The sequence below is a fragment of the Trachurus trachurus genome (genome assembly GCF_905171665.1).
Source record: "Trachurus trachurus genome assembly, chromosome: 22".
Classification (NCBI taxonomy): domain Eukaryota; kingdom Metazoa; phylum Chordata; class Actinopteri; order Carangiformes; family Carangidae; genus Trachurus; species Trachurus trachurus.
In genome coordinates this window covers 16,194,040-16,460,353 of record NC_139907.1, presented here as the reverse complement: position 1 = coordinate 16,460,353, position 266,314 = coordinate 16,194,040, and the positions used below count along the sequence as shown (strand labels likewise).

Below are 266,314 nucleotides of genomic sequence, written 5' to 3'. Positions count from 1 at the left end.
TTTCTGAATGAATGTACATTTATGCCTCCATTGTGTAAAAGAATAGACCAACATCCAGCGCTTAATGTCAGCTTTAAATAATCTCTGCTGCATATGAACTGAATTATAATGTATAATGGTCTTATTTAAATCTATATGCTCACACTCCCCACATTATATCATCATATAAATATTCTCATATTATTTCTGGCTTTTTATAGAGTCTTCTGCAAACACTTTTATGACATTCCCTGTTACAATACTACAGATATGTTACGCCATTGCTCTCATTCAGTAAAGTTCAGACTTTATAAGTGTAAACGTAATGTTTAGTTTTGGTTTTTGAAAATAAATATCTGGTGGTTGAACCCACATGATCCTAATTTTTTAGGATGAATGATGAAGATCCGTACAAGGGGTTGACGTGGTAGAAAAATGTTCAATATAACGGTTTAATTTCAGAGTTTCTTCACCAGATTGTTTTTTTTTTTACGTTAAGATATTGTTCATGATTCTGTTACTTGTGTGATTTATCCAAGCAGCACACATACCAGAGTAGGATGTATGGCTCTTCTGTCCTTGACGTTCATCCCCTTTTGTGCTATTGTATAGACGCTATAATATATATTCAGTCTTTTTTTTTTTTTTTTACGTTTATAGAAATTAGACACGTGGAGAAATCTTGCTGAAAGCCATTTTTTTTAATTGTCCCTGATAAAGGTATTGAACTTTTTACTTCAATCCCTGAACCAATCACTTTTTCATATGCCACTTGTAGTAGATGCTTTTCTTTCCTCATAAAATCTGATATAAAGTAATTGATCCAAACTTAATTATAGTTTAAAATCTTGTTTGTGAGTCAGAAAAGTTGAAATTAGCAGTGAGACTATCGAGTACATATTTGTTACCATTTAATGAAGACTATCACAGAAATTAAATTTTATGGATATTTTTACAGCACAGAACAAACAACAAATCTAACATATCTATCGTATTATTATATCTAATATAATAAGTGCAGAGAAATAATTAATTCTCACACACTCTTTGATTTTACACAAAATGTTGATCACATCATAATCAGAATTAACTTTTTTAGCGAATGGTTCTGAAATCAAAGCTCAAATCTAAGTCGAAGCGTTTAATATGGTTATAAAACCGTAGTGGCAGAATGTGACTTCCTGTCTTGTTCCTCTATATTCATGGTACAATACAACTGCATGGCTTCATGGGGTGGGCAGCCCGTGTTGGCAAGGAAATCAGCCACCAACCACACAGCACAAACAGCCCTTTTTCCCTCTGCAGCAGCAACAGGAGCAGTCATTAAGGCATCCTATGACTTTCCAGTCCAAACTGGGAATTATTTTTTTGTCAATGACGATTACTCTAATTTGGCCACAAGCCTCTCTGCTGTTTTTTGTGAAAGGGTTTCCTCATTCACCACTATTCATGTGAGGAAACTACTATTTCTGGTGCTTGCCTCAGTTGTATAAAGACACGTTATTGCCCTGTCTGAGCCATATACACAAACACAATTCATCAACAGGTGTGGGAAGATTTTTTTTTTTCTCTGCAGCGGGATGTTACTTTTTGGAGAGTGTGGGGTAAGTGTGAGAGAACAAAAGTTGCTGGCGAGGGGGCATTCAGCCTGCAGAAGGATTTCCTCACTCAGCACTGCCGAGGAAAGAAGAGAGGGAAGCCTTGATACAGCTGGCCGTGCAGAAGCATTTATAAAGCAGAATTAATTGCACCGCTTTGCCATTTAATAACTCATGAGTTTTGATGAACGGTCTCATAAAGATTAAGTCAGTTATAAGAGTAGTATCAGTTTAAGTTAACCCTGATATTTAAGCTTCATCTTAACAGCCTGGTTTTATGTGATAATAAAGATATTAATGTTATTTTGTTGAAAGCATCACTTGGTCCATTATAGGCTGCTTCTCAAAGGCAACAAAAACTTGCAACAATGAATGGTGGCCATAAAAGCGGAAAACGTTCAAGCACTATATATACACTGAAGACCATTCATGTGAAATCTTAATACACCTTGAGGAAAGGTTAAAGTTGTAGTTTTGGCTTGCTAAGGTGTGACTTGAATTGAGGAGGAAGATAATGGGGAAGGCAGATGAAGCCATATTAGTGGTATGTTGATTTGTAATGGTGGGATGCTTGGCCTTGCTATCAGCAATATTTTATATACGGTATATATATATTTTTTTTTCCCCAACATCAGGCTTCAATCCCCTTGAAGGATGTTTTATGTAAAATATGCTTTTTGTACCCTAGAAAGACATTTAATCAAGATTAACCTTGGTATTTTAGTAGCCAGTGGTCTAGCTTTGTGAGGTTTCATAATGGAAGACAATTAAGCACTACTTTCAGTGCTGAGGATCTGCTCTTGTGGAATTTTTATTTATTTATTTATAACAAGATGTATTTTTGCAGGTTTTTAAAGATGGTGTAGAAAGAAGATTTCTGTCTTTTTCATCATGACGCCTGTTGAATAGCTTGACCCATAACCTGCACGTTGACTTTTTTGTTGTCATAAATCTTGCTTTAAACCAGAAAAATGATTTATTATTGGCCAAATTAGTCAAATAGTTTAATTAGTAAAATGTTATCAACTTTAATATCATAATCTTGTCAGAATGAATCCTCACTTTAATAGATAGGATTTTATTGATGCCAAAGGCTAGTGGTGGTTAGTAATTATTTGATCATTTAGGGTGGCTGTATTTTGATTGTCTACATTTCCCTGTATACCAAGCGTTAAATTATTAGCTTTTTCAATTTCAGCATTTCAGAAAAAGCATGTAGAGTAAGCATCCTAACTTGATCCAACAAAATGATCTGTTTTTGTCCAGAATACTTCACCTTTCTTGAAATACTTTAATCAGTACTTGTAGCAGCCATTAGCCTGCTGGAAATGTGGCAGCAGGGGAGCACTGCTCTTGTGAATGTTCATTCATGGTTTTCAGAGCATGGCAAACTCGAGTATCCCCACATTGACCGCTAAGAAAGTGCAGAGAAAATAGTTTTCCTGGGTGGTCCGACTCATTAATACACTCCGCGCTTGTTGATTTACGGCTCACAGTTCAACTGCTGCCAATTAACGTGAAAACATGCGAGAAAAAAAAAAAAAAGGACGAAGGAGGAGGAGGCCACTGAGTTTCCTCCAGAGGCACAAAACTGAGTCAGGATGAACCTGCCCTCAACATCAAGGTAGGACACCAAAACCATTAAAAACTTAGAGCTTCAGGCTTTAGCAAGCAGCAGTCAGCCTAGCATCAAGCCCTTCGAGGCCAATATATTGCTTATGCTGTATCTTATGTTCTGATGAGGCCTGGTTTACATGCTTTAAGATTATTTTACTCAAGATTTTGTGTTAGTGATGTGATATTTTTGTTTTTCTGTTGCATAACTTTATTTTCCCAGTAACTATTTGAGAAGAAAATTAGAGATGAAGTAAAAAACCACAAGGCTAAGATGCTTAATTGGCTCCTTAAAGAGAATGAGGCTGCTTAAAGCCTGATAAAAAATTATCCTGAGCTTTTTTTAAAAAACCATATCCTTAAGCTTTGTTCCATATTTCCTTTTGACTTCATGTTAGACTGAATGTCGGCCCACGTGTGGTGAGACTGTACTGTGTCTTCATAAATATACAGTAGGCTTTTTATTTGTATATTGTTTTTATTACTATGTCTTACAAAGAGGGTTCACGGAGGTCATGGGAATAAATATGTAAATAAAAAAGGCTGCAGGTGGCCTGTTAATTGCATTAGTCACACTACACTGAATTCAGGAGCTTGATAAAGTAATGCATCTAGACTTATGTGAGTTAAGTTGGAAACTCATGTCATCATCTTTTCTGTGCTATATTTAAAGGTTGTCATGAAGTCTTTTGTGTTAACATATCATCAGAAATGAAAGATGTGCAGCCATTTGAGTTCTCATTTTTGCACCTTTTGACTCCAAGGACGGGACTGAATCCATTGAAATTACTCAAAGTTTTTAATTAGTTAACACTTTTGAGACAGTTAACTGATTGCTTTCAAACTGGTTAAAAAGACATTTGCCTTATATGATTTTTTTTTTAAATACAAGAAATGTGTTTCATTTTTGTGACTAAAAAGCAGAAATTGAATATAGCCTGACACCATGCATAATGTAAATTAAATTGTACTTTTACTCTGCTTGTGTTGGGTTAATATAGGTTGTAAAGAGGAGAGAGGGTGAGCAGCTGTCATGTCTAAAATGTGGACAGAGGTCAGTAAAGTTCATTACAAGTTGTTGCATTACTCCTCATAGCTCTACTGCTCTGTTCACCACATTAGATAATCCCATTTGTTTTGTTAGAGTTTTATCTTTTAGCAGGAAGCCCACTGTTTTATATTTTGTCTCTGAGTGTTTGTAAAGGGATTATTTTCTTTTTTGTCTGCATTCATCCCACCTAAAATCAGCAGCTGCCAGTTGAGGTCATGCACTCTTGCACGGTACCCTGTAACCTTGTCAAAAGCAATCACGGCGGTAACACAGCGGATATAGTTTTCCTCTCATCTTAAGACATAATCTCTTTAATTGGTGTCAGAGTTGGGGTCCTTATGGTGAAAGTCCTGAAAATACCCACAGAGACAGACACGCTCACTTGTTGACACTTAAAAAAACACACACACAAATGAAACAGGGCCTCGTCAATGTGGTGCTGAAACTTGTTAATCTAAAGTGGGAGGGGGGGTGTTACCGCAGGCCCTCTAGCCACTCCAGTCTGACAGGATCCTTCGACTTAAGTCAGTCCCATCTGACCCCTCGGACTATTCAACCCTTTCTCTTTACACCTGCTCTGTCTCAGCAACGCGCACCAAGTTGGGATGACAGGGGAGATTTGTTTTTCATCTCACAGTGCTTACACCTTTAGGAAGAAATCTATCTCATCTCTTGTTCATTTGGTCCAAATTAGTGTTGGGTGACATGCAGGGCTGCAGCTACCATTTATATTCACTATCAGCTCATCTACTGATTATTTCCTTGATTGACTATTTCATTATTTAATCTATAAAAAAAAGTCAGACAATAGTGAGAGATGCCCATTGTCATTTCCCACAGCTCAAGGTGACTGCTTCAGATTGCTTGTTTTGTCTGCCCAGCGGTCTACAACCCAGAGTTATTCAACTTCACTGATGTAAAACTGTGAAAAGCTACAAAACTTCCCATTAGACTAACAAGAGCAAGATGATATTCAGCATTTAAAAAAGTAAACAATTAAATCTTCATCAACCTTGTTGCAAATTAAATTTCCATTGACAAATGGATCACCTAGTGCTCTAGTGATGTGACAATATATACACTGTGAGATAATGGTGATTTTGTACTAGTTTAGTAATCCCTTTTAATATCTCTGCTGTCATAAAGCTACTGTGAGTGATGTTGCAAATCAATGAGCAGGGCTGTGTTATGGTAATATTGGATTAACATCAGGGTTTGTCAGGATGGAGTAGCCAAAAACATTCACATCCACTGATTTTTACCTGTAAGTGTTTATTATCTATTCCTAGCTAAAAATTTATGCAGCAGTCCTGCAGTAGCTCCCACCTTAATGATGGTTATTATATTAGGTTTTGTTGGTTTTAGAGAGGTGTTGATTGAACATCACAGGCATTTTTTGGGGAGGGCTGCATGTTTAGTGGTGGGAAAACACCAATACAATTCATCAGCACCACAAACTACAGCCCCAATGACCACAGTTGAATCAACTCGTTTACAACATTTTCTCATTTATAGCCTTCAAGAAGGCAGGGTGTACTTCCTGGTTAACATTCATTTTACTACATTCGTTTTAGCTGGAGTTTATTTGTCAACATTGTGACATTACATTTACACTGACAGAAGTTTCTTTTCTTAATTTTTTATCAAGGCCCTATATAGTTGTCACATGGACAGAATGTGAACATCATCAGAACAGGAGTGAATGGCTGGTCAGTGTCCTTTAATCCACAAGTGCATAAATAATGTGGATGCTGTGAGATTCAATAACGTGACCCAGGATCATAAATGACTTGGATGTTGGGCCTGCAGAAAAGAGGAAGTGTTGGTGTTGAAAGTTGGGCAGGCCACAAGTCACTTGTGAGGGTGTGTGCATCCAGACCTCCTGTTCTTCTCACCTCTCCAGCAGCCTGATGCTTTATCGATGGGTGCGATTAATTAAATCACAGGATAGATGTCTATAGGCAGGTTGACGGTAAACCTTGAAGGCGAGATAAATCAAATAAAATGTGACATCAATTCAAGAAAAAGTGCTGCCTGTCAGGGACTTTTTATTTTTTTTATTTTTTTTACCAGTAACAAAATCTTGCGTGGTGCAACATTCTAGACAGACTGTGGAGGAGACACGCACATCAGGCAGGCCCGGTTGGGATGGGTGCAGGATAAAAAGGAAGAGATACATTTTTTTAGTGGTGCAACATTCTCACATGGCAATTAAACTAATTGCTCTTCAGCTTGGTGTTGTGCAATTTTTCTGTTTTCCACATGTAGCCACTCACTGGAATACTCCTCACCTTTCCACGGCAGAGCAGTGGGGAGAAAGAGGGGAAAGCCAGATGAATGTGGAAAACACACATTAATAAAACAGGAAATTGGAGGCTAAAAAGTGCAAATAATCACTGGATGTGAATGTGTCCATTGAAGCACTCTTTTGGGTGCTAGCCCGATGCTCCCCGCTAATGGTCTGTTTCACTGAAGTAGCACCAGGAATGCTAACCTTCTCAATGCTTCGCAACTCGGGGCAAGCATGGCAGCGCTCCCATTTGTGTATGTGTGTGTGCATCTGTGTGTGCTTACTGTCATTATCCTTTCTCGAGGAAAAAGGAAAAGAAAAACTCATTCTAGCATACTCTCCCATCCTGTAATGAACAGGGTCTACATATTTATGTTTTTGCCAGTGAACACTTGAAACACAAGAGGGGTTAAAGTAAAGAGTGGGGAGGTCTTTTGGACCATTTTCAATATTTCCCCCCTCTGTGCCCCATAGGGCAAGTGAGGGGTTGCTTCTTTACAATAATCAGGTGACCAGAGGAAAATAGTGTGGCCTTAACAAGCCCAAATTAAAAAAGAACATCATTTTCATTATGCAGTCAAACACAATTACAAGCAAATGTTTTCTCTGTGGAGCTGCCCCTGCTTTCAGGGTCTTTGTCCCTCGCTCCTTAGTGTGTGCAGAGAAAGGCCCCGGTGGTCAATGGGCAGCTGAGTGGCGTGTTCAGCGGAGGCCCACATCCTTAGCCCCCAGCGCAGAATGCGTTTTGTTAGAAGAGCAGCCATACATTCTGAGCAGATTTGTTGAATTAGAGAGCGCAGCAGGAGACGGGGAAGCGGGGGGTAAGTGATGGGGAGGACTTGTTGCTAGGTGACTGACATACAACTGCGGCATGCCAGTTTTCAGAGCTTGGCACTCCTTGTCTGCTTTTCCTTTTTGTTTTGTTTTCTTCGTTATCACTCCCCTTCACCTCCCCTCCCCTCCCCTCCCTGCTCCACCCTCCCATCAATTCACTTGTCTAGCTCTCCTTGTAGCTGAAGTGTGGATAATAAAACGAAGAGAAAACAGATAAAAACAGGGTGAATCGTGGAGGATTCTACAGTATACCTCTAGCACCTACTTAGAACCTAGTCATCAGCTTTTCAACTGTGTCGATACTTAAAAACCTTACTGGTGCTGAGTGTTGTGGGAAAGGAAAATGCTTTTATGGGGAAAGTAAAGGTAGATTCCCTCTTTCTAATGCTCTAGTTAGTATAGAATCTGACATGGAGCATTAGCCTCATGGAGACATTTTGCGCTATCAGCAGAAAAGAAAAAGTCATCTCTTGGGGAGGACAAACAGAAATTCTCTGAGCCTACCTCCCTGCAGGCATCGCAGCTTAGCACATTTTCTGTTTGAAACACTCATATTCTGCAATACACTCTGAGATCTGTGTAACGAGCGATCGCCTCCCTCCTTACACCAAAGCAGATCATTTGATATTTAGAGCCAGTATGGGGATTATTTAGATTTTTCTGACAGAATCATTGAATTTTCCTGAGCAAACACTTCCTCGGTCTCCTCTCCTCATTCACTAAGTGTCTTGTCTATCTCCTGACTGCCTGACTTAGCAGTCTCTCCACTTACCTTGTCAGACCCGTCCCCGCCTGTCAAGCATCTCAGACCCGATGAGACGACCGGGTGCCGACATAAGTTAAAAATTATGTTAAAATGTGAGGACAAGTGATTAAGTCCAAGACCATTTTGTTGAACTCTATTTTCTGGTTTAATTTACGTATTTATGTATACTGTCTGTGTGAGATAATAGACGGCAGACTTTACATTCAGGTATACAAGACGTACGCGATGGTATTGAGGCACAGTCCCATTCACGATGGACATGAGGCTTAATGTATTTTTATTGTCATTTATGGATATGTGTAGGCAGCACTTCTGTCTTGGAGAGTATGAATACATAAAGAGAAAATCACTGCAGCTGCTGGTGCTGCCGATTGTGGAGAGGCATTGCCTGCACACTTTGTCTCTGCATTCGTTTGAAAATGTATTACACTTTAAGAATTAGACTTTTCTTTCCTGTCATCTTTGAACAGCACACATTTCCCGTCGGTTTCGCGTTTATTTGAAGCTCTGGCTGAAGGTCAAAACCAAATACACCCAAATGAAAAAGCCATTGTTGATCTGTTTCTCCACCTCGTGCCTCCCTATTCCTTTTCACCCAGAAAGCATCTTTCTTTCTTTGTGGTGCGGGGGGCTTATGAGAATATCAGGGCACACCTGTGCCCTGAGGAAAATTCCCCTGCTCTCTCTAAAGCTGTATTATTCAGCACAAGGCCATGACAGTCAGTGTTTCTAAAAGCATTTGGAAGATTGTAAATGGTGATGCTAAAAACTGTCACGATCCCACCAATGCACAAATAGAAGAAAGATACCAAATACAATAGGCATGCTTTATACATGAAGGTAGAGAAAATCCCTAGAACAAGATATAGGCTTTCACAGTTGAAAGTAAAGTAACCCTGGGGGAGAGTCTAGCTTGTGTTTTTCCGGAGAAGCTCATATGTTGGTTTTGATATTATAGTGTCCGTCAATAAACCATTCATTTATTTAGACTTTTAGTCACCATTGGTTTTGGCTCATTTTTAAATCAACCTGTTGATGATGCTGCTGCTTTCATTGCATGATGATGAGGTTTTTCAGTCTGACTTGTTATATTCCCTAAGAAAAAAAGAAAAACGAATAATAATATCATGTTAAGTAATTGCAGCCACAGACATTCACTAGATTCAATTAGATCCAATGCATTATGATTCTGAACCTTAATGTGTTTTCTTTTTTATTGGTTGTTTAATGTGGATATGTAATTAGACCAACATTAAAATGAATCAGAATTAACAGTATTATGTGAAATATGTTATGAACCAAATATTGACTCACTTTTACTTTATAGACATCATCCAGAAATAAACAAAACAAATGAGATATTTTATGTTACAATTCTTAAACAATTATTTTTTTTATTTGATTCTTGACTTTTGATTTATTTTATTCATTAATTGACAGCAGGTAACATTTTTCCTTTGACCCGTGTGTGTTTTTAAATCAATTGCCTTAATGCTGTATTAATTGCGTGCTGCTTTTTGTATCTGGCTTTGGTCCATTTGTGTGTGTCGACCTGTGTGTGAACAGGTGCGAGTGTGTGTCTGGCACAGAAAGAGCAGTTATTGATCAGCTCGGCTCTACGGTCTACATGGACCTGCTCGTGTTGTTGTGCTGATTGGATTAGCAGCTTCATCTTTTTGGCTCTGCTCCATGTGACTCCCAAGCTAAGATGTTACTGTCTCATGTTTTAGTGGCTCAGCTTCCCCTGCTGTTGTCAGTGCTGCTGATGTGCTGCAGTGTGCCAAAATATTTGGCAGGACTTAAATGGAAGTGGATACCGATGAGGCCACAACAAACTTGTATCACATTGTTGAACCATCTCATGAAAGCAGCATTAAGTTTCTGATACTTGTATCTCCCCTGAATGAATCCAATCTTCCTAGCTTTTTCCTCTGTGCATTTTTTTTTATTGAACTGAACTTGAAAATGAAATGTTAATTGAACCAAACTCTTCTCAGGCTGGTTTCAGAATCTGAATTATCGTTGCTGTATCACCATCACCACAGCTGGCCTCTGAACACGCTCACAGCCAGGATTTTATCGATCATATCCGCTTCTTTGCTATGATGAGTATTTTTTGTCTCGTTGGAAAATCCACTGCTGACTTTAGTGTCTTGCATCTTGCTCATTTACATTGACCCGAATTCCCAGCTTGTCTGTTAAGTAGCGTGATTTAATCTTCCCTGGCAGGAGCACCCGGAGCACCCCTCTGCTTACCCTCCAAACATGCATTTTTAATCAGTATATTAAGATGTCACATAACAGTCTGAGCTCATCAGCAGTGCCGCTGGCCATAGCAGATATGGATTCAGCTGTTGAAAGTAGTATTAGGCCCTGGCTGCTGGCTATTAGAGAGTAATCGCTGAATGCTGATGTGTAAATGTATTTTCACCGAGAACCATACCGAGGGTGACGAATCGAAAGCAAATAAAATCTATAGTTGTGCCTTTTTTGAAAAAGAAATTGCAGGATGTTATATTCAGTGTGTGGCACAGAAGAGCTTGGACCAGTGAGGAAATCATTTGACTCATCTTCTCAAGGTCTCTGAAGTCTCCACAGGGCCTTGTCCTTGTAGCGCAAGACTGCTGATGCCATGCGATGCACTGAGAGGGCTGCGCACGGTTAAATATCTGAGTATGTGTGAGTGGCAAAAGCGAGATGACTCTCAGCCTGTCAGTTGTGTTTGGAGTCGCGGCATCAAGCGGGGACCTGCTCAGTGGTGCTAGATAACTCAAGCAATGACATGAATACATACACATACTTTTTTCTCTCTGGACTCTATCGCCCTCACTCACCCCTGTCTGTGTATCACACACACACACACACACACACACACACACACACACATACACACACGCACGCACACACACACACACAGGCACGCACACCCCTGTCAGCTATCTCCTGTCAGAGGCATCAGCCTGTAGGTACAGTGGTGAGCTCTGTGCACCACACAGTGATCAGGCAGCTTGCCAGCTCTGTCTTCTCCCGTCTCTACCTAGACGACGCTCTTCATCTTAATGAGCTCTGTCAGAATGGCATTTGACATAAGCCATCAATAAAGCACAGCTGACAGACATTAGGGGTCCAGAAATCCAGGATATCCCTGGCCTCTGCCCCTCGCAGTGGAAACAACTCCCGAGTCTGAGTTGGTGCTCGGTTTTCAAGCAGAAAGGCAGAATATTATGTTCAGGTTCGTGTAACACCAGCATGGACATCATCGCTAACTCTCTTGTTTTACTTTCTGCCATTTGAAAATAAGATCCATAGTTTTTTGTTTTGTTTTGTATATCAAGCTCAATGGTTTTATACCTTTTTTTTTTCATTTTAAATTGCATTTAATGGATGAAAAAAATACATACGCTGCTTGATTTAAAAACAACAACCTTAGCCAATGAAATCATTTCAAATTTCAATAGACACTGAGTGTAATTGTGCTGCATTGTATGCGAAGGCTCTTCTGGCGGCGAGCCTCGGCGCTAATATAAACCCCCAGATTGAGGAAACAATTCCATTTTTATGGAAACTAATCAACTTGAAAGAGTCTTTTTGATCCTTATAGTATAGGAGAGTGTAATGCAGTGATGAATGTACCATTTACTATAAAGTAATTCTGAGCTCAGGGTGAAGTCACTGCACTATGAGGGGATGGTATGAATCATTCCCCGGAGCTAATGGACACAATCCAAGCTTCTTTTTTTTCTCTCTCTCTCACTCTCTCTTTCGCTCTCTCTCCCTCTCTCTCTGTCAAATTGCCTGGAGATGTATGGGCAGCTATTAGGGGGATATGCACAGCAAAAATAAATACATGAAATTAATCCAGCGTGCCTTACATGTATCAGAAAGACGTGTTTGCAGCTTTTTTTTTTTTTAAATCCAAGCTCCTGTTCTCGTATATTAAAGCACACATCCTAAAGAGACTGATGTGGAAAAGGTCACTGTCGAAAAAGCTGCGATAGTGCAGACAAAAGAGCAAAGTCTGTTGCTAGAAGAGACATTTATTGACATCTGTGTATGTGTGTGTGTAGGTTGTAAGGGGGTATAGGGGGTTGGGTTGGTGTGTGTGTGGGGGGGGGGGGGGGGGTCTACTACAACGGGTAGAGGCTCTTAGACAATGTGAAGTGGAGGTGAGGCCCAGGCGGCATGGCTGCGGCGTTGTGACCTGTGCCCTGACTCACGCATCATGTAGCTCCCCGGCGCCAGAGGAGCTCCTGACTGTGATGAGTTTTGACTCCTGTCACCTTTGGGTGTCGTCAAGATCCTCTGACATGGACAGAATATTTTTTTTGTGTGTGTGTGTCTGTGTGTATTTTCTTTTCTTTTTTCTTTTCCACAGAGGGATCCTTCCTGTTGCCTAAATGCTCCACGGGTGCCCACATCCCCCCCCCCTCCTCCTCCACCACCAGCACCAGTGAGGAGCAGAGAGGAGACATCGAGGAGACTTCCCAGACAGAATCAAGACCCTCAGAAAACACAAAACAAGAGGTTTGCTCCTGTCACACACACAAACTGAATATTTCCAAAAACCCTCACAGAGGAGTTGTTCTTGAGAAACCTCAGCTCATGCAGCCCGGCGATAATGCCGTTACAAACTTTCCCTGAACTTTGAGATGTTACAGTGAAAAACTTTACACTGGCTTTACAATAGAAAAGAAAAATCAGTGTACTGTAAACAGTCTGTTAGTGAATAAAATATAAAAAGGGAAAAAGAGAACGTGCGTGGGTGGGTGGCAGCAGAGGACAGTCTAAAGACCAAGCATTCAGTCAACCCACCTGTTTTGACAGTTTGTTTGCTGCTGCGTCAATACTTTCACCGAAAAGTTGCTTTTTTTTATGTGAATTTGTGTAATATCTGGTGTGTACTCTGGGTTTGATGAGCAGGGCCATTGTGTTGGACATTAGAAAATGTTTGATGTTGAATCGATTTTGGACACTTTTACCTTCATTCACCAAATGCACTCAGCAGCCGTAGTTCAATACGAGTGAAAACAAGGAGGCGATTGAAAGGAAAAGCACACCACTGGACGCCAATTTCATGTATGGTTTGTATGTGGAAAATCACTTACTGCTGTGTTCAATTTCAATTTCAGGCCTTCTCTATACAACTGCACAAACAGAGGATTTACTGCTCATAATTACAAGGCTGGCATTTTAGCCCTAACAGAATCACTTTGTTGTGCAAGTGCTATAGGTGAAGCGTGCATTTGTTCATTTGCAATTTCTGCTCCCTATCGCCTCCGCCTCGCACACTCACACAAACAGGTAATATACAGCAGGCCGCGTGCAACGTGCACTCACCTTAGCTTTATTTAGCCCTTTGTCAGGCCAGAAATTGGCTGCATTCAACAATGGAATGGATGTAATAATTGCATGCACTCTATAACATGTTCTCTCACTTACATCTGCAAACCAGCGGGGGGAAGATGACTCTAGGAAACCTTGGAAATAGTATCTCACCTTTATGCTGCGGAACAATAGCCGCGGATGCAGTGAAGTTGCGGATGGTTGATAAAGCCCGGCGCAAATATGTATGAGCGCCGCACGGATTTACACAACGGAGAATGTCTTTGACCACGGTGTAATGGCATCCCTGCTTTTGTTCAGCCTCACTTTGTGCATAATTTCACAGTTCTGTTGGAAAAAATGACTCTTTTCATCATGACGGCATTGAGAACGTACACTCATGTAATGTACACACAGTGTATAAATATTCGCTGCTGTCAGTCAGTTTTGAAATTATGGAACTACATAATCAGTGCATCATGTTGGTGTGAATTGGCTTAGTGGATGTAACGTCTAATATCACGTGCTGTGATTATAGTAACAGCGGCCTGGCTGTGCTGTGTATATGCCCTGTGAAACAAAAGCTTCAGGGGGGGGAGGTGTATGTGTGTCAGGGCAGGGCCGGCCATGAGTGTGTGGTGTGTGTGTGCCCCCACGCTGACTGCTGCAGTGTATTGGCTCTCCACTATCCGTGTCAGCAGGGCTGTGTGACTGAAAGGCACTGGATTACGTACAGTCGGGGGCCAATGGGTCAGTGGATAAGAAGTCTTCTCTGTTACCACAAATCCACAGATTAAATGCAGCGTCGAGAGCTATTGCTGCCCCGAGGGCAAATGGGTCTGAAAACACAACTCTGAGAGAGCTTTGGCTTAACCCTTCTGTCGCTGCCGAGCCAGGAGGCAACATATGAGCGAAGTGACTTCACTTTAAGTCCAACTGCATGAGCCTGGCCTTTAAATACATCCGGGTCATCCAGAGGTTACGGGTAGTGTTAGTGACATGATATCTTAATTGGAAAGTTAATCCTGCGCTGGGACAGCTAACTCTAAGTTAAAACGGTCTGTCGCACAGGGAGAAGTCAACACAACACTGAAGGCGGGCGGGCCAGCTCGTGAATACACACAGCGATTGCCTTGCGTCCTCCATCTTTGCCAAGCAGAAGTGCCTGCCCGCCCCAGGCAAATAACAGCATACATTTACACTGTGTGGCAGTGTTTTACATCACCGCCTGCCTCCTCTAGATGCTGTTTAAGTGCTTCAAACAGGCTCGATGCCTACACAGACAGATCTGAGGACGTGTGGTAACAGAGCCATGTTAACACTAAGGTGATATTATGCGTTTCAGATTCAGCTCGCTGTGGCATTTGGTACGAGCAAACTCTGGTGTGCCTGTATGCATGTTTGCATATATTTCAGTGGGCTTATGAATATGAAGAGCAGCAGCGATGTGGGGGAGGGCAGATGGAGAGAGAGAGAGAAAGGTACTGTAGGTCTGTGTGGGATAGTGGCAGGATGGCTGTTGGTGACAGGCCCTTGTAGTGTCTCGTCTGCTCCAGTGATCCTAGGGAATCTGGGTCATTTCCAGCCTGTTCACATGTAACTGTTCCCCACTCCTTCCCTCCCTCTGCCCATGGGCGAGCTACGACCCAGCTACATGCTAATGATGACACACAATAAATGTACGTATTGTGCCTTACCGGAAATCAGGAGGAAGCTCGGTGGTGGTCTGGAGCACGGTGCAGCCGGCCGCCACACCTCTCCCCTGCACCACCCCTCTCTCTCCCTTGTTGTCCTCTCTGCTGCTGTTTCTGCCACTCACCTGCAGCAACTAACATGTGTCAAGCTTCTTTACTTTGGAAATAATCCTCTCAGTTGAATTCAGTAAAGGATCAGTTTCATAACCTCCTGGTTATGTCTGTGAAGTTCTGCAGACCCTTCAATATTCGTCATAGTATTACAAATATTGTCAATAACCCAGATAAATAATGATAAATGAGGAACAAAAATAATTTTAAAGCAAATTAATATTTTTGACTTCACATTTCACGTTATCTTGATAGCAGATGGACGATTGCAGTTTTTCAGAACACTCTTGTGGTTAGTATCTAGCTTTTTATTAAATCAGGACCCCCTACCCTGTTGTCTGAAAACAGAAAAACCTTATTGACTTTTCAACACAAAAACCCTGCAACTGTTATTTTTTCTGAATGTTAATATTTGTTACAACTCTGTCTCTGAGTGTTTTTGTTTATCTTCAGGTAACATTTGAGGTAAATGCTTGGTTAGATTATATTGTCAAGTGTCCCTGTTACTTTGTCTACATTGCTATGCACTCGTTTATCTGGTTTGCAGTGATTTCAGTGTGTATACAACTTTATATAAACATGTATTTTGTATTATTCTATTGAAATAGTGTAATAAAAAGCATCCACATCCACAGGTTAGGTTAGACATAGAAAAAAACACACCATCAACATCTGTGTAGCCTGACACAAGACTGGCTGCTGGGATGGCAGTGGGATCCATGAAACAAATGGACAAAAGAATAATAAAAAAAAACAGTTGTGTTTGAATGAGCAGCTCTGTGTTGTGCTGTGCTGAATGTGCGGAGATATTGGTGTCAGGAGGCCTACTATCTCCTGACACAGTGACATAGGCCTGGACTCATTCAGATACAGTAGAGCTCATACCACCTCGCCTGAGTCTATTTAACATCTCATATAATGCGTATCATTTAAATGGAAGGTAAATTGAAATGAGGAACCGCGAGGAATGCGAGCCAGCACCCGGTGGAGCGCGTACAGCGGCCAAGGCCAAACAATCCTCCAACCTTTCTTCTTCTTTTTTTTTTTTTTGACTTCCTACATAGAGCTTTGCTTATTTTTTGTCGATAGTCGTCGTGAAAGAAAGCCCCATGCTTTTATTACCTGCTGGATGGAGTGATGACGTCAGAATAGCTGTGTCACTGTTTGACTTGTGTCGTTGCAGCCGGTACTGTTACTGTGTAATTTTATTTAATGCAATATTGAATTAAATATTCCTAAATGCACTGTTAACTCAACAAACACCACTCTGTTTATAACAGACAGATTCAGAGTTTTCAATTAGGATCTGCAGCCAATGAGGAAGCAGGCCTGCGTTTTTGATTTTTCCATCAAGATCTACAGATTCACTGCTCATAGTGACACAAAAATACAAATTCACTATCTCGCAAAGCTGATTTAAAAAAAAGAAAAAATCTCAGATCCGCCCTTCTTACTGGATACGCACTAAACTTTAATTGGTTCCTCCTTGGTTCATTCCCTCACCCATAAGCTTGGTGCACAGCGGCGCAGAGGGCCTACTTTTTTCCGCGTAATAATACTGACAAATAAACACACGGCTGAAAACGTGGGCTGCACTCTTTGGTTGGGATAATAATAAGTGAACAATAAGGGGCTATTTGTGTGGTTTTTAGTCGAGCCTGATACACAGTGAATACTGCATAACCACCTGTTTATTAGCGCAGTAACACTAGCGGTTGACAAAGAGGAAAAAAAAACGTGAGCAGACTGTTTTCTTTTTCCTCCGTTATAAATCTTTAAACGGTACCTATAAGGTAGACGTGTTGCTTACAGAGCATAGTCTACAATTGTTATTTCCAGCCCTCCGTTTAAGAGATCCCAAACTCGCCTATATTTTATTGATGCGCGCTTCCTAGAAAAAAGGCATTGCAGTGCTTGTAAATTTAGGTTGGGACGTGCAGCCTGCAGGGATGAAATATTTACAGGCAGCTAAATATTTCAGACCAGCACCTTGTCAGTCTCCCTCGCAATTTACTTCCACTGCTGCATCAGATGGAGGTCTTATTCTTTATTTACCAATATTTACCGGTTGCTATAATAACATGGGTGAATGAACTGCGACCCTGATAGACAGAAGCGTCTGTCCACGCTTTCTTCCTCCACCGTGGCCACTCTATCTGCTGCAAATGGGCACCTTCCATTTCTTTGTCAAAGAAGGCCAAGCCATAATGAATAAAAACGTGCATCATTAACATCTTTTTTTTTAAATTATTATTCAGATTTTTTTGTTTTCTTTTTAATCTGTATAGTCTTCCAGAAAAACCAGCAAGAGAATGAGCAGCTTCCTGCGCAGAAGGCATTTCATAACCCCGCATCAAGAGTCTATAATTCATGCAAAAAGAGCCCGAAGGGGATTAAGCTCCAGTGTGCGGGGCGTGCGTGCGTGCGCGTGCATGAGAAAGAGAGACAGACAGAGAGGGGGAGAGAGAGAGTGTGTGTGTGTGTGAGGGGGTGTATCTGTGAAAATAATATCAGGCTTTTCCGTCAGAATGAACTTTACTACTGTATCCAGCCATGAAATAATCTGACCCGACACTTCAAACCATCTGCGCTATCTATCCGCCCTCTTATTTACTAAATCAGCCTGTGCACAAAACGGAGTGTGCCTGATACTAAAGCCGAGTAGCCTGGCAGGACCATGATAATCCTATATACACACAAATACAAACGTTTCTCCCCTGCCATGTTTTACAGCCATCACAGCTTGGAAGCAGCCTCCCTGCGCTGATGCTGTCGGTACTGATACAACCATATTGTAAATATAAGCTACTGTAAGTCTGCAGGGCTCACCACGCACGCACACACATTAACACCACACACACACATAAAAATATACAACAGCAGTCAATTAGCCTCGTGTTTAAAAAAATAAATAAATAAAAGAGCATGAATCATCACAACTTGGGTTCAAATTTAATTTAATTTGATTAAGAAAGAAAGATTGTGATGCTTAAAATGCAGGGACCTTTAACTCTCCTGAAGGTTACGAAACTGTCTTGAAATAGAAGCCACATCGACCCTTTTTAATAAAAATAGGCTAAATAAATAATAATAAAATCAGCACTTTATCATTGGTGAAATTGTCTGGATATTAAATGCATGTGAATGTAATATGCAAAATTAAGGGATATTCAGATGTAAAACCGCTTTTTTATTTTTATTTTTTACTATATGAATATTAAGGCCTATTGGCACTGTGGTGGATTGAAGATATAGCCCATGGACCACCAAGCTAAGCACAGTGTAAACATTGTGTGAAATATGCACAACACTGCCTAATATCATCTCGTGGTGTCGGGGCAGCCAGTCAGCGGGGATGTGTCTTTTTGCCTGTTTGGATGGCTCTAAAGGGAGGCGAGGCAGGGCAGAGCCGAGCCGAGCTGAGCTGAGCGTGTTTGCCTGCTTTGCTTTGGCACTTCACTATATAGACTGAAGAGTCTTTCTTTAACACCGCCCGCCCCACAAAGGCAGCGGCTGTTTGGAAAGCACGGTCGGGGCAGCTAAACGTTTGAGGAGCGCGAAGCAAAAAGGTCAAAATGTTTATATTATTTTTAAAAAGGGAGGTGCTGAGATCTCCTTTCCGCCTGATTGGCCGAACTTGACAGTGATTGACGTGCATCCATGGCAACCGGGCAGCCAATCTGCCAAGTCCAATAGGAAATCATCGGAGGGGGCTTGACTGTCTTTTTCTCCCCCTTAAAAAATACATCTCGGCTCCGGCTTTAATTCTTTCGTAGGCTACTTTCATGCAGCCTACCTTGAAAAATACATCGCTGCTCCGGCTTTAATTTATCTCGCACCTTCAGCCCTTTGCCTGCCAAGTTTGTCCAGCCGGAGGATGCGGTAGCCGGCCCCCCGCGCGCAGCATCGCTCCTTCCTCCGCGGCGGCAGCTTGGCGTTGGTGTGTTTTCGCGGCTGGTCAGACCGACTGGTTGGGTCTAACTTTGGGATTGCCTTGGTTTTTTTGGGGGGGTTCGTCTTGGATTGCCTTGGCGTACGGCGGGAGAGAAGAAGCGGAGGAGACGACGCGGAGGAGAGCGAGGGAGAGAGAGAGAGAGGAGAGAAAGGAGGGGGAGAGGGACACACAGGAGAAGCCTCCATGTTTCAGCTGCCCATCTTGAATTTCAGCCCCCAGCAGGTCGCCGGGGTCTGCGAGACTCTGGAGGAGAGCGGCGACGTCGAGCGACTCGGCCGCTTCCTCTGGTCGCTTCCCGTGGCGCCGGCGGCCTGCGAGGTCCTCAACAAGAACGAGTCGGTGCTGAGGGCCCGGGCCGTCGTCGCTTTCCACACCGGCAATTTCCGTGAACTCTACCACATCCTGGAGAACCACAAGTTCACCAAAGAGTCGCACACGAAGCTGCAGGCGCTGTGGCTCGAAGCGCACTACCAGGAGGCTGAGAAGCTGCGGGGTCGCCCGCTGGGGCCGGTGGACAAATACAGGGTGCGGAAGAAGTTCCCCTTACCCAGAACCATCTGGGATGGAGAGCAGAAAACCCACTGCTTCAAGGAGAGAACCCGGCACTTGTTACGAGAATGGTATTTGCAGGATCCCTACCCGAATCCCAGTAAAAAGAGGGAGCTTGCACAAGCCACTGGACTTACACCCACACAAGTAGGAAACTGGTTCAAAAATCGCAGACAAAGAGACAGAGCGGCGGCTGCGAAGAACAGGTGAGCTGCATGCATCTCTTAAATGCTTTCTGGTCATACCTGCAACGGTAAAACAAATGATTTGATGACAGTAGTGTAGTAGTGTTAAGAACATCCCCCTACCCCCTGGACTCCATGTATGCTATGCACCATGTCTTTTAATATACACATCAGGTTAAATATAGCAAAACAGGCCGTAACCCACGCTGCTTGGAGCCATTGGATTCTGTAATTTGAATGCACAATCATCCTGTAATCCCCCAAAATCAGGGGGCTTTATCTTTTGTAATAAATGCAGCAGACAGTGCATAATGAAATTATATTTTAAGGAGGCGGAAACAGACAACAGGCAGCCAACAAGAGTGGCAATAAAAAAAGAATTGGGGGAGCAAATAGGTTATTGTGGGAACAAAGCTGTGCATAAATGCTTTCACTGGTAATTGTTGTGAATAGCATTCCAGTGAGGTTAACAAAGGCATTTGAGCTTTATTCATATACAATATGTTGCTTATTTGATTGTTATTACACCCTGGTGGGCCATTTATTTTATATTCATTTAAATACTACTGCAGTAATTGCTAATTCCAGTTGTAGCCACTCAGTTGAAAGGCCTGTGTTGCAGCGTGGGTTGAGGTCACACTTGTGTATGGTTGTGTTAAATATAGTTGAAATAGCCTATAATTTCCTGGGAGGTATTGACATGGATGCTGTGAGCTAGACATTCATTAGTGGGACCTTTGTGAAAAAACAGCACTGGGAATCTACAGTGATATACTATAATATTGTAACTAATCTATATATGATCTTTTGATAATCTAAAATTGATAACTGATAACAAAACTAGTGTTCTAGTGTCCTGGAGTAAAATTGGTAATTGAAGACTGATAAGATAACAGTGCTATGGGATGTTTTCAACAATGCACACCTCCACCAAAAAAAAAGCTTTTTCTTTGTAATTTGATTTTAGCCTCTAATATGAATGAGAGACTGAAAATGGAAAAAAATAAGATAATGGTATGAAATAGTCCCATTTCTTTAACAGGATTTTATTATAGAAATTCAATATTTTGTATTTATTTATTTATTTGGCAAACAGCAGAAAATGCATTTACAAAATAAAATGACCCTCAGCTCAAAACCGTCCCAGGAAGAAACAACTATCAACTACAAAAATAACCTACTGAACAAGGACTTATTATTTTGTCCATCCATTTTTTTTTTTTTTTTTCTAAAACACCCATATTGGTAGCACTGAAAAGACTAAACGCCTGGTGCACTGTGTGGCCGTTTTCACGCCATGTTGTCCCTTTTTCCTGTCCGTGTCCTCTCCAGGCTCCAGCAGCAGGTCCTGTCCGGCGGCTCGGTTCGCTCCCTGGCGGACGAGGACGGCACCGTGGACCGCTTGGGGAACTCGTCCAGTCCCGAGGCGAGTCTGTCCAGCAAAGCAGCCGCCTCGGCCATCTCCATCACCTCCAGCGACAGTGAATGTGACATCTGACGGGCAGATCGAGGGTGTTGATGAATTAAAGAGGGATACGAGTGAAAGACAATCTAATAAAAACAAGTCATAGTGCCTGCGTTGAGTAAAAAAAACACACACACATATACAAACACATACACCCACACATACAGACTGATATTGACTGATATTTGACGGCTGCCAAAACATGAGGGGATCTGATCTGACTGCCTGTCATTATCCTTTTAGGCCTACTATACTTTTTGTTCGCGTTTTACCCACGTGTGGATAACTGAACTTAATACGGACGAAACATATTTCACGGACTAATAAACCAACGCCCCGAGATGAAACGTAAAAAAAGAAGAAAGAAAACAAAAAAAAAAGGAAAAGGGATGAAGGCATCCGAGCGCCTAACCTGCTGTTCTCTGTGGGTATTTCATGTTGAAAAAGAACTGTGATATTTTTACTTTACTTTCAAAGTTTTATAAATAATGTTTATTTGCCTATTTAAAAACGATCTGCTCTGTCTCTACGAATTTCATATTCATTTGCTTGGTGTTTTTAATACTTACCTTGTACACAGGTGAACCTGTTGAGCATGCGCGCTTTAGTGAAAATGTGTTTCCGTAAAAGACAAAAAAGTAAAGATAAGTTAATAAAATAATTGTTGATCAAGAGAGTATAAACCTTTTTTTTTTCTTTTTTTTGCATTGTCGTGTGGAAAAAAAATCACAAAGTGATCAATAAAATTGGAGAATATTAATATTGTTATATAAAACCCTCCTGGCTGTTTTCATGATGAGAAAACTTCTCGTGATATCACACCGCTATTTTCCCTGACACGTTTTAGAGCGAGGCCTAATTGGCCAACACGCTTGGTGTCCTGTAACGCAGGGTGACAGCGAGAGGTCACGGAGAGGCCGACTCACTAACCCGGATGATCTGCGAGAGAGCTCATACAGATCAAAACACAGCAGATTGTGGCAATGAGCTTTAGACGATAGGGAAACGGGCTTACATGTCGTGCAAGTGTCCATTTTCCCAAGACACCCAGGGCTGCGTGGGGCTTTAGTGATCAGGCCGTAAATGCATATCTGAAATTAACATAAATTAAAAAGGGTCGCAGCCCCTCTTATGGAGGCTAAATAACTGAGTTTGTGTAGCGCCAGTGTATAAATAGGCCTACAGCATTATTTTACAATTAAAAAATATAGCATGATATCTGTTTATTTGATAGATGGCTTTTATTGCTTTTGTTTTATACTCTATTTAGCAATCTAACTCCATCAATGATAAAAACTCTAACTATTGTGCAGAAATCCGCCTTTAACACAATATCCACACAATAAAATATAGGGTCACTATTTTCTGTAATATGCCCTGTCTGATTAACGCTGACTCTGTCTTCTGCAGTATCCTTTCAAATTTAAATCTGGGATTATAATAGTATGTCTCTCCAATGGGGGAAATTATTTCACTGAGCTTTATTTATCTGCACAGTATTGGCAGCCTCAAAAACATTTCCACTCCAGATAGGCGAGATTTTTAAAAACAAATCAGAGTCGGTGCTGAGTCTTCATGGTGGCGACAACCGGGATAAAGCGAAGTGAGCAAAGCGGACTAAAGCAGAAGTTAATGTCGAGCTTTTCCGACTGAGGGGACAGACACCTGGTTTCCTCCTATTTGCAATTAATGAGGCAACAGTAACTTCTTCAACAGACAAAAGTCTGTCAGCTGGAACAACACAGGCTAAATCTGTATGGAGAGAGAGGAAACAAGTGAAGGGAAATAAATGGGGTTGGGAGGCTCTTTTTTTTTTTTTTTTTTTTTTTTACTTTTTCTGCTTCTCTTTCAAACCACGGGGACAAAATGGCTGAATATTTCCGTTTCTATTGAGAATAAGGACGACCGGGGGGACTAGATGAAAAAGTCTTTCTCGCAGTCAATAAGGTTGTCAAACTGGTCAGCGGTAATCAGTGCTAATGATGGTCCCGGTCCCTGCTCGGACAAAAGGGGCCCAGCCGCTGTTTTGTGAAGGGAAGCGACCGCGGGTCCCTCTCCAAAGAAAAGACTCCTGTGAGGGTAGTCTGGGGCACGGAAATCACAACTTCTCTAGTGTGTGTGTGTGTGTGTGTGTGTGTGTGTGTGTGTGTGTGCGTGCGAGCGAGCTCATGGCTTGGCCCATTAAAAGGCTTTAATTACCAGTTGATTGTTTCCCTGCTTGTAGTAGCCTGCTCACTGGCGCAGCACATTGACAGAGCGTCAGCAGCCTAGTTCATAAATGATCTAGCAGATAGTTAGTCAGTGGTCCGCTGCTGTAAATACATTAAAATGCCTCTTCCTCCTCTTCTTCTTCTTCAGTCATAGCCTTGGCAAACACTTCATTCTATATCCTGGTATGGTGTGCACAACTTTGTGTAGGTTTTTAATCTTCAGACTATATCTGACAAGTTAAGATTTGTTAGACAAGTGCTGTTAACTTGTGTAAGTGGTGGCTCTTTGAGCTGTGGTTGTGATGGAGCTGCAGCCTTGACTATACGTCTTCACTGTGATTGAATGAGTGAACCTCGCTCTGTGCGCAGACACTCCGGAGCGCACTGCGATAGTTTGTTATAAATGACTGTACCTGTGTGACAACTGGCTGTGCAGAGGTGGATCCGTTCACTTTGCTATTTTTGACAAGGTCACAATCCGGTTCAAAACTTATAGTCTCGTTATTGTATAAGCCAAGTTTGTTATATTATATAAAATAAGATATAGGCCGCCACTAGTATTTATACCTAAATTAATGATTGCAATAATGATTATTAATATTTGTTTTCCTTGAGAAATTGATCATAGATAGGCTACTGGAAGAAGTAATAAAATCCAATAAGTGAATTAATTATTAAAAAGAAAAAACAAACATTTATCTTAAATGTTTGTAGCCTATAAAGGGCCCGTCTTTCTACTGTCGCATCGCATCAACAGAGTCGTATTGTTTCTTCTCTCTGGGACCTTGCGGTCTCTAAGCAGAGGAGTTGTGAACTGGAGCTATAAGGTGATGTGCATCGTGTTATGTGGCGCACACTGTGAGGAAACAGACAGAAGGTCACTGATACTGTACATGCTGTTGAGACCCTCCATCTGTCTCCCCTCCTCTTGAGCTGCCGCACTAAACAAGGTGAACACAACAACAGTTGTGTAGCTATAGAAGAAGTGAATCGTTGTTCACGGAACGCCCCCCTCGCTCCCTCACCCATCTTTAGATTTTTCTCCACTTTGGTCTTAAGAAACTTTTGAAGTGTCGTCTCTGCTCTAATGATTAAAAAAAAGATATGCTCCTTTTGTTTAAAGCAGCATTCACCTGCAGCTTTGTGCCCTGCATCTTTATCCGCCATGAGTTTGCCATGAGTTTAATTATTCGCAATCACCACAGATAGTTGGCAATAAAATGAATGTAACAGCCGCTGAAGGACACAACCTTGAGGGACACCTGTATTAAAAGTGTTTTACCTGTGCAACCTGCTGCCCTGCACCTGCTGTCGGAGTGCAGGGAATATAATCAGGAACTGTCACGGACGCGCCCTCAAAGTTTGTCAAAGAATCAGTTAATGAATACTATAATGTCTTATCAGAGGCCTCGGCACAGAGGCATCTATAGGCAGCTCGGTGTTTGTCTGCACAATGAGATGGAAATTAACAGCAATGAACATGAAGAGAAACCAGTTAATAATAACTGACCTCGATGTTTTATGATTGAAGAGAGATGTTCTTTATCACGACGTTGCTTTGAGCGTCATCTCGGGTTTTCGCACAACAATATTTATTTCATTCATCCTGGATAAGAGGGTCGTCCTCCACAGAGGCACATGACCGTTTTTTGTTTGTTTTGTTTTTTTCTCTCTTCCCGATGCTCTTCCTTTGGACTGTGACTAATAATATTTATTTACTCAGATACCCTATTACTGGGTATAGACTCGAATATTTCCACGATATAGGCTGAGGATCAACATTTGCTCGGCGGTTATTCTAGAGACTGTTTTAGATTCAAGGAATAATAACCTTTTAAAACGCTCTGCCGTATACTATCTGCTATTATGATGCCATAATGTGCAGTTTTTGGTGTCATCAAGGTGTATATAAAAATCATAGTAGCTAATTGATCTTTTGTTCTGCTGGACTGGTTTACATTCAAACCTCTTTATTTAGGCCTTGTAAACATCATTCAGTACAAAACCAGCAGAAAACATATGCTGGTACTGTCACAACCAATCTTATGGCTCGGGTTTCATTAGGTATAGGCTACATTAAATCGACCACTGAATCCCTATAATCAACTAATTAACCCCAATATGGCCTGTTATTATTGTAACCTTGTATTTTATTAGTCTAGATACATGTTCATGATAATACTAATATTTATATATATAAAAAAAATAAAGACTACTTTTTATGGTACATTAGTATTAGTCTTGAAGTGACATCCTAATGTTGTTGGGAGTCAGTTGGACTGGTCTGCGGTAACACTGATACTGTCACTCTGACACATTTTCCCTCTCAACACGCTTCCTGAAGTGGCCGAGGTCACTCAGCAGGGGAAACTTGTCCTTTTCAGCAGGCCTTTTGTCCTCCGCCCCGTTGGGGTGTGTGTGTGTGTGTGCGTGTGCGTTTCTTTTTTTTAACCAAAGCACTCTACAGCAACATATAGCCAATACAGATATATATAGCCTATGTATGTTTCACTCCTATTTCTTGTTGTTTACAAGGCTAACCAGGAAATCGCGGGGTAATCTTTTGACAGATTCACTATCAAAATAGTTTGGTTCCAGGACCAAAGAAATCTACAGACGGTTTTTGGTTTGTGTTTTTTTTTCAGTCGTGCTCATTGTGCAGAGGCCATGGATTTATATCAAACATGCACTGACAACAGCTCCTTCTCTTAGTGTTTCCCAACCTTGGACATACAGTTATTCCAAGGTTTATGTGTCTTGCTTTGTCACATGTTATTGTAACCCAGTCGATGTTTTTTCCCTTCAGCAGAGAAGCTTTCTGTTCAAGGGACGAGGAACAATCTCATTTATAGTAGCTGGCTCCTGCTCTGAGGATGCACAGGCTGCATCACCGTCATGATTGGGAACTGGAAACTGCATGATTGTGACGCCCCCTGGTGGTGCTGAACATCAGGGATCCCACACGTTTATGAGGCACTGATCACTTTGTGTTAGTCATAAATGTTCAAATCTGCCCCTTTGTCTCAGGCCATTGTGAAGAGCTCACTGATGAAATGAAAATGATAATTAAAAGATGAATTGATTAGATTTTGGACCATAAAATGATATTATAAATTCCTCAACCCATTAAAGACAGTTTATGTTCCCCACATTAGACATACTTTCAGTAAATGATATCTCCTACTCGGTGGCCTGAAATGCTGTAATAAGTTCGCTGTAGCTCTGTCAGGAAAACTAAATCCCCTCATTTAATTTTTCATTTAACTTTCAGAAAATCAACATTTAAAGGCTTAAAGAATAAGAAATAATATGATGTCTGTCTGTGAGTAATTTGTGTTAAATGTTGGAATTTAGGCCCAAGTATCGGCAGTGAGATGATGTTCCACGTCTCAGATACAACCAGCTTTGATTCTTTTCATATTTCAGACCAATCCTTATTTCTCAGTTCCTAAAGCCATCTCGATTTATTTTTCTAAATGAAATATTCTAAAAAATATTCAGAAGTGGATGTCAAAATATGGGGCAGTTAAGCTCTGGTGGGGCTTGGGTCTACCTCAAACAAGTGAAGGTCTATAATCAAACTATGGGTTAAAGCAAGCTGTAATGTCATAAGATAGAGATCACATGACTTCTCAAATGTCCAGTCGTAGATTGGAGTGGAGCAAACTTCAAACAGGAAGCATCCCTTTGAGAAGAGCATCATTTCATGGAGAAGACCAACAAAAGGTCAGTGTGTTGTGTTGTATTTATGTGTTGTTGTTTTTTAAGTTCTGTCTGTTACAGCTCTATCCCTCCACAGTGACATAAAAAAAAAAACATTTTGACTCCCACAACAAACAGGACCAGGTTTTATAAAGACAATATTGTAACTGGTATAATTGCTGAAGGTTGGATTGCACATTTAGCCTCGAGTGTGAATGACCACGAGAAGCTTTTATTACACGAATTTGGCTTCATAGTCTCTTGTAAAAAATATTGAATTTCGGGCTGGAATATCTTCAAAAATAAATTAACCAATTATAATCGGCATATTTTTGTAAAATGTCCAAGGTTACTTAACAAAATCAATAAAAACACAAAATGTTCCCCCAACACACTTATTGGGAATGTCTTTTAGATCCTCAAACAAAAAAACAAAAAAATAAACCTCCCCTTTGCCCAATTTACATTCTTAATGTTGTGGCCTGGATTCATTATGGTAACAGCTGACAAAGACAATTGCCAAAACCAAACAGAGACTCGGTGAGAAAAATCTGACCGCTGTTGCAGGTTGTGGAAAAATGAAATAAAATGAAATACACACCACATAAGAATCAAATGAGCCTCCAGCTGACCTGGAGCAGGCTGCAGTTTTTGTTTCCAGCTGAACCGCACACTGCACACTAAACCAAGTAAATGGGCAAAGGCTGAGGACACCACTATTGAAGGAAGGGCAGAGGCAGGCAAGACTAGCATCTGAAAAAAAAAAATCTTGAAGCCATACTCTTTTCTGGATTATAGACAGAAGAAAGCAAAGTAGAGCTCTTTGGGAATGAAGCGTATGTTTGTATATAGGCGATGACATGTTGCCCACAAGGAAAAGAAAACTCTACAGTGAAACATGTTGGAGGTTCTGTCATGTGGTGGGCCTTCATGTGCTCCCTCTGTTACTGGAGACACTGAATGTATCAAAGCAATAATGAACGATTATCGAGGCATTTTAGAGCAAAATGTGTTACCCAGTATAAGAAAACTAGTTTTAGGCGAAGGTCTTGGGTCTTTCAGCCGGACAGCGGTCACACATCTAGCAGCACAAAGGAATGGTTGATGGACTGTTTTGAACTGGGCAGCGATGAGTCCCATTGAAAAGCTGAAATTTGCTGTTTCAAATAGGACTGCTTCAAACTTCAAAAGAACTTGAACACACACTGTGTGGCTGAAATTAAAGGGCAAGAAGCTTCTAGATGGTTACAAGAAACATTTAGGTTGTACAACTCTTCTATGCAGTTTTTATTTTCCACTTTTGTTCATCAACCTTGGACGCTTTATCTGACCATTCAGGTTTTGGATAATTTACATTTATATTTTGACATGTTCTATACATTTTGTATTTTGAAACTCTGAAATGTCCAACAGGACATTGGCCCTTTGAATAATCTTTTATTCTTCTCACATTTTGGACAGAACTTGCCAGCAGGAGCTCTGGTTCCTGTGGTATCTACTTTTTATTCTCTCTTTGTGCTTTAAATTTGCTGCTGTAACATATTGACATCTTCTTTGAAGGTCCCAGGAATGGTCCCATTCAGCAACAAGATCGAGCGGACATTTTATTTGCTCTTAATGTGATTCTTTACTATTCTTGTTGCTTTGACACAAGGCAGGATGAGCAAGAAGCTCATAAAATCTCAAGATTCATCATGAGCAATGCCTCATAACTGCTCCATCTTCCAAATCAATTACGGTCCCAATGAACCACCACTCCAACCTATACAAAACTTCAATAGGCAGTAGGCTCTTGAAATCCTGAAGGTTGGATCCATAAGTTCAGGAGAGATCACAAATGATGATTGATTTACCCCTTATGGTTCTTCTGCAAATCATCTGATCAAATCCCCCAAGTGGCCCCGTCAATCAGTTGATACATTGATACGTCACTCCAACCTTGGTCCAACTGCTCCACTCACAATTACACTTGTCTGCACTCGTAAGCAATCATTTGATGTCACTGTTCACACACTGTTCACATACCCAAGGTTGGATGGCCTGGAGTGAAAGGCCACAGGTTTCATTCATTTATAAAGCTCTTCTTGGTCTTCTACCCCCTTTCTTTATTTTGCTGCTTTCTTTCAATGTGGGCTCTTGTCAAACAAGCTCAGATTATTGTATTTCTATTTTCTAGATAGAGTTTTGGTTTCCTGACGCTTTTATGTGTGCTCAAAGTTACTGTTTCTTGTGTCTGGAAACTCTTTTTATTTGCATCTTCTGCCTGGCTACCTTGTTAATGATGTCTCTACCTCAGTGTTTTTCAACCTTGGGGTCGAAGCCCCACGTGCGGTCACCTGAAATTCAAATGGGGTCGCCTGAAATGTCTAGTAATTGATAAAAAAAAAAATACTCAACTAACTTAACTAATTATTATTCTTTTTAAAATTATGATCAAAAACACACACAATCTTAAACAACTGTATTCTATACTTTCACTTTCTTCAATATAAATCGAGTTCAAATCAAATGCAGCATATAAAAATATCTGAACTGGCACATGCACATGATCGCAGGGTTGCCAAAAATTTGTGATGTAAAAATGGGGTCTCCAGTCAAAAAAGATTGGGAACCACTGCTCTACCTCATTATATTCCCGAGTTTAAAAAGGTTGAATGAACAAATGACTGAATATTACATATTAGGTTTTGTTTGTTTTGACAGGCACTGGCAACAAATGTTGACAGTATGATAAGAAAACCTGTCGTGGTGCAGAGAGGGAACGTGGACGGTGCCGAGGCGGTTGGAGCTGCCTGAGGTCAGATGGTGATGGTGCAGCAGAGAGAGATTGGTGAGTTTTAGAGCAGGAGGTAAAGACACTCTGTGGCAAAAGCACTACATTCAACAATACTACATTTCCTTCTATGATAAGTCAAAATGTCAGTTTAGAAAAACAGGACAGGAGCGCATGTTCACCATTTTGCCCACTAGATGGAGACAGTGACTGAAAAAAGACTAGAGCTATTGAAGTCTTCAAGTGTTTCATCCTGATCCCACAGCTCATTTAGAAACATTTAAAATGCAGGGAGTCTCATGGGAGTAGTAAATTGTTTATATTGTTTGACACCAAGAATGGATGTGTTCAAACCTAACCAGAGAATTAAGGACCTGCAAAACACAATAGAACACTATTGACACTGAAGCTTCATCCAATACTTGTTATTATTTTCCTCTCTCCGTCTTGTATGTGGCTCTAAGGACCAGTTATGTACATCACCTTCTTGAGAAACTCTTGAAAAGAAAAAATAAAGAAAAAGGGCAGACTTTCAAATTCTCTGAAAATCTTGAAAAATGAGTGTCCTCAAGTGCCAACCTTTCTCTTAAGCATTGTAAGTTATTTTTTAATGAATATGTAAGTGTTTTTACAAGATGAACATGAACTCAATTTTATGAGTTTGTTCACAGAAAAAAGAGGACTTACAGTGTTGGCAGCACCGGCACATTGCCACAAGATGGTGCCCACGAGTCATGGTAGAAAAGAAATATCAGCCCAGTATGACGGCCTCAGGCTTTAGGACCTCTGTCCTGTTCCTGTGCATTTGTAGATAGTAAACCATGTGTAGTAAAAGGTCTCAGAGAACATTGCTTTTAATATTTTAATCACTGTTTTAATTCAAATTAAAAGAGAGGTTTCTCTTGGAGGAAAGATATATAGAAGTTTTTTTTTTCTTATAAACAGCAGCTTTTGTCAGTTTTCTGTCGAATGAGGTGGTTAATCCAGAAAAATAATAATTACAACTGCAAAAAATGGAAAAACAAAACAACACAAAAAACTGTTTAAAAAAAAGTTTTAATTGTAATTCAACCAAAACAAACCATATTTACAGTCCCAGTGAGTTTTGAGCCAAGTGTAAATGAGGGCGCAGCATTGCTGAGGAGAGAGTGTGAACGTACATGTGTAAGAAAGTGTTGAAGCAGGGCAAGAGAACCGGTCAGGATTTTGAGGGTCTATATTTAAACTCTCTGGTCTCCAGTTTCTGCAGCTGTCGCCAAGTTGAAGTTCAGCACCTTGAGCCTTTCTCCGTCATGCTCTTGGGTCATAGTTATAAACCTGACAAACTCAGAGGCAGCGAGAGTGAAGCAGAGAATCTCGCCTTTCTCTCCAGGATTAAGTCAAAACTGTCGTATCATGCCCGTCGCCTGGTATCGGTGCTTAACTTCAGATCTCATGCACAGTCATCAGAAAATTTTTGTCCACACCCCACAGCTCATATCGTTTTCCCATCTATTTCCTTCCATCTTTGGCTTCAGCTTCTGTTATTGTGAATTCTTGCTCTTTGCTCACCGCCAAATGTCAGTGAACTAAAATACCTGCCTCATTATCAGCTCATCCTTATCTCACATTGACACTACCTGCATGACACTAAATCATAATGTAACTTCACTTCCTCTGAGTCACTTGACTTTGAGTTTAAAATTTTCACCCTTCCAGAAAATCTGGCAGAAAGGGTGGTGGCACTAATTTGTCTTTGAATTTTCTGTAATTTTCAGAACTGTGCACATTTTTACACTGTAAGTGGTTGCTGTTAATTTACAGCATTATTTCAACAGTAGCCTATTTACCTTTTATTTTTAAAAACAGCTTAACTGTAAATACAAAAAAAAAAGTGAAATTGTGCTCTATTGACCATTTTTTAACGTAATTATAATGTATTCCTAAAATTCAACACTTTTCCTCTTTCTTTCTTTCTTTCTTTCTTTCTTTCTTTCTTCTTACCTTCTTTTTTCTACTAAAAGCCTAACTAGGGACGGGAGTTGGAAACTAGCATTAGCTATAATCTCTGTATGCAGAACATCAGTCACATTGACTTGTTTGTAACGAGTGGAGGTGTCACTATGTTAACCTGGATTGTCCCTATCAAATAAACTAAATCAAATTAAATTAAATCAATCATCCAAACCATCTAAATTGTGGTATCAGCCACAATCAGCCAATCAGCCATCATAGCCTAAGGTAACCCGTGGACACACGTATTTTGCCAGTGAATTCATAAAGCATAATGATATATTGATAATGATGATGCCTTAATAGTGTAAATACTCTCTATGGAAGTTGCTTCAGCAGTTGAACATGAAGACATCTGGATGCTGAGTATTGGGTGCTGGCTGGTCCAGATTCAACATTTGGATCAGAAATTGAGTGCTGAAGAAGTGTCTGCAGGTCTTTGTGACCTTTTCTCTTTTGATTAGTTTGATTAACAAGCGATTCCTGACACATACTTCATTGTGTCTTGTTTTTTAATTGTATATTCAAATCATTATGGATTGTACCGATATAACCTTAAACCGCAAGAATCTCGGTGGTCTTGATTTCCAGTTTGTTTCAGGTCAAAAGCAACATGATGCAACTTCCCTGACAAGATAGAAACTCTCACTTACTGAGACATTTTCAGGAGGAATGTAAAGGAGGGAAGCCGATGGTTTCTTGTTGACTTCTGCAGTGATGAAGAGTTTGGCCGAAGAGTGAAAACAATAAGTTGTTGTGTTGTGGGAATTCTTTGCAGTGAGCAATGGTGAAGTTGAGCTACCTGTTTGTTGACTTCAGGCTAATCCGAAAATTCATAGACATAGACATATTTCCTAAAACTCTGGACTGTGTCTTGCCTTTAATTTTGAAGTGGATAGATACTCTGAATAAAGTCTGTCTGTAATTTATTTAGAATAAACCACAGAATTGAAGGGAACTTCAGGGTGAAATGATAATGCCCTGATCATGACTATCGCAATATAATTCACATAATTGAACATTTAATCACTGGTCATTACAGCAGCTCTTGGTCAAATCTCCTTTAAAGCTTCACTATCTGACTTTAAACTGAATTACACAAATTGAAACATACAGTTTTTGAGAAGTGTAACAGTGTCAGCTGAACTTCGTGGAGTTATTCATCGAGGATGAGCAACACTGACCACATTTGTGTGTGGGTGTGGTTATCCATGTACTGTAGCTCCACCCAATGTCAGATCCACCTTTCAGTCTATTGCACAGTACAAATACAGAGCTATTTGATAACCAAAACACAGACATCAGTGAATTTTTTATTTATTATAATTTTTTTTATTATTATTAAATCACGTGTATTGTGATGTCACCATTTAAAAGTAATGATTTTGAGATGAATGCAAAGCAACTGAAAAAGCAAATATTTGCAGTGTAACTAATTAGATTTTATTTTCCAGTTTGTGATTGTTACTCACATTGTTTCATTCACTTACAAGTTTGTTTGTTCCTATGTAAACGTATAAGAATGATTGTATAAAATGTTTGTTTGAAAAAAGAAAAAGATTATTTGAGAAACTTATGTGAAATCATTGTTTATATTTAGTGTCCTTCTTTGCATGCTGCATGTAATTGTTCAATCTTTGACATTGTAACTTCTCTTCTTCAGGAACTGATGGTCAGATTGAAGACGCGGCGACAGGACAATGACAGGGACTCTTCTTCTTTGATGGGTAAGTGACTTTCCCAAACCGTACCAGTGCAGCTGTAATGAAGCCTTTTCGTTCCTTTTTGGCAGGACGAGATGACAACTCTCCTGTGCATAATTACAGCTGCCACATATGATAAACACGTTTCCCACATATGACAAATATCCCACTAAGTTCGCACTCCGGCCTGTACTTTATGGCACAGCAGTAAAACAATCATTCATTATGCGGACAGACGGGATAGATAGATAGATAGACACTTTGACTGCTGAAGTAGCGCCTACTGTGCAGCGGCAGCTCTGTGCCTAATAACAGAGCTTAGCTGGCATACCAGAGCCGGTGGCACGTTGGTGTAGCGGTAACTCAGAGAGAGCCTGGTAATTACCACCGGCCGCTGACACCATGCCGCAAATGCACCAGTCAGCAGTGAGGGGACCAGTGGAGCATTACCCCCTCCCTCTGCTGCCATGACGATCTGGTGATCAGCCGTGGCATACGAGTGATTAGAGAGGGAAAAAAACAAACTTTCTGTACTGTCTGTTTTTTCCCCTCTTAACAGAATCATCCACAAACATCAGGGCATGAATTTTTCGCACTTTGCCGTCAAAGATCTTAATTCTCCCCCCCTCTCCACCACCACCACCGTCTCTCAGCCTGCCCTCATGTTGGACACACTCGACTGGACCATAAGCACTCAATGAGGAGTCATGAAGGCTTTCCCTCAGGAGAGGCCCGCTGGAAACATACTGCAGGGCCGGAATGGGAAGTTTATTTTGCTTGGTGCATGCATATCTGAGGGATGTGGGGCTCTGTGCACAGAGGGGCTGCAGGAGCACTCACAGTTTCTGCACAGACGAGTTCATCAGAGCCCATACCCCCCCCACCCCCCACCCTCCTCCTCCTCCTCCTCCTCCTCCTCTTTCACCATCTGAGGAAATAGTTTGGGCTCATCCCCACTCCTGATGTCTAATTCTTCACTCATCATTATTTTTTATGCCGTCTCTTTTCCTCTCCTCCTCTGTGTTTACCCTCTCCTCGCCACCCTCTCCTGTCCTTCTATCATCTGCAGGCTAAAATAGGCCCTGCAGCTTTTCTCTGGGCCTTTTGTCCCTGCTCAGGGAGACGTTTGGCACACAGAGGATCGTGTTACAACTTTCATTTCCTGAATGTTTTTCTTTTTTTTTTCTGCGTGGAACCAAGACGGGTATTTTATCCTGCTCTGCAGCATGAAGATGAAGGGCGAAGGGGGGGAGCAGGGGGGGATGGCAGCTCAGATTCGGGCTGCTGTCACTCCAGCGTTGGCAAACAAAGTACAAACTGCACATAGCTGCAGTGCAGTGTCCTGGTGGAGAGTAGCTGTGGTGTGGTTTGGGCACAGCGGGCGTGTGGATCATGTGTGTGAAATAGAGGGGAGACTTGTTACTTGAGCTATTTGTGAGCCCCAGGAAAGGTGAGGCGATGCCCCTCGGGAGCGTGAGGTAGATTTCATTATCCCATATCCCATACCACTTCCTCTTGTTGTGTCTGCCACCGCTGCTCCTCCCCAAAACCCCCTTGAGCCAGGAGCAGTGATATGTCTGTGTTTAGACCTATGGATCAGTCTTGGCTGGGTTTAAAAGCAGAGCAACGAGCAGCAGGGTGGTGACACTCTGCAGAATTATCAATTATTAATTGTGAAACAGTGCCCACAGTATGATATTGTACCCAGACATAATGGCCGGTTGCTTATGGGTCCCATGAAGGCCGATGCAGGCTCAGTGCCTCCCTGAACTGGACGGTAACAACCTGTAACCAAATAGCTTGTTTTGGTAAATTTTATTCTGTATTTTTGAAGTCTGTGAATCTACTTTAAAGGACAAATCTACTGTTTTGTTTTTACTTTCTGTCAACTAATCCCATAACAACACATAATAATCTAGCTCCTTTTGACTCTAGCCCCCAGAGCGTTTGTTCTTACAGAAGACATAAATCTTAACAACGACCTACAAATATACAGTTTGTTATCAAAAGGCCTCAGTCCTAAAAACACCGTAGTTTTTTTAGCACTAATTTAAAGTGAATAGCCCAGACTCATAATGGATTGTGTAACAGTAGAGCTCTCACTGACAATTTTCACTACAAACGCAGCAAAAAGTGCAAAGATTTATAGTCAGTTGGTGACTCATCCAATAAAAAGAGTAGTTTGGCTTTATTTCCTTTGACCCTTTATTTTCTGTTTGGTTTACATGTTTTGCATTTTTTAATTTATTGTCTAAAAAACATTTTTAAGTGGCAAAACTAAAACTATTAAATCATATAAATGAGCTGTTTTTTCTTCTTACTATGCCCACAAACACTTTGATGCTGTAAATTCACACCAATGCAATTATCAACTCCTGTTTCAGTCGCAATTTGTTAAACACCGCAGCTCCCATCTGTCCCAGAAAATGAGAAAAAGTGTTGTTTTTTTTTAAAGAAATATATTTTTCATTTACATCTCCAGTCACCAGTGGGATGGGAAAAACTAGAAAGTACTGAGAATCAGACTAATTATTGTTTTTGATCTTTTAGATTGGTGTGTTTATAGTAAAATTACATTAACACCTCTATGAATGAGATTTAAACAGTTTCAGCTTTTTTAAAATGGAGATCCGTAACACTCTTTATGGGCAGATTAAAAAAGTTAATAATACTAATGCTTGTGCACGACATTGTAGCATTGTGTTTTTTCTTTGTCTTTCCTTTGTAAGGCATCTACGCATCCTGTCTTCCACATGGTGAAATATTGACACTGAATGCACAGTAGATAACATGTGGATCTGTTTTAATTTGGCTTCAAAAGGCTAAAAACTAACATCAGCTAAAATCTGTTAAATCCTCCCAAAAGTATTCCAAAAACATCCCAGACTGAAGTTCACTTTTCCTGATCAAAAACATGAGACTAATGCCGTTATCACATTTCCCTCCCAGCTCCAAAAATACAGATATCTGATTCTCATGCAGCCAGAGCTGCGTCTCGTCTCAGGAAGAGTTGGTTATATGAGCCTGTGCCTTCTGGCCACATTTCTTTTATACAAGTCCTCTTTTCTTAGACACGCACACGCCTTATCTTGTCCTCTGTCTTCTCCTCTTGTAATATATTAGAACCCCCCCCCTCCCCCTTTCGTCAGGTGTATGATGCTGTCCTTTATTTGACACAGAACATGCTATTTAACACCTTAATGGTTAGGGATCGTCTGCAGAGTCTCCTCCTCCTCGGGTCTGAACCCTGGGTCATACATCACTCATCCCACTGGAAGAAAGAGATAAATATTTCTTTCAGCTCTGTCACATAGGAGCTTCCTGAACGGCTTCCTACTCTCATGAGGGGGGAGCTATCTTTGGCTCCTGCATCAGTATAATGAACTTTTTCCTCTTTTTTTTTCTTTCTTTCCCTCTTTCTTTCTTTTTGAAGGCAGAGTAGAATAATCTCTCTGATCTTTACACTCTTATGTCATAGAAATATAGCAGAGGCCAGCTTGTGTCATTGAGGAAGTGTTTTGTGAGTTTTACTTGTAATCAGTTTTATTTTCTCAGATACACACCCACCCACATACACACACATATACACACACATACACACACACACACACACACACACACGCGGCCTGCATCTGCCTCTGGGTATAGCCGGGCAGGAACATTGTCAGATCCATGCATCATTGGTAAGAAAATCTCTCCTCCACCCCCACCCCTCGCAGGCAGACCTGAAAAGATCCTTTTGTCCCTCATCAACCGCCTGCTCTCCCCCTCCTCCCCCCCTCCCGTCTCTTCTCCCCCCTCACACACACACACACACATACAGCCTGTGGTTATGGATACCTGGGACTGACTCACACCCCGACTCCCATGTGGGGGTGAGGCTATACCTGCGAGGCACCCGGCCATGGAAGAGGCTTCTCAACCCAAAAAGTTCCCCCAATCTTTGGATCCAGTCCTTTTACAGGAGATGTTCGCCCACTCCGATGCCAGAGAAAACATTAACCCAGCTGAGGCAGACGGCCCGAGCTCATGCGGGCTCCTCTCCATGTTTATTTGCACACGTCAGGGCCCTTCCTGCTGTTGATTTAGAGCCACTGCCACTTACGCCTATGACAAATGAAATGCCCTTTTGATGACTCGCGCTCTGTTTGCCATCAGCAGCTGTTGTTACTGGCACCGGCCTGCTGCAGGCTGACGCTACATACACCTCCAGCTTTTGTCATCCAGGCTATAGGCAGGAGCATGACTTGTAGTAGTAGTAGTAGTAGTATGAGAAGGAGATGCACTGTGCAGCTGATGCAGCACAGATTTATGCAGGAAGACTTTGTCTAGGTGGATTTCGGAAAGGGAGGGGATTGGAGCTTGATTAAAAGCACTGTCAGAGTTTCCGCGACGGATTGATTTTAGTCTCCTGCACATCCTGAAGGTGACTTAGAGCCTGTTTAATCCTGGCCGTGTCTCTTCCCTTCTGGACATGTTGTCGTTAGATTAACAGGTATGAGGAGTTACTTTTGAGGCTTTGTGATCACCTGTTTGTTAATTTGTGAATATTTAGCCCCACCGTGTGCCAACAGTGTGCCGCACCTGCTGTGGTCAGAATTATATACAGTATGATCTGCAAAACCTCTGCTCTCTGCTGACCTCTGCTGAATGTGACTTTCCAGCAACAACAACATTACGAGATAACTCTCAGTGGTGGACCATTATGATTAATATTTATATTCATATATTTACATGCATATTAAACATTATTAAATCTTTTGTATTTACAACAGCAGATCAGATTGTCCTGTGCTACAACAGGTGACAGTCCAAAATTCATTGTTGTTTTTAATTTAATTAATAATACAGTTGGCTTGTTTACAGTCTTACTTAAATTAAAAGTCTTAGAATATTAAAATATAAATAATTATCTACAATGTTGCTTTTAACTTTTATGTCAGAAAATTCTATGTAAACACATGTCACATGTCTTGGTGAAATTTTCTAATTGCATAATAATAATTCTAATATTTTCTGCTTGGAATTAAAATGTTAAAATGTACTCTTGTTACACAGTAAAGTACGTACATACAATAAAGAACAGAAAAGGCCTCCAAATATTTTTTCCCCATAATTCTCAGTGTGAGAAATGAGACACACTTTACTGTGTACATGAAAGAAGTCTTGTTTTTTCCACCTTAGAAATTTCTGCTCTTCTCACTGGTTCAAATACACTCACATATTGTCATTGCACCACAGTACCTACAATCCACCACCTTTTCAGTCAAAACACAATAAGGCTTATTTGTTAATATGTGCAGGCCACAAAGCTGTTAAGGCAAATTAGCTGAGTATTTGAATATTAAATGTTTAAATGTGAAATCTTAACTTTGTTTTTTGCTTTTTGAGTCATAGTATTTCTTATTATTATTATTATTTTTCATGCTTCTTTATCTCTACACCACTGCATTTTTCTAACAGCTGTAGTTACTTCACAGACTAAAACTTAACATATAGGCCTACTACATATGATCAGTTAATAAAATAGGATCAATTGTAGATTCAACAGCTCCATAAGCTTCACTTTTAAAAGGCAAACACGTCGATGCATCTGTCACAATGACCCACCAATAATTATTAAACACTGACATAAGACATTCTGCACCCTCAGAACTTACTATATATTTTCTACTACTTTCATTAAACTAAAAAAGTGGTTGGTCTTTGCATGTCATGGGTCGCTACTTTTACCCCGAGGCTCTTCCACTTTTACCCTGCACATAAATGAGCTGCACAAGTATCCCACCACTGATTCTCACGAATTAGACTGAGAATGTGAAAATAAGACACACTGACCAAAAGCCCTGCTGATGGAGGGTCTGCTGAGGACAGCCAGACAGGCAGATCACTCAAACACAACCATATGGAAAGCTGTGGGTGATAGATGGGGAGCACAGCCCTGGTGTTTTTAGTAGACCTGAGGGGCTGAGAGAATAAGAGAGAGGGAGAGAGAGAAAGAGAGAGAGGCCTCTGGGATGCAGAATACCTCAAGGTCCCTCCACTGAAGCCTGGGCGCTGCAGCCCTGCAATCTGCGCAATCAGGCAGTAATGCTAGCAGCGACTGTTTCAGATTATGCTCAGGAAATCCTCGGTGCTCTCCGCTCAAAACAATTTACCCTGACATGAGCCCAAAGAGAGAGAGAGAAACAGAGAGAGAGAGAGAGAGAGAGTCTCTCTCTCTCTCTGTGTGTGTGTGTGTGTGTGTGTGTGTGTGTGTGTGTGTGTGTGTGTGTGTGTGTGTGTGTGGGTAGGGGGCTCTCCTCTCCTCACCAGATTCCTGCTCCCAGGCCACCATATTCTCATATTCTGTCCTCTCTCTGTTTATTATTGTTTTTATTTATAATTATTGTCATTATTACTAAGCTTTTATTATTATTGCTGTTGTTGTTTTTAATCTCATGACTATTTTATTTTTTTGTTATTATGTTTATTATAAGGATGATGATAACAGTGGGAGTGTCTGCTAATATCAGATTTTTTTAATTTATTTTTTAAATAATTATGTATCTATTTAAGTTTTTGTTTTGTTTTGATAGGGCATGTATATTGATGTCACCAGCCACTGATAGCTCAACTTGTGTATATACACATCTATATTTTTAACTCGAGGCCTATACATGGGACATTTGCCCATGTTGTGTCAGAGGATCCAGAGCTGCTGGAGGTTGAGTGGTGGCTCTTTCCCATGGCCCGGAACCGACAGAACAAACTCTCAGAGAGAGCAAAGAAAACACGGCAACAAAAAACCAATGATCCGCAGCAGTGAAGCTAAAAAATGACGAAAACGAAAGAAAGAAAGGAAAAAAAAACTCTCTCTTTCTCTCTTTGAGCCAAACGCGTGTGACAGAACGGGCTCGATACCCAAAGCGACCAGAGCTGCTCGGTGTGTACACAACATGCAGCTCCTGACAGACAGACAGCTGCTGATGTTGACTCACACTGGTATAATTAAATTTCCCTTTGAATAATACGCTCAGAGTTATTATTGTTAAAAACCAAAGGAACTCGCGGAGCAGGCTTTAATCTCCTCTCCACAATAACTCAGAATAATATCTCTGATAGAGATAGATGTCTCGCCACTGCACACTGGATCGCTTGTGGGCAATTTTGCATGTAATTTATCATTTTTAAAGGGCACACTCATAGTTTCCAGCAGCAGGCAAAAAAAACACCATTAAATAGGACGACACCGAAAAAATAATAATAACACAACAAATGAGTTTCTTTCTCCTAATTCACGATGAATTAATGAATTGTCAGATTGTCCGCCCGGTTCTTGTGGTTTGCGCATATTTTGAGGGCCAAGATCTACTGCACGGCCAATAAAAAGCCTGCAGGCTATTTTAATTAAACTTCTTCCAAGTACACAAATAACACGGAGACAAATGTGTTACTTTTGTTTTATTGGAAACTAATTACCATGACTCTAATGAAAACGTTACCTCTTAGTTTCCATCGCAGGAGGTTCCTATAATTCTTTAGTTATCTTAACAAAATATCATAAATTAAGCAAATGGGCAGAGTCCAGTTAAGTGTTTCGTTGAGTTAAGAGTTTCAGGCAGGTCCTGTTTGTGTGTTTTCGTGTGCAGGAGGTCAGAAAAGCTCCTGTCAGGGTGGGGTGGGGTGGGGATGGTGGGGGGGTGGGGCGTATACAGGTTAAGCGCATAAAGGAATTTTGTTCTAACCAAATTTAACGACAGACAAGTCAGTCTATATTATAAGGTAGGCTACTATAGAGTTATTTCATACATGTTCTCAATCTGATACACTTATCAGTCTTCTTTTTTCTGCTTTTCGTTTCTGTAAAATAGAATAATCTGCCAGCCTCTTTAAGAGCCCAAATCCACGAGGCTGGAGGTTAGAGGTCCCAACAAGGAGTCCTGCAGTTGGTGCGGGTGTCCGTGCATGCCGTGCACCGGCTGTGGGCCCCCCAGGCCGGACATGGGGTAAGCGGAGGCCCCGGGGTGGCTCATGTTGCCCTGGAGCAAAAGCGCAGAGTTCTGGTCGGGACTCTGAGGAGGAGAAAACTCGTCCTCCGAGCTGGACATGAGAGACTTTCCTCCGTCCAGCGGGGACAGCTGGTTCTGTTTGTTGCCGCCTGCGTTGTTGTTTTCACTGTTCTCTCTGGAAATGACAACAAGAGGGGAAACATTACAAATGTGAAGGAGGAACAGTGTGTGAGAAAAAAATAATCTGTCTGAGAGGCAGCCATGATGATTTACTGTAACACAGGAATATTACTACTAGGCCTTTAACAGACAAACTAACACTTTTTTCTTTCTTTTTTTGATTTTCAACTTTTTGTGCGATTTAATATTTTAGGTTTTTATACTTTACTCTTTGTTGGATCATAATTCAGTGATGTAAACAAAGTGTGCCTCGTGTGTTTTATTCTATATCAACTCAACCTTTTTCTCAAAAGATGACTCTTCTCCAAAAACCTGGCCAATAGTTTCCTTTCCATCATCAGAGGGAAATAATAACAATGATAAAAATAAATCGCTCTAGATTATTTACATGTCTGCAGCTGTACCTATGTCACATTTCTTCTACTTCACACTCAGACGTGTCAGATGTTTCTATAGAAAGTGCATAATTTATCATGAAGCAGCAGGCTCCTGTTCACCACCGTCACTGTTACAGGACGGTCGGACTCAAAAACCTGTAGAAATTCAAAGCTTCAGTCTGAAATGAAATGATTCCCACATCACACACTCTTTCTATTTCTCTTCCTGTGTTGTCACTTCTCTGGCATGAACCCTGTCACAGCGCCGCGGCTCTGACCCACTCTCTCCTCTCTAACTCTGATCGACACATTTTTTTGCTTTCAAGATGAACACGAATTCTCCGCTGGGAAAATGTGTGAACAAAAAAAACAACAACAACAACAACATATAAAGTGCCAAAGAGCCGCAGCCTCGAGCGCCGCTCTCACGTACCTCTCCTTGGCCTCTGCCGCTCTGTCTCTCTGCCGTCTGTTTTTGAACCAGTTGCTGACCTGCGTGGTGGTCAGTCCTGTGGCCTCGGCGAGCTCTCTCTTTTCCCGCGGGGACGGATAGGGGTTGTGCGTGTACCATTCTCTCAGGACTCCCCTGGACTTCTCCTTGAAGCAGTAGCTGGTCTCCTCGCCGTCCCATATCGTGCGGGGCAGCGGGAATTTCCTCCGCACCCGGTACTTCCCTACAGCTCCGAGCGGCCGGCCGCGCAGCTTCTCCGCCTCCACGTAGTGCGCCTTGAGCCACAGCTGCTGCAGCTTCGGGTGGTTGTGCGGAGAGAACTGGTGGCTCTCCAGGATCTTGTAGAGCTCCCTGAAGTTCCCCCGGTGAAAGGCCACCACCGCCTTGGCTTTGAGGACGCTCTCGTTTTTGTGGAGGTGATCGCAGGCGGGCAGAGACCACAGGAAGCGGCCGAGCCTCTCCAGGTTTCCTCCCTGCTGCAGCACCTCGCAAACGCACGCCACTTGCTCCTGCGTAAACCCGAAGGACGGCAATATAGACATGATGTCCGAGCTCGCTCCTCCGCCCGAAAAAACCTCGGTATCCAAAACGATAGAGGGCTGTCGTTTATTTTCTAACGCGTTTTTCTACTTGGTTGTCGCGATGCAATCCAGCGCAATCCTTCCGCGCAGCACAGGCCTATCGGCTATCCAACTCCACTGCAGCCCCTGATGCGCGCAGCAGATTGGGGATGTTGATTGTTGGGACAATTTGTTCCTGCTGGAGATATGTCAGGCTTAAAGGGAGCCTGTGCGTTTCGGTGATTGGCTCTCCCTCTGCCCTGCACCCTGTACAGCAGAGCAGGACTGAGTTTGCAGCTCCGTTTCCTCCCCAGAGGCAGTGCGTCAGGGGCTGAAATAGGAGCGCTTCCACCTCCCGCCCCCACAGTCCCACTCCCGCTGCAGCTGAGGGAGCAGAGCAGCACCTAAACACTAATCAATTATTGCAGACCTCTTTAAAAAGCCTTATTAACATGTTCTGAATATACATCTTCCACAATGCTGCCTATACGGGCTTTCCCACGTGGGGGCAAACAAACCGCACACTGCATCTCCATATCAGCAGTCACAGTCAGCGGAGGGTGAACCCACAAAAACACACAGCTTTTTATTTGTAGAGAAAGTTTAAAGACTGAAGCATCTCCATGAGCAACATGAGCGAACAGCGGCCTATAATAAACCCAAGCATGTTATAAACACAACTCAAATAATATTTAATTTAGGTTATTTTTATTTTATTTTCATTCTCCATCTGATTGTCACACAACACATTTTTTTTCTTTAACCATTGCAGCTGATTGTGGTGGACGCCCACCGCCTTAATTACATTCAGATTGGACGTTTTGTTTCATAGTCTATTAATTACCCAAGCCGTTTATTTTATGAGGTGATATAATTTAATAAGTTCCTATGATAGTTGGGTCCTTGCGCGCGCATTACGCACGTCTTTTATATGAGCAACCTATACTACCTGCCAAATGTGTTATGGGCCATAGACCACTGGTAGGAAATCAGCCACTTAAGGGTATGTGGGAGAGAAAGAGAGAGAGGGGGGAGAGGGAGGGAGAGGTTGATATGAAATGCCACATGGTCTGAGCTTATTAGACAATTTGACAAACACTTAAAGAAACCACAAATTCAGTTGCTCATGTGTTTAAAACGCCTGGTAGAGGCTCAAGTGTGGGAATGAAGACATATTTATTTTTACACTCTTCATGCAGCTGTAATTTTATTCGTGAGATCCAGTGGATTCCTCGCCGTGACCTTGTCTGCAGAGTTGGAAATTAATCTCGCATATAGATATTTTATTGGCCATTTCTTGCGTGTTTCCTCCGCCGTCACGTGTTCGTGAAGATCTCCTTCCACCCTGTGGCCCTGCATTTATATTTCAGGGATTAGACGGGCACCGCACTGGCTCCAGTGTTTTCTGGTGGGTGAAACACTAAACCAATCCATTAGTAAATGAGTTCTCTGCGACAGTGGTTCTTGGTGGTGCAGTTGTTGGTCTGAGCCATATAGATCACGTTTCTTTATCTGCACAAAAGTCTGAAACTCAACTCCCTCTCAGTATGTCAAAGAACAAGATTGTGCCCGAGAAAATAATATTTAACGTCAACAAATTCACGCTGAGCGTCTCGAGCAGATGACCCCGTTATGAAGGGGCTTTAGTGGGAGAGATAAAAAGCTTTGAACTCTTGTGTTTTTGTGGGCGACAGACGCCTGAAAAAGCAGAAAGATCTCATCTGATGAAATGATCCTGTGTTTATAATTCAGCATTCAAGGTTTTTCAGGACAAACACACATTCGAGATGATGTTTTAAAAACACAAAAACCTCAGCATTAGTGAATATGGGCGTGTTTTTAGGATAGGCCTACTGGAAAATAAACTGAAGCTTGGTTGTAGATCACCATTTAAAATAAAAAAAATCATTAAAAAATGTATTTTTATTTTATTTTATTTAGATTAAATCAGATATCAGACAGGATCTAACCATCTGATTGTTTCCAGATTGGTTCTTATGTGCAGAAATGCAATTTAAAAACCTACTACGTCCATCTTTGAACATTTCCTGTACTAATGTTTAACTTTTACTTTGAAACCTAAAAACATAATTTCCTTGTTTTCCTGATGCTGTAAACACTCCTGTTGCAGAGACAGTGTCTGGTGGTGTGGGTCTGGAGCTGGAGGTCTATTTCCTTAGTGGACACGCAGGCTCTCAGGCCACTTTAGCTCGGGGTCTGTAGCTGTGTAAAACCTCAGTGCTTCAGTAAATGAGCTGTCTGATGAGCAGCTCTCGGGTTTCTCTAATATCTCTACCACATTGCGCCGCGCCTCCTCCTTTAACCCGAGCAGCCCGGGGGGCGAGATTATTTCAAGATGTGGACTCTCTCCGCCTGCCTCCGCCTCTGCCACGGCCAGAGCTGCTGGGCTCCTCATAGCCCGACGAGTAATGCAATACATAGGTTAGTGTGCTCACTCCTTACTCCTTTCTCAACGAGCACAGATTCTCCTTCTTTTTCTCCCCTCAAGCCTTTTTTCCCTAAATCTGCCTCCTACATCACTCTGGGCCTAAACCACGCGTGGACGGATGTGCGTGGTGCTTATTGAATCAGCATCTCCTTATTAATTACGAGCCTATTAATAGCAGCAGTACCTGTAGTATTACTGTTTGTAATCTGTTACACGCGCTGTTGGAGGAGTGGAGGAAAAAGGACATGGGATGTAACCGTGACGCTCCAGTGGGAGAGAAAGAGAGAGGCAGAATGGATCAAGTCAAAACAGCAGAAAACACTTCATAAAAATGTCATCATCAAAAAAAGACTTGTGTTTCCTATTGGAGGGTTTATTTTTTTGAAAATATTGAGGAAAATCGAAACGACCACTGGCTCACTGAACAGATGGTTTTCACTCCATCTAAATCCAAAGTGCTATTTCAGCTGTATCGACTGGAACAAAGCCGATACTGTTTAAATCAAGTGAAAAAAAATGTTAGATCTAGTTCCCAGGGTTACAGGGGGGGCGTTTGGGTTTATTTTTTATTTTATTCAATTTATTTATTTGGTGACACTCATTTTGAATCTTATTATTATAATGAAAAAAAAACAAAAAAATCCAGCCATCAATTTATAGCAGAGTGTTGTTTTATTCAAAGCTTTTAATTTCCTATACAAGAAAACACTGCATGTCTTTTTTTTTGTTTACATTAAACTAACTCACATTTATCGACCTGATGATTAATCTAATCAATAAGTCTGTCATTACTTCATAGTTTTGTGTTATGTCCTTAATGTGTGTGTGTCTAATTAAGATTTAAATGCGTTTTATTTGGTGACGTGAGAGGCAGTGGGAGTAAAAAAAAAAAAAAGAAAAAAGAAAAAGCAGCTCCTTCTCTCAAAACAAAACACAACTGTTGACATGAGTGAGTTAAATGAAATTGGAGCTGCAATTATCAGCTTAACAGAGTTTCCTGTCATGTTGGAAAATTAGACCTGGTACAAGTGCACTGGGGTTAGCGACCCCCCCTCCACCCGCCCCCACCCCCTTTCTCCACGACTCCCTCCACCTCCATCCCACCATCAAAATCATTACGCATTTCCTCAGAGGACCACCTCCACAAAAAATATGCAGTTACTACTCTTTCCCCTGCTCTGTCAACACGACCAGGGAACATGGACATGGGCATTTGCTTTAGGGAAATTATTGTTATCAGTGGTAGTTTTGTTATTTGGCTGCGGGGCAGGAGAGTGTAAACAAAGCAGGCGGCCGGACAAACATGTCAACAAACAGAAGCAGCGATTTTAAAGGTGCTGTTGCAGCGGCCATGTGAGGCTGCCTGCAGGGAGGGGGCGCCATGGAGATGCATCACTGCCAGTCACAATGTAGCTCCTGATGGAGGAGGAGGAGGTGTTTGTGTTTTTGCAAATAAAGTTTTCAGGTTTCAGGTAGTTAAGGAGCAGGTGTGTGAATGAGAGAGAGACAAGGAGAGGGGGAGACTGTGTGTGTGTGTGTGTGTGTGTGTGTGTGTGTGTGTGTGTGTCTCCATGGTCATGTCAGGCCTCATCTGCTCTACTCCTGTTACAAAGTGGTGTTTTTCTCTTTGGGAAATACCGTTTGACCACTGTGGTGTGGCCCCGATGCTGCCTCCCAGCTGCTGCCACTGTGTGTGTGTGTGTGTGTGTGTGTGCATCACGTACAGGAACACACACACACACACACACACACACACACTTAAAACTGTCCTCATGACTTATGTTTTTTCTGTCCTTGTAGTCCAGAACAACCTGGTGAATCATGCTGGTTGCATCCTCCCCTTCCCACACTGGATGATGGAGCAGACATGTGCACATACCTTCTATTCTGCCAAGCAACAAATAAGGAGGTTAAAAAAAAAAAAAAAAAAAACCTCTACAAGGATGGAGGACGTTTATTTCCCATCTACAGTCCATAAACACCACCTACTTTCCACAGCCTGGTAAGAGCCAATAGCAGAGGTTGTTTCTGGACAGGGAACTACTTGGCCGGTAGTGGTGGGTCTGTGCGAGCAGGCTGGTACCCGCTGACCCTTGCCCTCTCATTAGTGGGACGTGGAGCAGTGGAGTACCGTTCTCCCCAGGTCATGTTACATATGGCTTGCAGTCTGCTGCGCAGCATTAAATGTCAGCTTTGAAACCATCTGAAAGATCAGAGGTCAGTGTTTTTAATAAGGCCAGAGTTCTGGGGGAGTTCCCTCTTTCTTTTTTTCTTTCTTTTTTTTTTTTTTTACTGCACACACAAGTATGTTTTATGTTGCATGTTTGAAATTGTGGACAGAAATGATCCAGTACTTAGATATGGGGATGTCCTGATTTTCACACATAAATAGAGTTGTAAAATGTAAATAAAATTCAGCAACTGACTGTGTCGAGTCCCTGTGAAAAATGCACTACAGGTCCTGACAATAATGCTCCTCTCCCTGTTTAATTTATAGGCACAATACAAAGGCGGAATTTGGAGTTTTCTGTGGCCCCCTCCCCGTGAGACCCACAGACCTTGGGCTCCTGCTGCGAATGGGATATTGTTCTGCGCTCCAACAAAGCTGTTTTCACCCTCTTCAATATTACAGGAGGAGTTACCTGATACCTAACAATCAGCTAATCCACTGCCCATGGCGACGAGGTCACCTGTGCACAGGTAACTTTATACCGGCAGCCGGTCTCTCCCTCCCTTTCCCGCTTAGTCTCTCCCCTTTTTTTTTATTCTTCTCCCTCTCTCTGTGCCTCAACAGTGAGCACAGACAAACAGCCTCTGTTTATTTAGGTCATCAGTTAGATCATATATAACTCCTCCAGCCAGGATCCGCTGAGAGGACAACTCCTATAATTCACCGCAGACACTCTGAGAATAAAATAAAATCCCCTGCTGTTCGTCCATTTGTCAAACTTTGCCTCCATTTTATCTCTCTGCGTTGGTTTGGTCGTGTGCCCACTGAGTTGAACGAGCCTTGGGTGGAAATTCATGAATTGACAGAGAATCCCCTGAAGCCGTGAGAGGAGTTCAGGCTCTTTTCTGGATAGAGACTCAGTGTCTGTTGAGTGACAGCACCTCAGATTCATTCTTCCACATGTTAAAGAAGGGAGGGGAGGGGAGGGGAGGGGGGGTTGTTGGGCCTTCAGCTCAGGGGGGAAAAAGACCATTGGATTGGTCTGAGCTGTGGGGAGCAGCAAGCAGACCCCCCACCCCAAAAAGAGCTTTACCTCTGGAAATCTCGTTGCTGTTTATTTGAATTACAGGGGCTGAGATGAGAAAAGGAGGGCTAATGAACTCCAGGTTGGCCAGGCATGTGCAAACGATCACCGCAGGTTCGCAGAGAGCAGCGCCAGGCTTGCTGGATTACTGCATGCCACCCCCCACTACTACCACCCCAATACTTGCCTTCCCCCCCCTCCCCCCACCCCCTTTGCAGTTTGGCTACATAGACATGTGCTTTTTTTGTCTGTAATTTACATGTTATATCCCTTCAATCTCAAAAAACCTCAGAGATCAGCCCTTAATATGGGCTGTCATCTTAAAACGTTAACGTGTTGGAAAGAAATAAAAATGTCTGTTTTATGTTTTTATAAATATAAACTTTTATTGCAGTATGGAGATTTAGAAAAATACATTCACATAATTTCAGATAACAAACATATCATTCAAACTAAGATAAAAAAACAAAACAAACAAACAACAAAATAAAATAAATGACCATCAGTTTACTATTTGCCCATGATTCTTTTTTTTTTTTTTGGGTATTTTACATTAAAGCACTGAGGATACTTTTCACTGAAATGAAATGTCCATTCAAATTGATGGGATCATGTCATAAATCCTAACAAATTAAAGTGTTGCCAGTCCTCTGGTGTGAAGACATGTGATGCACTGATACGTGTGCGCGGTCTGACTTGGCTACGAGGCTGAAATGTGCTATTATGGTCATGTATGACAGCGAGGAATTCGGCTCCCGTTGTGAAAAGCACTGGACACACTTGACAAATGGGCTCCACATTCTCCCTTTTCTTTCCCTCATCTGACACCCAACAAGTGTTCCAGTGATGGTGGTGGCGGCGGCGGTGGAGGTGTTGGTAAATCTCTGAAGCTTTCGCCTGCCGACCAAACGCAACAGCTACAACTGAATATTCACAAAAACAAAGAAGTAAAAGGCACTAGTGTCCAAAACATTATGACGCCATGCAAAGAGAAATTATTACAATCCTTCTCCGGTTTAAAGGTTGGACTGTTAAAAAAAACAACAACAACAAAAAAAAGATTTGTCCTCTTCTTCACTCCTGTCCCTTTGTTCCTTATAGGTTTCAAAAAAGCATACACACTGTAGATGTTTGCATCCGGCTTTATAGAAAAATATCATTCATGATAACTGACATTTGGAGAGACACATCAAAATGAAACACAATATACTATAGCATCGTCACATCTAGATAACATACTATGAGTTGCAGCGTTATAAACAACATGTGATGGACAACGTGTGAGCCTGACAGGGCGACGACCTCTTGGATCATCGCTCGTATCTTGGGTGTCACAGGTTGATGATGAGGCCTGACGTAGGAGCCGTTGCTGAAATAGTGCGCGTGTGTTGTTGTTGTTGCTGCTGTTGTTGCACATGACACACCCTCCTTCCTTGAAACGTGTACATTGTAATGTCATCGTGGTTAGTGCAAATGCCAAAAAACAGACCAACGCCATTGTGTAGGTATTTTAAGTAGCAGAAAGGCACATTCGTCTCAACTCTAGTCTCCAACGCTCTGAGTTCATTTGGTGTGATATAAAGCACAAATCAGGGTATTTGCAGCGACTTGAGAGGCCACCGGAGAATTTAAGGTGCTTACTGAAGGACACTTTCGCTCCCAAAACAGCAGCTTTTCTGCGTCTAATAACCTGTTAACTCTCTGTATGTGAGTGTGTGTGCAGTCCTTCAGTAAAGCTGTCGCTGCTGAACTGATCATTTTCACAGAGGCTCTCTCCCTCGTCCCCCCTACCGAATGACCTTTTTGGTTTGAGCCAGATGACGCATTTAGTTTGGAGGAACATCCTGGTCACATGACTCGAGGCATTCCAGCACCTGCTTCTGCAGATCAAATCCACTCAACAGGAAGTAGCAGGTGTTGCCTATAAAAATGCACATTTAAACATGGCTCAAACACACACGGCGACTTCTTCTGTTTGCACCAAACAGTCGTAATGTTTCACTTTAAGAACAGGGCTTTTAAAACATGTCATAGACGTTTAGTTTAGTTTTTTTTTTTCTTAAATCTTTATGATAAACTGATAATGCCCACCACACAGGGCTCCCCTCGGACTAGAGTGCATTGTAAAAAGTCAAATGAACACAAATAATTTAACATTTAAAGGAAATGAATGGTAAAAAAAAAAAAAAAACACACACACACGCTCACACAAAGGTAAAAAGATTCACTACATCACTGCTTTGGAGGACACGAGTGCTTCTGCGAGGAGACTGGGTTTGAGGTTAAAGGTCAGCCATGTCCTCATCCATCTGCACTGTCTGTAGTTTGGCGAGCTCCTTCCCCTCCACAGCCTCCATCTCCCCGCACATCGCCCGCACCATCTCGCTCACGCCCCCCGAGCCCGAGCCGTCCACCTTGTTCTCTGAAAGGTTCATGTAGTTGCTGTTCACCATTAGGTGCGAGGGCGGAGGCCCCCGGACCTCGTGGCCCCCGAGGTACTCTGTGGACTGGAGGTGGTGGTTGCTGGGGTCCGTTTGTGCCATCAGTGGCGTGCTGACGGTGAGGGTGGTATAGACCTCCGGCTCGGGGCTGGATGAGGTAACGGCGGGGACCTCGGCGGCCGAGGCGGGACCTCGACCGGAGGGAGCGTCGTCCGAGTTGGGGGTGGTGTAGCTGATGTGGCCGTTGGGGTCCAGGTGGAGGCCGTGGTGGTAAGAGGAGTAGACGCCGCCCTCCAGAGGCTCCTTCTTGATGGACGGCTGCTCGGCGTTGCTCATGCCGTAGAGGACGGTGCTGTGGTGAAGGGACGCCATGGTCAGCTTGTCCTGCTGCTGGAAGGAGTTGTTGTTGGAGGAGCTCACCGCCACGTTGTTGAGAGCCATGGTACCTGAGGGAACACAGTGACAGTCAATACACACTGAATCTCCACATCCAGCATAGTAGAGCCCACTCCCACCGCTCGACCCCCTTCTCATCTCCCCCAGCATCATATGTTTCATTAAGAGCAGGCCTCGGCCCCAAAATTGCTGTTATGTGTCTCACACACTTGGTGCTCTTTAAGCCTGACCCCACAGCGCCCCAGAGAACAAATGCAGGAGCCTGCCAGAGCTCAACAGCGAGCTGCAATTTTCTGTTTTTCCTTATAATTCATCCTGGTGTAGATTCTCTGCTTTCTGTCAAAGTAAGTGCTGTTGTGGTTTATTCCCTGTTAGTGCGTTTCGTGGCCTCTGATTGTCTGAAACATATTTCTCCACCTCCCTGCTCTGCAGATCAAGAGCGCCATGATGATGAGTGATGGTGACTTCAGAACTTGTTTTTATCCATCTCTGGGGTTTTCAAAGGACCACCTCTTGTGCGTGCGTGCATGTGTGTGAGTGTGGGGCCCTTCCCTGTTTCTCCTGCTCTGTGTTATGTGTAGTATCAGCCCTTTGGGCTACGGCCCAAATGCAGACAAGCCAAGAATAAAGCTGCTCGGATATATTGGGTGGACGTAGTAGAGATCTGTTGACAAACTACAAGGGACGTGCAGCATTGCACTGGAACATTTAAGGAGGGTAAAGAGCAACCCTGCTCTGCTATGAAGCTGTGAGACATAACATTGTAACATTTATTCTATAAAACTATGGCAGGTTTAATGTTTTTTGTCTTGATCTTTAAGGCTGCAGTGAGTAGCAGCATTTCTTTTACAGTCAATGTCTTATATTTACCTAATAGATTAAGAGGAAGTGAATGCCTCTGTGTGTATGAGCATTACATCCTCATGATTGGTCAACATCTTCCACTCTTCTCATTAAAGGGTCATTAGTCACCAGAAAATACTCTAACATTTTATTGTGTCATTGTTGCTCATCCTTTCCTCATTATGTTGTAATACACCTCTCATGTAAACACGAGAGGAACTGCTATCGTCAGGAAACTAGTGTGTAAGCTGAATAACAAATCACTTCCTGCACCCACCTTGTTGTTGGATAGTTGATGCGGACGAGGCAGAGGAGAGCTGCAGGGGAGGAAGCCCTACGTCGCTGTTGAGTAATGAGCTGCCATCGCTGTCGGAGACTCCGCTCGGCACCTGGACCAGACTGTAGCCACCCAGCTGCAGCGCACCTGACGAGGAGCTGAACGTCAGCACGGAGGAGCCCCCGTTCTGGGCGGCCATGGTGTGAAGCCCTTCCAGCTTCACCTCGGCCCCGTTGACACAGCCGGAGTACGGCGAGTAGTGCAGGCCGGAGTCCTCGGCAGAACCGCCAAGTCCCTTCTCTTGCCCCGTCTGCATCTGCATGTCCACCCCCGAGCCCCCCAGCAATACCCCTCCAGACGGCCTCAGGGGGTTGAACGCCAAGGGTTGGATGCCCAGATTGAGCCCGTTGAAGAGGATGTTTCCAGGTGTGTGGAGGTAAGATGATCCACCGTTGTGAAACACGGTGGAGGAGTTGTTGCTGGTCACTAGACTTCCATTGTAGAGACCGCCACTCGTGGATCCAGGGGGCATCTTTATGTCCCCGATCTGCTGGATGACCACCCCACTGTCCAGAGGTCCTGTTTGAATCCCATGGGTGATCACTCCGTCTGAGGAGTTAGAGAGGGGCCGGGGTGACAGCTCCTCCTGGCCTTTACTCGACTCATCCTCTGTGCTGTGGTTTCCATCAGATTCACTGTGAAAAAAAAGGCAGAAACGATGACAAATGGCACACCATGAAACAAGAGGAAGACAGAATCATTTGTGGTTAATTATAGCTATAAATTGACTTTAGTCCAAATGGAATAAGACTGGAAAAACAGTCAAAGTCCCTGTTATAGACAATAAGTGCTTCTTCTTCTCTGAGTGTGGAAGACACACTCTAAAGCACAGTTACAATTAGAGAGTATAAACCAGTATAATGGCGTTTATTTCCTTTCCACCCACATCTTTGCCTATAACCCAGAGCAGGCAGGCACATTTGTTGGTGTGTTATTACACAGCTTTGAAGAGCAGGCTTGTGTTTGTGAACGCGTAGCCCTCTCTTACCTCATGGAGAGAGCTGCACTCACAACAACCAACCAACATCAACAACCGTGCAACCATTTGGCGCTGTAAATTTCTGCTGTGACAAAATGCCAGAGCTGATGGCCTGACAGAACAAATGGCTGAAACGATTTATTTTTGTTGCGACCCCCCACCCCCCTCCTCCGCCTTGATTTAAAATGTAAAATCTAAAAACTTTATTTTTCAATTTAAAAAAAAGCTTGAGTCTTTAAAAAAAGGAATATGGACATAGCTGTTAGAGTTTGTTTATTAACCCCCCACCCCACACCCCATGGTAAAAGACTGATTAAAACAGCTGCATCCCCCTGCCACCCCCTCCTCCCCCTAACACACACACACATACTCAAATACCCAAACCCCCCACTTCCACTTCCAGGAAAAGATATAAAGCATAAGACACAGTGAGATGGTGAAGTTTGTTTAAAAAAAATATCCACAGGTTATGAACATGTTGAAACACCATTTGGGGAATAATTGTAGTCGCGATCTGAAAGGCAGTGTGAGATGGTTCTTGTTTGAGCGCGCGCGCATGTGTGTGTGCGTGTGCGCGCCCACGCGTGTGTGTGTGTGTGTGTATGAGAGAGACAGAGGGGTCACCTCCACCAGGTGTGCGTCAGCTTTGTTCACAGAGAGGGAAACATGAAAGAAGGTAAAATTCAGCGTGTTTGTGTAGAAGAGTTTTGAGCCTGTGGGATCCTTTTAGCTCTGAGAGAGGGAGGGGAGGGGGAGAAATGTGATTATGAAAATGATTTATGTTGGGCTGGGGACATATGCACGCGCTAATGTGTGTGTGTGTGTGTGTGTGTGTGTGTGTGTGTGTGTGTGTGTGTGTGTGTGTGTGTGTGTGTGCGTATGTGTGTATGTATGTGTGTGTACATCTCCACTCATTATCAGTCCACTAGATTAAAGCAACTTTTTAAGTCACCTTTTGAATCATTTCTTCAAAGTGAAACTCTTCACGTGTCTGATCAGTCAAAGCACTGAAGTGTGTGTGTGTGAAGTGAAGTTACTATGATATTTAGTTGCTTATGGTTTCCATGCCCCATAGCACTTGAAACCGGATCTGAAAGGCAACCGCTTCATATTTCAAAACATTTAAAGCGTGCTCCAAACCCTTTTACGCATACTTTTTTTTTGTTTCTTAATAATGAACAGATAATGATTCACATTGTCAGCTTTTCCATGTGAGTCCGACGGCAGATTATGAAAAACACTGAGCACTGTCAGTCACTGGCTTAGGTGTGAATGGTAATAAACTAAGCGCACCGTCTATTGAAAGGGGGGGGTTTGAAATACTTTGTTAAAATTAGCCCGAGTGTATTTTCACGCGCCTTTTACGCACAGTGAAATATTTCGATGATTTTGGTTCATATGAAGTTTGAAATGCGTCGGTTGTTCCTTGAGTTGCCTCACCTTTTGGATTGTGCCTCGGACGGGTTTCTGTCTCTCTGTCTCCTGTTTTTGAACCAGTTGCTGACCTGGGTCAAGGAGAGTCCTGTAATCTTGGCGAGGTTTCTTTTCTCGGCAGGAGAGGGGTACCTATTCTGGTTGTACAGATCCTTCAGCGCGTTTCGAGACCTCTCCTTGAAACAATACACAGTCTCCTCGCCATCCCAGATAGTCCTGGGCAGAGGGTACTTTCTCCGGATTCGGTACTTGTCCACGGCGCCCAGAGGTCTCCCCCGCGCCTTCTCCGCCTCGGTGTACCGGGCCTTGTACCACAGATCTTGCAGAAAGGTGTGGTTGGACGGACTGAAACTGTGGTTCTCCAAAATACTGTACAGCTCCTGGTACCGAGCCTGGTGGAAAGCGACGAGCGCTTGGGCTTTCAGGATGCTTTCGTTGCCGCGTAGCAGGTCGCTCTGTGGCAGGGACCACAGGAACCTGGCCAGCCGGTCCACATTGCCTCCCTGCTGCAGAGCCTCGCACACGCACGCCACTTGCTCCGGGGAGAAAGCCAGAGAGGAAGCGGCGCTCACCAACAGCTCCGTGCGCACCGCGTCCGTGTTGGGAGTCGTGCGCTCCATGGACAACTCCGCCGCGTCCAGCGCCACAAACTTGATGCACTCCCGCTTATCCACCTCCTTCACATTTTCCCTCTTGATGTCATTCGCTGTTGTGACTTCTCCGGCAGAAGAAGAAGACATTTTTTGGTTCAAGCCTTCCCTGGTAAAGTCACTCCTCCCAGCTCGATCAGGTTACCTCCTCGCCATGCGAATGCGATCGGATATCTGACAGCAGCTGTAAGTAGATATCTCTCTCCCCTTTTCCTTCCAACGTGACTTTTACTCTGCGGGGACTGGAGCTGGAAGGAGACACACTGGGGTCTATCTGCAGGAGAGCCACGCTATTGGCCGCCGATGGACCCATAAGGGAGGAGCGAGCCGATTCAGACACGAATGTTTGGTTTCCAGTTGTCACTCATATCACTTCCAGCATATTCCCGTAGTTCACCTGTGCAAGGTGAGTGCTTTTGGGATCGTGGGAACAGGGTCTCCTTGTCGTCTATATGGCCAGGAGCTGCCTGTGCAGAACAAAACACCAGACTGCTCCTTCTTTTTATTCCCTTATCTAAATATTGAAATCCATTTGGGAAAATAATCCTATAAATGGCTTCAGTATCTTAATCTGGAATTATTTCGACACATAAAAACTGAATTAAAACTTCAGTCTGAGTGTTATTTGCACTTATAATGCCAGAACTGTCTGGCATCCTTCATATACACTTTTCAAAGACTGCTGTTTTGATTATTGGCATAAGTCACAGGCCATGCACACACTGAATCAAGTCACAATAAGAACATTGTGATCCCAGTAACAAACCCAACACATAAACGTAGAGTAGAAAGAACCACAGGAACAAACATCTCCATATGGATACAGATTTTCAGACCATCTCATAAATATGTGTGGTGGGATATTACTGTTTTTCCTGGAGCTCAAAGAGTATTATTTTCCCCATTCACACACACCATCAAAGCCAACTAACTGTCTAGCATTAATGTAAGATGATATAATATTAATAATATAAAGATAGCTTGCATCAAATATCACTCTAGCCCATAAAAAGATATGTTCATGTTGTAGTGTCGTGTGCATGGTCACATTCATGGTTGTTAAAAAACATTTTTATAAAAAGAAGATGGTGCCTGTGTTTGCTGGTTTTGCAGATAGTTTAAATCTAATACAGCATTGGAATATAACTTTGTCTTGACAATTATTGGCAGTCATATATTGTCAATAGATTGATGTATGTGTATGGCTTTTAGTAAGATGATCTGCAGCACATAGCACATCTGCTTTCTAAGCTACAGCCTTTGAAAAGATGGGAATGGAAATTAAACCATTAAACCACTCTGCCCTAAAGTTATTATAATGTCACCGTTTTTGTCATGATAATATAAAATATATATACATATCATAAATCACATAATATATCAGTCATCCTTGGTAACTTATTTCGCCCAAACAGTTATACATTAAAGCAGAAACTCTATGATGTCAGATGCCCTGGGGAACAACATCTGGGTATAGTTTTGGTTTTAATTATGTTGCAGTTCAGACTTACATTAGATCATGGAATATAAGGCAGCCCTGTATAGGGAAGTGCACAGAGGAGACAGTGAAAGCCGTAATGGAAGCAGCAGCCACCATAAACATTCACTCTAAATACAACCTAGAGAAAATAAACAACTCAGCGTTTTTACCTCAACCCCCCCTCTGGGATTCCTCAGGGACCCCCAGTGTGTGAGAGCGACCAGCACCGCTGTTAGAGGTCATCATTAGGTAGGAACCACTCTTATTAGCGCGCTTTCCCCCGTCGGACCACATTGAGTGTGACGCAGCGGTTCGCCTCCTGTGAAGTGACAGGCAAGAGCTGCAGCGGGAGTGTGTTGACATTTTATTTTCTCCTGAATACTTGTCATTTTGTGTGTGTTCGTGTGTGTGTCGCTCGCACAGAAATGGACGACCAGGGGTGTCCGAGATGCAAAACGACCAAATACAGGAACCCGTCGCTGAAGCTGATGGTCAACGTCTGCGGCCACACGCTGTGAGTAACGTTATTTACATCCAGCTGGAGGAAAAGAAAGGCACAGTGAAGCAAATTCCCCCCACAACACGACGCTGTTTTGTTTTAAAGTGCACAGATTAAGACAAAACCAACACATGAATTAACATTAAAGCTTAAAGTTAAAGCCATTTTTAAAAGAAATCGTACATTAAAGACGTTAGAACATGCGTGTGCATCCTCCTGAGCGCGGTTAGCTAACGGCTGGCTAACGTAACGTAACCACCGGTTTGTTTTGCTCGGTGTTACGTCGGATATAAAGGCGGATAATAAAAGACACAACTTGTTTTAGTTCATGTTAATGTGACACCGTGAGCCCCAGAAAGACACTGCAGCTGTAACAGTCGAGGTGACAGTGTGTGAAAGTGAGTTTATCCTCTTGTCACATCTTCGACAAACTGTCAAAGCTGGCACCGCTTCTTACGTCATTGTCTTCACCTAATTAGACAACAGCTGGGAGGTGATGAGGTTTTTACACTGGTGTTTTCCCTAAAATAAAAACTAATATATATCATTTTTGTGGAAGGAACAAATAGTTTAGGAATGGGAATCCAAACTTTTTCAGAAGAAGAGGTTATTATTGAAGAGAAGCTGTCTTAATTTGTAGGATTGATTTTCCTCTGATATCAACTGGTGCATCTAAGTGCAGCATGTGTGGATCCTAACACAGATGCAAACAGACAGGAGCCATGACCTCAAATATCACCCAAACTATTACAAAATGCAGATTCAAAGTAAATATTTTTAGATTAATATCAAAAGTGAACAACATCAATGCATAATCCCTGAATATAGCCCTATTTAACTGGTTTGGTGGGTCAATAAATTAGCATGAAATAGAAAAGATAACCTGCAAAATGCTCATCACAAGTCACCAGAAACTGAATTTAAAACCAAATTTACAATGATAGAACAGTCAATTCTTTCCTCTTGCAAATCTGTATTAAATTGACTAGTTTTGTCAATTAACAAATTGTTCTGCCACTAGTTCACATTGTTTCGGTACTTCTTTTTTTTTTATTCTCATCATGTCAGTACTGGATGAAACCTGCCTGCTGTAGCATTTTCCAATGTTTAACCTTGTCATCTGTTTAAAAAACGGGGTCATTTAAATGAAGGGTGCACATTCTCTATGAGCAACATGCAGTGACGGTTGTAGCCTGATGAGAGCATTTTTTCGACCCTGTCTGTTTATTGACCGAACCATCAGGAAGCGGCTGTGCTTTGTCATCAGGTCAGCGAGCTCATAACTCACCGCCTCTGTCTGGATGCAGAGCTACACGCAGAAAATTAAAATGATTCTGCAATGAAGCAATTTGGAGAGATGTCCCCGCTCAGGTCACCTTGGATTTGTTCCTTGGAGCCAGTGCGACAGTGAATTTATGCACCATTGGGAAACTGCCGTACTCTCGAACTGTATTAGTATTTTCATCACTGATGCCACTTGTCTTTTTGTTTGCAGCTAGGCTTACTGAAGAGTTGAAAGATAGAGAGACCTGTACTGTAGCAAGAGGGTGTCTCAGATTCGCAGTTACACTCATCAACTCTACTAACGACACAAACTGTGTCTACATACTGATAGAGACACAGAAAGTCACAGAAACAGTCTCTCTCAGTGCATGTCTTGTAAGTGCAAAACTTAAACCTTCCATTGCAATTGCACAAACAGGAAAAAAGTTACATTGTAATAGTATTTAAATTTAGTAATTGGTAGCTGTTGTGGAAAGACAGTTGAAAGCCAATACGGCAATGAGACAGCTTTTTCAACTTTTTCTCACTTTTCTTTTGTGTTGTTGACACCTTTCAGGTTTGGACTATTGTGTCGGTTTGAAAGTACTATCAATCTCTTCTGATTTATTATATGGTTGATGGATTTATTGGAAATATTATCAGCAGGTTATTCAAGGGTATCATAATTAGCTGCAGCCCGTTTGACTCTCTGCACTAGGTCTATTGATTGAAATAAGTGTGTTTCCTCCCTCTGCGTTGGCCCAGCTGAGTGGCCATTCCAGTCTTGGATGACCAGGCTTCCTGCTCCAGCGATGCACTGCAGTATTGAGCTTCTCCACCTCTAGCATGTATCTAAATTTAAACCCCCACCGGCACATTTTGTGTCCCTGTCAGCGGGGACGTTTGATGTGTGTTATTTATTACCTTTGCACAATGACACCAGGCCCATGTACCTTTGGCATTTGACACTGGGTGCGCAGGCAGACACACACAATGTGGTGGGGTGGACGGGCTGAGGTTTAGCAGAAACCAGTTTTCAATTGTATGTCAGTGTTTCCCCTACCGTTCTGTTGGCGGGGCGGCCATAACGGGAAATTTATGGAGCCAAACACGGGCTGAGCTGACCTGTTGGTCTGACTACCCCACGCACCCAGTTAGAAGCTGCAGACGGGTCAACCAAACCTCGCTCTTCTCCCTGCAGGCTTCGGGGGCGCGGAATCGCAGATGCCCGTGTCTTTCAGAATAAAATTGAAGCCGAGTTGTTTTTCCCCCCTTATACGTCTATATAAGTTAGTTTGGAGCCTAAATCGAAATTGCGCTTGCAATATTCAGGGGGAAAATAACAGTTAATTTTCTCTATAAAGTTTTGGAAAGGCATTAAATACTCTTAGATGATTAATCAACACAGAGGGCTATCTACTTAAAAGCTTAAAGTTTGGGGCGTCATACAGCTCAGTGGGTAGGGCAGGTGCCCCATATGCAGAAGTGATAGTGCTTGACACAGCAGCCCCCTGTTCGATTCCACTGGTGGCCCTTTGCAGCATGTGATTCCCCCTCTCTCTGTCTCCCCATTTCCTGTCTCTCTACAGCTGTCCTTTCAATTAAAGGCATTATATACAAACAAACAAAAACAAACGTACTAACTGAGGGTTAGATGTGAATTTGGGGCAGCCTGAGATAATTAGCTTAGCGATTGTAGCTCACTTGTGACTTCTCCAGTTAATTTTATATTCGGATTAAAAAAACAAATATAACAAATATATATTTTTTAAGCCTTTGACGGAGCCAGGCTGTTAGCCCTGTTTCATACCAGGCTAAGCTTACCACCTCCTGAGCGTATTTAACAACCACACATTAAAGTTGTATTAATATTCTTGTCTAAGCCTCAGCAAGAATCCTATGAATCATATTTCCTTAAACGTCAAACTGTCACTTTAAGAGAGACATCAGCTACACGTTTCATATCGCTGTAAAAGACTGTCGTTTAGTGCGCTTAAACTTTTGTTGCCTTTGCTGCTAATGGAGATGTTTCTACATCACCTCAGGGTCAGCGTTGTTCCACCTATTTTTGGTTCTCAGTGTATTTTCTGTGAGATGATATTTTGATATCATAATTCACGGAAAACTTTTAAATTCAATGCTTTTCTAACTTTGCACCTTTTTTTTTTTTTATAAAATCATCATGATCTGTGGTTTAGTTTTTTAAGATCACACAAGCCAAACGCTAGCTTCACGTTCCTGAGCCTCAGCACTTTCTGACGGTGCTGCTGCAGGTATTGTAGGTCACAGGGCAGGACAGAGCAGTTGGTGCAGGTTTAAATATGACACAAAGCCAGCTCGGCTTGGCTCTGTGTCTTTCTCTCCTGAGAATGTCATAAGTTTCGTGACAGGAACAGGTGAATCCAGCTCCTCTTTTTACATAGCGTTTGTCTTTTTCTTTTTTTTTCTTTTGTCCCCTCTTGTAAAGGGAGGAAGCAGAGATACAGGCAATGTCATCGAGCAGTGGTGGGGTGATAGTATAGTATAGTGGCAGCAGTGGTGGGGGAGCCTCTTTGCTGAGCCAGGACACTGTTTACCCTCCTCTTACCACCCCCTTCTCTGACCTGCTGACAGCTGCAGATGGGAGAGATAGGAGCCTGGAGCTCTGAGCAGGACAGGTGAGAGAGGGAGGAGTCAGGAGCACTCAGTCAGCAACAACAGCCCTGGGACACAAGCATGGCAAGATGCTAGAGATCTCTTCATTTAAATGCATACTTTGTGTACTCTGTATGCCGAGCACCGTAGCTCAGCCTGCGCAAGGAGATTTCTGAGTCCCCCCCTTTGACTACAAATCGCAACAGGCGTGCAGTCCGAAAGCTGTCACTTAGAGAGAGGGCCGACTTCAGAGGAAAGATGGCAAATTGACTCTGAAAGTCTCCTCCCTCCCCTTTAGACATTCACCTCTTTGCTCTAGAGTTACACAGGATTTCCCCTATGGAGGGTTCTGTTGTGTGGTCCATTTATGGGGCAGGGGGCAAGCTACGCCCCGCTCCTCGCCCCGTGTTGATGAATGGCCTCTTTGTGGGCCTGTGGAAACAAGCTGAATCCCTCCATCTACCTCCATATGGCCAGGCCTATACATCTCCTGTAGCCCGGGGCCACGGCGAACATCTGCCTTTCCAGGGTGCACTTGAGCAGCAGCGGGCTCCTCGCGCTCTGAAGCACCAACTGGACACCGCAGATGTTTTTCTGCCCGTCGTTCGGCTTTCATTTTCATATCGCCGCTTCATTTAAGCCAAGCTAAACTGACATGCTTGTATAATAGTTCCCATGCAAGGCTTCTGCTGCTTTACATCCATATGTGTGGTGTATGGCTGTTGTCACACTTGGCAGGCTGGGCTTGTTTGACCCATATCTGCGATGCTAAACGTAAACACCAAACTCTGTGGCTCGGCAGTTTCTCCTTCAACAGTTTTTTTCCTCTTTGTGTTGTTTTCTGCTGATGAAGTGAAATGTCTTGTATGATTGTTCTAATAGGCTCCATCCTGGGAGACCAGCTGTAGACTGGGCACCAGTGTCTCAAATCTAGTCTTTGACTTTTGGGAAGAAGTGACTCAGCCAATATTATGGATGACGTAGGGTGAAAAACCTGCCTTTTTTTCCCCCCTCAACTTTGCTCTTTATTTTTTTATTTAAATGAAAACTGTCAGTGCTAAAAAGCAGATAGCTGCATTTGAAAACCAGATGTTATTCATTTTTGTTAAGGTGGTCACGAGCAGGAAGGTGAATTCCTGTGGAAATAAAGCTCCACAAGGACTTAATTAAAAGAGTGTACTGTGCAAACGTTTATCCAGGCCCTCCACCCCATCAGGGGAGATTTAGGAACACTCCCATTGTCCTCAGTGTCCACTCCTCCGTTGAGTGTGACTGATGGGTAAACGCCTACCTGCATAAAGGTGTGATTGATGGCTAAGCTCAGGCTTTTTGCCCGCGGGTAGGTCTGCTAGTTGGTTGCCATGGCGTTATGTCATGATGGCGCATGAAGTAAACATTCCTGTTTCACCCATGGGCTTCACCTGAAATACCCCAACATTGTCTTGTGAAGTGTTTCCGTCTTTTTGTTCCGTATTGTCGTGTCACTAGTGGAGAGGTGTGTGCTCTTTACTGAATAGACAGAATGTCATTCACTGTGGCTTTATGTGAGGAAGCAAAGGCTGCCTGAAAAACTCATCATGACTCTGCTGTACTGCTACATATTTGGTCTTGGAAAGCAATCATATCCATTTAAACAGATTTATAGTAGATACTTTGATCAATAACTGCCCAGATTTCCACGGTATTTTGAAATGCAGCTCAAGCTTTTCCATAAGACAGCTTACTCACATTTAGGAGCTTTATCAGGAACGATAAAGACATTTTCTGGCATAAAATGGAGATGGATTGGAATCGCATGTGGACAAGCAGAACTGTTTTTCACGTTAAAAGTTGAACTTTTAAGATAAATAAAAGTCACTCTCGAGCATAAATGACAAATGTTCAGTTTAAAACACTCCTGTCAACTCATGAACACACAAAACTCTGCAGTCCCTCATCTGCTTTTCTTTCCCAAATTACGTAAGACTTAGTCCATTCTTATAATGATAGACCGCACTGTGAATTACTGTGCGGGATTTTATCATATTATGCAACGTGGCAGAATGACTGAGGTCTACAGAAATAACAATAAAGCAAATGTTTTTCCAGGGCAGACAGACACTCCGCTGATGGGGTGTCAGACTAATTTCCTCTTGTCTGAGAGTGGGAGGCAGCCTAAACGACATTCCTATCATAATCCCTGCCATCTTTGAGCACTCAGAGGAAATAGTCATATGCTCCATTATCACCCGCTGTGCCTGATGATCACTTACAGGCAAAAAGAAACACAAATTTGCTTTTCTGTGAGGAAAATTGCGTCTCAGCTTCCACATACTGTACACCGTCACATGCTTCAGGAACATCCAACTCAGCTTGCCGGTGTTTTCTGTTTTATCCCCCCTCCCCACCCACCCAGATGCGAGAACTGCGTGGAGATGCTGTTTGTCCGCGGCTCGGGCAACTGTGTGCAGTGTGACACGCCTCTGCGGAAGAGCAACTTCCGCGTGCAGCTCTTTGAAGACCCGACGGTAGATAAGGAGGTGGAGATCCGCAAGAAGGTGCTGAAGATGTGAGTGAGGGGCACGGGGAGGGCGAGGGATGCGGCTCTGCGTGTTTATGTGTCATCTCATGCCTCCACCCACTTCTTAAGCCACCTTTGTCTTTCTCATTACACTGTTTGTTTTGTAGACAATGATTCTCCCCGGGGGGGGCTCAAACGGGAAGGCTCTTTGCCTGCCAGGTTTTTTACTTCGCGGCCCCTCCCCAGCCCTCGTTCTCTCCCTCTCATCTGTTCTTTAATAGCTCCTTAATTGACATCTAATGTGTGCCTATTAGGCTGTATGCAGACATGGTATTATAAAATGGTTGATTTAATGGGAGCTATTAATGTCAGTGTGTATTTGCTTTCACCAGGTTTTACTATACGTATCAAAGAGTTCTGTTCTCCCTCCACAGATACAACAAGAGAGATTTCGATTTCCCCAGCCTCAGAGAGTATAACGACTACCTAGAGGAAGTGGAAGAAATAGGTAGGAGCACCGACCTGGAAGCCTCACGCTGAAACAGGGATGCTTACTAGAGTAATGATTTCTCCTTCATTCTGGCTGCACGGGACGGTGTTTTACAACCATTCCTGCTTGCCAGGGGCATGGATCAGGGAGTAGCTCTGCCAATGCTAACACATCTTGACTGGCAAACTACCATGGACTTTTAGCCTGGATGTATTAAGAGAGTTGGATACAGTGCGGTCAGTCAGCCTTGCTTCTAATTTGCCCCGGTGGCCAACCATACTGCTGCCGCTGCAACAAAAAAAAGTCCCCCACAGCCTACAGTGTATTATCCCCATAGACCACACCATTACAAAAGATATGTCTATAAAACTGTTGACAGGAAACTCAGAAGTGTAAATCAGGTTAGTTAATACTTTTATCATGAGTATTTCACATGTGCAGAACTTTCCCACAGCCTAGAGAAGCTGATTTTTATTTGTGCGATGTCCCTGTTTTTATGTATTATGATCTTTGTGTCCCTGTTGTATATTTTAATGGATTTTTAACATCTTGCCGGAGGACTGCAGTTGAAAACTAGCCTCTGACACTTTTACAGAAATGTTAATTAATGCGCACTGTCCTCTCCAAATAAAATAAAAATTAAAAATTAAAACATATAGTCTATGCGCCAGGTGGTATAGGAAGGGGAGGGCCAGGAAGAGAGGCACTAATGGAAATGTCATATCAAAAGGAGGTGGCCTGTAATGCATTAATAGCCTTTAGCCTCTGATGGCTCCTGTGGTGAGCGGTATACGTTTGGTATAAGGATTTGCACTGGTGATATTATGTGTTCAGAGTGGCCCAGCTTGTCTGCTTTTAACCTTTACAACAACACATATTGCTCTTAGATTTCCCCTCGGTGCATCATAGAAGATCTGTCTCACTTAATAATGTTCAAATATTGAATTACCAGATGTCTTTTTCAAGGCCAACTCTTTCCATCCAGTGGAAAATTCTATGTCTTTTGAACAACATTTCCTACACTTCTCTCAGTGTTTCAGCTCCATGTTTTTTTATGTCGTTCTTTTAATTCCTTGGATCTTGACTAGAATTTAAAATAATCTTATTGTTAACTCTGAACAGCCTCCACAACATGGGTTTTTGATGATGAACTCAAAAGAGTTTAACACTGCTTTGTGTCGCCTTCGAAGTGTATAACCTGACAAACAACTTTGATGTGGAGAACACCAAGCTGAGGATGGAGCAGTACCAGAGAGAGAACAGAGATCTCATCCAGAAGAATAAGGCCACTCTTGTATGTATCAAGTCTATTTTCCCACACTTGCGTAATATCTTTACTGACTATAATGTGATACTAAAACAGCAACAATTTCCTTGGACAGGTCAGACTGTTCAGGTTAAATATGGTATTATTAGAGCCTGACCTCAGGTCAAACACATTAGTGCTTAATTTTCTTTTTTACAACACGCTGTCTCGCTCTCTCTCTCTCTCTCTCTCTCTTGTGAATCTGATTCCTCCTCAGACCAGAGAACAGGAGGAGCTGGAGGAGCTGCTGTTGCAGGAGCAGCAGGGCAGTGAGCAGCGCAGACTGGAGGTGCTGCAGGAAGAGCAGAGGCAGCTGCAGGCCAAGAGGAAGAGCAAGCAGGCTCTGCTGGATGAACTGGTGAGAAACCCACATGTTGCATGTTCATGTATCTAGACAATGTTGAGTCTAGTGGTGCAAGACGACAAGCAAGGGGCAGGTCACTTTATGACAGATGTCTGGCAAGCACACACACATTAACACACACACTGTCAGCCTGAGGGTTCATGGCTGTGAGATCATTAAAAGCTTATTACCAGTCATTGTGCTGCAGGCTGCATTGTTCTCATTCTGTGATTCCAAAGCCTCTTGGCTCCATTGTGTTGAGCTGCGGGCTTTGGAAGTGATTGTTCCTGCAGAGTGGACTGTTGAAGCACCATCACAGATAGCAAGCTAAGCTGTGTGTTTGTTTGTTTAAGGCACAGGGCCTTTTGACTATAGGCAGATGAGATCAGCCCTCACACCCCCTGGGGGAACTCTCCTGAGCTCTGACATCTGCACATCCCTGTGGTCAGAAAGCTCACTGTTCTCACATGAACACACAAACATTTGCCAACACATATATTTAGATTTCTTTGTTGCTATTTCCTGGCGCAATCAGTGTTTATAATCAATAAAATATTTCACGGGGAACTTGGAACACACTTCTTGAGTATTGTTCTAATCAAATGTAAATATTGAATTTACATTAATTGCCTGCAGGCATGTTTTTTCTTGAATTTATTAACTTTTTCCCCCCATGATCTTTATGAAATGTGACTCACGTTAACCAGAAAATAAAGCATTTAAATTCACACAAGTGCCTGTTCAAAATAACTGTAACTCTCATAAGTGAAAGCGGTCCATTTTTGCAGTCGGATCAGGACTTGTTTGTGTTAGCACTGGCCAATAAATCGCTTTTGGTTTTACTGTGAAATGCTAAGACACCTTTAGACTGTCCTACCACTGCTGTCCACACTATCAACATTGTCCTCCCTCTTCAGCATACAAGTCCAAGCTTGTGTTTTTAGACCTCTGCGCTTGGCAACTGTCCACTGAAGAAACTGAAACGTCCGACCTTGCATTTAATGGAGGTGAAGGCGGTGCAGTGCACTTGAAGCAGCGTCCCCTGCAGTGCCACAGTTTTGTTAATATGTCTTGCATTAATAATATGGCAGCTATCCTGAAAGCATCAGTTTTCCAGTTAAACAGAGTTGTGTGGGATGAAACAAGGAGGGGGCCTGACTGTTTGTGTTTTTATCTCTCAACACACAACAGTTACATGAGAAAAAGCGCTCAACATGTACAAGTGTCAGCTGTTTTTGCTGAGTCAAAAAGTTCCTGATGAAGCACTTGGTTGCACGTAACACATACACCCAGATTAACATTCTCATAAAACCCCAAATCCCATTTGTTTCTCCAGGAGAAGTCTCAACTTCCTGCTACCATCTTGCTTGCCCAACACAAGGTCCGTGCGGCTCAGCTGGAGACCCAGATAGAGCAGCAGAAACAGGCGGTCAAACCTACTAATCTGTTTTCAACTGGAATCCATATGGTGAGTGCATTTTAGGCATTTTAGCTCTTTAACCTCTGGTCACACATACAACCTCAAACAGGTTCTTTTTGGCCTCTCTTTGCTTGTTTGCATTGTTTATCTTATTCATGCCCCAGTGTGTCTAAAAGATTTAGGCAAAGTACACACTACTACATTATCATTTTTATCAATCAAAACAATCTCCAGCCAGATGATTGTTTTACTTTCATATTAGAAATAATAGACATACAACACACCTTAAAATGCAAATGACATGACCATTAACCACATTGGCTGTGCACATGCTGGTGTAAACAAGAGGCAGATTGTCTACTCTGCAAGTTGTAGTTGTGTGGTTGAATTATAAATTAACCATTTACCAACAAACCAACTGCAAAGACAATTTGATGAACTGTGTATAATTCTTGAAATATGTTGCATTTACCACTGGTAGTCAAAAACGAGTCAGAAAACATGAGTGTCTGCAAGGCATCATAGTTTCTACCTGTCCAGATTGTTAGTGTTCAAAGTAGAACAGGGCTAAAATTGGTGCCTTTCCAAAACTACTTGTTTTAGGGTCTGAAAAACTCTAAACCAGGCACAAATGGAGCTGAAGTGGTGTATTTTAAACCTGAAATCTATTCATATGGGTATTTGAGTCGCCATAGTAAAGTGGGAACCTGTTGTCAGCACTTGTTTGTAGTTGGAGAACAAAACATCTGTGCTTATGTTTATCATAGGTATCCAAAAAATGTGGCTGAACCTCTCTCTGAACATAGCCAGGTTTTTTTTTGTTAATTTCTTGGTGTTTTTTGTTTTTATTTGGCATCGTTGGTAGAGACACAAATTGCAAATGCACATAAAGATTGAGGGTGCGCAATATGCATCTGAAACAGTAGGCTTCTAGATCGCCCACAATCTAAATGATGGTGGGCTGTGACAGCATTTTTTAAAGTAACTAATGAACGGCATTCTGGTGCATCTTCTGTGTTATAAGTTTGTGTGAACAGAATCTGATGATTAAACCCGACAACAAAAGTTTTTTGTCAGATTATTGTCAGATGCGTTGCTGCATCAACAGAGAGGTCTCATTTAAATGAAGAAAGTAGATGCATTTTTCCATGCAAGGCTGATTTCATAATTTTGCTCCATACACGACCTTAGTATACATTAGTCTGTGATTTGCTGTTTCAGGTAAAAGCAGAGCGAGCTCAGTAAAACAAAAGACCTTGAGGAAGCTATACACACCATAAATAACAAATGGCTACTATATTTACAATGAGCCCCTGTAGGTTAAGATCACGTGGTTGCATCCTACTCCCATCTGGAGGTGTGTTTTAAGGTGAGTTCTAGTTTAAACATAGGGCTTGTTGTTGACAGTGGAGCAGTGTTAACAGTCCACATCTTCAAAGGGAGGATATTGGTCTGTGTCTGGTGCATCTTCAGTGTGGGAACAGGCCGTCACCCCTTCAGTCATGTCATCACATTCCTCTGGGCGAGCAGTGCGACCCACAGAGAGAGCATGTGGGCTCTGGGCTCTGGTCCCTCTGAGCTTGCAGCTTTGTGCTCGTCTTGTCTGGTGAGACCTTCCATTTGGCCGTCGTTCAGGTTTGCAGTCGTTTATTTTCATTTTACTGTGATGAGATAGGCTGTGTCATCACCCCCACCCCCTCCACAGCAACCCTCATGAGACATGGTTGTCTTCCCACAGTTCAGTGATGCGTGGGAGAGAGATCTGCTCACCTAGGCTCAAGCTTGTAGCTAGGTTTTGACATACTTAAGTATAGCCAAATCCTCTCTCTCCTGCCATCTTTGTTTGACTCTCCTGCACATTTTTACTGTTTTTCACTGGTGCAACCCCCTCAAAGGTTCTTGATGAAATAAGCAGATGCTACAATAAGCAGTGAAACGCAACAAAAGGTATTAATTTACTCATTAAACCCCAAAGACACAACTGGCTCATCCAGCACTAGTCCAAAAGCGTCAACTTGATCCAACTGGTTCTGGTACTCTGAATCTCACCCCCTTGATATACAGCGTGAAGTTAAACTTGCTGATGGAGAGAGAAACAGCATGATTATGTTGCTCTTGGCTTCTTCTGTGGCTGTTTTTCCTCGCTTCTTTTTTCCAATTTCTCTTCATCCTCCCGTCCCTGAGCTCCTGTTGGTGGAGCAGAGCTCTCACCATGCATCTGCTGCGTTGGACTGAGAGACTCGAGTCAGGGGAACGTGTGGGTTTGGATTTCCCTTCATCTCAGAGTCCATAAGAATGACTGCTGTTTGACTTGGTGAGGTTTCAGCACAGAGTGGTGGATTCCTGCAGATTGCTGGAATTCATTTATCTGCTAGGTTGTGGTCCCTTGTTCCAAGCAGGGTTTCGGTTTTTCTTCAGCAGAAATTAGGGGAGGCAAAGGTAAAAACACATTTCTAAAGCTCGGTTACATTTGTATAATATTGCTTTATGGTCGATTTGTGCTTCCCTTTTAAGTGACAGCGGTATCAATTACTTCTGTAATGTTTAGTCAATTAATTGATTAGTCATAAGAGTAATTGCTATTTTGATCATCATTGTCATTCAAGTCTTTTATTAAGTAAGAATGCCAAACATTGACTGACTCAATGAACTTTGAATATTTGGTCCTTTTCTCTGTTTAACAGAATATCCTTGTGTCTTCTGACTGTTGATTGGACAGGAAGACAGGAAGTTAAGACATTGCTTTGAACTTTGTGAAACAAAGATTAATCAATAAGATAACCATTAGTGGAGGCCACAGTATCAATAATCTCCCGTGAAGCACATACACAAAGGAGTTTTTAAGTGTTTGTGTCCCTGTGTTTTTTTTGTTTTTTTTTATCGAAATGTCTGTGGTGATGCGCAAGTTCATCAGTCATGAAACCAGAAATTCATTGCACCCCCACCCACCCACCCACCCATTACTTCAGCCAGCTGCTTCACCCGGGGCCAAGGTGAGCCGTCACTGGTGGAATGACATATCTGCCCGTCTGTGAGCCGTCCAAATCTGTGGAACGTGAGGATGCCAATTCTTCTTCAGCTTCCCAGTGGCTCTGGTCTTTATTTAAAGAGTGATCTAATGATGCATCTAGTTGTGTCATGTTGTTTACTGGGGACATCTCAGCCATGCTGGCACTGCGCTTTAGCCTGTGTGATTTTCCAGCAGTCAGTGAAGGGGACTTTAACTGATTGCGATTATTGTGGTTGTGTGTTAACATGCAGTCAAATGGATGCTTGAGGAAGTTTGCCGATCCTGAGGGAAAGTAGTCTCGGTCCAGGTGTGATGGGAGGTGGGATGGGCCTGGTCTTGCCTCAGGAATGGTCTGAAATCACTCACTAATCCTTCACTTTGTAGGCACTCTATTGAACTAAAGACACATGCATACCCCTGTGCGGGTGCATGCACATACACAAATGTGCACTCCCCCTACTCAGTCTGAGTAAACATCCTTTGAAGAATAAAGTGTCTTTTTGAAATGGATGTCCGCTGATATCAAAAGAGTCTGTCTATGTGGGAGGGAGTTGACTATTCGCTGTTTAAACAGGTTGCTTGTTGTTGTCTGACACATAAGACCCGCTCCGCTGCTAAGCATGATAACAAGAGTCATCCTGCTTGGCACCTGCTCTGAAGAAAACACAGACATGAGTTGAGGGTTATTGAAATTTGAAATACTCATCTCAGGATTCATTTTTCCATTTTTGCTTTTGATTGTATTTTAGCCGATTGACATTGTTTGTGCCTGTAAAGTGATGATAAAGTGACTGTGTTTTCCAGTCTGCAAGTGCATGTGTGACGTTAGGGATTGTCCTCAGCTGCTATAGTGTCCCATTCCTGAAAGCAGTTGACCGATGGGGAATCTCTCCACCTTGGGACAGCTTTCAGCGCCATCTTAAATGAAAGGTCCCAGGTTCCAGCACTGCCGGGGCCCAATCCACTCCTCACAGGCGGCAGAGCAGCTGACATACCTGACGAAGCCGGAATGGGCACCTAATGAAAGCAGGAGGCGCGCACACACAAACACACACACACACACACACACACACACACACACACACACACACACACACACACACACACACACACACACATGCACATAAACAAAGTGCAACTCACACACACAATCAGCCAAATGTGGGTGGAAAGTTTATCCCTAAACATAGATGTGTAGCTGACTGAAATAACCGTGGGTACTCTCTGGCTTTAGTCCATTCTACACTTAGGCCGTGGAATTTGACTACCATAGGAAACACACGCACAAATACACACACACACACACACACACACACACACACACACACAGACACACACATATGCTCATGCTGTGAGCTTGTTTGCTCAGTTCTGTTTTACTTGGTGAAGTTGTCCTCTACAGTGACCTCTGCTCGGTAGACATACTCGTCAGCGCCGGCCAACCTCTGCTTTACTTTACTGGCAGACTGGCCAAACCTGTTTTGCCTGGGAGACTGTCGCTACATACTCCCTGCAACTCCCACTCAACTGGCTTATGATTTCCCTGGTATTCTCATTTCTCTCATTCACACTTGTAAAACAAATTGTAACGAACACAGTCGTTGTCGTTTATACTGTTGACACACAGATCTGTATTGATGAAGTTTGACATATGTTGCATTCACAAACCGAAGAGGGCTAGTTTTATGAGAGAGAGTGCGTAACCCTTTCCCTTTGGCCTTTTGCTTTTTATTGGATTGTTGGCATGCAGGTTGATAGCTGCAGGAGCTCATGGAGAGAGGGGGCGGGGGGGTCGGCTCTGGCGGTAAAGAGACCCTGATTGGCACCAGCACATGTGGGCATTCACACCTCTGCCCCTGCCCCAGGCTTGGCCCTGTTTAGGTTGGCCTCAGCAACCCCTTGCCCATGGGCAAGCCGGCCGAGCCCGGCCCAGCGGAAAAAGGAGTTGTCAGCTTTAGGGGCTTTGCGCGGGGGCAGCTGCCACTAGTCAGGCAGTTATATTTAAACTTGTAAGGCGAGGGGAGGAACTATGTGGACAGCAGCTTTTACACTTGCTACTTGCTGCTCAGTGGGCCAGTGGGCAGCCCAAAGCTCTTTATCCAGACAGAAGCACTGGCAGTGCCAGGGCACAAGGTGGAAGTGAGAACTGAGGATGGGATGGCCCCTAACTAGGCTTATTAATCTTATCCCCTATACAATCCTGACCACTGTTTCCCTTTCCATTGTTCTCATTATCACTTTGTACATTAGTGAAAGGGGCCTCGTCGCCTCTAGAGCTCTGCTGAGATAACAGAAGCTCCCCAAACCCTTGCAAACCAACCAAATACAAGTACGTGTGTCTCTGTGGATGTGGTGGAGAGGTGCTGATGGAGAGTCGAGTCTCCAAGCGACCTTGATGTGTCCTGCTGAGCTGCAAAGTCAGGGGAGAGATGGACGGCCTGGAGAGTGCTGATGGTTGTGCTGTGAAGTGAAGGTGTGTATGTGTACGTGCATGTGTGTGTCACATGGTTTTGGTGGCAGCTTTAGTGTTGACCCACCATTCGAGCTGACCAGTCATCTTTTGATCAAGATTGGTAATACACCCATCCCTTGTTTGTAATGCAGGCTTTCACACAGTCGGTGCTGTGCCTTAGGGGCAGACCTCTCAGTCCTTAGAAGCTTAGAAGTAATGTGACTTTTATGAGCGCCCTGTCCCATAAAAGTCACATGAGCGTCAGCCGCATCACTCTGTCAGACGGACTAACCCTGTTGCTTTCCCAGATGGTACTGTTAACACGGGCAGCAGAGTTAAGAAAGAGTAATGTGACAGCATATCACGAGCCGAATTCAACCCCCCAAGAGGCGGGGAATGCTTAACAGTTTTCCAAGCCAGCACACCTGTCCCCTCCGACAGCACTAGGATCGGCACGAGTGGTTGACCTTTTAAAATGGTCCCACTACGAGAAGATGAAGCTGGTGTTAGTCGATTAAGTCGAACTCTATCTAGATCTGAGGTAGATGGAGGAGGATCGGCCGAGCAGGAGGAGGAATACTCCCTCTGGCCCAACGGTGATTTCCTCAAATCATCCTCCCCTGCGGTTTTATTAAGATTGATGGTCCCCAGAGTTTCATTTTAGTGTCACATGGGTAATATAAGAGTCTTAAATACCAGTTATACACAAACTTAAAAGCATCATGAGGGCCCACATAATTTTGCATAGGTAGTAAGATGGGCCTCCGTGATGTTGAAAGCAGATGTTTGTGTTGGCTCTGTCAGTGGTGTAGTTCCAGCGGCCCCCCAGTCCCTCAGCATTTCTGCCACAACACTCTTCCCCTTCTGTTGCTTTCTTTCACCGGAGCATTTGGAAAACAACATTCATATGCCGTAATTCACACAAGCTTTTAATAGGATGTGATGAGTTCATGATTGAAAGTTTCAGCAGTGTTAATGGTGGAGGACAGAGCAGGTCTGCTGACAGGACAGTGAGACGGCTCCTCTTGTATCAAAGCTGGTTAGATGTTCTACAAACCTTTTAATTCACACCTTTTTTTTTGTAAACATTTTCAGAAGAGCAAAACCTGTTCCTGTGTGTGCATGTCTTGTGTCGTGTTTGTTTGTGCTGATGTGTGTCTGCCAGTTTTCAAGGTGCCCTTGCAGAGGAATGCAACTGAAATTTCTCTAGTCTGACAGTTGGCTCCGTTCTGCGTGTCACTTAAAAATCTGATTTACTGCCCCTTAGCTATCTGCAACTCTCAATTTGCCACTCTCTCTCTCTTAGCCTCTCATGTTGTAGACTTTCCCTGTGTTTCCCCACCCCTTCGTCCCCTCGTCTCTTTGATTGTTCAGTAGGGGAGTTGCACAGTGCTGAAAGTCTGAAAGAAGATGGATGGAGAGACTGAAGGAGTGTGAAAGAGAGGGAGAGTGACTGGCTATGGATTGGTTGGTCTGGGTTTCATTAGCCTGTGGTGGGGCTCCACTGTGTTGGATGAATGGATGGGACAGGATACGTAGGGGATCACTGGCACCTTTGGGTTAAAGGTGAAAACACAGTATTTTCTGTGTTTCTGGGAAACGGTGTTTAAAGCAAGGCATTCAGATAGTGGATAAGATATAAGATACCATCAGTTCTCGTGTTTACTATTCATTTGGTTTTCCACTTACTGTTTTCTATACAATAAATAATCAAACATGACTAACTCCACATATTGCAGTTTCATAAGTGCAAAGCAGAAGAGACATTTTCAGTTTTCAGTCGACAGTCAACATTTCTTTAATGGAAAAACCCACTGCCTCGCTCTTAATACACTGCCCCCCCCCCCCCCCCCCCCCCCCTCCACCTGCATGTGTAAACCATGGCTAAATGCAACAGGTTTGGGCTCGTTCTGTTAAGGTAGCTGAAAGTGTGGGAAATCACAGTGTGGTTTTGAATAGCAAAAATGTATATATATTATGTTAAAGTCAATTTTCAGACAAAACAAACTGAAAATTCTTAATAAAAAACTCAGGGAGTAACATTGTTTTTGATCTAATAAATTTAATTAAATGCCTGACAAAGTACTTCACTACATTGTTGATAAAACTGTATAAAAACCAGTCCTGACCACTAATCAACAACATCGTAAATGCAAAAGACACATTTAAGAGAAGTGCAGGAGAAACGTTAAAAAATTCACAAAGTAAATGCTACAATGTATCACTCCATATTGATGAAATACATTTTATAACAGTGTTTGTTTTATACACTCCTGGCCTGTTTGGACAATTACTACTATGTTGTGTGTTTGGTTAAGAAACTCTGCTCCAGTGCATCTCAGTGTGCATCACTTAGTGCCATTTTAAGCTCAGCTTTGGTCGCTTTATTTCCCTGTGTGTGAGCTTGCAGAGGCCAAAGCATGTGTGAGGGCGGGCTGTCAGAGGCCACGGGGCACATGTTACTCGTTTAGTTTGGTTTTCATCAGCTCCACTCTGTGTTCTGTTGTTTATACTCCCCCTCTACTTCTTTCTTTGCTTTATCTCTTATCTTTTTATCTTTCCTTTGTCCCTGAGTTCCCCTGCTACTCTCTAAAATAGTTTGTGTTTGTTTAGACATCTTCTTTTTAATTCCTGGTTTGATGGCTCTGGCTTGTCTTCTAAGCCTCATTTCTTTAATGCTGGAGAAAACATTGTGGTCTAAGGCTGTGTGGAAATTCCCCTTTTGACGGCAGAGCCCTAAATCGAGCAATTCTTCAGTGTCCTTAAGAAGTATCGTATTTCTCACACGATCACCATGGTCAAGAGCATTAGGAACTGGAGTAGCCTGACTGAAATCTCAACTTTAAGTAATTGTGGGTCTAAGGGTTTTTATTAAACAGACTACGGTTTTCCGTGTTTGACACTGTGGGTCTTATGACTCAACATTTCTAAGCTGAAAACTGACATTCAGACTCAATCAGGTGGGATGGACAGGATTTAGGTGATTACACAGAGAGACAAGGAAATGGTAAACGATCACAGCTACAAACATAGCACTCCCTACTCACATACAGTTCACTTAATTTAAGTTTGATCAAGCTGTTTACCTTCTCTTCCACAGCCATATATTCTTAGTTGATTTGTCTATTGATGGTTTCATAGACAGTCGATAGCTATAACACACTTTCTTTCTGTTATCAGGAAAAACATTTCCTCTTCAACGTGACCAGTTCTTCTCTGTAATGTTTTTTTCATTTTCATTTCCTCCTCTTCAGATATCTGTCAGGATTAGTGGTTGAGTTGCCAACTGTATGTTGACCGAGTGACCTTAGTCATCGTACCAGCAAGGTTTCTCTACCAAACCAGCGGTGCCTGGAGACAAAACTTGCGTTTCCAAACCAGTCTATCAAGAACTGGTGGCTGTTCATGCTGCAGTTTGATTGACATTAAGCCTTTTTTTCCGTTTGTGTCGCCCTGATTGTGCCACAGCTATAGTTTCCATTGTTGAGCCAAACACTACCCGGAGACAATGAGGATAATTGTCCAGTATTGAATGCTGTCCCTCTGTTGTGTGTTTTCCTTCAGCGTCAGACGGTGTCCCTCCTGCCTGTGACCAAGATAGAGGAAGTCCTGTATCACTACCAGCCTCTCCACATTGAAACATACGGACCACCGGTGCCTGAACTGGAGCAGCTGGGCAGACTCGGGTACGGGCTCAGTTTACACACAATCATGTCCACAGTTATGTCCACATACCTGGTTCATACCTATACATGCTATGTTGCAATTTAGCATTGGCGTTAACACGGATGCCAGGTTGACTCATCGTATGTTGATCTTTTATTTCTTTGGAAGTCACCTGGAAAGAATTATGTAACTTGGTGCCAAGGAAGATACAGGAAAACAGAAACTTGGTTCTGAGACAGTTGAGATAAGTCTGTCACACTCTGTCAGATTCAGAAATAGCTGTTCATTGTGAATTAATCTCCATTTAAACCCGTATAATATCAAAAGTTCTGCTTACTGGTAGTTAACTCACTTCACATGCTTTAAGTCAGTGGTTCTCAAAGTGGGGTCCGGGGACCCACAGGGACCTTTGAGAAGGTTCAAGGGGGTCCCCAACTTTTTCTTGAAATTTTACCACTTTTTTCAAGAAATATTAAATTTTTTCCCCAGAATTTTTCAAAAATTTTCTATTTTGAACATATACATTGACTAAAAATGTGACTTAATTCAGTCTCAGAACAAATATTTGTGTATTTCTGGTGTTTGTTTCAAAATGTTGTCAAGGAGTTCTTTCTCTGCCTTTTCTGAGACAAATATGAGTAATGTTTTGGTAATTAAATTTAAATCATAGAGTTTTTCCAATTGTCCACATTGCTACAATTTGTTGTACCAGTCTTGGAGTCGGGTTAGAGAGCTGCGAGGAAGTCGGTGTGCTTGGGAAGCCTGGCTCGTCTCACTTGACTCTTCTCTGATTAACTGGGAGAGTGAGAACAAATGGGGGGGAGGAGGGCTGGGAGAAGAGAGGGGGGGGGGGAAGGAGAGAGAGAGAGAGTAACAACCATCGCCCTTCCACAAGCAGCCACAGTGCCTCTGCAGGAGCGTCCATTAACACACACAGGAAGTGCTTTCCCCGACGGCCCCTTTGGGCCAATCAATCCACGACGCCATTGGTCCAGTCCTCACTGAATGTAAGCTATCCATCAGACAGCCCAGCGCCCAGCCGTCTGCAGTGCAACTGGCTGGCACTAAAGCCTGCCCACACACTGAGAGCGGCCGGCTTTTTATTGGGTGACAGGAGCAAAACAGGGTCATATTCTTTTTAGGTGAGCTCATTGACTTTCAGCGCTGCTCACCCTGACAATAACCTTCATTTGGCTGAGATGTGCGGATTTGAAGATAATGTCAGCATGTTTAGGATAAGGATTTTCTAGTTTATTCTTCTTTATTTTCAGATAAAAGGTGCTATTGACTTTTGTCGTACAATCACATTTACCTAATTACCTGGAAAAGTAGCTACTTAAGGTGAAACATTTTCCTCAAAGGATTGCAGGAGAGTTTAAGCAGAATAACTGGCATTTATTTACATTATGTATTCAGTGAAGTGCTGAGGTCCGACTTCTTTTGGCCAGGCTGATCAATATGCAGATGAAACACATCTCACAAATTTTGCCGCATGCTGGAGCTCAGAGGACAGAGGAAGAGGAGTGTGTGGGGGGGGTGGTGTCAGCAGTTCAGGGGTCCAGGAGGACCGATGCTGGAGAGGAAGGGCTCTGCCACGGAGATAAATGAGGTTCAGTTCAGGAACACAGGTCCCACCGGTGCAGGCCGCAGGCAGCGACATGGACGAGCCAGTTCTGACAAACCACAACTCCCAAGATGCAATGGGCTGTTAGGTAAAAAACAAGGAATAGTGCTGACATTTATGTGCAGTTGGCAGTTTGTGATTCAGCGAAGTTTGAGGTTTTGTGCATGCAAGCTCTTATATACAGTGCGTAGACAATCGGGCTTCCATATATACACACATAGGCACAGACGGTGTCTCTTAAAGCCGCCATACATTTAGTGTCACACAAACTCGCACTCACCCTGGTTATTGCAGTCTCAGCATTTTTGCCGCAATGGAACTTGTGTGATGTGGTAAATATTCACAAGTGTGTGTGCAGAGGAGCGAGAACGCAGACGGCATTGTGAGGGTGAAAAGTGAGTCCCCTGAGTCGAGCGTGAGACTACAGCTCCAGTCCTATGACCTGTGAAGGGAATATGCTTCAACGTGTGAAGAGATACGGATGTGCCTGAGTGTGGATGAGGTGAAAGGGCCTGTGAGGGGGCAGGTACTTATTTTAAAACATGGCTGTTTGTCTTGGTCAAGGCCCTCGGTGACAGCAGCACCACTGGTGATTTGTCTTGGACACAGCCATCAAGAGAGACTGGAGAGTTGAGCTCCTACACCCTGTCCCTGGTGGCCCTGGGGCCTCCGGGTTTCGTCTGTTGCACGGGACGTCCAGTCAACACAGGACTCGCTGGAGCCGTGCTTTTTATTTCAACTCACTCTTTTCTTCTACGCCGCTCTCTGTCTCACTGTCTCTGTGTTTTTCGCCTTGTCCCTTTGCCCCCCAAAAAACCGCAGGAGTGCTGCACGGCTGCCAGGAAAAAGAAGGGCCACGCCTCTTTCACTGTCTCTCTCCCTCTCTCTTTCTCTCCCTCTGTCAGCTGTACCTGAATAAATATGGGCTGAGCTGAGCTCTTATATTAAAGACAGCTGCCTCAATACTGGGGCAGAGTAAAGGCTGCATGTCCAGGCATCAGGGGCCTCCAAAAGTGCCCATTCAGCCCACCCCACCCCCCCTCTGCACTCACACATACATAACCAAATCCTCCCCTCCTGATGTGCACAGGTACGTATGAGTTGCCACAGAGGATGAGACCCTGACTGCGCAAGGTTTCTGTAATGGCCGTATAACACTGTCCATCTCATTGACTGGCACATACCCAGAACCGTGCGTGAGCCCTAAGAATTACGAGCAGACGGTGAATGTAACGCTGCAGCCCTTACACCGAATGTCCTGCCATGGCTCTTTGCTTTTATGTTGAACAGTAAAAGCCTTTAATAAACAAAATCAAAGTAGAAATAAACACTGCTTTGGAGACACAAACAGAAACATATGATGTTTATGTTGACATGGCTGCGATATGAATCCCAACACACAGCAGCCAGAGACTGGAGCGGTAGCTGTGTTAACTCCCACCTCCTCTCGCCAGCCCTGCGCTTGCTGATGGACATAACCTGAATGGAAGCACTTCCATGCATCAAACTACACTGGACTAATGAAGTCATGCCTGCGTTACAGTTAAAATAATTTGTTTTATGTACATGAGCTCTTGCAGATGTATCCTGATGACTTGAAAGAAATATTTATGCTCTATTTTTGTTTTCGCATGTGTAGATGAGCATCTGGGTCTGAGTTTGTTCTCTACAAGAATACTTTCTAAGCTTTGACTGCGTAGGCGATGAAAGACAGACTGGGATCTTGGACAAGGACAAATCATATGGGGGGAAAAATGGGGGGAAAGAGAAATTGGCTGCGGAGCGTTGAAAAATTCAACTCAAACCTCAAGTGCTGACAATGAAAGCCAGCCAGAATAGTTGTTTGTGTTGGCACAGGTCGCCCTGAAATTAGCCCATCTCTCTCTGACAGACGTTGCTCAATGTGCTTCGCCAAATGCCAGTGTGTATAATATTTTGAAATTTTGCCTCCTCCCCCACTTCGCGTTGCTTTCTATAATTGGCGGAAAAAGTGAGGTTTTCTGTTGGGAGTGCTTGTCACGCATCCATCTCTTGTCGGTGGGGTGAAGGGGAGCAGCTGAATGAGCAGAGTGTTTAGTCTGGAGCTCCTCTCTTGGGGATGCACTTCTCTGTTCAAGGAAGGAGTCCTCCGAGGGCTTGGTCTCACCAAACCAGACTAGCTGAAGGGTTAAATAGTGATAAGTAGTTAGTTTGCTGTGACCTTACTTCTTGAACACGGAGAGGACAACCAGCCGTGTTATTCCCCTGGAAACTGCTCCCACGTCTTCATTTAAATGATGCAATATTTTCATGGACATAGTAAAAACACATGGACTCACTGAAGTAATACATAAATCAGTGGTGCTGCCCACACACAAGGAGTAGCAATGTTTAACGTGTACTTAAAGGATGCCTGCTCACTGTTCTGGTTAGAAGCCAGAGGTTAATGGGTCTCTGAGTGATGCTCTCCTCCTGTCTGTGTTCTTTAGCTTTCCAAGCATCCCCTGGCGTCTGCGTGTTTATGTGAATGGTGTGTGTCTATCTGTTAGTTTGTTTGTTTGTTTGTCTGTTTGTCTGTGTGTTGGCTTATACTGCATGTTAAGTGCTTTGGTGGGAGGGAGATATCCAGAACAGCCAGTGGTGCCATCGCAGCCCTCAGTTCCTGGCAGCTGGCTCTGCTGGCCTCTCCCTGCCGGGTTGGCCTGACTCCAGGTCTTAGCTCTCCATCTTTCCAGTTCTGGCCTAGCTGGCCAAGAGCACTACCAGTGACCCCGGATTTGGCTCTCGTACTTAGCAGGACCACTAAACATGGTCCATAGAGTACTCTTGAATCCATTTCTGCCATCACTAAATTAGAGTATATGAGGTTTAAATTGCATACAAATCATTCTTTCCTTCCCCCGCTCTCCCCTCTTACTCTGTGATGAAAGTGCAAGTCAGCCATGATATACTTCTTTTTTGTGCAGCGAACGGCCACTCACAAGGAATCTCTTGAAACGGCCATGAATAGCTTTACCATGTACCCCAGGTTCTCTGATCCCTGCAGGGCACATATCCATCTGATGGGTCTGACGGGGCTGCAAGAGCCTGGGGAGGAGGGGGTCAGAGGTCACCGACCGCGGGGGACCTGAGGTGCTGCACCAGGATGTCAGAGTGCTGAGACTGACGGGAGCAGAGTGATGGCACCTTAGAGAGACTGCTCTTGCATTTTGGGCCTCAAATAGTCACGCACTCATGCACTCTCTCACAGCTTTGATGCTTAAGTTATGAGCTGGAGACTGAGGCGCCGGCTAACATGACCTCAGATGAACTCCCTCAAGAGCAGTGGTCTTTGATCTACTTTACTACTATTAGATAATGTCTCAAGACACACATTTTATTTATTCGGCCAATTAAAAATATTCTGCAAAGTTGCCCAATTGTGCCATTTATGGGAACTGGTTTATTTGGCTCTTGCATAACAACAGGGCTTACCCTCAAATACTTTGGGGCTGCCACCATAACCAGGACCTAAAGCTGAACTTGGTCTCTCAGATATCAGATCCTCCATTCTTCCACGCTACACACTCATTGCACGCTGCAGTGTCTTGTGTTTCAAGAGCCAAAATAGCCAGTAACTATGGACTCCGGCGCAGGGCTTGTGTGATCGTTTAAGCGTCCCCATAGCTTAGATGTAAGAGCTGGACTGTAGCCTTGGGGCTCACAGATTTGAAATTTGCATAGCCAAAAGAGAGTGCAGTCAATATACAAGTGTGGAGGCTCAAGTGCAGCTATTTGACTTGCAAAATTGTCTGTGTCAACAGGATGCGTCATTTTCATTCACAGCATATAGCCAGCCACCGCCTTGCTCGGGTACTCAGCTTCTCGTACTGTAGGTGCTTTCTTTCCTCGTTACTAACTAGATCAGAAATAGAGTGGAGCGTGGCCACCGTCCTCCAGCCCCCACCCAGGCCATTATCCCGTCTGTCTCAGTAAACAGACCATTAACAGACAGAGCTGGTGGAGGCCAGATCACTATTGTTTTCCCTCCCATAGATCTGTGCAAATATTGATCTTCTCTTGAAGTATGAGTCAAAATAAGCACGCGCTGTAGTTGACTAGAAGCTTTTCACTTGCGGGTGAGTCATTTCTGACCCAAAGAGCGGGGCGGAAACAGGAGGAGCCTTGCAGAATGACAGAGCAGGAGGTACATTTGTCTTGTGTGTATTCTGGTCATCTGAAAGAGGTCTGCTTTTAGTGTTATTGTTTTCCTCTGGGCTGCGCGCCAGACAGACCAGCAGTCTCCTCCTGACATGAATCCCTGGCCAGGCCAAACCAGGCCAGTGAAGGAGACACCCGCGGGCAGGGAACTCCGAGGATAACAGCCTCTCTCGCCTCCAGGTTTATTTGTGTCACTGCCTAGAGGCGACAGGGTCAACACCCAGCGAAGGGTGAGGTGATGTCTCTCCTCTATTTTAACACACACTGATCTGTGTAGAGGTTTGCAATGCAGCCGCGCAACCGTCTAGAGTTGCATGCTTTGATTTTGCGCCCAATGGTGCTCACAACTATGCATTTAACACAAACGCCAACAGACTTGAGATTCTTTCCCTCCTCTTTTTTTTGCCTCCTGCTCTTCACCCTTGGGGCAAAGGGCCAGTCAATGTACAGGAGGATTAGGTGGCTCATTTTCCCCTCTTAAGGGCTAGAGAAAGAAAACAAACTCCCGTCATGCGGAGCTGTGTGGATCTGCCACACACGCACCTCATGGTAGGAGGTACTACGCAACGATGATGTATGAAGTAATGCCCTCCCCTGATGCACCTTTCCCTGCCTTTTTGTTTCCCTCCCCCCCGTCCTCCCTTATATGCTCTTTTTCCATCTTTCTACCTGATTGAAATCCTCATCGCGTCCCCCCGAGTCCTTGAGGCGCATCAGTAACTGATACCTGTGGAGGCGAATCCCCCCTGGGACGCTCTATTCTTCCTCTCTGTATCGGCGCTCTATTCTCAGGATGTTCGTCCAACTGTCAAGGCTCCTTTGCTGTGTGCTCTCGCATGGGTGTGCCTTGTGCTAGCAGCTATTCACTGGACAGCATATGTCCTCCCATTGTTTACGGCCCCATTTGGTTAACGATGACACTGATGTCATGTCATTATCCTCCCTCTCCTGTCCAGTTTGCCCCCCCTCCACCATCCCCTCCTCCTTCCTCTAAGCTCTCCGGGGGGGCAGAGTTATCAAGTGGCAGCTCAGGAGACGAAAGAAAGATGCTCTCTGTATCAAGTGGCTAGCGGTGCTGTGTGATGCCTCTCCAAGCCCCACGGCTGCTGCTGCTGCTGCTGCGGTGAGGTGTGTAGCCGGTCACAGAGCCAGTCAGCCAGCCTCTACTGCCCCCATTAGGTCAGACAGAGGAGGTGCAGGGCTGAGGCACAAGTGAGCTCTGGATGAGTAGTGACAGGTGACACTTGAATTCAGAGGCAAGAAGGACAATAGGTCTTTATTGTGTGCTGTTTTTCTGAAACACACCTAAAAAAAATAAAAAAACCTAAAAAAAATCCGAAGACTCAGTCATGGTCACCGATACTGACGAGCTGCCGCCTTGAAGACAACTTACAGCTCGTCAGTCACCCCACATGAGAATGTATTTCTATAAGCGTTAATGTCAAGTGTCACCCAAGGCTTCTGTTAACACTCTGAACATGTTCTCTCCTTTACTAAGTGTTAGCGATACCGACCTCCCCGTCCTCTGCTGTATGGGATGCAGAGAGGCAGACGCAGCCTGTCGGTGGTGATGATAAGGCGCATGCTAACAGATAAGGGGTCTGTAGGCTCGTGAGGATATGATGTAAGCACACCGAGACCCCCTCCCCTCATCTCCCCTCCACTCCACAGGACAACTCGAGATAATCTGGTGGACAGTGGGTAGGCTCAGGGCTGAGGATCTGTCTCACACGCCCGCACATCCCAGAGGAAGCTGCATTCATTGGAAAAGAGTGTGACCTCTGACCCGTGGTGAAGAAAGAGCGTTGTTGACAGATATAATATACCTGTGAGAGTCCTCTGTGTTTGGCTTGTCTGCGGGGGTCTTGTTTCTGGACCGCAGCCTGGACCAATTCACACATTCTCCACCGGTAAAAACTCTCCTCCATCAGTTCGTCGTCGTCGGTATCGATACAAACAGCTCTGGCCTTAGACAAACATGTTATTCGCGCACATGTGAATTGTGTAGACACAGACACACACACACACACATGGGGGCAAAAGCACACATCTCACATCCACACAATGTGCTCAGTGTGCTGTGTCTCTCACAGGGGTACATTTTCTCTCAGGGTAGAGTGTAAGGAAGGAGGGGCAGATGGGGCAGCAGTGCTGTGAGTGAAACCGGAGCCGCCTGAGGAATGCAGGGGGTGTTTTTGGAGGACTGGAGTTGAGTTTGGGAGGTGAACGGGAGGGAGTCGGGGAGGGGGTGGGGGGTGACTTAAGGGTAGGACGGGTGATTAGGGGGTGACAGCTGAGTGCTGACCCCTCTATAATGACAAATCATCTGGCAGGTGTGTGGCTCTAGCCCCCCCCTCCGCCCCTCTGTCCCCCATCATTCCCAGGCCAGGAATCCTCCACCGCTGCCGGAGCAGAGCGCTAAAGGAAGACTTCCGGACATTCACGCTGCCATCCAGCAAACTCATGACTGGCCTTTTACCCCTGGTGCAGATATAGCCTGCCTGTGCTTGTTAGCTGCCCTCCTTGTGCACTCGACAGTCCACACACACCAGTCTAAGCTCATTCGCGTTAATAAACATAGCTAATGAGGCTCCAGTCCTTGGAGGAATCTCAGGTAGCGTAAGATTTATTGATTTGTCTTTGTAGATGTCTTTTTTTCCCCCCTTTCCTCTGTGGATTCAACAAAAGTTTGTCTCCACAACTGTGTGAAAGTCAGTGTACCCTGTTTGGGTCATGAATAATGCTGATGACAAGCTGAATCCAAAAAGCCTCTGATCTTTGTGCTGTAAAAACAAACGCTGACCCAGGATCAGTGAGGCTGCTGTGAAAAGGGACAGGTGCCAAGCTGGGGCCTGGTCTCAATGCAGTGCTGAGAATCTGAAGGAAAAATGTAAGACACATTCATAATTTATGGATTCTTTCAGAAAATCCCATTCATTCAGATACTACCTCAAATTTTCTGTTCCATTGAAGGAGCCAGTTTAGCGTCTTTGAACTTTGCTGTTTGGTGAACAGGAATGTGAAGTGTTCATGTATGAGAGCAGCCAAACCATATTTAAGTAATTCCACAATGGGCGTTGTTTAAGACTGATTCAGATTTCTCCATTGTCTTGTGCGTCTGCACTGTGGTTTGGATGTTGATTAAGTGTCTGCTTGCTGAAACAGCCACTGTAGCATTACAGGCCTCTTTTCTTTTCCATCAAGCTGCTTGCATGAGCTTCCACAGCTCTTCATAATCCAATTCCAGCCAACACGTGGAGTCTAGACAGGAGGCCCAATGCAGCCAGCACCTCCATCTGATATCTACTGGATTCCCTCCTGAGTCCCGGCCTCACTGCAATTTCCCCGAAAGAGCCAAACGCCCTCCGCTCCACGGCAGCATCGCCGATCCAAACACAAAAAGAGGAGCCACACATTCTCAGCTGGAAATCACACGGAACCCGCCGGAACATTTCGCCACTTATCTTTTCACTTTGAATTAGAGACGCGGCTCTGCAGCGTTTTCCAGGCAGCGGGAGAGGGGAATACTTTCAGGGTCCCGTTTGGAAAAATCTCTGATCGTTTATTAGCATTAGCAGGAGACATTGCCCAGGTACTCAACAGTTCCAGACAGACGCATGTGGAAAAATGCTGTTGAACAGTTTGGATCCAACTGCTGATTTTTTTTTCATGAGTTGAAAAATAATAACTTTATCATCTATTATTATGGTTTTGTGAATATAAACAGAGACATGCTCCTGTCTGCTGCTTCTCCAGGGGATTAATGACATACAGTAATTAATGTCCCTTGTTTGTGGCACAGGAGGAGATGAAAGAGATCAGCTGAGGGAAAGCTGGCAAAACACATATCACTAATTTGAGTGGAAAACCCCCGTCGCACTCCCTTGTGGCAACTGCAGTCTGACACGCACGACTGTCACACTGTGTCATTCCGTTGTCTTCATCACATGCACTCGTCTTTTCCTTTCCCGCTTCCCCCCCAAGCGACATAATGGGCCGGTCCAAAGTGACCCATATTTACCCAATAATACGAGGCTTTGAAAAGACCCGTATCGAGTTGCAGCTAATGCTCCGGTGGGGCCTGGAGAGTGAAAGATGTTACCGGCCGAAACGGCTTGGGTTTCAGGGCCCTGCGAACAAAAGGCAGTCCAGTCCTCTGAGAGAAAGGGAGAAAGAGGGGAGTGGGGGGGGGTTAGGGTGAAGGGGTGGGAGTACTCACGGTGAAACAGTAGCGTCAGAGGGGCTCCAAGCGTCTGTTTCAGATGGTGTGTGTGCGCTTTATGATTGAAGGCGGTGTAAAGAGGTTGCCTGTTTTCGTAAGGAAAGTGCGCTGCGCATTTTTAATGCATTTCTTGTTGTTGCACGTCTCAGGTGTTGTCAGTCTGCTCTTAATTTCTCATCTCTGTCAAGTACAGTCATGTGAGGAAATGAAAAAAGAGAGTGGAGTTTATCTTTCAGCTTGGCCAACATCTATAGAGAATTGATGATGTGTAGGTACATGTAGCTACGCGGCGGCCGGCCTTTACGGGAAGATGCGGATACAGCCACCGAGTTAATGGAGCAGAACTGAACTAACCTCGGGTGTTAGGGGTGAGCAGAGGGCAGACAGGGTTGGTTTAAGAGAAGAGCGTTTGTGATGATGATACCCAAAGGTGATTTCACCTCCCTCCCTCCCTCTGCTTCCCACCCCTCCACCTACACTCCTCTCCTCTCCCTCTTCCTCCCGCTCCCCTCTCCTTCATGTTCTCTTTCTGCTCTTTTGCTCCCTCTCTCTCTCCTTAGGGGCAGGCAGGTATAAAGTTACACAGAGCTCTCAGCTTTCTTGGAAGGAATGACCACATGAGTAGCTTGGGGATTAGATTAGCAGGAAGAGCAGACTTAGCCGGGCTGTAAATAGCCCACTTTTTTCACCATTAAAAAGGCCCAGTACAATATAATCAATAGATAGCACTCATCTGATGCAGGAAGCCATATGAGAAGACCTCCCTCAAGTGCTCTGAAGGACAGGCTACAGCAGCTTGGGCCTAATGAAGTTATTATTAATCACTGGGCCTCCTGTTTTGAACTTGTGTGTTGTTTCTCTAGTGGGTGATGAGTGGTCTTTGTGTGCAGGACCTGACTGACATCTCTGCTCTGCTCTACTTCTCACTTTCACCGTCTGACTCGACAAGGTCATCTCCCCCGTGTGAAATTCATACATGTCTGATTTTTATGTTTTTGTGTCACAGTCACGCCAGCAAATATGTCTCGACTTGATTTTTTTTTTTTCAGTCAAGGTTTTATTGCGTTACAAGGAAACTACCAAAATGCCTCGAAGAGTCATAAAACTCCAATGCAAAAAAAAAAAAAAAAAGATCTATTCAACATGCAGTCTCACCTTTTACTCCCTTGTCCATCTCTCATTCACACACACACACACACACACACACGCCTCGTCTCTCTCTCAGTCTGAGCCTCCCCACAGGTGTTGGGTTACTCTGTAAAGCAGCTTGAATGGGCACAGAAATCACAGAGGGCTGCCTGTGCTCTTGATTCCCGTTTCCCTTTGAAGTTTCCCCAGCTCACAGGAACAAGGGCCACAAAGCCAGACTCGTGTGAGGGCTTTAGACCCCTCTGCCAGCGCTGTGAGTCCTCCGTGGTGCTGTTGGTGGGTGGGGGGTGTAGTAGCGGTATTGACAGGCAAGGCTACGTGTTGTCTCAGTTGTTGGAGGACTTTGCTTTTTTAGCTTTGTAGTCGGACGCTGCTGGAGAGACGTAGAGAGCATGTGCAGAGGTTTCTCCTCCAGCGACGGCTTTTAACTGTGGAGGAAGGATTAGAGTGGTGAGGGGGGGCCCAGGTAACCCCCCCACCGCCACCACCACCTCTCGTTCCGACATACACACACTCATTAGTACAAGGGCATCGATCACTGAGGGGACACGGCGTGGAGACTAAATTAATAGCTGGACTGTTTTTCTGTCTTTGCGCCAATGTGAAAATAAACAGTGACTCTTGGCTTTGCTTTAAGAACCTGAAAAGGGGCTTTGGCAGGATACATCTGTAAGCACTTAAAAAATAAAAGACACCTATAATACTTTAATAGAGCCATGTTGGAGAGGCTTTTAGGCACAGGGTGTTCCAGTGTTAGGGTACGGCTACGTCTGTCTTCGTTGATCTCATCAAAGGGCCAAAAGGTCCCAGAGAGCCAGAAAAAATAACTTCAAGTGTGGATTTAATGAAGAATAAACTTGCCCTCAAGTTACACTCACAGGAAGTACTTTTTTTTTTTTTTGAGAGCAGCTCTCAGGCTGTTAGTCGATCACATTATTTACAAAATGCCTCACTGCTGTTGCTGACCACAGCTCTCTGTGTGTTCTCAGGTATCTGAACCACGTGCGGGCTGCCATGCCTCAGGACACAGCTGGAGGATACACCTCGGCTCTGGCGTGTCATCGAGCCATTCAGGACGCTTTCAGTGGGATGTTCCCTCTGAGGGGATGAAGCCACGCAGAGCTCAGAGGGTGAGAACGGGAAACGTCACTGACTGGACTATAAACACTGCCCTGCTGCCTCTGTGGAGAGCTGCTGCCGTGTTGGTGGTGATGATGAAGATCTGGCTTGTTTTTGGTCAAGTTGTATATGACTCTTTTTGTAGTTTGTGTTAATTTTATTTTTAAATAAATCAAAAATGAACTCAACAGTTTGTGTCTGTCCATCGTAATACAGATTTATTTAAAAAAAAATTAAACAACTCAGGACGAAGCCCGAGTAAAAACAGTTCTAATACATTCTGGTATGAACAAATGGGAGAATAAACCAAACGCTTTCCAATGACATGCTTCAACATCGTCAACAGATGCAACAACAAAAAAAGTTCTCAATTTTGTTTTATACTTTGATGATTTATCATGTTGAACCTGTAGTTTCTTCACACTTTTGTCTCTTTGGTGCTGGTTCCTCCGACGGCTCTGTGGATACACAAACAAATGTTATGAGGTGAACAGGATAAAACTTAATTGTCAACTGAGCTAGAAAAATGACACAGTGACGGCGTCTTCATGAATAAAAGTCACTTCTATTATTATGGAATCTGCAGATTTACTGTAAAACATCAGTGAGAAGTTTTCATCTCAGCCTCGGTTTCCTCCTGTAGCCAAACTGGACCAGCTGCCTCTGTGGCCCTCTAATATATTTGTGTCCACATTTAAATGTTTGGTTTTCATACTGAAGTCCTTAACAGATTTTATTGAATTCCTCACTGTTTTGTAAATTAACTCTCACCTGTCTGTTCATCACTGCTGCTGAAGACGACCTCTTTCGGGAGTGTGAATCTCACACACATCATATCTTTGTTGGGCGCCACATTGCGCACAAAATGCACAGAGCATCTGTTCTCCAGGGGAAACCCGAGGCTGCTGGACGCCCTCTTCACCACGTCTGTGTCGGGGTTTTCGTCTTTGGAGAAGCCGTAGCAGTACACCGTTGGTAGGTTCTCGTCACAGGGAGGCTCCTCGTGCAGGACGCCTCTGAACGCGTCCAGGAACTCTAACGCCAAGGCGGGCAGGTTCATCACGATGTGAACTTTGGCCTTTCCCTTCAGAAGCGCGGGCAGCTCCTGCTTCACCGGTCCCCGGATGAAGGCTCTGCCGTCCAGGTTAAAAGTGCGGACTTTGCCCTCCACCTTGTTGAGCTTGCAGTTGTGCTGCAGCCATCGGTGCGACTCTGGGTTGAGGTCGTTGGCCAGCACGTTGGCGCCCGAGCGGGCAGCGGGGATGGCGAAGGGTCCCACGCCGGCGAACACGTCCAGCACGGTGTCGCCACGTTTGATGAGCTCCACCACGCGCTGGTGCTCGGTGCTCAGCCGAGGGTTCCAGTACACACGAGAGAAATCAAACTCGTATGTCACCCCGTTTTCTTTCACCTGCAACACACAGATAAATGACCATGAGCATGAGCGGCGTCTCCAGATCTCGGAGGACGTTCTTGAACATGTTCAGAGCAAGGTTATACTCGCTATCCCAAGAATACACACACGAACTCCGGTCTGCTACAACAGTATCTTCTTTTAAAAGCAGACTAAAAACATTTCTTTTCTCACAAGTTTTTAGTTTTTAAAGGGATAGTAGCATTTTTTTTTAAGTGGGGTTGTGTGATCTACAAATAGTCTTCTACTGCAATTAAAGTACTTAGGGGCTATTTGTAGATCATACAACCCCACTTAAAAAAAAATGCTACTATCCCTTTAATTGTTTTTAATTTGCAACATTTCCTTCTCTTTGTGCTTTTAATGTATTTTAAGTGTATTCCTTATGTAATGTTGTGCTTTGTTTTGTTTTTGTAAACATTGAGTTTGCCCTTGACGCATGAAATGTGCTATATTTTTGGGGGGGCTTTTTCCCTTTATTTGATAGCACACAGTAGAGACAGACAGGAAAGGGGGAGGCAGAGAGAGGGGGAATGACACGCAGGAAAGGGCTGCCCGACGCGGGATTCGAACCGGGGCCACCTGCGGTGAGGACTGTAGCCTCTACATGGGGCAGCCGCTTTGCCCACTGCGCCACGCACCGCCCCTGAATGTGCTATATAAATAAAATTGTTGTTGTATTATATTTTTTAAATTTTTTCATTAGTTTTATTTCTGTTTAGATTTTCAGTTTGCTTTCAGTTTCACTTTTTTTTTTTTCAAATTCAGTTTATTTGTCACTTTAATGAAAAACCTCAGTTTTACATGGGAGCAAGAAGCCATTCTCCCTGAACAAGACAATAATTCTAAAGAATTGAGCAGCAGTTTTTTTAAGTAAAATAAAAAATAAATAAGAATAGATAAGATTACATTAAAAAATGAAGTGGGCCGGTTGGAGTTAGTTTTTTTTGTTTTTATTTAGTTTTAGTTCCCCAGGTACAAGGAGAAAACCTCTGTGAGACCTCTGAAGATGAACTTCCAAATCTGTGGGATTTTCCCCTAACAGTTGCATCCCATAAATGTTCCCATCAGTCCTCATCACGTAACATTCACTCTTATCTACCTGTGGGTCGTACTCGAAGTCGTCCCATATTGAGCTGTGGCGTTTTCTTCCTGCAAGCTTTAGTTAACTATAATAACCCTGGTTCAGAGCAACTGAAGTAGTCAGTCCATGTTCATCCTGTGTGTGTGTATTAGTGTGAGTAACTTACTTTGGCGACCATGTTTTCCTCTCCAGCTAACACCTCCATTTTGAAGTTGCGGTACGTTGTGTCGATTGTGTTTGTTTTATTGACCACACTTGTGACACCGGGGTTTTTGTCCATGATAACTTGACCTGCAGTGGAAGTGGAAACAGACAAAGTTGTGGCAGTGAATACATCTTCTTCCTCAAAACGATCTTTTAGTATGTTTTCCCCTGAGTTGGGACTTGATTAATACTCAGTCAGCAAAGTCTGTTTGCACTTTAAGGTCCTGGTGATTTTACTTGATTTGCTGCTTTAGCCCCAAGCAAACTTCCAGTTGATCAAATCATCACAAACAAAAGTGAGACACTATGATCATAGCGTCCTCCGACCCCCTGGGGTAGCTGCCCCAGGGGGTCGAAAATAAAAATGCACTGATAAGTAAAAGCAACAATTGTGGATATTAATCAAGTAGGAAAAAGGAAAGTATACAAATGATTATTTCCAGGTACATTAGTTATATTTACATACTGTTATGTTTGTATTTTGATGCACTATCTTGTACCAGAGACAGTAATGAATACCTGACACTAACTTGGATCAGGGCTGCAGACTGCACCTAAATACATTTTTATCTACTTGTGCATGTGCAACCAGTAAATAGTATTTGCCTTTTTTTTTTGGTGAAACATGGATGAGGCAACTCAAAGAATCTGGTATCTGTCATTACAGGTGTCAGGCCAATGTGTGTGAGGATCATGAATGAAAAGGAAATGTGAATATTTGCTTTGAAAGTCGATCTGTGCGACCTTAAATTTTCTGCTTGCGCTTTTTTTTTTTTTTTTAAGTCAGGGGAGCTGCAGAAGTAAGAATGTGAAAAGTAAATGAGTGGAGGAACAATACACAACACGCTTAATGAGTATGAATGTGCTGTTGAAACATCTGTATCTCACCTATCAGATTCTTGTATGGGAGCTGGTGGTCCCTCAGGTTCATGTGTGCAATGTGTCCCACCCGGCTGAACCCAGAGGTCACATCCTGGCCCTGAGGGAGCACGGCCTCCAGCACCTCTTCGCTCTTCAGGTTGTCGTAGGTCAGCTGTAGCTCATAGTGCTGCAGCTCCTCGGGGACACTGAAAGACCTCAGAGCCTCGGCTTCGGCCTCAGAGAAGGAGCTTTTCGAGGAGACTCTGTGAGGGTCCAACAGCACCAGACGAAAGTCACTGCTCTGCTCTGTGTCTTGAACCACTCTGGGAAGCCCCGGCCGCTGGATGGTCGACTTTTTCAGGCTCTTTATCACTTTATTTAAGACCCCAGTGGGCACCCGTAGAGCTGGGACTGTGATGGTTTGTTTGAAGGCTTCTTTATCCAAGGTGGTCATACCCCGGACCTCAGGAGGGGGCTGGTAAAGTTTAGGCTCCATAGTGGGTCTCAAGGCAAGGACAGGACAGGCTTTAGTAGTAGACCTGATGTTTCTATGAGTGTGTACAGATGATAAGACTCTGCGAAGGAGCCTGAAGAAGAGACACAGAAGTTAAACACACATTATACAAAATTAAAACTAACACAAATCTACCAACGTGTGCCTTAAAACGTGATAATTGTGCTTTAGTTATCGAGTAAAATCCACACGAGTTCATACCTGGACATCCTCCGTTCACCGGCACGCTTGAACTGCGTCATCGGAGCTGGACAAGGAGCTGAGTGGTGATTGGCCGAACGGGCGGAGAGTCGACTCCTGATTGGACGGTCTCCTCGATGACGCGTTAAGAAGCGACGGAAGACGGAGAGGCACGTGACCCGCGTCGTCAATAACAACAACATCCAGCAGCTGATGAGTTTTGATAAGAGGAGATTTAAAAAGAGAGTTCAAAAAGTTAAAGTTGTGTCATATTGACGGAGACGACGGCAGCGACGGAGAAGTTCAGACCCGGAGCAGCGACGGCTCGTTGTAGTTTGTTCTCTGAAGTTTTCCGGAGTAGAAAATGAGTGTAAATGGAAATAGAAACTCAGATTTATACAGTGAGTGCCTCGACAGCGGAGACAGTGAAGCGTCTCCTTTACTGTCAAATGTAAGTATTAAAACAACACAGTCACTTGTTCCGCAGCTTTAGTCTGTTAAATATAAATGAAGTTGAACTGTGGCGATGCAGCATTAATAGTTTTTATAAACTGACAAACTCTTGTGTCAGGAGTCACATGCTTGTTATAAACCAGTTCCCTTCCTCTTTGCTTTGTCAGCACTTAAAAGTAAATTTTAGACTAACTCAGCAATTCATTTATAGTATTCACACGATTATTTACCTTTGACAGTACATCTATGATTATGCTATGCAAAAACAATATGTGTAATTTAGAAGGTAGAAGTTACTGGTATTTTCTGCATGTATACAGAGATACACATGAAGAGTACAAAGACAGCTGTAAAGTTGTGTCGTCTTCACTGAATTCGTAAAAAAAAAAATGAAATACCAGTACAAATATTACTTAAAAGAATTCATTTTGTATCTAAAGCAGAACTGCACAGATTTTTGTTATTCTTTCAACGCAGTCACCTGCACAAATTAATATTGTGATGTAATGTTTTGTGTAGGTCCAGAGGGAGCTTTCCAAAGCCTGTTTACTACACATTTTGAAGAGACTGACTCTAAATACTGAAAGCAAACAATGGGTCAATTCTCTGTACTTGAGTATGAACTGTTCCTACAGAGAAACAGTAGAAGTGTGTATTGATAATGTTGACAGGGGTTTTAGTTAGAAATTCAGAAAGGTTTATTTGAATTTATGACATCTTGTTGGACTCAGACGTCTCTGCGGTTGTTTTTAGTAGCCTACGTAAGAGTCGATTTTCCATCTGTAGAGTGTCTTTGGGACTTGTAGTTTTCTATCTCTAATGTTGAACAAAGGAACAAACCAATCATATTTAAGACGTTTAGGGATCCATGTAGTGATTGATCTGATACATTAGGTGGATGCCAGTAACCCTGATTAATAATGAGACTGATCAATGAGTGTGACTGATTTACTGCTTTTATGTCAGATACACACGGTGAAAACATACTGCACTGAACTTAATTGAGTGACACATTATCAAGATAAGTCACTTGATTAACTCAAACCCTGTCTTAGATGACGTCACATGATGTAGATTAATCCCATCACCAACCTGGAGCCAATCACAAGACATCAAAAGAAGCTGTGTGAGATGAGCAGTGATATGTTTATGTTACTGATAGACCTGTTGTTTCACTCATGCGACCCTGAACAAACTCTGACAAATCTATCTATATTTATTCGCTGGTGGATCTTTATTCAGTCTCATTCTTAGTATTTTCAATACCATACGTTTATTTTACATGCAGCATTTTTTTTCCGCTGCAAATAGTCTGTACATCTGATGTCATAGTTTACTTCCTATCCGTCGGTACTGTAACCCAAGGTGAATCAGATTCAGCGGCCCACGGGTCAAACTGAGCTCGCCATGACACTGACACCAGAGTTGCCACTCGTTCTCTCCAGGATATCCCCTATTAAAGAGGTCAAGCAGTGCGGGCAGCTCCCCTTATCCTGAGCTCAGGCAGCTGTCACACAGCCAACAGCTCAAATCCCGACCCATTCATTCCCATTTCCATTCCCTGATCCTACATGCCACTGCAGTGTTGTTTCATGACATCCATCATCAGGGCCGGCCAGTTGTTCTCAATACTGTCGGGTGCAATTCTCTCAAAGCTCTCACAGAAATAACCAGATCTATGTTGTGTGTTTTGTCTCCACTCTCACTGTTTTCCCTTTTTATTTGCATCCACCTCATGTGTTGTCTCTTCTGTGTGCACAGGGATCAGTGCAGACGAGCGTCAAAGGAGCCTCCTTCACCTCCTCGGTCTTTAACCTCATGAATGCCATCATGGGCAGTGGTATTCTGGGACTAGCTTATGCTATGGCCAACACCGGCATAGTTGGTTTCTGGTGAGAATGAATGCTCTTATTACAACTTGTACCACAGTGCTGCTCTTATATACGACTGCTCCCCCTTCATAAATAGATAAATAGATTCACTGATACCTGCTCTGTCTACTTCTCATCTTCAGTATCCTGTTGGTACTCGTGTCCGGCCTGGCAGCCTTCTCCGTACATCTCCTTCTGAAGCTATGTGACAACACAGGTGAAGGATTAACCATGGATACACAGTTTAACTTGGATGATGACGTCATCACCATCCTGTAGTTTTCATCTTGAATACTTCACTCACGATTAAATCACTGTGTAAAGAAGCTACAGACTTTGTTTTCTGTTTTTAGACTGTGCTATCTCCTTATCTTTATGTGCTGAAAAGGGGTCAAATGAGCCAAAAGAGGAGATAAGAAGAGAAAATTGTTGAGTGTGGAAAGATTTGTGGTGTTAACAACACTTTGATCTGTTTGTTTTTATTTTATTTTTTACTATCTTTAAGTGGCTGAATGTGTGATCGTTCTTGATTTGACTCTCATAGGCATCAACTCGTATGAAGTCCTTGGAGGGAGAGCCTTGCAAAAACCAGGAAAAGTAAGTGTTTACTTTTAGATTAGTGTGAGTTTATCCTGTCAAAAAAAGGAATTCACTCATATTTTTCAACATGACAAGGAAACATTCACACTAATCTTTTCACTCTTTTCTTTTAGTTTCTAGTTGGAGTTGCCATTCTTATCCAAAATATTGGTGGTAAGTCAGCCTCGCTGTTTCCCCGCTGTTACGTACATTATTCTTGACATGTTGGACATAAACTGATTTTGTGGTTTTTATAGAAGCAGAGTAGAGACGAGGGTGCAGAGTGCTGCAGGGTCAGGCTCCGGCCTCCTTATTGTGGAGGTAGATAGCGCCTCCTACTGGAAGTGTGTTGTCCCTGTACTGAGTTTTATCCCCCTGCCCCTCCACCCGCCCCCACAAGGCCATTATCTGGATCCCCTGATAACCTCTGACCCTGTAGCCGCTGTCCTCTCAGCCCCCTCCCCTGGGCCTGAAACCTGACTTCACGTCTAATTGATCACTGATGGTAAACCCACTCCCCGCCCTCTGAGTGTTGAGTAACCTAATGGGACCCCTCCCTTCTTCCCTCCGCCCCCTCACTTCTCCTCTCCTCTCTCCTGCCACCTCTCTCCGTCCCTCGGCCACAAAATCTGTGCTTCTCAGACGGCGCAGGACTGAGGTGGTAGCTCCTCTGCAGTCATTAGTGGCACGGCTGAGTGGATTATTGCCGTGCCCTCTGGTATGTTTGTGGTTTTCCCAGCATGGGGCAGTATGTGTGAGAGTGTGAGAGCCAGCACTCCAGCATGCATCTGTCTACACCCCGGGCCCCTTTTATAAGAGTGCAATTAGCCTCACTCTGGGTAAACATTCATCTGTACTGCCACAGGCTGATGGGCCAATTGACCTTAATTACTGACCAGCCCAGGGCTCTCACTGCCTGCCTCTCCCCTCACTCTTAATGAAATGAAAGTGGCTCTGTCTTCTGGTGAACACACTCCGACACTATTCGCTGACCACACACACAAGGTTTCCATCAGTTTTCCTTGGATTTTACATATGTGCTTATTATTAGAATATGTTTTCTTACCACTTGCCCAATAACAATCCCTTCTCTTCACTCAAGGGCCCCCTTTTTTTTTTGTTTAGAGATGTAAGTATTATCCCCGACAGGAATTCCCATTAAAGTGTTATTGTGCTTACAGTAACCAACTGCATGAAACTAAACCATTGCATCATGACCGTTGTGTGATCCCTGTCAGTGTGTCTGTGTGCGTTTGTGCGGTTGAAAAGATTTTCATTTTTATGGTCCGTTTAAATACTTGGATGAACTTTTGCAGGGGAAACATTTTGGCTAAAACACTAAAGCTAGAGCTGCCTCATAATATATGCCTTTATTGACAGATTTTAGTGCTTCAAAACGGCAATAGTTATTCTCAGAGTTAGCGTCCTTGTGTCTGTGTGGGCTGGAGGGTTTTTGGAGGAATTTTCTTTTATAAACAAATACAGGATCTGAGAGATTATGGTCTAGGCTTATTTAACGGCGAGTTCAAGATCTGCCCCGGGGGCAAGAAGGTCCCAGCTAACTCTGGCTATGCCTGGCTTCACAGCTTTAAATCCCCTAACATTATCTCCCTTTGTGACTGACCACACACGGTCCAGACGTGCTCCCCTCTCCTCCTGCAGTCCCATCTCCCCCTTTCCCTTTTTGGGGGCTGATGTGACCCCTCGGGAAGGGACGCCGATCCTTCCTCTCATTGGCTGCCTGAGCGGCCGAAGAAGTTATGCCGGAGCCTGTCAGATTCAGATAATATCCGGTTTCCTCGTGAGGTGGAGAAGGGGGAGAAATACCTGGATTAGCGTCAGAGATCATTATTGTTAGCATTCCTCCTCCCCCCCTCACACTTCTCCATCCTGGCTTCTCCTCCCGGTCTCCAGCAACTGGAAGATCTGCATAATGTCTGCTCCTCTGCACCGAGGGCTTTGCTGGTTTATCCCCTTGAGCTGCCCGCCCCACCCATCTGCATTAACTCAGAGCCGCCGTAGCCCCTCCACCCTGCCTTCCATTTCCTCCTGCTGGGAAACACACACCACCCTCGCACAGCCATCCAGGAGTGCTTGTAGTAGCAGCGCACAGTCATCTGTTGTGTTTATATGATTTACTAGCTCGGTGTGATTGTGTTGCTTTTCTTGCTTGTGTATTTGACTTGGAAACGACGCACACTGTCTGAACACACTTTTTTTTCTCCCTCCCTCTCAGCAATGTCATCTTATTTGTTCATCTTGAAGTCGGAGCTTCCTGCAGCCATAAGCAGCTTCCTGAGCCCAGACAGCACAGGGTAGGTGTACATGTCTTCACCACAACACAACACAACACAACACAACATCAACCTGCTGCACAGCTGCAACGATTCTTTAAAATGACCTGCATTAAGTAAACAAATGAGTCTCCGAGAAGCAGATTTGACACTTGTGCAACTGCACCACAACGCTTCACACACTGGAGTTTGACAACAACGAGAGAAATATGAATAATGCAATGGAAGAAGATCCTTCACCAAACCTCAACACACTGCTAATACTTTGTCTGAGAGCGATCAGAGGGAAACTTGTGCTCTGTGTTGTATCGCATGAAGCGTGCCCAGAGGAAATGTATTTATGATGGGGAGCCATTCATCACCCTTCAGCAGCAGCTTGTGTCTTTCATTGGCCTATGTGGACGAGCCCTCAGAGCAAAGTCCCCGGCCAAGAATGTAACTTCTATCACTTTATTATTGGCCACACTGGTTTAAGCAAGAGTTGTAGCTGCTCTCAGCCCAATCCGTCAACATCCGAATCTTCCACACACAGCTGCTTTGTATTAGTGCTCTCCTTTCACCCCCAAATCTCTCGCACATGTTCCCCAGAATCAGACTGATACAAGGGGATATCAGTTTTGCCATTCTAATTACAGCTCGCTGCTGAGGGAAACAAAACATTTCTGTTAATGAGTGGCTTTGGGATGTTAACAGACACTCACTCAATTCACTCAAAGTCTAAATAAACAAGTTGTTTTATATTAAAGTGAGTTTCTTTATTTCTGCCTCATTTATTACAACATAGCAGAGCAAAAACACAGCCGCTCCAACATGTCCTGTACGTCCTGTTTAAGTTCCTCCAATCTTGTTTAAGATTGGTAACGAGGCCTGAGACGTAGACAGCTGTGGATTTGGGTTTGCGCTGCATTTGCCAGATTTATGCTGATCTTCGACACTATCTGGAGATTGACTCATTGGCAGTCATACCCCGACTTTAACTGAGAGCTATCCTGCATCTTGTTATACCGTGAAATGTTCCACATTTCATGGGTCTTCTAGGTATCCAGCGCCTTTGCAGTAAGCCTCCAGCCTCCTGAGGGTGGATCTTAACGGTGGTGGAGATTTTTCTCTTTTTTTTTTCTTTTTTTTTTTTTTTACATCCCTACGTCCGCGTAACAGTCTGTAAAAGTGGAAAAGGGGGTTAGCTAAGCTGCGTTCGAGTGCTTCGGCTAAACTTAGGTTAGCAGGAGCAGAAGTGATTGGACAAAAGAGAGTGGAGGTCAGAGCAGGGGTCTCCCTGACATCCAGTTAAAGGGCAGGAACGGTGTAGACGCAGAGACGGATCCATCAGCGCCTATGGAAACGCCACAGCTGTGAAACTGCCAAACAGGGGTCAGTGGGTGTTGATGTGGTCAGAGCAGGTGCTGCTGACTGTGGGAGCCCCATAAAGAGCAGTGGAGCCAGTCCCCGGTGACCCCACGCTGCCGTCCAACATACAGCAGCGCCAGGCAGCACCCTTCCCATTCGACCCCGACCTCAGCGGAGCCGGCATGCCTTCCACATGTGTCACCTCGATCCCTGCCCCTCCTCTTCCTCCTCCTCCTCCTCCTCCTCCTCTAACTCCCCAATCCTGAATAAACCGCCAAGGCTATCCCTCAGCAAAGGAAAATATTATTCCCCCTCTCCGAAAACCCGGCAAAGTGAAATGTGGGCTCATCTGACGGAGCGACACAACGTTTGCATGTGAATTACATAATTGTTTTGGTTTGTGAGAGCCTAAGCTCTTAATTCGTACCACATGATGAATCTGTCGGTCTGTGTTTGAGCACGAAATGGAGACAAATTTCCAGGGCCGGTCCATTTTTTAAAGAATTCATCTCTGCCATCCTTGACATTTCAGAACCAGGGCGACGGCGACGGCGATGATGATGAGAAATTGTGGCTCAACATCAGCATTTTAATGGTTCATCATGCCCTCTCTTTGTTTTCCAGGGATATCTGGTATCATGATGGCAGGTTGCTTCTGATCATAGTCACACTCTGTGTTGTCCTACCTTTGGCAATGTTGCCTAAAATTGGTGAGTGAGTCAATCCAATAGCATCTTGCTGTTTCTGCCCTGACTCATTCAAACTAATGTTTCTTACCCGACACGTCTCTTGCTGTTAACAGGCTTCCTAGGATACACCAGCAGCATCGCTTTCTTCTTCATGATCTACTTTGCTGTTGTGGTGAGTTTTAATGTTCCCTTCTTATATTAAGAAGTAGAAAAGTCGCACACATCCAATAAAAAGGTACTGGTCTCAAAAAATTAATATAGAAAAAGGAAAAGAGGAGACCGCACACTCAAGCTCCCTTTATGTGCCTTTATTTAGCACATCCAACAATAGTAACATTTCGAGCGTGCTGCTGACTCAGGCAATAGGATGCATTTTTAAAAAACCCTAACCCTTCTTAATTTCTGTTTTTGACCGGTTTTGTTTTCTTGTTTCCAGATCATCATCAAGAAGTGGTCCATCCCCTGCCCACTGCCTCACAATGTGACTACACTTTCAGAAGCCTCCCAGGTAACAACAACCCCCACATTTCCTCCCCCTTGCTCGTCCATATGCACACAAACACGCAGAGGCTACGTAACATACCCCACGGTTTGTGGAGCAGACGGTCACGGCCACAGGATTAGGAGGAAAAACCCCGGGGACTGAGTTTACTGATTGGGTCGGCTCAGGCTGATTCGGACCAGAGAGCTGTGTACGGTGAGCGGTGCCAGTCCTGAGGGGAAGGAAGTTCAGGTGACCTTGGCTGAGCCTGGAAGTGAACCCTGACCTATAGGAATTATACAGACCACGCTATGACTTCAGATGTGGCACGGGTTAATTCAGAGGGTTGTTTTCCATTGAGCCGGGCGCTCGGAGGAGGAGCTGCGTGTTTCTCTCATTTTCAGCAGCACTGCAGAAATCATCTCCTCTCAGAAATAACATGTTCCCTCGTCTCTCTTTGTTTCTCCAGATATCAAATTCCTCTGACTCAGAGTGCACGCCCAAACTATTTGTCATATCCAGCGAGGTACGTACAGTATTTGAAACCAGTGTTTTCTCTGCACACACACATACACACAACCTGTGAGGTGGCAGCGACAGGCTGTTGAAAGTAGGTTTGCTGCAGTTGTTTGACCATGGTGACAAGCCAAACTCTTTACCTATGAAGGATGGGTTGCACATGTAAGCAGCTCATTTGCGCTACACAGCTGCCACTCACATGTATGTTACAGTTAAAGGCCAAACGTACATGTGGCACGCAGAATCTCACCGAGCACATGCTGGTTGCATTTGTTCAGACACGGTTTGATGCCGTATTGAGACAATATCCTGAACGGTAACACTTGCTCGGTTTCTAGAAGCGCACATTTTACATTTGTGTGAATATATTTATTTGAGGAGCGCTCACACTTTGACCCCCCTGACCCCTCCTCACCCCTGTGTAACAGTGGAAGCTGATAATCCGTTAATGACGGCTGTGCTCTGACTGATGTGTGTTGCAGAGTGCCTACGCGATCCCCACCATGGCCTTTTCCTTTCTGTGCCACACATCCGTCCTGCCAATCTACTGCGAACTGGACCGGTCAGCACCTCCGCACATCTGCTTCACCTTTACTCTCACTCCACACTTTTGAATTAATTGTTCAGCGTTTATGATGATTCATGTGAAATTAATATTCCCTGGTGTGTTTCAGGCCCTCTAAGTCCAGGATGCAGAACATTACAAACGTGGGCATTAGCCTCAGCTTCCTGGTTTACCTCATCTCTGCACTGTTTGGCTACCTCACCTTCTATGGTAAGACTGCAGGGACACAAATCACTGAGTAACAGACACTCTTGTTGGTGCATTGCTAAACCTGAACTATGTACCTGCCTCCTGCTCATAGCTCACGTCGACTCTGAGCTGCTGCTTGGCTACGATCGGTACCTGCCACAGGACATCATGGTGATGACGGTTCGTCTGGCCATGCTCCTGTCGGTGTTGCTGACTGTGCCACTCATTCACTTCCCTGTGAGTAGAATAATAACACTCCTTTTATACAAGGAAAAATTACTGAAGAGTTTCCCAATTTCCTCAATTTCTTATGAAATAACATGACAGTTTTGAATTTATATTCATGTGTGTTTCAACAAACTAAATAGTAATAATTCTTACCCGTATTATTATTATTGTTATTATTATTGTTATTATTATTATTATAAATAAGTAAATATAAATTGTCATGTGATTCTTTGCTTCATGTTTTTGCATCTCTGCTTTCTAATTTTTTAAGCTTGACTTTTCTTTTCTTTTTTACATCTATTAATAAGTTTAATAAGTTTATGTTTTGTATTATAACTCCTTTACTTCCTCTTGTGGACACACATACGATTGGGCTGGATGTATAAGCAAATAACTGGTGATTATATAGTGAAACAATGATTTAAAGTATGTTTTCAAATGATTACATAGAATTGTTGACAATATTACGAATTGATAATCATTTGAAATGTTTTTATATTTGATTATCAGTTCATTTTAGTGTCTTATAATGCATTAATGAAGTCTTATATAGAATTGATTGATGTTTTGTCCATGATTATGTGCTTCAGGCTCGTAAGGCTGCGATCTTAATGCTGTATGGGGACCGTCCCTTCTCCTGGCTGGTCCACATCATCGCGACTCTGACCATCCTGGGTGTGGTGCTGGTTTTTGCCATTTTCGTCCCTGATATCAGAAATGTGTTTGGAGTAGTGGGTAAGTTTGTTTTGCTTGATATCTTGGTCTTTTTTAAAAAATCACAATGTGACCTTTTTTAATATTCTGATCTGTTTCCATCAAGAGCAGACAGTAAAAACAGCCATGATCTAAGCAAAGACGTCGATGTTCACAAAATATTGATTGCGGCGGCTAAAATCACAATATCTGCTCATACATAATTAATGGTGCAGACCTGCTGGAACAATTTATGAAGCGGCTATCATCAGCTGCTATCACGGAGTGCGTTGTCTGTGCATTTTAAAGACTTTTCCTTTTTCTTCCCAGGATCAACAACATCCAGTTGCCTATTGTTTATTTTCCCCGGCCTCTTCTACCTGAAGATCAGCAGCCAACCCCTCAAATCCTTCGACTCCATTGGGGTAAATACAAATTCAACATATAAGTTAAAAACTTTCCTTTTAGCTGATGATGCTGACTGCTTTGTTTTCGCTCTTTATGTTTCCAGGCTATACTCCTGGTGATCTTTGGCATCATCATGGGAATCATCAGCTTCTCTATCATCGTCATTACATGGGTGTAGGGCTCCTAACCCCCTGCTCTCTTTTCTAAATCAAGCACAAGAGCAAAGAAAGGGAGAAATAAGCCAAAGAAACAGAATAAGGGATAAAGAAAGGGGAATCAACAAAGGCCTATTCCAATTACCTCAGACAGATTATTTATCTCCAAGTTCTCCAAGTATCTCCAACACTAGTTTTCCACGTCTTTTGGATATAATGAATGTGAACTTTACTATATGCAATAATGTCATCAAACTCAGGACAATAAAAAAAAAGCTGCAGGCAGGTTCTCCTTTATCTTTTCAGTTAATTTTTCTGCCTCTTTTTTTTGTTGTTGATCCATGTGGATGATCATGCACCTTATGTGTACAGTCTGCTACATGCATTTAAAAAATGCTGTTGACCAAGTCTGATCCACAAATATTTCAGGTTTACTGCTTTCCTAAATTTAGTTAGGGCACATTTTTATTTTTTTTGCATATCATAGTAACTAATTTACATTCCTTGATTTATGGCCAAATGTTTTTCTATTTTAGTCACTTTGTTGTTTTGGTAGTTTTCTTTTAAATAATTTTTCTTTTCATGTTTTAACCATTTTATTGATTCGACACTCCCCTCCATACCTCGATTCAAATGGTGCTGCTGCTACTTTGTATGCTGTGATGAATGTGTTTTTGTTTGGGGCCTGATAATTGCAATGTACTCCATGTGGCTCTACTGTAAAATAATAGTTAGTCTTCAAATTATTGGCAACTTAATAAAAGGGATAATTGTTTATACACTGACAAGTCAACTTGCTCATTTAACCGCTGAAATGTCTTTATCAGTGTTGTGGCGAGCTCATCAGTCTATCATGTCACATTCATGGCCGTGGGTTTGATTGACAGGCGCAGTATTGACATTGAGACCGGCTCCTCAGTGTTGTAATGTGGGTTCAGCCTGTAGCTAATGAAAGCCACATGCTCGGTACGTTTCTAATCATGATGCTGTTTAGATTGTCTTCATGCTGCCTCTGGAACCTACGGTCACCCGACTGCTGCTTTTAATCTAGGGAATTAAGCGGACCGGCCCGCCGCCCATCCAGAAAGAAGTGGCTGCCCACTCTTCACGCCCCCTTAAAGGAGGTCCCACAGTGCAGGAAATATCCTCTGGCCTCCATCCACGGCTCTGAAGGACACTCCAATGAATAAAGAGCACCACAGCTATAAACGCAGAATATGAATGTTAGTTCAGATCCTTTTACTTAAGACCAATACTATACAGCGAGTTTAAAAAAACTCCATTACAGGTTCTGCATTCAAACTCCTACTTAAGTAAAAGTACAAAAGTATTATGAGTAAAATTTAAAAACTAAAATGGTTGGTGTATTAACCTATGATTTTATTTTCACCACTGTGTGAGTTGCAAGTTGGTTAAAGTGTGTTTGTAGTTTAACTCTTTTACAGCTGAATAACTCGGTGGTTCCTCCTCCTTGGGCCACAACATAAATCTGAGGTCATTAGATGAGTAATGGGGTGGGAGCAGTGAAGTTCAACTACACATGTTTATATTATTTTTTGATATCCTTTATTGTTTTGTGAAATTCTTTTGGATTATTTAACCTTTTGGACCTAAAATAGTAAAATAAAACCATCTGAGAGAGTTTAAGAATCTTTGGTGGAAATGCAAACAATACATCTGTAATGCGATAGCTCTGGTTTAATCTTCAATAATGCAGGGAATTTTAATGAACGCAGGATTGAAGTATGTTTTTAAAATTATTTATGAGCGTAATTACACCTGTCTACATGTGAGTGTGATTTGTAGTTGTCAAACGCATCATCAGCTGTCTGTCAGCATATCTGTGGCAACACAAGGTTTTTCAGGGAGGAAATAACTCAGTGAGGCTTCCTGCATGTTCTCTCCGCTGAGCTAAAGCTTTATGCAGCACAAGATTACCACCTAGTGTTCGACTGAGATCACAGCAGCCCATGTTTAGACTCATTTCATTGACATTCCTCTTTTGGTTTATGAAAGCTTAACTAGGAAGAGATAACCAGATGCTCCAGTTTTCGTCCAGTTTTATCATGTGTTGGAAACATGCACGTTAACACAGACCAGAGCTGTTTTTATGGAGGTCTGACTGGGGCATGAGTCCTCAGCCCCAGGTGGGAGTGTTTTTGTTTAGTTAAACTCACTCACACCCTGGGCCCACGTCCAGCAGTATGACAACACCATCTCCCATGGTTAGAGGACAGACAGAGGTGGAGGAATGATGGTGGGCTGAAATTAAGCCCCTGTTGGCATCCGCTGCTCTTGTATTGTTTCAAGAGGTGTTGGCTGTGTTCTTTGAAAATTATTTTTTGTTGTTGGAAATCCGGATTTTTGAGTAACAGCTGGAACTGATCCCAGTGTCCCTACGTTGCCCTTAGATAAAGTTTGATATGCTTTTGTTTGATGACACTGCTTTCAAGGAATTTGTGCTGATAACTTCAACTCAAAAAGACCAATCGATGAAGTTGGATAAACTCATATAGTTATGTAAAGGGCCGTAAATAAGTAGCTAATAACAATACATTTATTAGATGGATTTACAACAGCTGTCCTGACATCTTGGAATAAGAAATGCATGAAAACTCACTACTCAGCAAACAAGCTGACATAAATGTAGCGTGTGTATAAATGGAGCAAATATATTTAAAAGTGAAGTAAATATAGCTAGAATTTAATATATAATGAAACTTAAATTGTTGTTTTAAAATAGGCTAGTAGATGTAGAGCTAAAATAGTTATCAGCTAAAAAATAATGTAAATAATTAACTAAATGCTATAGATAGAGCAGTGACATTGTTTTGTTACGTCAAAGTAGAAAGACTGTTGAAACAACTAGCAAAGTAATGTAATTTTTTAAAACAAACTTTAGCTAAAAGTAAGGAAGAGACTGTGGAAATGAACAAATGTAAATCTAATTGGCTTTATGCACAGCTCCACTACTTCCTGATCTTAAGCCAGCTCCTTTATTTCCTGTTTTACATTATTGGACAAACTGATTAATCCAGGTGTGTCTGACCATTATTGTGAGGTCAGTCACCTAGATTAAAGGTAAAGGTGAAGGTACTGGTACTATATTTGTCACATATACAGCTAGTACAGTGAAATTCTTTCTCTGCATTTAACCCATCCCTGAGGAGCAGTGGGCAGCCAGTTTATCAGTTTATCCAATAATGTAAGACAGGAAATAAAGGAGCTGGCTAAAGTTCAGGAAGTAGTGGAGCTGTGCATAAAGCCTATTGTCTCGCTACTTTGAACTGACCAATTTATAATCCATCAAAATGAAAATATTAGACACTTGACAGGTGAAGGCCTACTTCTGAGCCACTGGATTAAATAATTTGTAGTAGAAAACAACTTGAATGGTTCAGTTTGACTGTTTGTAGCTGCCCTTTATAGATTAGTCAGCTACTGGCAGAAGTCAATACAGTACTACCCACTTCCACTTCCTGTTTGTGTGTCAGGAAGAGCATCAGAGCAGCTTGTTCTCACAGGTAGGCGAGTGGACATCAGAAACTGCAGCAGAGCTGGGAACAGGCACAACATCTGCTTTCTGTTTACCCACATAATCTTGTTGAACAGGCATTCCTGGCTGAAAGGTGCTTCAAGGGTCTTTTCACATCAGCCTTTTAAGGCCGGTTGGCAAGATGAGTGGCTTTTCCTCGTTAGTCATGGTGGTGGACTGCAACTCGGCAAATGCCATCAATACGCAGGTGTCATCACTGATGAAGTGCTCTCCATCTAATTTTTCTTCTTTCCTTGCATGCTCTCCATTTCCTCCGTCTACTATCGCTCCATGCTGCTTTTCTGCTTTTAATCGATTTCCATGCTCTATCAGTAAACATGCTCTTTGTGTCACAGTGAGAGCATTCCTTGCTTTTGCTTTGAGGACTCTTTTTGAGACATAGCAGAGTTTCATTTATCTTATATGTGCATGTGTGTGTATTTTTCTGTTGAGTTGTTAAAATTCCTATGGATGAGGAATGTATGCATTTCCTGTGAGGACCCTTTCAGCCAACAAAGCCTGTTTGTAAAAGGAAGGAAGGAGCATTATCTGGTACAACAACATCTCAACAGGCTGCGTTTGTTTTCGCTGGTGTGAATGCATCACACCATGAGTCTTCATATTGTTATCTGCTTCTGCTTTTCACCCAGTTTGTCTCATACACTCCACACCCAATGGGTCGACATATGACGTCTGTCTCGACTTGTCTCCACTTTCAATGTCAGACAATGACAATTATGTCCAAAGCTGTCGTTCATCAAAAAAAAACAACACTGTGAAAACTGATCCTTAACAACTGTGTGTAGCAAACATGTTGCTGTTATGAAGTTGCATCCTGGGGAACAATTGCCTGGCTGACACACTCATCACCTGTCACCTCGCAGTCTGACAGCAGCAACACAATAGCAGTAGCACAAGACTTTACTCCAAGATTGTTGTCAACTAGACATAATAAACGGTGGATAGAGAATGACAGAGGTTTAAATTGTCAGAGCAGAAATCAAGGTCAGAGTGAAAACATCTTTTGTAAATAAAAAAAGGGGATTTCATGATTTATTAAGAAGTATTGCAGAACTTAGTTATTTTGACAGATGATGATGAGGCGGGGTGGGGAGCCTGGAGGGTCCTGATGGAGGCCCAGTGGTCAGCAGCTCAGTAGGGGGTTCTCTCTGTGTTGTTCGGGTGGTGGTGGTGGTGGTGAGTGGGTGGGGTGGGGGTCTCGTCTCTCTGCGATCCCATCAGCCCTGGGCTGAGCTCTTAATGCGGCCCTGACGCCTTGCTGGCGCAGGGGCCACGCTGCCTCACATCTGGAGCCAATTACCCTGGAGGGGCTGTGACAGAGCCCCCCCCACCACCACCACTATAACCCTCCACGCTCTGCTGTCCAACTCAGCTCCGACCACTCTCACAGTTACATTCCTCCAGTTTTCACAACACCACGCTTTATTTATGTCGGCCCCTCTCTCTCTCCGTCATTTCTCCTCTGTCAGGCTCTCGACACCGACCGCCATCGTTCAGCTGTTTCTATCCAACCAGCTGATGAAGAAGAGCTTCAGGCAGTTATCATGTATGGCTTCAGGGTTTCAGACACTGGACATAAAATCTCTGTGCTCCTTGTCTGAGTCCAGGCGGGGAGCTCTGCTGCATGCCTTTATTTCCTGTTGGCTCTAATAACTTTTTTTTATTTTTTTTATTTAATGTGCTAAACCCTGTATTTTAAAGAAAAGTATCATCAGCGAAACATGACACAGTCATTTGGCCTTACCAGTCTATCAGGTATGATTCCTGCAGCACAATACCATCCTAAATCATGTCTTCCTGTGTTAGAGCTCTGGCAGTAAACACCACTTGTGAATAAAGCATGTTTAGTACCACATCACCTTTTACAGGTGTGATTTATGGAGTGCCTCAGCTTCCACACAGTAGAGCCCCATCTGTGTGTGTGTGTGTGTGTGTGTGTGTGTGTGTGTGTGTGTGTGTGTGTGTGTGTGTGTGTGTGTGTGTGTGTGTGTGTGTGTGTGTGTGTGTGTGTGTGTGTGTGTGTGTGTGTGTGTGTGTGTGTGTGTGTGTGTGTGTGTGTGTGTGTGTGTGTGTGTGTGTGTGTGTGTGTGTGTGTGTGTGTGTGTGTGTGTGTGTGTGTGTGTGTGTGCGTCTGTAATTGCTTGTGTGGCTCAGTAGAGCATACAGGTTTCCATACAGCCTCACCTGAGGAGGGTTTTAGGATCTTGTGACTGTAGGATGGGGGTCATTTCTGGTGCTTGGACCCAGTGACTGATGGGTGTAATTGAGTTTGTGGTGGAGCAGAAGGTGTGGTGGGGATGTATACGGGCCCCGTAGGATTTCTCTCACTGAGGTCAAAAGAGCTGGGAACAGGTTTCGCCGAACCTGGGCCATACACTCCTTATTCCCCACTGCCCTGTTTGGCACCAATGCTATGCTTCATTAGCTGCAGCTATAGGGTGTACCTGGGCACGGAGCCAGAGGATTGAGCTGTCCTGGGTTACACAGACATAAATTGGAGCGTAGACTGTGAAGTGAATGTGGAAACTCTACAGGTGGCTGAAATTAAGTCATATACGTAGAATCAGTCTGCTCTGAAATATGGGCGGCTTTTGGTAGCCGGCCTTATGCTTGTGTGCAATAAAACGTTGGCATGTTGAGGGGATATATCACTCACACTGCGTATTGGTGCCTGTGTATGTATCTAAAGCGTGCACGCGTCTGTGTGTGTACAATGTACACAAGTCTGTGTTCTCAGTTGTGTGTCTAGAGTCATGTTGAGTTTGTCCACGGGTGCATAAGTCACGATTTGGCCATGACAACCACTTACAGAGAGAAAGTTAGACGATGCAGGGCAAAGAGCCACAGAGGTGACAGACAGAGGGAGACCGCCGGTAGAACAAAGGAGCACAACAAATCATCCAGGACTGTTAAAGTGCCAGCTCTGGCTCCGGGGGAAAATAAGGGAGAGAGGAAGTAAAATATACATTTTTTAAAAAGTTACTTCATGATAAGAGAAAGGCAAGCACAGAGGAAAAGGGGGTGAGGAAAGAGTGAGGAGAATTTACCAGTCTTACTCTGCCCTCTGCTGGACTGTTTGACAAGATGGGTTCATGTATTTCTCCCACAACCTTTCTCAAACTGTCTATACACAAAAATACCATTAAAATACCTTCACTCAAAGGTGTTCATTTAGGCACCTGGGGTGAATATACAGTAGCATGTTTACTCCTGTTGGTCAAGGTGATCTGCAGCATGAATTCAGGAATGTTTTACTGTAACCTACCAGGTCTGACAGAGTTTTAAGGATTTGCTGCTGATAGATGAGAGTGTATTCACACACGGCTTCACCAAGGCAATCCACTATCTGGCTGCTGCACAGTTACAACCTTCTCTACTCAGTAAGGTCATGTCTGAGAGGTTGTTTACAAGACAGTCTGTATCCCAGGGATGTGTAAGATCTGGGACCTGGGCTCTTTATTTATAACAGCTGGAGCAGAGAGATGTGGAGCGCTGACATTTGGCAGAGTGGGGTCAGAGGTCAAGTCTAACACCAATAAAGTGGAGACTTTGATCATGGCATTTATGGATGTTGTAGGCACTGCACCGTCAGAGGGAGGGAGAGAGCAAGGGAGAAGGAGGAGGGGAGTGGGAGAATGGCATGTGAGGAAGAAAAGCATAATACATAATGCATAATACAGCACCATTTAAAACGACTCTTCAATTTATTCTTTATTAGAAATGGCCTCAAATATGTTATGCATAGAGTATTTTCACCCAGTGAGAAAATGTGGAGGATGTTATCAAACCTAAAGGTACAGCTAACAATTTTTATGATCATAATTCTCAGGATTATTTTTGATTGATCCAAAGTAATGAGATGCCCAGGTATTTCACTTGGACTAATGAAAGTCCTGTTAACACATAATGCATCCTGAGCAGAGCTGTAACCTGATTTTTATAGATAGATAGATAGTTAGATAGATAGATAGATAGATAGATAGATAGATAGATAGATAGATAGATAGATAGATAGATAGATAGATAACCCACGAAGAGCGGCTGGGGGAAATACATGACAACGACAAGAAAAACACAGATCACAGAAATACCTAAAAATACATAAAACACTAGTGTATAAAAACACAATAAATAAATAAACAAATACCTAAATAAATATATACCTAATTGATCTGAATTATCCAGAGACAGACCAAACCAATAAAAACTGGTCAAGTACAATTTTAAACGTTTGTTTAATGCATTCATCAAACAGTTTTTCATAAATATTATCTTGATCAATGCTGTGGACAGATCTGTCTCTCCTCAAGGTCCATTTTGTGACTGTTCAGGATCATTCAATCATATTTATCAGCAGATGGAGTTTGTTTAGTTGCCATGGAAATGAAGACCTTCAAACTTTGAAGAGCTACACTATAAATTTAAACTAAAGTACAATATACAAAACAAAAAATACTAATTTTATTGCATAATAGATAGCCTAATAGACATGAAGAAAGAAAGAAAGAAAGAAAGAAAGAAAGAAAGTATAATAGTTTAAAGAAATACCCCTGTAACGTTGTTCACTCTAACCGCCGTTAGAGGGCGGTGTTTTCTAACTCAGTGCTGGACAGGTGGACCACTGAAACACCTTCAGTGAGCAGAGCGATGCATTGTGGTCAACGTAGTACCAGACTCCTCACTCCAACTACACTTTCAGCCATGTGACACAGAAAACAACAGTGACAGGTTGAGTCTACGTCCTGTGTGTGTATCTTGTGTGTGTGTGTGTGCAGCCTGTGTGTGTGTGTGTGTGTGTGTAGCCTGTGTGTGTGCAGCCTGTGTGTGTGCGTGCGTGCGTACGCGTGCGTGCGTGCGTGCGTGCGCTCCGACGAGATATGCGGAACTCGTCCTCCCCCTCGTCGGCATGTCAGTGTTGTGGCTTCCTACTTACTGAAACTTCTTGAAGCAGGTTCCCCAACACAGCACTTGCTTTTCGGAGCAGACAGTGAACGTGTTGTGGTGCGAGCGGAGCGCGAGCGCAGGGGGGGACAACATGAGATGACTACAAAGGTGCGCACGAGCTGACGCCAAATGAGTGTATTATTTTGAACAATGAATTTTATTGCAGCACTGTTGTCTGTCAGTGTTTATGTGAAGCAGGCGTGAATATTTGTTGTCGTCTGTTTTTTATTTTTTATTTTTTGTGAATGCATTTTATTGCCCGCGCGAGGCTCAGCGACCTACAAAAATGAAGTTTAACGGTTACCTGAAGCTCCGGATCGGTGAGGCGGTGGACCTGAAGCCGACCACCTTCTCCCTCCGCCACTCTGTCATCTTCAACAAGGCTGCCCCGGCCCTGGACCCTTACATCGTGGTGAAGGTCGACGACTCCAAAATCGGACAGACTCACACCAAACAGAAAACCAACACGCCGACGTACAACGAGGAGTTCTGCCTCAACGTCTCCAACGGGAAACAGATCGAGATGGCGGTTTTCCACGACACTCCAATTGGATACGACGACTTCGTGGCCAACTGCACCATCCAGTTCGAGGACCTCATCAAATCCTCCAACACCGGGGAGACTTTCGAGGGATGGGTGAGTGAGAAATAATAAAGTCAAGGAGAGAAAAGTAAGCGATGTCATAGTAACTGTAAATGTAAAGGTTCCCACAGGGTCATAAATTATCTTCTGGGTTCAAGTTGACGTGATATAATAAAGTTAGGTTTTGATCCAGATTACTTCAGGGCTGCTGCCACAGATACTGATACTTTTTGAACTAATAAGATCAAAGGAGGCTGACAGGAGTGCTGCCATAATTTATGAGCTGAATATATAGGCTACTGCATCCAATGCATGAAAACATCAGGTAGTAAACCAACTTTGCAAGCAGGTGTACTGGAGTCCAAGCACCCAGGACCAAAGGCACATGACCATCCCTGAATAGACTAAAACAGGTTGTACTATAAGGGTTTGTTTGTACACCTTCTAAACGTGTAAATGGTTACTGTTAACTATGACCATATTGTGCCTACAGTTCAATGATCAGCGATAAACCCCTATCCCATAGATTGTCATCTTCTTCACACTGGGATGGTGAGGTTTCTTCATGGAGGTTTTGGCACCTGATTAAAAAGTAAACAGAAAGGGCAGGTTCAGAGAAGACAACATGTGATAACTTGGGGCAATATTCACTGCACATGTCACAGTTAGTGTGAGTAATGCTGCCTGTTTTTCTACCTGAAAACATCAACAACACCTCCCTGCTGCACTCTCAGAGGAAGCCTAACCTCTGCCAGAGCACAGGCCTCAAGAAGGACGACACCCTCACATAATGCGCTGGACAAGAACCTTTTAGTGTCGTTCACTTATTGGCTTCAAAGCTTTTAGTGTGATCATCATCGATCATGACCTGAAATCACACATGCTGCTGCTGTGGCAAAGTGTTAACACGGCTTGTAAAGACTGGTTGCACCACATTGCAGGGTGCACAAGCAGCAGATGCACGTTGCCCTGACCAATGAGTGTGAACTAATGTATGATGATGGTGCATGAGTAACCACAAGACCACAAGATATCTACAATATACTCACTAAATATTAATTACAGGGCTGACACAGAGAGAAAGAGAGAGAGGTTTTATGATTTAAGTGGAGGAAGTTGTCTGACCATCCAATATATTATTATATTTAGTTAGACAGTTTTACGGTGACTGGTTGGTCTGATTGGATGATAGAGCTGTGTAACAGGGAACTGGACATAATATTTGTTTGCTGTTACCAACAGGTATCATATAGATTGATACAAAAAGGACCTAGAATCAAACCCGTGGGACTCCATGGAAAACAATTTCAGGGGATGAAATTAAGCCTGAACAGCTATTAGGAAGGACCTGAACCGATTCATCACCAACAGGTCATCTCAGTCATGAGGATTGATGGGGGCAAGACAAAACCTTAGCGTTGGTGCTTATGTATTCCTAATAATGGCTTGACACTATGGGGAAAACTTTGATCTTATCAAAGTTAAGATTATGTTGATTAAGTCTGATTATCTAATGCATCATTCTAGTCTCACTCACTTCCAGACACAGACAAAAAACTACCTGTCTCAGCTGGAGTTTCCCTCTTCTCACTTACTGTACGTTGATCCCTGTCGGTCTGTAAGCCAGGGCAGGTGCTGCTGAATGTAACTTGAGCCTGTCCAGGCCTGGAGCAGGCTGAGGTGGTATCGACTGCAAACCGTGACACTCTGACTGAATACAGAGATGTCTCCACTGCACAGACGGATTCTTCTCTAGTCGAAACACCGTCTTTCACCCGAGCAGAGAAAAATTAAGTATTTTCAAAAATTATATTAGGCACAGGCTGTAGCTTGTGAAACAGATAAAAATGAAAATGTGAAAGTTTGTACAACATTTTGCACTGAAGACAAATGCCTCAATTACATTTACATAAACTTGATGGAAATGACTAAGAGATTTTGAGCAGCACAACTCAAAATAGATCAAGCAAGCTGACACGATGGTTAATGTTTCACTCCAACAAAGCAAAACATGTAAATAATTTTGTTTTGTGTAGAGTTACTTCATGGAGAAAACCCATATATTTTTGATCTCATAACTGAATAACTGAGAAAAACAATTACAAAAATAAAAGACTGCTTTGCACAAACCTTCACTTCACTTCACTTCACTTTACTGCGACCCCGAGCGCTGAGGGGAAGTGGTGTGAAAGTGGAGCTTGGTCTGTAGTTTTAGAAGTCATTGGTTAGTGCAGTAGACTTTGTCAGCTCTTAAAAAGTTGTTATCCGCTACATCTGAACTGTGAAGGCTTTTTTGTTCTTTGCTGCAGAGAAGATATGCTGGGCTGGTTTGTTTCACATATGAGGCACAAGCCTCCACACGCCTACACTGCTGTTTGTCACAGTGTTCTCACCATCTGATCAGTGCTGCAGGGCTCGCTGTTAAAATACTTACTCTCTGTTGGCTCTCATCCAGAAGCTTTAAATCCCCCTTTCCCCCTTTGATTTGTGCATGTGACCCAGTTTGATGCCCTTAAACTCCACACAGGCTGTGCGCGTTTCTGCTTTTCAGTAACTTGTTAGTTCAACGTAAGTGGAATTTGTTTCTCAACTCCCTCTTTTTTTTGGTTAACTCAGATTGAAGTTAATGTCATGACTGACATCATCCCTCATATGACAATTAGACACAGGTCCAGTTTCCATTGCCTCCCACCAGACACGACGTGACACTACATTGTGACATGTTTGACAGTTTACTCACTTATTTGAACTTGTTGCTTAACATTTTCTTGGTAATAATCATCATTAAGTTGTCTGTGGTGTGGGAACTGTTTCTCAAACTTGCAGAAAGGAGAAGAAGAAGGAAAAATACTTTATCCATCCCCTGGAGGGAAATTCAAATTGAGGACGGTCCATTAGTACTGAAACTGAAAGTGTGTTAAATATGGAACCATAACATTTTCCAGCACAAGTGTACTGTGCTAGCTCAACTAAAACGTGCCCCATACCCAGTTAATATAAAAAAAGGAAAATGTAACTTCCTCCTTTGTGATACAGCATTAATTGTTCTGCTTTTTGACGACAGCATCGTGTAGGTGGAGGAAAGGCGGGGGTCCTCGCCCTGTGCAAAAAACATCATCTTAATTTCAGCCAAAGCCAATATGATGACTTCCTTCTGAATTTGATGTTAATGGTCTTTACACACAGACCTGGAAAAATACGAGCCCGTCCTTTAATCTAACTCCTGTTGTCTACCTGGTCTGACTTTTTGTTGTTGTTTCTATCAGGTAAAAATGATATAAAAGATAAGTGACAAAGGAGAAGTCTTCACCCTGGACCAGTCAGAGTTTCTGTCTAGACTACCGGTATGCAGTAGCTTTAGATACAGGAAACGAGCAGGTAACTGAGAGAAAACATGGACATCGCTGTGAAGAAGTGAAATGAACACTTCCTTGAGATGAGTTTTACACTGACGGTGCCAACTGAGCGCCATCGTTTGACGCCTCACTGTTTTGTGGGCAGTGAGTATTTTCCCCCGCGGAGTCCGTGTGAACACAAATGGCTCTATTTAAGTGTAGAGACCTCAGTTTCCAGTCAATGGTTGCTGCAGGAAGTAATGTAACGGCCTATTGCTGAGAAAAAGATGAACTGTATGTATTTTTAAGACGTCAGCATTCTCAGCTGCTCATCAGGTCATCACAACCTGCCCGGCCTGCTCGACCTGCTGCGTTGTCTCTGTGCCCAGATTCCTCTGACGTTACCTACACAACGAGGAATGTAAAAAAGAATTGGTTGTTTACGTCGCTGCATCTTTACTGACCTACAGCTGAAGGAACGGTGCTTCAACGTCAAACAGATACCGTTCACATCCCCTTTTAATCCAGATCTTCAACTAGAATGTCTTTGTTCTAATTTATGTCTTTTTATTGTGATTTTACTTTTGGTTTAATCCATGTTAAAATTGTTACCCTATCCTTTTTTTAATGAATGAATTTTGAAATGATTTTACCAAATCTAACTGTTCACAGCTGCTGTTTTTTGATTTTGTCTAACTGTGTGTTTGTCTGTGTGTCTGCAGATGGACTTGGAGCCAGAGGGCAAGGTCTACGTCCTTATAACGCTCAATGGGTCTTTCACTGACGGTAAGGCTGCTACTGTAGGTTCAACGCCGCCCAGTGTTTCTCTTTATGGTTATTTATACCCATCCCACTTCTGCTTCTTTTTTCACACAGCATGTAACTGCTGATTCATTTAGTCACTGTCTTCTCTTTTTCCACTCTGCAAAACACTGCCTAGGGGTTTGAGTACTTCTTATTTATCTGTGACCCATTCAATAGCTAAAGGCCGTCTTTTGCCTCAGGCTTTCAAAATTAGTGACTGTGCATCATGCATACACGGATGCTTGTGTGTGAATCGAGTAGACTGGTATGTGCCAGGTTCTTCAGACGTCAGAGAGCATCAGTATCAGGCAGGTTGGTTGTTCGGACATGCACAGGGTCTTTGGACCAGGGAGAGGTTGAAATCAGACAGGCAGGAAGTGGCCTTGAATGTTTACTGAAGAAGTCTGGGATTATTTATTTTTAAAATTTGCTCCCATTATTTCTCACTGTGAACTTTCAGCCAAGTTCCTTTCACTATCAAACACTAACATTTCATTTACTTATGAAAGAGGAAACAAAGTCAGAGGAGAGGAGCGAGGCTCGTGGAAAGGCTACAGTAAAGTCAGAAAACCACTCCACCACAGTGGTGAGCAGAGAAGCATCTCAGTATGAGCAAGTGCAACGTGTCAAAACTTGAGATGGATGGGCTTAGAAGACCATGTCGTGCTCCACCCCCATCAGCCGAGAGCATAAATCTGTCCACATGCAGGTGGTACGGTCAGAAAAATCTGGATTTACTGTCATGAGTCCATGATCCAACCTGCCTCAGGTCAAACAGTCCAGGGTGGTTGTCGTAGTGTATTGATGTAGGGAATATTTTGTCAGCCCCAAGAACCACTGCATTTCCATTATTTAGATGCTGATGCATGATAATACAGCCTGTAACAGAATAAAGGTAGTCTCACAATGATTTAATGAACATGGCAGAGTTGGGTGTAAACAGAGCTCCTGTGGATTGCGGTAGGACAGGCAGCAAAGATGTGCAGCTGAGAAATGTGTTGGTGAAAAAAAGGCGTTGTTGTCTCCTTTCCTTCTTATGTTTTTAGTTCACATATTTCCACACAACATTTTCTGAACTCTCAAGATCTTAAACCCTGACACGCCACATCCTCTGAAATGTTTTGGTTTTTGTTTTCACTTCCCTTGCCCTCTGAAGAGTCCAGCAAAAGTTCCATACTGTCACAAAACTAAAAACAAACACTGCTGATCACAACAAAGAAAATAAGAAACTGCTCAGAAATTTGCAAAGTATCATATCACTGTGGTGGTGGCAAACCACAGGGATGGGATCAGAGGCTGCGAACAACACTGAATATCAATGGCTGGAAATGTCAGTGAATATTTTTGGACATTGATTTCCTGTAAAACAACAAATAGAGAAGCAAAATCACACAAGTTAATTTAATGGTTAATTGCACGGACCCCTCCACAACTCCATATTTCATCACAACTCAAAAGTCTTTGTTTATTCGCAACGACAACCTGTCCAGTTTTATAGTTAAACAAAGTTCTCCTTGGAACCTTTAATTTGGAAAGTTATATTTTGCAGAGCGACATCACAACATGTTCACCCCACCTTGTTTCACTTCAAAGTTGATAGTTATTATTTAATTACAACTCTCCAGTTATCAATATTTGCTTTCAAATGTGTATTCATGGGAATATTTGACGAAAACACTCTTGATCAGTTCACCCCTCAGACTTTTGGCCTTTTACGGAGAGAAAACCATTGTAGCTGTGCATGATATAAGTCATGCATGGCTTAGAGCACTGTGGTCTTAAAGTAAAGCCCCCTTTTCACACCACTGCCACGCACAACTGTTGTTTGCAGGGGCGTTCGTTCTGGGGGCTCAGCAGACAAGTTTCAGTAATGCAAGTGTGGTTTTCATAAATAGACCCTTGCTAGACTACAGTTACTCTGAGCTATAACGCATTGAGCCAAACTGTGCAGATGTGTAAATATAAACGTGCACATAAATTCACACTGAATAATGTTTAAAGAACAAAACCCTCCCAGTATTTGCTGTTGATATTTGAAAAGAAAATACATGGTGGCATTTTTTAAAATCATGCAATAGTTAAGGTAAAAAAAATAATGATAACAAAATCACAGTATTCCCTTAGATTATTTCGATATATAAAATCACCAATTACTCACAGTTGTCAACCTTCCCAGTTTTACAGATCTGAAGATTTACTGCTGTTTCAGTGTTTTACATTTTGATATCTTTGGCCATTTGGTTGTACAACAGTGATTTAAAGATGCTGACTCCTGTTGTCACTTTTATAGCGTAGATAATTAATTATCTAGAACAGAACAGAAGAACATAAGTATAGTAGGAGAAAATAGCAGCCTTTATTTGGAACAACTTCTTCTACCGTGGAAAACACCTGCCTCTTAAGTAGTTAAATGCTCCACTTTCTTGAAATTGTCTGTCTGCTGGTCGATGCTTAACAGGTGGTGCACAGTGGGCGTTCAGGGATTTTTTTATAGCTGAGAACAGCTCCGTGCTGTAGCTTGAAAAAGTTATGAGAACAGCGAGTGAACCAAAACATGAAAAATCGCTGTAGAGCAGAAGAGACCTGCAGACATGTGTCAATTCTTCTGCGTTGTCCCTACAGTTAACACTCGTAGGGATGTGATCAATTTTACAGTATTGTTTGTGACTTCTTTAAAGAAACATCGGCCTTGTGACTTATTGTCAAATGTGCCTCTACTTTTACTCTCATCTTGTTTTTAGACGACGCTCTCACAAAAGAGAAGAAGCCCTTCAAGCAGTTCACAAGGAAGCGGCAGGGGGCGGTGAGACGGAGGATCCACCAGGTCAACGGGCACAAGTTCATGTCCACTTTCCTCCGGCAGCCCACCTTCTGTTTCCACTGCAAAGAGTTCATCTGGTGAGAAACTAGAACTAGGATGAATCATTTGTTGCCTCCATGTGTCTGTGTAGACTGTAAACTGGCTCTGACTGCGTCTCCGTCTCTTTTATAGGGGTGTTTTTGGAAAGCAGGGTTACCAGTGCCAAGGTCAGCCCCCCTTATTTTCTCCTTCTCTGCTTTTTGACACAGTTTCTTAAACACACAGATCTGAGTTATGGGTTTGACACTGAATGTCTGTCTTTTCAGTGTGCACCTGTGTGGTTCACAAACGATGCCACCAGCAGGTCGTCACATTGTGCCCGCGCATGAAGAAGCCAGCAAAAGAAGAGGTATCAATCAACACTGTCAGCTTACACACTCAAATCAGCAATAGAGCAGATGTCCTGCCCAACAACAGTATTATTATGCCGTAATGCATTATTCACAAAATACAGTAGACTGCGTCCTGCAGCACAAAGACCTCTGATGAACACCTGCAGTCATCAGTACACTGCACAGCTTCCTCTTTCTGTGCTGAGACGGTCACTGAGCCAGAACATTGTACTGCACAGTACTTTTCCACACATGCTTGTTGCAGCATTTTCATATATTGCTATAAATACTGGTGTGCTTATTTTAGCGCTCTGCTGTACATTTTGCTGAATACTGCAAACTTTCTCTGAATCGGGGGAAATTGGGAGAGAACCAACATTTTCGCAGTAAACAGAAACAATCCGACCGTGGCAGCAATAGAACTGTGAACCATTTTTCACAGTGCGCTCTGTGGCAATTTATAGTTATTAATAACATGTTGCAGTCGACATTGGTTAGTTCAGTGGGACCCCTCTGTGTCTTTTCTCAGCAACCTGCGAACCAAGGCTTCAGCATCAACATTCCCCACAAGTTTAACATCCACAACTACAAGTCGCCTACTTTCTGTGACCACTGTGGCTCGCTGCTATGGGGCATAGTAAGACAGGGGCTGCACTGTAAAAGTAAGACCTGATCTAATTAATAATAAAAAAAAACATGATTTTAGATGTTCTCATGCGTCTTTCACGAGTATTTCTGATTGCTTTGTTTCTCTCTGCAGTCTGTAAAATGAACGTTCACATCCGCTGCAAAGGCAACGTGGCGCCAAACTGTGGGGTCAACAGCGTGGAACTGGCCAATACACTTGCGGAGATGGGTCTGCAGGCTGGAGGACTCGCTAAACGCAACTCAATGGTACAAAGACTGGGACTTTTCTTTCAGAATAAATCAAACGTGTATCGAGTTTCATCTAATTCATCTCATCCACCATCAACATTATCAACAACTCACTATAAAATCTTTTTAATGTCCTTTTAATGTCTTATTCTGTGTTTATCTCTGTTGTTTGTTTTATGTTAAACTGTGTTTTTAACTTATGTTTCTTTTATGCACACGTCAAAGAAGACTTTCTACTGCTTTTTGCAGGGAACAATAAAGGTTTTCTGAATCTGAATCTGAATCTGCTTGAATTAGGATAATGTACTGTAATTGATGTTTATTTGTGTTTTTGTCCTGACAGGCCAGAAATGCAAGTCAGATGAAGAAGTCCCCTGACAGGAGACAGAGTACAGATTCTCAGGAGCAGACCCCTCGGCTGGGCATTACAGACTTCACATTCCTTCAAGTGCTTGGAAAGGGCAGCTTTGGCAAGGTGGGAATGACAAGAGATGACAGTAAGAAATACTCTGTCTAATGAAATGATGATGTGGATAAATGTAGGCGTGTTTATCAGGCAGTATAAATGTCGATGGCATCAAGGTGACACTGAAAACTGAGTTTATGTTTATGTTATGTCTTCAGGTGATGCTGGCGAGACTTAACAACAAAGAGCGGGTGTTTGCGGTGAAGGTGCTGAAAAAGGACATCATTTTGCAGGACGACGATGTGGAGTGTACCATGACTGAGAAGAGGGTGCTGTCACTGGCTCGCTGTCACCCCTACCTCACTCAGTTGTACTGCTGCTTCCAGACATCGGTCAGTACACACACACACACACACACACACACACACACACACACACACACACACACACACACACACACACACACACACACACACACACACACACACACAAATGCACTTGTGTCACAGTTCGGTACACTTTCATTGTAAGGGGAAATAGTTCCTCTTTAGCCAAGGAGGTCAGACAGTTCATCAGTTTTCACAAAGTCCGTACAGAGTTTTCACAGAAGTCTCTACAGCGTTTGTTTCGTACTAGTTTTTTTTTTTTAATTTTTAAAATTAATTTTTTAACTTTTTTCCCCCTTATTTCCTCGATTGTCTGTTCTGAAACTTTAAAAATAAAGAAAAAGATAATTGGAGAAAAAGAAAGAAGTCTCTACAGCGATTAGATGCATTGGACAAACACTTTGACCCTTGACCCCTCGGGATGAATTACAACTACGTTCTCATGTAGCAGCACCAGCAGTCAAATTGCCATGTGCAAACAAATTGAGCAAAGATTGTGACGGGTAAACGACGAGTAATACCTGGTAAATATGAACGTGTTGGCACATGGCGGCGGTGTTACCTGACACAGCCTCTAGCGTGACTCTAGACTCCTTTAATGTTGTTGCAGTCCTAGTGATCTCACCTCAGACTGAATGCACTCTCTCTTCAGTTCTTGGGAAATGTTTACAGACCAAGTTATGGTATGAACATGAACAAGTAGGCTGCTCACTAGATACAACAATTGTGAAACCATAAATTGCCCACTTCATTTAGAGTGATCGCTGATCTGTGAACATCAGATCTGCTGCTGATGACGCTGAAAGAAAGAAAATGATTCAAACCTTTGCTTGATTTTTTTTTTTTTTTTTTTTTTTTACATCATGTTACAAACTTTTGTAGAAATTCTGTGGTGATCTGACGATGTAATTAACCCTTGCTGCCTTGCTTGATGATAAATACTCTTATTGTCTGTTGCACTTCACAAAACACATTTTCCTACTCCCCCTAGTGGTGCCCACCCAGCAATAACTACACTTGTGGGCCTGTGAATATTCTCATTTGTCCAGGTCATAGTTATCTCAAGGAAATTTAAGTCCAGTTGCGTTCGATTTAAATTTCCTTGAGATAACTAAACTTGTGGTTTCTGTGAATCAACTCTCAAGTGCAATTGAGATCAAGAGAGTCATTCTTTGGGTTTGAAAATGTGCATGAAGAGCAGCTCTATACCAGTGCTCCTTTTAGTTATCCACAAGCATTGTAACCAGTTTTAAAGGGTCTGTAATTCACTGACATTGGAGATTATGGCTAACCCTTCTCCATGTTGAGCATCACATGCACAATTATCTGCACCTCCCCTGTATTAGAGTGCAATAATATCTGAAACATTCACTCACTCACTTGATAAGTATCACTCTCTAAAATGATGTTTCTGCACATGTTACGTTACATGAACCGGTCAGCAGGTGGCAGCAGAGCCCCAGTCTGTCAGTCAGGGCATGAAGAGGATGATGATGATGATGATGATGATCCTCAGCCGGCAGAGCCTGACTTTCTGGTGCAGACTGGACAACCTAATCTGCTTTAGTTTAGTTTGAACCATGGCTAGCCTACTTTACCCAGGATCAAAATAGAGCAGCAGCAGCAGCAGTAGTAGTAGTGGAGAGCAGACTCAGTGAGACCGCTCCCCCTCACCACTACAAACCCACGCACAGACGCTTGACAACATTTGTTCCACCAGCACGCTACATTTGTGCTTTTTTCAGTTTCTTGTCACCTTTTTTTTCAGAGTAGGCAGTTTCTAAAAAATCCCCTGGGTTCTGTTATGTGTTTTAATTGTGTATAAATACAAGTTTAAAATTATCTGTGGTTTTAAATTCTTATGAAAACATAGATATTATTAGAATGATTACATCTTTGTGCAGATGTGGAAAAATGCAAGTAGGCATGGAAAGAGTGGAGGAGGAGGGGTTGAGGGCATTTTGTGCCTGTGGTGGAGTGGACAGTTTGGGGAATTGTTGTCATCAGCTGCTCATCCTGACCGTTGAACACTGATTTGATCTAATCTCACATTACTAGACATCTAGCTCAGCAAGTTCACAGAGGATTGGAGAAAATCTGGCACAACTGGGCAGTTTGAACTAAACTCTGAAAGCCCAGAGGCAGCGTTCACTGGCTGTGGATTTAAAATGTCCACCCCAGGAAATGGCATCTGTGGTTACTTTAATGTTCAAGTGGAGACAGATTCCCCTCTGAGAGCTTCACTCAGTGAGGTAAAAAAACGGGAAACCACATTTTTTGGATAAAATAGCACATGCACCTTGGGGCTCACATGTCAAAATGAAATTGCACTGTGTGGATTTAAAGATTCACTCAACTGTACAACCAGGCCACACACAGAGAGTGCTACCTGCTTTGCATGTGCAACACATTTCTTAGGAAACATCACACATTTAATCAGACAGACAACTACAGAGCAATTAACAAGAGCCATCAATGGCTGGATGTTCTCATCGCTTGTTGGAAGCTCGATGGGCAGATTCATGCATCACGTTCTCCTTTAGTGTTTTTCCACTGCAGGGTTTTTTCCTCAGGGTCTAATTTCCGAGATCATATATCGACTTGAGCCTGTAATGAGAAAGAAAAGATTAATTGGTTTGATCTGTGTTTTCTTTTCTGCCCAGCTGACTGTAAAGTGTGGTAGGTTGGACGGGAAATCCATTAAAAAGACATGTGAAATTTATGAGAAACAGCCATGTTTCATCCTTGAAGCAATCTCAGCTCACCCATGTTCATGGACTCTCGGGTTGTTTAATAACGTGGGAGCTGCTGTGTGAGGCTTGTGTGGTTTGTGTGCATGTGTATAAATGTGATCTCCTTGCTTCCCTTTTCAGGACCGACTGTTCTTCGTGATGGAATTTGTGAACGGTGGCGATCTCATGTTTCACATCCAGAAGTCCAGGAAGTTTGAGGAGCCGAGAGCACGTTTCTACACGGCGGAGATCACCTCCGCTCTCATGTTCCTGCACGCCAAAGGCATCATCTACAGGTCTGAGTCAAGGAGCTCACAACACAACAGCTGAATTTACTTTTCCACATAGAGTAGGCTATATCCCCAAAGGTGTCACTGAAGCCAAAGATGGATAGTTAACCGTCTTAACTAGTAATTTAGTTGAAAATCAAACAGGCTGTAAAAGCAGCTATAAAATCTCTTGCTTTGTCGAGTCTGAGACATTTACCCCCGATGGCATCATTAGGGTTGTGTATGCCATTTGGTCTAGAGACCACACACTTAAAAGCAAAAAAGCTGCGTTACAAATCAAGTGGACGACGTTCAAAAGAGGTGGGTATTTATTAAATGTTGGAGGGTTTTTTTTCAATAGATTTTATTGATTTTTATCGAACAAAAAATCGACAACATACAATTGCTGTCTGTATTCACACAGATATCAATACAGAAAGAAAAACAAGCCACCATCCAAACCCAAATGTAAACTTAGCTCATGACTGTCCTAACCCTAAAAGTAAAAAAGATATCAGAAAGGAAAAGGAAAAGAAAAAGAAAAGAAAAGAATAAAAAATAAAATGTTTGGAGGTTTGAGGAAAAAAGGATAATACGTTCTGTGCTCTGGCCTCTGTTGCATCTGTTGCAGTTTGACCATTTTGTTTAATCTGGATTAAAAAGGGTGTGTAAAAACCTCACAATGAACACACAGACATGATCTTCTCACTTCCCATTTCAGTTTCAACATCAGTGCAGTTACTTGGGATCAGGAAACATATCAATCTTTCATCCTTGTGGCCTTATCCCGGCCCCCTCCTCAAACTATTGACGTCCTCCTTCTTAAAGTGTTTTCCATCAGTAACTGTCCAAACAGGTCTTGGGGCAACAAATTCATTATAACCTATGTTTTCTTCAAAGCTCCGGTTGCACCTTGTAGTAGCAGATGCACCGTAACAGCAGAGTGCAACACAGCATGAGCACAATGTTCATTTTTTTTTGAGCTGCTATTTTGATACTAGAATTTTTTTATTTTCTTATGATTAAGAGGTTACAGCTCCAACCTCTGGCTCAGATACACAAGTGTATTCTTTGAGTTGACAGCAGTGGGCTCCCTGCCAGTGCATGATGATGATAAGGAAGAGAGAGGGGCATCATGTGAGCTAACAGTAAATCCTGAGTTATATTTAGTGGTCCGTGTGCTCTGTGTCAGCCCGCGCCACATAGCATGACTCTTGGCTTTAAGAGGCCGCGCACAGTTTGCACGCTATAACTTAAATAAAGAGCCAAGTTGCTGCTCTCGCATTAGGCCGGTGAAAGAGGAGCAGACGTTGTGCTGCCTTCCTGAACTACCATTGTGGCCTCAGTCACTGTGTTGTGCAATATGCGTGTGTTTTCTGGTGACTCGGCTCATTATCTCCCCTTGCGCTTTTAGCTCCAGGTGAAGTTGTGGTTTGAAGCCTGTCAGGTGATGCCACAGTGTGTCGATGTTTCCTGTTACCGTCCTGCGCAAATAGAAGCTTTCAGATGTTAAAAAAACATCATGCAAGGGTACAAGGATGTCGACCCTGAAGTCTGGAAACGGTCTGCTTCTGAAACATGGAAACTCTTGTTGCAACTGCACTAAGGAGGTCTGATTTTGTGCTGTATCATTTTTTGTCTGTGCCATCTTATTAAAAAACAAACCATGAAAAGGTTTTTTTTTTAAAGAATGGATTTTAAAAATGAAATTACATCATCAAATTTGCAGTAGATTGTGACTTGTTTCTGTGGTACTTAAGTTGATGTGTTCATGCTTCTAGATGTAGCATTACCCCCCCACCCCTTAACCACAGTAAAAAAAAAACAACAACCTGCACACAGAGTTTGTGCGTCACAGTGTTTGTCAGCACTTCCTCTTCTCTTCTTTGGAAATTTTCATGTTAGTGCAACTCTATCTCTTTCTCGCCATCAGCTGCTCTTCGACTGTAACAAAGTTCACTATCTCCTGGGTGTCGTCATAGTTCCAGATGTTACTGTAACTATGGATACTACAGCGTCCGATTGACCCACTTCCCATTGAGAAGGATTCAGACTTGTCTAGACTCGTGTGATGATGAGCGGCGTGGTTGAAGGGGTATGGGAGCATTAGCTGTAGTTGGTCATTTGCATCGTCATGTGTGTGTAGGCCTGTGCAGCTCAGTGGTGAGAGCATGGTAGTAAAACTGCCAGGGTGGTGGAGTAATTTCTCACTGGACACATTCATATAAAAATGTACAGACCAATAGGCCTACTGTAGGAAAATGTTTTTAAAGCATTTGTGGAAAAGCACAACTGGCCATAATTCAACAGAAAAAAAAACACAAACTTAATCACACACGTTTTTTTCTCAGTTAAAAAAAAAAAACTGAGAAAAAAATTCTAGTTGTATTAAGCTTGTACTTACTTTATAGCCTTTATGTATGAGCATCGGTGTTGCTCTCTTTAAGCTTGTTTGTTGGGCTGTGATGGACATGAGTATATGAGTCAGTGTTACACAATCGGCTTACTGTAGTGAAGAGCAAACAGATTAATCAACCCAAAGCACTGTTGCTTGACCGTCAGTCTGCTCACTCTGCTTTTCATTCAGAGTTTCAGTTTTTTGTATTTGTCATCCCATTGTGGGGAACTATTGTCTCATTCTTTTTTTGCAGGAATTAACAGGAAACAGAGAAAGATGTTGCTGTGTGCCTGTCCCAAATGTTGAAATTCATTAGCATCTGCCGGCGGTGTTTGACCGTATCCTCCGTTTAGCCTCAGGGGAGACAGACATAAAATGACCTTGAGCTGTAATCTGTGAGCAGGTGACCCAACTCTTAGACTGACTCCAGCGCTCACACTCAGCAGGTTTAATCGCACTGTCAGATGACAAAGCACCAGCTGACATGAACACCAACACTACGTTTTTCCAGTCTTTGGTTATGGGTCGCCAGCTGGCAGTTAACATATTTCCACTGATATTCAAAATACATTTAAGTTTCCATTTGGCTAGTATTAATAATTTAGGCTTCATGTTCCTATTGGTTCCTTGGACCAGAGGTTTACACTTTGTCAGTGAGTCGATTGAGCAAGTGCAAAGTGTTTCACATTAGCAGCGTAATGCTTCCACTTAGTTCTCAAAGTGGTCCTTTGATAATAACTGGAATTTAAAAACAAAATAAATCATTTTAGCAGTTGTGAAATCTGATTTATTTATAAAACCCAGGATCACATTAACGTCAGACAGATTTACACCCTTTTTCCTTAGAAACTCACATCTAATACTGAAAAAGTTTGGATGGAAGATAATAAATAGACCTCTGGAGCCGTAGACGTGATGTTTTTGGACTTTATTCCTGACACCACCGGCCCCATTGTGAGGTTCTGATCTGTGCTGTGCAAGGCAATCTCCTCCTTTTCAATTTGTGATGTGTAATAGATCAATCCTAAAACCATTTGGCTTTAAGAATCATACATTTTAACATTTGTGGATTAATTATTATATTTCTGATCATATCTTGTATTGTGCAAACAAACCTACGTGTTTACGTTAACAGAATAATAGCAGTCCTTTATTTACCTTCAGTTCAGGTGACCATGGCCAATTTGCAACAGTCTGAGTTGAATGTTTCAAAAACAAAACAATAGCTCAACTTTGGACTTTACTGGAAGCAGAATAAATATTGACCTCAGAGCCGTTTTTCCCTCGTGGCAGCCTGAGTGGTCATCTGAATGTGTCAGACTTTTCCTGGCTGCCATGTGCCGGTCAGGGAGTTGTCTGTTCGTGTCTCCTGCTGCCACAGAAGCTTCACTGTCCTTAGAGGACCTTGTCTTTTTGTCTCACCACAAATTTCTACCTCCATCAGATATAATTAGAAACAACACCAACAGACTGGAGACCGGAGTACAAACTAACATTTTAGCAGCTGTTGGCGTCAGTTGAATGATAGCATGTCACGAGCTCCAAGGCCTTTTGCTTATTTGACATAATGATTCATTTGTGTCAGCAGGATAACAATGTTTCCAAATAGATAATTGATTTTCTGTGTCTTGCTGTGTTTCGTTTTGCCTTTCAGGGATCTGAAACTGGACAATGTTCTTCTTGACAAAGACGGACACTGTAAACTGGCAGATTTTGGCATGTGCAAAGAAGGCATATTTGAAGGTGCAGCCACAGGAACCTTCTGTGGGACCCCAGATTACATTGCCCCCGAGGTCAGTTTCATACCGCCACCCATACCTAATAACTACAGTCTGTCAGATCCTTTATGCACCACATTTGCGATCCAGGGCATTTTCAGATACTTTCCTGCTGCTTTTAACAAACTAATGCAAATAATCACATTCAACCGCGTGTGGCTTCCTGTAAAACAAGTTCTCTGAGTTCATATGATGCATTTTCCAGTCCCATCCCCTCTACATCACACCACCTCATTCAAAACGAGCTCTGTGGTCACTGCCTGTCACTCTCAACGCTCTTTCCTGACTAACTGGAAGGCAGAGCACCTGTGAGGTCAGCTCGTGAACGGTGCTGTTGACTTGACGAACCCTAATCCCCTCATCAGGATGCAGCTTTACAGGCATGGTTTGATTTCATAATGAGGGATCAAGATGCTCTGTGTCCTCGTGTTTGAGAGATTTTGCACCGACTAAGGCTGCGTGTCTGGATTTATGAAAGGCTTCTTTTCTGTCCGCAACACTCACTCCACAGTGTAGCTTCACTGGCATCTTACTAAATCCAACACTTTTGCTAACTGAACCTCATGTTGTGAGTTTTTTTCAGTTATGATGGGTAACTTTATTGCTATGCTGTGACATGTTTCCCCAGATCCTCCAGGAGATGCTCTATGGCCCGTCTGTGGATTGGTGGGCTCTCGGGGTGCTGCTGTATGAGATGCTGTCAGGACACGCCCCATTTGAAGCTGAAAATGAAGACGACCTCTTTGAATCCATCCTCAATGAAGAGATTGTTTATGCATCTTGGCTCAGCACAGAGGCAGTCAATATACTCAAAGCTGTGAGTCCACATCCACTCATTCTGTATTCACAGTAAATTGGTGCACGGGCTGTAAAAAATGTCATGATGGATGAAGTTGGATGAAACCCAGCTCTTGCTATAGATGTCTTTGTCTTTTTGGCAGACATTCACCCTCCTCAGGCAGCCTCTGTTGGACTTTGTCCGCATTATACAATTGCAGGAAATGTCTGCGAAGCTTTTTTTAAACTGAACTGATGATACAGGAAATCAATTTCTCACTGTATTTGTGACCAGCATTGTGAAGAAAAACCATTAAGCTGTAAACATTTACTAAAAGACCCAATCCCCTCCATTTGTGGCTCATGTTACATGAGCCTACGGTAAGATATATTAAGATATCAAAGGTCTGATCAGGGTTTGTGATTGTTGCCCTTTAGACTGACACACTGTGACTGTGCAGTGACTGGCAGCCCTGCAGAGCACTGCCAGCCAGCTGTTTGGCCTGGGTCTCTTACATAACTATATTAAGGCATGGTCCACTGGCCAGCCATAGCACACAAGCTATAAATACGACGACACCTCCCTCCATTCCTCCCCTCTTTGCACCCTGTTCTCCTCTTCTTATCCTTGTTGTTATTCCAGCATGCTTGAGGAAGCACCGAGCCAATCTCCCATGTTGATTTGTGTTTCTGCTCTCAGTGTCATGCGTTACATAAAGGATGCATGTCAGTGTGAGTGGATTTGAACGCTGCAGTGCTGCTGCACTATTTATACTGTAGGTTGATCCGTTACAAGGTTCTCCATGTTCCTGTCTGCGAGTTCATGGAGTCCTGTCACAGTTTTTGTGAGCGTCTCTGTGGGAAGTATCAACATTATTGAGGCTGTTGAGAATAATCACTTATAATGACTGAAGGTTATTTGAGCTCTTTGCTCTATAAACAGGCTGATAAGCCATGGAGTACTCTCATGGTTGATTTATGATTGTTTTTTGATTAATCAGTTAACTATTTTGTCTAAAAAATTTTTTTCACAAAATCCAGTTTCTCAGACACCAAGTTTCTTTTCTTGTCTGATCAACAGTCCCAACACCAAAGATGTGAAATTTACATGAGATAGAATTTCAAATACTCACATTCCAGATGCTGGATTCAGCAACTTTTGCTGAAACGATTTGCAGAGTCAGTCACAACTCTTGATTACGTTGACAAATTGATTTAATCAACAAGTAGTGGCTTCAGCACAAGCACTCCTCTCTGATTGCATTGTGACGAAGTTGCTGGTGAAATGGAGAACAGCTTGTTCGTGTAGAAGAGCTGACACAGCAGGTCTGGTGGCGAGGATGGCATAGCTGTAACCATGGAAAGATGGCATCAACTTCAGCCAAATACTTTTTCTTTTTTTTTTCAGTTTTGTGGTTTGTAGGCTCTTGAACTGATTGACCCCTGCTAGTCTAACACCCAGATAATTATATATAACCAACCATACTGTGTTACAGGTAGAGTTTCTTTAATATTTTAGCTGACTAACTACAAACCAAGGCATCACAATCAGCCTTTTGCAGCTGCAGGTCCGTGCACGTAACTGCAGTAGCGATAAACTGTAAACTGCCTGACAGTTTATCTGCCTATAAGCAGGGACATCAATCCAAAAAGTGTTGTATGCTTCTGAAAACTGTCAGTGGTATGTGAGGCATGTGGGATTTTGTGAGTTCAAAGACTGAGCTGCACAAAACCAACACTATGGTGTTTTCAGTTCATCCCCTCCTCCTCATCATCTTTTTTTTTTTTTTTTTGTGAGATTCTTCTTTGCTTGTGTTGACGTGTTTCTTGTCTCATTTCTCTTTAAACCGTGAGCTTAGATTTGCAGAGGCATGCAGGGTTGTTTTCGGCCAAGTTTCGGGAAGTTATTACCATTTGGAGCTGATATGGCAAGGCGTATTAATCCTTCTAGTGACTTTGGGTTAATCTGGCTGCTGTCACTGTGACGACGGAGGCTCGTTGGTTTGTTGTGGCCTCGTCTGAATGTCACCGCCAGCCCTGAGGTGTGTGCAGACTGCTGGCCAAGACAGAGCTATAAAAAAAAACACATTTGTTTGTTTTTCCACTTTCTTTCCAGAGGCATGTTAAGTTTTACGTTTTTCAGTTTTAGTTTGTTTTGTTTGGGCCTCTCTCCCACAAGTCGCTTCCACCTACTTGACTTCAGAGGCACAGAAGCAGTTGAAGTTCAAAAGGTGATTCACCGCTCTATTGTTTATTGTACAACACAAGGAAGTTGAGACTCCCTAGTAACGCTTTATCGAACTTAGTTGAACTCTCTTCTTCTGAAGCCTTGTGGGAGGAGCCAGACTGTGTGTGTGTGTGTGGGGGCGTTGTTGTGAGTTGGGGGGTGGAGTTTGACTGGATGCCTCCTGGCTTGAGTCCAGGTTGGCTCTGCTCCAAAAAGAAATCTAGTCTGATCTAGTTGAATAACTCATCACATTTTTCCTTTTTGACTAGATCCCTAGATCCACAACCTGATCCTCCTTTGTTTGTGTTGCGCTTGTGTGTTCAGGGACAGATTACTTTTCAGTTCCTTATTTAGTCTTGAGTGTCTGTGAGTTCATCCATCTTTTGGTTTTCACAGTTCTTGACCAAAAACCCGGCCCGGCGCCTGGGCTGTGTGGCCACAGAGGGCGGAGAGAGCGCTGTGACCAGCCACGCGTTTTTTGCAGACATCGACTGGGAGAAATTGAATCGAAGAGAAATAGAGCCACCTTTCAAACCCCGCATCGTAAGTCACATCACAGACTTTACTGATGACATGCTTCAGTGCATATAACTCTGTCTGACATTACATACTATTTGACTTTTTCTCACCATGTGGACTTGCTAAAAAAATTTTTATCTAATGAATGTTGTTTCTTACTGTCCTCTAGAAAGCACCAGAGGACGTCAACAACTTTGACCCAGATTTTACTCAGGAAGAACCGACCCTCACGCCCATCGATGACCCTATGATCCCGTCTATCAACCAGGAGGAGTTTCGTAACTTCTCATTCACTTCGCCTGAACTACTGGGGAGCTAAGAGTCTCTTCGATGAGACACCAGTCGTCCTGCCCTTGTACCGCCCCTTATCAGTGTCTATAGCCTCGTCAAAGACAGCTCCCAGTGACATGTACAGTATGAAGCTGACACATTCCCCACAGACGGGATGGTGCAAAGCGCTGAGGGGTCAGCCAACAAGAACCGGGCCTGCACCTGATGAACTCTTGACTACTCCTGTAATTTGTGAACAAGCAGCGAGTCATCAACTTTTAAAATGACATGTAGTTTTATTGCTTGATTGGGACATGTTCGACATGTTCATTTGTTTGACAATTGTATACAGCATCAGAATTTTGTTTTACATTTGCTGTCATACGGACGGAGTTTCTTTCAGGTAATTCAAATGAAAAAGCACTTTTTGGAGCATAATGGCAGAGTGTCTGTTTCATTTGTAGCACTGCTCAGAGAGAGGAAGAACTCGAGAGCCAGTTTTAAACGCACTGCCAGAGATTCCCAGAAAAGCTGAGCTCCCAGTTAAAATCCTGGAAGCTCTGAGTGAGCAGATGAAATACTTTCTCAATGATGTGAGTGGAAAAACACAAATACACACAGACCAACTCACATGGGCAAAATGAAAGCAAGTCCCTCCCCTTTCTGAATAAAAGGATCAAATTTAAATGATGTTTGGGGGGGGGAAAGCAGCATTACCAACAAAGCCACATCTAACAGATTAAATTAGGTTTACATTTTAGTTAAATTAGAAAGGGTGATTTTATCTAGGTTACCCAGAGTCTGTTCCAGATAGTAGGCGATTTTTGTTATTTTATTGAATGGTTACACCCAGAAACAAAAACTTGGCATGTGTCTCAGCTCTTCTCTGTTGATCAGCCAGACATGTGGAGGGTGATGCAAGATTTCATGTGAGGTGAAGGCTCTATAGTGATCCATGCCTGCTGTGAAATACTCAAAAGTTTCAATGTTTCACCACAGTTACCTGACCAGAAGGGAGAGCGCCAATGTGGTCTGAGCCTGTTGCCAGTATAAAATGAGTATTGGTGTTCCTGAAGGTCAGTCAGTGTGTTGCTCTCCTCTTCTGCAGTCGCACACTCTCTCAACAAACACTGAGTCTTTGAAAGCCTCCAGGTCTGTGGGCAGACTGCCTGGGTAATGGGACTTTCAAACATGCACATATGAGAAGGTTATAGAATGAGCTTCCCTCTAAACATTTAAACTGACTTCTCTATTAAAGCACAAATTGGAAAGAGGTGGAGGGTGAGAGAGAGACAAAGACACACACGCACGCACAGATAACGACACACAGAGTGAGAGAGAGAGAAAGAGAGTGAACTTAAAACTTTAACCCTGCAGTAACATCGGCCCATCATGTGATGGTAGTCTTCGGCAGATCGTTTCGTCATCGCAACTCATCAGAGAATAAACAGGAAGCCACACAGCGTCATTACTGTCGCCTTTGATAGAAACAGGAAGACACAGTCGTGCCCTTTTCTGCCGTGTGCAGAGGCCTGAAGACAGTAGACTTGGTGCTTTCGGTAATGGAAATTGAAACCGTTGAAACAATAACAAAAGTAGAAAAAAGGAAACTTGCATTGTGTTGAATCTCATGTGCTGAATCTGCTCAGACATGAACAACCCCTCCCTGACCTGAGCTCACAGGACAGAGATGGTGTCTTCCTGTTAGCTTGAGGGAGGAAATCTTCAGGCTCCACATCTGTTTATCTCCTCAACCCCCAATCCTGTGGAAGATTGCACCGCTAAATACTGTAAATTGGTGGCTAGAGATACAAAAATGCCTGCGACTGAAGCCGAAAACACTGCTGCAATGCTTTTGACAACGCTAAGCAAGGAACTACTCTGATAATACAAAGTTATGTTTACTTATATAAATTACATTAGAGCCAGCAGAGGCTAATGCTGCTGTAAGACTCTTCCTACCTTGCTTCAATCCCTGTTAAGACTCTGATTCATCATAAATATCATTCTAACTCCAGGTTTAGATGTGTATTGATCTCAATGACTTAACAGCAGCTAACTAATCTACTCTAAGCTTTCTCGAACAAAGATGTTTGGCGTACGCCATACAAAGAACTGGATATTGGATTAAAAGACTTGAGTTTTTGTTTACCCATTAATGTTTGGCAGCTTTCCTCGGGTAATGTCTGAATGAGAGGAGAGATTTAGGAGCCTTGTCTCAGCTTTCATTACTGAGACTTACTGATGGCTGCCAGCAGTGTCTGTGCACCAATTGATTGAATCAGATGGACTCTCCTCTCCTGTCTGTCCCCTGATTGATACTCCCCAAAAAGCAAATGAAAATGACAAAAAATTTGATTTTTTTTCACTGTTTAGATATTATGTGCAATTAGCAATGTCCTGCTGTTGTTGCATTACACTATGGCTCTCATCCTGCCTTAGGAATTGCTTACAGTAATGAAGACATGAGGAAGTACACTCCAACCAGACAATGAAAGACTTCTCACGAATTTCGCCATTTCCTTGTCAGAGGTGTGGTAGTAGTGTTATTACACACCAGAGGGTTTCTGCAGTGTGGTTTAATTCAACTTCTAAGATAGCAAAGAAAGGCTGTGCCACTTTTTAAACAAAGGCGACTGCCTGTGGTTTTAGATTACAACTCTGTTAGTGGTGGTTACATGAACTCACCTTTCTAAAGTGACAACAGCAGAAGGTGTGGCTCGCACCTGACACAACTTCCAGACAATCGTGAAGTCAATCAGAATGACTAAATCATTCAACATGATGCACTATACTTGAGTAATATCGAAAATGATCAGTCACACAAACAGTGAGTGTTTGTGTCTGCAGAAAATACAAGCGCAACCAGTTAGGTTAGAACCAGGAGAATACAGAAGATACACACTCGTGTATTTATTATCTACACCTGACTAAATTTAATGCAAAACTTACAGCCCTAGTAATAATATGACGAGTATAATGTTCAGGTTTTATTATATCTGAAATGAGAAGTGTTGGTTCACCATAGCTGATTAGGGTGAAGTTTTTATTGCATTATTTAGAGATGTATTTCTGTTATTTGGCCTCCCCTCATAGATATTATTGGGTGGACAAAATAATAGAAAAGCTTATCTGAATAATGCAGTGTAATTCAATAGCAGCACAAACAGCAGCCACTACAATGACTGCTAACCTCAGTTAAACAACTTCAGGAAAAACTATAGCCAAAATGACGACAGAATACATTACTGAGTTATTGTTATAGCCTATTCACTACTATACTATACTATACTATAATTACTGAGTGTACAGTATATGATTTGCATTTCACAGATTTTCTTTGCCACACTCTGGTTTAGGCCAACAAAGGAGACTCACAACATATGACAAGGCTATACAAGCTCTGCCAGCTTCTCACACTGAGGTGTTGTCTCTCCCAGCCAATACTTCTGGGAAATGACAACACAAGCTCTGTTTGATTGGCATGGTGATGTGTAATTACCAAAACGTGCTAAATAAGGGGATGAAATATGACAATGCAACAGGGCAAAAACGAGGGGGTGGGAGAAACGTTCTTCTTCCAGCTTTCCTTTTCAAAAGTGAGAGCTGAATCCCAGGTGACATGAAGAAATGCCAAATATGACCAGCAGTGGTGAGAGAGGAGGAGCCTGACTGGGCAGAAATCTCCAAAGCAGTACAGGAAAATTACCCAAACCATCTGCGTGAGTGTGAGATGGAGCTCCCTTTCTTTTGAGTAAAAGTTATATTGCAACAATTTATTTGTAGATTATCATGTAGTGCACAGGTCTGCAGACTTGTCTCAAATGTTGTGAATACATAGGCAGTCTGGCGTGATGAGGTGGAATAACACAAACCAAAAACACCACTTTTCTCAAATGTTTCCCTTTTCCTTTCCACACTTTAGTTTTTGAAAAAGTTCTATTGAAAACGCTGTGCCAGTGAAGAAAAGATCCAGACTAATGAGTTGTGACACTGGACCTCTGTCGTATTTGGTTTAACACCACTTGCACCATATGAACATGGGCCCAACCTGAATGATAATATACTTCCCAGGTTCTCATAACAAATGTGCAGTCACTTAAAAGACCAATAATCAATTTATAGGTGAATATGTATTGGAACACTTGGGTTCACTTACTGGAAACAGGCAGCATCAAGCCAGAGTTTGACTTCATGGAGAAATAGGTTTGAGACATCTGAGGTACTATGGGTGCTATACAAATAAAGTTTTACTTACTTACTTTTACTGAATTGAAAAAAAAATAAATCATGGTGCAATTAATTTTTTGCAGATATTACACATGACAATCTCATAGGGAAATTTTGCCTGAAAAGCTATATAGATATTATTAATATCATATTATTATTATTTAAACCATACTTAGCTCGGATGAGGTTCAATTAAAACTGAAGAATATTGGGGTTCCTCAGTGGCTCTAAAAGTGGCCCCCAAATACTTATAATAAATAAATAAATAGATATAAGATTTCTCTTCAGAATATGATTTGTGCTGTAGTATCTCATTTGTGCAGCAGTACTAACACTTGATTCATATTGGTGTCTGTCATGAATGATGACACATTTTGCTTTGTAAGATTGCAAGCTCTTTTTATTTGCAGCAGTTTTGATCAGAAATTAAATTATTCAAATCGACTTACCAGCTGGACATCTCAGAACAGCAGTCCTACCAAAGAAAACACTTGGAAGTGAAAATGTCAGTCTAATACTAAAACAGATTTATATAACCTAATAAATAACTTAACATTTTGCGTTGGAGACTTGAAGTTGAATGGCCTAAAACACACTTCAACTTACAGTTTAAATTACAGTTATTTCAGTGGTGGAGCCTCAGGTTTCCTGTGCGCGTCCCCGCCGGTGGAAGAAGAAGCATGTGATTGCGCGCCCCCGACAGACAGGGGGGGCGGGGCCTGAGCTCCTCTACGGCGCAACATTGTCTCGGCAAGTAAAACCTCTCCAGCGTGGCACTGTCTTTGAAGAAGAGGAGGCGAATGAGCTGATTATTATTATAGTGGATGGGAAGCTCAGTTTCTTTGACAAATAACACAACAGTGAGAAGTCGTATGCAACGCGTTTGAGGATTTTACGGACACATACCGGTGACAAACAGCGGGATTTTGGTTTATTTCTCGACGGGCCCGGATACATCTTGATACGGAGAGAGAGACTCAACTCCGGTCCCTTCGTCCTGACATGGACACAGGAACTGTACCCGAAAAGAAGAGGTAACAGCCAGCGCTAAGCTCATGCTACGTAGCAGCCTGATATTGTTGATTAGGGGCCAGCTGCACGACTTTGGCCATCTGTTGTTATTAGATTACTACTGCTGCTGTGACATTATGGTGTTTTTTCCAAGGTTACTCGATAGTTTATCGTTTATCGTGTCGTGTGTGTGTGCGAGCTGGTGACGCTAGTTGCAGTTAGCACTTGGCTAACGGAGGCTAGCGGACATACAACTACCCCAGTGTTTCACTGTTTTAATTTAACTTAGCTGAGATAGCTAAACCAGATATATGTACCAGGAGCATCTTGTTTAATTGATTTGTGTGTCTACTTCGATTAAATCAATGATTAAATCGATTTACCTCGTCTGCTGCTACGTTTTTTTGTTCATGCGTTACTACGTTATTGTGTTAAATCGGTGAGTGAGTGAGTTCCTGGTTGTTGGGCTAGTTGCATCTGTGTTGTATCTTATCAATAGGACATCAACACTGGTGGTGTTTTATTTGATATTCATGGGCCAGCATTGACAGTAGCTATTCAACTAAGAGCTGCCTGAGCTCATGTGGGCAGCTCTGTCGTGTGGTGTGTGGTTTCTGTTGAAATATTTAGGATTCAGGGAAAGTTACATTGGTTTCGATTTCTTTTGTTTTTATTGGTCTGGTTAACAGTTTATGGTTTAATCAGAGAAGTAATAATCTTAATTTACATAACGGTTAAAGTCTCCGTGGGACATTGTCCACAGCTGCATTTGAAAAGGCTTTAAACTCCTCAGCATTTCCTTCACATGGCCAAATTTGTCCACATGTTCACTTGACTCAGATTTAACGAGATGGCCATAATCGGCACATATTGTAAAGTGGCCCTTTGTTTTCACAGTAATAAAGTGAAACATTAAATTTATCATCACGGATTAAGTTGTATACGGTGTTTGTGTCCAGGGATTGTTATGTTAGGATTGTACTGAATGTAGTTGTCATTGACTGAAACTATTGATTGTATCTGACCGTCGACTTTGAGGTTAATATTGGGATGATCTTCTTGAAAAGCTTCAGTGAAAACATAGTATAAAAGTATTGAGTGAAGGAAAGTGTAATTTACCTAATGCTCAGAGTCCAGATCCAACAAATTACTGATCTAAGCCCTTGGGCCTTTGACAGATTCACTGAATATGGTGATGGATGGAGGGGTTTAATACACCCTCACTTATGTGTGCAAACTTGTTTTATTTCCCCCAATCAGCCCTGGTTCCTGTTTGAGCACATACCCAACTGTTCACATTCAAATGGAGGGAAAAGGTTGACCTGATAGTAATGACGGTATCATAATGAAAAGTCACCTGATTAACAGCCAAGTCAGTCCTGAGATAAACAAGGTCACGAAAGTGACCAGCAGATGGTCAGCAGCATGGTAACAGTGGACACGGGATGTAGGGATTCCTCAGCTGGGGGTAAAATACCAACAATGAAATCCATCCTCAAAGGATCTTGTAGAAAGACTCATTGTGTAATAATAAACATTCAGCGAAAAGCTAGTAAATCTGTAGAAGGGTGTCTTTGTCTGAAATAGAAACTTTTTATGATACAAGGATGCACATTGCACAAAGGTTTTCCTGTGCGAATTTGAACAAATTAGCATGATAAAATTAATATGAAATGGTGGATGGAAAATCATCCAAAACTTACCCTGTGGTTAGTAAGGGGGGCGTAATGTCTAGTGTGTTTGCCACTAAACTCAAAATGAATGCAATTTGTTCCTTAGAGTTGAAGTTCTGTTTTATCCAACCTGTTGATTGCGTTTTGACCACCTAATGCACCTAATTCACTTTGCCAACTAGAAATTGCCCTCTGTATGTGAACATGTTAAGGGGTTTGATATTTGATATTTGGTTTCAGAAATGTTGTGTTGTTTTATCTCAGAAGCAATCCATAGTTGTGCTCCGGTTAGATGCAGTTTCAGCAGGTCTCTGTGAGGTGCCATGGTATTATTTCTGTCTCATCTCTTAATCACCAGGGCTTGACGTCAAAAGGAGTGGCCAAATGTGTGTGGCGATTCACAATCACTGGCTCACAATTTGCAGGTTGCCCTGAGACATTCAAGCACAGTTTTGCTGCATGTGGTCTAGTTAGAACTTGAAAAGGAGATTGGGTTGCTTGTTGGTACAAAACATAGGTTTGTATCGTTTGTGTGGCAAGGTTTGTGATTGAAGACAAAGTATAGAACTAAAATGTGCATTTGGAGTCTGATAGCTCAGTATGCTAAATTGCTGCCTTAAAAAAAGATGGATATTGTAGTTGCTAGCTGACCTAGCATGTTTCTGTGTTTAAAAATGTAAAGTGATAGAGGCTAACGTATACAAAGCAATTAAGGCTCCCTATGCTTTAATTGTGAGGGCGGATCAATAATGGATGTAGAAAGCTCTTCACCGGGAGCTAAAGGCTCAGGAGGACATGAAATCAGGAAGTGTTGGCAAGGGTTGGGCTGTGCATTGAAATGTGAAGTCCATCATTTATAATCAAGAGTAGAATCAAGAGACTGATTAAAGGTCTTGGATAGTCTTCACATTAACTTATGCTTACATGATATTTTCACTTTCTTCATTGAATAAATATGACACAGTTGTAATGGCCTGTGTACTGTATTACAAACAATGCGAGGAAGGAAGTGTGATAACAGTACCTATACATCCTGTGAATGTTGTTGGATGTAGGCTAACCATTGCTTAGTTGTACAAGTCTTGTCTGCACATTTTACAGAAATATCAGAGATTAATGCATGATCTCCCTCCCCAAATGACCCCAACCAGTATTTTATTTCAGTGCCCTCCCTTTTGATCCACTGAATTGAACTGGATTTGGATTTTGGACATGTAGTTGGAAAAAACTGTTGCAAAGTGATGCGAAAAAAAGAGAAACGCAACTAGGTTTAAATGTTTGTGCTGTGCAAAGCATCAAGGTAGTTCTGTTAACGCGTCTCTCAGGCGCCTGTCTTTCCTGTTGCACAAAAAGGCTCAAAAGCCTTTTAGCAGTTCAAAACCCACACAAAGCATAGGTCAGTTTTCTAAGGGAGTGTTTTTAAAAAAGTCCCCCCCTTTTCACTGAAGGCACATCAGAGATGAGCTTTTTAAAATACACACTGGAAGTTGATGAAAGTTCAAGACTTGATCAGTTGGAGGCTGTTTGATACAAACAAGTCCAACTCTCACATGAGTGTCTCTTTCTATGATGATTGTCAGACTTGATTTTTCAGAGGTGTAGAGGTGAGTTATAACTGCTTTGTTTAACTAGGTTGTAATATTTATTATCTTGACTTTTCACTGGGAGGTGCAGTCACAGACGGACAGGCTTCGCTGGAAGTAGTAAGCTATTATTGTTGTGTATTGATACATTTAGCTTGTTGTGAGGCATCATGGTAAAAACGCTCAGGCACAAAAAACGAAAACAAGCAGAGATCGAAAATTGTGTGTATAGTTCCTTATCAGATAAAGTTTATACAGAAAACTGTGTATGTAATGTAGTCATTAAGAGTTTCACCCCTGTATTTTTATATATATATGTATAGACAACGAGTCACACACTGAACACACATATCTAATCTTCCTGCCAACTATTAAAATCAACTTTATTTCCATTATTCCATGCCCAAAATAAGCTGTTTATGTTGTCGTCATTGTCAGCTGAAATATGCAAAATAGGTTGGTAATTCACTACCCAGACACTTAGGGGAGACCCCTATGAGCTGTTTTCAAAAGCGTCGTCACTTCATGTGGCTGATTATAATGCACACAGACGATGTGACTGGGAAAGGGGTTTATTTTTTTGTTGTCTTGCGTTGATTTTCCTCCCATATTAGGCTGAGATTTTAGTTGTTGTGTTTCCCCGAACTGGATTACATAATAGATAAGACAATGTTTACTGTCAAACTAAACAGTGCTGACAGATAGTGAGAACATTTCTTGGTGAAATAGGTCACCCCCTAGTAACAAAGTGCACAAGCAGCCTGGGTAGAACCGGCCATGCTCGCTTTGATTGTACTACACTGTTTTCTTTGCACAGTTAGTCTTCAGTCCCCTTGCCCACGTCTGGTCACGACTCAAATGGATATTGTTTACATAATGACACTCATTCTTATTACTAAACACAACAAGTCCAATTACATGGAGCAAAACTGCAAATGTGATTGTGTTGTGACTTGTGAGGCATGTCAAGCAGAGGACTGCTGGGCATGCATGACCATGTGCATAAACAGTGTTATATAACCGTGGCCTCTCTGCGTGCCCTTTGTTTAACATCAGGAGAGGGAGTTTGTTTTCGCTGCATGTTTCATGTCAAAATGAATGCAGTGTGATTCTCTGTTAGTATGATTCTGTGTTTTCTCCTTTTCTAAGTTTGAGGAGGTGGGTCACAGGATGTCAGCAGTTTTACTTCTTATTATCAAGTATTGCGATACTTGATGGGACAGAAGTAAATCCTTGCAGTAGACACTTGTTTCGCTGGACGGGCAGTTTCAAATTTGGAAACTATAAAAAGAGGTTATGCTTTCACCCCAATCTGCTATCCTTGATAATCTTGAAAATTACATAAATTAATTCCTTCTCATCTGAATCTTCCTTATTACAGATGTTTATAGAGCTGTGTGTACAGTAACTCAAACACTGTGGTGTTTGTCATGATACCCACAGGCTTATTGAAATGTCCTCCTCAGTGTTGTCACAGTCTACCTTTTGTTCAGTGGTTGTGTATTTGGGGAAAGGATTTGTATACGTACAATGGGGAGCAGCTATTACAGAGGAAAACAATTTGTGTACAGGCTCATACTAATCGCTCATCTAGCCGCTGATGCGACAACAGTTAATAACAATGTGTGGAGTTTATCTGTCATTAGATCATCAGTAGTTTATCCAGTGGCTTAGCAGGAGTGTGTACCGTGTCTTGTTAATCATTTGTAATAACTTCAGCCTTTGATGCTGAATTAATTATTTATGGGGTGAATGTGGTGTTAATGTGGGAACCAAACCAGGAGTTGAAATTGAAAAGGCATGTTCACAGAGATTTCATAATCCAGCAGTTCCCTTTTACGATGTCGAGACATTCTGTCTGTGTTACATGCCGTCTCCAAAAGACATTGTAAACATCTGTCAGTGTTTTTCACTAATGCGCTAATAATGTATACATTTTTGGGAGGAACCGGAAGACTCAAAAATACAGCTACACCTCATCAACAAATGGGAATTAGATGACCAATCAAAGCTATCCAATAGATTTGCTGTTTGTACATATAGGTTTATGTGTGTAGTTTCTATATGAATTTGTTTTGTTCCCATGCTGTTTGAATACGTCCCCTCTTGTGCACAGTTTGTGCCAAGTGCGTCTATGTTGTGAGGCACCTGAGCTTTTGTCTGCACATAAAACCCCCATCAGACTCTGATGTTGTTCCCTGGCTCAGGTCATTGCCATGCTGCGCACAGTCTTGTCTTGTATCTCTTTACCCCAGAGGACAAGTAATGTAATTTGTCGAGTCTATTGTGCATCAGTTGTATTGGATGCAAAGTTTTGGTCTGGTGTTCCTGCAGTCCTGCCAGGCGATTAGGCTAATTTTAGTTGGATGGTGCATTTTCTTGTCAGTGCCTCAAATAGCAATATGGCCTTGGTCAGTGGTCTAAGTCCATAACAGATCAATTCCAATTAGGTGTGCATTTCAAGGCCGAGGGCTTTTGAAGCACCATCCATTTTGTGATGCCGCTCCAGGTTCTCCTCTAATGCATTTGAGCTCCTGTCGTGGTTACCAATACAAATAGAGAGTGGACTCAGTGTTTAGTTTAAAAGCCATTGTGTTCTTTAAAGTAATTGTAATATGAACATGTCTTGTTAAGATCTTGTTTATAATGCGGCGAGAGTCCATTAACCACTTTGGATCGCTGCCTGGCTAAATGCAGGATCTGGAAGGCAGCAAACGGAGGCAGTAAGAAGTTATGAGGGTTGCTGATGTAAAATGATATAAAACCTGACAGTTTGTTTGTCCTGGTATTTGTAGATGTGGCTCTGTGTTTGTGTGTGCTCCCTGTGTCGCTGCCAGTCTTATTATTCTCCTCCTTGTAGGTCTGTTGAGCCAGGCTCGTAAATGTCACGATGAGTGGTGTCACACTGTAGCTTGGCTGTGCACCAAGAGACGGACGAGAGAATCCATTCCCCGCCCTCCCAGCCAATCACTCTGAGGGGGTGGATTCGATTTCATTTGGTCAGCAGCCAATAAGATTTTCTTTGATGGCCACATATGTAAATGAGTCCGATGGGGGTCCAGACGGGGGAGTTGGCCGGGAGCTGGCTCATTGCGGACTCCAGCTGCTGCAGCCCTGCTCCCCAGTGACAGGCCGGGGGCCGACTGAAGTTAGGAAGGAAGGAGGGATGTCTGCTCTTGAAGCTCGTCACAATACTGTGTCTGACCCGCCGTCTGTCTCCCGCAGAGTGAGCTCGGAGCGGAGGAAGGAGAAGTCCAGGGATGCGGCGCGAAGTCGACGCGGGAAGGAGTCGGAGGTTTTCTACGAGCTGGCCCAGGAGCTGCCACTGCCCCACAGTGTCAGCTCCAGCCTGGACAAGGCCTCCATCATGAGGCTCACCATCAGTTACCTGCGCATGAGGAAGCTGCTCAGCACCGGTCAGTATCTGTAGTTGTCGTACCTGATGGGGGACAGTGTAGCGTGGGACACATCTGTATGTCTTTGAGTTAAATCCTAATGGCAGCTGCTGTCATTGTTATTTTAGAGGCAGATTGAGAGGGTCTCATATTTTGAATTTTCATTAGATTCACTTGTAGGGCGGCGTCACATTAAAATGATTTACAGCGTCACTTGAGGAAAGAACAACACTCTACAGACAGTGAGATAAATAGAGGGCACAATGATGCAGTGCAAGAAAAATGTGATAAACAGAAAAATACTGTTGAACTGAGTCAGTTGCTCAGAGAAATCCACTCATGCATATACAAACACAGATCTGTAGATAAACTCAGTTTTGTGTGTCACTGTCACACACACTTCAGATGATGATGTCCTGAGCTCAGTTCTTAATGCTTTCCTTTTCTTTCTTTCTTTCCCTCCCTTTATCTCTCTCACCCCCCCCCCCCCCCCCCTTCCTCTCCCCTCTCTTATCTCCACCAGATGACCCAATGACAGAGGAGGAAACAGAGCTGGATATCCAGCTAAACAGCTCCTACCTGAAGGCTCTGGAAGGCTTCCTCATGGTGCTCTCTGAAGACGGAGATATTATCTATCTCTCTGAGAATGTCAGCAAGTGCCTCGGGCTGGCACAGGTCAGTCTGATTTACCCTGTTGTTTGTCAGCATGAAGAGTGGAGGGAAACAAAGTCAGAAGTGGAAACTTTTTAAAGACTTTTAAAACGTTATTGTTCCTCCAAAAGTTACAGTTTTAGGCATACTGCTCAACAAACATATAAAAACGTACATATAAAGCCTTGTGTATCTACCATGGACAAAATTAGCACTTGGATTATATTCTCACTCTGTCTGCTGCAGTTTGACCTGACTGGACACAGTGTGTTTGACTTCACACATCCCTGCGATCAGGAGGAGTTGAGGGAGATGCTGATCCACAGAACAGGTGAGGGAAACAACAGACTGGAGAGGGACGGACACACACACACACATACACACACCAGCATGATGCATCCACAGCTGGAAAGTTCAGACTGGGAATCTGTCAGAGCCAGTTATAATGTTCCCCTCTTCACTCCTGGGGTCAAAGTGATTAGAGTTGGCCAGAGTGTGAACCTCAGTGACCTTTCAGCCAGCGTTACTGGAACAGCATACTACATCATGGCACTTTTGCTCGCACCACACAGTGGAGCCTTGTTCAGTGCCAGTGGATAGAATTTGTTTACTTTTTCCATTTCCAGTTGGTTTAAGTTTGTTTGGGGTTTTTAGGTGACATTGATTCAGCCAAGGCTTCCCTCTGAAGTGGACTGAATAAGTTAACATAAATTGTATGAATTGATGCTTATTTGAGAGCACATTGTATTTTTGGCTAAGTATTGAGCTGAGCACCAAGTGATATCATCTCAGCTACAACAGCTGCTGAATCCACTTCCTGTCCTTTACTTGCTGTAGCTCACCACTGTGCAAAAGCTTTATTGCTTCATGGCTCGTCTGAATGCAAATATGAAATTTTGGCAATATGCAAAATACTATAATCCATCGCTGACATAAAAACAATAAAAAAAAGGGGACAATTGTAAATGCTAACACCTTTTTATTGTAATTTTCATACACACGTACGTACCTGCCTGTGACGCTGACTCATCGTGTTTTTTCAGGCTCCAAAAAGACCAAGGAACCAAACACAGAGCGCAGCTTCTTCCTCCGAATGAAATGCACACTGACAAGCAGGGGCCGCACTGTGAATGTCAAGTCTGCCACATGGAAGGTAAGGCCGACTGCAGTCATTTAGGAAATGTACTCTCCTCAATGTATCAGAAGGAACCTTTTAAATTTTCCCATTAAACTTTAAAAAATGGGTCTGTTAAATCTCTGTACAGCTGCAGTGATAACAATCATTTGTATATAAATTTGTAAAGACCTCAGTTACAAGTTCATCCAGAAGGATTCTTGAACCAGTGATCTGCAGTTTTAAAAAACAGTATTAAGTACGGGGAAATAAATCGTATTGGTCGGACACATTTCATACTGTTTTTAAATGTCAATTCATTTAAATGTGTTGCTGTTAAAGAGAAGCCAGGCAGGATTTCCCCCGTGGCTATGCTACATTTTTAGCTTAATTAAAAAGCTCCAGAGTAATTGTGATCGTTAACTACATGACTTGTGACTCTCTGTCGTCCACCTGGCGTCTCTTGGCTGAAAACCAACCTAATCAGTGTAGTACCTGGCCGCCGCCCCGGCGTCTCAGCTCTCGTCTCTGCGGCACAAACCACCACACAAACGTGCTCCGTAACCCATAATATTTCGTTTATGATGGTTAAGACTACACAGATATACAAGTCGTAACATCGTATATGTTATATAACGTTACCCACCGCTCCATGTATTGTTTTTACACTCAAGCAAAAACCAAAGAACTTCCCTTTGCATATCAATTGAGGAAGGATAATTTTTAGGTTTACATTACTCTACTTCAGTAATTACAGACACAAACACTTGAGTGACTGTAAATGTACTTTGCGCTAAATCCTCTGACAATCACCGGCCTAATGCTTCAGGAAACTATCAAGTATCCCTGGGGTCTGGAGATTAATTTGTTGTGATTTTGTTGTGACCCCTGCGCTACCTTTCTCTAGGTTCTCCACTGCTCAGGTCAGGTGCGTGTTTATGACACCCACTCTGAGCAGGCGACCAACGGGCACAAGGAGCCGCCTGTCCCCTATCTGGTGCTGATCTGTGACCCCATCCCACACCCGTCCAACATCGAGGTCCCTCTGGACACAAAGACCTTTCTCAGCCGCCACACGATGGACATGAAGTTCACATATTGTGACGAGAGGTGAGTTCCCTCACTGGAGTGGTTGTCATATGCTTAAGAAGCTTGTCATGGATAAAACACGGTTCAGCTTCCTAAGCCACCTGTGTTGCACTTCTCTATTATTACCCCTGCTTTCACCATCACGGTCATACAGAGCCACCTAGTGTTCAAAGTGAATACTGCAGAAGCTTGGTTTGTGTACTGTATATGTCTTCAGCTTGTCAATAGAGGAATACATTTTCTTTTTTCTTCTCCAGAATCACTGAGCTCATGGGTTACGAGCCAGAGGACCTGTTGAATCGTTCTGTGTATGAGTACTATCACGCTCTGGACTCTGACCATCTTACCAAAACTCACCATAACCGTAAGCACAAGACTTCCCTTGCAACTTTAAATGCCTCAGACATCTTGAGCTAACTCCAGCCTTCAACCAAATGCCAAAGTCAATGTTCTAATTCCCTCCCTTGCTTTTCTTGTTGCTTCCAGTGTTCGCAAAGGGCCAGGTTAGCACAGGACAGTACCGCATGCTGGCCAAGAGAGGAGGCTTCGTGTGGGTGGAGACCCAAGCAACTGTCATCTACAACAACAAGAACTCACAGCCACAGTGTGTTGTCTGTGTCAACTTTGTACTCAGGTACTAAAAAAAGTGGTGGAACAGACTGTCATGTATTAACCTGTTTGTTTGGTCCTTCCCAAGTTGGTGAGACAGTTAATAGCGTGCATGGTTATGTTGAGATTTATGGTTTGAGCTGATGACTTGTCGTTTTGTTGTCACAGAGCCATTACAGAGTCCTCCGTTTACTCAAATGTTATGTGTGCTTAACTCTGCCACGTCTTTGTCCTCTGTTACAGCGGCATCCAGGAGGAGAAACTGATCTTGTCTCTGGAACAGACTGAGGATGTGAAGCCGGTGAAGGAGGAGCAACCGCAGAAGAAGGAGGAGGAGGTGGAGGAGGTGGAGGAGGAGGAGGAGGAGAATGAGGAGGAAAAAGAAAACACTGCAGTTGACAGCAACGTGCCTGAGGCGTCTCCAGCCCTGCTGAAGAAGGAGGGGGAGAAGAAGACTCCAGAGCTGGATGTGATCAAACTCTTCACCCAGGCTGGAGAGGCCCAGCCGCTGGCGAGCCTGTACGACCAGCTGAAGGAAGAACCCGAGGCCCTCACCCTGCTGGCCCCGGCCCCCGGTGACACAATCATTTCCCTGGACTTCAGCTGTCCTGGTTCGTGACCCGACTACACATACTTACACATCTCTACATCATTTAGAAAAAGAACTCATGTGGTAAATGGTAGATGTAATCATTCTAACTTTCTTCTGTCCTCTGACAACAGATTCAGAAATCCAGCTGCTGAAGGATGTCCCTCTCTATAATGATGTAATGCTGCCCTCCTCCAGTGAGAGACTGGCTCTGCCTCTTTCACCGCTGCCGACCAGCGAGCCGCTCAGTGTCGCCGCCACCAGCTCTGAGAAGGCAAAAGCTGAGATTTACGCTCCAGCTCCGTCCACTACATTGACCAGCCACAGCTCCTCAGAGGTGAGACGGAGTATTTACTATTAACTCGCTAAAATAGCAATAGCAAATAGCACTTTGAGATTATTTTATGAAAAGAAATGTATTATTATTATTATTATTGTTAAAATGTATCAACTTTGACCTTTGAACCTCTTCTCTTTAGGCTGACGGTCCTTTGGACTTTTGCTTCCCCATGGACTCGGAAATGAGCTCCGACTTCAAATTAGACTTGGTGGAGAAGCTGTTTGCCATCGATACAGAGCCCAAGACCCCCTTCACCACACAGGTGATAAATCGAAGAGATACTGAAAGTTTTGCTGATACTGAAAGTGTTTAAATCAGTTTTTACATATTGGGACCTTTTACTAAGTCAGACTATCTGAATTAATTAGACCTTGTTCTGCTTTTAAGGCAATGGAGGACTTAGATCTGGAAATGTTAGCTCCCTACATCCCCATGGACGATGACTTCCAGCTACGCAGTCTGACCCCAGAAGAGCCCTTGTCTTGTGAACCGGTCAAATCCCTCAAGAGTTCACCACTGCACATCGCGCAAGATGTGGGCAGCTTTCCCAGCTCCCCATTCAGTGGATCAGACAGTCGCACAGCTTCCCCGGCTCCACCGGAGCCTGTAAGCGGCCCTCATCTTGCCACCATCATCGCTAAGAGGTAAACATCTCCAAAATGAATTATATTTGTTACTTTATCATGTGACTATTATTACTCTATCATTACTCAAATTAGCTTGGTAGCTAGAATTGGGTACATTTACATTTTATTTTAAAATGTGTATCAATGTACATTGTCCCTCTCCATCAAATAAATTAATTGAATTGAATCATCATTGCGTTAGTTAAGCTTAAGTATTGCTGTGCTGCAGGACACCGCAGTTGGACAAAGAAGTGTCGCTCAGGACCCTGGCGGCTCAGAACGCACAGCGCAAAAGAAAACTGGGCGATATAATAGAGATGAGTGGACAGGTGAGCTCTCAATAGCCAAGCATTGCACATAGTTGGTTATATATTTATAAATGGAAAGTTAAAGGATTTTTGTTTGGTGATTTTTGCAGGGAAGTGTGCCTGAGGAACAAGTGGAGCAGGGGAAGAAGCTGAAGGCCTCTGAGTCAGGAACAACCAGGACCATACTTCTGCTGCCTTCAGGTGAACAAACCAGACCCAGACTGGACCAGACCGTCGCCTCCAACCAGTCATCAGATGAATCATAACCCTGTGTCTTTCTTACTTTCTCTCTCTCAGATGTGGCGAGTCGTCTGCTGGGCAGCACGTCGGACGGCACCAGCTCTCTCTTCACCCTGCCACAGCTCACCCGCTACGACTGCGAGGTCAACGCCCCCTTGCAGGGCCGTCAGTACCTGCTGCAGGGCGAGGAGCTGCTGTGCGCACTGGACCACGTCAACTGAGTCAATGCTTAGCCTGCTCACTGCTGGACTAGACTGGACACTACAATTTCTCCCTCCACGTCGTCACTCCCTCTCCAAGACCCCCAACCCAACCCAACCCAACCCCTCACCCCACCTCCACCTCGCCCCTTATTTATGTATCTTTGAGTTCCATTATAGTTTGGCTGCTGTTTGTGCACATCATGTGATCTCTGCAGCATTCCACCGTGACAAACACCATAGCAGCATCTGGGATTTGGTGCAAGGGATTCAGGCATCATGAGATGTCCAATTGTCGTTTTCTTTTTTTCTGTTTTCTTTCCTCTCTCTCTTCCGGGGAGTCTCAGCACACAGCGCCTCGACAGATGACCCCTCTCCAGCAGGTCACCAACAGAATCTGGCGCTACTGCCAGCAGTGTATTGTAAGCTTCAGTCGCACAATTTATATTTTCTTAAAAAGAAAAAATATTACCAGCAATATATATTAAGCCTTTTTAAAGTAGTTTTGATGGGATTTGAACAATTTTATTTTTCCTCCCATACTTGTATGTTGTAGTACTCGTACTTAACAAGATGTCTTTAGTCCAGAAGTATGAAAATATTGTTTAAACCTAAAGTTGTTTGAATGTTATCTCCATTTAATAGCTATCAGTCTTTGAGGTAAATACATTTAATTGTGTAGCAGTCCAGTACATGTCACTTTATTACTTTGCTGTAAGTGTGTGTTACTGTACATATACCAGGGAAATTTTAATCTACTCAGTATGGCTTCACAGCTTTGACCTGTGCTCTCAAAACCCGAGAGTAATCGCTCCACTTTCTGTTTGCTTCTCACCGTGGAGAATTGGCATTCGTCTCTTAACATGGAATAAATTCGTGTTTTTTGGTTTTTACTGTGTGACATACAAAACTGTCTGTCTAAATAAGTGGATCTCACCATCCAGATTTTACTTGTATAATCATCATCATAGCGACATTTCGTGAGTTGTCAAACCTCTTTGCTCTGTTAATGGTAGTCGGTTTAACCATCTCTTCATGCCACATTGTTGGGTCTCTCATGCTGCCCTTTGCTGTCTAACATTAAATGGCTTTAATAAAGTACATTGTTTCAGTTTCATGAACTTGTTTGATAAATACTGGATTTTGTGCTGTAGAAACTCAACTCTTAAAGCAGAAGTAAGCGATCCGGTCGTTTTGGCTAACTTCTTGTCAGCCGATGGAGTTAGCAGTCCCCGCCCTCGTCATGGATCTATTGGTCCCCGTCCCTACGTCACCACATGCACGCGCATCCCTTGGCTGCACACACAGAGAGGACCGCCCCTTTATGCCGTTCTCTCTCCTCATTGGATAAAGGTTGTAGGATACAAGGAAAGTTCTCCTCGGCTTACAGCAGAGCAGAGTGACTGACAGACCCGTGTTTCAGACCAAACACTCTATGTAAGTGATTGCTGTCGGAAGATAAAACTATTTAAGACTTAGATTAACACAAATATTCCACTTCTGCTTTAATGTGCTAATCACTATTTCTCAGCTCCCTAAAAAATGACAAAAGGCTTTTGTTACAAAAACACATTGTTTATTGTTACCAGTCCTAGCCTGGTCAGATGCGTACATGAACTGATGAAGCCTCTTGGATAAGAGGTGAAACGTCTTCCTAGACAAATAACCAAGTCCAGTTGCTTTCGATTTAAATTTCCTTGAGATAACTATGACCTGGACAAATGAGAATATTCACAGGCACATTGTTTATTGTATTCAGAAAAACCTGGGAATAAATACTGAAGTCTTTAGATGCTGGCAGGTTCATTATCCTTCTGTGTTTACATTTGAGAAATGGGACATAGAATCACTGTGTAGCTATTGGTCATCACCCATATAGAGAAGACAGGCGACATGTGAGCTGATGAACGGCTGCCAACACAAATAGTTTTACTTGAAGCTGACACTGTAGTCTTATTGCTGCGATTTCCATTGCAATAACAAAAATTGTCACCATTAGAAGTCACAGTTTTTTTTTCTCTTGCATACATGAACTAATCACGTGACAGTCTGTCAACAAGTGCTTGCAGAATGAAATCAGTGTTACTCTGTGTACTCTGGATTCATTTGCAGTTGTAGCACTTGGCTCCCTCTCCGCACCACCATGGTGATTTTGTTGCTGCTGCGGACGGCCTGGTAGATCTCCGCTGAGCTGTTCACCTTCACCCCGTTTATCTCCACCACCACGTCTCCAGATAGCATACCAGCTCTGAAACAAGTGAGACAGCACAAAGTTTCCAGACCTTAATTGTCCCACGTATTGTCTGTTCTCATGTCAAACTTGATTTGAACGCTGGACTTGGAAAGCACTGCAAACAGGGTGTTCTTTAATCTGGAAATGCTCTTTAATGTAACTGCACCTCAATGCAACTGTATGAAACACATACGCCTCATAAGAAAGAAGCATGTTTTACCACTTATCCACAACAGCTTGGGCTGCTTACCTGTCGGCCGGGGAGCCCGTGATGACTCTGTGAATCAGGATGCCATGTGTCACATCTGGGAAGGACGGTTCTCTTAACTTCAACTCAGCAATGATGCTGAAGAAAAAAAAAACAGAAACATCTGGTGTCAAACACAGAGCTGCAACACTGACGCAACTAGACTGAGCTTAGTTATACTGAAGAAATCTACTGATTTTGTAGCATTTACCCTGGGGTCAGGGTCAACATCATTACGCCGATGTATCGCTGCTTTGTCTCTGGACCTTGGAAGAGTGCAACACAAATATATTAGAAATATTTTCCCTCAGAAGAGAGAAGAGCTGGAAAATCGATGACAGGAAATAAGTGTGACATGTATCTTTAGATTCTTGGTCTGTTCTTACTCTTTTTTTTTGCAGATTTATCAAGAAAATCTCTCAGGCAATCGGATGGAATAGCAAAGGAGATCCCTGGGGTGACCTTCATGGTATTTATACCAATCACTTCACCATCCTAATCAGAGGAGAGGAACACATCCACATAAGGAGAGGTATGGGGTATTCTTTCAGTTATTAAGGATCGACTTTTGAACTCACTACAAAAAAGACTAAATTACTATTAGTTTACGATCAGTTTATATAAACTGTGCCAGCAGGAAAAAAAACAGCAAAATGTGACATTTTGCAATAAAACCAAATAATCTTGTAATAACTTTAACTACATTCAAAATCATTGTCTGTTCTCCACTGGGTCAGAACAGGTTTGCCAACATGTATGCTATGAATAACAGTGAAACAGGATCTGTGACTCACCAGGTTAATCAGGGGACCTCCAGAATTTCCAAACTGCAAAACAAATCACATGTATTCATCACGTGTGACGTTAAGGAGCATAATGAGAGCAAGTCAGGGGTCATTTTATCCCTGATCCCTTTATCACCACACTCTTCCTAACATTTACAAAAGTTCCTAACTAAAACAATGTGCATCAACACATGAATAAAGCAACACATTTATGTAACTCATACTCACATCAATGGCTGCGTCTGTCTGGATGTAGTCTATGTTGGAGTTGGACAGGCCCAGCTCTTTACTGCCTCTCTGGACTGAGCTGACGATCCCTGACGTGATCGTATTTCGTAAAGAAAAGGGGCTTCCCATGGCGACCACAAACTCCCCTTGTCGGACGTCAGACGACCGACCAACAGTGAGTGTGGGTAAAGGATTCTGTGTGTCAGAGAAGAGGAGAGAGAAGTTTAACAGTGGGTCGTTCCATGCTCTGTTTTTTCCTTATTAAAATACATAATCATTTAACTGTTGTTTAATCTCTAAAGGAAGACACTCTATGTTGAAGTCATTACTAATGAGACAATACGACAATTTATGAGATTTTAACATTTTCAGGAAACCACACCAGTCACTTTCTTGTTATTTAGAAGTACAGCAAAACAAAAAAAGAGCAACACAGAATGAAATCTAAATGTTGTTTCAGTCGTATACCTTTTTTAGTTTTCAATCATTAGCATTTGGCCTAATCTCATATTGATGTTGAAACCTTTGTACTTCCCCAATCTTTTTTTCTTTCATTTTCATTTCCTGAGCAGTCTCTGTAGTAAGGTGGAATGTGTTATTGTGTGACGCCCTCATCAGACATTACAATAAAAAACTAATGAAGGTCCAGTAAAATCTAAAAAAAAAAACCCAAACCAAACAAAAAAAACCCTGAACATTTAGTCCATTCAGTAGATATATTTTCATCACATTGCTCACATTTGCAGTGATTTTGATGGTGGCAATGTCTGCCACTGGATCTATATCGTGCACAGTGGCGTGGTACATGTCTCCATTGGCGAGCTTCACACGGACGCCTCTCTGGTTGGCCACAACATGGGCGTTAGTAACGATGAGGCCGTCACTGCTGATAATGAAACCTGAGCCATTGGACATTGGGACTTCCTTTCCTGTAAATGGGTGTCTGTGAAACAGAAAGAGCAGGTCATTAGAAAATAGATGAGAAAATAACACTGTATTTACGAAATAAGCTGTTCTTTCTCCACAGTTCTCCATTCCAATTGATGTTTAACAATTTGGTTAAATTAAATGATTTAGACCTTTCAGTCATTGCAAATAAATACATTTCTGAGTTCTAACAATTCATGATGGACCTTTGTCATGTCTTTTGGTAACTTATTGACTTCAATGATACCAAAAACAATGATTTGTTACACTTTCTCTGCACAGGTTTTCTTTTTATGACAAGCATTTCAAATTCTGGTGTTAGTATTTCATAGCTACAAAAATGTTCTATTATAACTGATTTCAAAATTATTTTCTTGATTAAATTATTAATTGTATTTATATCTACTTGTGTACCAAGTATCACATAATGATAACACAGTTGTGATTCCCCACAGCGCATGATTTATTGAGGTCAATTATTTGTATAACACTTCAATCTAGCTGTCTTTTATTATTATTTTATTGTGCTTTTATGGCGATATGGATCCCCTTGGGTCTGAAATAAAGAAATGAATGAATGAATGAATGTATTGACTGACATTTTATTAATTGGCAGTTTTACCTAATTCAGACAACTAATTTTCCGTCAACTCACCTGCGCACGATTTCAACGTACACAACAGCTGGGGTGGACTTCTCCACCACATCTGCAATAAAGTTGTATTTATACCGGGGGCTGTCAGGTTTGAAGGGGGAGGCACACTGGGCTGACGGCAGGATGCGGTCGATAATCCGTCCAGACAACAACGAGGATCTCCTGTTGTCTTCTTGTCTGTCTCTGTGACTGTCCAGCTGCAGCAGCGCCACGCCGCACAGACCCAGACCCACCGACACTGTCCTGAGCAGAGGAGGACCCCCGCTGCTGCTGCTGCTGCTGCTGTCCCCACCGCCCTCCCTCCTGTCCCTCTCCCGTCCCTCTGCTGCCCTGTGGTCACATACAACAACCGAGGACGCCCGGATGGCTGTCCTCTCCGCAACAGAGTGAAGTCCTCGCCTTTGACACCGGCTGTGTGTCCTCAGAGCTGAGAACAGACACCTATTGACAGCTGCTGCTGCCATGTTGCATCACTTGACTCACACAATAACCGACTCAGGAGTTTGTTTCAGACAGCGAAACAACACTTTGTCTCCAGGTATATCCACCGCGCAAACAGTCCGGTTTGCTCCAGTCGTAGTATCCGGCTCCGTTCCTGTTGAAAACGGACAAATACTTCTTCTGTCTCGACCCTTCAACAGTCAGAGAAACAGTCACACACTTGATTTACCGAGAAGCGTTTTTTGTAACGTTACTTCCGGTCCTGCGCAGAACGCGTCTTCTTGTTTTTCTTCGTCTTCGTCTTTGACCATATATATACTGACGGTACATGTACGGACATGCCCTCTGCTGGATAAAACAACCACACATTAAAATATTGTACTGTCGGAGTTTCAGTGGTTTTTCAGCCCGTAAATCCCGTTTTATCCACACGTTTCCGAAGTTTACTGAAAACTAGTGTGCAGCAGTGTGCGTTCACTGTTCTTGTTTGACATGAGCACTAAAGTGGTTATAATTAAATTCCACTGTAAAAATATCAAAGTTTGCAAAGGACTTAGAAAACTTAATCACAAAACAAAACAAATGCAAAAATGTCTCTGGCTTATCTCCACAAAAAGTGCACATTTCATCCACTTCAGCAAAATCCACATCGCTTCAGTGGCGGAAGCGTGATTTCTGTGGTTTGTTTGATGAATCCATTGTACATTTATTTTTTCATTGTTTATATTCTCAAATCTTTTGGTTGAATGTACAAAACTTCCTTGAAAGGAAAACTGGTCACTCAATACATGAAAAGGACATTTTTCTTTACTTTGATAATAACCAAATGGATAATGATTTGATTTTTTTTGTACAACTTGTTTTGTTTTTTGGGAAAATTTCATATACACAAAATAAAATGGACTGACGGAAAACCAAACTTTACACTTTTTTTTTTAAAAAAAAGAACTTTTTCAGTACGGCACCGACACCAATATATATATATATATATGGTAATATAAACTCTTTGTATATACTTTTATATATTTCTCTTCCCCTGACACAACAGTATTGTTATGTACATAAGCGTTAATAAAGTTGTTGTTTTTTAAAGCGGAAGTGACGAGTTTGTTTTGGTGCTACGTCACAGATTTCCAGCCAAACGCGGCGTTGAGGAGAAGTTTGAAATTCGTGCGGTGGCAGCGGACGGAGCAGCAGCGACCGTATGTCTCGACATCTGTTAGCTAATTTCCCCCGAAAACCATGGCGTCGTATCATCGCCATCATTTATCACAACACACAAACCCACGGTCTGAATCTCCGGCAAAGATTTTCGCGAAGCTAAAATCCAAAGTACAGCGAGAGGCGATGCGCGCGATGGAGCCGAGGGAGTTTAACGTTAGAGACAAACATGGAGGAGCAGGTTTCAACTCGCCGAGGAAGAGAGCGGAGAGCTGCAGGGTAAACTCGGAGCTCAAGGAAAACCACAGGTTTGGTTCCTATCAAACTGAAGTGCAGAGTTTGACCCTCTCGCCGATAGCGACTCCAAAGAAAAGCTTTGTGTATCCGTTGTCGGACATTAGCAGCAGACATGTGGAGGACGTGCCCTTTATGCCGAGAAACGGACGCACACCAACAAAGAGGGACTTCCTGGAGTCCGCAGCGGTGTCCCATCATATGCACCCGTCTCTGCTCAACAACAGGGAGTACATCAACACGGAGCAACCTCACATCGGACACCTGGACGGTTTCCAGCAGGCGACCGGCAGGACTTCGGTAAAGACAGACAGGGACCGGGTGAGGGGCGTGTTGGAGGCGGACCGGCTGGTGTCTCCGGTCAAAACCTTTTCCCCCATGAAGACGAGGGTGAGGAAGAGAAAGTTGGAGCAGGAGGAGTTCAACAATGTCAGCAGCACTACAAGGGGGTTCAACCACGAAGGAGCAAGTCGGCCACGACTCAGGAGGATCTCCAGTGAGGATGAGATCCGGACCGAGACCCTCCTGGAGGATCTGGCTGATGGGGGGTTTCCTGCTGATCCATCACAGATGAACCAGTTCCCGTCATCAAGACCCTCTGTAGTGAACCGTGAGATATGACTGCTCCTTTGTCTCCAAGTCTTTGTTATTTATTGTGTGTTATAAGAAGAAGTTGACCCTAGTCTTATTGATGTTTTCTGGTTGTTTTCAACAGGTTGCTCTGTAATGACGGACAAAAATCCTCCCCTGTCTCCGGCCAAGATGTTTGCATACATGAAGAAGAGGGAAAGTAAAAGGGAGCAACACGGAGCTCTTGAAGTCAGCAGCAGCAGCACAAGGCAACTGTTTGGTGGGGGTGAGTATATATTATGAAGACCTGAGGAAAAAAACATTTGACTCGTGTACACATGGCTTAGTTTAGGTTATAACTTCTATTCCTTTCCGCAGGTAATCATTTCCATCAGTCCAGAGACGTGCCTCTCCACACGCCTCACAATATGTCAGAAATGGACGACACTGTCTTTACAAGTGTTCCTGAGAGTGCGGCTCCCGTCGGCTGCTCAACAGTAGTAACAGAGTCGGCGGACAGCCAATCGGGTCATCCGGAGGATTTCCTCACACCTCTTGCCCCACCAGAACCAGTCTTGCTCGAAGACCCGCTTGTGCTCAACTCGCCACAGATCTCCATCCCAAAGAACCAGCAATCTGTGTTCAAGCGCAACAAATGGCCCCAGCGCACAAAATTCCCAAGTGTGAGTAGAGACTAGTTTATCAATTAGTAGGAATTTAACATTAACAAATGGGGTCAATTTTTTTTTTAAAAAGGGCCTTTGGCTGCCTGAACATGACAACAAGTGTATTGGGGTCCAAAGGTGTTGTTTTTCTCTTCCCATCATCTTCCCTGATCAGGCTTGTGTTTTCCTCTTTGGCAGGAGAGCGTCATTCATCTCAGAAACTGGTTCTTGAGGAAAAATCATAAAGGCCTGTTTGTTGATGGAATCCATAGGTAAGTGTGTCTCCAGATATTGTGACTTAATGTGTTTTGTACTTATGTGATGCAATCAAAGTTTATTGTAACTAATTTTGTGTGGTTTACACTGTTTTATTTGTCTTTTCCACTCAGTGAGGATAACGTACAGTGGAACAGTAACATCATTGTGGAGAGGGTTTCCAATTCTGTGGTCAAGACTATCTCTGGGAGGGTTTACATCTTGGTCGGCAAGTTAAACATGGGTGTTGAATGTGGTAAGTCGTTTATTGATAAATGTTTTCCATTTGCTACGTTTCACTTTGGCAGAAACAAACAATAAATACATGAAAATGAAGCAAACCTGTGTATAGCTTTATGCTAATTTAAATGATGATATTGCATGGATTAATCTTTTTTTGTCCTCTCCCACTTCTTCGATGCAGGGTTTCCAAACTGGTTTCGGAAGAAGTTTGTTAATGGTTTCCCTCCAAACTGGAAGTCACTTTATGATAAGTGTCTGTCAGAGTCAAGAGAGTAAGAACATTTATTTCAAGTCACGGCAACCTGCAAACACGTTTTGTTTGTTTTTGTTGGGGAGGGGCTAAGTCATTTTAAATGAAACAACTATTGAATTTGATGAAGCGGTTGAAACTCACATATTTTTAATGAGCTGTTTTTTGTTTTACGATAGAAACCGCAGCAGAAAAACAGAGAGGACCAGTGATGGGAGATTCACCACAACCAAGACCAACCCTGAGGCATCCACCATCAATGTTCCAGTGAAGAGGCAGAGGCAAAAAACGTTCAAGTCACGTAAGCATAAAACATACTTAAGATAACGGCCTAGACGTTTCTTTGTAAAGAACAACTTTACTTTTTGCTTCATGATTTTGTTGATCCAATCAGCTTCGCTGAATTACTTCTATATTTAGTTCCTTTGCAAATTCATTTTCTTCTTCTCTCCAGCCGTTTCCTGTCCTCCTGTTTTGTCCTCGTCTGCAAAAGTCTCTAGAAGTGGTCGCCTCATCAAGCCACCACTGGAGTATTGGAAAGGAGGAAGAGTAATTCTAGATGCACAGATGAATGTGACCATCCATGAATGTTATGACACCTCCATCTGCGCACCTGTAAGCACCTAATGTTCACCTCATATAATTCAACATGTAAATGATTATCTGCCTCTGCACTGACGATGGGCAGAGCCTGAGGCATATTGTTTCATATGTTGTTGACAGGAGTCAAAATATACACAATTAATTGATATTTGTGATCAATGTTGCCATGTTTGATGTCTCACAGTCACAGGAGGACACCCCAAGGGTATCTGCGAGGAAGTCGCAGAAACCCGCCCGTGCATTCCAGCCCTGCGCTGAAAGTAAAGGTAACTGAGGTGTTTACTGATGGTTTAGTGCTGTGTAAGTTAAGTTGTGTGTTGTGGGTAAACAAACTGTCCTGTGTTACCAGGCAGAAAGAAAAGTGGATCAGCTAGCGAAGAAGAGGTGTCCGTGCCAGTGAGGAAGGTGAAGCCCCCACCCCGCCGACACAAAGCAGCCAAAGTTAACAGTAAGGAGAAGTCTTCTTATCCAGTTGAACCTGCTATGGAGACAACTAGCAGTCCTGAAGAGTTTTCTGGCAGGACAAGGTCCAGTAAAAGGAGTCCCGCTATGGAAAGACCTTTGTATGTGGACACCATCCCTCAAAAGCCTCAGAAAACGTCAACACAGAGGTCAAAGAAACAGACACATGACACCAACAGGCCTTCAGAGAGACAATGCAGATGGACTGCTACAACATCTCCAGAATCTCCGGCTAGTAAGGATGAAACATCAACACAACAGGAAGAATCATCAGATGAGGAGATTGTGATTAAGAGAAAGAAGAAGAGGCAGGGAGCGCGCAACAAGAGAAGCCAGAAGATTCCTCACAAGTCACAGCCGAGCCTCGTGTCTCCGTCCAGTCAGTCATCAGAAAACTCTCAGGGAAGTGAGAAGAAACAGAGGACGAGGACCAGAGTACCGAAAAGTGGAAACACAGCACAAACTGTAACGAAAGGTAAACGGAGCAAAAAAGTTTCACCTCCAACGAAGCCTTTGTCTAAGACATCGAGATCCAGTAAGAGTCAAAAAGCAAAGAGAGGCAGCACAGAGGAGCCAGATGAAGATGAGTGGACCGAGGCAGAGCTCCTGAGGCTACAAGAGTAAGTTTTGTGTTCATGCAACATCACTGTAACACATTTCTAAAATCACAACCTTATGGTTCTCTGACGTATCTGTGTGCGCATTTGTTTTTCCAGGGCTGTGTCCTGCTGTCCTAAACATATGGCGGGTTACTGGGAGAAGGTTGCAGTGATTGTAGGAACACGCTCTTCAGAGGAATGCCGCAACCAGTACACATCCCAGGGACCCTCACAGAGCCCTGCTAAGGGAGCCAAGATGCCCAGGAAGGAGAAGGTGGAGGCACCAAAAAATCCAGGTAGAGGAAAATCCCCATTTTGGGTGAAGACTACCTGTCTATCATACGCAGCAGCAACTAGTTACAATTTAGTAGTAATTCAACACAGCAACAGAAACTACGGCCTGAAGACATAACACGTTTTTCATTTTTCTGATCAACATGTAAACTTTAGAGACACTGTTTCTGTGGTGCTATAGTATGTTGAACTCTCGAATATAATAATAATAATAATAATAATAATAATAATAATAATAATAATAATAATAATAATAATAATAATAATAATAATGCAGTTTCGTCCTGTAGATATTTCAAAAAGAAGATTTTAGAACTGAAACCAACAATACGTTTCCTTTCGATGACTTGTTCTGGTCTATGAAATAACAGAAGTCTGAAGTTGATTTGTTCAACAATCTAAAAAGATAAAGATAAACAAGGTACTCGATTCACTAGAAATATACTCATCCCCAAAAATGTAGGTGCTGGAATCATGAAATCTTTACCAATGATTAAAAAAGAAGCCTTTAAAATAAATAAATAAAAATGGATGCATAGAGTAGGTTTGGAGTTGTTCTTTAAAAACCTAAATTACCTGAATGTTTTTGCAAAAGAGAGGAACCATTTAATGAGCTATGAATCTGTGTGTAGTTACAGATCTTCCTGTGATATCTGCCCGAGTGGGAACCTTAAAGAGGAAGGAGCAGGTGCGTCAGTTCCTGGACGCCATGCCCAGAGAAGACGTTGATGACGTTTTCAGCTCTGCGGTCATGCAGAATAAACGCTTTGAGGTTGGTCTCTTCCTGGTATAATGAGGACATCTAATGATTGTGACACGATAAAAGATGAGTGGCTCACTGTTGTCTGTCCTTGGTGGACAGGTCCCCTCCATGTGTCTGAGTGAGAACCAAGATGTTGCGATGTCGGACCTGGAGCCCCTGACCCCAAAGTCGAGGATTTTCCCGGAGATGAAGACCCCTCAGTGTCTGCACGTCACTCCCGGCATGCTGGCCTCTCCAGACAGGTAAATGGTGCTGACTAAATGCATTGTATTATGACGTGTCAAGAGATAGAAATACAATATAACTAACTTCCCCTTTTTTTCTGTGTCATTTTTTTTAAAGGAAAAATGACGACAAGTACGTCTTTCAGCTCCAAAAGAGGATGAAAAAAAATCAGTTTAAGGTTCACAAACAGGCTCCTCCTGCAAAGGTATTGATTCATTAAAGGTTCATGTCTGAGATTCTTATCACCTTGAAGCAAATAAATTGATTATTGTTTTGAACTGGAAAACAAAGCCGTTCTGTGTTCTGTTTCTTTCAGAGATTTACACCTACACCATCAGCGAAACAAACGATGAGGAGATGTGGTAACACAGGTAGGTTTGCTGTAGAATCTGCTGGTCATGAGTTTACTAGTGTCGCAGCCATGTAAAAAAAAAAAAATCCTGCATGTACCCAACAGCAAATACAATTAAAGTCTGTGATTCTTGTATTTGATCATGGTTTAGATGTTTAGTGTGGATCTTCGCTTTAATGTTTTTAGAGACTAATAGATCGTATTTCAAAGACTGTAACTGGAAGCAGTGCAATGCTGCATGCATTTACTTTGTAACATGAATCTTGTTGCTTTACACGATCCTTTTCTTTCCCTTTTCACCAGAAAATGACACCTTTGTCGTTTGGGAGATGTTCCCAGGAAATGATGGAGAGATCTCTGAGAGATCTGACAGTGGAGAGGAAGAGGATTTTTACTTCTCAGATAACAACTGATCACAATTGCAGCTGACATGTCGTATCATTGTAAAAAAGTAAAGAAAAGATGGATTCATGGATTAAAATCAGTGGGTGTTGCTTTGTACCTGTACTTTTAATTCATTACACACACGCAATATCTGTCTATCTCATGTAAAAAGTGGAGAAATTAATGTGTATGAAAGGTCAGAATTTGATCACAACAAACTGATGCAATGTATGAAGATGAATTGTCACTGTGGCCTAATGCTGTCAAAAACAGAATTGTGTTGCTGTATTTGTAAATACTTTTTGATTAAGACTTGAGAGTCAGTTGTAACTATTCTTTTAATAAACTGTTTTTTAATTTTGTATTATGGTTTATTTGTGTATATTGCACATTTAGAGAAACAAGTGCAGACTTCAGAGAAATTTGTTAGATTTCATTTTATTATTTATTTATTGAAGACGATTGCATAGATTGGATACATTCCCATTATTTCTTTTTTTCTTTTTATTACAGTGTTTAATGTGTGTCTCGGACTGTACATACAAACGATCTAACGTACTCACCTGCGGGAATGGGCGGAGCCAATGTGGGTCACGTTTATTGCTTGAAATAAATAATAAATGTCACAAATCATGTTTATATATGAGCCATGTGGACCTCACAGCAGCTCATCTTCCTCCCTTTTCGTGTATATCTACACTACAGAGACAAGAATACCATACATGGCTGAAGAGGAAACAGGAAACATGTTGCGAGTGAAATAATAAACCTCTAACGCCGCCGTAAATGAGATGTTGTGAAAAAGACAAGAATGGTCACGTGAGAGCGCGTCACGTGACCGCTGCGTCTTTAGGCCCCGCCCACCGGACACAACAGTTCACTGTGACAGCGGCAGGACACGATGAACGGGCTGTGAGTGCTTTTAAATTACTTATAAGTTGTGTCGTTTCGTTTCTTATGAACCGAGCCAGAAAACAAACCGGTCCGGTAACGTTAACTCTTTCTGACGTCAGCGCCGGTAATGTAGTAGAGCACGTTGTGTTTTGTTTTCACCGGTTATGGTGACCTAGATAAAAAAAAAAAAAAAGAGAGAGAGAGGGAAAGAGAAAGCTGCTGCTAACACGACAGGTTAAAGTCTTTAGGTTGTGTTAATGACATAAAATCAAACATTGTTGCTGTTGTAAGCGCTAAACCGGCTAACCGTGTTATCTCTGTGTATGTGTGTGTTTAGAAATGCGTTTAATGTGACCTGCTAAGTCACACTGACACTTTGTTTACTCATAACCCTGAAGTAACAAACTGCAGCAGCCAAAAGACGTGTTCTGAATATTTCCGGCCACATTCATGTGCATATCGAAGCTGTGCTCCTGTAACATTTGTTCTGCAATGTTTTGTTGTTGTTTTCTCCTCCTCCCGTCAGACTGACCTTCTCCGTCCCCTTGTTGCTCAGCTCGTTGGTCCTGGGTGGATATCTGGAGTACGACCAGGATGTCTTGTGAGCAAACATGTCTAACTATAACAACACCTCCACCTATCTTTGTTTAAAACACTGTATGATGTATTAAGTCAAGAGTTAATGAGTCTTTATTGATACAGACTGGTGTGCAAATGTGCAGTATAGGTGTGTATGAAAGGAGGGAGCCTTCAAGTTCACTCAAGGGTGAAGGTTTGGTCAAGATTAGTACTTCTTGGAAATTTGTAGTTGTTGTTGTAGTTGTAAAGGTCAATGACTCACATTTTGGCAAGTGCATTAACTAAACTGTGGTCAAAATGTTCCAAGCTAGTGCCTAGTGCGGTGTTTGATTATCTGCAGGCTCAGAACAAATTCAACAGGTTAGTCATCTGCTGTGTGTAACAGAAGCTATACAGACAAAAGGTGGTTGTTATTAACCGCTAGGTCACGTGACAGATTTCTCAGGAACAGGTCATGACATGTTTTCTTCCTTCTTCCCCCAGGATACCAGAGGACTGGACTCATCAAGGCCGGGTCGATCCTACAGAGGAGCTGGTGCTGACCTTTGCCCTGAAGCAGCAAAATGTTCATCTGCTGGAGGAAAAACTCAGACTGGTGTCAGACCCTGACTCAGCACAGTATGGTAGGACATGAACCGGTTACTGCTGGATGACCTCAGACAACCTCCCCCTCCCTCCTTACCAAACAAAAAACACATGATAACCTGAGGTTTGCATCACAGGGTGACAGAGGCCTGTTCTTCTTCTCCTCCACAGGAAAATACCTGACCCTGGAGGAAGTGGCCTCGCTGGTGCGTCCGTCCAAACTGACCCACAAGGTGGTGCGTCACTGGCTGCAGAGTCATGGGATTACAAACTGCCAGACTGTTCGCACTGAGGATTTTTTACAGTGCACCATGACTGCAGAGTAAGCATATCTTGTTTGGCAACATTTTTTTTTCTGCTTTAGTGCTTACCCAACGAGAAGTTTCAGTCGCTCCTGACACAGTTACGACACAAAACAGTACTTTATTCTGCTTCAGCTGCTCTTGCTGTGTGTAAATCATGTCGTTGCTCTTGTCTTGTGAGGTGGTTCCTCTTTCTGTGGTTATTGGTTTAAATCAAACATAGCTTCTGCTGACAGGCTTCTGCAATTTTGATATATCGAGGCCAAGCCTATCGCATACACTTTACCCAAAACACCGACCACTGTTTACAACGCCTAGGAGCGGTTGGAATAAAGGTCATGTACCTGTAATTACATCAGATTTGCATGTGTTTCTTAAGCACATATATATAGTACATTAGTTATGTTTATGGTGAAGGAGTGGATTTGTACACATTGTACACAGGATGTGATTGTCTTTTTGTGTGTGTGTGTGTGTGTGAAGGGTTGCAGAGACGCTGCTCCCAGGAAGCAGGTTCAACCGTTACATCAGAGACAGACAATCTATAGTGAGGTCCTCAGCTCCGTACTATGTTCATGATGACGTTCACCAGCACCTTGACTTAGGTGAGCATCATTTCTTTTATTATAAAATGTTTATCTGTCATTTGTCATGTGTTTATTCAGACGAGAATCTGTAATTAAAGGTTCATGTAAGTGGATGGGTACTGATGTGTCTTCTTTTTGTTTATACCCCAGTTGGAGGGCTTCATCGCCTCCCTCCCAAAGGGCAAGACCTCAGTAAAGATCCAAAGCAGTCTAAAGGAGGAGTGCACCTGGGAGTGACTCCTGCCATCTTGAGAACGCGCTATAACATGACGGCAGCTGATGTGGGAACAGCGCAGAACAACAGCCAGGCTGTGGCTCAGGTGCAGACCTCTGTTAATTAGCTCATAATAAAACGCTAAATGTACTGAGTGTACGTTCTCACCTTAGTTACCTGTCCTCTCTTGTTAGTTCTTGGAGCAGTACTATCACCCAGCAGACCTGGCTGAGTTCATGAGCATGTTCGGCGGCAGCTTCCAGCATCATTCTCAGGTGGATCGAGTCGTAGGCACCCAGGGGGGAGGAAAGGCCGGTATCGAGGCCAGTCTGGACATAGAGTACATCATGAGCACAGGGGCAAACATCTCCACTTGGGTCTTCACCAACCCAGGTTTGTCGAGGAAAATGAAGGCTGAGCTGTGCATGTGTCCCGTCTTCTGACCAAATAACTGTTGCATTTGCTATAAATAAGTGTAGTTATGTCACAGTGTCACATTTAAGCCCTATAAAAACACACATACACTCACATTTCCTCATTTTTCCCCTCAGGCCGTCATGAGACCCAGGAGCCTTTCCTCCAGTGGATGCTTCTCCTCAGCAACATGACCGACCTGCCCTGGGTTCACACAATCAGCTACGGTGACGATGAGGACAGCCTGTCCGCTGCCTACATGATGCGCATCAACACAGAGTTCATGAAGGCCGGCGTCAGGGGCATCTCTTTGCTCTTTGCCTCAGGTCAGCAACGTGCACCTGTAACACAGAGACATCCAAAAACATTCGCAGACAACAGCCAGGTGAAATGATGCCAACAAAGACATGACTGACAGTTGCTAACAAAGCCTTCGATTGTCTACGGATCATGAAAATGTGGCTGTCACTTCAAAGTAACAGTCAAATTTTTGTGTGACATTTAATCAGTCTTATGACATACCACACTCTCACTGAGAGCTTCTGCTTTAAACAAATTCCTGTTTTCAGTTGTACTGGACATATCAGTAATTCAACAAATGGGGAACTGTGAGCTATGGCCTAAGAGAGAGAGCTGACTCAGTCTCTCTGGCATCGTGTCAGCTGACTGTTCCAATATTTAATGTTATTATCTCACTTGAAACATGAAAAATATTATTATCTCACTTAGAACATGAAAGCACAACCAGTGATTTACAATAAAACAACCAGGGCGGCAGTATCTTCTGCACAGATTCTCCAGGAAGGAAGAACATCTATGAAAACATAACTTAATAATGGGTCACTTGGATGAATCATAAAACATAAAACAGTAAATTACAAAGGCAGCGGAAAAACTCCAGCAAATTTACACGTCATGTTTTATTCAATACAAATTTAAAGGTGTGTGTGTTTACATATTTTCTTTCCATAACTTACAACAGCTCCCCAGTTACGGTTGACAGTAAAATAACCTGTGTGATCACTTGTTGTATAATTTTTTTAATCTCTGTGATTTTGTCTCATGTTCAGGTGACAGTGGTGCTGGTTGTAAACATATGGGTAAAGACCAAAACTCCTTCAGGCCAAGTTTCCCAGCCTCAAGGTAAAAATATCAACTCCATTTCTCAAAAATAAACTAGTTTCTGCTCTTAGCTGTATCTCTACAGAGACAGTGATGTGGCTGATGTACAATCATTTAGAAACTGAGCTATGAATATTTTTCGGAAAAGCCCCAAACATCTATGGTCGTCTTGTTTCCAGCCCATATGTTACTACAGTTGGAGGAACGTCGTTCAAGAACCCATTTAAGGTCACATATGAGGTCACAGATTACATCAGCGGAGGAGGCTTCAGCAATGTCTTCAAGATGCCTGACTACCAGGTAACAATGATATTAGATCATCGGCTCATTCAGTGCTCAGTTGTCACAGACAGTATCATTTATATTGTGTGTTTTGTGCTCCTGCAGGTCAGCGCAGTGGAGGCGTATCTGAAGACTGTAGCAGCAACCCTTCCCCCTCAGTCGTACTACAACGTCAGCGGCAGGGCCTACCCAGACATGGCCGCCCTGTCTGATAATTACTGGGTGGTCATCAACAGAGTGCCTGTCCCCTGGGTGTCTGGGACCTCGGTAAGGCACATCAATCTCCCACATGTCCCATAAACTCAAAGCTAAACCAGCTCTACTTATACATATTGATACAAGAGATGCAATACAATCATTATACATCATCACATCTCTGGATTGTTGTTTGCCCCCCTCCCCCCACCAGGCATCAACCCCTGTGGTTGGAGGTATGCTGTCTCTCATCAATGACCACCGGCTGCTGAAGGGCCTGCCTGCCCTCGGCTTCCTCAACCCTCGCCTCTACAAGCTCAAGGGGCAGGCACTTTTTGATGTGAGTCTAGTTGACACTGTAGTGAAGAATATTTTTTCAGTTACTGCTTATTTTTTTCTTTTTTTTCTTTTTACTGTATTTGTATTTAGATGCTTTTCACGCATCTGTGTACATAATTCGAACCCAAGGGATGAAACTGTGGAACGTAAACTGTTTCTTGAGTATTGTTGCAAATTTGTATGAGAAAGACAGCAACGCTACAGTAACTAAATGAAGCAGCAAATTTGCACATTCAGTGAGGCGTGCTGTTGGAAACTCTGTTGCTGTACTTTTGCGGTCATGATGCGGTGCCTTAAATGTAGTGTTTTCCTGTTTCCAGGTAACTGAAGGCTGTCACCTGGGCTGTCTGGATGAGCAGGTTCAGGGGAAAGGTTTCTGTGCTGCACCATCGTGGGACCCTGTCACAGGCTGGGGGACGCCAAACTACCCTGAACTACTCTCTGCACTGCTAGCTTAGTGAGCACCTGCAGTTCATGAGAGCAGGTAATCCAAACTCTAGACCAGGTACCTCATGCCAAAGACTGGATGGTGTATCGGAGTGAAACTATGCCTACACTTTGGATTTATGCCTCTTTGTTTTTCTCTTATGAATTTTTGAGGTTGAAACTTTAAGGTTGAAACATTGTTTTGTTTTTTTAATCTGTTATCGTTTATGCTTCTGTCGATTTTAGGATACACAACTTCTATATCAGAATATATCATTGTCTTCAAAAAGATCAAAACCATGTCTTGAATATTTTTTAGGTCAGGAATGGTTGTAGTTTGGGATTTTTAATGCTACACTGCAGTTGCCTGTTTTTTGCTGTTGAGTGCATTTTCACTGACCCAGATTTCTCTGAATCTCTGAAACAAACGTGCAAGCAGCTGGATGTTTACACAAATCTTATGCTTTATATTCATGCCACTAGATACACAGCAATGGGGTGTTACAATCTACTGGTTGCTATGCATAAAATTTAAATAAGTCCAGATACAATAATGCTGAAATACACACCAATCTTCTTTTAGATACTTACTGGCCTATGTCAATATATTTTTTTATATTAAGACAGTGTTATATATTAGGTCAAGGGATCTTCGGATATAACTAGACATTTTTGGTTTGTAGTTGAGATTGATAGGGCCATAATGTGTAATACTGTGTGTTTTGTCATACTACTCTTCAGGGATGAGCGAGGTACAAATGTAATTTCATTAATAACAAATAGATTTGCATGCAATTCTAAAAACATCACACTATTTGCAGTCTAACTGGGTCATACTTTATAATACACATAATTAACAGGACATTTTAAAACTTGATTTTAGTTTGGTCTGTTGCTGTTTGCTTTACGGTTATGAATTAACCAAACTGCACTGTAACATGTGGGTTAAAATGATTCAGCAGCTCTACCCACCTCCATTGTTGCACTATTTTTATTTTTTAGAAATCTTTTTGCCATGTTTATGCTGAAATAAGATGCGTTTTAATGTGAGGATAACAAGTCAGTAGAAATGAAATAGAACTGCCTGTGCTGTGTATTTGTGAATTTATTAAAGCTGGACTTTTACTTGGAAATGGTCCTTTTTGATTGTTCAGGATAATCCTGAGCCGTGTGAGTGTGAAAACCGATCTGGATGCTGCAGTTTTTGTACCAGATGCCTGACGACCATGTTGTACAAAACATCTCTTTATCAGATCACATTGAAGGGAAACCTTTAATTTGCATTGCAAACTTACATCGCCTCCAGTTTCTACTGTTGTCTGTGGTCAAGTTTCAAAATGTAATAAACTATGTACAAGCAATGGCCTGAAATATTAAACAACCAGGATTTGTTTCACTTCCTTCTTCGTTTTTACGGTGATCACGTCAACGTTAACTGCAAGTATGAGACTCTAGAAGTCTACATTTAAAACACCACTTTCATTGTTATACTCATTTAATATATTACGGTTACTGTGGAGAACAGTTGTAATGGGCCTTTAAAATGTTACATTCTTACTGGGCATAAATGAAGCATTTAGAGCTGGTTGTGACTTGAGGTTCATTATCATACCATTTATCAATTGCAATGCCTGTTAAATAGCTGATTATTAAAAAAAAGTGTAAGTGAAATGTACATAAGGGTTGAATAACTGTGACAGGACAAATGACAGTTTTTGTGGTAGTGCAAGGGGAAAAAAACATTTTTAATCAGTGATCACTATTGAAAATTACATGGCTATTATCTACACGATTTTGATATTGTGTTGTACAAAATGAAAATATGCAAAGACCACCCGATCCGCCCGTGAAACACACTCGCATGAAGGGAAAGGGGGGGGGGGTAAAACAAACAGCGAAATCTCTTCAAGAAGAGCTACAGGGACAATCTTACTACACACATTACCACAGAGCTTATGTCAAACAGTGTACAATATGCACACTCAGGGAGAAGTACAAAATTGAAAAGGTTTCATTGCTGAGGATTGATGCAAATTTGACTTACATTGCAAAAAGTTTTTAACTGGTTGTGTCAAGGTATAAATAAGTTTTTAGGTGCAGATCCATGAATTAACATCTTCACAAGAAGAAACCATTAATTGTTCCATCCAGGTAGCGCTAAAGTTGGGTAGGAGGCCTGAGGGAGGTGGGGTTCTCACGAGTTCATTGTTCAAACCCTCCAGATGTATATAAAAAAAGTTTAGAGAAAAGGTAACTTCTCTGTTTAAATCGTTATCTAGGGACGATACAAAGGGGACTTCTTATCTCACAACAAAGCAGGCCACGGGACATTAGTTTGTCTGTCAAGGAGCGGAGACGCAGGTCAGATCCTCTGTGTATGCTCACGTCGTTTCTGCTGCAACCCTGGGTCAGGGCCGGTTCACTGGTTGTTTTTGGCTTTGGCATGTGTGAGGATGTGAGACTTCAGGTTGGTTGACTGGGCAAATTTTTTGTTGCAGCCATCAAAGGGGCACACGTATGGGCGGTCTCCAGTGTGAATACGCACATGTGTGCGCAGATTAAAGTCCAGAGAGAACCGCTTGCCACAGCCCTCAAATGTGCACTGAAGAAGAGAGAGAGAGAGTTAATAGAGTTAATACTGCAGTGAGTCTCAGCTCACAGGGAGCTATTTCAGACGGCAAAAGCAGTTTGCATAACTGCTCTCTACAAATATAAACGTCCACACTATACTGTATATATAGCTTAAAAGGTATTTGAGATTGTAATAGTGAAGTTTGCATAATTGCATAAATGTGCATATACACACACTCATACACACATAAGATGGAATGACCCGACTCACCTGGAAAGGCTTCTCTCCAGTGTGTACGAGTTGATGCCTCTTGAGTTTTGAGCTCTCCACAAAGGCTTTGCCACACTCTGCGCAGACGTGCACACGAGGCCCGTGGGTATGCAAATGCTTCCTCATCGCTGAGTTGTCCCTGAACATCTTGGTACATCCCTGAGAGAGTTGGAGCAACAATATCAAGCAAACCACTTGGGACATGTTCACTTGTGTAGAAGGATGAGTGTTTCGTATGTCAATGATGAGAATAGCTGCATGTTCTCAATAATTATCACATAAAATCTATCTTCATCTTTAACAGTACTGTATATGGTGTGTATGGTGTGATAAACAACACTGCACTCACTTTGTGTGGGCACGCTATCGTCCTTGGTGCATCGTCTTCTTTTACTTTTCTTGGCTTCATTCTGCAAAAGAAATATAATGTCACTGGGGACAGATGACGCAACTGTCCACATGTCCAGCTGAATAAGACAAACGTTCTTTCATCATGAAAAAAATAACTTAGTCTTATGGTCATTTTATGATCAATACTGCATCTCACATGAAGAAAATGAAGATTTTTCCCTTGTGAAATGTGTTATTTCTACCCTAGTTTTTCATCACTTATTAATGGTGGTCATGATTTGGCTTGGGTGAACACAATAATAATATTATCACGTACCGTGCAAACTCTGCCAGCTGTTTGGGGTCTGACAGGTCGATGCCTGGGATGCCTCCTGGAGGAAGTTTCTTCCCTGTCATGTACTCTGAATAATCTGGAGGTGAGTTTTCCCCTGTGATTTGCTCCTCGTGGTCGATGTCCTTTTTGTCATCTGAATGAGAGGTGCAGATCAGTACCAGAACACGGGAAAATAAAAAACTGAATAGAAGGATTTAGGACCAAAGCTTATCACAGGTTTATCACACAATAGTAGTCCCAGTCCCCCTGCACTGTTACTAATATGTTTCAAATTTAAAATAACAAAAAGCCCCCCCCAAAAAAATCAGACACACACTTTGTACAGTATCCCCTATAAACTTGCAGCACACCTTCTACAAAAAGCAGTAAAACATTTTTTTTTAAAGACTATTTAAACACAAAAGTTAAAAATAGAAATAGAGTAAATCATAACGTTTCCATATTAAATGAGTAATAAATGTTCAATGTTTCCCACACTGCCCCATGCATTTAGTTCATGAGGCTAAAAAGACACATCATGCTGCCATGTTTACAAACATAACCACGTCTCGGGATATGCATAAATTAAAGTAAGAAATATTCAAAAACGGAAAATGAGCAGCAAAGTAAATAAAATACAGCCTTTGTTACTACTGTTTTAAATAATTTACAAATCCAGGATAAAAACTATTAGGACCACAAATTATTTTTAAATAAACCATGTTATCTAACGTTACAGCTGATACACGGCACTAATAGCAATAAGTGCTTTTAAACCAATTCGCTTTGTTGTTTGTTTAACTAACTTACACCTATGAACCAACTCTTGCGGTGCGTTTAAAGACTCGGAAATGTAAATTATGAGCGGTTCCTGAAGGCACCACTGCTACAGTTGAACTGAACTGCGCCACAGCGGCCTAGCGGAGCCAGCTGCACTCGCTCCCACTCTCGCCGCCATCTTCGTCGGCCAAATAAACGCCATTTTTTCGGGCCGCCATACTTTCTAGACCGGGGAAATATGGCGGCGCCCATCGACACATAAAACATGGCTTCCCATAAAAACAAAAACATTTCAAATGGGGGTTTAAGTGGCTCCGAGTTGGGGAATAGTTCCTACTTTACTGAAAGACGAGGCCCCAGCTCGGCCGCGTCGCACGGCACACACGCTGAGAACAAAGCAAGGGGCCAGCTTGGAGGAATTCACTCCGGACTCTGAACTTACCCGATGCCCACATAGTGACTGAAAACTCCCCCTCCAAAGTCTTTATCTGGACCTGCTTCTGCTCCCATTTTCGGCCCATTTCCCCCCCGCTCAGGTAGCTCTTTTTGCCGGCTTTCTTTCCGCTTCCAGCCTTCTTCATCCGGCCTGTCGACGAGCTTCTCCCGGCCACAGTGACCAGAGTCTGTTCGATATAGTCCTCCTCCACGGCGGGCACCGGGATGAGGATCTGGTCCTCGTACCCGTCGTCCGTGTGCAGTTCAGAGTCGTCCTCGCCCACCACCTCCTCTCGTGTTTGTACCAAAATCACCTCCTGGTGCGAGTGAATCGAGTGCGGATCATCCGAGTCAAGAGGCTGTAAGGCGATCATCGGCTGGTGCTCTCCGTCGTCTCCAACTACTGTGGTCTCGATTGTCTCTACTTCTATTTCGTGCAGCTCCACGATCTCGGCCGGCATCTCTGACCCGTCCGTTTCGATGTACAGGGTGTCCCCCGACGCCATGCTGATGTTTGTTGATTTCCTCCTACTTTATGTGCTATTTATTCCCACTCTAGCTTTTTTTCCCCCCCTGTCTACTCTGAGCCTTCCTCCTCCCTCTCTCCGACAACAACTCTCTACCCAAGTGTAATCTCGTCGCCACAATGCTCCAGTTATGAAGTCTCGCGTGATTAGGGCCAAAAAGTCAGTGAACAGCTAAAATTTGATATATATGAATATAAATATGCAACATAAGGACAAACAAATGTATATGTTATCATTATTTATATGAAAAAAACCGACTATTAATTAAAAACAAAGTCCCAATATCCCAAATGAGAACCAACCACTATACCTGACTCTCCCATAAAAAATATCAGCTTCTTTATTAGTGCCATGACTGTAATTGTTGTAGGCTACAATGACATGTGACAATAAGACAATACGTTTTGTTCATGATTAAAATACCTATTCTGAAACTGTGTCAGGAATATTTTTTATACTGTTAAATACATCACTGAGAAAAAAAACTGGAACCAATAACTGACTGACATTTTGCTTAAATACAATAATAAATATGAAAACAGGTGGACAGTAAACTAATGTTTATGCAAACACACCAAATATGCCTATCTGTAAATATAGATGGTGGTCATAGGGGCAAGACACTCTGTTTTTGGTTATTAATAATGGTATCATATTGCAGTTCTGCCTTGGTTTTTACTATCAATAACATCAGATGTTCATGTTTTACACAGTGAATATAGAGGCATCACTGCTTAGGATGCAGTTACTGGGAAGATGGAGAGCACACACTGAACAGGTGAGCAACTGTGTTTGTCAGGCCCCGTGCTCGAGGGGGTGGGGCTTGTTTGTCACACCTTACACCTTCATCCCGCAACCTGTGTTAGTGGGTGTGCCCCGATACTGTGAACCTTTGATGACACATAACGCCACTGAGGCAGTCGCCGGAGACACAGCGAGGAAAGTCATGGGGAAGACAGGTGGAAGAGGAGACTTTGAATGGGTCTACAATGACCAGCCGCACACTTCAAGGAGAAAAGAAATACTAGGTAAGAAATCACAGGAAACAAAACTGAGCTATAGCCTATTGCTGAATGATACGTCTGGTTAGTTTGTAGAATAAGTTAAAAGCGTGCGCTTTTCCGAAGATGGTAGCCGGTCAAACCTGTTTACTAGCTGTTGCTTAACAAACTATGTCCACAATGGATGCAGGACAAGAGTAGAAACTCAACTCTCCCCCACCCCCCTTAAGTTAACACATTTTGTTGTAATTCAAGAAGAAAGAAGTCACTTCTTATTTCATTTGTTTATTTATTTAATAGCCTACAAGTAGAATATTATTTTAAAACCTAAAATCTTTAAGGTCAATAGATTAAATATGTTATTTTATTGTAATTCCTGTACATGGATGTCAAAGTTCAAGGAGAAACATAACTTTTCCACATTTTTTCCCAGCATATTAGGACCTTTAGGAGTGTCACATTGCAGCCTGTCACAGATGAGATGACTTAGACTTTGTGGCTACACTATCTACAATATTTTCATTACATTTGCAAGAAAAAATAATCTGCTCTTAGAAAGAGGGAGTGTAGATACCAAGAGCAGACATGTGACAAACTCACTTTAGCCATGTCATAGTCAACACATGATGTTAAAGTGATGATATGCAGATAACTATGAAAGGAATGCCATGTTTCAGCCTCTATCTCGATCTGAACCTGTAGATTACTGTGCTCGAAGAAAGTCACATAATGCATTAACCTGTTCCTTTTTGTGTAAACCAATTTCCCTCCCATCATCTGTCCCCATGACCTGTATTTATGGCAGGTGCAGTTGACAATGCCTCTAGGCTTGCTAGGTAACGAGACACAGTCCCGGCTTTTGACAAACACGGGTACAATGCTATGCGTGAAGTGTGAAGGGAGGCTTTGTTAGGGGATCTGGGAGGAACCCTGAGAGAATAATCCTCATTCACTGAACCACCTGAAACCACATCTGCCATAATTTATAAATTAATGCAAGAGAATATCTAAACTGTGTGTATATTCACTCTATGATCGTTCACATATTCCCGTTTTTTCAAGGATGTGAAAAATCTGTATCACCAACATCTTTGATTTTAAGATTGATCGTGTAGTTAGAGTGAAGACACTCATCTCAACGAGCTCTGAACCTGTTGATGTATGTACATTTGATCTCGGTTTTGTCCGTCAGTCGCATGATTGCTCTGGTGTGAAAGAAGCATCCAGAGGGTGATGGGTCGTTTGACGCCACCAGGCTTGAATTATTAAAGTGTTTAGTTTTAATCCTCTGCCCAGCCCTATAAGGGAGACACAGATGGATGTGAATGTCAGAGGTTACTGTGCCTCACTTCCTCTCTCATCATCTTGCTGGTTATTTTGATTTTAAAATGTTTTTATGAATTGAACACCTTGTTGGTCGGCGAGTCTTTGGTCTAGGTGTAGGTTCAACTCTCATATTTTACTTTATATTAATCTGTTCATTATGTTCAAATGAAATTAGAGCTCTGTGCACTGTTGAATGTGAGGACACAGAAGTGACTGATATTTGTGACAGTGTGTGGTGATTGATCATGTTTCACAAATAGATAATGATATCTCTGAACAAATCCTGATTTGTCACTTCGACTCACAGTGTGCTGCTGAATCTGAGGTTGTTTTTAGTTGAAGCTTGAGGCGGAAACTGTCTCTGGGACATAGTGAAGCTGACATCTATATGACTTTATAGCTCATCACTGTAGCTTTAGGTAGTTGAAACAACTTATGTTTATGATGTCTGGTTATTGATTTAACGTTACAACACCAGCACTTGAGAAATGTATTGCCTATAACCATGACGACAAATAACATGAATAACTGACACATTATAGACACTTTTAAATAGATTTGAAAACACAATAACACCAAATAATGTTAAAACAGTGTCAATTAATTATTATTTTTTAAATGAGTGACCTTGGAGAAGCAGTGGCAAATTCTTCTTGGCTAAACTTTAACTGAATAAAACTAGTGTAGTCGGTCTGTCACTGAATCCAGGCTCTGGTGCCTTTAAACTTCAGTTAAAGCCAGTTTGCATAGGGGTATTACACAGGTACGCTGAAAGCAAAGTTGCAAGCCCTATTTGCATGTGCCATTACCTGATGATGCATGATGGGATACATCACCGCAGCACTCAGCCTGGATTTTTGATGGATGTGAAATAGTTAGCTAGAAGGTGTGGTCAAGGAAACACATCCCAGCCTGTATGTTGTAAAGAGTAGATTATGTTTTAAAAGTCTTGGGACCAATCCCTGGCTCTTTATGAAGCCGTATACGCATTTGAATCACTCCTTTTCCTTTCCTTTTGTCTCTCCCTGAGTTTCATGTCCCTCAGCAAAACAACACCTCTGCCAATTAGAGATACTTCTGTCAGCAGGCTCTTCCCAGGAGAAGGGCTCAAACCTTAGTCGGGTCACACGCATGACACAGTGACATGTATGAGATCAAATGTTGAAAATTACAGTTAATTAGTTTTAGTAAATGTCCCTCTCTTTTGGATTCACGACTGATATTCCCTTTACATCCTACAAAGTTATTTTGAAAATTAAATGAATCCACACTACATCCTTTTATAATTCTCTTCTATTTACTAATTTCTGGTTGTCAACTCGCTGCCTAATTGTTTCCTTTTGTTCTTCCCTTTCTATGATCTACTCATTGTTTGACCATGATATACTGTATTTCATTCCTTTGCTACATCTCTCTTTCTCTCTCTCTCTCCTCAGCCAAATATCCAGAGATAAAGTCTCTGATGGGTCCAGACCCCAACCTGAAGTGGGTGGTATCAGGCATGGTCCTAACCCAGCTCCTGGCGTGCTACCTGGTCCACGACCTCTCCTGGAAGTGGATCTTCTTCTGGGCTTACGCCTTTGGAGGCTGCATCAACCACTCCCTGACTCTGGCTATTCATGACATCTCTCACAACGTGGCCTTTGGCAACAAGCTGGCAAAGTGGAACCGATGGTTTGCCATGTGGGCCAACCTGCCCATCGGGCTGCCCTACTCCGCCTCTTTCAAGAAGTACCACATCGACCACCATCGGTATCTGGGAGGCGACCAGCTGGATGTCGACATCCCCACGGATTTGGAGGGATGGTTCTTCTGCACTCCGGCCAGGAAGGTGGTGTGGCTGTTCCTGCAGCCGTTCTTCTACGCTCTGCGCCCTTTGGTGGTCAACCCTAAACCAGTGGGTCAGCTGGAGGTCCAGAACGCAGTAGTTCAGCTCACAGTAGATTTAATTATATACTATCTGTGGGGGCTTAAGCCCATCGTTTACCTCATTGCAGGATCTATTCTGTGCATGGGACTGCATCCCATCTCTGGACATTTCATAGCTGAGCACTACATGTTCCTGAAGGGACATGAGACATATTCTTACTATGGACCACTGAACCTGATCACCTTCAATGTCGGGTATCATATGGAGCACCATGACTTTCCCAGCATACCTGGCAGTAAACTACCTCAGGTGAGATTTACATTTTACATTCCCAGTATCTCTGGACTGCGGTTGTATTTTCTATCCTTAGTGGAGTGGGAGAGAATGAGGACAGTTACAACACTTACAACTCCTCCAGGCGTCGGTAGATAAGCCTGACCTCTCCTGTGTTGCAGAATCTAAACAAAATGATAAAAGCAAATGTCACATTTTTTTTCTATCAACTGCAAATATTTATCAGATGAAAGACAGGATTAGTAACTGATTAACAGGTGCCTCTCAAGCGCCGCTGGGGCATGAATAGATTCAAAGTGATCTACTGTACCTGTCTTGCGACACAGCTGGCAGTGACTAATGTAACTAATCCAGTTTGTTTGGAAACTCTTAAGTTTATGAGTTCATTTGGCTCTTTACTGAGGCAATATTGCAGTCTTAAATTTAAGAAAATGTTTTTCAACTATAATATAACATATATGCTTATTTTTAAATGACACTTTAGTTACTGGAATACAAAGAGTAGTTGGATCTCTCAGTAGTAGATATCATGCACAAAATTTATATGGATGTACATATTTCTGGTTTTCATTCTTAATCTGATATAATCTCATGTTTTTCAGTAAATTTACATATTTTTCCATTTGGTTTTTGTTGACAGGTCAAGCAAATCGCAGCAGAGTATTATGACTCCCTGCCTCAACACACTTCCTGGACCCGGGTATTATGGGACTTTGTGTTTGATGACAGCATCGGTCCCTATGCCAGAATCAAACGGGAGTACAAGCTAAGCAAACAGGAATAAATTTGACTGATTATCTTCTGCATTAATCTGGAATATGAATTTAAGTTGTTAAAACTCGATGGACCTCTATATAATATTTTCCAGTTTAAACGTTTTGTCTCTGTATGGACACTTTGTTTAGTATCTATCTGGGAAATGAATGTACACATTTGCAGTTGCACACAGTTTGTGGAAATATAAATTCAAAATGTACAGCTAGATGGGTTCCTTATCCCGTTATTATTATTTTTTGTGTGTGTTAATATTCCTGCTATAAACAAATAATCTGCAGTGGGGACAGTGATGGCAACAACATTGTTTTGTACCCAGGAGACACTGAGACGTGTGATGATAATAGTGTTATATTAACATCTTCATTTCTTGGGGTCTCATGCATTCTCATGAGTTTTTACAGAGCTGTCAGATATTACTTTCCTGCCTGTGAATCAACACGCACAATGCCTCACAGATTACCAAATATAATTTCTCATCCATCCCTCAGAGCAGTGCTGAGTGGAAAATGAAACTTACCTTTCAGTAGAAAGAGCCTTTTCTTCAGTGATGCCCTGCTCTGCTCATTCTCAGCTCCACCCTGCTGCTAACGGTTTGATTATTTCTACAGGGAATAGATTAAAAATAACAGAAACAATGTACACAAAAAAAGTACCGTAGTTCTTTTAGAAAAAAAAATCAAGTTTGATGAAGTTTAAATGTTTGCTGTTTTTGTTTACAGGATCACTCCTTTATCCTGCAGTTTTCTTGTAATCTTCTTGTGTGCTTTGCCGCCAGCAACTGAAGCAGGAAACTTCTGACAAGCAAACAAGTGACTCTTATACCAAACTTTTTTTTTCATGCTGCCCGAATAGATGATGCATCCAGCACAAAATACAAAATTATACATAAAATGAGACGAGGAGGAAAAACAACAAGGTCCAAACACAAGGAAACATCAGAACCCCCCCCCCCCCCACACACACACACACACACCAAAAACAAAACAAAAACACAGTAGCAGTCACAAGTGAAAGTATCTTAGCAATAAATCAAAACTTCTTACTTATAAATTAAAAACAGCACCTGCTTTGCTGATTTTGTAATTTGTGCAGGGCTAATATATTGAAAGATGGTTGTTTACTCAACACAGTGTAAATACAAATTAATTTGTGTCATGATTGAAAACTATAATCTTTGTTGTTTCTATTTAAATAATAGTAAAGGATCTTTATAAAAAGATGCAACTATGAAGCATATGAGTTTGTGGTTGGTTTGTCATTTCCTTTTTGTCTTCTCTTAATAAGATGTGACCGTTTTCTTTTTATTTAAACATAATTTATAATGTACCTTCTCACACCCTGCCTGATGAAGGTCACAGTTGTGACCGAAACGTTGCTTTAATAAATTAATTGAGAGTGAGACAGTGTGCGGGAGCTTTTTCTGAACTCTGTACTTTGGGTTATGCCCTCCTCCTACGCACCTGCATCTTCAGGTGTGCTGAGACCCTTCACTTGTTTTTGGAACCTTCTCACACCCAAAACACATTCTGAACACAGACACACACACACAAAGCAGGATATTGTGTAGATGGTTGACACGTGTGTTGTTTTTTGTTTGGATGAATTTACTTCCAGCTTTTAAATCATAACGTAGTTGAGAGCGGACAGAGTGGATAGAATGCAACATCCCATATAATCCACCAAACCCTTTCCTGCAAAGACACATTTATCTACCATCACATAGGCCTACCATTCACTTTCTGCACATTCTTATCTAGGTATATATTGCATATTGCCAGAGCAACCCCCTTTATTTATTTTTTTCACATTGCTACCATCATCATCAAGTTCAACATCTTGTATATAGACGGAGGGGGAATCTTCATGGAAACAAACCACTATAATAAATGTACCACCGTTTGTTATTTTTTTCAATTTTATTATTTTTTTCAAACCAAATGTAAAACTAATTCATAGAGATGGGGGGTTTCATGCATACTTGGTAGGTTCACAAAGCATAGGATGACTAATAGAGAGTACTACATTGTTTTATATCAAGGTAAAACCAGGTGGCACATTTACAGTATTCGGCCTGTTTAGTGAATGATCCCCAAGTTTCAATGATCTCACACATCTGAACAGGTAGACGCAAACGTGTACCTCAGTCACACTGGAGTTGTAGAGTAAGAGTGTGTTATTTGATTATATGCCCTCCAAAGAATGTTTTTGCTTGTTCGTAATGCGTTATGCTTTGACAGTGGAGCAAAGAGGTAATTTAAGTGGCTAATTGTTGTTCAAACATTAACATGTTTTCCATTATCTCTGGAGAGAAAAGGTTAGACACACAACACCAGTATGAACAAGGTCATAAAAAGCTTTTTTTTTTTCCTTTTTCTTTTTTTAAATATGCCGGTTGAGGGCAGGTGAGTCTGCAGCACCATGTTGCCCATATTGTGCTTGTTATTGTCAAATAGTTAGGGATGAACTAAACAAGAAATTATAATAGAAAATATAAAAGGCTGACATAAATGGTGTGCAAGATTCCTTTCTCCTTCTATAATATCAATAAAATACTCATTGTCATCAACAGCATCATCATTATCACCACAGTTTTTAAATAATAAAACAGTAAAAACTTAGAAAACAAAAATATTTTCTTCTTATGACTTGGACTGAACAGAGAACAAAGAGTTGCAACACTGGGCTGACTGAGTCTATAGGTGCACAGAGAGGACCACAACACCACACTCAGCACGAATGTCCGTCCGTCCCTCAATTCATCTTTCAGCTTCTTTTTCATCCTCTGTTAAGTTCAGCAGTCCTTAAATCATTCTCTATCAATCCATCCATCTCTTCCGCCCTTCTTTCTTAATAATCCCTTCTCTCTCATCTCAGTTTTTTTTAACTTCCATTTTTTGCTGTCCAGCAGACTCAAATGTTGGCACAACATCTCTGCAACTTGCATCATCACAGAAACATTGAGAGAACATTCCTTGGTCCTCATGTCTGTGCATCTGCATGTCCATTCTCCTCCAGCTCCTCCTCTCGCTCTCCTCCTACTGTTGCTCAGATGGGATTAGGATGTACTGATTCTGCCGATTTCTTGTCTGATGGCTGCAAAAAAAGAGAGACGGCAGCATGTCAAGAGAAGGAGGTTTTCTGCAGCAAAAGGGCTTTGCACTCAAACACACTTTAACTCTGTTCATATCAAAGTTCTGGGTTAGCTTTGTAGTGTTAGAATGAATACAAATAGATTCAGTCAGCTGTAAAAACTAGTGTGAAAACGATTAAAGATTAAACAAGCAAATGCAATGAACTGTTTAAAAACTACACTGCTTACCATTAATGATTTCGTCCTTCACCTTATGCAACTCACGTACAACTTCATCCAAAATTTCCTGCAGGAAAAGATCTGCTGATGAGTTTCTGGTGTGTAAAATCAGCCAAAAGTCTACAAAACCCATAACGGTGGAGAATGATGCCAACCTGTTTCATCCTGTCAAACTCTGTGTCTGATTCACTAGTGCTGCCGATGGGTCTCACTCTGCAACACAAAGAGGATGTTATTTGACTGCATAATTTAGGAGTGGCGCACTGTTCCATTATCAATATTTCATTTCTGTTTCATTTTCATAGTGTCTGTAGTGCAAAAGATTAGATTTATTGTGAAATCTGCTCTGAAATCCCCTTTGTTACAGCCAGTTTCACATCTGTTTCATATTCAGGTCACACTCCCTTCACCCCCCCCTCCTCCTCTTATCTGCAGACCTGGACACTAGTGAGGACTTTTCTGCAGAGTTGGATCGCTCCCATGGCTTCTTCACAGCATCTAGAGAGGAAGAGAGAGTTAATGACCTGAAATCAAACAACTTGGCACAACAGTAGGCCAAAATATGCAGGATTATAATACATAAACTGTGTTACGCAACCATGTGGGAAGAAGAGTGGTCTTTACCTGTTGAGTTCTGCTGACCTGGCCCCCGACCACCGGAGTCATCCTGCAGCAAGAGAGATGATCACACAACTGTCAAGCTGCCACCAAGATGTATATATATATATATATATATATATATTTTTTTTTTTTATATATATATATATATTTATATCTAAAGCTCTGTTTGTTTTATTTCTTCACAAAGTATATATATAAAAAACCTAACTAACCTAACCTAACTGTGTCCTCTTGAAAAGAAGTTAAATTAATGTGTTTTTCCACAAAATGTCAAACTGTTGTTTTGAGGCAGACAAACCTACCTCATCAGGTTTCTCCGAAGCTTTCCGTCTGTCCGAAGGTGGAATGAGGATGTGAGCAAAAAGTAAGACATAAAAATATTGAATTAGAAAGATTGTGACCAGGATATAATACTAGCACAAGAGCTAACTTTACAATAGACAGTTACTGCAAGGCAAACAGAACCAGGAAGAAAATGTTGTTTGCACGAGTAGGGCAAAAGTGAAGTGTGTGTATGTGTGTGTGTGTTTAGCTGTTAACCTGCGGGCTAGTAAGGCATTCATCTCCTGCATCAGTCCCTCCCCACCACCACCACTGCCACCACTAGACCGGTTGGAGTCACTTTTGCCACTAGACCCAGGTGGACTGCTCTCATCCTGAGGAACAAAATGAGTTTTAGTTCGCAGCGCTGTGGCTCTCGACACTGAGAGAACTCTTTATCTCTAATAGGATATAACAACACAACATGGCTTGAGTAATTAAATACTGACGAAATAAAACCAGAAGGACCGGATCTACATCAACCAGGGAGGCTCACCCTATGCACTTTACGTAGTTTGGCTCCAGCCAGCGCTGCAGCCAGTCCTGAGGGTTGGTGCCCTTGGATCCCAGGCGGGCCCCCAGGAGGCCCCCCACCAGTGGGCAGTGGAGGGGGCATGGGTGGGGGCACTGCCATCGGAGGCGGTGGACCTGGTGGTGGTGGTGGGGCTGGAGGACCAGCCATGGGCGCTGGAACTGCAGCTGGAGGAGGCGCCACAGAGAGCATGGCTGGGTGACCTGCAGAGACAGGGGGGCCTGGGAGGGGCACAATTATAGATAAGTTAATGGTTGTATCAGTTTATTGATCCTTGTCCCCCTTTGGAAGATTGGCTGAATATCTCAGGAGTCTCATTGTGTAACAAACACACAAGCAGCTGACCACTGGCTGGTGAAGCATCTGGAGATTTGCTCATTGGGAGAAAGACATTGGTTCTTTGTTAAAGTGTCACGTTGGGAAACTGGTTTCTTATTTTAAATAAAATGGTTTAAAATGATACCCGGGTCTCATTTTAAATATGTAATGCATCACTGTTGCATTTGCAAATTTCCCTATGCAGCTATTCATAATTTCTTTAAGCAGTAAAATCTGATGGCAATTTGGCAGAGTAGTCCGATAACTGCATGTGGCAAACAGCCAAGACTGCTAAAAGCAACACTGCCGCAGTGTGCATATGATCCTATCTGTTCTTGTGGCGTAGCTTGTTTGGGAAAGTGACAGCAGAGCCCAGAGAAGAAAAAAAAAAAAAACTACTCCTTGTAACCTCAATGGTAAAAATGCCTTCAGAACCATAATGATTTAATTTGATGTTGTTTTCACAGATTAAAATTAATATACAGCATTTATCATATTTTACATAACGAATCCTGAAGGACTAGTTTGGACAAGTTAGCATGAAATTTAATAAAGTCACCAAATTTAATATCTATTTTTAAAATCCTTTGTTTTTTATTTCTGGCTGAAGACTGAAAACGTCTGCATCTTCCCTAGTGAGCAGCCATGTACTGCAGCCATCACTGCTCCCTGCTTGTTTCAACAGCTTTTTGTTTGTTTTTGATCAGTCTGGTGTTTTCACAGACTAAACACCTGTTGAGCTGGAAAAACTTGGCAGCAAGAATATTTAACTACTTGGTCATAGGAATTCCTTGCTAACCCTGCTTGTATTTTCAGGATAGGAGGAAATTTTGACATGTCACAGTCGAAAAATGACAGGTTTAAATAACATTTGTACAACGTCTGAATTCCATCTAACTGCTTCAGTCCTGATACTGTGCAGGGCGGTTCACTGTCACACTGTGGGGCTGCACACTATGTTGTTTCAACATTGTCATCACAGTGTGAGTATACAGCGAGAGACATGCAGGATGTACATGCACGGCAAAACAACCAATCATGATCGCTCCTGATCAGTTTATCAAACAACCAAAGTTAGCCCCGCCCCCAGAATCTGAGCACGAGCGAGGAGCAGGAGAGAAACACAGAAGAGCGACAACAGTTGTAAGGAATTATTTTGGCTGTTACCTATGTTGAATTTCATATACCACACAGAAAATTGCAGTGTACGTTTTTTTTTTCTAAAATTGTGCAGCCCTGGCTCATTATTAGTTATTAACAGTAACCTGTGTTTTTCCTACTATGACAAGTGAAAGCCCTCTGTCCTGCTGCATTGTGCTAACATGTGAGACTTTGTACGGAGAATGAGTTTGTCACTGTCCAAAGTGTTTCTCATTTGATTTACAGTCTACGCACACCCACATTTTTGTGACTTGGATTAAGACCTTTCATCAGACTGAATTTGCTTGGAGCGACTTTGCTTTGAATTACATGACGCCATATGACTCATAACAATCAACCACAACTGTCCTGCCCTATAGGTGTAACGGGGCGAAGCAGAGTGTGCACACTCCTGGCATTAGATGTGTGTTTTTCTTATCTTGGTTTATTTTTTGGGGGGGGTATGGTACATTTCTTAGAGTGAATGCATATGACTCCTCTACACACACACACACGCACATTTGCACACACACACACACACGCTATAGCCTACACATTCAGCATCCCACTACTAAGAGACTACGTCCTCCTCTCTCCTCCTAATACTTACTGCAGTTGACCATGGGGGCCTGCTGGGGGACGGGGGAGGGGGTCTTCTTGGGCGAGCCCCCGTCAGACATTGCAGTGTAAGAGGGGGGTGAGGAGGAGGAGGAGGAGGAAGTGGTGGTGAGGGGCTGGGCCTGCTGCTGGTGGTACACCTGCTGCTGATGCTGCTGATGCTGCTGAGGGTGGAAGGTGGATGGGTACTGGGGGTGGTGGCCGGGGGGGCCGGGGGCTGCGTGACCTACCAGGGGGGGCAGGGGGACGGCCTCGCACAGCTGAGGGGTGAGTGGAAGGTGCTGAGAGTGAGGAGAGTAGGAGTCGTCTGGCTGGCCGTTGGAGTGAGGGTGGGGCTGATGCTGGGGGTACTGGTGGTGAGGGCCCGTCATGGCGCCCGGGTCAAGAGGAGGGGGCTTCATCCTAGCGTTCAGGGGCGGGAGGGGGTGGGCCATGGGGAGGATGGGCTGTGGGGGCAAACCCTGCTTCACAGGCATGGCCATCATGACTGGAGGGGAGGAGGAGGGGGGCAACTGGGCGTACATTTGCTGCATTTGCTGCAGATGTGAGGCGGACCAGGTGCTGTGTTTGGGGGGGAGTATGATGTCTTGTTGTTGTTGATGCTGTTGTAGTAGTAGTTGTTGTTGTTGTTGTTGATGAAGGTGTAGGTGGCGGGCGGCTGTGGGAGGAGACAAGGGGATCTGACGGACCTGTCGGCCCTGGGTGGTCACTCCTGCCTGGACTGGGGAAAAGGCTGAGGCGAGCGAGGTGGAGAGCTGGGAGGAGAGCTGGGCCTTGTCCCTAGCTGCCCCCACCTCCTTCTCCTGAGAGGGAGAGGAGGAGGCAGAGGAGGTGGGAGGAGAGGAGGCCACGCGGACGTAGGAGGGTGGCAGTGTGCTAGCTCTGTACTGTCTGTACTCAGGAGGAGTGTCTGGGTGGATGGGAGGGGTGGAGACTTTATATTGGAGAGTGGAAACGACTGTGACGGGCAGAGAGAGAAAGACAGAGAGAGAGAGAGAGAGGAGAGAGACAGAGAGAGAGGAGGAGGAGGAGGAGTAGATGCAGACGAAGAGGAGGACGAAGGAGGGCAACAAACAAAGGAAAACAGAAAAGAGAAAAACGTGAGAAGAATGAAAAGCAACCAACTGAGCAACCAAGCAAGTAAAAAGATGAGAAAATCAGGAGCAATCCAAAAAACAGAAGCTTATAGCAAATAAGAAAGAATCAAAATATCATAAAAAAGAACAAGCAGCAGAATGCAACATGACTGAGCCATGATCAGAAAGCATATGGCATTTCCCCCCCAACAGTAGCTGGAGGAGAGAGATGGCAGTAGAGCATGTTGCAGGGACAGGGGGGGTACTGGTATCGCCACTGACAGCAGGGACAACGGGGGATGTTTAAGTCTGTGAGTGTACTTACGGGGCAGACTTGAACATTTATATGTGTGCATGGATAAAAAAGCACAAGGGCATACAGACTGGGGAGTAGTGGTTGAAACTAAAGTGGGAAACACTAACACAGACAACACTGGGGAAACCTATTTACCTGCTGTATTGGGGTTAGGAATCTCTGGTATTTATTAATGATAAAATCAGCTGTTTGCTTTGGCTAAGTAAAGTGTGCTTTGCCTGACCCAACACTGATAACTTCCCTCATGAGAGAAAAGACAACAAACCGAGCAAATATCCATCTGCTCACCGGGGGAAGGCTGTTTACTGACAGCTGGAATGTGTTGCGAGCTTTTTGTGTCGATCGTTTTGTCTAAAGTGTTTGCGCAGCTAGGAGCAATTTCTACGCAGCCTTCAAGTCACACTGTTCTCCGGAGTAGCGTGTGTGTGTGTGTGTGTGTGTAAGAGAGAGTGTCAGACACAAGTGTGTGTTTATATAGCTGGGTGTGGGCGTGTTTGTTTAAGCCTCACCTGATCCTGACGTCCGTCGCTCCCTCTCCTTGTGCGCCTGCATCTGATGTTGCTCCATCATCCTATGGACCGCAAGGATGTCACCGCTTGTAAAACCTGCAGCTTTTCATCACTGTGCTTTCGCAAATTAAACCCATTGTGTATTTGGACTGTCTCTGTGTGTATGTGTGTGTGTGTGTGTGTGTGTGTGTGTGTGTGTGTTTAACACTATTATCAGTGCTGGGGGTAAAGGGAATTTAGCAGCCTGGGGAAAGAAACTGTCCTGGAACCTGCTTGACCTGCAGCGAATGCTGCGATGAGTAATCAATTGACTGTTGTCTATAAACACACACGGACCAGAGCATCAAATGTGCATTAATTTAGAAGAACTGGATTTTCTTTGGTTTGGTTCAACAACATGTTTGGGATTTGTCAATTACAAATGTGCTATTTTTGTATATGTGGTCTTTTATAAAGCAGAGCAGATCGTACAGTACCTCCTCTGTGCCTCATTCTCCTCTGAGGAGGGCCCATTTTGGCGCTGGACGACGGGGCCTAGAAGACACAACGGGAGAAAAGAAAGATCAGCTACACCAAAGCAAAACTCTGTATAAAACCATAGATCAATAAATAAATTAATAATCCTCAGTGCATCTTTCTTCTTCGATCTGTCTTTATTCAGTGTCCGTGACCTCTGACCTTGCTTATCTACTTCAATCTTCTCCCCCTCTCTCTCCCTTTGTTTCCTATGTTCCTGTTCTCCCTCTTCTTACATCATCCTCCTTCACTAAAACAATCAGCTCCTGATGTCTGATGAATCTGCTTTTCTTCATTTTCTCATGTTACTTTCTCCCATTTTTATGCAACATTTCTGCTGCCATGAATCGCCCCACACTGTTAGAACCTGGTTTTTGTTTCCAAAATAGCTTCCCATAATACTCAGAGAAGACCTAAACAAGAAAAACAAACATTCTTACCCTGAATTAAATGTTTCTTTGTTATGTTTTTTAATCTGAAATCTGTTTGTGCAGCACCATTAATTACATCTACAAACAAGTCCTAAAAGTTCTAATAAACTAAAACAAAACAGTCCCAGTACTAAGCACAGGAAGAGAAGCTGTGTTTACTGAATGAACACACAGCAGCAGGCATCATGTGAGGTACTGTGACTTTGCCCCCGAGAGCCAACAAGCTGTTTATAATGTAATTTGCTCAACATGTTGCCAACCACAGGAATCTCCACCGTAAACCACAGCAGGACAAGAACCTGAGAGAGTGAAATAAACAGTAGCACCGAGAAAATCACAGAAAAAAAACATTTTGCAAATATAAAACAGCCTCTAAACAAACAAATCAAAACACATTGAAATATGTGCTGATAGATTTATTGAGTATATGAATACTTGGGAGTGGTCTGAGCTTTCAAACCCTTTTGATAAAAGACAATGTATCAGTGATGAGGTCACCGTGTAAACAGTAAAACAACGTTACCTCCACACAAGCTACAGGTTATCAGCTAGTGCTCAATGTTAAATAATCAAGTCACATGACCATCTCAGATCTTAGTTTAGCAACTAGAGATAACCCCCCTCCGCCCCCCTCCCCCCCCTCTCACTAATTCTGGGGTAGCTATTAACAGGGAGCATCAGGAGGAGCACTTATCACATATCACCAGAATACCAGTCATTAAACTTCTGCATCCACTGTGACATCAAGAACACCCACGGGCGATATTTCCGTTCGCTGTGTCTGGAGCATGGGGGTGGCGGGCGGGCGGGGCGGAGAGGGGCTGTCAATGTGAGGCAGGGTCACAGTTTAAACATCTGAAAGTGACGATCCTGTATTTGACTACAGTTCCCTACTTTTTAAGAATAAAAATTAAAAAAAACTTCAATGTGGAGCTTTCACTTCAGTTCTTTGTATTTTCACAGTCATTGCAATTCTGTATGAATGAGCTTGAGATGGTGCATTAGAGCTTTCATATAATACATCATGCTTTTGCTTGGAACGCTTTAACTTAATACCTTCAATATTTATTTGCAATTATATTCTACTCGACTTCAATCAATCAACCCCATTTTTCAGATGACCTCTTTCTTACGAATCAGTGCTTTGCAGGAGACTGACATGATAATAACCAGAAAATTGTAGCTATAAAAGTAAAATAAGATGTTATCTGTCGTAATTTTGAAAGCCTCTCCACATTATTATTTTGCTGCTGCCATTTCCTTCCCAAATATAATACAATACATATGTCTGTCGAGGAAGAGGGATCACTGTTGTGTTAATCCTCCTGGTTTCCTTTCAGTGAGTGGATACAGTTGGTTTCATGTGCCAATAATGACACACTTCCGTTTACTCTGCCAAGGCTGACCTAGTTGGTGGATTTCTTTTGTTGTGCTGCGGAGTAAAGAAGCGGCGCCTTGAAGATGTCTTGTTTCCCTCGCTCCCCCGCACTCGCCTGAACTCTGCTTGTTAGCTCATGGTAATTATGTGCTCTGCCGGCAAAAGCTGCAGATTAAATTCAGCAAATATTCGGGAGGGTTAAACACAAAGAAACTCGCTCTATCTCTCTCTGTGTAAAGAGATAGGATGCAGAGGTAATAAACAGTTTGCTTTGATCAGACTTAATTAGGCATTTCGATGCAGCCCTGCTGATCTAGAGTCAGGCGCTCAGAGGAAGCTGACATGTGATATTAGAAATACCACCTGACAACGTTTTCTTCCAGAGACGTTACATTTATATGAAGCTACAGATAAATTGAAAATACTAAGATGCTGTGGCCACCTGCTGCCTTTCAGCTCCACCTTCCAACAACTGCATTATGTATCGCCTATTCGCCTCAGATTAGACTTCAGGGATTCAGTCCTCAAACACAACCCCAGGCTCCTCCTGCAGACATTAATGAGGTAGATGTGAAGGAGACAATTGTCACTCCGTGTTTTGCATGTGTATCCATGCATATGTGTATGTGTTTCTACTGCGAACGTGGTGCATGGCATAGGGCTCTGGCTGTTGCCACGGTGAAGGTCAAGGAAGAAAAGGAAGCTCAGGGGATGAGAGGGCTTGATAAGACTTGTAGGCTTTTCATCCTGAGCTCAAGAGACTGTTCTGCGTAAGTGATTGTGTGTGATTGTGTGTGTGTGTGTGTGTGATTGTGTGTGTGAGTTCTCTTAATGTGATCAAAGAAAAAAATCAATTGTCCCAATTGTACTCTGCCAGTCTCTCCCTACATTAAAAGATAATTAATTACAAACATCAGCCTCTGTACGAGCAGCAGTGAAACAGACAGAAGGACACAATCGATTCATAACCTTCACTTTAAAATCTGAAATCATACTTCTGAATCATCACCCGATGTTTTCCTTTAAAACCAGAGATGGGGCCTTCCTGTGTACGATTAACTGTCTCAGTAAATTCAGCACAAAATGCTATTAGTTATGCACATCACATCATTTTAGTCTCTCAGTCTAAACAGATAGTTGCTGAGCATTACAAAACATTTCCAGGCTGTCCTCCTGTCCTGGCAGAAGCGTGCAATAAATCATTCCAAAAAATAAAACTATTTCTTAAAGGAGGCCACTACTATTTATACACTGAAAACCAGTGGCCAAAATGGTAGAAATGAATGTCTTCCTGGACATGTCATGCTGTTCTCTGCCCTGCTGTTTGGAGCGGGTGGAAGGAAGCAACTTAGATGTTTTAAGGTTGTGACTTGTGATTATTTTCATTATTGACCAATCCGCTAATTTTCTTTTTTTAGTTAGTCACTTAATCATTTGGTCATTCAAATGTCAAAATAAAAAGTAAAGAAACATCCATTAAGTCTCCCCAGTGTCAAATGTGATGCCATTAAATATCTTATTTTGTTCAACCAAAAGTCCAAATCCAAAGACACTCAGTTTACAAAAATCTAGGGAAGAGGAAAAGAGCAGCAACTCGTCTAATTTGTGAATAGAGAAATTTTGAAAAATGTCAAGATTTTGGGTTAAAAACTGATTGACTTAACATCAAATCAATGTGATGTTTCTGATGTCATTTCCATAGGTGACTGGGTGGGTTTACAAACAACAAAGCATCTCAATGTATCTATCTATCTATCTATCTATCTATCTATCTATCTATCTATCTATCTATCTATCTATCTATCTATCTATCTATCTATCTATCTATCTATCTATCTATCTATCTATCTATCTATCTATCTATCTATCTATCTATCTATCTATGTATCTATCTGCATCTATCTGCATATCTATGATAGATACATTGAGATGCTTTGTTGTTTGTAAACCCACCCTGTTTCATAGTGAGGAAATGACTGAAGCTCGACTTCCCTCCATTTGCCAAGCAGTCTGTTACCATGGACAACATGCATGGCCAGTAGACACATTTCTCTACAGCACAACACTTACTGAGGACGATGATGGCTGAAGAAACCCGTCTGAGGACACCAGGTGAAATGTCTGGAGTCAACATAGTGAGAAACTTTCCTATAGTGCCCAGTGTACCAGAGAGTAAACAAGACTTCTTTCATCAAGAAACAGCGTAAACAGCATTGTAGAGTGAGGAAGAAGGTGTTTACCATGAACAGAGAGACTTCTGCCTGGCATGATGAGGCCCATGATCCCACATCCAAATGCACCCAAAAAAAGGAGGACTGCTATCTGAGCAGCACGGTGGGGTACGACATTAAGGCTCCATATGGGATATTTTAGCCACCAATAGGAGAGTCACAAGGATAGGATGGGATGACACCGTAGTTAAACACTCACAGATATTCTCACACACGACTTATAAGTAGCTCGTAACCAGAGCTGGTCAGAGGATATTTGGTAAACGAGGAGTAGGTGAGGTGATGGCATTAGACTTAAAATCAACACTTCATGAGTCCAGGACAATATATAATCACAGTCCATGTGGAAAAAAAACATGAAAAACCATAAAACCGCAGAGCTGACCACATGTCTCCATGTCTCTTGCTACTTCCCTGAGGTATTACATTTTATTCTAAATACCTGTGTCGCAAATAACTCAACAACAACGCTTTAAATAGGTTAATATGAGGTAACCACAACATCCCTGGTCTGACTCCAGCTGCAGACATTCGATGCATGTCAAACCTCTCTCTCTCTCCCTCCCCCTCCACCCACTCCCCACTGTGTCTCTAGACTATCATCTGTCCAGTCAGAGGTGACTGTAAAGGTGAGCATACCAAAACAAACCTTCAAATTAGGATAATGTAGCACATTTCCAGTCAGCAATGAATCACCCATCAAAATGTTATAGCTACTGGCAAGCTGTCCGGGGTACACCCCGCCCTCGTCTGACTGACTCCAGCCCGCTGTGACCCTGCACAGGTAAGCAGTACAGCTGATGGATGGATGTTTGGTCTAGTGAGCAGAGTGTAGCTGCAGTAGCTCTTCTCAACCAGCAGAGGGTGGTACAGCTCAGTTTAGTGCTCAACTCAAGAGGGATTAAACGTTACATCTTCCTATATGTGAACATATAGCTTCATCAACGCTTCACATTATTGTTTGTTGCTTGAATGTTGTCTGATAACTCAGATTCAGTGTGTTTCTGCTGTAGATGTTACAGTTCACAGTCAGATAAAAAAAAAGAGTAAGTTTTCATGGGAAAATCCCCATTAAACTGTGTCCACGTAGTCACATTCATTATTTATTATGGATTATTCGACTGTGCTTACCTGGCGTTTTTTGAGAGCATAAATAGATTTTAATGTATCACAGATGACAACTGAAGACCACTGTTGTAATATGAACTATAATCAATTTAAAGTTCTGAGTGGAAAACATCAGCACATTTCCAACTCAAGCTACCGATTCAAAAACCCTCCATCCCCCTTTTTCTCTGTGGAGATGAAGAGTTCAACGTGACTCACCAAAACATTCAGAAAATGTCTCAGAATAACTCTTTCAGCCTGACAGGAAGTCAAACTCAATTCATCAATGCTTTCAGGGAAACGGTTGGGTGACTTTTTAACAGAGCAGATTGAAATGATGACAGGATGTATTCATCCCTACCTCCACCGTCAGGTGAGCTGAGGACGTTGAGAGCGAACAACATGGCGTTGGAGAAGGTGGTGGCCTCCTCCTTACTGGCAAAGTTCAGCCCATAGACCTGGCGAGCGTCACGCCATTGATGGAAGGTGGGAGTGGCCTGATTGTATTTCAGACCTTTCACTATGGAGTAGTTGATCACAACCTACAATGGACAAGAGAAAACAAAGCCTTGAATTAATTTTTTTTAATGTAGATTTGATAATGCGCAAAATCACAAGGGAAGACATGTGGGTTCACTAAAGACAACTGTTGATCGAGGATTTAGCTCAGTGTTTATCAACAGCTGGTGTTTGAGGAGTGGAGGGAGATTCCTGCTCATTTTCTCCCCCACATTTTACCAGCTGCTCCACTGCTCCACTGCACCTCAACAGAACCGGCAATGTAGGCTACAACAGGGTCAAACCCAAGCTACAATAACACCACCAATTTCTATTTTTGTGTATAATGATAAAATGTTGAATTGGATGTTTTTCAGCTGTCATGGCTTTGGAGTCAAACCAAGTCAATCAAAGAGAAGACATAAGGTTTACTCTAGGATTGTCATAATCACACATTCAACAATTATATTACCTGAAATCAACAGTATAAAGGTAGATGCAGTGACAAACTCCTTAAAGAGCATGAATTCATAGTTTCAGCTGAAAAAAAGTTTACATTTTAAGTAAAGGTACAGCTGGTAATTTGTCTCACCTGGAAAACTACTAAAACTCACACTCCTTTGGCTATAATATAATTATGTTAATAACCTGATAAAAAAAAAGTACAAAGTGCTTTACAATAAAAAATTAAACCCAAAAAGTCCCAGCTAAAATATACTGTAAAAGCAACAGCAATAGTCCATAAAGGCCATGGGATACAAGAAAAAGCCTGGTGACCTTCAGTAACATGTCATGATTTGTCGGGTCTGCTTATTCCTGAATACAGTGCATTACAATAGTGCAACTGCTAATGCTGCTTTCATGTCATATTGGAGGTATTATGAGTTTCCAGCTTGCAAACGGTATTTACATCAACATCACAGATGTGATTATAATTCGTTTTTTTTCTAATACTCCAGTATCTCATTTGTGTTAGGTCATCGAGGTCGTCCATCAGCCAAAAACCATCGATCAATATGATATCAGAGGACTAATGAGTAATTAATTTAAGTCTCACGCAACCAACTATGTAATCACACAACTGTCTTGATGATGCTCTCAAGTCAATAAGAGCTCTCACATCCATCTAATACAATGTGACCGTGCTGTAAGAATCAGGTGCATGAGACAACACAAGAGCCCTCAAAAGTCATTATGGGAAGTGTAGGAAATCACATGGTGGAGAGGGTAAGATGAGCAGAGGGGTAATCTGAACAGAAACCTGAGTCATGCTTCACCATAAAATTAAATCTTGGGAGATTTGTGAAGTGTGAACATGTATTTGATGGAGCAGTAAAGTCATTAGAAATGTTTTCCCATCACCATCACTTCGTCTCTCACCTGCTGGTCCTGCAGTTTGACGCCCACCACTCTGAAGGTGTTGTTGGCAGTGTTGTGGTAGATGTTGATGCGACTGAAGCCCTGCTGCCCAGGCTTGATGGGCACCCACTTTTTACTGGCATCATCGTAGACCATCACAGAGGCCCGCGCCTGGCAGATACTCTGTTCACTGGAGAAAGAAAAGAAGCACATAGACGGTACATGTTAACACTGCTCTGTTTAATTTACTGTAGACAGTCAATGTAGCTCAATTTAGCAGTTTTAATGAGAAATGCTGATAGTTTTGTCATCATTCAACATCATATCTCATGTTTCTTAGCTAAAGAAGATGCAAAAGAGTGGTTATGTGGAAATCCAGTCCTATATTAAGACCTGGTGCTGGATAAAAGATTCAGTGAAAGGAAAAAAATGGAAACTATGTAGAGTAGACAGTTGATCAAACGTTCTGACCTCACCCAAAATCTCAACCTCAGTATATCATGTTATAGGTTTTCAAAAAGAATAACAAAAGACGCCCTCCATGGGAAAACCAAGCTGAGCCATGAAAGCTAATGGGACAGAAAATAAGTGGAAAGTGGGCAGGATCTGGTCTCTCTAAATGGTGGAGCGTGCCGATGCACACAGATGCTTCACTGCACTGTTGCGCCGCATACTGTTAAATGTGCTGGTGGTCAATAAATTAAAACCAATAAAAACAGAGTTACTGTGTAATTATCTGTTTAGCTGCGTGGTCTTTGGGGAGCCACACCTCTCTGCAGTTCCCACCACACACTGCCACTGCAGGAATCTGACAGTTTGCGCATACTGAGCAGAGCGCGGGTTGCCATTTTTAAAAGCTATAAACAAGACCTCAACCTAAAACTCACCCCTGGTAAATTCCCCTCTTCCATCCTGCTCTTTACTGCGGTGTGGCTGCATCATTATAGCACATGAAGAAATGTGTACAGGAATCAATGCAGAAGGGTGTGCGTGATGTGTTGGGTAATGATACAGTGTGTTAAGACACGAGTGTTTGATCAGTAAGTGTATCACCAGCTGGAGGAAAAAGCAAATGAAAAGCTACACACGTGCACACGGCGGCAATGAAGCATAACCACTAGAAAGACAGACTCGGCTCATGCGGCTTCATCACATCACAAATCACATCACAAAACAACCACTTTGAAGAGATATAGCTTGAGTTTATAAAAGTTCATAATGAGCCATATGCGTTACTTGTGACAACTGTTGTAACCGTAGCACCGAACATGCCTGAAGGTGTTAAAATAGCCCCTGTAGAGAAACACATGACAAGAGGTGCAGAGGTGTCGTGGAAGTGGCAGAGGTGACGTTAACCAGCAGAACATGCGAAGTGACTAAATGCTTCTCTTATTTTCACTCTCAACACCTCAGGGACTTGAACTCTCTGGCACATTAGCGGGATGAAGGTGTGAGGTCCAGGAAAAGCAAACCAAGGACTGTCAGTGCTTTACAAATCCATTATATCTGCAATAGCTCACCTGATAACGACATGAAAAAAAAGACAGTTGGAAGAAGAACCAAACTAATTCACAAAATGTAATGGAGCTACAGTTCAGAATAACTATTAATGATTAACAATGGATCATTTAAAATCATCCCAGCAGCCTCACATCCAAAATTACTTCAAGTTTCTTCATTTGTCTTGCCACCATTGAAAAAATTCTAAAGATATTTACATTTTTAATTCATCAAAAGTGCTAATCCTTAATTTGAAAAGCTGGAGGAACCCAATGTCACCCTGATTCTTTCTAGAAAAATATTAAAGATCATCGATTATCAAACTACTAAAGCCCATTAGTCCCAGTTTAAGTCCATTACTGTATGGAATTTAACAAAACTATAATTATTGAGACCATAGACTGATAAACAGGAGACTTGTATGAAAAAGGTAAGGAAGGCGACAGGAAGTGCAGCAGTGTGAAGTGTGATGAATTTTCCTATTAGACTATTGAAAAAACCTTAAGCTAACGAGATTACACAGAGTCGTTTTTTAACCGAAAGCAATTTAGCACAATTCTGCTGACGACAAAAATGGCATAAATGATTAAAAAAATGAGGAAGCAGATATGTAAATAGGCTGATCTGAGGTTTGCCTCGGACTTGTTTCCAAGGGCCTGAGGACACTCGTAACATTTAAATACCAACACGTGACCCCCCCCCCCCCCCCACACCCCCCACCCCCTTCGATGCGCTTCTCTGTAGGAGGACGACAGTGTGACACCTGAGAGATCCCCCCTGGACTGCACTAACACATGGTTCAGCCTTTCCTGCCATCATCTGCAAACAGCCTCAAATAACTCAGCACTGATGAGGCAGCAGCTGCACTTCATTGTTGCATCTCAATCTTGTCCAGTTAATGGTTTTTATTATAGGTTAGGTTGAATTTAATTCATTTACTCTTGCAGAATAATCATGTTGAATTTTTGTAACTGGTCATATGTCCACAATTTAACAAAAATGAATGTCAACATATTTTCATTTCCATTTCAAGTTTCTTTGTCTCACACATGACGGCTGCTTACAGATGTTTACTTCCATGCAGCAATAATAGAAAGTCTTAGTATAGACTGCACAGTTAGAGTATATCACATCATCCCACAGCCTTTAAAGCTTGTTTGACAGATGAATCTCACCAACAACTCCCATGGTTACAACCTCCCTCCCTCTGTCAAATATCCATCACTCCCCCCTGCACAATTGTTGTCGAGTTCACCGGCAGAAACATCCTATCAAAACACAAATCATTCTGTCCACTGTTTCCAACTCAGAGATGTGTGGCTCATAGTTAAACCACAGAATTACACAGAGATGGTTTGGCTCAATCTCATGTTTGGATGTTGCAAGCGGAGACAAGTAAAACAACAGCGAGATGCTGGAGGCTGGAAAGTGGTTACGCAATAAATATCCTCCATCTACAGACAAACAGGAACTGCAAAATCAAACAGGAAACACATTTGTCATTAACACAAACACATCCGAATGTGAAGTTCCTCAAATACATTCAAATATAGCACAGGATCCGAACCGGACAGCTGACTCCAAATAAAAATCTGCAATCCCATTTGACGGATCTGATACAGACGCAACATTTCAACATAACCCTCATGCAAATGTCACCGTAATACTATTCTTAATACATAAGGTTGGGGTTATAACCCTGTCCTTCTCAGTGGAAAATGAAAAAATAATCAATGATAAACCAGGGAGGCAGATACAGCAGAGTGAAAAGTTCATTGCCTCTAAATTTGGGCAGGAGCTTTGCTAAATGCAAAAACCATGAGGATCAACTACGGCATGTTTCTTACATCTCTTAACAAGTTAAACAGACTCGGTAATCACATAACAGACACTTCTCTCCACTTCAGAGACCCCGGCAGACCACCAGAGTTTCACTGGGACAAGGGAGGGGGTTGGTGGCTGCATCTCAGTGTTGGATCCTCTTACAAAAACAGGCCCTATTTCTGGAGCAGTTTGGGCCAGAGGGATGAAGTGCCTGGAGCCTGATGCTGACGGTTTCAGTTCTCTTCAAGCAGTCAGAAATAAAGAGGGACGTCTCGTCTACTCCTTTACACACAACACGTTGCTCAATCAACACATCATGAGATGATCAGTAAAAAAAAAGCATAAGGACCTTCGGGCACTTTACTAGACCGCCATAGAGCAGCTGAGATAATTTCAGTGGAAAATGTTTCTGTGTGATGTTGTTACTGAGAGAGGCGGATTCTTTCTCTTTCTAGATCACATGACAAAGACAGGACATGGCACAGCGAGGCACATGATAGCTGCTTAAAATCACAGCTGCTTCTACCAACAGGAAAATCCAGAGGCCTGTTTTGCTGAAATGTTTCTTGATACATTTTCTGCTGTAAAAAAAAAAAAGTGTGACTGAGCAGAAAGACGAGGAGAGGCAAAGAACACAGGGTGATGTGTTTGTGTTGAAGGCGGTGCAGGCGATATGGCATCATCTGAAAAAGGTCAGCTCGCTGAAAGTCACAATCAGTGACATTAAAGTAACATGATGAATCAAACTGAGGGAAAATGCAAAACAGGAAGAGCTGAAGGTCAAACTGAGGCAATAGCAAATAGTATTTTACAATTGATAATACTTTAAACTAAAGTGACATGTTAATAAGCAAGATTTTATGTAGCTAATTAGAGTTTCACCTCCACCTGCAGCGCTGTTGAAGTGGTGACAGTGATACAAGGCAGAAAAGTAGGTCTGGAAAAATTAAATAGTTAAGCTAAAAGATGCTTAAATGCTGATTAAGGTGACATTTCTCTGTGGATTCATCACAAACGGACCCTTATCCCATGTCAATGAAGAAATATTGATTATAACCGCTATGCAGTTTTATACTAAAAGGCCTGCAACATGATCTACTGTATAGCTGACTGATCATTTGGGCAGTTTCCCACTTTCGTACCAGTCCTCTGATGGTTTTAGCCTGCTGGTATTTTCCCTCCTGTGTATCCTATATACTATATCATTAAAAATGCAAAAGCACTTCCCCACTACCAGCTCATGAATAAAAAAGGAACTACTGTGCGTTTCTGACACTGCAGTGACGAGTTAATGAGACGAGCACAAATATTTAAAAAAGTTGTTGTGAAGGTATGTCGTCCGTAACTCTTAGCTGACAATATATTTGTCTTGGTGCAGAGAAAACACATGTGCTCTGAATGTGAGGAACTAATCTACTTTTTTTTTTCTTGGAAAAAAGAGAAAGGATCAACTTGACTTGATTTGGCCAACAGCTCCCGTCTTAGCATTTCATCTTGTTTTTGCTGGACTAAGAAGATTTTTCTCTGTGGCTGCTGAATAATATTCACCTCAAAAGGCTGCCTGGAAAGGACAAGGAGTACAGAGCAGAGGGTGAGAAAGGGATGAATAAGACGGCGGAGAGAAAAACAAGAGCAGAGAGGATATGAAGGCTTCTGCCACACTGAGCGCTTCCTCATGGCAAATAAGCCTCATAGGCAAACGGTGAAAAGGAGGCCACGTTGCCAGACTTTTGAATTAAGCAAAGGACTTCCCTGCACACATGGTTAAACATATGTGCTCCTTCCTCCTCCTCATAAATCCTATACATGCACACTTTGAGTGTCATGGCTGTGTTTTTTTCCTTCAACATGAGTCCATTAGCAGAAATTTCAGCACTGGAACAAATTATGTCTGAATCTGTTCCAGTCCAGAAAACAACAGAGTATGCGTGATCGGTTGTTGGGAACAGTAGTTTCATATTTCGGTGAGATTCAGCAGCTTTATGACGAGATGACTGGATGTATTTAGGCTGGGAAAGTGTGTCCTTGACACGGTGTATGATAGCGTAGGTCGGGTGGTGGGGTGTATGAGGGGTTCTCTCTGGGTAGCACCCGAGGGCAGAGCTTCTGTTATCATGGCAATTAACTTTTGTTGCTGGGGTAATTGTTTCATCCTGCTGGTTCACAGTGGAAGGCACCCGAACAGACCCGAACAAATGATGAGTCATTCAACACAGCCCTGTGCAGCCGGCTCGTGGCAGCAGCTCAGATTTGTTGGGCCTTTGTTTCCGTCATGAAGCTAAATGTTAAAAACAAGACCAAAGACTAAAGCTTTACACAAGTACGCCGTCAGCAAAGATGCAGCCGTGATGAACCGAGCATAAAAAGGCAGCGCAACACTGTAATATGTGTCAAAGCTATGACATGAGTTAAGAAAGATACAAGTCCTCAAGTAAGTTCAGATTTTAGAAGAAGACCTTCCTTGAATAGTGTGTTAGCCTAGCTCAGCTAAACTACAGGATGCTGTAGTGGCTCAACTCAAAAATTATTAACTTCTCTCCAAAGATGACAGGCTTTGAATAAACTACACAACTAACACTGACATTTATTGGTCCCTTTTTTTTCTCTTTTTTTTTTTTACAGCACTTCTACAGCAGTTTATGGCTTTATTAAAAGTTTGACAGCAAAGATGTGTGAAAACGAGCTCTGGATTTGAGCTGGGTTCATTCATGCACATTAACAACTTTAACCTGGAGGCCACGGGCACATTTCTGTATTCTTGGTTGACATTTATTCTCATTTCTAAAGACATACAGGAGGCCATCAAGTGCCCGTCCCACTTCCTACTTGCACCTGGAGCCACAGCAGTAGGATCAGGTTCTGTAGTTGTGATAACCATTTTTCAGGTATCAATAAAAGGATAATTACTTTTAGGATAATTAAGGATTGGCGTCATTTAAGGATAATTAATTATCATTATTAATCATTAAACTGCACCTTTCTACTGCAGCTGCTTCTTCAATGCAACAGGCATCCAGCTAAACTAAACTAATCAAATAGTTTCATTTAGCAGAAAAGAAGCTTTCCTGAGCTGCTTTGGAGATGCAGCATCTGAGTGAGCAAATGGTAAATGGGATACACCATGTAATCATGTAACTCAGGGCTGTGTCTGAGTCTCTGGTCTTCCCCGTTTCTGTTAGTTCTCAACTGACTCATTAAGGCTAAACTAATTCCTAAAATAATGAAAAGAGACCAGACAGTTTAATGAACACAGAAAATCCAAATCATTACCCCTGATTGTTTGCTGCATCTTAGGGGCGCAGCAGTCGATCTGCACAGCTGGTTCCAACTTGATTTATCCAATTAATCAGTTCATTTCATGCTAATTAACTACCATGAAAAATTGTAACCTCTCGCACAACAAAGACCAGCTGAGAGAGAAGAAGGCATCCAGGGAGGCCTCCTGTGCAGCAGGACTAATGACACTGTTTTATGCATATCAGGTCGGTGCTGTATGCTAATAGAGACGCAGAGTCAGTGTCAGCGAGGCGTTATAAATCAATTCATGTCTAATAAATAAACAATGTCACCTTCTGGTAGTCAGGGCTTATGTGAGCAGAGGAATATGCTGCTCTAAGTTTGTGTGTTGTGACTAACTGTGTCTACGCCAACTTAATACACTTAAATCTGTAAAATAAGCAGTTTCTAAATCATCCCTCTTGTTTGTGTTTATGCTGGGCAGAAGGAGAGGCGTGGACAGGCCAATCAACCCCGCAGACTAGTGAAATAAAAAACACAGTTATCTTCAAATGCTACTTCAACTCTGCCCTATGTCGTAATGCGCTGCAACTTTTCTTTCAAACAGGAACAGAAATACATAATTATACACCCACACACAGCACATTATGGTCCCCATACTGCGCATACACCCAAAATAACAGTCCCTGATATTTTTAGTGTAAGGCCAGCTTAGGGCAACAGAAACAGACACACACAGATTGGTTACTGCGTATGGATTCAGTTAGTTGCCTGTTATTATTATGCTCACCATGAGGATTAAAGCCTCCAGGGTTCAATGGGCATTTTGGGGCAGGGCACAGCCACCGCCCGTGTGTAGCATGGGTGGGGGTGTATATATTTACAGTATGGATGCCTGTGTGTGTGTGTGTTTGGGTGGGTGTGGGGGTCCAGCTGACAGGAGGAAGAAGTCTGTCTGACTGACTGGATTACAGAACAGAGCCTGGCAGGCAGCTCATTACCTCACTGCAGTCTTAAATCTAAATTAACCAGGACTTAACTCTCGTACAAGACCTCTAATCTGCTCCACGGGGAAAGTACTGTTCACAGGCGCACGGAGGGAAGGAGGCCTGCGGGAACTAAAAACAGCACACACCAACTTTATGGCTGAGAAACAGTGTGAAGCCTGGTGATTTGTAAGTGAGCGAACGAAGCAGAGTTAGATTATCTGTGAGAATCAGCAAGATATTTGACAGATGCCAGATTTCAGGGACTGTTGAAGTGTTGCCACATGTGATGCTAACCAGACTATACAGAACACAGTAATTAAAACTAAATAAGAAGAGTTATCATTGTTTTCATCTAGTTCCTTTTGTCATCTACATTTTATCATGTGTTAAATTCAATTCTCAACATATTTTCAGTTCTGTTGGATGTTTGTTCCGTCATCTTATCTATTAGAGAATTGTCTTCAGGATGTTCAGGATGCTCAGGAGCAGGGCCGTGCAGAGACCTTTGGAGGGGCAGGTGCTCAAAGTTAAAAAGGAACAAACAAATATAAACACTTATGTAATTATCATATATTTATAAAGGGAGATCTTTGTTTTACCAAAGTAATTATTATTTTATTATTAATATTTTTTTATTATTATAATTCTTGTATTTATAATGACACAAAAAGATGTGAATATGCATGCTCCAGAAATGAAGGAAAAACACACACACACACACACACACACACACACACACACACACACACACACACACACACACACACACACACACACACACACACACACACACACACACACACACACACACACACACACAAAGACATTTTGTGTGCACGTGCCTTCTGACAGGAGGAAGTACTGTAGAAAACCCAGTGAACCCCTGTTGTCTTTTCAAGTGTCATCATCTGGTAAAAATTCAGTTTGAACTGAGCTGTCTGACTGTGATGGTGAACGCACCTTCTGAACACTCGTCATGTTACTGTAGCACTGTCACTGTGAGCGTGTTGCAGAGCTACAGTAGCGGTGCCAAAGTGGCCCAATAGAGCTACATGATAGTCAAAGACCACAAACAAAGACCTTGCAGCGCCACGTGCTCAGTGAAATATACGGTGAGGCTCATAGACTTCCTGTGGTGTTCGGTGTGATGGAGTAGTTAGTCTTGCCAAATGCAATAACATCTGACATTTGGACTTTAAAAACTCAACCCATACGTACCGGTAACCTAGAAGATTATATAAAATAAATGATCTAGTTAGATTACTGTTTTAGTAGTTACATTTTTAGTAATCCACTGATTTGCTTTCTTGTAGATGAGATAATTAATACGATAATTTTTTCTTTGTCTGTTTGATAGAGATGTGGAGCAGCAGGAAAAAGGTAACCAGGCTCAGTCTCAAGTCAACAGGATCGGCATGCCAGCGGGTCTAAAGCTCACTAATTAACACACTGTGTTATCTGTTTAATCTGGACAAAAACCAGGGTAAAAATAACAACACTTCATAGTTTCATGGTGGGGGTGGGGGGCTAATTTGTGGATCCAGACAATTTTCATAGCTGTGGTCATGGCGAGGCCATTAATCACTGAAGGGAGGCACAGAAAGTGTGTATCCAAAATACAGTAAGCCCCTGATGGTTTTTGAATGTGCAGACAATAGAACAGTAACATTTTATTTAACTTCTACTCTATTTCTATTAATAACACTATTGACAATTTTCCATATTTTTGTGTCTTATAAATTTGATTCCTTTGTTCCTGTTCTTACTTTCATCTACTACTTTTTTTAGCTTTGCTGTTTACAGAGCCACTCTCCCAACAACGGGACAGGCCGTGACACAACAAATCACACTTGACAACATGTAAACACCAGTGATCCATCCAAAGCTCCTCCATGTATCAAACCTCATTAAGGGTTCACAGCTACCCCGCATCGCAGCATTATCTATCATTAATTGATATTCAGGATACAGGCTGTCAAACGTTAGACAATAATAAATCAGCACTAAACATGAACAGACTTCAGAGCACTCGCCCTCAAAGGCAAAACCACTTACTGCATGTTAAATACAGTATCAACTCACACTGCAGATTTTCAGCTGCCAATACTCAATAAAAACATGCAGAGTTGCATTTTTTCCTGAAACTGCACCAAAGGCCTGTTTTCCTGTGATATTCAGCCTAACTCTATATTTGTAATCTGTATGCATGAATATGCATGAGACCTTCTATGAAACATATTACCACTGAGCATGGTTTCATCGTAATCATGATTAAGACCTCTTTAATGAGGATTGCATACTTTGAAATCTAAGCTTTAATGGCATAAAATATCTTCATCTTTTCCATTAATGCATCACAGTGTCGCTAACAACAAAACTATTACAGACTGGCTCACGGCATTCCACATTCGCATAATCTACATATACGTGTCAAAGCCTCAGTGTCCCTGATCCATAATGTTGTCCAGATTGTGACCACAGTGTTCAGCTGTCCTCTGCCCCACTGAAACACAAAGTACAGTGCAATAGTACAGAATGGGCTACAATTAAGCCCCATAAGCCCCCAGAGAGAGAGGAAGAGAGAAAGATACATGAGTACTGCGGCCTTAATGGCATTAATGCAAACCACATTAATGTGCTTATGTTCTTAGCTAAATGTCCCGGTTGTTGTGTGCAAAAAGCTCAGTCTGAAGCCATGATGTATCAGTATGCAGCGCTGCTACTTTTAATTCACACACAGCACAATGCAAGTGAATGTGTGACCTATATTCTGCATTTTCTTAACTGTGTCATTTGCATGTGTTGCGGTTCCCTGATTTGTATGAAGGACTGAAGTGTTAATGGCTGTGTGATGTCAGCTCCACAGACACCGCAGTAACACACAGGAATGTGAAAATATTTCATTTCATTCAACAAATCGATGTGAAACATCACAACAGGGTCAGCATGTCCATATTACTTAAATTTCTTCAGATGCTCTATATTATAATTATACTACTATGATTTGTTTCCACGGTAGATCAGTGGTGGGCAATAAAATCCTTTTATATGCAATTTCATATTGTAATGGATTGCAATGTTTGTTTTATATCTAATCATATAAAATACATCTGACCAATGAAGAAAATTCATCATACTGAAAATTATCAATGTTAATGTGCATGTTTCACAGTACAAACAGAAGATTATATGTGTTTCATAATTTCTATCATGATATAATTTACTGTATATTGTTATTATTACCCACTCTTAGTTGGTATATATGGCATCTACTGCATGTCTGTCCAAGGGCCTAAGAATAGTGGGATATACTGTGCACACTCTAAAGCCCTCTATATAAAGATAATTAATAGGTATTCTTTTCAAAATCTAAAAAAAAAAAGATTGCTATTTTTAACTAACTGTAATTGATTGTATCTGACTATGACAGTATCAAGGGTCAGGCAACTCCCTGTGCCCTATATGGTCCAGGTCAGCTTTAAGCAGCAGCTGTACATACTGAACGCATTAAACCTCATTGTTCTTTATTTTTAAATCAACCCCCCCTCTCTTCTCCCTCTCCCTCATAATACACAGTCAACCATGCTGTTTGATCCTACACTTCTCATCTGGGACAGCAGGAGTGACAAAACCTCTCTCCATCTTCGCATCCCTCTATCCTCCATCCTCCGAGCAGGAGATAGAGAGGGAGAAAGAGAAGGGCACTGGCCCAGAAGGTTGCCGTTTTAGCCAGAAGCCATGCTGTCTTCAATACCTATGTGAATTAAACATGTATGGAGGCCTTACAGAGCCCTGCTATTCTGAGGCGCCCTATGTGAGGCTGCTGAGTGTTGAGAATAAAGACGCCGCTCGCTGTAGTGTTCACACAGCTGCCTGCATCTCTTCTGGCAGCATCACTGGCTTTTACTGAAAAGATGCAACCAGGCGGATGAAAGAAAAAACAAAACAAAAAAACAAGAGGTTCATCAAAACAGATCTGAGTTCAAATATCTTCAAGACATTTGTATCAACAAGATACAGACTAAGTGCTGTTCTGTTTGCAGTTTTGTGCCAAAACCAAGTTATTTGCACAATAACTAACCCAAATCCAATCCTCAATTCTGTGTCTAAATGACAGTTTGTTGAGGCCAGATTAAGATTACAGATTAGTATTTTAGCTCTGATTAAAAATACAGCAGGGATAGATTGTTCCGTCTGTGCTGTTTAAATATCACATTCACAACACTTTTTTCGCGCACGACAATCAAACGGTGTTGAACAAAACATTGCAAGTGTGCACAGAATCTGGATCCTCCCCCAAAAAATCACTCTGATTTGAATTTGAAGTTTCATTGCTTATGACTTTCAACTTCTACCACTAATCACTGACGGGTGTAGGAAGTAAAAACACACACACAAATACACACTAACACACACATAAAGTCACTGCCAAACAAAGTGTCGGTACAAACCTGGCAGCGATGTGGCTGTAAAACAATCCTGAGTCACTGACACTCTGAGGGAGGCAGTATCGCAGCACTTGGAGCCGATGTACGTCCATTTTCGATAAACAGAAAAGCAACAGCAGCAGCAGCAGTTTATGACACAAACTCCCTCCTGCGCTGCTCCATCACCTTAAAACAGTAACTCATTAAAAGCAGTATATAATCCTCCTCCTGCTGCTGAGAGCATGAGACATAAACTACAAAGAGCGACTGCTGAACAAAAACTGAAAACATCCGCCTCAGAATAAAACCAGATTAAAAACATCCACCAGCTCTGAATTCTTCCTTGTCCCGCTGCTGCTGCTGCTGCATGCACTGTGACGATCTGTCTGGCAACAAAGAGATGACTGACGGACAGACTGGCAGAGATGAAGTCATTGATCAGCCTGCTGTCTGACCGCACAACAGATGAGCATGTGTGTGTGTGTGTGTGTGTTAGTGAACCTCTGTGCTATTGTCAAACCGTTAACCCAAGGGAGATTACCTCATATCCGTCTCAACCCCCAACCCACACACACACACACACACATTACAGTTAAGTGAGTGTATTTAAGTGTATGTCTGGGGTGGGGTATTTGGGTTGCTGCTGTTAACCCCCCCCCCCACCCCACCCCACCCTACCCCTCCTGACTCCGGCCTGCTGTTGCCATGGTTGCCCAGTATTAGGCGGAGGCTGAATGAGCAGCCAGCCGTCCATACTGTGGTCAGCACCTATTGACTGGGATGCCCTCGGCCTCAGAGGGCCGATGCAGCGGTGGAGTGTACAACAACAACAACAACGTGGACCCACACGTTAAAGTGGACGAGGTGTTCGTGCTAAGCGTCCATTAACATCCACTGTGTAATTGACTCACTCTGACTCCATCGTTCAATCAGAGCTTAATGAACTGGTCGTCAGCCTGATCGTTGGCTGATGCATTTAAACTAAAGCTGCACTGATGACAGCAGCTGATGTTAGCTGACAGCAAATACACTGCAGCTGAAACTGCAACAATATGTTTGTTTTACTTATTTATTTTCCCCCTTTTTGTTCTTGGGGGATGTTCTTTTTCTAGTTTTCTCTTCTAATGCACCATATAAAAAGGGTGGGAATAACTTTGTATCTTGTATTTGAAGCATTTCCATGTTTATCCATATTCTGTGTTGTAAACTGTTTTCTTGTCTGTATACAACATCTATTGCACGTCTGCCCGTCCTGGGTGAGGGATCCCTCCTGAGGTTTCTCCAATTTTTCCCTGTTAAAAGGGTTTTCTATTCTATGGAGTTTTTCCTCAGTCGATGTGAGGGTCTAAGGGCAGAGGATGTTGTTATGATGCGGTGTAAAGCCCTTGGAGACAAACTGTAAAAATGGGCTATGCAAATAAAATTGCCTTGCCTATTTGATATTTGTGAAATGCTGGTCTCCAATAAAAAAACATATTTTAGAGACAGTGTTTCCCATAGTGACAAGCACATATGGTTTATAAGTACTGCATAGTTTGAATCTTAGTCACAAGGGATTTGCTTAGGGATCTGTATCTTTGTTATTTATGATAAAAATATGTTAATTGGTCGTTATATTGCATTATTGGATTTTTTACATTCCCAGATATCAGCCTTGGTCATCAATCATATAATGTACTGAACACACACATCAGATTTTCTCTCTGTCTCACACACACACACACAAAATCTTAGGACTGACAGCGCTCCAGTGTGCGTGTGACAGCATATTAGTCTTTGAACTTTCACCCCTCTGGTTCACTGGCCTCCGCTCTATTAGCCGACCTCATATGCCGCTCTGACAACAAACTACACAAACGACACAGAGTCACACCGCCGGGGGGGACGTGACTGGGCGCTGGGCATCTGAAAAGGCCACTTGTGATTGGTTAAACAAGGGTCTCAGGCAGAAGTGGATTGGTGAGGCCTGAGCGCCAGTCTACGGTGATTTCTTTTTTTCTCTCCGGCGCCCTCGGTGACGCCTGTGCCAAGCAGAATTACCGTTGGCTCATGTGTGGCTCAGAGTGTCCAGCTGGACTGCAGGACACTTCTGTGACAGGGAAAATGTTAACTACCTCGATCTGTGACAGGCGAGGCTGTGTCATGCCCCGAGGAAGGAACACCGTCTGCGCTCTTACACTTATGTAATGACTACAGGCAACAGTGAACTGCCCCGGGGCAACTGATCACATCCAGCTTCCAACATGTGGTGGTAAAATGTGGATGTGACTCCTCTGTTTTTCTCCATGACCCAAGGCAGCAAGTGATGCTTGTAAGAGATATGGCTACGAATATATTTAATAGTATATAATTTAATATGCTTCATTCATTCATTCATTAAATGTTTTCCCTGATGGCAGCTACAATCATGAGTACTATGATGATGGATGGATATAGATCCTAGAAACAAAATAAATACCAAAGGAAATGAAGGTTTGATTTTTTTGTTCTCAAAGCGTTCCTGAGGAAAATGCCACAGTCTGTGAAAATACACACCGATCCCAGTGAAAGCTAATAAAATGGTCGGGGTGTTTTTTCTGGCTCTAAGGGTGTTTTGTGTCAGCTGTTGGGAAACCAAACACAAACACATGCACACAGACACACACAGAGAGACACACAGCTACACAGCTACACAACCACAACAGTGCTGCATATCTGAAATTCTTCTCGGTAGCTTTTGCAGAAAACTTTCCCCCGAAAACCAAATAAAAAAGAATCACAGTAACACAGTCAGGCTTCAAGACTGAGACGTGGTACCTTTTGTTTTCTCAGATATACTGATACTTCCTTGTGTCAAATTGATTGATTTGACAGAAAAGATTGTGTGATTTCAATATTTCAGTCCCTCAGTTGCCACAAACCTTCCTGCTCTTCAGTGTGTTGGCTGTGAATGATCCAAAAATAAATAAATAAATACACTTATAAAATAAAATACAAATGAATGTCACAAGGTTCAGTCTCTGTTGCTATCCTGAAATATTTCATAATCAATATTTCACGTCTCATCGAGCCTCATACTGGTTCTGTATTGATCTTTAATACAGCGCTATTGAACAACACTTTGATGGATGATCATCATGAACATCTTTGTCTTAATACAAGGAGATTATCACTTATTTATTTGTGGCATATCTACAGCAAGCAGCGTACTGACCCCCATAATGACATCACTTATTCATTACATGCCTCATGCCAGTTAGCCCTCAGGCTAATTGTCACATATACAGTCGTACAATATGGATAGCAACCCCCCACTTCTCCGCCACCCCTCCCCCCACCTCTCCTCCCGTCCTCTCCCGTCACTAATCCTGATCCTTAAAGGGAAACACTGCTTCCGTTTGGAGAAGACACCTCCTCGAACAGAGGCAGATAAACCGGAGACTCGAGCCGACGGACTTGAACATTAGCCCGTTCATACATCTGATATCTTTCTGTGATTTCCCAGTCAGTGCAGACTAATACAAACCTGTAGCTTTAAGACGAGCGCTGCCTCATAAATAATGAAGATACTGTGAGCGAGAGGCAGAGAGGTTTTCCCACTGATGTACTGTACTTTACAGTAGATTACTGGAGTGCATGCGGTCAAGCATAAACCTCTGATGTTATCTCCTCTGCCCCACATCTGTATTTGAGCTTCGACAAATCACCGTACCCCACTGTAATCTACCAGGGCCATAATATACAGAGAACCCTCTATCCTTGTATCATCTGGCTTTTGATAGTCCCACTCATTCAGCCATTCAGAGATTAACGCTGCCTATCCCTTTCTTCCTGTCCCTCACACACACACACACACTTATACTTATACTTATACTCTCTCTCTCACACACACACACGCAACGAGTCAGATGGGATCAATCCTGTGAACGAGCAGGAGCAGCTGAGCAGACACTCTGACAGACACTGAGAAACTCATTCCTTCTTCCCAGGAAAAAAAATTGAACCAATGACAGATTGCTAAAGGGTAACCAATCAGGCAAACAGCTGGCTGCAGAGAAAACACAGACAGACGAGTGGAAAGACGGAGACAGACAAGAGAAAGTCAGCAACTCCTAGAGGAGACTTTCCCTCTCCTGTTTTTCCTCACTTTCTCTCCAGCTCGAGCCAGTTGCATTATTCAGCAGCATGTAGAGCTGGAACAATATGGCTGAAAGAGAAACAGCCTTTTCTTGCAGATAAACAGTCCCACAAACATTGTTTGAAGAACCACATGGATTCTGTGGTCTGAAAGCTGAGCCAGGCTTTAAACAGAAACACTAGAGACACGGAGAGAAGGAGCAACATCACTGCCACACACTCTAAAGCCAGTTTTACTCACTTAAATCCGAAGCACAAAAACTTAGAGAGAGAGAAGGAAAGAGGTGGTGATGAGGAGTCGCATTTTCTGCCTTACCCGAAATCGTCCAGGGAATACATGTCGCTGGAGAAGACAGCACGGTCCTCAAGCGAGGGATGAAAGCAGGTATAAAGGGGAGAGATTATGGAGGAGAGGGGGAAGTGTCGGCCTGAGAGGAGAGTGCGGTGCACATGCTGGACAACGCTGAAGCAGACACAACCTTTCTCTCTTCCTCGGTTACATCCTGTTTGAAAGAGCCGCTACGCCAACTGAGCAGACATACAGCGAAGGCTGAGAGAGAGTAGGAGGGGAAGGAGTGAGCCAGAGGGATGAGGAGTGTTGCAAAAGAGTAAGGGAATGTGAGAGAGGGAGAGAGAGAGCGAGAGAGAGAACATGTGACCAGTGCAGACCAGTCACCTCTCTCTGCTTCAAGGATTTCAGTGCCGTCTTTCAACCTCCTAGGAATCATTTCCACTGGATGGAAATTACATGTTAGACTTTATGGGAAACAGTGAGTGTTTGTACACCCGCCCTTCTTCAGCATATACAATCCCCAAAAGCTTTAAATACATTTTACAGTAACTAAATCTAACTAAAAGCATGTCTGCCACAACCTTTAATCACCAATTAACTAAGTGGGGTGAGGAAAAAACAGAAAGACAACGGTTCATTCATTTAGAAACATACACAACATTGCAGTTTTAAAATCAGACACACTGTGGGAACCGATGTAATGATTAATTTTATATTCCAGCCACAAAGGTTTCATTCATTGGGTGCAGCGTTTGTGGTTTTCCTTGTGGCTTGATCAGAATTTGCCACCCGGATGGTCCATCTGGCTGAAGCAAACTTAGACTATTAAGCTCCTTTGCCACGGCGAGCTGAAGTGTGGGAAACAAACAAAGAGCGATCTAGTCCACGAAAAGATTAGGAGGCTTTGTGGGTTTTGAAAACAGTAGAAACATATGACAGATCCCAGGTCTGAGGGTTTGTATGAAAGAGGCTGCAAGAATATGGCGGCTTATAAAGCTGCAGAGGCTCAGGTACAGTATGTGTTTGTGAAGGGTTAGACATAAAACTAGCGACACTGACAGATCATATAGAATGAAGTGAAAATGGGATTAAGCTGTCAGAGGTTGTTCTCAAAGGCCTGTAGAGTGAAAACTGACAGTATTGAACCCTGAGCTGAAAACTTTTTTTTTTTTTTTTTTTTTTTTTTTTTACAATGATCTGATAAAACCAGTCTGACTTGCATCAAGCCAAAAAGAGCAAGATGCAGATTCATCATCAAACCTCAATGGTAGAAAGACAAAGTATGACGCATGTGATCTGCCAGAAAGTGACCTGATTACGGTATGAAGTGTCTGCATCGGTGGGGAACCCTCAGGCCCTCTAGGCCTTCACAGAAGCCCTGACAAATCAGCACTTTAAATGTTATATCTAATCTTCTCTATCTAATAATTCCTCTCTAATTCCAGTTTTATAATTATTCTCTTTGAATTCTAATTTTATCCTCACTGAGTTCATTTACTTTATCAGAATTGCTTCAGAAATTAAAGAGTTAGTGTCCTAAAACCATGGAAATAGAGTTATCTGATCAGATTGGTCCTCTCTCTTTTTTTGTTCTACCAGAGAAGAGGTTAGCTGGTTCTTTCATCCTGGACAGAAAGCCTGAATCCCCCGTGTCCACATGTGTTTGTTAAGAAAGTAAAAGGTGGATAACAGTACACATAATCACATTTTGATTAAGAGCAAAACTGATTCCCCAAGAACCTCCCTTCCTTTGGCTCAATGCCAAAGCTGTGATGTTTAACCCTTTTCTGTCCAGGAGTTTAAGCTCTCAGATCAATGACTTCAGTCATTCAGTACTGATAGCACTGTGACAGTCTGTAATTGACTTATCATGACAATATTCATAACTTGGAAATGCTTTAACGCTTTTGATTCTTAACAAAACGAATGTCAATAATAGAGGAAAAGACGGACAATCCGAATTCAGGACCACTACAAAAACCGGAAGGCTCCACAAATTCACCGTCCTGCAATATCTTACCTTTGCACTCATTTCTGTACAGTGAACTCAACACTGTGTGTATATATATATATATATATATATATATATATATATTTATATATCTTTGTGTGTTGCTATGCTGCTTTGTTTCAAGCTTTGCTGCACTACTGACTGGTCAAATGTTGGTGTTTCTGTAAAATGTTAAATCTCTTGTGGGAGATGCTTTGGTGGCTGATCGTGTGTTTTTAAAACCACAGCTCACTGTCAGGGGGAGGTGTTTACAATGTTTATGCTCTGAAAGACATCACAACAGGACAAAAGGGTGAAGACTTGTTTACGACACTGCAGATCGGAGCCGGAGCTGATAAATACCTGCAGAGACATTTGGGAGTGAATGTAATATACTTTCACACTGCCAATGAAAGCCAGATGTCAGCAGGTGTTAACAGCTTTTTGACCAGTGTAAAAAGGGGCATGATTTTAAGGGTAAAAAATAGCAAAAACAGTAAATCTACGCGCCAAAACAGATGTGAGTGTCACAGTTTTTTCACATGTAAAAAAAATATAAATGCGTATTAGAGAAACTTTAAAAAAATTACATTTTATTTTACATAGGATAAATGTGTTCCTACTTTATCATCCTGGTAATCTCCATGTGACGTTTCAAATGTATCTCAGGGCCATGCAGTTAGGAAACACTGATCTAGAAATATGAACCATTCTTTAGCCTATTATTACAAAGCAATCACATGACTTACTGTACTACAACAATCGGTTACTGCTGACACCTACAGGAGGCAGGAATGTGTCAAAACTTGTCATATTTAATTTTGAACAAACTAAGCCCTTGATGAAACACTGTATGCATGTTAATAAGAAGCATTTTCCAAACAAATGATCATTTCTATTTTTCATACATAACAGAAAGGTTCTTTCCTGCAGAGTATTTGTGTTTATGGAAAACCCAATGATATTTGACCAGTGTAGTCAGTTTTATATTTAGTGTGTGTTTAAGTGTTGAGTGCCAAACATTTTACTACTGAGAAATGTTGCTAATTTTGATCCAATCTAAAAAGAGTAATCTATATATAATTAAGAGACTGTGTAACATACTTCATACCTTTCCGATCAGATGGTTCCTTATTTAAAGGTTGTTGCATGGCTGTTTGTGTTTAGACAATATTTAAGATTTGATAGAACTAAAACCTTTAGTTAAATTAAAATTATGGTATTTGTATCAATCATCCAAATAGATGGAGAGCAACCTGTAGTTAAATGTCTCCCTGGAGTCCAGACTAACTATTATTGTTTCCGTGTCAATAAAAGCCAGGAGGATTTCAGTGCTGGAGTTGTGGTGACGCGGGGCTCACGTGGAGCTGCTCTCTGTTCAGCAGCAGCAGCAGCCTGCAGTAAGATGCATAACTCAGCGTTTTACCTTCCACTGACTGCACTCGCTCATTCTACCTTTCATACCATGAGTCACCACAACAAGCGCTGCAGGAATCCTCTTGTATTTGCATTAATAGTAGAGGACAGACGCCTCGCTTTTTGCCCTCTTTCAAACCAATTTACCTCTCTCATCTGCACACACACACACACTTCCAACCTTGACCAGTATCCAGCCAACCAAATGACAGCAACCAGTCTGACGGCACAGAGGAGCCATCACATAATAAAACCAGTAACATTACCAGACTTAAAATAACACACTAGTCACATGCGTACCCACAAACACACACGCACATCTACACACATACATAAATGCATGTGCTCCCTTACATAAACGCTGCAATGGGAGCAGTGATGCTGAACAAACCACCTCATTGAATTATCTGTCTTTTTCTTTACTGTGCAACAGAAAAGCGAGGTCACCTTGTTGTTGCTTTGTGGAGATTTAAGACTTCCCTTCTGGGCTTGAGTCAAAGACCAGATCTGCCTCTGGCAAAAACATACACACAGGACGGGACACAAGTAGCAGAGCTTTACAGAAAAAAGGAAACGGCACGTTCATCCAACTGGACTGGAAGATATGAATCTTACATGTTGACTGTCTGAGAGCAAGAATAAGTTCTGCCGCTGGCTTTGAGTTGAGCGAGGCTACAGGAAAGGAGTGAATTATCTGGATCGCGACATGTGATGAAAAAACAGCAGCACTTCTCACAAGATATCCAGATGTGAGAGCACCTATGTTTTTTTTTGTTTTTAAATCACTTCTTTCTCCTCCTCTCTGAAGGGCTACACACAGCCAGACAGCCTCGTCACAGACACGCACACACTTGCAGTCAAACACCGGTAGCTACAGCAAAAGCAGGGAGAGTGCTCGGTATCTCGGTGGAGCTGTCAGAGTAAATCTGAAGCCATAAAACAGAATGGTGCAGGCTGCAGCTATGGAGACACGGAGGAGTCAAACTACAGGCAGCAGGGGGAAATATAAAAAGGACTGTTTCATAAATAGAGCAGAATAGAGAGGCTCTGACTGCTGCTGCCGGGCCTCAGTGCATTCTGCATTCCAGCATGAGCAAGGAGAGGGGCGTTATAACACCACCCATGAGCTCGGCTATATTGAATAAATTCATCATAACACATTTTCTATAGGCTGATTGTGCATGTGTGGATCCGTCATGGACTATAGGCTTATGTAGGTGTATGAGGAGGGGGGTGGGGGTCTGATAACCTGCCTGGCAACCACCAGAATAAACACCCTCCTCTTCCCTGCGATGGGTATAAGCGCCGTCACTTATCCTATTCCCCCCCTCCACCCCCCATATCCATCCCCTCCTCCTGCAGCCACTCGCACTGCCCGGTGCATCGGTCATGTTAAACAGTAAGCAACATTTTTATTGTACCGGTTGCACCTTACGTAGAGAAATACAAGACTGATGCTGTCGTTACCATGACAACATTGGTCCGGGATCAAAACCCTGCATCGAAAACCCTACAATGTGCGGGCGGGTCCGGCCGGCGGTGACAATAGAGGTGGAAACAGCAGAAGTAACATGAAAGCTTTTGTATTTGATGAGTGTGGAGCTGTGTGAAGCCGAGGCCCGCTGGGTGGGCCCCGGGATGCTCCACATACACCGCTGTCCCCACACGGAGGGGAAACTAGACATATGGTGTCAAAGACGGTGCAATTCTTCATTATATCGCATATGCTGTTGATAAAAACGATGGTAAATGGAGGCGCAGGCTGGAGGCAGAGGGCTGAGTGTCGGTGCGCATCTGTCATGACGCGTCAAACCGAGCGCGTGGTTTTTAGCCGCCGCTTACCTCATTTTCTCGTCTCTTTATTCAACCGGAGCTGATGGCAGCGATGAGGCTGATGAAATGGACCACACCGGTCCGCCTTTTGTGTCTCTGTGTGGACAGTAGCTATCCGGGGGTGGGGAGGCTTCGCGATCAGCCCCACCAGCCCTCCTCCACCTCGCGCGTCTCCTTGTGTGCGTCTGTGGGAAATATTATCACAAGGCTGTCGATGATGAGTCGTGTTGCAGGAACGCTAAGCGAAAACCCGAGCGTTTTCTCCCATCGGCTTTGTGCTCCGTTGTCCCTGCTGCTCTCCACGCGCGCCGCCGCGGCTCCTTAAGTCCATGTTCAGTCGGGCTTCGCGCTCGGTAGAAGACGGTGAACGGTGGTCGTCAGCCGCCGCCTCCCTCATGCCATATTTTCTTCCCATTCGGAGTGTTTTGGTGAGGTGGAGAGATTTGGGGGGGAAATGCTAATACGGCGTGCGAAGGAAGAGGAGGAGGAGGAGGGGGAGTAGACCGGCTCAATGCTGCCCACCTGCGGGGAAGACGCACACATGCAGCTCGCTGACGCCCCCCAACCCCACCTCTATAAGTTGCAAAGCATATCCTATATACAGCTCTGGAAAAAAAATAAAGAGACCACTTTCACAAAATGTTTCTTAAAAGCATCTCTACATGTATGACAGTCATTCTTTTCTTTTCCTGAGTTAAAATATTCTTGCTGTGTTCTTTAGGAATAAATATGAACATGTTTTCTTTGCATTATTATTATTCAAGGTCTAAAAAGACTTGATATTTTTGTTATTTAGACTAGTTTAGTCATTAGCCAATAAAAGCTCTAAATGACAATTTTTTTTTTTCAATTTTGGGAGAAATGTTGTTGGTAGTTGATAGAATAAAACAAAATTAATTTAATGTAATTTTACTCAAACACATACATACCTCTAAATAGTAAAACCAGAGAAACTGACTCTTAATTTTTTCCAGAGCTGTATATACTCCTATGTAATATTTTATACAGTGTGCTCTTCTGAAAAATGTATTTTAGCACCATATAATGTCATTTTATCAAGGAAAAACATCTTTCAACTACATTAAAGTGCACTATATTTACTCATAACACTTTGATGACAGACAACATATGCAAATGTGAAAAAAACAAAAATCTGAAATTGGGAAACATAAGACACAGCATCATAGGAATTTCATGTTGCATTTACTTTCAGACAAATGTTAAGTGTCCAATGGAAGGCTGCTCTGTTTCTGCAGCCCCAAAGTGTTTAGTGGTAAGACAAATCATGTTACATTCACTCTGTGGAGTGGTGACTTTCTATCACTGCTGTTTGATGTCAGTGGTTTTCCTGATAAATACAACTCCAACAATCAGTCAACCCACCTGGAATTCAAAAACAACACCGACGTGCCTCATATCAGCGGCAGCGGTGGTCACACTAAAGTCCCCTTTAGTCCCTTAACCCTGTGATAAATGATCACGTTATTGTAGTTATTCATGCATGTGAGTAGTCCGGGTTTGTCGTTAACCATACGATGTGACACAGTGAGACAGGCTATGAACCACACTATAGACAATCTGACGGGATGGTACACAGCTTGGAAAGTTGAGAAAGCAGACATCAGTTTATGGGAAACTCCAGGAAGTGTGAAGTGGTGATTTGTTTGATCCACCTGCTGTGTGTTCATCAGGCTGAAGCAGTGCAAAATAGAAAAAAAAACAATAAAACACCTCAAGAGGGTTCAGTTCAGTTAAATATCTTGCCAGTGACCGATGGTGCACACCTGAGGAGGAGCACATCAGACTTCAACAGTTACAGTGTAATGGTCTCATCTTTCTCCTTCATAAACTGATCTGGGTGCAACAAAGTGTGAGGAGATAACAGGTTTGAAAAGGCTTCACATCATCGGAAAAAAAAAAAAACCCAGTACCAGTACATGCTTGATTCTGATTCTCCTTCTCCTTACACTTCGCAGCAAAGGAAACGTTCAACAAGTCATTCAGAAGAAATAACAAAAAAAACAACGACCGTAAACAGTATCAAATACCATATGTTCACCCATGTTTTTCTCATATCTGTTGAGCCTCTCTGTATATTTACACATCTGGGACAAACTGGGGTTTTATCATGGGCAACAACTCGAACTGATGTTGGCAGAGGAGGATTTGAATCATGGTCAATAAATAATAGGAAAAGCATATTTCTTTAAGACCTGGAAGCACAAATATTTAGAAAAGTTCCAATAATTTTGCTGAAAATGGTTAAAATCCTACTTTTTAACCCAGATAATGCAACTTTTCATCACCCTGAATAACACAATGATGAATGACATCACATCTGACTGAAATAAAACCATGTTCAACTATATTATTCTCCTTGCACCAAATTCAGCATCAGCCCTGACTGTTTATGTAGCTTTAATAATTAATTAGTTGATGCAAATAAATCAGTAATGTCTGATTCAAATACCTGGCTGTCTGAATATTTTAGTGAAATGTTTTTAGGGTGGCCAGAGACTAGCTCTGATATGTCAATGTTAATAAGAGGGGAGGGGTCCTGCTTCACTAGGGCTTTCCTGAGTTGTTAAATACAAAATAAAAGAAAGTTTAAAATCTCTATCTTCTTTCTTTCCATACACAGTTTTTTGTCCCAGGGCTCTTGGATCTCCAGCTTAGTGATATCTAGTCTGGAACAGGCAGCAAAAACAAACCTATTCAGTCCGTTATCTGTGGCAGGAGCGTGCGCGATACAAGAGCAGTGAAAGCCAAACTGTACAAATGCAGTCAGAAAGTCAGAGCCTTTGGTTCTGTTTCATGGATTTGATCCGTTTGTTTCATATCGTGTCATTGGTGACTAGGCTACAGTGCGAGAGAGAGAGAGAGAGAGAGAGAGATTTTTTTTTTGTTTGACATGTAGTGTGAATAAAGAAAATGGGAGAAATATTCTGGATTTTTTGTATTTCAAGCAACCGCACATAACACCTCTACCAGTTCATCTCATTTGGGATGTGAGAGCAGATCAGGAAGGAAACCTCAGGACGCAAGTTCTTCTGCTGTCACCTCACTTTCAGTTCAGTCAGATCCACCTCTTTTTTAGCATCTGAGTTAATTTAAGTTTGGTTCGGTTCAGTTTAGTGCAGTTCAGTTCGGTTCAGCTGGGCTTCAGGTGCCCAGCAGCAGTTTCATCGACAGTGTCTGTTTCTGTTCTACTCAGACTATTCTCCACTGCATCACGCTCATGTCCTTCCCTCCAGTCGACACCAGGTAGCTGTCGTCATGCAGGAAGGTTACGTTGGTCACGTGACTGCTGTGGCCACTGTAAACATGGCTTGGAGCCTGCAAACAACGAAACGAAAATGTTTTAAGAACTTGTGTTTCCTTCTCAGTATTACTGAGATGTTTATTATGCATCACATCATACTACAGCATATCTTACCCTGAACTGTGAACAGGGGTAAGAGAAGAGATGGACCTTCCCAAAGTCGTCTCCTGTAACCAGGAGGCTCTTGTCACTGGACCTACAGACGGCGTTGATGTCGGTGCCGTCTGAGCCGTCGGGCCACAGGCCTGAGGAGGAGGAAGCAGCAGAGTGTCCTGTTTAGTGCTGTTGTTGACTCAACATTAAAACACGCAGAGGAGCAGAAGGGAGGGAGCTGAGTCTTACCAAAGACATGGAAGCCCAGAGCGCAGGTGTAAGTGGCCCACTCAATATCCCTGGTGGTCTCCACACTGACCACCTGCTTGCACACTGATGGGATCCCTGGGGAACACACACACAAACCAATCGGCATCAAGGGCACAAGTGCTTTTAAATTTAACACCTCTGTGCACTATGCTTAAAATCATGCATGAGTCATTTTGACATGATTTTGATAATTTGATACTAATCTAGTAATTGCCAACACTTGCTTCACAAGAAATTTTAAAGTTTTAAAAGTGTTAAAACTTGTTTATCTTTATGAAAAGTGTCTTTTATTATACAGAACATACTAAGCCAAAAATAGAAAACATATGCAGAAAACTTTTGTATTGCTGCTCTCTAATGCATGTTGCAGCATTTTCCAGCATTATTCTATCGGACACAGATCACACAAACATCGACCTGTGTGTGAGAGGATGGTGGGGATCACACTTACAGTACAGTATCTCATAGTCTCCTGAATTTGACACCAGATACTGGGAGTCCACTGACCAGTCCAAATGGGTGATGAAACTAGAGTGACCCTGAGATAAGACACAACAGGACCAAGTTAGACAATCTACAATTCATAGCAACACAACTAACTCGGCGACATTGCTGCAGTGGAATAAATGTGGTATTTCAAGCACCATAGATAATCCTAGAAATGCTGATCCAAGTCGATACAGCAGCCCTTAATCATTGTGTTTACATAGACACAGCACCACATGACTCAGCTCGCTGTCATTTATCATTTTAAAACTTCTCCATCAACACATGGTGAGGACAAAGTGTACAGAGCTGAGGCCCCGATATAGAGGCGAGGAGGGAACTAAATATAAAGTTGGATGTGGGGAGGAACTAAAAATAAAGAAGCCATGGAAGTAGGGGGGAGTATAAATACAGGTGCTCACCGAGCACTTCCCCACTCGACTGTACTTCCTCCCATTTTCCGCCACAGCGTAGATATAGATGTAGTTGTCATGGGAACCGATGGCCAGGAAGTTACCATCTAAACAAAACGAAAGAGGACAGGAGGATCATTGGTATCAAAAGACAAATGTTTACATCATGTATAACTGTATGAACTCCATAATCAGTGTTGATGGGTTTGCACATATTTCTTCACACTCAGGAGAAAGGGCCACAGTGTGATGTCATCTTAGTAGGACGTTAAATGCTTTGTATGAAATGTTCAATCATTTGATATTGGGGTTCATGTTCAGGTTAAAGCCACATTGTTACACTTTTAGGAACATTATTCTCTGAAATTTAAATTGTTATTTGATTTGACTGTGTGACCAGCACTCTGCATGCTCAGGGGAAGCGTACTGTCAGCAGTTATCAACATACCTGGCCCGTAGCGCATAACAGACAGCTGTTCATTCCCATCTGTGTGCACCGTGACTAAATCTTTCGAGTCCGTGTCCAGCACCAGCCACCTGCAGGATTAGTGACAGACTGTTGCTGAACAAGCTGCTCATCATTCAAATCTGTTTTCTTGTAACTTTCCTTTGACTGTAACTCTTTAGAGATTGAGCAGCCAATAAAATAAATGAGGTCTACCCTACCTGCCAATTTGGGTTCCTATGGCAACCACAGCTCCGGATGGGTGGAAGCCTGCTGATTGGACAGTATCCTGTCAGAAACAAAAAGCAAAGTGGATGATGTTTAAAGACAGGAGAAGTCATGTTGATGGTGCTTTGGCTGCAAAACTTAACACATTTTTATTCCACATGTAAAATCTGTGAAGCTTCTCAAGGTCTTTAGAAGTGACTAAGTAGTTCTTGATCCACTTGCAGTAGCATTTTATTTGTTGGGCACTGTGTATTTCCCATGACCGACCCCTGGGGGGCAGTGTTGACTAATCTTACCTCCATGCTCTTGTTCCAGATGAGCTGATGGGTGCTGGAGTCCCACAGGCTGACCTGCCTGTCATACCCACAGGTGAGGAACTGAGGCTTCCAGGGATGAACAGCCAGACCCCACAACTCATCTAGGTGACCCTGGTGAGGAGAGAGGAAGGTCTCTTTAAGATTTCTTCTTTAAGTTTTATTAATTCTTCATATGCTTCAACATCAGAGACTTCAAAACATAAGTAATTAAGCCTGAACACACATAGCATAAGTGTAACAATTAGTGGTTTAACGGATCTGTCAGGAAACTAATTAGTAATTATTATAACTGATAATCAAATTGCTGCTTTTCCCTGTGATTTCTTTGTAGTTGTGGACTGTTTGTCAGGAAATAAAACATTTGACAGTGGGCCACCTGTGTAATAGGCATGAATTCTCCATCCAAGCTGCCTTGCAAAACAAAGTTCTTGGTGGTCCCGATCAGCACGCTCTCCCCTCTGCCCTCCGCTATGGTCCTGATGGGACCAAACAACTCAGGCACCTGTGGAAAAAAGAATATCATAATAATAACCATCTATTCACCTGGACATCTGCCATAAAAAATATTTAACTGCACAATGAGGTCCCCTCAGAGCAAATAAGACATGAGTGATCCATAATTCTCATCACTATAAATGCCTATGAATCTCACTGAGAGTGCAAAACCATTTCATCTTCTGAAATATGTATGATGTGGTGAAGTGTGCAGATTGCAGAGTGTGCTGCCTCAGGCAGGGGGCAAAAATAAGAGACCAAGATCTACTTCAAAAGGAGACAGATATGCAGTTAATAACTTAATAATCCATAATAACAGAATGAGGTTAGAGCTGATCAGATCATTAGAGCTTCACAGCTGAGCAGAAGAAAAATCACCTTCAAACTAAAGTAAACTAAACTTAATTTGTGTTTTCAACTTTTAATTCTTTTGGTTTTCATAATTTTTATTGAACTTTTTCTCACCTCCACCGTTTGTATCTGTTGGTAGCTGTTGTCCCAACAAATGAGCCTGCGGTCTTTACCCCCAGACACCAACGTGCCGTTCCTCAGCATGCACAAGGCAAAGATGCTGCCCTCGTGAGCTCCCTGGATGACGTGGCTGATACGATTAGTGCCTGCGTGACGGAGATGGGATGAGATGGATGAGAAGGTACGGTCGGACACAAAGGTCGGCTGCTCGACGGGGGCAGATTAAGTGTCGTCTGTCAGGCGATCAGACAGAGTGATCGATAGATAAATCAGAGGCAGAGAGATCATGGCGCTGGAGAGGGTAAAAGAGAGGTGCACTTCTTCCTCTGAGTGTTCGCTCATAAGATCCAGCTCTTGTTCTATCCTTGGTTTGACCTCGTCCTGATCCCTGATCTCCTGACAGCTCCAGCACAAAGAGACATCTTTGAGCTTATCACCACAAACACATTCTTTGGCTTTTTCTTTTTGAGGTTTTGTCTCTTGATTCATTTTAAAAAATGTTCTGGAGACAATTTTTAACCCTGGAAACCCCTTATAAACTCCCTGTTTCTCTGCCTCTGCCTTCACTGCCACTAAAACACACGGGTTGTAACACTGTGTCTCTGAGGAACGTTGTTTACCTTTTCCCCACACCAGGATGTTCCCACTTGAATCTCCCGTTATAGCATCTCCATTTTCTGCAAAGGTCACGCACAACACAAACTTCGGCTTCTCTTGTTTCTGCAAAACCAGAACACACACATCATATTAATGTTTGCTCCAGACTACCATTCGTTTTCTACGTATCCTTATATATATATATATACACACACATGGACATCACATCACAGGATGCCATGATTGAATTTGTGTCTCCGTATGAAACTTTATTGCTTTACGACCGTGACATATAAGGTGACTTACCTCAAACAGGCCCTGCTTCTTGACCAGCATGCCTTTCTCCAGGTTCCAGAAATACAGATGTGACTTGCCGCAGGTGACGACAATGTTGCTGTCTGTCGGGTGGAAGTCTGCAGCAAACACCGACTCATTGGAGCTCTAAACCGAAGCACATAAAACAAAAAATAAGTTTGGTGTGAGAGGAATTGGAAGTGTGTGCATATTTGCACATACAAAAAAATATTCCGTACCTTGACCTCGGCCAGTCTGTCTTCTCTCTGCCAGTCCCAAACAGACAGGACGTGATCGTTGGAGTCGTCTACAACACACAGTGTGTTTCCTCCGTTCTGACAGACAGAAGCAGACAGGTGAAGAGCCAGAAAACAAAGTCACAGGAGTTCAAAAGTCTTTATTAAAGGGTTAGGTTTAGTGTCAGTGGATCGTCCTTACCGACTTGGAGAAAGACAAGCAGACCAGTGCTCGGTCAAAGAAGCCTATACCTAGAACATGGAGGGTGTTGAGGCTGACTGAGTCCCACACTCGAACATGAGGAGCCAGCTGCTGTCAAGGAAGAAACACACACATACGGACACACATGGGCACAACAGCAGGAGAGATGTATCATCAGCATGATGCAATGCAAGGTTTATTATGCAGGAAGTTACTGAGGCGTTAACTGGATTCAGCGAGTGTTTAAGTGAGCGCAGTGCGAAAGTGTTTCAATTTCTCAGTCTATTTATTTAGCAGAATTGCCTGAACCAGCTCAGCGAACGTCACTGCATCAAGAAGATATCTAAATCATAACTCCTTATTATGACAATAAATCAGATGCTGAAAGTTTAAGTGATAAAAAAAATCAGTAGGAGTTCTCACTTACTTTTCCATCTGAAGAGGTGCCCGCCACCTGCCCAGTTGCTATGGTGATTTTGTCGGGGTGGACGGCCAGACTGGTGAAGAGAAGGACGCGAGAAACAGACATGAAAACATTTAAAAGCTCTTTCGACATCAAAAGGACCATTTGAATAAAGATGAGCAACGTGCTGGCAGAACATGAAAGCCAGCGTCTGGTGAGTGAGCTTTCTAAAGCTCTGAATATAATATTCACCGCTGCTACCACACGCTGTCTGTACTAATGTGTAGGGGAAATGAAACAGTTTAAGATGAATTCATCCCATTTTGGGTTGTAGCAGTGTAGCAACACTCGCAGGACGTGTAAACCTGTGAGAGTGAGAATCTGTCTGCAGCCCACCCTTTGTGCTGTAATCCAAAGCGATGATTAATAACTACAAACTTTATTAACCTCAGTGTGTGGTAACAGTTATGACAGAGCCAGCTCAAGGATACTCTCAGACAGAGAGACGTTTGTGCAGAATAACTTGCACAGAAAACATGAATACACCTGTTTTTCTGTTACTTTTAGTTTTTCCTGCAACAATAATCAGATGCTATGGTTACACAAGCGATGATTAAGGCTTAAATATAACAAATACTCAGACTTCAGATAGACAGGGGATGAATTCATCCGTTGCTCAAAGTAGTTTAGTTCTTGACTATCTTCAGCTTGACTGCGTTACAATGAATTCTGGGTAAACTGACACTTTTTGGCTGACCGAGACGCTGCATCCAACCGCTCAGCTCCAATTCCCCGACAGAAAATGTTTGCTGAAAATCTCAAGTAAATCGTCCTTGTAACTATTGAATTCTTCCAAAAAAACAAAGAATGACAAACAGAAAATTTGATTTTGGAAAATAATGGCTGTGGTTTCCTCATAGTTATACCCTGAGAGGAGCAGAACCAAGACTGGTACACAACTACAGACCAGTCAAAAATATCTTTGTGAAACCTTCTTTGTGGAGTACTGCAACTTGTTTTTGTGCTCTCATTAGGCATGAGGAAAAGAAAAGCTGTGAATCTCCTCCACAGGCTGTCAGGACTGTAGAGGTGGGGCGAAAATATCGACTCTAGCGGGGGAAAAGAGATGAAAGGTGCAGCGTTGGACTGCAGCAGCACATTTACATGGAAGCCAGCTCTTCAGTTTTATGGGTCTCTTACCATTTGATGTCGTCTGTGTGTCCGGTGTAGTGTCTCTGCAGCTGCTCATCCACATTGAAGAGGACGACCACCGAGGCAATGAAATACACCGTTTCCCCGGTGGGCAGCAGGTAAAGGTTGGAGCGACAGTCTCGACCACGGTAACCGTAGCTGGATATCAAGAAGGTCAAGTAAAAGTAACATCCAAAGTCACGCTGGTACAATGAATCCATCTGCAGCTATTCAACTATTCAACTCGGTAATTTAATGTTTTTCAAGCAGAATATTAGACTAAATATCAAACTAAATATCTCTCCAAGTGTCTAATCAAGAAAATAACTGGCAATTTAATCATTAATGAAAATAACTGCAGCCCCAAAACTATGGGTGAAAAAGTTACAGATCTATTGTGTTGCCTAGAGCTGAATTAGCAGGTGTAATGTCACATTTATTCTCATAATCCAACTGTCATCGTGGAGGATTCAGCATACACGATACATGCAGCCCTATATTTCTATTTTCTTGGTGTGTGTGTGTGTGTGTGTGTGTGTGTGTGTGTGTGCTTTCCTCCACAGATTTAATCATTTCTTTGTTTCCCTTACAGCCTCTTCCCCGTTGGGTTTCTGCTGAATTTAACAGCACACTACATCCATTCTTTCAGCGACAAATGAAAGGAAGAGAGAAAGCCACACTTGAAACAAAATAAAAATAAAAGAGCACAAGAGGAGCTGCTGACTGTTTATGCAGGTTATTACTGACTGCAGGCGACAGAGCCATGAGCCCGGGCTCTGCCTGTGCCAGCGCTTCACGGTGAAAATATATCTGAGACATCACATCCATAGTTTCCTCTCTCACCTACATCACAGGGACAACCTGGATTTTATTTTTTGCAGAGAGCGACTTTTCGAAAATGTTCCCAATCAAAAATAGGATAGTATTCTAACTTTTTATTAGAGCTAAAAAATAATAAAAGAAGGTGGTATTACACAGGTAATATGACTTTGCTGCAGTAAGGATACACCCAGTCCAGTTTGAGTTTGTTGCTGGGCAGCTCTCCTCTGGCCTCCAAGCAGTAGCCCTCCACCTGGTCTTTGGGCATGAACATGGTGATGGGACGACCCTTCAAATACATTTTCACATAACCCTCCTCTAGAAAAAGAAAGAAAAAGGTGAATTAGATGATATACATGTAGAAAAACATAAATATGGAGGAATAATGTCAGTTTATATGGTATCTAACACTATATCCTAACACAATGTGCCATTATGATGTGAATATAAAGGTGACAATGTTGAATGGATGACAAGATTGGGGGATAATGGAGTGAAATGAGATGTTGTGATTTTTTTTTTTTTTTTTTTACTGCAATGAAGTCTCGATTACAGACAACAAATGACAGAATTTGCAAAGACAAACAAATCAGCTTTTTCACTGACTTTATTAGTCATTTTCAACACATTTTTATGACAACAAAGAGCACAAAATCAACTGCAAACAGTTTGTTAAAAACTCCCACAACTCATAAATATTCAGCTCACAGCAGAGGTTAACCAACATAAAGTGCGGACACAAGCAGAGCAAATGGATTTGTTATGAGTACACAAAACAAGAAAGAAAAAAAAAACAGATTCAAGCTTAGAAAATGGGATAATACGAAACCCTCTTCAATTTAAAACATGCTAATGCTGAAAATAAATCATGCAGAAATAAACAAACAGAATTAACCTTGTTTTCTTCAAAACGGATAAGAAGAAAATAACGACAGTAAAGGACTTATTTACTCAATTGTTTGTCCATTACTTGCTTGTACAATTTTTATTAGGTGATGCTATAAAACCTATGATCTCTCTGAAGAGTCCTTGGTATCAGAGGGCATGTGGACGGCAGTAGACCTGTATACGGTGGGTTCAATGGTACAGATGTTTGCTGACTGAAATAAACTTGCAACAACTAGTAACAAATCTGGAAGTACTGGCTGGGGGATTTGATGGGGCTGCGGTAGCTCGGTGTATCAAGAGCAGAATATGAAGACAAACTCCCTGAGTTCCTGAGCTGAAGGTTAAAGCTTGGGGTCTTTCTGACCGGGGGCACCTTGGTGGCGCCACCCTTTCTGGCCACGCTGGCCTTGACGCTCTCTGAGGTTTGATGGGGGCTGGCAGCAGAACGGGCTGTCACGGCTGAAGCCACAGGGCTGCTGGTCCCCTTCTGTTTGGCAGAGCGGCTGAGGTAAATCTGTACTGTGACTATAACGTAGGTGAGAAGGGAGCAGATGATGGAGAGGGGTGGTGGAGGTTGTCAGGGCCGGTTGGGTGGCAGGGGACAGGAAGGATCAAGAGATATAATATCATAAATTAGACAGATGTAATGGTCGTTCTTTTGTGTCATATTTATTAAAGGACACAAACTATGAACGGGAAACTAGGGGAAGTGACTCCTGTTATAAACCACCAGCATGTCGCTTATTAAAATAAATATTATCAATAATAATGAACATATAGATTAACTGGGATCTTTTCAAAAAGAAGCATTTGGTTTAAAGTACTAGCAAGTAACATCCTGCCTCGCTGCTCTAAATCAGTGGTTCCCAACAGTTGCCCAACATGTTGCCCAGGATCCATGCAAGGAGTCACAAGATAATTAATGGAGGAGAAAAGAATAATAATAATGTGTATTATTTAATTTATTGTTTTGGTTATGATTCATTTTATTTGTCTGTTACTTAAAAGTAAAACAAAGCTGGAAAGAAGTGTGTCATTTGGGGAGTTTATAATCTTCACAAGTATATAGAGAATAAGGTTTCCACTTTCCAGTAATAAAGAGCTGCTCAGGGTTTGACTAAAGATGTTTCAACTTTCCCTTTGAGTAGCACCAAAGAACAAACTCCTAGGAAAATGTTTAACAAATACAGATTATTCTTTAACTTCTTGATTCAGATGAAACAATCTGAGATACTGAGGGAAAAAACATTTTGTGTCAAACTTAACACACCGAGGTCTCGTGTTTCTGCTACGAGGGTGTGTTTCGTTTAAAGGGGTCATCAGCCAGAAATGCTGGGAACCAGTGGTCTAGATGCTTTCAGGGTTAAAATGCTGGGGTTGGTTATTTGAGAGTATATTGTCCTGTAACAAAACTGAGTAAACAATAATATTCTGTGAGGAAATGAACTTGGCTTTAATGTAAAGAGTCTTTTTTCTTTTTTTTGTTCAGCTTTGTGAATACTTTGCTGAGGGGGACTAAGCCTACACACAAACAAACGACACTTCAGGCTGCGTGAAAAAACTACAAGCAGTAAAATCAAACAGACTGCAATAGGAACTACCTCCAAAAAGAGACTGAATGCGTTTGTAATGCAAATGTTCATTTTAAAGGGCAGGAAGATAATAAGAGCTGTGGCAAATCTACTTGCTCTGAACTGCAGCGAGGAATCTCAGAAGAGAGGATTTAAAGAGTTCGCAGAAATTCTCAAAGCGACTGCGAGGAAGCCAGTGTCAGAAATCTTTGTGTTGTTACTATGGTGACAAGGATTAAATGCCTACTAGCGAAAAGTGAGGCTGTGAGCAAACAGACACACACGTCTGGGGAAGCAGAAGCTTCTTCCGCAGTCGAACAACAAGTGTGGAGACACACAAGTGAACGGCAAAGACTGCAATCACACACTTGATGCAGCGTTCAGTGACGTTAGGGGGGGTGTTGGTGTGTTAGTTAATTCAGTCTCAAAACGATTAAAGGGTGGGCAACTTCACACACACACACACACTTTGTCGACCCACTCCTGCCCCTGTCTGGACAGCTCTCTGATCACTGCACTGGAGGAATCTCGGGAAAAAAAGGCAAACAAATTAAAAGAAATTGAACATATGAATATAAATTTCAAAATAAAAGTCCATGTTCTCCTCCTCAGAGCAGAGGTAGGCCAAACATCAAAATCTGCAGTGTTCAGAGAGCTGTGGAGGCCGGAGGTTTTGTGGGCATGAGCGAGGTTTGGGGGGAGGGGCCAGCCTACCTTTGCAGTGGGTCACACGTCGCATCCCTTGTAAAGGTCACAGAGAGAGAGACACAAGCACCAGGTGAGGGTGGCATGGCTTCCTCACTTCCTGGTCTGTCCTAAAATCAGTGCACTTGCACTGTGTTAATGAACCGCAGGATCTGTCCTGAATGCTCTTAATCAATCGATGCTCGTTTCCTGGGTGACGGTGTCCCACCCTCTGCTCCTATGTGGTGAGTAGATTATTACATTTCTCTCTAAATTAAGATTTTTATCATCTTTGTTTATCCCTCAATGAAGATGAAAAAAATAACAGTGACTATTTCTAATGTACCTTTTCAATCTAAAGTCTTACTGGTTCAACTGGTTCAACTTTTTGAATCAACTGAATCACTTTGCATTTAATCTCCTCATGTATTGCAGCTAAACATAATATTGGCAGAAGTAACTGTAATTACCATGTGTATTGGTTAATTGTCACCCAGCGGTAGTTTATGTCCATGATACCGCCCCGATGGCGCTGTTTTGCAGGAGCTTATTGGTCTATAATGAATTCAAATGTCCATTAATTGCTGTACAGCAGATACAATTATCCTCGTAGCCCAGTTTTCCTAGTCAGCATCCTGTGCCAGACGCAGAAGCAGCAGATATTTAAATGTCACAGTCACAAAGACAGGATGATTTATTACCAGAGTTGTATCTATCTCATAACCTGATGGCTACTGTTTGAGAACATACAAAGATCATGTGTGGATCACATTTGCTGGATTTGGACATCAAACTTAAAAAAAGACAAATACTACATACACTGGACCAGCCAGCTGAGTCTAAATAAGATTTGTTGTGTTTGCAGCCTGAACTGAAAGGGAAATCTGGAGCCAGGTGTGCAAACTAAATGAAAACAGCAGTTCAATTTACACAAAAATCAATACCATGCTAGAGATGGAAATTCTGATCAATACTCATCTCATTTCATATTCAGCCCCCCTGTTGTGTTACCATGTGTTTCCTGCTTTTCGCTTAAAGAATAAACTGTGTAGGAGTTGGTTCACTTGTCGGGTGCCTCGTTGTGGAAACAATATAACCTCACAATAAACTGGAAGTCGACTCTCTGTCTTTTTCAGATGCTCTTGTTTCTTTTGTTCCCCTCTTTATTTGTAAATGACCCACAAACGGCTGGACTCTTGTTAAAATCAGATAAAAGATAAGAAACAGTATAAAACCTACGCTGTCGAGGTTGCAGGGTGATGTGTTCAAGTGTCAAGGAAATTCTGATTGATTTGTATGATTGTAGTCATTATTACTGGAGAGATTCAGTCAATTTGCACATCAAAGGAGGCAACGTGAGCTTTTTCAGTTTCACATGGCGATATTGGTCACATGTAAGGCTAATTAGTTGCCATTGGAAATCCTTATGCTGTAAACTACAAAAGCTAATTCAAGGAGTCTCTGTGTTTGAGTAAAGCGCAGGAACAAGAGTTCATTTACAATTTGGATGCTCTTTAGGAGGCCAGTTTGCTCTGATGCTCTGTCTCTATACAGCAGAGCAGAGGTGACAAATTCAAGGTTCATGAGTGCTAACGATGGTGAGAAAATACAGGAATTAACCTTTTATTGAATTAAACTGAGAAAATCTCAATCTGTGCAGCCAGGGGTTTGACTTGAATGATGCAGAAAGAGTGTATTAAAAAGAAAAGACAGACATTTGAATGTGAAGATGCAGTAATGGATGAAGTGGACTGGTTACTAGTTAAGGAATGAATCATGGAGAGGATGAATGTTTGACGCTGATATGTAACAGTTCACGTCACCGACACAAAGTGTAATTGAGATCATGGTTTTCCCTTCATTGTTTTGGGAGTATACAAAAGCTCAATAAATTACAGTTCTCCTTGACACAGAGAACCACTGAGCCTCTGGTGTGACGGCTCAGTGGGTTGTATCAATGGCATGAAAACTACCATATCTGTCAGGCTACAGAGCCGTGAAACAGCCCGTGGATCTTACCTGCGTTGAACACTGGGTCCCTCTGTTTGCTGCAAAGTAAATGAGTAAACACAGAGCTGTCAATCAGCAAACGACATCTGCTGTACGTCAATGATTTGAAACAGTACAGTGGTGTGTTATCTAGGAAAATCGAATATAAAACACACTTTGGCTACTATCTTGTTTGGACAGTGTCAGTGACACATACAGTACAGCGTGTGTGGGGGGAACTGATATATCATGATGTCTGTCTGTGTTACCTGTCACTTCTTTTCCCGCTTGAATTGCTGCCGGTGGATCCGGCGCGAGTTCGGTTGCTCTTGTCGCCCGAATCTTTCCGCGTGAGAGTTCCCACGTGTTCGTTGGAGTTGGCTCTCCTCACAGTGCTGCGGTGAGAGAAGGGGGCAGGGTAAGAAACAGGTCATAAAAGCACCTGACGCGGCTTTTCTAAAAATATCCTCTGGTAAAAGTTTTTATCTAAGAAACGGCTTCTGAAAGCACATATTTATTTGATGATTCAGCTCAGACCTTACTTAATATAACATAGCATTTTAGAGGGAAGTCTTTAAATTGTGCGGCTCTGCACGGCACTATTGAAGAAATGAGGAAATGTGAATATTCATTGTTTCCTCACACTTTTACTCTGTTTACTCCACTGGCGATTATAGCTACAGTGTCAGTGCAGACCTGTGCAGATCTGCATATTGGTGGTGCCGACAGCCTGCCTATTCACAACAATGAAAAGGCCCCATCAGCAATCCAATGGCCAGTAGGCACTGTCACCTAATCCACCCTATGGGAGAAAAGTCTATTCAGATCCTAAAACTGGCTGGTGGCTGTTATCCCTGATGGAGAGCCTGCATGTGTTTGTTCAGTAAAGAGCAGAACAGAGTCAAAAAAAGAGTGAGAGAGACTGTTGTTTGCTGTGTTATCCCCTGAGGAATCATAGTAATTGGGCCACAGGGCATTGGGGAAAGCTGCTGTGTGTGTGCCAACACTGATGGGATTGTGACCAATCTGCAGTTTGGATTAATCCCAGTTACAGACAATAAAAAACACAAACACTGCAGCGAAGATTGATGATTTAAACAACATAAAGTGAATGTTACTGATGAGATAAATGATAGAAACATGAAAAATGTCACAATTTTCATGTTGTTTTCTGGCTGATTTGCAGTCATGACTGATGATGATGATGATGATGGTTTAAGTGCCGTGACTGTGATGCAGCGATGATGTTACATCGTACTGTGACTCGGTGAAACCTCTCACCTCAGGGGCAGATAGAGAATTCTGGTAGAGCGAGACAGAGAGGACAAACTGGACAGACTGGAGGGAGTGGGACATCACACAGTAGATGGACAGGACATAAACAGGATATAACATCATAGGGGAAAGGACAGGAAGTTATCAGAGAGGGACAATACAAGAGAACGGACATGCAGACAGGAAAGATGGGAGAGACAGACGACACAGCCCGTAAAGATAAACAGGGGAGACAGGCCATGATGCTGTAACTCAGTCATCCACAATCTCAAGTTGATTTATGAACATTGGCATATGTCTGATAATGTGGTTTTCACAGACAGACGTCAATAAGATGTCCTTCACATTTTGTCAGAAGTCAAAACTCAGACCCAAGCATTTAGGACGCTGAGGTCATGTCCTCTGTGTGCCTCTGTGTGGGTATTATAACTTTATAACCGAACATAAAGTCAAAAATCTTTTCAGAAAACCTTAGTAGAAAGAGTCAGCTACTGTAAGCTTGAATCCATTCAGAGAAATACAATCCAACTGCAGGAACAACAAGGAAATACAGCAGACCTAATCACACTTCCTGCTTTCATACTGTCCCACCTGCTGTTTGTTTCTATCCACCAGCCTCATACTGGTTATACTCCAATCTGCAGGAGCTATGTCTTTACTGTCCTCTCCACTAAGTCTCAAGGTGAAAGACTGATCATTAAAAAAGAATCATCTCTCAATGTCTTACAATATCCCCAAAGGAGAAATAAAAGTACACACATGGAAAGACAAGGAAACAGCACCTCAGGAGAGTTAACATCTGTTTGGACTAGAGCTGGTCCCCGCTGTCTGCTCGGCTTCATCTGATTATGGTAATGTCATCCAGACATGGGAAAAAGGCTATTGTTCCCCTGACAGACAAGATTGATAACCTGTGCTCCCCATTCATGTATAAACACACACACACACAGCACAGAAACACACACACATGGCAGAGAAGCAGAGACAATACTGTTTCTCTGTTGTTTATCAGCCTTGTTCAATGTCAGTGGCTTCGGCTGATAAAAAGCCAGAAATGTGACAGTTTATGGCTGAGGTCTGACAAAACAAATGTCTCGAGACAAATTAAATGTCTGTGATGAAAACAACCTGGCTTCTTCAGGAATTGGCAGGGAGCACAACAACTTCCACTCGCGCCTCGATTTATTTCAGCTGCAGTGTTTGCAGTTTGCGTTTCCTCACCTCTTGCTGGCTGGTGTGTTGGTGTCCTTCCTGGATCCAGATCCGGACGGGGAGGGCAGAGTGCCGCTGCCTTTCTTTGGTAGGATGGTCCCGTTGTTTACTGTGGGCCGTAACGGCAGGGTGGCAATCATTGGCCTGGCTGGAAGAAAAAGAACAACGGCAGGACGTGTTGAGAAAAACAAACAAACAACCAAACCAACAAAAACCGCTTGGTACTGGGCTGTGATCAACATCAGCTGCCATGGTGACATTAAAGTAACATCAGAGAAGAAGACGATGCAGCATGCTGGTCAGGGAGGTTGCATTCCTTGGTGTATAGTATTATTGTGATTTAACTAAGATGAAGTATTCATCTATAAAATATATTTTATATTAACACACTGTGGTGTCCAAGGAGGGTATGTGTGGTGCAAAGTCTCCCAGCATGCATTGGTTCATCTCTTAATTCAGTTAAAGAAGAAAGAAGAATATACTCTATAGTTAGACTGGGAGTGTTGTGGTGTTACTCTGTTTAGTTAGTTCTTTAGTTCATTATAATGTAATGAGAATCACAAAAAAAACATATGAAACATTATATTTCAATGAAAATAAATATTCTTAATAAAAATAATCTGATTTCAAAAGTGGAGGTTTTGTTCTAAAGTCAAAGGTTTCTCCCCCTCAGCCAGAGTTAATCACAGTGTCCAGTCCACTGTGGGTGTTAGTATTAGAGCTGCAACAATTAATCGATTAAACAATAATCGAACAATAATCTATTATACTACTATTTTATTATACTATATATACACTACTATTTTGATAATAGAATAATTAGTTTGAGTAGTTTTTTAAGAAAAAAAAGTCAAAATTCTTTGATTTCAGCTTCTTGAATGTGAATATTTCTGGTTTATTGTTCCTTTATGACAATAAACTGAACATCTCTTTGGTTTGTGGACAAAACAAGACATTTGAGGACGTCATCTTGTGGTTTGGGAAATGAAATAATATGAAATAATGAAAATAATCGTTAGTTGTAGCCCTAGTTATTATAAAGATACTGTTGATAATATACTAAAATTGAGCCTTCACTGTTATTTTATCTGTAGGTGAGGTATTTTGTGTATTCATTATACAATGCATATATCCAATGCTCACCCTGCAGTGCTACCATGCTCTTCAGTGAGGGGGTTCAAAGAGATACACACATATACATAACAGACACGTTAACACACATACACTGTCTGTCGAGTCTGTGATCCAAATATGAATGAGCTTAATTTAATTTAGTCATTTCAATTGAGAATATTGTTCTGGTTCAATCATTTTTCTATGTACATGCTTCATGTTCACATTGTAGGAGGGGGTCCAATAACACAAAAGGTGCATGCACACATACAGACGTCAAATGTGCACACGCGCAGACAGACAGACACGCACACACCCAGACACACACACACATACATACACCACAGGCCAGTTAGGCAAGCCCAGAATAACAAATCCAAGCTGCAGCTTCATCTGCAGTGATAAATATTTAATAGACATGGTTTCATCCAGCAGAGACACACATCCACTCACACACACACACACACATGCAGGCACACTCAGGCCTACACACACATTTTGCTCTGTTATCTTTCATGTAGCAATTACGCAGCAGGGGCAAACTGAAGTTGTAATTTTGTTAGCATGGTAAAGAAGATGAATGTGTGCGTTCCTGTGTGTCCATGACTCTCTTTACACAGACTGTGGGCCTGCGTTAAGCTTTCCACAGCAGATCACTGTGCCTCAGCAGAGTCGAGCAGGCTGCTGGCTCCCTGCAGCTCAAAGTGGAGAACAATAAGGGAAAGCAGCTCTGAGTCTGAGTCATCATCGTCCAGCTCCCAAATCAAACTGAAACTCCATCCACAGAGTCACTGAGACTGAACCTGGCAGCAGCTCACAATCTGTATTTGTTTCTGTTTCATGGCACAAACGCATATTTGTGCATAAAACACTGGACAAAGTGCAAATGATCTCACATGCAGACTTCATCAGCTGTAAAGTTGCTATTAAACAGACACATCATAAAATACTCCTCCGCTGCAAATCGGCAAATTACAAAATAAGAAAGAAAAAAAAGGGAAAACCAATCAAAACCATAACTCAAACTGTGGCGCTCCACTTCTCTTATTCTGTGATCATGTGCTGCTTTTTAACTTAGTTTAGGTCCCTTTTCTCCATTTCCAACAGTGACTTCACCTTAAACCTGTGGGTTTAACTCTGACTTAACGAAACATTTAGACATTTTGGGGAAATGACTAGCTCCCTCTGACTAACTCCCTCTCTTAGTTAGAGTTAGATAAGAGCAACAAATCCACTCTCATTTCTGTCTGCCTTTGAGCCCAAGGCTGCAGTTTGTGGTGGATTGTGTTGCATTTATGTGTTACTGATACAGTATAATATCCATGTGACAACACATCGTTGCATTTTCTGCAGTTTCTCTATTAGGAATGAAACAAAATACATCAAGAACAGCTCCTTTTTCATTAGGGGGAATTGTCCTTTATCAAAAATGTTGCATACACAAACTAAACATGCGTCTAGCAACTTATTCCCACAATTCATAATTTAATACAATCAAAGAGTTATTTGACTCGAAAACACTAAAAAGAGGTACGTGGGGTGTTTTCCTTGGTTAACTATATTATTTCTATCTCAGATCACAGTGCGTTGACCTCAGGCAGTGCAGTTCGGACAGTAACACTCTGTTTCCTGGTGAAAAACTACACCACTTACAACACAACACTAGCAGGCAGTGACTGAGATGTGTTTGCTCGTACACACGACAGCAGGCCTGGTTAGTGCAGACGGACTATACATAGTCGGCCTACCTGGCTTCCCAACATTGCTGTCTGCTGAGGGAGACTTTCTCATCAAAGCAGGGTCTATACATGTAACACACAATACATTTAATACCACAACACAGTCCAGGAGAAGAAAGTACAGGAGATCGACAACTAGTCAGCCAAAGGAACAAAACAAGATCTGAAGGAGACATCATCTAGAAAGAGAGAGAGAGACAGAGAGAGGGGGCAGTGGGAAAGGACAGAGAGGATGCTCTACCAAATATGGGTGTGTTAGTGTGTCTCATCTGTTTGTCATACAACAGATGACCTGGCTCATAAACTCATCACAAAACCTCCTGTTCTGTATTGTATGTTACCTTTGGTGGGTCCTCTGCGTGAGCCCATGGCCTGCTGCTCCTCAGACAGGTTGAGCCTGCGGACCACGTCGGCCAGAGCCGACTTCAGCAGCTGGATCTCGTCCTCCTGCATCTGGACCCTCTGCTCCAGGGAGGCGATGCGGTCAGTCACCTCCATACTGCTGGCCGCTGACGCACTGTCATCTGAGGAGACGCAGAGAGCCGATGTCAGAGGCGTGGAAAAATGTCACACAGTTTCTATATTAAAGATACAGTGGCTTCAAGAGTCAGTTAGTTCTCCCCAATGTGCCAGAGAGGATGATGGGATTTATTTGCAGCAGCATGAGATGCTAATAGGACAGTGGCCAATTTCCTATATAGGCTACACCTGGATGAGACTAATGAGGTTCAGTTTACACCACCACAAACAGTCTCCAAAATGAGCATAAAGTTGAATCAATGCCTCTCAATTATAAGCTTTATAGTGCCTTATTTCTTTTTATTTTTTATTTTTTTTACAAGACTTAAAAAGACCAATATCACATTAAAATGTTAACCCAGAGAACAGTTAGTGTATCTTTAGCATAAGACAGGAAGTTAGGAGAAGTCAGTTACAGTATTTTACAGACATATTTCACTGTTGCATGAAAATCTACAGATAAAAAATGTAGAAGGGACAAAGAAACCAAATTGTAAAAAAAAAAAAAAAAAAAAAAAAATCCCAAAAGAATTGTCTCTGATTTTTTAATAACTAAGAGTGTATGATCAAAATTCAAATGTCTTTTCTCAGAGCATGTTTTTTTCAAGGTTGTTTTCTTCTTCCAATTATGGGAACCAGAAGAATCAGAGTCTGACAGAGGTTTCACTGAGGGAAAATGAGAAAGACAGAGAAAGGCCAAGACTGGAATACACGCAGCAAAACACAAGCTCACTTTAATCCTTTCATACATTCAGACTCTTTGTCTGAACGTCTTTGTCTTTGAAGCCTTCGCCCTGTGCAACTCAAAGAGCAGGCTGCTTCTTTAGTGAACCTTTCATTCATGAGCCTGTTTTTAATGTCTGTCTGTCTGTCTGTTCTTTGAGTTTAAACTAACTTAACACATTATTATCACCCCTCCACCTGACACCCTGATGGAGGCCAAGCACCGGCCACCGGGGTCCACTTCATTAATGATAACACACATTTACACACACACAGACACACACAGACACACACACACACACACACACACACACACACACACACACACACACACACACACACACACACACACACACACACACACACACACACACACACACACACACACACACACACACACACACACACACACACACACACACACACACACACACACACACACACACAGGGTCTCCTCCATTAAGACTTTGATGTCACAGAGGTTTGATGAAATATTAATGTAAATCACTGCTGTGTTTTCCCCGCAGACTTGTAATAACAGTCTGATGCATTATGCATTAGAGAGCAGGCATCTGGTGATTAGGCAGATCTGCACTGTGCGTTCCCCCTGTGAATCTGCGTTAGACCCTCACTGCCTGCTAACATTATTGAAATCTGGGGAAGCTCTTGACTTCAGTAAATAACACTCTCAAACAATCAAGTGTAATAATGTCTCGAATGCTCCGAGAAGTGCATCTGAAGACAAAGTGGTGTGATGAGCATTTGATTCTCTTAGGTAAACAACAACTGCTCGAGGGCCTCGGGGCCTCCCTGACCAGAGCTGCTCCTCAAATATTTGCTTGTAGAGAAAATTAAATACGGACCCATTCAATCACTGCTGCAATAACATACACTTGGAAAAAGAGGCATTAAATCACTAAAAACCTAATATCCCCCTCTGCAGTTACTAAAACAAATGTTTTCAACTGAAAAAAAACTATATTCAATAAAATTAAGCACCATAATATCCCTGTACTAATTAATAACACACAGTAGATTAAGCATTATTGGTATTAAAAAACAATTTCAGCCAATCTAAACAACACTTCATACTGCTACTTTTCCACTTAAATCACTTAACTGAATTACTTAATTTTACTAAATAGTTTGTGACGTAATGTGATACTCGAGTCTGGGTAATTGCAACGTTGCCAGTCTTGCTCAAATATACTTTTTATCCTTTGCAGCACAAGTGTTCTTAGGTATCCTGTCCCTTGAGGTCAAGTGAAGCCACGTTCATTTAATTGGCAGAACTTGCCAGAAAAGCAATTTCACAGATTTGTTTAGTGGACAAATTCCATTAGTGAACTAAATCCCGCTCTTGTTTACTGGTTATGAATTGTTTTAGTCAGGGAGACCCTCCGAGAGACAGGATGGTAAATTGATGCATTAAGCACCACATTGGGAGGCTTGAGGCCTGTAACAGAAAATGGAAATGAACAGATTCAGAATGGCTGAATCAATCAATTTCACTTCATACAGAAACAGAGCAGCTATAACTATAAACACACACACACACACCCTCCAGTGTACCGTTTTATTTTAGTTACTGTCACAGGCATTGCTGCTGCTGCTGCTGCTGCTTTGTGATTAATAGTTTGTTGCAGACTCAAGAAAACAATCATGCGAGTACCTCTGTGACGCTGAACGCTGCTATCATCAGGCTCACCTACTCACAGCCACATTGCTAACATGCTAACAGTTAACAGGTGTAAACAAGAAATCCTTCAAATTAAATGATGAAATACTTAATTTGTCCATGTCCTCTAGAATGACACAGCATTATTTGACATCATGTGTCTTTTCCCTCAAAGGTTAAGGTTTGTTTAGATTTAGATTTAGGCACAAAATGAGTTGGTTAGGTTCGGGGCGACATTGGGTAACAATCACACCTTCATCATGATTCATTATTGTACGGTGGCCCGGACAGCTCAAAAGAAAATGACAACACATTCAAATAAAACAAACGCACTGCAGATTAAGTCTCACGACTCAGAACAGAAGTACTTTGAGGAAACAAAAAATGAACCTGGCTGGCACTGGTTCAAAGACAAATTGTGACTTTGAAGTTGAAAGCATTTAGTAACAAGTGAGCCACAGCAGGAACATCACTGCCTTAGTTCTGAATACAGAGACAGAGACAGGGGGGATGGTGGTTTAGCACCACAGGTTGGACTCAGACCTGAGCTGGACCAGTTAGGATCACACTCAACGTCCGAAGTCCAAAACTGTGTCCACACAGTCTTCACCATCTCTGTTCAATGTGGACAAAGAAAAGCTGAGGCTGCTGGGAATCACCAGGTGCTGGACACTTAACATTTTGAGCTGATAATGGCATCAGATAAAAAGGTCACAAAAGTTATTACAATCTATATTGTGGAGGACATTTCAGCTAAAACCACAAATGTCAACATGCTGATGGGGCCGCAGATGAGATAAAGCCACAGAATCAACAAAGTCAGTCGCCTCCGTCGTCTGGGGACCACAAATTCATGCTTATCTATGAAAAACTTGTTGAGACGTTTCAGTCTGGACTGCAGTGGCGGACTGACCAGCTCTGCCACATCGAACCATCTCGCTCTGCCCGCGTGACTAAAACAAGAGCTGGAAAACATTTGCGGAGTGAAATTAGACTTCAAGGTTCACCAGGTGTGACAGGCTGCAGTTTTATGATAGCGACACCGCTACTGCGCTTCGTATTATGCACTGTCTAATGTTTTCATCTCCCCACCATGCGAGAATCCCATAATAAACCCTCCCCCCCTCCCCATTTGGAGAAATGGAGTCAGATGAAAACTGCAGGTGACCCATCTCATACATTACTCTCCCAGCAGCGACCTTACGAGCAGAATGAGAGAAATGTCGGCCTCAGTTAATAAACTAACACATTCACTTACACACTGAATTTCTCCCCAGAGGAAATGCCTTCTTGTTTCATTACGCACGTCGCCAATCTCACTTCTTCATCCGAACATGCAACGACAAAGCATATCCCCGATATAAAGCTGGATCTTAATATCTTTTATGCTCACCTGAGACTCTTTTCTTGTTCATATTCACATGCCAATGTGAGTCACAGAGTGAATATCCACAGATAAAGCTTCCATTATCTGTTCAGCATCTGTTGTGGGTCTGCTCCCAACACCGACACAAAGACAGCATGATACCATCAGTCGTTGAGATACAATGACTGGCTGTCACGGCTGTGATTCACCCCGGTTCTGCGCTAACATCCTCCGTCTGTCACCCTGCTCTCTGGGTTCAAACCTCCAGGGCGAGTTGACACGCAGTCACACATTCACACGCAGGGTGAAACGTCAGAAAAGGTCAGTGAAAGCTCGAACTTGGTGTTTGTTTTCATATAGAAAATAAGTGTTGATATTGTCGGTGTGGATTGGGCTAAATTTGCTCCTGATGCGACTGCACTTTCTGGGGTTCAGGTCACATTCTGTCTGTCCACACAGGCTGCATCAGCGAGATGTCAATCTTCATTCAGCAATAAATCCATCACCCAAAAACATCATTGTACCCAACCATTCCCCCCCTCTTCCCACTCCCATGCGTGTGTGATTCACACCTGTCAGCCAGCTGCTTAAATTACTTCATTTCTGTCAGTCTTCCTCAGCATCCTCCTCACTTTCTTTCTCCGTCTCCTCGTTTCATTATATGGTCAATATGTGGCTGGGTCACAAATCCTGGACAGGTTCCTGAGCCTATCTATCTGCTCATCCTAATGCATCGTGACACACTGCTCCCTATTACCTTCCTCTGCGAGGCAATGTCATTCTACCTCCTTAAGTGCGTGTCCATCACTTCAACCACAGGGACTCGGAGAGGAGCAAATAGAAAACAGGCTCTCTGCAGAAGAAAAAAAAAAACCACACCCACCCTTGCTTTCATCTCCACCTCATTTCTCAGTCATTCACTGACCTCTAAGTCATCAATAATGAACACTGGAGGTTGGACACATGCTCTCAACCCCCCTCCCCTGCTCTCTAATCACCCATAAGGATCAATAACACTGAGGGAGTAAAAAGACTAAAACAGTGCAGGGAGAAATGCTTTTGATCAACACGGAAGGAGCTCTCTCACATTTTGAGCAATGCACAGCAACCTCATGTATAAAATATCTCCTGCAGCATCCCTGTGCTGATCTGAGCCGTCTGGCTTTTTTTTAGCTGACTCACTCCTTCACTACTGGCACATACACAGACTTATGTAAGGATGCGCACACATACGAGGGACTAAAAGAGAAATTGCGTTAAAGTGATTCCTTCTGAGAAAATGCCGTGAAACCAGCTGTCTCGCCATGAGCTCGAGCATCCCTCCACACTTTGACAACAATGAGACAAGAAACGATGATTGATGTCTATTTTCTTTTCACTCGGCCGGTGGCTGCAGAGGAGCCAAACAATGAAGCTAAATTGACTTGATGGAAAGTTCAGCTGCCAGGTTAAGCTGTCGCCACAATGGGAGGTTTTGAAAAACCACAACCAGTGTTTGCAGAAAGCCAACGGATCAAAGGAGCGAGAGGCTGCAGGAAACGGCCTGTCACAACATTATGACAACAATCCCTGTTTTCCAGAGACAAAAAAATAGAGCTGATATCATCACTACTGGCAACATCCATCCACCAACTGGTTGCAGATAGCACAGTCCCAGCTCGGCAGCCCTTTGCCAACTGGTTTTAATTTCATAACATGAACGCACACGGCCAGGTGGTGCGCTGCCATGCTGCCTGTTCGGCTGCTGCAGACTGAGACTTCAGGAGAGCTTTCTCTCCCAAGACCGGTGAGTCACACTTATTAAACAACCTGGCTTCAGTCTGCTGCTGGCTTCACTAATGGAAGTCTGGACCTAATCATAATCAAGTGGCACACAGAGGATTACTTTTCTTTTTGTAATGAAATGATTTAGTGATTCGGAGACAGACAGGCAGGCAAGAGAGCTGCGAGAGCGAAAGAAAGTGCATGGGTTTTCTGATATAATGCACAGAAAGGGACGAGGGAAATGTCATGCCTGAAATTGCAGAGTTTAGAAATGACATTCTGTCCTGAGTATGACTGAAATCATCCATCAAGCACATGTCAGCAGGATGAAAAATTACAAAACCAACTGAGTTAGAAATTGGAAATGGAAAAGAAAAAAGAAAGACAGAGATGGAGGAGAAAGAGAAAAAGTTACTTTACTAAGACTCATCAATCCTGTGTGTCACCTGCAGGGAGCAGTGGACAAGCTGACGGAGGTGTATTAGCTAATCAAGTGGCCAGATTAGAGAGGGAGATGGACTCTTGGTGTAAAAGCTGCCCGCCTTCGCAGCTCCTGCTGGTCAGAGGCTTAGCTGCTATAAATAGACAGAGGTGGATCAGGGAAGGGGGAAGCCCTCACAGTGCAGGAAAATGGAGATAAACATGTCAGGGAGTTTGTTTTCATGTCATAACAACAGTCACAAAAAGACTGACAGGGGGGATTAAAGAGAGAACGGTGGAGTGGTGAATGTGTGGATATGTGTAGGGCCGTAAAGAGAGAGTGTGTGGGTCAAAGAGAAGCATGGTGTGAGGCATGATGAGATCCTACTGTCCTTGTACAGACATTTTAAACCCTTCCTTCCTCCCATCACTTACATCCTTCCTGGGGTCAAACTCAGGTCAAATGGGAACCAGCCCCCCCCCCCCCCCCCCCCCCCCCCCTCATTGATGCTCACACTGTCACAGAGCATGACATATCCACACACATACACACACCAGATGGAAACACACCATACATGAGCAGAGAAGCTGTAGCCAATGGTGTATGAAGGCAGAAACTGGATGCAGACTGAGTGCACCATCAGATGCTGCAACAAAGACCATCTGTATTTTTCGCCTACTTCCTAAGGGACTGTGATCAAATTATTAGGAGGGGCGGTCAGAGAAGCATTTCCTTTAAAAGGGAATTTCCGTTTTTTTTTTTTTTTTTTTAACAATCTGGACCTTATTTCTAGCATAAAATACGATCATTTACTCACCCAGATAACTTTGGTGTCATTATGAGTCCTTCCGACGAAATTAGATCCAGCCGAGAGCCGCGTATATCCATATAATGCGAGTACACTGCAGGGCAGCGAAGTGCAGCCTCTAAATAACACATTATCTGCCGCGAAACTCGTTCATTTCACCAATATTTTGTTATGATAAGATAGTGCTATTCCCTGACCTGTTATCAACATCTGGGGTCTGTAGGTTGACCTACTAACCTCTGACCTGGATGATATCATCTCTGAGCAAAGAACCCAAATTGTCACAAATAATTGCTCCAGTTTGTAGGCTACAGTGGCTCCTGAAGGGATTATTCTTCCATTTACGCTGAATGTTGCAATGGAAGTTGAATGTGTCATATAAAGTTGGTCTTTTCCCTTTTGATTTTAAGGTCACGTTTGGGGTCAAAATAAATACAATTAATGCTGTGGAGGACCAAATTAAAAACATAACATTTTTTACTATCTATCATTTTACTTGTCATACAGTCCCTAAAACTATTCTGACATAGTGACCAGATCTGAAAGCGAAAAAGAAAGAGGTAAGAGATTAAAAAAAGAAGAGACAGTAGGAGGACATGGCCCATTGAGGCAGAATAACTCCTTCCTCACTCTGACACGTACTGTATATACACCAATACTACAACACCCTGCTTTACAAAACACACACACAAATTTCTCACTACACACACACTCTCCTCCGTCAAAGAGCAAGTGTTCATGGTGTGGCAGACGGATTATGCTGGATATGTGGAGCAGATCTTGCTCAATGCTAGTGATCCCTAAACTCAGGGGGTTTGAGCTTAGCAGAAAGCTGGATTTGTATTCTCTCTCTCTCTCACTTTCTGTCTCTAACCTCGTTCACCTCTCTCACTATTTGTCTGCCACGCTCCTTCTCATGCAACAGTGGCGGGGTGAAGTCTTTAAACAAGATTAGAAATTTATGAAATGTGAGAGTGAAAAAAAAAGACTACATCTGTTGTCTTTCCCTAATATTTATCCTTGTCTAAATTGCCAACCTAATATTAGAGATTACCCTTTAGTGGTAGACTGTATCTGCAGAGTTCAGTGTATGTGATATGTAGAGTAGAGCATCAATATGCTAAGCTGAGGCTAGAAAGTATCCTTGCAGAGCTGAGCAATGTGCAGATATGAAATTGATGTGTTCACTGCATAAGTTAATGCAGGAACCAGAAGCCTGCTGGTCTGCGAATCCAACACAAACTTGCCTTGGGAAGCTAATACAAGCTCAAGTGTGAGAGGAGTGGAAGCCCAGACCTGCGTTCACATACTGACTGACAGCCATGAGCCATGACTTTAAATGGGATTGGGAAGTTCTCTGCTCTGCTGCAAGACTCTTGAGTCCCACCCACGGCACCTGACAATATGTTTTGAGGCAGATTTGAACTAATCTATTAATTCTTTGATGAAGAATTAAATGTCTTTTGGGCATCTTGTGGAGCTCTGGAGGAGGAAAGGAAATACCAAAATTGAGACTTGCATAGCGTAACGGCTACACATTTGCTCTATTTCTCTGTCCCTGCATGCAGAAAAGGTCAAAACCTTGTCCACAGACAGGAGGACAGACAAGGAAACAGCATAAAGAAAGTTTGAAGACAGGCTGGGATAGCTTGAGATTATTAAGAGACATTAAAACATGGGATTTGTTCACATTAGAGAAATGCTGTCAACCATTTCCTGTAAGATGTCAAATATGTTGATTCAATCTATACCTGTACTGAACCTTTCTAAATCTTGGGCCATCTCTCTCCTACTGCTACTCTCCTTCCTATGACAGAAATAAATGAAGGACACAATTGTGACAACAGCAATTTTGATCACAAAACCAGTGATCTGAGAGCTCTTATCAAAATAGCAACAAAAGCATGCTTAACTCTATACGACCTCTGTGCCTGCATTCAACCAAGTGAGTGAAAGTAATGAACAGATTAAGAAAGACATTCCTCTTATTGCTGTGACTTTTAGGGAAGAGAACAGAAGCACTAAGTCATGCCTGGCAGCGCCTCCAGGCTCTGACACAAGCTCTTTCTCAGTCTCAACCTTTCCCCACACTGTTAGCCTTTTTCCTGCTGTTTTACAATAACATACTGGCAGCACCGTTGCCTGCTTATTATTGTAAACGACTGTTACAGTAGTTACTGTAAACGGCTAATACAGTATGAAGCAGGCAACGGTGCTGCCAGTATGTTACTGTAAACAAAAACTACAATATGTTACTGTAAATGAAAACTACAGTATGAAGCAGGCAACGGTGCTGCCAATATGTTACTGTAAATGAAAACTACAATATGTTACTGTAAACAAAAACTACAATATGTTACTGTAAATGAAAACTACAATATGTTACTGCAAATGAAAACTACAGTATAAAGCAGGCAACGGTGCTGCCAATATGTTACTGTAAATGAAAACTACAGTATTAAGCAGGCAACGGTGCTGCCAGTAAATTATCCTTACTGTTATACCGTTTTACAGTAAGAAATGTATTACTGAAAATATTGATGTATATTATTGAACTGCAGTGGCCTGTAGATTACTGTAAAATAAAAAATATTTACAGTGATATGCAGTAAATTCAAATTCTTTATTTAAAAACATACACAGAAAAACAGTACAAATTTTGCAATACATAAACTTTTTTAAAAATCAAAACAGTATCAAATTCAAGTATGAAATTCATAGTTTCACTAACAACAGTTGTAGTATTTCAGTACAATTAATTAAATACAACAATACAATTCATACAATATGAAAGTACAAAGTGCTTACAAATGTTTGAAACATAAACACTTTTCAAAGAGTTAAAGACTGAATCAAATTGTATGCCATGTACTAACTTAAAGGGACAATTAGGAGTTTTGGAAAGCAAAGTGTTTTCAGACTACATTTCCCATCAGCTTACGCGCGCACGGTGAAATTCTTGGACCGGCACAAGATGGAAAAAAGCGAAAACATTTGCTAAGAATGTTTTCATTGATCAAGAATAAAATTCGGAGGTTCAAAGACGATCAGATACCGTCGTAGTTTCGACCATAAACGGTGATTCGACAGCGTTATTCCCATGACCCCAGTGTTTGCGAAACCGAAAGTAGGAAATGCTGGGCGAGCCGACCACTAAATAATATCAAAATTACTATAAAGACAAAACAACATATTTATTGAAAATTGACCCATTAACAAGTGGTAACGTAGATTCATCCACATTAATATGAGACTCCTCGTTGTCCCTTTAAAAAAAAAAAAAATTCCCAGGAAAGGTTGAACAATACCTCTAACGATGGGGCAAGGGGCCAGGGGAGGCCACAGACCACAGAGCTTCGTTTGGTGATGGGTGTGTCGATCAGTGGGATGTTGGAAGGACTTCAGTGGAGAGTATCTTTCTGAAGTAAATGAAGGAGATAGTTAGATGAAGAAGATGTGTTTAAAGATCACCTGCCAAGGGCTGGTAAAGTACACTACACTGAACACACAAATGCCACACTATCCAGACCTTAATTTGTGTAAGATTTTATCTGGTTTGATTTAGACAGACATCTTTCCTCTGTTAACAAGGCCACATCACTGTATAGATGAAATTTGTTCTTTACAACCACACATTTCAGAATGTGTGAGATGGTTGAAAGTTTTCCTACCTATGAAATTTATAGCTGGAATTCAAGTGTGTGTGCATGTGTGTGACTGTCTGAACATTTCAGGCTAACTAACATCATTCAGAGTAACGTCATGCTAAGCAAATGTTAATTCAAGTCAAGTTTAATCAAGATGTTTAATTTGTACAATACAACTTACCAGAATCTGACGCTCTGGTTAGACAGCCCAGTGCCAGAGGCCCCTGGCCAGTCTAAAGGTTCCTCTCTCCTGTCTGGATTTTTCTGGAGCCTGGTATTCACCTGCTTCTCTGGAAGGTCCCTTCCTGCCTCCTGATGCTACAACCAACACAAACAAACAGACACACACATTAAGCACATACACGATTGGCTGCGCCACTTATCAATAGCATTTCCAATTTATATGTTTCCTTACATAAAAACTTACAAATCTCTGGTTAGACAGCCCAGCACTGGAGTTGCATGGCCAGCCTCAAGGTTCCTCTCTCTTGCCTGGACTCTCTTGGAGCCTGGTACACACCCCCTTCCTTGGAATGTCGCTTCCTAATGCTACAAACAACAAATTAAACAGATGTATAAAGCAACGTATAGATTCAGCTGCACCACTTAATTTATATTCACAAACTACCATACAAAAATTCGATCACTTTCCCATATCTTTATATTTCCCCCCCCCAAAAAAAACTTTCAATACTTTGATACTTTTGCCACAAATTCTGTCAAACTTTTAAGAATTTCAAAGACCTAAGGGAACCCTGGGACTGGGAGTGTAGTGATCTTTTAGCTTTTAGGTGCTTTGTCCCACCTAATCCAAACTACGGTACATTACTAGAAAATACACAAACTGTTGTTTACTGTAAATTATCTATAACAACTGTTATCAACAACGGTACCTTACTTGAAAATGTATTAGTGTAGTTAACTGTAAATAATCCAGTAGGTAACCATTTTTGCTTTGTGGGCCCATGATGCATTGTAAGAGACCAGTATCATACCGTATTTTTGAAATTATACAGTTTTGTACTGTTTTCAATGTTTCTAAGATTTTTACTGGGCATTTTAGTTGACAGTCAAGGCTTTCACAATGGTATTGAATCAAATTAATATTACAGACGCACACACAAGATTATAAATCATAATCTTCTCGACAAGAAACGTGACTGGGCTGGCTGCCTTGGCTCCTCTCTGAACAGAGTGTGCGCAAGGGACGACAATAGCAAGCAGGCTAAGGCTATCCTAGCATGCTACTAAAGCTAGGACATTAGGGACAAAAATTAAAAAAAAATATTTTAACGGACTCAAGTCTGCAGGACTCACACAGGAGGGCTTGGGTGTTACACCGAGCAGCATACAGCAGTTTGGCCGCATTCAAATGATCATATTGTATGAACATGTATCACCAGAGAGCACATAGCCTAACTAAGTTAGCTAACGTTACCTCCTGCCATGAAACACAGGCACGCACGCACTCACACACGCACGCACATAGACCCAGGCGAATTAATAATGTTTTGGTGAAATTCATAAGTGGTGTCTATCTAGATATTAATCTTCTACATGACTTTAGCTGTTACATAATGTTAGCTAACCTTGGTCGGTAAGTAGCTATGTGTTTGTGACTGTCTGAACATCTCAGGCTAACTTAATAACATCATTCAGAGTAATGTTAGCATTATGCTAAGCAAAGGTTAAATCAGGTCAGGTTTAATCAAGACGTTTAATTTCTACATTTAAACTTACCGCAACGGAGTAGCCTCTCTCCACCAAGGTTGATGAATGAACTTTACTTGTCCACCGTCTTCTTCGTCCTCTTCTTTTGTTTAACGTAACTGGCAACTGGTAAATGGCTTTTAGATGCATTCCCGCCTAATCCAAACTACAGTACCTTACTAGAAAATACAAAAGTGTAGTTTACTGTAAGTAATCTAGTAAATAACTGTTTTTGTTTTGTGGACCCATGCTACAACAGTATACTACTGCATTTTTGAAATTATACAGTAATATACTCTAGTTTATAATAAAACTCCCATGATGCAATGCATGTTACAGTTTTATACTGTTCAATGTTTTTAAGTTATTTTACTGGACATTTTAAAGTAATTAACTGTAGGTTTTACAGCAAAGGCTAACAGTGCACATAAAACAGGGCTTTGTCCCTCAGTAACAAACAACCAGGAAGGAACAGGAGGCGGGACGCTTGTTCCATCCAACATGTGTGTGTGTGTGTGTGTGTGTGTGTGTGTACACTGGTGTTGTTCCATCCAGTAACAGTGTTGTTATGGGAAACCATTTTGGTGTGAGAATTGGTCTAACACACATACAGAGACACTGTGTGCCAGAGAGTGAACGTGGGCCAATTGCATATATCTGCCATCTGGAGAGGGGGGGCATACAGTGACACTGTTGGCAGGAGACAAGATCATTACACAACAAGTCTGAAGAGAAGTGTTTCACTTTTAAATGTGTTTCTATTTTTAAATTCAACCCCCATTCACTGTTACGTGTCTGTGACATTTACTATTTACATGTTGCCTCTACATGCAGTCTGTTAGAATAAGAATAGCTGGGACATTTCCCTGGAAGACACCTGACATAGCTGCATCCTGCTATGTTTAGATATAAAGCCCATTACATTTATTCTGCTCACTGTGGACATAGAGCAGATGCTGAGGACAGATCTATGTCAATCTCAAAAATGTATGGAATTTACTGAACAGGCCCAAAAACTTATTTTGAAGATATCTGAATTGTTTGCATTCCTGTCTGAAATGTCAACAAACCAGACAATTAATGATGACAAAATGACATAAAACAATAGGAAAGAGATGCAGAACAACTACAGAGAGATGTAAGAACTAAACAACTACAAAACAGACAGAAACGATGACCATGAAGAAGACACAGTAAAAGAAAAACAACATCAAAAGTGACAAAAAATTATCACAAACGGGGAACACATGAGCCACAGAATAACAGACTTACAGTGAAGCAACAACAAAGAGACACAAAACAATGACAAAAAGACATACAATAAAAACAAAGAGACACTACAAAACTCTTTGAGTCTGGGGGTCTTGCTGTTGTGGGGAAGAGGTGCGGGAGCCTTTCAGATATCTCCACAGCCCAGAGGCTCATTTGTCTCATAATCTGTCCACAGCCATAAAGGACATCTGATAAGACAATTGTGCAAGTCACTGGGCACAAAGTGGGTTTGGATCTGATTGTAAAGCTGGAAAAACAAGCTGTTCAAATGTCAAATTCTTCCAAGACCTGATATGGGTGAAGGATGAAAAACATTTACACTATATATAAATTTGAAGCCCTACTTTCTATCTGTTCTGGTTGATTTAAGTGGTTTTGAGTGGCCCAAGGTCATGTCATCATTTCAACTGTTCCCATAGCTCACTGATTGGACCAGTCATCCATTATGCAGTTGCTTGGCTTAACAACAACACTGAACTGTCAAAAGAGAACCCATTTCCCTTTTACCCATCACTGAAACTGACATAGTGACAATAACAGAGGGGGAAACAAACCAAAGAATCATGTCCACCCTCTTTCCTCTCATCTCTGCACCTGTGTTCAATGATTTTTAATGGAATTTCTAATGGGATTCTCCTCCTTTCCTTCTCCATCTGTTACACGCACACACACGCACACACAGAACTGGGGCTTCCCGCTTGGTTCTTCCATTAACAACAGATGTAAGAGACCAATTAGGGTGCCGAGCAGCCTGTGGGAGCTGCACCACGGGCACCAAGAGGTTAATTATATCTGTTCACATCACAACTGGCCAGATGAAATCTTGGCCCTGGGTTTAAAGATGAGGAGCAACCAAATCGAAGGGCCACAACTTTAGGGCCCATTGAGACAATATGCTGAAGAAGATTATTACCATAAATATAATCGAACTGACGCTCAACTTGTCATAGTAATTGAATTCATCTTTAATTAATCCTAAATGGTTCGCTGATGTACTTAGAGATTAAAAAGGGAAATTTATGCATCTGCATACATGAATGCAACAACACATACCTGTGTGCACTCAGATGATTTCTGCTGGAAAGCATTTGCATACCAATTTGAGACACATTTGAATAAATTAGTGTTTTAGAGCATCTTCATATGTAAAACTCTGTAATCCAGTCCCTCTTCTTTTGGCTGGACTGGACAGAGCAGCTTTAGCGATCGCATCAGGAAACTAGCAATGACTAAAAATAATGGCATCTCTTCAGGATTCTGCTGACTTGTGTGATTTATTACGAGTCACCCTCCCCCACAGGTAGAGTTTAACACTCTGCTGAGCATGTTTAATGTTACAGTGCACAGTGGAAGCATCCCACTCTCCGCTGCTCTGGCTGCACACTGATTCCGTTTCTGGCTCTTTCATGGTATTTTTATGCATTCATGACATCCAGTTCAAAGAGTAATGCAGCCTGAGTGTCTCCTCCCCTGACCTTGTGATAGTATGCGCACACACACACACATACAGTGAACTTGAAGATGGACACATGCACACATATAGCCAGACGGCGCTTCTCTCTTTCATGTTTCACTGCCAGAAGCGTGGGTTATACACACACACACACACACACACACACACACACACTCAGTATATATATATATTTAGCACAGGAACTCACTCTAGTTTATGCCTGATTGTTTTAGTGGGTCATGGCATGAGGCTGCATGGATGTGTGTTAGTGGTGGAAAAGACAAGCAGGACACACACACACGCACACACAGAGATAGTTCAACAGCAAATGGCATCATGTGCCTGCTGGCTCACTGAGACTTGGTTTCCATGACTCCTAACCTTACCCCTGAATAAAATGCAATATATAACACAGTGTGTGTAGAAGTGAAAGAGAGTGCCTCATTAAACCATCATCTTACTGGTGATAAACAAACCCTATTTGATAAATTGTGATATCATTGTTGGATTTTGCAATGAGGAGAGGATAAGCCATTTCATTTTTTTTTAAACAAGGTCAGCAGCTGAAGATTTTTATTTATTACTGTGATAATTCTTTTGTGTGAATCAGTCTGTTACTTGTTGGAGATAAGTCGTTGTAATAACTTTGCTGTTTGCCATTTAATCAGCCTTTAAACACATACATGTGTTCCTACAACTGGATTTCTAGATTATGTTTGGGAAACAACATAAAGTTTAAAGCAGGGCTTTTAATGTTTAACTGAAATCAATCGACTAATCATGTCAGCTCTATCGTGGTTCATCTTTTAGAATAAGAACCTTTTTAATCCCCAAAGGGAAATTTCTTTAGATTTTATTAATATCATTACTTATTTATATTTATATTTATATAACATTTAGATTATTTTAGAATTCATTTGTACAGAGAAGACCTTCACAGCACAGCTGCTTCAAAACAAGAGTCTCTGGTTCCATCTCCTCAGATGATGCTTATCCGAGTTTTCTGTGGTTGGACGTTGATTATCACGTTCAATTTCAGGCTGTTTTTCAGAAGACAACTTATTGATTTTAATGAGAAAACAACAGGGAGATTCACTGATAAAGACAGACATTGCTGGATGCAGCCCTGATACATTGCACAATACCGTCAAAGATATGTGCAAAGATGAAACTTGTTCTAATAGTTGATATTTCATCAGCTATGTCATTTTTGCATGTTGTTCATAATAAAAATAATATTAATATCAACACACTGCATATTGATGATACAGCCAACATCTAAGACAGGCCCAGGACATAATTCATTAGGGGATGGCAGGATGTCATTGTCAAGGCTGGCACCACATGGACACCAGACTCTTATCGTGACGTAAGTGGCATCGCTTCTCAACTGGCAACGAGGCGGCCACAGATCTGCTGGCTCTCACCGAACTCTAACAACACACAGCTTGACTCTCCTGCGGCACAATCTGCCGCTTTAGACAACGCGCCACGGAGCAGGAGAGGCAGCTCCTCTGTAGCTGCAGACACTTCAACGCAGCAGTAGCATGAACATGTTTAATCAGCACACACTGTCAGTCTGTGTAAATGTTAGCGGTTAATGACTCACTATGCAGGATGAAAGAGAAAGTGCGGGTTGAAGCCTTATCAGGAGAGAAAAGGGAGTAAAGGGGTGAGGGAGATAAGGAGCGGTGGGAAGCGGGGGGGGGGGGGGGGGGGATGGGCATGGAGGGGGGGGGCAACATGACTCGTGACTACAGAAGCCCAAACCGCCCTTCTCAATATCTGTAGAAAAAGAAACTAAAAGAAGAAGAGCACCCTGAGATCCACTTGGGGCATTCGCTCAAGATCAAACAGAGCTCAGGAGAGAGAGTCTGACGTAGGTGCGAGGGTGAACATATGAGAGGCTCGAGAGAGAGACAGAGAGGAAAGTAAAAGCAAGGTGAGGGCTGAAGGATGGAAAGAGTCAGAGTTTAAGAAAGTGAAGAAATCCAGTAACGTTGAGGGAGATGAAAAAAGAAGTGCGATGCGAGTGCTCACGCTGACACAGCTAAAGGAAATCAATGTGAGCCTTTAAATGAACCAGCAGTAGTGGATGAGTTATCCCATTCAGATCAATATGTATCATACTGCTGCTCTGATACGTGTTACAGTTACAGATAATAGACACTCACACACTCTCTCTCTCACACACACACACACAAAGTTTCTTAATATTCCCCTGTCTCATTGTCTCTCCATTGACAATTTTGCACATATCAGAGTGCAGGTCGGCATGAAAGTGGGTTTTTACACATAGCATTTATAGATAAAGTGAAAGAATGAGAGAAAAAGAGAAGAATAAACAAAGTGAAAGGTGAAGGAGAAGACAAGGTCAAGGAGTTGATATCTGCTGGTATAATTTCAAGATGGGAAATCCCTCCAAAGAGAAGCACAACACAAAAAATACACTGAACTCTAACAGCATGAGACGAATTTGGAGTTACAGTGCAACTTATAAATCGAGGGAAACAAATGTCAGTGTCACCCTCCTCCTCCTCTTCCTCATCCTCCTCCTTCTCCTCCATCCTGTCTTGGCTACTGTGTTTGGCTATGTGAGCGAGACTTTAATCCTAATCCCTCTACACGTGTCATCATCAGTCGGGGCTTGGCTGGAGATACCCACAGATGCACAGCCAAGAAAGGGGCGGAGACTGGATGGAGTCACGCCACCTTCACTGTGAATCAAAACACCTCCAGCAAACATCAAACGAGAATCGCGTCTATACTCATTTCCCTCTACGCCCCATGTGTCCGTCCCATCCATCTGCACTCCATCTCTACTTTTTGGTGGGAAAGATCTTCTACTTAAATCAACATTTGGTTTTTCAAATTAAAATCTTCCTTCCTCTGCTGTTTTTCCCCCCTCCTGTCCTCCATCTACCACCCTTTGCCCCCCCCCGCTGAGATCTTGCTGGCATGTTCTGGTGCCACAGTGTGACTGCTGGTGGGGTGAGGGCTGTGCCACTGTGCCACTGTGCCCGTGGCCATACAGCACGAGTGTGTAGCAGGAAGATAAAGGAGTGTTTGATCCAAATCTGGGCAGACATCATTATCTCGAAAGGTAAATGAGCGAATCACACGACTGAATGCAGGAGAATGGATTTGTTAGCATGGAGAGGCCGAGTACTGTGAGAAGAACATGAGTGGGTGATCATCAGTATTAAAGCGCCTTAAGTGAGCCGGATTTACTTATTAACAGATTGACTTATTAACACATCAGGAGCTTTTGGTGCATCAGGAACTAATGAACAAGAAATCACATTTACCCCTGTTTTTGCTCTAATGGTTGTGCACATCACAGCTACACATCTGTCATACTCAACATGACTGCCAATTAGATTCACATTTTTCAAGTCTCTCTAAAAACAGACCGTATTAGTGTATTCTTCAAGGCCTTCTTTAAGGGCTTGGGGAATGCAATCACACATTATATATGCATGGTTGTATCCTGAATAATAGCTATATGCATATAAGGAAAGTCCATCTTAAAACAATGGTCACATTTCCATATGCTCTGTGTTATTGGTTGCTGCAATTGTTGCACTTGTTAAAGCACTTGAGGTGTAAGTGATGTAGGATGGAGAAAAGAGAAACAAATACAGTCAGTGTTGTTTTGAGATTGATGTGATTGTGCTGAGAAAGAGAACCGCTGCTTTTAACATGAGTAAGATGAAGCTGAAAAGATCTGTCGACTGACAGAAAATTAACCTGCGACATTGTTGACAATTGTTTCACTCATTTATCGAGCAAAACTGACAAACATCCACTCATTCCATGAGTTCAAACATCTGTTTTATATCATTTTTTATCAGTTGTTTGGGTTTTGCACGTGTGGCCAAACAAAACAAGTCAGAGTTTAGGAAATGTTGAAGGATATTTTTCCACTACTTTCTGCCATTTGTAATCTGAATAATATTGAATTGAAAGATTATTAAAAATGTACAACATCCATAAAACTTTCATGGAGTTGTACATGGAGCTCATAGAGCTCCAATCAAGGACACTGCTCTTCCAAAAAGCCTTGCTGTGCTTTTGTAATGCAAACTCAAGGTAAAAAGTGACCAATACAGAGACAGCACATAAAAATTCTCATCTGAATCTACTTATTGCATAAAATAGTGCCAAGTCTTTAGTGAGGTGGCTTTAAAATGGTTTTGGAAACTGCTCTGGGAAAGTTTAGACCAAGAAACACCAGGATACGCTTTTAAAGTGATGATATCATCAAATGTTCACTTTTTTTCCCCTTAAAATGGGCAACAATCCCGCCAATCTGTTATCATGACATTAGTAAATTCTATAAAAACAAGAGCAATCTCATTACCAGCTGCACAACACAGACTAATTCGATCAAATCGGTTCTCTCCTCCAGACCCGGCTGATTCCAAATGTGATTTGACACAGAAAAACAAAGCCTCTCTCAAGGATTCACTTCCTCCATCAGCTGCAATCAGCATGTGTGTCACAGTGTGTAATGGGGCTAATTTCCAGTTAGCCTGAGCTAGCGCCGACCTCCTGAGGACAAAGCTTTGCAGCCCTGCGCGAGTTTCTGCAGTTTAGCTGACCTAGTCTCTGAACATTAGTCTGGTTGGATGCTCCACAACACACGGGCCGAGAGAGGGAATGAATGACATCATTGACTTTTTCTTTGAGTGGATCTGGGTTCAGCTGGACGACAGCAGCAGAGGAGTATGAAATCACCCTGGCCTACAGGCCCAACACACACTCAAACACACACACACACATGCATACAACACTGGTCCTGCGCATGTGTGGGTGCACTCCCACTGACATAAACACATCAGCCTCGAATGCACACACTGGGTTCACCCAATTAAGCAGTCTGTTGGAACAAGGCACAGCTTCCTTGCCATTAAGTCTGTGTTGGTTATGTATGTGTGTGTGTGTGTGAAGTAAAGAAAGAAAGAGAGAGAAAGCAGAGGGCTGGAGGTTGGAAAATCCCTGGCAACAGCCCCTCAGCAGCATGTCTTATTTCATTGACTCTCACAGGGAGGAAACATGACATTGTGAGGGATTACAAACAACCACCCCGTGTCAGACAAATCACAGACTCTCCCTCTGCTCACAGACATGACATCGTGAAAAAGTAGAGAGAGAAGCGCTAACTAAATCCAAGTCGACACGTAGCTCGGATCGTTTCTTCAAGATTTGAAAAAGAGCTTAAAGTTTCTCGTCTCATTTCACAGTTTTGACAGCAAACTCCTATCACCTCTCACCAAACCACTGAGCCTTGAGGGCAAAGTGTTTGCTGCCAACGCTGTACCTGCCATTACACTGTAATTATCAAGAATTTTAAAGGTCAATAATTTCCACGGAGAAAAGTTGTTACATGTCTTACACTGTGAAGCTGCCTCTGTACCTGTTTTTCAGGTCAGTCCGACCGACCCACCTCACGTGTTATCATTGCTACCATCAGCACTTTGCTTGTCACCTAGGAATACAGCACCTGTGCAGAAAAGGCGCATACCTATATACAGTACACACCTCTCTTACTTCAGCCATTTTAGGTTATCAACAAACCAGCACCTATTTTTATAACATTCAAACCCTGAAATGAAATCAATCTGCTGCCTTGCCTCACTAACCCCCGTTTCTTTACACTCTATACCATCAAAAATGAAGCAGATGTACCATTTATGATTTGTCATTAAAGGACTTAATGCACCAGAGGAGGAAAACATCACTTCTATAGACATCTTCCAGCTTTGTATCATCTTTAAGCTTCTCCATCTCATCTGTTTCCTTTCATCTGCATCTCCTCCTTTTGGACTGCTATAAATTTAATGAGGGAAATCCATGAGGGGTAAAAGCTTTTAACTGGATTCACTACATTAGTGATTCATGGAAATAGAAGAAGTGGCCTGTATCCATAGCAGGGGACACCTCTGTTCATGATTCGCACTGCTACACAATAATATCCCATGAAGCAAAGTGCTTACACAGCGCAGTAAATATCATTGATTTTTTCATTATCCACCAATGGCAATTACGTTACTCTATGCTTTGTCAATGACCATTTATGCTCACTAACCAGCTTCCACACAGTCACTGCCACACTGAAAAATCCTTCATGTACAACATAAACAATGCAGATGTGAACTGAGGCATACAGGAGGTGATTTTTATTTTTTAGGAGAGATCCACCCTGCACATGATACACACATTTCATTTTATCTTTAGTCAACCGGTTGAGTGGAGCAGCTTTAAACTCCCTCTGCTACAGTAATCTCTGTTAGGGACACAGGTTATTGTGTAGCAGATAATCCTCTTTGTTTGGCGGGCTCACTAACTGTCAGTATGCCAGCAGTGATGGTATCAGTCAACTGGGCAACATATAGTTGAAAACAATACATTATTTTAAAGTAAACGTCCAGCACATGTTGAAATGGGATACAGGCATGTGTTATCACAGGATGTTATCAAAGTGGGACCTTTTGAAATCTGAGTTTTTAATCTAAAGTTGTGAATCTTTTGCTTTTCAAGAGGAAACTCGAGCTTCTTGGACATTATTCCTAAACTGATGTCATTCTGATGTGTCATGCTGCTTTGCCTCTTCCCTGAGTCACCATCTCCCACCCATAACATTAGCACCCCGAGGTACTGTTTCACCCTCTGCCAGCAAATAAATTACATTACAACAACGGGCAGAAACATGAGCAGCACTGTGCCATGTACTGTTCTGTCATTCTTCTTTTGTCTCGTTCAGCAAAAACAATCGCAATCAACCAGCAGGGGAGAAATATATTCATAACATAGCCTTCATGACATCAAGCAGAGCCAGAGTAATCAGAGCAGCACCGAGAGCAAAGGACTGTTCCTCATCTGTCCTCCTTCTTTTGGCTGTCATGCACTGTTGACATTTATCTGGCACTGAAACTTCCTTTTGGCTACAATGTTTTGTTTTGTTTTGAGATAAATGTCCTCTATTTAAATCAAACGTCCACTAAATCCACTGGATAAAGAGCAGCCTGGTTTTAACAGTAAAATGTTAAAGTCGTGCACAGCACAGCAGCATAAAAGGTTGAGCTCATTTCACCAAAGCCCTGAGAGCTGGAGCCAAAATAGCTCATGCCTGCAACACAGACACACGGTGCGACACAACACACACATACAGACACACACAACTCTGCTTGGTGTCAAGTTGAGCCAGTCAGCTGATGACATGTCAAGTCCAGCGAAACAACATGCAGGCAGCTGAAGGGAAGAGAGGGATGGAGAGTGGGGGGAGGAGGAGGAGGAAGAAGACGGATTAGTTAGTTTTACCGTTGCAGAACTGGAGCAGTGATGAGGTGTCATACAAGCTGCTGTAGCTGGAAAACCCGTCCTCCATTCTCAACCTCTGCTCAGCTTCTCTGTGCTTCCTCTGTTATCCACCACTCCTTCGCTCTCTCCTGACTCCTCTGTCGCTCTCTCTCTCTCTCTCGCTGTCTCTCTCTCTCTCTCTCTCTCTCTCTGTGGTGACTCCCCTCCGTTAGTTTATCGTTCACTTGGCGTCCAAGGCGCTCCCTCCATTCACTCTGCACGGGTCAGGCTCCCTGGGTGAGTCACCATGGCAACCCATTCACTCCGATTATGTCATGTGAACTCCAACCCCTCTTCTTTTCCTCCTCTTATTCCTTCCCCCTTCTGACTCCAAAAAAAGAAAATGAAAAAAAAAGAGAAAAAGTGTTGAACTACAGCAGAAAACCACTCCTTGTTGAACTGACAGCCCCGCAGACCGCCAGAGACACACACACAAACACACACACAGGCAAGGAGTTAAGAGGCTGCTGGTGGTTTTGTTTTCCTCCCAAGCTTGTCCTCTCCTCCCTCTTTTCCCCTCCCTCTCTTCTCCTCTTGTCCTTCCTCTGTCTTCAGCAGAGGCAGCTGTGTGTCGTTAGCTCTCACTGATCTCCAGCAGAAAAACAGCTTTAAGAGGGCTTGAGCCGAGAGCACAGGGAAGCTCTGGCACAGACAGTTACTGCGAATGTGTGTGTGTTTTTGTGTGTGTGTGCGCGCGAGTGTGTATCGGGGGCTGTGTGTGGGTGAGTGTTTAGATAATGCTCGGGACAGCCCAGCCTTCCCCTGTCACACAGCATGGACGAGTCAGAGCGCAGGGGGCTGGGCCTGTCGGAAAGATCCTCCTCCTTTTGGTTGGTGAGAGAGCAGAGGAGAGATTAGAGGAAGAGAGGGAGGAGAGGAGGAGGAAAAAGAAGAGAGATGATGAGGACAGGAGAGAGAGAGGAAAAGATGAAAGAAGAGGTGAGGAAGAGATAGATGATGAAAGAAAGGGAGGGGCTGGAAATGTAATATAAAAGGAAAGGAGGAAATAGGAGAGAAGAGAGGAGCAGAGGAGGGGAGAAAAAGAGACATGAGAAGAGGAAAGGAGAGGAGAGGAGAAAAGAGAGGAAAGGACAAGGTAGAGGGGGAGGAGAGAGGAAAAGAAAACACAAGATGAGCTGAATGGTAGAGAAGACGGGGGAGAGGTAGGATGAGAGAGAAGAAAGGATGAAAGGAGAAGAGGAGAGGAGAGGAGAAAACAGGGGAGGAGAGAGGAAGAGAGAGAACCATGCAGGAGAGGAGAGGAGAGCAGTTGCCACCAAACACTACAGCGACACACAGACACACTATGTACTGCTATGGAGTCACACGGGGACACGACCATAACAAACTGGCATCGCGTCGTTCCAGCGGCCGCCACCAAACGGTGGATGTGAACGCAGCCAGAGGAGCTCGACTGTGGCTAAACATGATTATCACTCTGTCCTCTGTCTGTCTTATCTGGCCCAGTGCAGACGGCACAGAGACGGAGGGGATCCTTAAAACAAGGACAAGAGGGGGAGAGAGAACGAAGGAGAGACCAGGGGATTGATGAAAGAGAGAAATAAATGGAGTAGAGGGGGAGGGGGACGGAGGGTGAAAAAGAAAGAGAGAGTGCTCGAGGAGGGTGAGGGGTATGGCGAGGAGGTTCAAATTAAAAAGTGAACAGGGTGGGAGTTTAGAGAGGGGAGAAACGGGGGCTATCCCATAGAATAAAAAGGGGGGAAACTGGGTACTTCTTAATTCCGACTGGGGGTTTTGCGTATACATGTGAAGGGGGGCCTCTTTGCATTATTTATAATTCAAGCTTCCAGGGAGAAATAATAAGCCTAAAGAAGAGAGAGTCTGTGGCCTATATTCATGTCGGAAACGCTCCCGCCTTTCTTCTCGGATCACAAGACGGAGGCGAAGAAATCACACAAAGGCTGGGATGCTCTGAAGGCAGCGGCGGGAGAGACCGTGAAAGGATACATTTGTTTCTCACTGTTTTTAAAGTATCTCAGCAGAGGCGATCTAATCCGTCTCTGTGATGCTCTCTCTGTGCAGGTATCTGTCAGAATATCTACAGTCGTTTCTTCTTTCAAAAAAGGCGACCCGGCTGCATTTGACCTTTAACAGGGGGATTAAGCGGACGCAGCGCAGCACCTTTTTAACGGTAGACGAGTAAAGCCTTGATGCGTTTATGGTTCAATGCCACCTCCATGCTGTTGACCTCAGCCTTCTCTCTCTCTCTTTCTCTTTCTCTCTCTCTACGCCCTCAGGAAAACACAACACACATGCACTTATTACACAATAACATCAAGCCGGCAATAGATCCACCAAGCTCAGCAGCAGACAGGATTATGTGAGGAAACAAGGTGCTCATTGTGACGTACTCTAAGGTCAACGTTGCATTTGCACACTGCAACACTTGTTTTGTGAGATCACACGGATATTACAATTTCAAAACAACAAAAAAGTAAGATTTAGTGTTGGCCTCTACAGCATTCGTACACGCTGCTCTTTGCCACTGTAAGAGCATTAAGTCTAGGTGCGCACAATGTGTAAAAAGAAATGCACCAAAGTATTTGCATTTATTTGCAATTTGCATCCATCCATAAAACCATACAGCGGCCACCATATCCAGTGTTTTGATTCAGATACAGGGAGGAATTTCACGCAGCTCTGGGGCCAGAGTACAAGCAGCACACATTGTAAACATCCTTTGTGTTTTGTTCTGAAGACTGCAGGCGGTGTGGTGTTTTGTCTAAGAAGGTCAGATTACTGTAAAGCTCATTCTGGGAGCAGATTTGGGATCCAGATTAGGGACAGGTCTGGTTTTTGTGCGTGTGTCCGTGTCTCACGTGAGGCAGCTAAAAACCAGGCTATATTCCCTCCAACATCCACCCCCATGGGTCTTTAAAAACCCCACCTACGGAGCAGCGGGTGGCAGGTGGTGGGACCGCTGCTGCTCTAACCCCTCCTCACTCCAAACCTCCCCATTGTTCCCCCCGTTCAGACCACCCGTCGGTGAATCCACTGGGTGCACAGACACACACGCTCCAATAGTACGACCTGCAGGTTCAGAGTGCATGGTTACATATCGTACCATAAACATCTGGCAGGGGCTGACGGTCGCTTGCCCAAGTGCACTTTAACAAGACTTGGCATCGAACCTCCTGAGCTTTCTCACCTGCCCTGCTGACGCTGTTTTTACAGCTTTTGTTTTTTGGAGACACTTCAAGGTTGTACTCGAGCTGAGTGGGTTGCTCGTTTCTTTCTCCTTTTTTCCCCCAGACAGAAACTGCTGACATTGTTTTATCCACAGATGATCAGTCAGTCTGTCAGTGGGCCAGGATTACACACAATCAAATCCAGAGCTGAGGAGGAGGAAATAAGGTCAATCCTTTGTATGATCCAGTCACCATCTGTGTGCCTGCCCTGGTTATTGGGCTGCTTTGTGCCTTACACCAGATTAATCCAACCTGCAACCAAACCTGATTCATGCAAAACACTGAATATGGACAAAACCTATTGGGACACATGGGACAATAAATGGTCGGTGAAGCTGGCGATGTGTTGATGCTTCCCTGTAAAGACATAGTTACACATTACAATACGGTAGTGATAGAGTAGCCAACCTTATCAGATAAGATTTACAAGGGCTTCTTCTTGACTGACTTAAGGAAGTGAGCGCACAACGTGTGTTTACCTTCTTCTGAGGGACTTGAAAAATGAGAGACGAACGTGTTAAATCTAAAATGCAAATGTAGCAGCAGGTAGCAAAGGTCACCCAGTGTGAGCTTGTGCCAAAGCAGAGCATGAGCCAGCAGAGAGAGAGAGAGAGAGGAGAAAACCCTCACCATGAAACAAGTGTTGTTCATTTATTTCCCTGATGATAACATTCACATGGAGTTCATGACATTAACAGTGTGGTCATTAATGCCGACTCATTGTCTTACAGGGCATGCAGCAGCACTGAAAGACTGGAGGGCCAATTTTAATTTGACCCAATGTTATGTTTTTGTATCCATGCCAACAGTGCAGCTCTACAGATTTCAGTTTTTCCATGAGACTGACAGATTTCATGGCAGTTACCAAGTTAGTTGCTGAGATATTTCATTGTTTCCAGAAATATTACCATGAAATTTGGTTCATTACTAATCATCAGCCCCCGGTATATAATTAATGCTGGTTAGAAATAGTAACAATGGTCAAAAGGCATCTCAGCTCAGCATGTGCTTGTTTGTATTTTGTCATTTATCCCATAGAAACCTAATAGTTTTATCTTTTCATATCTTATCTTACCCTAGGCGCTGGTCAATAAACCCAGGATCGACTCTTAAAGCATGACACTGTGACATCTCATAACACAAACCAGAAACCAGCCCAGCAGTGAATGTAATTCTGTCCATGACTGACAGGTCCACTCTTTTTAATAACTGTCTGGACAGGAGAGCAGAGATAGAGGAACGGAGACACAGACTGAATGTGAGAGCGCAGAGAAAATCAGCTGGGCGACTGCTGAAAATACATCATTTCCCACCTGGTGGAGAAAATAACCTCTCGTTTCTAATACTTATCAGCATCGAGAGCAGAGTCCAGATTTATCATTGGATTATTAACTCTTATGCCCTCATGTTGGACATCATTAGCTTCAGGAAGAGAAGGCAAGGAGTCTACATGTGTGGGCTCTGTTGTGGTGATTTCAGCTCATGATCCACTTATCCAGGTCCAGCCCAACATTAATTAGAGGTAAACTGACATGACCCTGTCTGCTGTGACTGTGTGTGTGTGTGTGTATGTGTGTGTGTGTGTGTGTGTGTGTGTGTGTGTGTGTGTGTGTGTGTGTGTGTGTGTGTGTGTGTGTGTGTGTGTGTGTGTGTGTGTGTGTGTGTGTGTGTGTGTGTGTGTGTGTGAGAAAGACAGACATAATA

General features: G+C 42.6%; 15 protein-coding genes and 1 long non-coding RNA gene across 27 annotated transcripts; 8 read left to right on the top strand and 8 right to left on the bottom strand.

The window, feature by feature from the left end:
- Positions 1–19,397: 19,397 nt before the first annotated feature.
- LOC311005788 (homeobox protein SIX6) lies at positions 19,398–21,446 on the top strand (the record flags this gene model as incomplete). The annotated part of the gene is made up of 2 exons (XM_083998352.1): positions 19,398–19,969; positions 21,281–21,446. 2 exons carry the CDS (start codon positions 19,398–19,400, stop codon positions 21,444–21,446), a joined length of 738 nt encoding a protein of 245 aa, XP_083854478.1.
- A 20,037-nt stretch (positions 21,447–41,483) lies between these two features.
- On the bottom strand, positions 41,484–43,692 carry LOC311005787 (homeobox protein six1b). The gene is made up of 2 exons (XM_083998351.1): positions 42,775–43,692; positions 41,484–41,959 (listed from the first exon to the last, which is right to left on the bottom strand). The coding sequence occupies exons 1-2, from the start codon at positions 43,332–43,334 to the stop codon at positions 41,665–41,667; spliced, it is 855 nt and encodes a 284-aa protein (XP_083854477.1). The 5' UTR covers positions 43,335–43,692; the 3' UTR covers positions 41,484–41,664.
- A 5,887-nt stretch (positions 43,693–49,579) lies between these two features.
- six4a (SIX homeobox 4a) lies at positions 49,580–56,348 on the bottom strand. The gene is made up of 3 exons (XM_083998337.1): positions 55,492–56,348; positions 53,013–53,707; positions 49,580–51,942 (listed from the first exon to the last, which is right to left on the bottom strand). The coding sequence occupies exons 1-3, from the start codon at positions 56,223–56,225 to the stop codon at positions 51,338–51,340; spliced, it is 2,034 nt and encodes a 677-aa protein (XP_083854463.1). The 5' UTR covers positions 56,226–56,348; the 3' UTR covers positions 49,580–51,337.
- Positions 56,349–56,377: 29 nt separating this feature from the next.
- On the top strand, positions 56,378–89,625 carry mnat1 (MNAT1 component of CDK activating kinase). 3 transcript variants are annotated; one of them, XM_083998347.1, is made up of 9 exons: positions 57,835–57,864; positions 58,039–58,129; positions 64,407–64,559; positions 64,946–65,019; positions 66,192–66,295; positions 66,525–66,665; positions 67,987–68,118; positions 77,097–77,218; positions 89,362–89,624. In XM_083998347.1, exons 2-9 carry the CDS (start codon positions 58,041–58,043, stop codon positions 89,480–89,482), a joined length of 936 nt encoding a protein of 311 aa, XP_083854473.1. In that variant the 5' UTR covers positions 57,835–57,864; positions 58,039–58,040; the 3' UTR covers positions 89,483–89,624. The 3 variants fall into 3 exon arrangements, with proteins under 3 accessions (XP_083854475.1, XP_083854473.1, XP_083854474.1); XM_083998349.1 differs by lacking the exons at positions 57,835–57,864; positions 58,039–58,129 and adding an exon at positions 56,378–56,541 and having other exon boundaries at positions 89,362–89,625; XM_083998348.1 differs by lacking the exons at positions 57,835–57,864; positions 89,362–89,624 and adding an exon at positions 79,387–79,857 and having other exon boundaries at positions 57,948–58,129.
- Positions 89,626–89,672: 47 nt separating this feature from the next.
- On the bottom strand, positions 89,673–93,818 carry trmt5 (tRNA methyltransferase 5). Its single transcript, XM_083998339.1, has 5 exons — positions 93,770–93,818; positions 93,082–93,641; positions 92,156–92,280; positions 90,263–90,902; positions 89,673–89,949 (listed from the first exon to the last, which is right to left on the bottom strand). Exons 1-5 carry the CDS (start codon positions 93,808–93,810, stop codon positions 89,888–89,890), a joined length of 1,428 nt encoding a protein of 475 aa, XP_083854465.1. The 5' UTR covers positions 93,811–93,818; the 3' UTR covers positions 89,673–89,887.
- A 154-nt stretch (positions 93,819–93,972) lies between these two features.
- slc38a6 (solute carrier family 38 member 6) lies at positions 93,973–104,749 on the top strand. The gene is made up of 16 exons (XM_083998340.1): positions 93,973–94,199; positions 95,963–96,093; positions 96,216–96,289; positions 96,617–96,669; positions 96,786–96,825; positions 98,888–98,966; positions 100,917–101,002; positions 101,095–101,153; positions 101,418–101,489; positions 101,932–101,988; positions 102,464–102,543; positions 102,656–102,756; positions 102,848–102,972; positions 103,554–103,698; positions 103,987–104,081; positions 104,168–104,749. The coding sequence occupies exons 1-16, from the start codon at positions 94,113–94,115 to the stop codon at positions 104,240–104,242; spliced, it is 1,359 nt and encodes a 452-aa protein (XP_083854466.1). The 5' UTR covers positions 93,973–94,112; the 3' UTR covers positions 104,243–104,749.
- A 7,769-nt stretch (positions 104,750–112,518) lies between these two features.
- Positions 112,519–133,759, top strand: prkcha (protein kinase C, eta, a). The gene is made up of 15 exons (XM_083998336.1): positions 112,519–112,544; positions 112,593–113,356; positions 117,360–117,423; positions 120,183–120,339; positions 120,434–120,468; positions 120,568–120,650; positions 121,163–121,295; positions 121,394–121,527; positions 121,853–121,984; positions 122,134–122,307; positions 125,175–125,329; positions 129,355–129,493; positions 130,107–130,295; positions 132,879–133,025; positions 133,171–133,759. Exons 2-15 carry the CDS (start codon positions 113,006–113,008, stop codon positions 133,318–133,320), a joined length of 2,043 nt encoding a protein of 680 aa, XP_083854462.1. The 5' UTR covers positions 112,519–112,544; positions 112,593–113,005; the 3' UTR covers positions 133,321–133,759.
- A 4,458-nt stretch (positions 133,760–138,217) lies between these two features.
- On the top strand, positions 138,218–152,050 carry hif1aa (hypoxia inducible factor 1 subunit alpha a). The gene is made up of 15 exons (XM_083998330.1): positions 138,218–138,535; positions 144,994–145,184; positions 145,687–145,838; positions 146,061–146,145; positions 146,858–146,967; positions 147,836–148,038; positions 148,275–148,381; positions 148,504–148,651; positions 148,870–149,237; positions 149,350–149,552; positions 149,695–149,817; positions 149,943–150,199; positions 150,411–150,510; positions 150,600–150,690; positions 150,787–152,050. Exons 1-15 carry the CDS (start codon positions 138,504–138,506, stop codon positions 150,948–150,950), a joined length of 2,334 nt encoding a protein of 777 aa, XP_083854456.1. The 5' UTR covers positions 138,218–138,503; the 3' UTR covers positions 150,951–152,050.
- A 471-nt stretch (positions 152,051–152,521) lies between these two features.
- On the bottom strand, positions 152,522–156,708 carry LOC311005781 (serine protease HTRA2, mitochondrial-like). Its single transcript, XM_083998341.1, has 8 exons — positions 156,005–156,708; positions 155,161–155,365; positions 154,423–154,617; positions 154,204–154,236; positions 153,796–153,904; positions 153,621–153,675; positions 153,413–153,508; positions 152,522–153,177 (listed from the first exon to the last, which is right to left on the bottom strand). The coding sequence occupies exons 1-8, from the start codon at positions 156,466–156,468 to the stop codon at positions 153,012–153,014; spliced, it is 1,323 nt and encodes a 440-aa protein (XP_083854467.1). The 5' UTR covers positions 156,469–156,708; the 3' UTR covers positions 152,522–153,011.
- A 978-nt stretch (positions 156,709–157,686) lies between these two features.
- mis18bp1 (MIS18 binding protein 1) lies at positions 157,687–163,656 on the top strand. The gene is made up of 16 exons (XM_083998594.1): positions 157,687–158,510; positions 158,616–158,756; positions 158,849–159,153; positions 159,334–159,407; positions 159,525–159,646; positions 159,815–159,905; positions 160,063–160,184; positions 160,338–160,498; positions 160,677–160,752; positions 160,836–161,568; positions 161,665–161,843; positions 162,474–162,613; positions 162,704–162,846; positions 162,947–163,034; positions 163,146–163,200; positions 163,485–163,656. The coding sequence occupies exons 1-16, from the start codon at positions 157,688–157,690 to the stop codon at positions 163,592–163,594; spliced, it is 3,363 nt and encodes a 1,120-aa protein (XP_083854720.1). The 5' UTR covers position 157,687; the 3' UTR covers positions 163,595–163,656.
- A 756-nt stretch (positions 163,657–164,412) lies between these two features.
- tpp1 (tripeptidyl peptidase I) lies at positions 164,413–170,900 on the top strand. Its single transcript, XM_083998338.1, has 13 exons — positions 164,413–164,477; positions 164,986–165,060; positions 165,522–165,661; positions 165,795–165,945; positions 166,409–166,530; positions 166,663–166,832; positions 166,921–167,119; positions 167,278–167,466; positions 168,211–168,283; positions 168,442–168,562; positions 168,650–168,811; positions 168,954–169,079; positions 169,399–170,900. The coding sequence occupies exons 1-13, from the start codon at positions 164,467–164,469 to the stop codon at positions 169,534–169,536; spliced, it is 1,677 nt and encodes a 558-aa protein (XP_083854464.1). The 5' UTR covers positions 164,413–164,466; the 3' UTR covers positions 169,537–170,900.
- A 335-nt stretch (positions 170,901–171,235) lies between these two features.
- On the bottom strand, positions 171,236–174,812 carry yy1a (YY1 transcription factor a). The gene is made up of 5 exons (XM_083998346.1): positions 174,233–174,812; positions 173,014–173,164; positions 172,696–172,756; positions 172,347–172,505; positions 171,236–172,106 (listed from the first exon to the last, which is right to left on the bottom strand). Exons 1-5 carry the CDS (start codon positions 174,729–174,731, stop codon positions 171,924–171,926), a joined length of 1,053 nt encoding a protein of 350 aa, XP_083854472.1. The 5' UTR covers positions 174,732–174,812; the 3' UTR covers positions 171,236–171,923.
- An 886-nt stretch (positions 174,813–175,698) lies between these two features.
- degs2 (delta(4)-desaturase, sphingolipid 2) lies at positions 175,699–180,027 on the top strand (the record flags this gene model as incomplete). The annotated part of the gene is made up of 3 exons (XM_083998350.1): positions 175,699–175,780; positions 178,516–179,258; positions 179,884–180,027. 3 exons carry the CDS (start codon positions 175,699–175,701, stop codon positions 180,025–180,027), a joined length of 969 nt encoding a protein of 322 aa, XP_083854476.1.
- A 1,089-nt stretch (positions 180,028–181,116) lies between these two features.
- On the bottom strand, positions 181,117–218,098 carry evla (Enah/Vasp-like a). Of its 4 annotated transcripts, none has more exons than XM_083998332.1 (15): positions 217,935–218,098; positions 196,323–196,491; positions 194,806–194,986; positions 189,258–189,315; positions 188,782–188,843; positions 186,873–187,838; positions 184,769–185,025; positions 184,492–184,607; positions 184,254–184,281; positions 183,955–183,997; positions 183,768–183,828; positions 183,486–183,543; positions 183,340–183,397; positions 181,525–183,113; positions 181,117–181,347 (listed from the first exon to the last, which is right to left on the bottom strand). In XM_083998332.1, exons 1-14 carry the CDS (start codon positions 217,937–217,939, stop codon positions 183,076–183,078), a joined length of 2,100 nt encoding a protein of 699 aa, XP_083854458.1. In that variant the 5' UTR covers positions 217,940–218,098; the 3' UTR covers positions 181,117–181,347; positions 181,525–183,075. The 4 variants fall into 4 exon arrangements, with proteins under 4 accessions (XP_083854458.1, XP_083854457.1, XP_083854459.1 ...); XM_083998331.1 differs by lacking the exon at positions 217,935–218,098 and adding an exon at positions 212,711–212,952; XM_083998333.1 differs by lacking the exons at positions 194,806–194,986; positions 196,323–196,491; positions 217,935–218,098 and adding exons at positions 193,177–193,227; positions 193,347–193,471.
- A 1,029-nt stretch (positions 218,099–219,127) lies between these two features.
- On the bottom strand, positions 219,128–262,064 carry eml1 (EMAP like 1). Of its 7 annotated transcripts, XM_083997984.1 has the most exons (25): positions 261,363–262,064; positions 239,020–239,202; positions 238,688–238,741; positions 235,836–235,974; positions 234,621–234,677; positions 233,609–233,734; positions 233,370–233,398; positions 231,381–231,407; positions 228,396–228,525; positions 227,398–227,547; positions 226,222–226,291; positions 225,795–225,905; positions 225,596–225,691; positions 225,369–225,503; positions 225,086–225,185; positions 224,460–224,611; positions 223,876–224,001; positions 223,479–223,610; positions 223,176–223,243; positions 222,958–223,046; positions 222,519–222,616; positions 222,062–222,149; positions 221,590–221,685; positions 221,362–221,492; positions 219,128–221,261 (listed from the first exon to the last, which is right to left on the bottom strand). In XM_083997984.1, exons 1-25 carry the CDS (start codon positions 261,427–261,429, stop codon positions 221,136–221,138), a joined length of 2,580 nt encoding a protein of 859 aa, XP_083854110.1. In that variant the 5' UTR covers positions 261,430–262,064; the 3' UTR covers positions 219,128–221,135. The 7 variants fall into 7 exon arrangements, with proteins under 7 accessions (XP_083854110.1, XP_083854112.1, XP_083854113.1 ...); XM_083997986.1 differs by lacking the exon at positions 234,621–234,677; XM_083997987.1 differs by lacking the exon at positions 234,621–234,677 and having other exon boundaries at positions 225,795–225,902.
- Positions 249,228–250,165, bottom strand: LOC311005538. Its single transcript, XR_014596352.1, has 3 exons — positions 250,032–250,165; positions 249,786–249,922; positions 249,228–249,376 (listed from the first exon to the last, which is right to left on the bottom strand). It is a non-coding gene; the product is annotated as an uncharacterized lncRNA (long non-coding RNA).
- Positions 262,065–266,314: the final 4,250 nt, after the last annotated feature.

Coding starts and splice junctions, on each gene's coding strand:
- trmt5 (XM_083998339.1), bottom strand. CDS start 93,810: ATGACGCAGTTCAAGCGTGCCGGTGAACGGAGGATGTCCAG. Junction 93,642..93,769: donor GGTGAACGGAGGATGTCCAG/GTATGAACTCGT, acceptor TCTCTTCTTCAG/GCTCCTTCGCAGAGTCTTAT. Junction 89,950..90,262: donor CAGCAGTGATGAACAGACAG/GTGAGAGTTAAT, acceptor GTGTATCCACAG/AGCCGTCGGAGGAACCAGCA.
- six4a (XM_083998337.1), bottom strand. CDS start 56,225: ATGTCTTCTTCTTCTGCCGGAGAAGTCACAACAGCGAATGACATCAAG. Junction 53,708..55,491: donor TCCGAGGCACAATCCAAAAG/GTGAGGCAACTC, acceptor TTTTTTTCACAG/TGAATCTGATGGAAACCACA. Junction 51,943..53,012: donor ATCAACTATCCAACAACAAG/GTGGGTGCAGGA, acceptor GTGTTCCCTCAG/GTACCATGGCTCTCAACAAC.
- tpp1 (XM_083998338.1), top strand. Junction 167,467..168,210: donor CTCTTTGCTCTTTGCCTCAG/GTCAGCAACGTG, acceptor TCTCATGTTCAG/GTGACAGTGGTGCTGGTTGT. Junction 169,080..169,398: donor AGGGGCAGGCACTTTTTGAT/GTGAGTCTAGTT, acceptor TCCTGTTTCCAG/GTAACTGAAGGCTGTCACCT.
- prkcha (XM_083998336.1), top strand. CDS start 113,006: ATGAAGTTTAACGGTTACCTGAAGCTCCGGATCGGTGAGGCGGTGGAC. Junction 129,494..130,106: donor CAGATTACATTGCCCCCGAG/GTCAGTTTCATA, acceptor ATGTTTCCCCAG/ATCCTCCAGGAGATGCTCTA. Junction 133,026..133,170: donor CACCTTTCAAACCCCGCATC/GTAAGTCACATC, acceptor ACTGTCCTCTAG/AAAGCACCAGAGGACGTCAA.
- LOC311005787 (XM_083998351.1), bottom strand. CDS start 43,334: ATGTCTATATTGCCGTCCTTCGGGTTTACGCAGGAGCAAGTGGCGTGC. Junction 41,960..42,774: donor GCGGCAGAGGCCAAGGAGAG/GTACGTGAGAGC, acceptor TGTCATTTCCAG/AGAGAACAGTGAAAACAACA.
- hif1aa (XM_083998330.1), top strand. CDS start 138,504: ATGGACACAGGAACTGTACCCGAAAAGAAGAG. Junction 145,185..145,686: donor GAGGAAGCTGCTCAGCACCG/GTCAGTATCTGT, acceptor TATCTCCACCAG/ATGACCCAATGACAGAGGAG. Junction 146,968..147,835: donor TCAAGTCTGCCACATGGAAG/GTAAGGCCGACT, acceptor ACCTTTCTCTAG/GTTCTCCACTGCTCAGGTCA.
- mis18bp1 (XM_083998594.1), top strand. CDS start 157,688: ATGGCGTCGTATCATCGCCATCATTTATCACAACACACAAACCCACGG. Junction 163,035..163,145: donor AACAGGCTCCTCCTGCAAAG/GTATTGATTCAT, acceptor TGTTTCTTTCAG/AGATTTACACCTACACCATC. Junction 163,201..163,484: donor GAGGAGATGTGGTAACACAG/GTAGGTTTGCTG, acceptor CCTTTTCACCAG/AAAATGACACCTTTGTCGTT.
- eml1 (XM_083997984.1), bottom strand. CDS start 261,429: ATGGAGGACGGGTTTTCCAGCTACAGCAGCTTGTATGACACCTCATCA. Junction 225,692..225,794: donor GCTTGTCTTTCTCCAAGTCG/GTAAGGACGATC, acceptor TCTGTCTGTCAG/AACGGAGGAAACACACTGTG. Junction 222,150..222,518: donor GTCGAGTGGGGAAGTGCTCG/GTGAGCACCTGT, acceptor GTCTTATCTCAG/GGTCACTCTAGTTTCATCAC.
- slc38a6 (XM_083998340.1), top strand. CDS start 94,113: ATGAGTGTAAATGGAAATAGAAACTCAGATTTATACAGTGAGTGCCTC. Junction 101,003..101,094: donor GGCAATGTTGCCTAAAATTG/GTGAGTGAGTCA, acceptor TGCTGTTAACAG/GCTTCCTAGGATACACCAGC. Junction 101,154..101,417: donor TGATCTACTTTGCTGTTGTG/GTGAGTTTTAAT, acceptor TCTTGTTTCCAG/ATCATCATCAAGAAGTGGTC.
- mnat1 (XM_083998347.1), top strand. CDS start 58,041: ATGGACGACCAGGGGTGTCCGAGATGCAAAACGACCAAATACAGGAAC. Junction 66,296..66,524: donor AGAAGAATAAGGCCACTCTT/GTATGTATCAAG, acceptor ATTCCTCCTCAG/ACCAGAGAACAGGAGGAGCT. Junction 77,219..89,361: donor GAGCAGCTGGGCAGACTCGG/GTACGGGCTCAG, acceptor GTGTGTTCTCAG/GTATCTGAACCACGTGCGGG.
- LOC311005781 (XM_083998341.1), bottom strand. CDS start 156,468: ATGGCAGCAGCAGCTGTCAATAGGTGTCTGTTCTCAGCTCTGAGGACA. Junction 154,618..155,160: donor CCATCAAAATCACTGCAAAT/GTGAGCAATGTG, acceptor TCTGACACACAG/AATCCTTTACCCACACTCAC. Junction 154,237..154,422: donor AGACAGACGCAGCCATTGAT/GTGAGTATGAGT, acceptor TTTGTTTTGCAG/TTTGGAAATTCTGGAGGTCC.
- evla (XM_083998331.1), bottom strand. CDS start 212,733: ATGTATTCCCTGGACGATTTCGG. Junction 185,026..186,872: donor GGCCCCCATGGTCAACTGCA/GTAAGTATTAGG, acceptor TGCCCCTCCCAG/GCCCCCCTGTCTCTGCAGGT. Junction 183,829..183,954: donor AGGTCAGCAGAACTCAACAG/GTAAAGACCACT, acceptor CTTCCTCTCTAG/ATGCTGTGAAGAAGCCATGG.
- yy1a (XM_083998346.1), bottom strand. CDS start 174,731: ATGGCGTCGGGGGACACCCTGTACATCGAAACGGACGGGTCAGAGATG. Junction 173,165..174,232: donor AGTCACTATGTGGGCATCGG/GTAAGTTCAGAG, acceptor CCTCTCATTCAG/ATGACAAAAAGGACATCGAC. Junction 172,757..173,013: donor CAGCTGGCAGAGTTTGCACG/GTACGTGATAAT, acceptor TTTCTTTTGCAG/AATGAAGCCAAGAAAAGTAA.